The 263819-nt window shown below is 38.5% G+C and overlaps 22 protein-coding genes and 5 pseudogenes across 29 annotated transcripts; 9 read left to right on the top strand and 18 right to left on the bottom strand.

Annotated features, from left to right (window-relative positions):
- The first annotated feature begins 17637 nt into the window (after positions 1 to 17637).
- On the top strand, positions 17638 to 18806 carry LOC121055143 (annotated as a pseudogene).
- Positions 18807 to 32918: 14112 nt separating this feature from the next.
- Positions 32919 to 35741, top strand: LOC102718760 (40S ribosomal protein S11-like). The gene is made up of 6 exons (XM_006659151.3): positions 32919 to 33081; positions 33647 to 33687; positions 33776 to 33876; positions 34364 to 34508; positions 34588 to 34677; positions 35318 to 35741. Exons 1-6 carry the CDS (start codon positions 33070 to 33072, stop codon positions 35406 to 35408), a joined length of 480 nt encoding a protein of 159 aa, XP_006659214.1. The 5' UTR covers positions 32919 to 33069; the 3' UTR covers positions 35409 to 35741.
- Positions 35742 to 35872: 131 nt separating this feature from the next.
- Positions 35873 to 37593, top strand: LOC102703420 (probable pectinesterase 8). Its single transcript, XM_006659868.3, has 5 exons — positions 35873 to 36376; positions 36477 to 36648; positions 36736 to 36942; positions 37018 to 37277; positions 37364 to 37593. Exons 1-5 carry the CDS (start codon positions 36003 to 36005, stop codon positions 37533 to 37535), a joined length of 1185 nt encoding a protein of 394 aa, XP_006659931.1. The 5' UTR covers positions 35873 to 36002; the 3' UTR covers positions 37536 to 37593.
- Positions 37594 to 37605: 12 nt separating this feature from the next.
- LOC102718477 (UDP-N-acetylglucosamine diphosphorylase 1-like) lies at positions 37606 to 42143 on the bottom strand. The gene is made up of 15 exons (XM_006659150.3): positions 41768 to 42143; positions 41427 to 41481; positions 41179 to 41330; positions 41017 to 41056; positions 40614 to 40703; positions 40420 to 40526; positions 40226 to 40300; positions 39992 to 40031; positions 39808 to 39890; positions 39626 to 39703; positions 39376 to 39519; positions 39229 to 39296; positions 38409 to 38523; positions 38149 to 38305; positions 37606 to 38046 (listed from the first exon to the last, which is right to left on the bottom strand). Exons 1-15 carry the CDS (start codon positions 41936 to 41938, stop codon positions 37949 to 37951), a joined length of 1473 nt encoding a protein of 490 aa, XP_006659213.1. The 5' UTR covers positions 41939 to 42143; the 3' UTR covers positions 37606 to 37948.
- Positions 42144 to 44454: 2311 nt separating this feature from the next.
- Positions 44455 to 51001, bottom strand: LOC102718198. The gene is made up of 7 exons (XM_006659149.3): positions 50951 to 51001; positions 49111 to 49880; positions 48953 to 49018; positions 48781 to 48876; positions 48596 to 48694; positions 47443 to 47589; positions 44455 to 46885 (listed from the first exon to the last, which is right to left on the bottom strand). The coding sequence occupies exons 2-7, from the start codon at positions 49807 to 49809 to the stop codon at positions 44969 to 44971; spliced, it is 3024 nt and encodes a 1007-aa protein (XP_006659212.1). The 5' UTR covers positions 49810 to 49880; positions 50951 to 51001; the 3' UTR covers positions 44455 to 44968.
- An 8865-nt stretch (positions 51002 to 59866) lies between these two features.
- LOC102703147 (bifunctional purine biosynthesis protein PurH) lies at positions 59867 to 64308 on the bottom strand. Of its 3 annotated transcripts, none has more exons than XM_006659867.3 (12): positions 64143 to 64308; positions 63884 to 64004; positions 62960 to 63041; positions 62745 to 62841; positions 62472 to 62574; positions 62227 to 62357; positions 61849 to 62026; positions 61598 to 61755; positions 61159 to 61368; positions 60733 to 61080; positions 60524 to 60650; positions 59867 to 60200 (listed from the first exon to the last, which is right to left on the bottom strand). In XM_006659867.3, exons 1-12 carry the CDS (start codon positions 64263 to 64265, stop codon positions 60049 to 60051), a joined length of 1830 nt encoding a protein of 609 aa, XP_006659930.2. In that variant the 5' UTR covers positions 64266 to 64308; the 3' UTR covers positions 59867 to 60048. The 3 variants fall into 3 exon arrangements, with proteins under 3 accessions (XP_006659930.2, XP_040383160.1, XP_015695722.2); XM_040527226.1 differs by having other exon boundaries at positions 62960 to 63038; XM_015840236.2 differs by having other exon boundaries at positions 62960 to 63035.
- Positions 64309 to 66632: 2324 nt separating this feature from the next.
- On the top strand, positions 66633 to 69264 carry LOC102717917 (nuclear transcription factor Y subunit C-2-like). The gene is made up of 2 exons (XM_006659148.2): positions 66633 to 66664; positions 68157 to 69264. The coding sequence occupies exon 2, from the start codon at positions 68195 to 68197 to the stop codon at positions 68954 to 68956; it is 762 nt and encodes a 253-aa protein (XP_006659211.1). The 5' UTR covers positions 66633 to 66664; positions 68157 to 68194; the 3' UTR covers positions 68957 to 69264.
- Positions 69265 to 69412: 148 nt separating this feature from the next.
- LOC102717638 (putative potassium transporter 12) lies at positions 69413 to 74851 on the bottom strand. Of its 2 annotated transcripts, XM_015840632.2 has the most exons (10): positions 73989 to 74851; positions 73345 to 73570; positions 72913 to 72969; positions 72711 to 72827; positions 72583 to 72633; positions 72020 to 72280; positions 71867 to 71919; positions 71685 to 71799; positions 71271 to 71525; positions 69413 to 70715 (listed from the first exon to the last, which is right to left on the bottom strand). In XM_015840632.2, exons 1-10 carry the CDS (start codon positions 74106 to 74108, stop codon positions 69676 to 69678), a joined length of 2295 nt encoding a protein of 764 aa, XP_015696118.1. In that variant the 5' UTR covers positions 74109 to 74851; the 3' UTR covers positions 69413 to 69675. The 2 variants fall into 2 exon arrangements, with proteins under 2 accessions (XP_015696118.1, XP_006659210.1); XM_006659147.3 differs by having other exon boundaries at positions 72711 to 72956.
- An 8917-nt stretch (positions 74852 to 83768) lies between these two features.
- On the bottom strand, positions 83769 to 85457 carry LOC102702874. 2 transcript variants are annotated; one of them, XM_015840390.1, is made up of 4 exons: positions 85110 to 85457; positions 84621 to 84691; positions 84461 to 84544; positions 83769 to 84270 (listed from the first exon to the last, which is right to left on the bottom strand). In XM_015840390.1, exons 2-4 carry the CDS (start codon positions 84657 to 84659, stop codon positions 84085 to 84087), a joined length of 309 nt encoding a protein of 102 aa, XP_015695876.1. In that variant the 5' UTR covers positions 84660 to 84691; positions 85110 to 85457; the 3' UTR covers positions 83769 to 84084. The 2 variants fall into 2 exon arrangements, with proteins under 2 accessions (XP_015695876.1, XP_015695875.1); XM_015840389.1 differs by lacking the exon at positions 85110 to 85457 and adding an exon at positions 84809 to 85034.
- A 5203-nt stretch (positions 85458 to 90660) lies between these two features.
- LOC121055235 lies at positions 90661 to 90766 on the bottom strand (annotated as a pseudogene).
- Positions 90767 to 92530: 1764 nt separating this feature from the next.
- On the bottom strand, positions 92531 to 95462 carry LOC102702590 (zinc finger BED domain-containing protein RICESLEEPER 1-like). The gene is made up of 2 exons (XM_015840358.2): positions 95223 to 95462; positions 92531 to 94524 (listed from the first exon to the last, which is right to left on the bottom strand). Exon 2 carries the CDS (start codon positions 93882 to 93884, stop codon positions 92799 to 92801), a length of 1086 nt encoding a protein of 361 aa, XP_015695844.1. The 5' UTR covers positions 93885 to 94524; positions 95223 to 95462; the 3' UTR covers positions 92531 to 92798.
- A 2931-nt stretch (positions 95463 to 98393) lies between these two features.
- LOC121055236 lies at positions 98394 to 98499 on the top strand (annotated as a pseudogene).
- A 1488-nt stretch (positions 98500 to 99987) lies between these two features.
- LOC102702310 (probable gamma-aminobutyrate transaminase 3, mitochondrial) lies at positions 99988 to 106723 on the top strand. The gene is made up of 20 exons (XM_015840712.2): positions 99988 to 100177; positions 100896 to 101017; positions 101102 to 101186; positions 101338 to 101410; positions 101725 to 101822; positions 102071 to 102163; positions 102445 to 102518; positions 102902 to 102940; positions 103103 to 103191; positions 103282 to 103358; positions 103453 to 103527; positions 104032 to 104079; positions 104169 to 104252; positions 104379 to 104466; positions 104542 to 104620; positions 104705 to 104795; positions 104887 to 104965; positions 105519 to 105634; positions 105732 to 105983; positions 106537 to 106723. The coding sequence occupies exons 1-19, from the start codon at positions 100124 to 100126 to the stop codon at positions 105804 to 105806; spliced, it is 1539 nt and encodes a 512-aa protein (XP_015696198.1). The 5' UTR covers positions 99988 to 100123; the 3' UTR covers positions 105807 to 105983; positions 106537 to 106723.
- Positions 106724 to 107323: 600 nt separating this feature from the next.
- LOC102717454 (cysteine-rich and transmembrane domain-containing protein WIH2-like) lies at positions 107324 to 108760 on the bottom strand. The gene is made up of 3 exons (XM_015840668.2): positions 108404 to 108760; positions 107770 to 107944; positions 107324 to 107654 (listed from the first exon to the last, which is right to left on the bottom strand). Exons 1-3 carry the CDS (start codon positions 108435 to 108437, stop codon positions 107609 to 107611), a joined length of 255 nt encoding a protein of 84 aa, XP_015696154.1. The 5' UTR covers positions 108438 to 108760; the 3' UTR covers positions 107324 to 107608.
- A 6120-nt stretch (positions 108761 to 114880) lies between these two features.
- LOC102717175 (copper transport protein ATX1-like) lies at positions 114881 to 117172 on the bottom strand. The gene is made up of 3 exons (XM_006659146.3): positions 117010 to 117172; positions 116069 to 116144; positions 114881 to 115198 (listed from the first exon to the last, which is right to left on the bottom strand). Exons 1-3 carry the CDS (start codon positions 117016 to 117018, stop codon positions 115029 to 115031), a joined length of 255 nt encoding a protein of 84 aa, XP_006659209.1. The 5' UTR covers positions 117019 to 117172; the 3' UTR covers positions 114881 to 115028.
- A 1135-nt stretch (positions 117173 to 118307) lies between these two features.
- LOC102702032 (histone-lysine N-methyltransferase ASHR2) lies at positions 118308 to 121132 on the bottom strand. Of its 2 annotated transcripts, none has more exons than XM_040526837.1 (2): positions 119884 to 121132; positions 118308 to 118636 (listed from the first exon to the last, which is right to left on the bottom strand). In XM_040526837.1, the coding sequence occupies exon 1, from the start codon at positions 121088 to 121090 to the stop codon at positions 119927 to 119929; it is 1164 nt and encodes a 387-aa protein (XP_040382771.1). In that variant the 5' UTR covers positions 121091 to 121132; the 3' UTR covers positions 118308 to 118636; positions 119884 to 119926. The 2 variants fall into 2 exon arrangements, with proteins under 2 accessions (XP_040382771.1, XP_015695523.2); XM_015840037.2 differs by having other exon boundaries at positions 119888 to 121128.
- A 4245-nt stretch (positions 121133 to 125377) lies between these two features.
- LOC102701749 (equilibrative nucleotide transporter 1-like) lies at positions 125378 to 128013 on the top strand. Its single transcript, XM_015840263.2, has 2 exons — positions 125378 to 126061; positions 127043 to 128013. The coding sequence occupies exons 1-2, from the start codon at positions 125524 to 125526 to the stop codon at positions 127765 to 127767; spliced, it is 1263 nt and encodes a 420-aa protein (XP_015695749.2). The 5' UTR covers positions 125378 to 125523; the 3' UTR covers positions 127768 to 128013.
- Positions 128014 to 152395: 24382 nt separating this feature from the next.
- Positions 152396 to 155929, top strand: LOC102701196 (equilibrative nucleotide transporter 1-like). The gene is made up of 3 exons (XM_006659862.3): positions 152396 to 152663; positions 153205 to 153853; positions 154972 to 155929. The coding sequence occupies exons 2-3, from the start codon at positions 153316 to 153318 to the stop codon at positions 155694 to 155696; spliced, it is 1263 nt and encodes a 420-aa protein (XP_006659925.3). The 5' UTR covers positions 152396 to 152663; positions 153205 to 153315; the 3' UTR covers positions 155697 to 155929.
- A 535-nt stretch (positions 155930 to 156464) lies between these two features.
- On the bottom strand, positions 156465 to 162609 carry LOC107304706 (annotated as a pseudogene).
- Positions 162610 to 164362: 1753 nt separating this feature from the next.
- On the top strand, positions 164363 to 172020 carry LOC102700920 (primary amine oxidase 2-like). The gene is made up of 7 exons (XM_006659861.3): positions 164363 to 164428; positions 164607 to 164756; positions 167987 to 168816; positions 169495 to 169882; positions 169983 to 170096; positions 171005 to 171573; positions 171667 to 172020. The coding sequence occupies exons 1-7, from the start codon at positions 164363 to 164365 to the stop codon at positions 171869 to 171871; spliced, it is 2322 nt and encodes a 773-aa protein (XP_006659924.2). The 3' UTR covers positions 171872 to 172020.
- Positions 172021 to 175075: 3055 nt separating this feature from the next.
- LOC102700642 lies at positions 175076 to 176762 on the bottom strand. The gene has a single exon (XM_040526934.1). It carries the CDS (start codon positions 176677 to 176679, stop codon positions 175378 to 175380), a length of 1302 nt encoding a protein of 433 aa, XP_040382868.1. The 5' UTR covers positions 176680 to 176762; the 3' UTR covers positions 175076 to 175377.
- A 3483-nt stretch (positions 176763 to 180245) lies between these two features.
- On the bottom strand, positions 180246 to 188470 carry LOC102700362 (probable LRR receptor-like serine/threonine-protein kinase At1g56130). Of its 2 annotated transcripts, none has more exons than XM_015840601.2 (24): positions 188316 to 188470; positions 186590 to 186776; positions 186258 to 186329; positions 185404 to 185475; positions 185222 to 185293; positions 184763 to 184834; positions 184584 to 184655; positions 184430 to 184501; positions 184117 to 184188; positions 183946 to 184017; positions 183783 to 183857; positions 183626 to 183697; positions 183464 to 183529; positions 183289 to 183354; positions 183120 to 183164; positions 182963 to 183027; positions 182502 to 182881; positions 182232 to 182430; positions 181994 to 182152; positions 181792 to 181910; positions 181493 to 181703; positions 181166 to 181397; positions 180929 to 181079; positions 180246 to 180824 (listed from the first exon to the last, which is right to left on the bottom strand). In XM_015840601.2, exons 1-24 carry the CDS (start codon positions 188428 to 188430, stop codon positions 180378 to 180380), a joined length of 3165 nt encoding a protein of 1054 aa, XP_015696087.1. In that variant the 5' UTR covers positions 188431 to 188470; the 3' UTR covers positions 180246 to 180377. The 2 variants fall into 2 exon arrangements, with proteins under 2 accessions (XP_015696087.1, XP_040382722.1); XM_040526788.1 differs by having other exon boundaries at positions 184117 to 184185.
- A 1149-nt stretch (positions 188471 to 189619) lies between these two features.
- LOC102700080 (probable LRR receptor-like serine/threonine-protein kinase At1g56130) lies at positions 189620 to 196488 on the bottom strand. Of its 2 annotated transcripts, XM_006659858.3 has the most exons (24): positions 196354 to 196488; positions 196077 to 196266; positions 195264 to 195335; positions 195055 to 195126; positions 194884 to 194955; positions 194507 to 194578; positions 194350 to 194421; positions 194196 to 194267; positions 193846 to 193917; positions 193702 to 193773; positions 193535 to 193609; positions 193353 to 193424; positions 193195 to 193260; positions 192711 to 192776; positions 192592 to 192636; positions 192426 to 192490; positions 191962 to 192341; positions 191683 to 191881; positions 191454 to 191612; positions 191248 to 191366; positions 190896 to 191106; positions 190536 to 190764; positions 190313 to 190460; positions 189620 to 190217 (listed from the first exon to the last, which is right to left on the bottom strand). In XM_006659858.3, exons 1-24 carry the CDS (start codon positions 196457 to 196459, stop codon positions 189861 to 189863), a joined length of 3063 nt encoding a protein of 1020 aa, XP_006659921.1. In that variant the 5' UTR covers positions 196460 to 196488; the 3' UTR covers positions 189620 to 189860. The 2 variants fall into 2 exon arrangements, with proteins under 2 accessions (XP_006659921.1, XP_040382787.1); XM_040526853.1 differs by having other exon boundaries at positions 191962 to 192490.
- Positions 196489 to 203021: 6533 nt separating this feature from the next.
- Positions 203022 to 210712, bottom strand: LOC102699802 (probable LRR receptor-like serine/threonine-protein kinase At1g56130). The gene is made up of 24 exons (XM_040526803.1): positions 210589 to 210712; positions 210110 to 210294; positions 208917 to 208988; positions 208696 to 208767; positions 208538 to 208609; positions 207688 to 207759; positions 207496 to 207567; positions 207341 to 207412; positions 207102 to 207173; positions 206947 to 207024; positions 206778 to 206852; positions 206594 to 206665; positions 206435 to 206503; positions 206282 to 206347; positions 206161 to 206205; positions 206006 to 206070; positions 205538 to 205917; positions 205267 to 205465; positions 205038 to 205196; positions 204840 to 204958; positions 204470 to 204680; positions 204108 to 204339; positions 203877 to 204027; positions 203022 to 203637 (listed from the first exon to the last, which is right to left on the bottom strand). The coding sequence occupies exons 1-24, from the start codon at positions 210709 to 210711 to the stop codon at positions 203308 to 203310; spliced, it is 3063 nt and encodes a 1020-aa protein (XP_040382737.1). The 5' UTR covers position 210712; the 3' UTR covers positions 203022 to 203307.
- Positions 210713 to 217837: 7125 nt separating this feature from the next.
- Positions 217838 to 226985, bottom strand: LOC102699525 (probable LRR receptor-like serine/threonine-protein kinase At1g56140). Its single transcript, XM_015840502.2, has 24 exons — positions 226784 to 226985; positions 223800 to 223989; positions 223513 to 223584; positions 223308 to 223376; positions 223144 to 223215; positions 222800 to 222871; positions 222619 to 222690; positions 222461 to 222532; positions 222134 to 222205; positions 221983 to 222054; positions 221807 to 221881; positions 221624 to 221695; positions 221465 to 221530; positions 221327 to 221392; positions 221183 to 221227; positions 221033 to 221097; positions 220558 to 220937; positions 220118 to 220316; positions 219889 to 220047; positions 219690 to 219808; positions 219110 to 219320; positions 218740 to 218971; positions 218508 to 218658; positions 217838 to 218419 (listed from the first exon to the last, which is right to left on the bottom strand). Exons 1-24 carry the CDS (start codon positions 226932 to 226934, stop codon positions 218060 to 218062), a joined length of 3114 nt encoding a protein of 1037 aa, XP_015695988.2. The 5' UTR covers positions 226935 to 226985; the 3' UTR covers positions 217838 to 218059.
- A 9083-nt stretch (positions 226986 to 236068) lies between these two features.
- LOC102723075 (probable LRR receptor-like serine/threonine-protein kinase At1g56130) lies at positions 236069 to 243854 on the bottom strand. Its single transcript, XM_015840501.2, has 24 exons — positions 243566 to 243854; positions 242159 to 242345; positions 241808 to 241879; positions 241599 to 241667; positions 241429 to 241500; positions 241038 to 241109; positions 240857 to 240928; positions 240702 to 240773; positions 240049 to 240120; positions 239885 to 239956; positions 239719 to 239793; positions 239533 to 239604; positions 239376 to 239441; positions 239214 to 239279; positions 239060 to 239104; positions 238909 to 238973; positions 238441 to 238820; positions 238151 to 238349; positions 237917 to 238075; positions 237704 to 237822; positions 237353 to 237563; positions 236999 to 237230; positions 236766 to 236916; positions 236069 to 236635 (listed from the first exon to the last, which is right to left on the bottom strand). Exons 1-24 carry the CDS (start codon positions 243699 to 243701, stop codon positions 236276 to 236278), a joined length of 3096 nt encoding a protein of 1031 aa, XP_015695987.2. The 5' UTR covers positions 243702 to 243854; the 3' UTR covers positions 236069 to 236275.
- Positions 243855 to 248971: 5117 nt separating this feature from the next.
- LOC107303392 lies at positions 248972 to 256950 on the bottom strand (annotated as a pseudogene).
- Between the last annotated feature and the right edge of the window lie 6869 nt (positions 256951 to 263819).

The raw sequence follows: 263819 nt of genomic DNA, 5'->3' as shown, positions 1-263819 counted from the left end.
TCTGTCACCTACCCGGTTACCATCGACTCTTTTCTATTTTTTCAAATAAAAAATAATTAAGACATATATACTATTTTTATTAATTTTACTTTAATAAAATACTAATAATATTTTTTAATAAAATCTCGTTGCAACGCATGAGCAATAATTCATGCACGGGGAGAAAAAATCCAAACAAACGTTTTTCTATCTAATGATTAGTACAAGACATAAGTCATGCGAACGAGAAAGAAACTTTATTGCAATATATAGTAATTATGAACTTATGTGTGCACATATAACTTTCTTTAGTCATAGTTTAGATTATATTTTCGAGTCTACGTTTATATAAAATGAGGCACATATGCGCGTCTTTTATAGACATTATTTTATTTTACGACTTTATCCATGGGTTTCTTGCGTTAATATTGGACGCGATCGTGAGTACATTCGCGTCGTGCACATTTATAAGTGCTAAAACGTCTAGTACGTCATCTGTATGTCATAAAATAAAAATGAACATTACTTCCAGCATCAATTTTAATCGTACTATCTAATGCTACTCCCGTTCCATATTACCGTCTCCGTTCTAAATGTTTGACGTCGTTAACTTTTTTATATATATTTGACCATTCGTCTTATTTAAATTTTTTTTCAAAACTATGTAAAGCTATATATATATATGCATAAAAGTATATTTAACCATAAATGAAATGATATAAAAATAATTAATAATTATGTAATTTTTTAATAAGACGAATAATCAAACGTGTATAAGAGTATAAGACTTTATCGGTTTGTTTAGATTCATACATATATCAATTATATGTTTTGTATATGTGTCTAGATTTATTAGCATATGTATAAATCTAGACACAGTCACAAAATCTTGTAATATAAAATAGAGGGAATATTAACTGACAGTTCTGAAAAATAAACAAAATTACTTTCGACTTTGCTACCATCGACCGTTAGTGCTTGCCTGAGTACTTAATTAACGATAAGCTGACATCGTTTGTTCTGGCCTAAGAGGTTTTTAACTAATTAATTAATCATCTGTGTTGATTTCGGAATAACTGGAGCATATATCATGTGGAACAATAATTTTCGGACATTCTTACGGTACATTCTGGTGGTAAGTGTAGTAATGTAGTATATTAAATATTTTATTTGAACCTTCGGTTAGATATATATACCTATTTATCTATTTTAATTTGATATATTATACATAAGTTTATTATAATGTTACATATTTTAGTTTTAATTTTACTCTTATAATATTTTTAGTATAGCGTAGTATAAGAAATTAGATCGTGAGATCTAGAGTAACGGACGGCTCATTGGAAGCTATGGCAGTACTACTACATATGCACACTCTTATTACAATTTGTTTGGAAGTTGGGATACTATATACTAAAAAAATGATGAGATTTAAGTTATATATACTGAGATAATATGCATGCATGGGTGGGTGGATAATTTCAAAGACATTTTGTTTGGATTCTCATGGTACAGATTTAAATCCATACGTGCCATGCTATACCACTAGCTGTGTGTTTAACTAAATAAAAATATTCTGTCAACTTGGTTGGACCAAATGGCAACCATCCGAAACAGAATATGCACAAAAAGGTATTATGACGACATCCGACAAAGCTTTCACTACTTTCTGCCTAGCTAGCTAGACGACCACAGCACGCTTTCGCCAACTTAGGCCTGTTTAGTTCCTAATTTTTTTTTTCAAAAACATTATTTTGAATTTTTGGATACCTAAATAAAGCATTAAACATAGATGAACCAAAAAACTAATTGCATAGTTATAGAAGAAATCTTGAGATGAATCTTTTGAGCCTAATTAGCCCATGATTAGCCATAAGTGCTACAGTAACCAACATGTGCTAATGACGGATTAATTAGGCTCAAAAGATTCGTCTCGCAGTTTCTAGGCTAGCCGTGAAATTCTAAAAACCCTTTCCAACATCCGATCAAACATTTAACGTGATACTTCTCCTAAAAATTTTCTCAATCTAAACACCACCTTAAAAGTTACCTACGGTAAAAGATTCTTGGATGAATAATAATAAATAAAAAGTGCAGAGAAAGAATATAGAGGATTTGTTGTAGTGGGTGCTATGGAGAAAATGGAAGAACAGTAAACTTACATCAGAATGGTAGCTAGAATGGTGTTACATCTAAATACATGCTATTTGTTGAGTGAGCCCCATTCGAGTGCTCTTTACTAACATTAGAATTTAATTACATCGTTAATCAATTTTTATCAAATAATTGTGATTAAGTTATACTACCCATGGTATTAGAAATAGTAAAAATTTAGAGGGGTATTATCATCCTTTTTTAATTATGAGCCTAGAAGAACTAGGCTATTTGGGTTGTCGGATGACAGTGGATGCGCAATCGGACAAAATAATCTTCTCTTCTATGGGGCTACCAAAGATAAACTACCGTAAAAACCCTACGATCAAATGTAAATTTAAAAATTAAAAATTAAAACTTTAGCTTATAAACATAAGCGAAAAACATGGGTGTTTCGAACTGAAATTTCACTCATCAAACCAGACCACGTTGGGCTGGAAACAGGCTATAATTCCCAGGCAAAATCCCCAATTAATCGTTTACAAGCAAATGGAATATTGCATGTTACCGACGTTTCTGGTCGGTGCTTCAATCAGCATATGCATGCCGAGATCGATGATGGTCGGATCTGTGTGGTGGCGAATGCCCCAGAAGCTGTACCAATAACGGCAGTACGTTGCTAAATCGTACACGGTTATGTCATTTTCCTTTTTTGTTTGGTACACGTCACAATTTTGCAAACAGTAAAGCTTTTTTTTTTCAAATCTAGTGGTATTTTAAAAAAATATTTCTACAAATTGCACAAATACTCTTTTTCACTGAGCCACGCGTTAGAAGGAAAACTGTGGACGAGAGAAGCCAGGAGAGACACTGGCAACCACACTAGGAGAGAGTTAATTAACAAACATGGGAAAAAGTTTAATTAGGAGATTAAGTTAATTCTAGTTTGGAAAGAGAGAGATTGACACGGCATATAATTGCTATATGGCACTGTTGCAAAACAGCTCAAATACACTGCCCTAATCATGGTGGTTTGAAAAAAAAAGCCAGTACTGATGGAGGATTTCCTATGCATCCATCGCACTCATGGGCAAAAAGGGCACCAATAACCATCCATCAGTGTCAGCTCAAACCGGCACTATAATGTACTGTAGTAGGGTATTGTTTGTTCTAGCTCAAAAGACAAACTGGCACACATGTGGACCTATCCACTCTTTTTATTCGTAGCTCCGATCATGTTTTCCCCACACTAGAGCATTAATTCTTAGATTTTTTTTTTCAAGATATCTTTGCACGCGGTACAAAGTTCATGGCAGTGATCTTTTGAGTCATCGTATTTTTCTGTTCGTATGAAGGAAATGAAGATGTGATTTTTTTCTTAGATTTTTAGATTTAAATCTTACTGTACTACTGTACTGAAAGCAAAATGTACCGTAACGATGCCCTAATTCTCTCAGTCTCGTCCTCTTCTCATTTTTCAGATCCTCCTCCTCCCTGCATCCTTCGATCTACCCTCATCCCCTTTCTTATCTCTCTTTGCATCATGCTGGTTGTGTCGTTGCTCGTCAGTCGTCGCTGTGCCGCTGTCAGAAGATGTGGAAATTTTTCGTCACCGTTCTTGAAATATAAGTGAATTGTTTGTCATTCTATGTTATGTTAATTAAGATTTTGGTTATACTAGGTGCTAGTGATGTAACTTAATAATAGTAATATATAAATATCATGGTTGAATAATATCTCCATGATGCTACTGTGGGGTGTGTAGATAAGGCTAAACTTTTTAGCACTATGTCACATCGAATGTTTGGATACTTATTATTATAAATATTAAATGTAGACTAATTATAAAACTAATTACAGAAATGAAAGCTAATTCATGTGACAATTTTTAAGCCTAATTAATCCACAATTAGCGTATGTTACTGTAGCATCATATAGGCTAATCATGAATTAATTAGACTCAATAGATTCGTCTGGCGAATTAGTCTAAGATTATAGATGAATTTTATTCGTAGTCCATGTTTATTATTTATAATAAGTGTCCAAACATCCGATGAGTGAAGCCCAAACACCCCCTGTGTATTCTACTAAGTACTATTCATGAGTTGATGATTCCATGGAGATACTATATGGTACCATGCATGTCCTTTTTTGACGCGCAAGAATAGATATTTTTTTGGTACTTAAGAATCCAGACTGCGTACGTGATCCTTGAAAGGATCACCGACACCAAACATATGCATCCGACCGTATGGTCCCTGCCTGATGCAACTTTCATTTATAGCCAGTGAATAAGGATAATGTTGCCATCTCCCACTTCAACCCCATGCATTATATGATTTATGTACTAACTAGTATAAACTAGGTGATGAATATATCAATCAATGGATTCGTAGACCATCACTTCAGATTGCATTAAATATATCCTTGGGTATGTTAGCCATATATCCCATATTTCCGTAACACTTGGAAAAAAAAAGAACTCAGTGTGCTTTTGAAGATAAAAGATGAAAGACTATATGATTTTGTGATATGTATTTAATGATACAAATGATGAAATTAACTACTGCAAAGTTAAAAATCTATTTTAGAAATATCAGATGATTAACTTCTCCGTAGTAACTTTTTTTACAAAAACATTGTTAAACAGTTTAGGAAGCGTGGATATAAAAACCGAAGAAAATAATTGAGAATAATCAGGTAAAAGAACGCAACCCATATTGTTAAACTTTTGCATTAGAGCATTCCCAACTATGTAGATAAATTTCTTAATACATAATCCATGTATTTGGGATAAAAAAATGAATATCCATTCATTTTCCTATTGTTTTATTTTTCACAATTAATCTATGTTTTCTTGTGCTGAAGACTTATTTCTCCTCCCTAGAGTCAACATCTTTTTCTCCTTGTTTGTATGTAGCCAACTTGGAAACCAACTTGGATCTAGACATGATCCCCTCTTAATAGTACGATTTTCCTAGAACAACTGAAGTTAAAAATCAAAAGCAAATTACACATCTCCATTAGAACTAATAGCTGCACTAAGCTCAATAACATCACTAGCCCCTGTGTTGTCTTGTCATCTATCATCCAAAACTCGTTAGGAGTCTAGATGCACTTTCAATCTTATGGTTATATATTCTTGATACAGAGGTTTAACCTTGAGCACTGGCTAAAGGAAGTATGCCAGGAGCATGGTCTATACATAACATTTACCTTTGGTGCAAAACAAAAAAAGAAAGTTGGTGGTAATAGACAATGAGAAAGGTCATTTTACAATTTACATCCAACCCATATAAAAGCAGTGATGTTATGGCTAGATCAGTGCTTTGAGGGATATAATGAACTGCACTAAGAGCCATGCTAACCATGCCTTTCAAACAGTGACAGTGGCTACAATTTTTTCAAACTGAAAGCGCTCGACGAAAATGAGAGGATTGGGCAACGATGCCTCTCCAACAGTGACACTAGATAGTTTAATTATGAACTGGCAATGATGACACGTTCTATGGTAGTGACACTCCTATTTGGATGCCCTTAGCATCCATTAAGCTCCGTTTTTTTTCTGCCTTTTTCGTTTTGAAATCGTGCATCATTAAAAAGGTGGTTCAAACGGCTTACTCTTGGTATAATCTTTCTACACCGTGTTTAGATGATGTACAAACAGCTGGTACACTAGGCCGCGTTTGTTCGGCGAGATATCTAACTCGGATTCTCTCTTTTTTTACGTGCATACTAATCCGAACTACTAAATGATTTATTTTTATGAAATTTTTTATTATAAAGTTATATAAAAAATCATATTAACCCAGTTTTTAATTTGTTTATAAGTATTAATTAATTAATTATATTCTTAATCTATTACTACGTTTTCCGTGCGGGTAACTTACCCTACTGCCCTAGGGCTGCGTTCGCAGTTGGTGAGGGGAGGGTTAGTTATCCGGCACGGAAAACGTAGTAATAGATTAGTATATGATTAATTAATTATTAATTATTAAAAAATATAAAATAGATTAATATGATTTTTTAAAACAACTTTCCTATAGAAATTTTTGGCAAAAAATACACCGTTTAGCAGTTCGGAAAACGTGCACGTAGAATACTAGGGGAGTTAGATAACTAAGCTGGCCGGCCGAACGCAGCCTAGGTTGTATATTTACTTCTCTGCAAAAAAAAATTGTAAAATCCAAGATTTTTTTTAGTAGTATATGTGATGGTAGCCAGTTTATAATTCGTATGAAGCTGTATATTATATATATTTGGTCGATAATTGACAGCCGGCAAAGTAAAAAAAAATTCTTTCTGTCGTCTCTCGACACACACAAAATTTCTATGGCATTCAGCTTGTAGCCACTGACGTTTGTATGCCATTATATAAGTGAATGGACACGCTGATCGAAGAATTTTAATTATTTTTGAACCTTTTATTTTCAAAACTAAACACTTTTAAAATTTATTTTTAAATATGAACCTTTATTGCCACACCTTAAATAGTTGACATAGCAACATTTCTGTGTCACATTAATCCGGTCAGTGTGGCCAAATAACATCGTCACCCCAACCTTAGCCAAAAAATGCTCCTATATAAGACTATGCTATAAGACTAGTATGGCAGTATTATTTAGCCGCAGCAACTAGACTAAGGTTTAGGGTTAGAAATAAGTTTTGAGAGTGTTTAACAAATGGTCCTGATCGAAATCCTCAGTAATGAAATCGATCTGCAGCTACGACGGTATTTGTCAGCGTATATACGTTGAGATCTTAGCATCTTCGTACAATTGACCCCTTGACAAAGATGTCATGTATATCTGCATCTACATGTGCATGCAAATTCTAACACATGGAGGGGCCATCTGAAGGGGATCATTATTGGAGGCGCAATTAAGATTGGATGGATGATGCAGTACTGATATGATCATGTATGTTCATGGGTCCTGATCGATCGATCATCTTGTGACCGACCATGTAATAGGCGGTTAATTGGCAATGATTTCCTACATGCATATGCTGTCAACACTCAACACAGCATCTATATTGTCTAGACTCTTGACAGGCGTCATTTCAGGGTTGGGTGTAATGCGTTCGTACCACAAATTAATTAATAGTGATTTGCTGTTGGCATTAACTACGCGTGTGCATCACTGAAATACTGAATTGTGTCTAGTGGTGGCGCAGGATTAAGGCTGCGTTATGGAGATGGGAGGTTAACCGGCGCGGAAAACGCGCTAATAGATTGATATATGATTAATTAATTATTAATTGTAAAAAGTTTAAAAATAAATTAATTTTACTTTTTAAATTAACTTTTTTATAGAAAATTATCAAAAAAATACATTGTTTAGCAATCTGAGATACGTGCACGCAAAAGAAACGAGGAAATTGGGGGTTGTTAAGGAGAAAACAAACGGGGCCTAATTAGGATATACTATGTTTTCATTGACCAATGAAATCTTGCATCATCTTTTTCATTGATGAATGAAATCTTGCATTATCTTTAAAGAGAACACAGCGCAGTTTTGTTCAGCAATATATTTATCTGCAAAAAGAAAGTTACGATGAAATTATGTCGTTGGTCTCTATTGCATGCCTGTAAACACTGCTCTTTTCGTCTGGTGCATGATATATATTTCGTCGTTCGTCAACTTTTACGGTATTTGTCACTTAGGCTGTTTTCTATTCGTGATGAAAGATTATTTGATTTTTTATAGCTATTTACTGTTATAATTAAGTAAATTAACTATTACAAAGTTAAAAATCTACTATATAAATGTGAGATGATGAAATTTTGTTCCTTCATGCAAAAATCGAGAAATAATCCGCTAATAATTTGGTAAACGAACGCATCCTTATATATAAAATAATATTATCATAGCTGACAGTAGTTGACTAATCAAGTGTTACATCTTGCTGATGTTATAACATGTTTTTTTCATAGATTCATATGCATGTATACTAATGAAGCTGGACATACATATAAAACATTATGTATACACGATGAGAAGATAGGAGGGTGTGAGAGAGAGGGACAGAGAGGTAGGGGAAAGGTGAGGTACAGCGGTGGCAAAGGGAGAGGGAGGGGAGGGGAGCGAGCAAAGGGGAGGGCGACGACATGGGGCAGAGGCGGTGAGAGGGAGAGCAGAGGTGGCGGATGGTGCTCTGACTCACGAGCTGCCAACACCATAATGCGAGAGAGGAGGAAATTAAGGAGGGGCCGAGTGGGTTTCAGGCGGAGAGTGCAGAGAGAAGATGTGGTGGTGAGAGGAACAGTCCAAAGAAGGATACTAAGACTTGGCTCGCTCTTTATAGAGGTGCCAGCTGTTTTTTAAAAAAAACTAGCACTAACAATATTGATATTGTTTCTCTAGTGAAATTGACATCTATGGTGATTCAAAGGTATCGGTTCTATATCTTTTTCATCCCTCCAAGGCAGGAAAGGTTTTATAGGTGTTGGTTTGAGATTAACCGATACCTATAAGTTGTCGTCTATTAAGAGTTGAGTTGTGTAGTTATATCGTGTAATAATAAAACAAATATTTTAGTGATATTTAAAGCTGATCATGTTCTTAGAAATGAAATACAAGTCTAAAAAAGCCCGCATAAATCTTCTTTTAACTTACATCGCACTAAAGATGGAGATGAAGCATAGATGTATACCTAGTATTAATTAATATTAAAGAAAATTATGTCATTTTCTATCTTCTATCAACATTATCTTTTACCCTTTCAAACTTAAAGTATTTCTATCGACACTTAAATATCTTTTATGGAAAACATATTTTATTTTGGACTTATTAATTTTGTTCTATTTTGAAAATGCAAACGTTATAAAAGTACGCCCTCCTCCGATATTTGATTGATGGATGAAATCTTACAAGATAATGGACATAACCTCGGTTTGTTTAGCAATATTTATCTGCAAACAGTACGTCGTCAAAGTACAATGTCGGTCCTCCGTCTACGAACTGCGAAGACGCTCGATCGATTAATTGCGGATTGGGAGACAGAATTATTGGTTGCTACTGCATCCATGTACGTAAACACGTCGACGTAATAGGAATTGCTATGGGCACTAATATGACGTGTGTGCCTGCATATCACTGAAAATTATTGGTTGCTATTGTATCCATGTAATAAGCAACTACTCTGTCTGGTGCACAGGGATCGGGCGTTGTCATTTCATCAATGAAATCCCCCATTATCTTTAAAAACACAATTCAGTCTGCTAAGCAATATTTATCTCTCCATGCAAACATCCGCATCACATTAATTATGATGAAATTATGTGTTATATCGGTCGCTAGCTGTTGCATCTTTTTAAACACTATTAATTACAACTTTTTATTTAGAAAATAGGTAACAAAATCTAGCTTATATATCCATACGTGGATATACATAGCCAAGAAGTCGGAGTATCATGTTATCATGAAGGAAACACGACTCTCGGTCTATTCAGCAATATTTATATGCTAACATTACATTACAGGCAGTGACGGATCTAGGATCCGAAAGCTGGAGGCTAGTTACATTCTTTTTTCTCCAGCCCCCTCTTCTTCTTACTCTCTCTTCTTCTCCATCACTCTCCCCTATTTTCTATGAAGGATCCAACGTGTAGTGGGCTAGAGACCCACCAGCTCTCTCGCTGGATCCGCCAAGGGGCACTTGACTATCCATATCGGCCTTTTGTCTATGAATAGGCTCGATTGAGGAAGCAGGAGGCAGAGATCTTATTTCGAAGAGCTTAAAATGTTAAGAAGCAGGCGATACAAAGTTAGTATTTTAGAATAGAAAAAATTTGGATTATCTTTATACATTTGGCTTCTTATTTATCTTCTAAATCGTATGGCTGTAATATGAACGGTTTGAGAGATTTGGGAAGAAGGTGACCAAAGTGAGAACGCATTCCCAATCAATCAGTCACTGATCTGAAAGTCGGCCATGCATGCAGCATGAGATCAGGCCATGTTTAGTTTGCAAAATATTTTTGTAAAAACATCACATCAAGTTTTTAACATATATTTGAAGTATTAAACGTAGTCTAATTACAAAACAAATTTCAGAATCCGCGTGGAAGCCGCGAGACGAATCTTTTGAGTCTAATTAATCCATCATTAGCACATATTGGTTACTGTAGCACTTATGACTAATCATGTCCTAATTAGGCTTAAAAGATTCGTCTCACAATTTTCTGCAGAACTGTATAATTAGTTTTATGTTCATGTATATTCAATGTTTCATTTAGATGTTCAAAGATTCGATATGATATTTTTACGAAAAGTTTTTGCGACCTAACCAGGGCCTGCCGAAGGACAGGGGCTCCCAGGAGGAGGCGTGACCTGGCGACGACGACGACAGACCGCAGCCGTACAACCCACAGCACGTCGCCATTAGCAGAAGTAACGTCGAGCTAGCTATGTATCGTGCTCGAGGCGGCTGGCTAATTAAAGCCCACGTTAGCTGGCTAGGGTAGTTTCTTTCGTGCAGGTGGTTTTACGGTTTTCCTACTCTTTTCTTAAAAGCTAAAGTTGTGTGCTTGGTGTGCTTTTTAACAAAAAGGAAAAATAATTAAACTGATTTGACCACGGAAGTGGATTCTTCCAATCAAATTGTGTTTTTATCCAATAAAATCCCAAAGTTGGTTTAACATTTCTAGCGTTGTTAGAGTTAAGGTTGGCTATGGTCTTATCCCATTTTCTAAAATTGTGTTTTTCAACGTAGAAATTTGGGTCAACAATATCCATTATATATCTATAAATACCGAGCCACCACCTCCATGTAATACATGTCAAAAAATAATATAATGGTTGCCGGTTACTTTGTGCAATGGTCTCACACATTGTCTACTCCAACCTAGCCACTAGTACGCATCGACGATTGGGAGAACATGTCTACATTACCGTCGTCCTCAACGTCTTACATCATGACAACGAGATTAAGGTTTTCGGCACTGCTACGTACAATTGTCTTATGGTCGATCCACAGTGGCTCGTCTTCCTCTATGTTTATATGTCACACGTCATCATCGTTATTTAGTACCATAAGTGTCCACCGTGATAATGAGAAAATCATTTTACACCCCACCCGTATAGAAGCAGTACAACTTGTGGCTGTTGTTAGTGCTTTTTTTTTTGAGAACGCTGTTGTTAGTGCTTTGACAGATGTACTTAACCAAATTAAGGGCCATGCTAACCATGCCTTTCTAAGCTATGATTATTTCAAACTGAAAGCGCGGGAAGAAAATGAGGTTCGGACAAAGACACCTCCCCCGACATAGATAGAAGTTATGAATTGGCAATGATGACATATTCTGTGGCAGTAACAATCCAATGCGGATGTTTATATATAGGATGTATTTGGTTTGTGAACTAGATAGGATGGGTTAGAAGCAACCTGGTATCGGTTCATTCTATTTTTCTATTTGGTTTAAGTGTGTGTTAACCCATGTTTTTGTTTGGATGTGACATCCTTAGCGTTCATCATAGACTTTGGTTTTTACATTTTTCACAATGGTCATGGGGAAAATGATTCAAAAGGCTACTTTCTATATAATCTTTCCATTTGTTTAGATGACGTACAAACAACTTGTACAGCAGGTTATATATTTAGTTATCTGCAATAAATTTGTGTATTCCAAGGTTGTTTTGGTAGTATATATAATGGTAGCTAGTTTATAATTTGCATGAAGCTGTATATTATATTTGTTTGATAATTGACAGCCGTCAAAGTAAAAAAAGTCTAGCTTCCTGTCGTCTCTCGACGTCATAAAAAATTCCTATGGCATTCAGCTTGTAGCCACAGACGTTTTTATGCTATTATATAAGTGAATGGAAACTCTGAGGGCAGAATTTTAATTATTTTTAAACAGCGGCGTAGCCAGTAATTTTTCTTTGGGCAGTCCTATGGCATAAATCAAAATATTTAAACATCACAAATCATAAATAGAAGTATAATTTTAACTAAAAGATGATAAAAAATAAAATAGTATAGAGGGTCTTTATGACCAACATAGGGTTAGTCACATGCCACTTAGACTACCCATTGGCTACTCCCTCTTTTTTAAACATTTTTATTTTTTTAAGTTTAAAACTAAACAATTTCAAAATATTGATAAATCTGAACTTTTTTCCATGCTATGAATAATTGCATGACAATATTCTTCAATCACATCAATACGGTTAGCATAAACAACGTAGTGCCAACCTTAACCAAATAATGCTCCTACACTATAAAACTAACGTGAAATTATTATTTAGTTGCGACAGGTAGACTGACATTATCAAAAGGTCTAGGGTTAGAAATAAGTTTTGAGAGTGTTTAATTTTTAAGTTAAAATAATAAAAATCTTCAAAAAAAGGGTCCTTATCGAAATCCTCTGTAATGATCGAAATCCTCAGTAATGATCGAAATCTGCAGCTACGGCGGTATTTGTCAGCGTATATACGTTGAGATCTTAGTATCTTTGTATAATTGACCCCTTGACAAAGATGTCATTTATTTGCATGTACATATGTATGCAATTCTAACACATGTACGGGCCACCTGAAGGGGTTCATTATTGGAGGCGCAATTAAGATGCATGATGCACTGTTCATGGTCCTGATCATCTTGTGACCACTGAAGCTTTTGTGCTATTGTATAACTGAATGGATATGCTGATAGAAATCCCTCTGAAAACTAATTGCCTTACCTTATTTTGATTTATCAATGAAGTCTGCAGCTACAACGATATACAGGGATTTTGCAAAATTACCATAGGTTTTTTTTCTATATTGCAAGAATGTCATGGAAATGACCGTTCTATTGGAATTTTTACAATTTTTCAGTGACAGTTTTACCATAACGATTTAAACTACCGACAAATTTACATTGATCGCTATTGCATATGCGTAAACACTACTCCGTCAGTAGTCCGTCTGGTGTAGGATATAACAGTTGTTTAAGAACTTTTAATGGTTTTTGCGAGATACACAGAGTTAGGCCATGTTCACCGCCCCCCACTAGTTAACTTATCCCCTCTCGGTTTCTGTGCGCACGCTTACTAAACTATTAAACAGTGTATTTTTTGAAAAAAGTTTCTATAGAAAAGTTGTTTTAAAAAATCATATTGATCTATTTTATATTTTTTAATAATTAATAATTAATTAATCATGTACTAATCTGTTACTATGTTTTTCATGTCCGGACATAAGTTACCTTCCGGCCACCAGTCGAACGTGGCCTTACTAAGGTGTGAAAGTAATGTGGTGGTCCATTAATTAAGAGAAGGTTTATGTAGTTTTGCATGTAATCAGTATGTAATTGGTGATAGGTTCATTTTGTGATATTTGGAAATCAAATGAAAATCTTATAATTATAAGCGGATAATGTTCGTAGAAACAAAACATAAATCTAAAAAAAACACACACACAAAACTTCTTATGACTCGCATCATACAAAACATGGAGATAAGGCCGACGCACCTACTACTAATTAGTAAAGACAGACTATGTCGTTTATGTACCTACTACTAACATATGTCATTTCATATCTCCTAGCAAAATTATCTTTTTACTTCTCCTAACTAAAGTACTTCTCCTAATACTTATAAGTACCTTTTATAGGATAACTTTTCTTGTAGAGCATTAAGGGTTTTTTTTTCCAATTTGGAGTGCAAGTACCCCGGTAAAAGTTGTCTAGACGTTTCATTAATGGATGAAATATTAGTAACACTACATTTAGGATTTAGGGAAACACAACTCGGTTGTCACAGTCCAATGTGCCGATCAATTGGTGAGGTAGGAGACAGAGTGAGAACATATTCCCTATCAACAGGCCCGTCGAAGGAGGTGTGCAGGCTGGGCCCCTAATTTTCTGGGGTCCCCAGCATAATTAGATTATACAATTTAGAACTGCCAATTTTTGTTTAAAAAAGAAATAGGATTCTAAGAGCAACTCCAACAGTAGCTTTATCCAATTAGCTAAATTTAGTGTTTGTACTCCTTTCTAAAAAAATAAAACCTTATAAAAGTATGAGCCAAACCAACAGAATATGTAAATCTACACCCTCTATATTTTAAACCTCCTCCACATCATTATTTCCTTTTCTTTTTTTTAGCAATACGGCAAACAAAATTCAGCCTGGTGAGATATAGCAGCCGCCGCCGCCGCATACAAATTGCTCGATCGCATGGGTAATTGAATCGCAAAGGTCGCGGGAAATAACCGAAACACTCGCACAGGAGAGGGATGGCGACCCGTGTGGAATCGCAAACTTGGCTAGCGCAAGGAGAAGAATGACGACCGAGTTTTTTTTGGGGAGGAAGATAACGATGCTGCTGGATTGCAATTTTATCCTCAGCTCTTCCATATTTAGCAAATTGGTCAATTTAAAAGCACTGTTGCAGTTGCTCTAAGTTGTGATGCAAAACTAAAGGGGTGTGGCTAAAAGGAATTAAGGATGGTAGAAAGAAGGAAGAGAAGTAGGAAAGATAAAGGATTCCAATATGTATGGTCTATGAATTACCTCATAAAAAGCAATGTGATAAAGCATCAATGTATTAAAAATAACAGAGAATTCAAAATTGCAATTTGATTGAAACAAGAAATACACATTTTAATCAACAACAAAGAGTGTCCTGGGTTAATAAAACTGAGAAATTGACTTAAAGAATTTTTTCGAAGCTCCATTGCTAGATTCAAACATAACCATTAAAGGAGAAGCAAGGAACGACAGAAATTATAACTAAATATTTATGACTAAACAATTACAAATTATTTTCATTTACAAATATGTCATTTGGTTTTTTACAAAAAAAACCAAACAATTGCCCCTTGCAAATTTGTGCCAACTACCAAGGAATTCCCAAGGTTTTGGGTGGAACAGGAATTGCAATTCTGTCCACTTCTCAAGATATAATGACAAATAGAGAAGCTCGATTAAATGGAAGTGGGGGTAAGTCTTTTGTTATATATGGTAACCAACCTGCTTGAACTAACTAATTTTCAAACAAAAATAATTTTTTTTTATTTTCCAAATAAAAACGAATATGATGGAAAAGTCTTTTGTTATATATGGTAACCAACTTGCTTGAACTACCTAATTTTCAAACAAAAATACAATATTTTTTATTTTTGGAAGAGAACAAAAGTAAAGAAAAAACCCAGAAGAAGTAAAAATTACTTTAGAGGGTTTAGATATGGAACCCTAGCCAAGAAATTGTTTCGTAGTCTCCTACAAAATGACACTATCATCCCTATCATCCCGGGCTATATTTCAAGAAAGATCTGATTTTGTTTTATACAAATACTGATGGTGGATAAGGTCAAAATTTAGTAAGTTGTTGTGGTTCATATAATGTCTAGACTTCCCCTTAAGGATTAGAAGCGTACCAAAGGCTGAAATGATACCAAAGATCATAAAATGTTATGTAATTGAAACATGTGTTTAATTATGTACTTTCAAATTCAAAATTTGCCAGTTAAGTTGAACAAATGCCAACTAGGGACTCTAACTTGAAAACAAAAAACTTTGAACAAAACTTAATAGCCAATACATTCATACATATTGCATTTGATTTTATTATTTGTATTACTAATAACTATGCACATGCATCGCATGGGTTGGGGACTAGTTGGATCTAATTCCATTAAGTATAGAAGATAACCACCATATTAAGGATAGTACATTGCATTGAGCATGACCCTGCAAAGGAACCGAATGGATACCTGCATCCTATTCTCAACACCTCATCCCTGAGTCCTTGTCTGCTCGGCTACCTGAGTACATCGTAATTTGATTGTTTGAGATAGATTAAACCTAGGAAACATGAGTTAAATATGTAGATATCAGCTTTAGAAAGGTTCACAGTTTAGAGGACCACCATGTTGGCAATGGAAGTGATAATGATGGTGAGGATGCAGAGCTTAACGACAGTGATTATGAAGTAGATAAAGGTTATGATGATTTGTTTGCAGTGGTGTATCCAGGATTTTTATTTAGGTGGTCCAACTTACATAATTTTTTAATTGTCACAAATATAACGTGACATACTAATATATATATATATATATAAATAGAACTATAAAATTGATCAAATATATATTTTGCATATGTTAATAGATAATATTTTTCTTTTATATTTATTATATATATTTATTCACTTAAGTTAGAATTTTTTGGTGGTCCCGGGACCACCCCCTGTCTCAAAAGAAGTGGGTGGACAGGGATGTTGTTGTTAAGCTAGTTTCATCAAAGGGGAAGTGCTGGTGCAATAAATGAAAAATGCCCTCTATCTATTGAGGATGGTTTGGATCATTCTGATGCTTCTAGTGAAGATAAAGAGGTGCATCTAAAATTCAATAACCCCATGCCAGAGGATATCACAATTCCATAGTTCTTTGTTTCATGGTATTCCCAACCGTTGAAGCACCAAGGGATGTTATAAATGAAGACAATGTCAAGAACAGAGTAGAGTGGCTATCAAAATGCCTTATAATGACCAAGACAGAATAAGGGCTCATGCACTGTGATAGAAGCTGCCCATGGAAGTTAAATCCTTGACATGATAGCAGATCAAATTGTTTCATGATTAGTACTTAATTTGACAAATGCAACAAGAAGTGCGAGATGGAGATATCAACTGCCAATTGTAGTGTTAATAATTAAGTATGTTGAAATTTTATTGTAAATGATACGATGATTCTAAGGAATTTTCCAAGGACAGTGGAACAAGACTTTAACCTGACACCATCTAGAACTAAGCTTGCTAGAGCTAGAAGAATTGCACTCAAGATGATTTATGCAGATGAGATAGCACAATAGAATCAATTATGGGACTACACTGCTGAGTTGTGAAGGTCTAATCCAGGAGTTCTTTTTCTCTTGAACTTGTCAAGAGAGGATACAGAGTTGTTTGTAGGCCACTAATTTGCTTGGATGATTTTTTCTCACAGCTGTTGGAGATTGGATCCAAATGATTACATTTTTCCTATTACCATCATACCATGGTTGTGGTGGAAATCGAGTCAAGTAGCACATGGAAAAGGATGATTTACGTATATTAATTAATATAGCTTCATATACAAATACAATCATGATTGACAGGCAACATGTGAGAATTTGCATGTATCATATCATATTATTTGGTCATACATGTTTAATTTATATATTCATGTAATCAATGAAATCATCTTCCTTCGTAGGGATTGATACTAATTGTTGGAATGATTCTAAATACAGGTTTTATGTGAGACACCTCTACTAGAATTTCCAAGTGCAATATAATAAGGGAGAGGAAACATAAGGTAGAGAAGAGTGCCAAGTTAACCAATACATGCTACACACTGCCTGCTAGGAAGGGTACTTTCCAAATCAATTGCAAGGAACACCAATTCATAGTTGATATCAGAGTCAACTGTTGTGATTGCAGATATTGGCAACACTAGAATACCATGGAATGAAGTGATATAATTAATCTGAGACAACATGGTATCTTCATGCTACTCCCTAGGGTCATTTCATGTTTCATATGGATATAACATAATGCCTACAAGGGACCAATATTTAATGGACAAAAATATATGGTATAAATGTTGAGCATCCTAAATATGAAAAGAAAGTATTGAGACCAAAGAAAACTAGGAGGAAGCAACCCATTGAATTGGAGGACTGGGCATAATTCTCCAAGCATGGTGTGGTCATTCATTGCAGTCACTACCATAGAGCTAGACACAACAGAAATAACTTTGAATTGCTTGGTAAGAAAAAAAGATGAGACAAAAAAAAGGAAGAGGGGTGCACAAGTAGTACATGAGGATAAAGATTCATACACGAATGAGGTTTAGTTAAATATATCCTTTATTATCTACTTCCACCTTCACCAATCATTTCATAATCTTCTATGTCAAATATAGAACTTCTCTCCCACAATTTTAGAAGAATCAACTCAGAAGGGCCGACACAACAATTCAGTAATTACTACCTTAGAGCATACCCAACAAATCATCTATCTAATACTCCATCTCCAAAATAGAGAACAAAGGATCAAAAAATGTGATCCAGCAGTTCCTCTAATATATCCCCATTTTAGCCATCATTCATATGGGGAGAGAGAAACTCCAAATTTCAAGTTTCTCTCTCCTTACTATAAATGAAAATGCAATACCATTTCTTGAGTATTATACGTTTAAGGGAAAATGAGTAGTTGATATGTGTTACTATAGCTGGTGTGATATAAAAAATGTAATATGTAGGATTTGTTGGAGTATAAATAGATATGGAGCCATGGAGGAGGAATGTTTTCTGGGTGATCATTCCAATAGAGATACGGAGGACTAAATTTAAATGAGTTGTTAGACATGCTCTTACAAAGACTTCATTTTCACATGCCTTGCACATCCCAATACAAATCTATAAGACTAAAGTGTCCTTCACTTTTTTAAACTTCAATACAATTGTTCCTACTTTTCTAAATCCTGAGGCATTTGTCTCTCACTTTACCAAACCATGCATAATGCAACAAAAAATGCACTATAACACAAAGAAGCCCAAAGATAAAGTTTACTTTGGATGAAGAGAATACTTTATTATAACATGTTAGTGCCATGCACTGTTCAATTTATTTCATGACACTCTCTTCTGTCTACTCATGCTTTCTTACTAATTTTCTTGGTAGCCAACACCAACTCAATCCTCCATTAACCACAACCAAGAGGGACAAAATCTAACACACGTGGGCAGATCAAGGATGACTGGATGAGGGAGCAGAAACACAAGACCAAGAACAGTTAGATCCTCTAGATGATCAGGTAGCCAGAAGGAAAAAACATAGAAGTTATGTGGTTGCTTCCTATCTTCTTTTTTCATTTCAGTGTTGCAGCTAGAGAATGCAAATAAAAGGGGCATAGATCAACAAATAGATTTTCTACTTTAAAAAAGATTATGGCTTTTTGGTTAGTGGAACTTAGTGATGGATATTGTTCATGCATGGATGTTAACGTAAGGACGTTCTGTCTGGTTTCGCGATGTGGAACACTCTTGAGAAATGTTCAACCTATCGTTTAGCGTTTTTTAAAAAAGTCAAACGAAATATTTGTAAAAAAATAATTTATGAACAAAAATTATATATATATAATCTTATCGATCTAAAAGCAAAAGATATGAAAAAACTATGATGGATAAACAACAAAATAACTTCAAATTTAAAGTTAAAAATTTAAACTTTGATTTATAAGTATAAGAAAGAACGAAAAGACGAGCCCTTTGCTTTCAGCGAGGCTGTCAAATAGCTTGATTATTTCCGAAAGCAGCAGCTTTTCTGACAAAATATATTCTGTCACCAGATTGATGTGAGTTCCTTGTCAAAACAGGCAAAAGTGATGAAGTGAAAGGACGATCTAGTTCCACTAATTTCGTATATTGGCTACTGCTAGCGTTATCAAAATTTAAAAACTACATACTGGGTTTATCAAGCAATTTTTTCAATCCTATGTGGTGTGCCATGTGTATAGTATATGATCACATTAGATAGATAGATGGTCATCATTTGGTTTTTTTTTGGAAAAACAAAACGATATATTTAAAAAAAAGTTAAATAAAAATGTTATTTACGTAGTCTTAGCAATTAAAAAAACAAAGGCTGAAAATACATTATGATAAAAAAAACCCAAAATTAACTTTAAAATTAAAATTAAAAATTCGGATATTCTTAGCTTATAATCTAATCTAAGCAGATCAACGAAAAGAGATGATGTCAATGATCTGATGACTCACTTAACCTGCATTGGTGATCCGGATGTGCATTTTGAAAGTAGACTTGGATGGCCCTCCATGCAATTGTTTAGTGTCTTAATAAATTAATTACCATGCCTGTGATGGGGTGACCTGGCCGGCGACGACGACGTTCTCCAGCAGGGAGCAGCCGTACACCCACTTGTCGCCGCCGCCATTAGCTGCAGTACTCGAGCTGTCGATCATGCTCAACGCCATTAGCAGCAGTACTGCAGGGTTGTTTAGACGGGGCTAAATTTTTTAGCCCCCATGTCACATCGGATGTTTGAACACTAATTTAAAGTATTAAATATAGACTAATAAAAAAACTAATTTTATAAATGAGCGCTAATCCGTGAGACGAATTTTTTAAGCCTAATTAATCTATAATTAGAGCATGTTTATTATAGCATCACATAGTCTAATCATAGATTAATTAGGCTCATTAGATTCGTCTCGCGAACTAGCCCAAGATTATGAATAGGTTTAATTAATAGTCTACGTTTACTATTTATAATAAGTGTTAAAACATTCGATGGGACAAGGGGCTAAAGTTTAGCCCTTTGTCCCAAACACCCCCTACGTCCAGCTAGCTTAATTTTGTGCTCAGGGAGGCGGCTTAGCTAGCTAATTAAGCAAGTTAAAGCCCCCACCATGGCTACCTTCCTTCCTTCCTTCCTCCTTCCGCCGTTTCTTTACTGGATTTTGGAAGTGTCACTTGCCGGTTTGGTACATTGAGTACACTTTTCAAAGTGTCTACGTAGAATTTAATTCGAAGTCAAATAAATTATTATTTTAGGTTTATAATAGCTAATACTTAATTAATAATACGGCAGGACTCACCGTCTTTCCCGTCCTGTGAAAATTCCGCCCGACGTCCAAAAAAGATTGTAAGGGCGATTTTGAGTCATGTGTAGAAGATCACATAAAATAAGACCAATATGATTTTTTTCTAAACAACTTTTAGATAAAATTTATTTTTTAAAAAAACACTCATGATTTAGTATTTGGTAAATATGCTCTAGGAAATAAATGGAGTTTTCCGCCTTTCACGTGCAAACAACACAACCTAACCATCATGGTAACTTGCCCATGCAAACAGCCTAGTATATGTAAACCTAACTAGGATATGTACTGTTAGGGATCACATGCACGTAGGGGTATCAAGAAAGACATTGTCGAAGATACTACGGTATAGGCGTATGACCCAGCTATGTCAAGTCCATGCTTCGTGTCAAGCTGACAAGGATAATATGGGCTTTAAATATTTTTAGTATTATTCAAAAACTATAAAATGATACGTAAATTTTATATGATTTTGTGTGTCCCATTAAATTCCTCTAGAATTTCTCTATTTTAGAGGACACCTTAGATTTTGAATAAAATAATAGTGTAATTCATTCCCCCTGTTTCTTTTTGCTTTTGATTCTGAGGCCTGGGATCAAAACTACAAGGGAACATATTCCATTCAAGAAGTTAATTCTTATAATCAAATTATGTTTTTTTACTAAAATCCAAAAGTTGAGTTGATATCTCTAGAATTGTTAGAGTGGAGGTTGCTTGTGTTCTTCTGACAGTATCAATTAATGTCAAGTATTTGTAGGAAGAAATTTGGGGTGAACAACATCCTATTTATTGCTACTCGTGTTTGTGAGCTTTGGAAGATGACGAATGATCTACATGTTGAACGTCGTGCATCTGAATTACACAGCTCCTAAGATTCAGGAACATATGACTACAATGGGAAAGCGAACAAATTAAGTTATATCCAATGACCCAGATTTTGCAACTCGAATTTGCTCAAGTAGCAACAAGCCCCAAAGGGCAAAGAGGGTTTGTGGAGGAATATGCATGATGTCATCGTGTTGAGTTTGGGAGGAGTATACTCTCTAATTGTGGTGTCCTATCCTTCCCCGTGCGCGTTTGAACTTTGGTATTTGTGTTGTAATGCTTTACACTTGACAGCAAAAATAGTTTATGATTAATGTATTAGCAACTTGGGTTTTGTACGTGTGATTGTAAAATTCAAAAGTAAGCAAAACCATTGGATTTATTATTATATGGGCTATGTCCCATAATACACTATTCATAACAAAATCATATATAATCGTCTACCTTATGGGAAGTATCCATGTGAACCTCAGTGCCACACATTCCCAAGTTCCACAAGAGGAACTTGGGAACTTCTTGCCAATTGAGCAATATGTGTAGGAGACAACTAGAGGAAACATGCACATGCTTGCACCCCTCGCAAAGATAAGGGGCGAACACATCTGGCATGCGTATGAGTGACCATCAAAATAACTCATCGTGTTTGCTCAAACGCAACTTCCTATTACAGGTTTGTTTTGTTGCATTCAACAGATTATCCATTGTTTGTTTTTGGTACTTTCTTGATTGTCTGATGCATTACAGTGGTGTAAAATCCTTTAGGTTGCACGAAACTTATCTGGTTTAGTTATAAGTTATATTGATAATGTTGGTGTCCTTATATCTCTGTAAATACCGAACCATCAACTCCATGTAATAGACACCAGAAATAATATAAGGTTAGCCACTTGCTATGACAGCTTTATTGCATATTGTCTACTCCAACTTATCCACCGGTGTGCATTAGCGATTAGGACAACATATCCATAACATCCTACATCGGGACAAGGCGATTAAGGTTTCTTCGAAAGTGCTAGGCAATTGATTATGGTTCGTCCACCATGACTTGTCTTCCTCTGTGTTCAGGTGCTGCACATCATCGTCGCCATATAGTGTTGTTTGTCGTCCACCATGACAATGAGAAGGTCATTTTTTACACCCCCACTGGTACGGAAGCAGTTCAAACAAATTTTGGCTACCGTTAGTGCTTTGAGCGATGTCCTGAACCAGATTTAGGAGGCATACTAACCATGACTTTCCAGGTTACAATTATTTCATACTGAAAGTGCTAGCTAGAAGAAAATAAGGATCAGGCAAAGACACCTCTCCAACAGTCATACAAGTTGTGGATTGGGAATAATGACACATTCTGTGATAGTGACTACACAAGCAATGTGGATGCCTTTAGCATTCATCATAAGCTTTGGTTTTTGCCTTTTTCCCATTGTGCATATAAAAAAAATGATTCAAAAGGCTAGCTACTTTCTGTATAATCTTTCTACACCATGTTTGCAGACAACTCATACAGTAGATTGTGTATTTAGTTATCTGCAATAAATTTGTATACTCAAAGATTTTATTGGTATTATATATAATGGTAGCTAGTTTTTAATTGTATGAAGCTGTATATTATATTCAGATGATAACTGACAGCCAGCAAAGAAAGAAATCCATTTCTCATATCTGTCCACATGAAATTCTCTTGTAGCTAGCCACCAAAGTTTATTACATGATAAGATATAACTGAATGGACATGCTAAGCGAAATCCTTTTTTAAAAAAAAAAAACAGTCTTGCCTTCTTTTCATTTATCATTTATCAATGAAGTCTGCAGCTACTATACGGGCTTGTTACAAATTTGCGACTGTTTTTTTTCCTATATTGAAAGAATACCACTATCTAGAATGACAGTTTAAGTAGCATTTTTATAATTATATTGGAAGGATACCACTATCTATCTAGCGGACCAACCTGGGTCACTCCTCTTGGCACTCGCCTACAGACACCTGCTGAGAAGTTTTTTTTTTTTTTAGTTTTGCATCTAATCGATCATTATGTAATCGGTTATATGGTCATTTGGTGATATTTAGCAATAAATATAAATTGACGCAAATATTTGGTAATATATAACCGATAATGCTCATAGAAACAAGATATAAATATGAAAAAACACGTAAATGTCCCTATAACTTTTACAGGATACTAAAGATGGAGATAAGGTTGATGTACCTACTACTAATATTAAAGATGATTATGTCATTCATTTACCTAATAATGATATTATAGATGATTATGTCATTTTCTATCTACAGCCTCTTCTTCTTGCTTTTTATAGGCATAAGCAAAAAAGACTTATTAACGATTAAAAAATAATTTATGGATAAAACTTTTATATAAGTACATGTTTCTAACGATCTAAAAGAAAAGACTGAAAATTTAACTTTGATGACAAAGGAACCCTAAGTTGACTTCAAATTTAATTTTTAAAATTCAATTTTAGCTTATAATATAAACATAAGTGAAAAGACGATAACCTAGAAAAATTACCATATTTTACCTCTTCTAACTCTAAAGTAGTGCTATCAATACTTAAAACATTTTTTTCACAGAGCATCTTTTACTTTACGTTTCCCCATTATGGAATGTTAAACACACCCTGTACGTGAAAGGTCCTCTGGATGTTATATTAATTGATGGATGAAATATTCCTACACTATCTTTAAGAAAAACACAATTCGGTTTGGTTTCATGCATCATGAATTAATGTCTATCTGCAGACTGGGTTGTCACAGTGCATCATGTCGATCGATTGGGGAGGTAGGAGACAGAGCGCGAGCGAATTCCCAGTCAATGTCTGGAAGACCAGACCACCATGGATGCAGGCATGCCAGTCCTAGTGGCTCCTTGCCTGCAGCATGTCCAAAATCAAAACCACCCCGGAAGCAAGCATGCACCCACCGATGTGACCCCCGCCGGGCGCCGGCGACGACGACCGGCCGCTTCCTTCTCCAGGCCATGCATCTCACCATCATACGTCGCCATTAGCAGCAGCTAGTCCATCGACGACGCCATTAGCAGCAGTAACGTCGAGCGAGCGAGCTAGCTATGGTGCTCGAGGCGGCTAGCTAGCTTCCTTCCTCCTTCTTCCATCGTTCTTTACTGGATTTTGGAAGGATACTTTCGCTGGTTTCTAACTTTCTATATATATGAGGACACGTTTTTAATGTTTTAATATGTATATAATATTTTAAAAATAAAAATTTTAAGTTTGTAATAGTTAATATTTATTTGATCATGTGCTAATTAATAGCTAGCTCGTCTCATTTCCCGTGCCATGAAAAATGTCACCCAACCATTGAAAAAAGGTTTAATGACGTATCTTGTTAATGAATGATAAATTAAGTGTTTGTTCGATTGGCAACTAATTAACTTTTTGCCACACCTACCCTTAGGTAAGCCCATCGTTTTGGTGGATACTGTTTGGTTTCTGCCACAACTCAAACTTGCCTAACTTTTAGCCACTTGGCCCACATGTCATTCACTTTACTTCCTTACCAAACTTTGTCTAAATTTAGTATATCAATATTTTGTTTGCCAAAAAAATATAACAAGATTAATTAAAGTTAGCTAGCTTAGTCAAGAATGTATGGTAATTTTAGCTCTTAACTAAACAGGCTCTAAGTATGAGCTGTTACAAACTTAAAAATAAATTAATATGATTTTTAAAACTACTTTTACATAGATTTTAAAAAACATGGTATTTAATAATTTGGAAAGCTTGTTAATGAGGAATAAGAGGAGGAGTTTTCTCCCTTTCCCTTCCAAACTAACACACCCTAAGACGATCAAACGACGACCCTTCAAAAAATTGTGAGGACATATGGCATGGCTTAGTTGTGTCACGTTACATCTGCGTGTTTCGTGTAAAGCTAGTAAGTATAATGTGAGCCTTAAAAATATGTAGGATTACATAAGAATGTTAAGATTTTTTATGTCCCGTAAAATTCCTCTAGAATTTCCCTGTTCTAGAGGAGACCATAGATTTTATTAATTACAGAAAAATATAGTTCATTCTACTTGTTTCTTTTTTCCTTTTGATTTTGAGGCCCGGAATCAAAAGCAAAAGGAAAACATATTTGATTCTGGAAGTGAATTCTTATAATCAAATTGTGTGTTCTTCCTATAAAATCCAAAAGTTGGTTTGATATTTCTAGGAGTGTTGGAGTGGAGGTTGGTTGTGGTCTTCACTCAATTTTGATGTTAAGTATTTGCAGTAACAAGAAATTAATTTGGGGTGAACCACATCTTATTTATTGCTACTTGTCTTTGTGAGCTTTAGAAGATCAGGAATGATCTACATTTTGGATTTTGTGTGTCTGAATTACAGGTGCTGAGATTCAGGAGCATGACTACAACGTGACCATGGAGGAAAAGTTGTATCCAGCAGCCTAGATTAGTGGATTTCTTAACTCAAATTTTGCTCAAGTGGCAATTAAGAAGCCCCATGTTGAGAAACAGGGTATAGTGGAGGATGGACTATGTGTTGGTGGAGTGGTCAATCCTTCTTTCTCACCTTGAGTTTGAGAGGAGTGTTATCTCTGACTGTGGTGTGTGTCCTGCTCTTTCTTGTGCGGGTTTGACCTTTTTGAATTTGTGTTGTAATGCTGTGCCCTTAGTAGCACAAAATAGTTTATGATTAATTAGTGTATCAGGAACTTGGGCTTTGTCCATATGATTCTAAAATCCAAAAGCAAGCCAAACCTTTGGATTTATTATGTTGGCTAAGGCCCAGGTGGAAAGTTATTTCTAGAAAAATCATAAAGGTCCATGTCCATCCTTTAGAGGTATGCACGTGAACTTTAGTTTCACATTGTTAGTTCTCGGAGAGCGTGATATGTGAGGAAGAGAAATAGGGGAACATAAATGCGTGCCCGCACCCCTTGTTAGCTAGAGCGCACACATATAACATGCATGTGAATGGTTTCCTCGTGCTTGCACATACGTGGCTTAATTACTTTTGTTGTGTTTCGTTGGACTCATTGAATTATCAGTGTTTGTTATGTAACTTTCTCAATTGTTGAATGCATTGCAGTTGTATAGAATCCGTTAGGTTACTTGCAAATTATTTGGGTTAGTTACTAGTTATATTGATCACGCAAGCACCTTAATCAAATGCCTCAATATCTGGTTAAAAACTCCTAATACGAAATTGGAATCGGAATCAGAATTGAAAACTCCGAATACAAAAACTGAATCCAATATTATCTAATAAAAAACAAAAAAAATATGAATCGGAGTAAACCCGGTAACAAAAATTTATCACCTGATAAAACCCTCAAACAAAGCTTCTAAATTATTCCAAAACAACAGATAAATAATTCCAAATTTTAGCAGCTAATAATACCACTTTTATCAAACAGATTACGACCAAGATCATAGATCATTTCATCAATGATTGTCCATAGATTATTACAACATTCGCATCTCATGTTACAAAGTAAAACACAAATCATACAAGTTATTAAAAAGTAGACTGATTGTGTATATATCTTGACTAGTTAAAGACTTAAGGTTAACCTGATGAAATGAGCTAGGCTATTTAGGCTGCTATTGTGGATTTATGGTGTATGGGCATGCAAAAATTCCAAAACCTTTTTTGGAAACAATCAGTTCCGATTTCTGACATATACATAGTGCTCTTACCTTATCCGTTTCCGTTTCCACGAAAAAATTTCCAAATATGTTTCCGTTTTAGATAATTTCTGGAAAAAAAATCCGACTAGCGATTCCCGTTCCTAAAAACTGGTCGGGAATCCAAATAGTTTCCAAACCGTTTTCATCCCTAATCAGTGAGGTTTCATGACTTGCATCTGTTTCTCTCACGATGGGCTTGAACTATATGATTCTACTCATGTAAACTGCGCTTTCCTTTCCCCTATGTGGTTTGGCCACAGAATATAGAAATGTACCTGCTTCTTTCATAACCGGCCCACATCTGCTGTGCAATATCATCTCTGAAAGAATTACCCATGCTACATTGATTGCTCAGTGCTTCAATATCATTTCCACATGCATTATCCCCACTAGGTAAAACTATAGTTTTACGGGATGGCATTGGCATTATCTAGTTACTTAACCACTCATAACCACCTCTTTGACCCTGCATTATATTGTGGAATACCACTGCTGATGTTGGAATTTTCACCTAAGTTTCTATGGGATAAAACGTTGCAACACATAAAATTGGGAACCTCATTTTCAATAGCACTATAGCACACTTTATGCGGTTCCACAACTTTGAGTGACGAAGGTTGAACAACTCCTTGTAGTCTCTTGGCTGGCAATTCTTCTGCCCCTCCTCTTCAATATGGTAGGGCCCTTCTCTATAAGGAGCAAGAAAAGATGGTGTGTTTGCATAACCCCCAGTCAACCAAATAGTACTTGCCACTTGGGACTTGAAATCCAGATTAAATAGCAGAATATAAGACTACTGCATCAGATGCAGACCCTTCGTGGCCACATGAAACATAGACAAAATTCAAATCAAAGTCACAGGCCAGCATCACATTTTGAGAAAGGGATTCTTCTATATTTCGATGTGGAGCTGCTTCACAATCCGATATTGTCACAGGCACATGAACTCCATCAATCGCCCCAATACAGTTCTGAAAGGAAACACATTACTAATTCAGATGTAACAGAGAAGTGTAGGAGTTCCTAAAATGCAAAGAAACATGTTAAACCTACCTCAAAATAAGACCCACATTGCAGATCAGATGATATTTTCCAATGAGTCTCAGTTGAAGTATGCTTGACACAATCACCTATCAATGAGGTTATAGCATCAAAACATGCCTTGATATGTCTATGGATAGTCTCGGTACTGTGCCCAAATCTGTCACTCAATTTATGAAAGCTGGCATTCGAGAAAGCATGTAAATAAACATGCTAATTTGTTCTTCAACAGAGACACCTCTTGTATTACGCAAAAGATTCTTTGATCTAAAAAAGTCCAAAATTTTTTGGAGAATTTGGGGCTCCATTCGAAATTTAGCATAGTCTTCACCTCGGTCATCTTCAAGCACTTCACAAATCCACTCTGCACCGCTCAACTTCGATGTATAACATGGCTCTTCAATTCTAGCAGAAGTGAGATATAATGCATGAAAAATAAATAACATCATATCATCATCTTCATCTTCCTAAGATCTTCCGGGTCCATTTTCTCAAAAAAAACTATTGGAATTAAAGTAGAAAAATTTTAGAATGATGAACTGATAATACTATTAAATACCTAAAAGATGATGAAAATTCGAGTGTTGGCTGCAAAATCCATGAGGAGTTGAACATAACTACAATAATATTTGTAGTTTTATATGTGGAAAATGGACCAATACCTCACTTCCACGATTATAGTCTTTGTAGTTTGAAAAAAAAAATACACAGCTTAATTTTAAATTAAGGAAATATAGATCTTATTAGTAAATATGTAACAAAACAACCATGCATCAAATATGTGACTCCAATAGTTTATGATCCAGAACACATGCTACTCTCTAAGTTGCTCTGGTTTTAAAAAAATAGTCTGAAAACTCTATATATGAGGCAATCCCTCTTTGTATTCCTGCAAACATCATCAGAAAGTGTATAACATCACATGAATGATTTAAGGAAAGACGCTCAATTACATTGGAGCAAAATTGACGCTTATGTCCATTAGAAGTTGCACAAGACACATAAATTTTAGTCAGAGGTGACCATATGACACTACATTCAGTCGGTTTAACCTTAGTAGATACTAAAGAAAAGATTTGTCCAAAGGTAGCATTTTAAAATACAATGGAGAAGTATGTCGTTTCCCATGCTATCTAACGTCAATGGATGAAATGCCAACATTTCTTCCTATAGTGCCTAGTTCCTATACATTACTGCAGCCCATCAATAATAGAAACAGTAATCCATAGAACAGATCGACGATGTAGCAGATGGCATTATACATCAGTAGCAAGGTAACTAAATTGATCCTATCTCTCGTGTACTTGATGAACACATTCGTAGCCGCATGAAGCACATGGATTGCTGATAGCTATTCCAATGATAGGGCAAGTACCTGAAGACGGGAACCAGCCCTCAACTTGGTCAGAAAAGATGGGCCAAGTAGCCGAGAGGCCGCCCAGGTCACCGCCGGTGAGCAGGATGAAGGGACCGGGATGGACGAGACGGCTCTGCTGGCCGACGGGAAGAGAACGCAGCCGAGAATAGGAGAATTCCCAGGCAGCGATGCCACCGGACCCGACCGCTGGGCGAGCGATGTGACGACGACGAGCGGCGTCGGTGGGGAAACCCTTGCTGTCTGCTGACTCACAGAAGCTTTAGGCCTTTTGCCTAGACCTCAGTAATACTGATGGGCTAAAAAATGGCTAGAACATAGGCCCAGAAAACTAAAATAAGCCCAAGAAATTAACGGGCCAAAATCAGCGATGTGCTATATTAATATTTGGCCCAAAACTAAAATAGGACCAAGAAATTAACGGGCCGAAATCAGTGATGGGCTAAATTCATATTTTGTCCAAATAAAAATAGGCCCAACAAATTAACGGGCCGAAATCAGCCATGGGCTAAATTCATATTTGATCCAAAATCAAAATAGGCCCAACTCACCAACAGGCCGAAATAAAAAAAGGCCCAGTACACTAACGGGCATAAATCAGCGATCGACTGAATTCGGCTCAACTCACTAACGGACCAAAATCAGCGATGGGCTAAATTCATATTTGATCTAAAATAAAAATAGTCCCAACTCACCAACGGGTCAAAATAAAAATAGGCCCAACACACTAACGGGCCAAAATCAAAATAGTCTCAATAAATTAATGGGCCGAAATCAACCATGAGCTAAATTCATATTTGATCCAAAGTCAAAATAGGCCCAACTCACCAATAGGACAAAATAAAAATAGGCCCAACACACTAACAGGCCGAAATCAAAATAGTCCCAATAAATTAACGGGCTGAAATTATTGATGGGCTAAATTCATATTTTGTGGAGTAAAAATAGGCCCAATCTAATAACGGGTCGAAATCAGCGATGGGCTAAATTCATAATTGGTCCAAAATCAAAATAGACATAATACACGAATGGGCCGAAATCACAAATCACCGATGGGCTAAATTCATATTTGGTCCAACATCAAAATAGGCCGGTCTAAATACATATTTTGTCCAAAATTGTTGATGTGATTTTAGTTGAGCCCAACATAATCGTGGGCCCAGTTCAATTAGGGCGACCGAATTCACTTCCGGCCCAAATCAGTTGACGAGCTACGTGGGCCGAATTTGTTACTGGGCAACATTTGTTGCTGGGCTGAATAATATTTTTGGGCCGAATCTATTGTCAAACAATTAGGAAGTTTTATTTTTGATAATCCGGCCATCTCTTTTCCAATCAACGAAGAAATCGGAGACGACGCCCACGCCGCCGCCGCCGCCGCCGCAGCCGGACGAGGTGCCGTCGACCGTCTCGATCACCGAGCCCTCGCCACCAGATTTCCGCGCCTCCGGGAATTGCGCCAATAGTGGAGGACCCGAGGCAGCTCAAGTCGCCGCCGTTCAGCGAGGGACGACGGAGACCGGCTGACCGGGAGACGTCACCCGTGATGAACGGAGGAGCTTCCTGAGCTCCGGCCGGCGACAGGTCGACGACCCATTCGCCAGGCCGCAGCCACACCTCGGCCCACTCTGACTCTCACCATCATACGTCGCCATTAGCAGCAGCTAGCTAGTCCATCGAGCTGCCGTGCTCATCGACGACCCCATTAGCAGCAGTAACGTCGAGCTAGCTAGCTATGGTGCTCGAGGCGACGAGGCGGCTAGCTAGCTTCCTTCCTCCTTCCATCGTTCTTTACTGGATTTTGGAGGGATACTTTCACTGGTTTCTATCAGGGATGGCAACGGTGCCCCGATACCCGATATCCGACGGGTATTTGCTCCATTGGAGGACGGATATGGAATCATATCTCTCCACGCGGGTATCAAAATGGGCAAAAATCTATCCCCAGCAGGTACGGAGACATTCTCTGTATATCCGTCCCCGTTACCTGTTGAGGAAACTGCTACTGCTATTCATGTCTATATCAAAATAGGCCCAGTAAGCATATATTGGCTCAAGCCCAGTATAACCCATATAAAGCCATACAATAATGATTTTAGATGAGTGTGTACTCAAGTATGGGTACCCGACGGGTATGCAATATTCGGTCGGGGATGGGGACGAGGAAAAATCTGTCCTCCCGACAGGTGTGTACTCACTTTTATTGTCTTTGCCTCCTAACTTTCTCTAATCTTAGTATATCAATTTGTTTGTCAAAAAAATATGACAAGACTAAAGTTAGAAGCTTAGTCAAGAATGTATGGTAATTCTAGCTCTTAGCCAAACAGGCTCTAAGTATGAGCTTTTGCAAACTTAAAATAAACCAATATGGTTTTTAAAACAACTTTTACATATATTTTAAAAAATACAGCATTTAATAATTTGAAAATTTTGTTAATGAGGAATAAGAGGAAGAGTTTTCTCCCTTTCCCTTCCAAACTAACACGTCCTAAGATGATCAAGCTACGACCATTTCAGTTGCTTGGCCATGCAAACAACATAGTACGTATAAAATTGTGAGGGACATATGGCATGGCTTAAGCTATGTCACATTACATCTGTATGTTTCGTGTAATGCTGGTAAGTATAATGTGAGCCTTAAACATGGGTAAGGTCCCTATAAGAATGTTAAGATTTTTTTTATGTCCCGTAAACTCCTCTAGAATTTCCCTGTTCTAGAGGAGACCATAAATTTTATTAGTTACAGGAAATCGTTGTTCATTCTACTTGTTTCTTTTTCCTTTTGATTTTGAGGCCCGGAATCAAAAGCAAGAGGAAACATATTTGATTCTGGAAGTGAATTCTTATAATTAAATTGGTGTGTTTTTTCTACTAAGATCCAAAAGTTGGTTTGCTATTCCTAGGAGTGTTGGAGTTACTTCGAGTGGAGATTGGTCATGGTCTTTGTCCTAATTTCGATGTTACGTATTTGTAGTAATAAGAAATTTGGGGTGAACCACATCTTATTTATTGCTTCTTGTCTTTGTGAGCTTTAGGGGTTGTTTAGATGGGGCTAAACTTTTTAGCCCCATGTCACATCAGATGTTTGAATACTTATTATAAATATTAAACGTAGACTAATTATAAATATTCAAAAAAATTTACATAATTATTAATTATTTTTATATCATTTTATTTATTGTTAAATATATTTTTATGTATATATATAGTTTTATATATTTGATAAAAAAATTTTAAATAAGAGAAATAGTTAAATATATATAAAAAAATTAACGGCGTCAAATATACTCAAAAGAAAAGCTATAGCCGCCGGAAACTCGGCGTGTGTTATACAATGCGACCACTGAACGCAAATGTTAGAACTTGTACACTAAACAAAGCCCTAGGTCTTTGCATCTTCCTCGTTAGGGTTTGAGCCGCCGCCGCCGCCGTCGTCGACCCGCGCCAGTGTTGCAGCCCCTCGCTCCCTTTGCCGGCGTACCCCCTTTCCAGCCATGGCGGAGCAGGTAACCACCGCCGCCCCTCGAGCTCTTCCCCCCATTGAGCGTTGTTCTCGCATCCTCCCATTCCTCTCTAGGAGTCAGGACAAGTCGATGCTTGGCAAATCTAGAGTTTTAGACATCTGGTGCTTTGATCCGGCGGTGAAATTGTCGCGAAACCCTTTTGCTGCTGTACATGCGTTTTAGCCGATGTAAAGTTTCGGTCTTGCGGTATGGAGGCTTGGATCTATGACCTCTCTTGAGGAAAGAGAAGTAGGAATTGGTACACATTTTTGTAAAATTTTTCGCGGATTGTTTAACTTCCTCGATGCCCTGTGGTTTCCGATGAGACGTTAGATCAGGGCCTGCAACTGGAGACACCAACTCGTGCTACATTTTGTGATTCGGTGACATTCTCTAGCTTGGGTTGTCGCATTGGCACTCCCATTCTATGGTACATTTTGTGGCTAAAAATTTGTGCCTGGAGGATTATTTAGCATTGTATTGCACAATTTAGAATGTTATCGTTAACTTATTGAGCGTTGGTGGTGATTGCCAAGTTTTGATGTATGGCATTCTTTCTTTTGTTCAGACTGAGAGAGCTTTCTTGAAGCAGCCCAAGGTCTTCCTTTGGTGAGGGTTCTACTTATGCCCGTAGTTTTTTATGTTCATTAAATACATCATGCGTGTCTTTAACAAATAAATGAATGTTTGATTTCAGCCCAAAGAAATCTGGCAAAGGAAAGAAGCCTGGCAAGGGAGGTAACCGTTTCTGGAAGAACATTGGCCTTGGCTTTAAGACCCCTCGCGAAGCAATCGAAGGTACAAACAAGTTCTTCCCTGTAACTCTGTGATTCATGTACCTTTTAGCTTGACATATAATTTAGAATTGGAAATCTGCATTGCTTTATCTTTATACTCACAGGACTGAAAATTCAGTAGAATGTTCATTCTATTCTCGCCTATCTAATCTTTTATTTATATCCAAACAGATTAATTAGCTAGATGATGCAAGGAAGTTTTGATGGTATCATGTTGCCTGCTCAATGTTATGTTACTTGGCAGCGATAGCCTTTCTTTTTTAGATAAAAGCTTGATGAAAGGGAGCATTGTTCCTGACCAAAACCAAACTAATTTGTATGCTATGTAAGTTGGACTATGTGAAAAAAATACTTACCCTAAACTTTTCTTTATGCTAGAATTTGTCAGTCTATGTAATGATGCCGTGTCATTACCTGGATGATACGCTTTGGTGACCTGTTACTCTCTTATCAGGGTGCAATTAAATTATTAACTCATTCCATTTCAGGGACCTACATTGACAAAAAGTGCCCATTCACTGGAACTGTTTCCATTAGAGGTAGAATTATTGCTGGAACATGCCACAGTGCCAAGATGAATAGGACTATTATTGTCCGTAGGAACTACCTTCATTTTGTGAAGAAATATCAGAGGTAAGTAAAGCATTGGAGACTATAAACTTACTTTTGTCTGTGGTTTTATCTGACAGAGGAGGTGAACTTCACCTTGTAGGTATGAAAAGAGGCACTCGAACATTCCAGCTCACATTTCCCCGTGCTTCCGTGTCAAGGAAGGAGATCATGTCATCATTGGCCAGTGCAGGTAATTATCTCTTGCAGATGTACTCCCTCCGTCTCAAAATAATACAACTTATGTCATTTTTTGAAGAAATTAAGATTGGAGGTTGAGAAATGGTTGGCATGAGAAAGTATATGAAGAAATTAAATGGTTGAGAAATGCTGTGATTGGTTGAGATGGGAGGTAGGTGGAGAAGTAGTAGTACTGCGAAACAAATCCTATAACTAGTATTTTGAGACAGGGAATTTAGTTCATGTCTTTGGTTTCATTGTGCACAACTGAATGTTGGGTGTGTGGGAGTTGAATATTCCAGCCCCGCACAGTTCCTTGGGAACCACTCATTTATCTGCTTGCTTTAAAATGGTCATGAAAATAAGAAACTGATGCCTTTTACATCTGGTATGTGCTTCATCTTGTATCATATTGTTTATGTCGTAACTCATAAGCAAGCATCATTGTTGTTTTGAATGGAACTTTTCTTATGTGTAACCACGGTAGAATTTAAAAAGAATAATCTTTAGTTCGGGTGGTTAGTTCAGTTCTATTCTGTCATGAAGTTTGCTCTGGTTCTGAACACAATGGCAATGGCGTTAAAGATCCTGTTCTGGCATAGTTTCATGAACTTGTATTTGATGCTGATTTTCCCACTGTATGTGCTGTGCAGGCCCCTATCGAAAACTGTCAGGTTCAATGTTCTTAAAGTCATCCCAGCTGGTTCCACAGGTGGTGGGAAGAAAGCATTCACCGCAGCTTGAGCTTATTGAAACTGTCTAATCACATTAGTTACATATACAAGTGTTCACTTAGAGTTCTTCTAGCTTGCTCTTTGGACCTTCTGTTTAGGTCCCTGGAGCCTTTGCCACTCATCTGAGCATGTCCATGAAATGTATCCGTGCAAGTTTTGTTTATATCCCTGGTCATGCAAATTGTGGTTGCTGTTGCCCTGTAGTTGGCTCATGTACCTTCTTTGAAGCAATAGCATCAACAGCCTGTTTGTTTCCTTATGACGGTGATGTGCGTTATCCTTATTTGTTTATTTGTTCACCATTTTGCTGACGCTTCAAAAGGCATGTGACATTTCTTGTGTATATTTGCTATTGTGAATTATTGCTGTATCAGATCATCTCTAGATTCTGACAGAGACATGAGAATTTTTGCATGCACTAAAATAAACATCTTAGCCAGGTAGCTGTTGTAATTGTAGGCTGCGACTCAAGCTTGAAGAAAGGAGATCGATTGTTTGCAAGCCATGCAATTTAAGCTTCTTCTTAAAGGGAATTTCACCATGTTAAAACCTCCAAATCCATCTCAGATTCTCCAAGAAATAGTGAACAAATTCAGTCTTTGAAATGGTCGCCAAAATTGCCATTATTGCTCTCCCCTGCTGCACAGCTGCTCTTCTGCTGCTCTCATCACATCTCCATAGCCCAGCCACTTCATTGCTTGGAATCCTCCTTGATCTTGCAACACCTTCCCTTCCTTTCTATCTGCTAGCATCTGGCAATACTAATTCTACTGAAAATCATCGGTATCGCGACGAATATAACCCGTTTTGCGACGATTTCCCACCGGATTTCCCACCACCTGATACAGCAACGGTTTCAATCTTCTGTGTTGATCCCAATGGCTGCTGCAGCTTCACAACGGTACAGGCAGCTGTCAATGCTGTTCCAAGCTTCAGCAGGAAGAGGAATGTTGTATGGATCAACAAGGGGATCTATTAGTAAGCACCAGTGTTTCTTCTTCAGACTTTGTAGTGTACTCTTTCCATGGTGAAGTCGGCTGTTGCTAAGTGTGCTGTTACTGAAGCTGCAATGTTGCAGTGAGAAGGTGACAGTCCCAGCAACCAAGCCTAACATCACATTTCAAGGCCAGGGATTCGACCTGACGGCGATTGCGTGGAATGACACCGCCAACTCGTCGCATGGAACGTTCTACAGTGCTTCGGTCTCCGTTTTCGCAACAGGCTTTGTCGCGAAAAACATCAGCTTCATTGTAAGCACATAGCACACAGCATTTTCAGCTTACCTCACAGTACTGCACCTTGGGTAGCAATGCTAACTCTGAATTGTTTGACACCAGAATGTAGCACCAATCCCACGACCCGGTGATGTCGGTGCTCAGGCGGTAGCACTGAGGATCGGTGGTGACCAGGCGGCATTCTGGGGCTGCGGCTTCTTTGGTGCGCAAGATACGCTTCACGACGATCGGGGCCGGCATTACTTCAAGGAATGTTTCATCCAGGGCTCCATTGACTTCATCTTTGGAGATGCCAGGTCACTCTATGAAGTGAGTAAAACCATAATTCAAAGATTGCAAGCTAAAGCTGTCAGACTGATTGCTTGCACGTGTGCACTTCCCCAGAATTGCAGAGTGATCTCCATGGCAGATGCTGTTCCTGCAGGGGTGAGAACCATCACAGGTTCAGTCACTGCACATGGCAGGGAATCTGAAGAGGAAAAAACCGGTTACTCATTTGTGAATTGCAGCATTGGTGGCACCGGTAGGATATGGCTGGGGAGAGCCTGGAGGCCATACTCCACTGTCGTCTTCGCCTACACTTCCATGTCAGACATCATTGCCTCTGAAGGATGGAATGACTGGAATGATTCTTCAAGAGATCAGTATGTATCTTCCAATGTTCAGTGTCAATTGTTATCTGCATGAGAAAAGGTAAATTTTTCATAAATATTTGAATGTCTGCATTCAGGACTGTGTTCTATGGAGAGTACAGGTGCACAGGTGATGGTGCAAACTTATCAGATAGAGTGCCATATGCTCAGAAGCTTAGTGATGGACAGGTTTTGCCTTACCTGAACACATCTTACATTGATGGAGACAGATGGCTGATGCCATATTGTGATTCACTAATATTTGCTTGAAACAACCAAACATAGGATCAAGTGTATTGCAAACTTGAAAACGGAAAAGGTGCACTCCATTCCTTTATTTTTCTCACTTTATAACATGTTGAATTAACAATTGTGGATAGACCAGTCTTACAGAGATGTATTATTTTTTACAAAGATTAATCAATAGTTTGGTCATCTACATTCGAGCAGCACAAAAATGGTACATGAAAAAGGGAACCAGCTCCAAGTGTTAACATTACAATTACCGGTACATGAACAACCAACAAGAAGCCAACTAATATCAACATTCTAACTGCAAGAGCTCAAATCCAACTATCTCATCTCGTATCCTAATGAAAAATTGAGGGATCCTGCCATTCTCTTGCTGAGACTGATGGCTTTTTAGCTGGGTCTGAGACTGTTGCTTTTCACAGCTACTATTCCTAAAATGAAATCTCACTTGGTGCATGGAATGTCCGTCCACGGCATATGGCTTCCAGGTTCTCTCCCACATAAGAGCTAAGTGGTGAAACTTCAACACCTAAAGTACAAGTGAAGTTACATGATAACTTGATAATCAATTGACAAAATTCAATCTAAGAAAAATTTCAGTTGCTGATAGCCCTCAAAAGCTTCACATTACCTGTCATATACAAGGGCACAGAATGAGTCAAAAAGCCACCAGCAGCAACTACCCATCGGCTGTGAAGGCGAAGTAACATCAATCTGGCACTATCAGGAGTATCATAAGTTGCACCATTAGCATTCTTTACTGGTGCAAATTCCTCCTCCCTCAAAATCTGAAACATTAGGTGCCAACAATATCAATGAGATTTTTCCAACTAATGTTTGCTTTCAGTAATTAAACATAACTCGAGAATAATTATGAATTTGAAGTCAAACCTCAAAAAGAGCTGTTGATGGCGAATAGGTGAACACATCAAATATGAACTGCTCAAGCTTTAAACCTGTTGTGAACCCATGGATTGAAGGAATCTTCTTCTCTGCTAAATGGTAACTGGAAACAGGATTTTAAAATTAAGCAAGAAACATGAAGTGAATTACAAGTTGACGCTGAACTAGCGATTGCTGTCAAATATGCAACAATGGCATTGCAGGAAGAAGATGATAAAATTCAAGAGGTTGCATAGCAAAATAACTAGTCGCAAATGTTTTATACTGATCAATATAACAATATCTTTTTGTATTATTAAAACAAGGTTAAAACAAGCATCTAAGTTTGCTCTTGAGGGCTAGAAATTACCGCACAAACCAGTAAAGGAGAAACAATTATATCATTGACTGTGGCAGTACAAGTTATAACAGAATTGATTAGTCTGAAAGGCTTATATAAGACGATTTTATATTTAGCACTAGGCAAAATAGTTGTATGCAAAATAAAACTATTTTGAAACAAACATGCATTAAGATCTGGTAGCACAACTTTTTTTTTTAAAAATGCGTTAAAATAGAGTTGTGATTGTGCATGAAATTTAGCAAGTTATCTATAATACTAAATAAGTAAAAAATAGCACCGGTGAAGTCTTAAGAGAGGATCTCTATTATTTGAACCTAAAATAAGACACTAAGAACATAATTACCTAAATACCATGACAATTACCTATTCTAAGACCACAACTTTTGATGAGGAAATAAATGTTGGAAAGGAAGGTAACATCATGATTCATGAATCATGGAATGCAAGAATAATAAGAATACTTACATGCTGTCCTTTTCAAGACTGTTTGTTACTTGATTCAGAAAATCTAGTGTGAACATATGCAGGCACACCTGACAAAACAAAAGTAAAACATAATTTCACCACTCAGAAATGATGGTTGGAGGGGAAAGGGAATAAGAAGTAACATACATTGCTCCAACAATAGCGAAGGCGCCCTGTTCTTTGATTGATTTCAGTAGTCATAGCTGCATCCATTTCACTATACTCAACTACAGAAAGAGGTCCGCCCCTGCCACGCTGAACAAACACTCCAACTTTCTCTTGTGGATATGCCTTTAACACCATAGCATAATAATAATAAATAATCGATTAGGTGTGCATAATGGAGTTGAATAATAACTTATCATTCTTCTAGGGATTGAATAATGCGTCGGCGTACCTTCCTTACAACCTTTGCAGCAGCACACACACCCTTGTCAATGAAATATCCTAGGAATGTTGGATCAGCAACACGAACCTGTATCAAAGATATTTGATCATTCCAGGTAAAAAAGAGATCGATTATTATTAACAGATAGAGAGAAAGGAACTATTACGATATTCCAAAAACAGCATACTCACCAATACATTGTCAACTCCATAGCAATCTACATATTTCACACCTCTTCCAGCCATATCATCCAGCAACCTTTGAGATTTTAGAGCTGAGGCACAGCAAAAAGAGGAAACAGGTAAGATAATTGAGGCTAACAAATTCCTTAGAATTTCTCATGTATAATTGATGTATTGTGATATGAGGAATTACCAGCATATACTCCACCATTGCCATCAGGAGCCCTTGCTACCTAGTTTTGAACAGAATGTTGCAAAAGAAGTCATTACCCCAGATGAAGATAAACACCATTGAAGCAAGTTTATTATCACAACCTTGTATTTTGATTCAGATAGTCCAAGCTCATTTGGTTGCAATGTACGAAATACAAATGCACGATGCTGAATGGGAGATGGAATAAAAATTTAAATAAAGGAAAGCAGAAACCTTATATGGTGTTTCCATAATAAACCTTCCATCAGCTGAAACACATGGGATAGTACCCTGCTGGAAAAAGGTTACCTACAAACAAAGAAACAAGTCAAACATAATTACTAGCAGTGGCATAGGACAACAGGAGCCTACACATTGAACTCACTCGAATTTCTGTTCATAACAGATAATCAAGTAATGATCCTTACTTGGTCAGGCTCTAAGCCAAAATATCTATGGCTTTCAAAAAATTTGTGAGTCGCTTCATCAGTAAAGGGGCTAGTCATTATATACCAGTGGATTTGCGGAGTGTTACCTGGGGTTGCACAAAATTAGCATACTGAGAGTAGGAATTTTTAAGAAAGAGAAAAGAAATTATTAGTAGCATGTTTGACTAAATTACCATCAGTGGACTGGGCAGCCAGCTTCTGTACGCACAAAATTCGTTCAGCTTGAAGTTGGAAAAGTGACTTCCCAGATGGGAGCCCAATGCCTAAGCAAAAATCAGAGGAAAAAGAACACCATGAATATTAAGATCAATGACCATTGAAAGGAAACTAAAACGTAGGGTGTAAATACGAGAACTTTAACATTATCAACACAACAGTATGAACAATAAATGTACTACAGAATGCCTGCAAAGGTTCTCTTCATCAGTTAAAAAGTTTCTTTTTCAAATTTACCATAGGACAATAAGGAGAGCATGGAAAATAATTCTACAAAATAGTAGGTAACAAGAACAGCATTTATCTGTAGTTGAAAGTAAATATCATTAATGGCACAGTGGAAGTAGCACGACAACTTACTGAAGCATCCCTTAGGATCAGAACTTCCGAGTCTTGTTCCCTGTCCGCAATTGGAAAGAATGAGAGAGGATATGTGAGATTTCATTTCTCTGCTATTCAGTACATAGATTCTCTAGATCTTTATTCATTATGCATTCTTTTTCAGGAGTTTTAAGAATATACCTGACCACCAGCCAAAAGGACAACAGCCAATTTCCCCTCTGAAATGGCTTTCAAGCCCCTCTTCCACCACCTCTGCTTGTCCTCAGGAGTTCTATCTTCCACAGTCGAGACACTTGACTCCGGCACAGGCTCTACAGCTGGCAAAGGAACACCTGTGCTCCCAAGCACCATCACATGATCAGAACTCAGGAAAATCCACACGGCACACATAATCATGGAAATTGTTCTGTGGATGAATGTTCTCGCACCTTGCGATCTGAGGGAGCATCGGACGATCCGGTCAATTCTAGCAAGATCTAGGCTCTGAAACGCAGTTCATGAATCTGAGTAAGACAAGGTCAATGCTTACGAATAAAAGGATCGCGCTAACTATCTCTGAAACCTATTTCAAACTAAGAGTTTCTCTCTCCATGGCCCATGGGCATCCAAATTACGGCACAATTGCAACCGCAACAAAAACAAATCTTTGCGGAAGTTTCAATCAGAAACAGCCTAATCTCTACCCAAAACCAAATCTTTACGCGGAGTCTAACCCGCAACCGAATCAAAATACATCCAAACGCCAGCAGCAGCAGCAGGGATCTCTGACCTCGATGTCCCGGACGAGGAAGTCGCGCTCCTCGGGCGCGAGCTCGTCCCAGAGCGCGAAGGCCCCCTCCTGGCCGTAGTCCTTGAGCCTCTCCAGCAGCTCCTGCGGCGGCGCCGCGCCCCACCTCCCCGCCGGCGCCGGCGCCCGCTCCGCCACCACGATCTCCGCCATCCTCCTCCTCCCGACCGAAAGACCGGCGACAGAGCGAGCTTAAGCAGGAGAGATCTGCTCTCTCGCGAGGGAGCGCCGGTGGTGCTGAGCTGATTGCGATGGCGAACAGCAGAGCAGACACGATCCGATCTCGTTATCCTGGGGGAGATTAGTAGTGGTAGGAGAGATGTTGCCTTGATTGGGTCGTCATTAGCGTGTCAGCGTGGGATGAGGAGTGTGCTGTGCTGTCAAGTGCCCAATGATGACATTATTAGTATGTGCGAGTGTCAGTGTTTCATCTGCAAAAGAAATTAGTGTCAGTGCTTTTCTTAATGGTGGTGGATAGTGTCAGTGTTCACTTTGTTACTAGTCATGTTGCATGTAGATTTAGATCGCCTTCTGTAAAGTCATCTGACTTGTCGCTGATGTATATGGGTTAACTTTTATTTGGCTCTACTGTCACCATTTTAGAAATACAATTATTTATATGTTGTTTAAGTAGAAATTAATGTTGTGAACAAATGATGAAACTAAAAGAATTTTCAATGAGAAGCTATGGATGGGACAAACAGTTTATATTTTGGTACATGATTTAAATCTCATATATGTTTGTATTTTACCACGGAGATAATACTCGTTAGTGACAGTCATATGGCATATTGCCATATTTCCTCCCCTTGACGTTAAATTCACATCAACACGTGGAAGGTGCAGGAGATCTTCTTAACTCTAGTGTAGTTCCTAAATCTTTGGGGTCAAGACGTGCTAGTCAATTTAACCTTTGCGATTGACAAGGAATGTAGAATTATATCAAACAACTGATTGTTCGGTGGGCTAATAGGATTCATTCAGACTAGCTGATTGGTGTACCGGCAATGTAGTAGGGCAATCGAGTATATTATTGATATAAAAACAATAAGTCTGCAGTCTAGTAAGAACCATCAGCTACCAACTGATGATCGACCAAGATCTAGTAAGAACCATCGGCTGCCAACTGTAATTTTGATAGGTTGGACTGAAACGATGCACCATCAGACTATTCGTCCAGTATATCTGATAAAATACTAAAAGATCAAAATTGATTATCAGTAAGGAGTCGATTAGCCGACGCTACCACCAGACGATGGCAAGCATAGATATACCAACAAGATCAACCTAATCTATCTTATTAAGGACAACATTGTCAGGTTGGACCAAACCAATGCAACATTAGATCATGCTTAACAAGAGATAGATTGACCAACTAGCAAATCTAGGCAGACTATCAACCTGACAAGTCGATGACTAACTTATCGGCTACAACTTCATCAAAACAGTGAACAAAGATAAATCAACTCGATATGAACTATTTGATGAATGCAATCTAATATATCGGACCTAACTGAGATTATGAGATTGAAGATATCAAACGACAAATACCAACTGGTCGACCAAATCAATCCAAGATACAATAATAACTTAGAACCGAACCAATATAATCATTAGCAACAGCACATGTTTTGATCGGAATATTGGACCTAACAAAGAAATTCCTGATGTATCTGATACTATTACTAAATAATTAACCAGAATGATCCAAGATGCAAGGGTAACCTAAATTGAAACTGATATGATAACTAGCAGTCATACAACCATATCAAAATATTAGACTGAACTGAGAAAGTCATGATCTAGCCGATAGACTATCTTGGTGACAAGAACGAACTCACATGCAAAAGGTTGGACCTAACTAGCCCAGCCGAGAGCCCATTTCGTTAAAAAAAACTACTTCTAAGAGGATGATGCATCAAAATTATATTTATCTAATGAGATGATTTACATAGATCCCGAGAGCATATATTTATATATACCCTTGCATCTTCTCAATTCCTTTATCAAAATGTTTTAATAAAGGGTAAAAACTGTCTTGTCGTGATCTTCTCAATTCCTTTTTTAATTCAGCATTTTCATATATCTCTCCTTAACCAAATCCACTAAAAAATCATATCAAATTTTGATGTGTAATAAGAGATTCTAGTAGTGAATATGGAGAATCACTTATTCGGAATTATTCCTAGAATCTATTATATTTAAGGGCAGAGAAGTATATTAGAGAATCTAGTTTCATGTTTGATTTGACAAAAAAGGGTTTATTTTTGTGCTCTAAATTTTCGCTGAAATCTAAAAGTTGTCCTTACCTTTAAAAATAAAATTAAAGCAGGTTAATGGTTTTAATGTCTAAGGTTGTACAGTTGTACTACTAAATAGTGTCCTCTTTTAATGTCTAAGGATGGGAACTTTATGAACTTATAAAATGGACCTTTTCACGGTAAGAGAAGAGGGTGGTAAGCATATCCACAATGATAACTCTACTGCATTTATCATGTAACAATCATAAAATAGTAAGTTATAGTTCATAATTGAAATTTGGTACTTGTCAACTCAGAAAAAAAAAGAAACTCTCAACCCTGATAGACTCAACCACCATGTTGTCCAACTAGCACCATATAATAAGGAAATAAAATACTTCAAAATTGTTGCAATCGCCCCATTAATACATTAAATCAGAGCAACAAACCAGAAGTGCATCAAAGATTAAGCATTACTGACTTGAATGCAGTAGCATTTTTACCATCCATCATAATATAATTCATTACATGTTTGCAGTGAAATCAAAATTAAAGTGTTCATCATCCACATAGCAGAATTTTTCGCAAATAATTAAGGCAGTCCTTGCGATGGCACATTCCTGAGCTGGCTCTGAGAGTGCATGTTATTAATTCCCCAGCAACTGCACACAAAGTACACAACCAAAAGAACAGCTAACAACGTTGATCCTACTACTCGGCATTCTCTTCGGAAGCTATGTTATAATCCTACAAGGGAACATCTAGTTGGATGTACATTTTAGTCTACACAAGTTAGAACAAGACACAATCGTTTTACAGCATATACCATCACTGAGCGTTCATGAATTACATCGTGGTTCTAACAAATATGGTACCAGACTATTGCTCCAGGTTTTGGAACATGGGTTTTCCTCTGTAGCATTTAGCTGCAGTTCTTTAATTTCTAGGGAAATCGTTTGGGAGGGAACCAACCACCATTGTATGGTTTATCCGAAGGATGTGGTGTTGGGACGCTGACATTGTTGACTTGCGTAAAGCTTCTAGTATTGTCAAGAGAGGAAGTGAAACAACTTGGTGAAGCAGAATAATCCGATGGAAGTTTATTCAGGTCATGTTGAGGGAAGTACTCTTCAACTGCGGAAGTATCATCCAAAACTGGAATGTCACCTGTAAGTGTCTTGAAGGCAAACTCAATGCACGGATCTGACCAAGAATTTCCAAATAGAGATGGCACAGCCAGCCCAGAAGGATCAGCCACTGCTCCAGAAAGCGCTGCCCGTGTTGGCTGAGCAGGTGCTGTTGCTGGCACATTTTGGCATTCAACATTTAACACAGATCTCACAACAGGTTCTTCATCTGTTTGCATAGAAACAGGTAACTCGTGATTTTCAACATTTTTCCAAAAGTTTGTGACAGGCGCTTCCTCTGGCTCAGAAAATAATGAGAAACCACCTTGCAGGATATTATTTTCAGCATAATTTGGCTGCAAGTGGTTGGCAATATTTTCCCCATGATTCACGTTGAAAGGCTGGATGAACTGTGGCTGACTGGTGGTGCTCTCTTGCATAGTAAACATTTCGTTGACTGTGTCAGCTTGCCTCAACTGGAACCGATTTGCAATGTTTCCCTGATTAACCTGTATATGATTCACAGCGTCTGCTTTCCTTGACTGCAAGTAATTGGCAGTGTTTTCTCCATTGGCATGTATCTGATTTACAGATATAGCTTGGATGAGCTGTGGCTGATCAGTGGTGCTTTCATGCATAGTTCGAATTTTGTTGACTGTGTCAGCTTGTCTCAACTGAAAGTGATTGGCAGTGTTATCCTGATTGAACCGTATATGGTTCATGGTATCTGCTTGCCTGAACCGAGACTGGTTCGCAGTGTATTCTGGTGTAGTTTGCATTTGAAATATGTTGTGTGCTTGGCTCGACTGCAACTGATCAACAGTGTTTCGTAGATCAGTCTGTTTTTGATTTGCATGGCTCAGTTGCAACTCTGACTGATCAGTTATGGTTTCTTGTATCGCCTGTATTTCAGTGACAGAGGCTGCTTTGTTTGACTTTAACTGACTGGCAGAATTTTCGTGTTCTGCTTGGCTAGAATGCAACTGATTGACCATGTTTCCTTGATTAATCTGTATTTGATTCACAGTGGCTGAATGACTAAACTGTGATTGTGAGTGAGTGGTAATGTACTCTTGTCTGGTTTGTATTTGAACAAAAGAGTCTGCATGGCCCGACTGTGACTGACTGGTTGCACTTTCCTGATTTGTTTGATTCACAGTGTCTGCTTGTCTGAGCAGTGAGTAATCAGTAGTGTCCCCCTCCTCAACATGTATGTGATTAGCAGTGTCTGCTTGGCTTGAATGTAACTGATTGGCAATGCTCTCCTGAATAGTCTGCATTTGAACGGCTACGCCTGCTTGGCTCAAGCATGACTTGTCAGTTGAATTTTCTTGAATAGTCTGTACCTCATTGAAAAGAGGTACACTGACAGGTTCATCTTCAGGCTGGGTATTTAAATCATGAGTGATCTTCAGTGATGCTAAGCGGGGTGATGCTCGGAGAGGTGTGGCAACCATTTTTGCAGAGATGACTTTATGTTTCTTGGGCTTCACTTCTGCATTTGGTTCTTTTCTTTTTCTTTTAAAGGATTTCTTTTCCCTTGGAGCATCCTCTGCAGAGGCTGATAGTACACTTTTGTACTGCAAAGCATCAACTATGTTGGCATGTCTTTGAGCTGCTATCATGCTCTCCAACTCAGGCATCGGCAGCATGATACCTTCTGAAGTTAGCAGTTCACATTGAATAGCCTTATCAGCAGTACCTGGCCTTGTGCGTTGCAACAATGTTGCTGTCTGATTTTTCACAAAATGATCTAATGAGTAAAAATTATTGAGAAAAGGGGCCACAAAAAGGATTTTATTTTGTCTGAACCATCTCCAAACTCCGACCACAGATGTTTATTTAAATGTATTCATAGAACCCAACAAGTAAGTTTTGAGGCAGATTTGTACGTATGATTTCAAGTATCTAAATGACATTATTTCATGACCAGAGAGAGTAGAATATATGGTAAAAATGGATTCAATAAGAACCAGAGTTCTTTATCTGATGTAAGATAGCGCATGAAATTCAGATTCTTTACGTGCGGCAAAAAAATGCATCTTGTAATTTCTGAGGGAGAAGACAGGACAAAGAGCAGTTAACACTTTGCATGTGGCTGATGTCTAACCAACAGGAAACATATAATGAGTTGATGAAGACTCATTTTATAAACTTTAACTAGAGAAAGATGTTAACTTCAGGTGTGCATGGTAATTAGGATACCTAGCATCTTTGTTACTTTAATGTCCTGATGGAAGAAGCATAATGCCCCAGTATCTCAAACCAAGAAGAACTGCAAGAAACTCACTTGAGATTGGTTTTCAATGGTATGAGGATCTTGGACGGTTCTCTTTCTTGGCCTTATAGTGCATTTATAAATGTCCCCTGATTTAAGAAAACGGTGCACATCCTTCAGAGAGCGAAATTCATATCCACTGACTGGATCAATGTAATACTGCAGAGATTAGAAGAAGGCAAAAATAAGTTTAAGATGCTCTAATATTCCTGGAATGCCCTGAAGGATTTCGTTATTGAAGGATTACATGAACTAGTGACACAACACACATTATAAAGTTAACAATGCAAACAGTGGCCACCTAGGATGACAAGCTATTTTTTCCCACTTAGGCAGTCACTAGCTTGCCTTGGTGGCTGTTGGTGATAGGTGCAGACCTATCACCATGCCCACACCTAGCACCGAGGGAAACACTGGGCACACCAAACTGTAAGTATTTAATTGACGGGAACAGAGGATATACTCATAAAAATGTTTAACACTATCAAATTATAATGCACTTTTCAAAAAAAAATGCTTCATATAATATCACAAGTAATACCAGCACCTTCATGTGCCATTGGAAAAACGTGGCTGTTCAGAACATATCAGCTTATTGTAAAAATGGCAAATTAACCTAAGGATACAACAATAGGGCATTTTTGCAAGAAAAATACCGGTTGTATCTTGCTTTTAACTGTTTTTCTTATTGAGGTGGTTGCATATGACAGCATACATGCAGAAAAAGTTTAATTTATTTCTTGGTGGCTACTCTACCTCAAAATAGAGCTGATATGCAAGTGGAACAACATTGGGCATTATAGAATATTGTTGCTGCATGTTGAGATGCAGCTTAAGCAGGAGAGAGTATTATAGCTGTACAATGAGGATAATTGAAACAGAGCTTAAAATCCTTAAGAGATAATAAAGGCAAAATATCCATAGACATGCTAATGACTCTGGATCAATGTGGTGGTTGTGCTGCTCTACGGAATTTAGTTCTTTACTGATTCTAGTAAGATTTAGCTAGCTGTCATGGCTCCAAAGAAATGAGTGTTTCAAATAACTATTAGTTCACAGTTAAAATTAAATAAGTGCTTTGAACAGCCAGTCGCAATGTCAATTGGAGCCTTAAATATATTGTTTGATAGTAATGAGCAAGAAGAAGTATCACACTGCAGCATACCGGATCAGTCTTCTGATTTGATCCATTCTTCCTGGGCCTGTCCTCTTTCCACCATCCATCAGGAAGCCCATTAATGGTTAGCTCATCCTTTCTCTGGACCTAGCAATCAAATAATTAGAACTAGTCAGATATATTGTTTTTGGTGATAGAAAGGAGCAAGAGTAGAAGGATCAATCACGGCATACTGGGTCACTCCTATGCTCTGACTCATTCTTTATTAGCATGTCTTCTTTCCACCATCCATCAGGCCCCTTCATGACTGGTTTATCCTTGCTTTCAACCTAATAAAAAATAATTATATTGACAAGTTGTTTTAGGTAGAAAAGACAAGACAAAAAAAGGATCGCTACAACATACCAGATTACTCTTGAGATGCCCTCTTTCAGACAGCCCATTCATGATAGGTTCATCCTTGATTTGAACCTAGCAGCAAAAGAGTGCGAATTATTGGCATACTTGCCATGTTGCAGTTGGAACAAATAAAAAGGGGAAGATGAAGTTAGAAATCTGCATACCGCACAGGGTTTTCTTCTGATGAGCCCGCTTCGAGTTCTAGAGCATGAACTATCACTGTAGTCCATCTGGATGCTTTCACCGACAAGTCCACTTCGTGTTCTGGAATGTAAGTGCTCTTTGGAATCCACAACGATGTTTCCTCTAACGAGCCTGCTTCGTGTTGCAGAGTATGAACCATCATCGCTGGCATCCATGGTAGTGTTTCCCCTAGCAAGCCCACTTCGTGTTTTAGAAGATGAATCTTCACTGAGGTTCACAACACGGTCTCCCCTAACAAGCCCACTTCGTGTTTTAGAGAACGATCCTTCATTGGAATCTGAAGTGGCATTTCCCCCAACAAACCCACTTTGTGTTATAGAGCATGAACCATCAGTAGGGTCCACTATGGCATTTCTTCTAACAAGCCCACTTCGTGTTTTAGAACATGAATCTCCCATGTTGGAATCCACAGTGGCATTTCCCCCAACAAGTTCACTTCGTGCAGAATATGAACCTTCATTTGAACTCACGTTGACGTTTCCCCTAATAAGCCCACTTCTTGTTTTAGAAAGCAAAACCTCATTGGACTTTACAGCGCTGTTTATCCTAACAAGCCCACTTCTTGTTTTAGAAAACAAAACCTCATTGGACTCCATAGTGTTGTTTAACCTAACAAGCCCACTGCGTGTTCTAGAACATGAACTGTTGCTGTAATCCATAATGATTTTCCCCTGATACCTTGTGTTCTAGAACATGAGCTCCTTTCGAGGTTTCTTCAGTTCACAAGGACCTGTTCAATCACAGCAAAATACAAATAAATAAAATTTCCTAAAGCCACAGAAGAGATTTATATTCATTCTGTATGGAAAAAATAATTATATGAGGATGATGATGCCCGATTATTTCTCAAGTCTAAGAAGTAATTTTCGAAAACTGATGCTAAAAATCACTTGTATTGAATATAAGACTTTGTTCAGTAAGATTTGTAGGAATTAACAATGATGGTCATGTTGCTAGATGACCACGCATTTACGAGAGGAAATTAGACAAGCCATATGATTCATAAATCATAATTTAGCTCGAATTAGAGTGGTCACATAGCTTATACTTAGGATATTCATTCCAACTTTGTGTTCTCAATTAAGGAAAACAGGACTGATGTCCAAGGAGTTGCAACCTTTTACAGTCCCAATTTGCCTTTTCTATTAAAAAGGAAAGCCATACTACTCCCCCCATTCCAAAATATAGCAACCTAGTACTAGATGTGGCACATCACAGTCCTACAAATCAGGACTAGGGTTGCTACACTTTGGATCAGAGAGAGTATTGAAGAAACAATTTATTCTCCTTGATCTCCCCTTAATTGTACTGTCGTAGAATCCTGCCCACCGCTAGTCACATAAAGAAGGCCATGTATTCAAGTTTTTGTTTTCTGATGGGCAAATAAACATCATAACTTTACCGTTCCTTCTGTATGAAAATTTGCTCATAACTTATGAACGAGCCTCATATGAAAAACCCCGTGTCATCCAAATTACAAAGAAGTAATCTTGTATTTACCCAGAGGTGGACATAATTTAGGGATACTGGGTTGAGGGATGGGGGACTTGAGCTAAATTGCTGCAGCACAACTCCACTCGTCATGATTAGCAGGTACATCGGCAACAAGAAAGCGGATTAACCTCTCAGGGTACCAGAACAGAATTTCCCCCAAGAACAAAAATTCAAACAAGGTGAGGGGGGGGTGGGGGGCTCATCACCATCAAAAACCCAAGAAATCAACCTATCTCCACCACTCTACTCTACCCCAGCGCAGGAGAGCACAGAAGCTACGGGCGCAATTGAAGGGGAGAATAATACCTTCTTGGAGGAGGAGGAGACCAAAAACCCTCGGAACCAGGCGCGCGCGTGGGGGGGGGGGGGGGGGAAGGAAGACGAGCTAGGGGGGCGGGGCTGCGTCCATGGCGCCCACCGCGCGGCCGAGTCGTGGGGGGGGGGGAAGAAGGAAGACGAGCTAGGGGGGCGGGGCTGCGTCCATGGCGCCCACCGCGCGGCCGAGGCGTGGGGGGGGCAGGGGGGCGTTAGGGTTAGCGCGCGTCGCGCGGAGAGAGCGAGAGAGAGGGGAGCGCGACTTTAGCAGCGAGAGGAAGAAGAGGGAAGAGTTGCAGCCTTGCAGGCAGGGCGATCTGAGAGAGAGAAGCCTGTGCTTTGGACGCCACGTATGCAGGCGCATGTCACCGTCTTTGCCCACTGCGCGACTACTGCTGCGTGACACGGCGGAGAGTTGTTTCGTTTTTTACCTGCTCCCTCCTGCCAAAATAAATAAAATAAATTAATCTTTCACATTTTACGTATTTAACGTTTTGCCTTATTTAAAAAATTATGATTACTATTTTTATTTTTATTAGATGATAAAATATAAATATTATTTTATGTATAGTTAATTATTTTAAAAAAATTTAAATAGGACGGATGGTCAGAACTAAAAGTTTGCCCGGGGGGACTGATGGAGTACCGCACGTCACATATTTCTACCGTTCGTATTCTTTTCGCCTTTAGGTAGGATTGATTTTGAGTATTTCTATCGTAACTTTTTTTAGCGTTAAATTTTTAATCTTAAGTTTAGAATTAATTTTTAGAATATTTTATCGCGACTTCTTTTTCAGGTAGATCGCTAAGAATATGTATATAAAAATTTTATTTAAAAATTATTATTTTTAAAATATGTTGTTTGGTTTTTTATTTAAAAAATAAAAAATGGTCCCCTACTGTTCTCCAAATTATGATGCCTTAATTATTTACGAAGACTTACTTACTCAGTCCGTTAATCCGATAAGACTGATAGTCTACCTAAATTTATATAGATGATATTAAATATACATCAATGGATAATTCGTCTTTATAATATGAAAGAGAAAAGGTGCCTGAGCATGTAAATCGTGTTAAAAACTTATTTTAAAATGAACCATGCCCTCGGCATCATAAAGTATGGCGTCAAAATAGCATCTCATTGACATCCTTTGTCATCTAATAATAATATAATATTGTTGATGGCATGATAGCAAGAGCTCGGCGCTATTAACCGTGACTGACTTTATTTATGAGTACTGTATATATAATCATGTTATATGACTTACGTACAACTAGAAGCATGCGACTATATATTAACCAAAGAAGTGATCAGTAATATGCGCTGCAGCCGCAACGGGTCGTATGAATATCAATTCTGTTTATTCCTAGGTTAAAACAATAATAGCACCATTAAAACAGTGGAAGTACAGTGTTGTGTACTTGTATATTTATGGGAGTGAGTTCCAGTGCTCCTACTTGTCGCAGGGATTTGCTTTCTATTTTATAGCCTTAATAGCCTTTGATTTGATATGTTTTTGACACCGACTCACGGAGGAGCCCATGAGTTGCGACTCACCGTAGCTAGAATATATATATATATATATATATATATATATATATATATATATAAATATAAATATAAAATACTCGACCGGCCGATATATGCTGCGTACATGCTGCAATTAAGAAGATGCGTACGTACTGTACTGCTGATTATTTAAACAAGAGAAAAATAGTTCCATTTAAAGGAGGCGACATATGTTGGGAAAAATGCCATTTAAAGGAGGCGATATATGGTCGTTACTTACTGTTGACAGGTGAGTTCAACACCATTAACCTTGTATATATTGAGCCCTTGCGGACGGGGATTTGATGTTGATATTGAATATAAACATTTGGGCATCCATTTTATTCGAGAAAATTATATTATTTGACTTTAAACATAAATTATAATATTGCATATTTATACTCTACTACCCCGTTTCATAATATAAGATGTTTAATTTTTTAGTAACATTTAATCATTCAGCTTATTTGAAAATTTAGTACAAATATAAAAAATAATAAGTTATACTTAAAGTTATTTTGATAATAAGGTAATTCACGAGCAAAATAAATAATATTTCCATATTTTTTTTAAATAAGACAAATGATCAAACATTGCAACCAAAAAATCAAACATGGGATTATTATATTTTAAGTGCGATAAACGATAAAACGTTGTGATTCAGTGTTAAGTCAAATATTTTAAGACTAGATTAGGTACTGATATCGGTTTGAGCGCGCCCACAATCTTTGGAGGCAAGTAAGGATTCGGTTGGGGAAAAAGTCAGATCATAAAATATGGTAATTGACCATCGGTGAATCATGTAAGTTGTACGTAGTGAAACAGAAAGCGTTTTTATTGAAATAATTAAAGATTTGTGAACCACAGCAAAAAAAAAATAGTAGTTGAAACATTTTTGCTCTCGCATGTAACTGTTTCTGATAATTGAGGAACGTCATGTATCTGTTTTTTGTTTTGTTTTGTGTGTGTTTGAGACGCGGATTCATTGGGTAATCGTAGTGGAGAGGATCAAAATAAACCTTTTTTTTTTTCAAAGTCGTGCAAGCCGGAAAATTGGATCGGCGAGGACTTGTCTCCCAAAGATTTGGATCGAACAGGGAATAATTGCCCTTTTAGAGAAACTGAAAAAAGAAAAAGAGAAAAAGTCGGACTTTTAAAGAATGACTTGCATTATGAGTTAGTTTTTTCTTAACCTAAGTTGCACTTTGGATCATGCCATATCTCATGTTTTTGTTTAGGGCGAGGTTTATTTATGGTTATATAGCAAACTATTCTAAACTCGGGAATAGTTATCAAAATCCATTTGCATTAGTATCAACCTGTGAGTAGGCCAAGCACACTCAAAAGGCCCATATAAGCCCAAATATTTTATCCAATAACAACCCATATAGATGAAATTGTATCCGCGAAATATGATTCAATACATGACCCAATTAACATCCAATACATCTCTAATCTTGTAACCCATATAACTGAGGCTATGCCTAGATATGGTACGACACAAAACCTACTTAACATCCTATACATCTCAAATCTTATAGTCCAACTAACAAACAAATTCAGCCACATGTCCCAATAAAGTCACAGGCTGACATGAAGCTGAATGAACATAAAAAAAATGCTCTAATATGGCCATTGACTAATGTTACCCTAGAAATTATGTTGCAATTGCAGTGGAATAATTGTATAATGTCAGAAATCTGAAAACACTACACCTCTAATCTTGTCAAGACGGTAATCTAGATCCTCCGGCTCCCTGCCAACATAAGTAGCAAACATGCTGATGTAGAGGCAGAATAAGAATAGCAAGAACAGATCACCTGGTGCCACCTTTGTCTGCACTGGTCAATTCTGATCAGGATTCCAGATTGACCCAGCAAGCCTCTGAAGCTATTCCCTCTCTGGTAAGTTGTAACTAACCCATGCAGACTGCAAATTTTAGGCAGAAAAGGTAAAATAGTAGCAAGCATGAATGTACTTAATGTGCTAGAAAATTGAGTGTTAGGACAAATACAAAGCGCTGTTTATTAGAGTTTGACAACTATCTAAGCATTTAATAATCTTATTATATTAATAGTAATAATTTCCATGTTGGACCAAAACGGAAGCAATAAAGACATGTATAACAGTGAGACAATGGTTATCTATATACATTCACATTAGATTAATCATCTCATGTGATGTTATTGACTCAAGAAAAACATACATCACCTCCTCCACATGCTTATCTTCAACATTATGTCTAAATCTTGGAGTAGCATTTACACCTTGTTTAAGATGATTAACATAAAGTTCCATTGACTTGCTTTTTGTTGTAAGATTCAACATTTTACGAATTGAATGATCATCATGAAGTTTGTCGATTCCATTATCAAGATTATAACGAGGTATTTTATAGAATAATTTATCTCCAACCTTGAAACACACATCTTTAGACCTGTCTACTAGACAAAAGTATGACATCGTTTCGCTGTCACATTTGCGGAAAACTGAGACTTCACATCAAACATAACAAAGTTCACCTTTTTGAAAAAGAACCCCGTTCATTTTGATCCTGATAAAAATCCCCCTCCATTTTGTATGTACCGGGTAATAAATTGAGGAACACACTTTGTATCTTCCTATAAAAATAAAAAAACAATGTAACAAATAGATCTACAATACAGATAGAGTAGATTAATGTTTAAATATCAGTTTCTATGCATGTCAAACTAGATTTATATGCACATAAGCTGACCATACAGAAACAAGAAGAACAAGCCATAAAAATCTAAAAAAAAAAACATATGCACAGGAAGGAAAGATCCATTAACAAAAAGGTAGTAGAAAGGAGGAGCATCACCTCGGTGCACTTCTACTTTTCCACTGTAGATCAACAAATCAGAAGTTAAAAAAACAAATGTCAAACTTGAGTCAACAGATTCTATATTTATACTCTTATAAAAAGGATATAAAGAGGAGTAATGGTGATGTAAATCTGCACCTATCCCACCACTAACTCCCTTCTATTTTTTGAATAGAAAAATAAATAAGAAATATATATATCAAATAACTTTTATTAACTTTACTTTAATAACATGCTAATAACATTTTAAATAAAATTCCATCGTAATGCATGTGTGGCACACTAGTGAATAGAAAAAGGATCAAAAAGAAAACTATAGAGTAGATAAGTAGAATAGTACCATAGCCTCCTCACTGTCACGCCCAGAAATTTATACCAAATTTCTGAACAATAGCATGTATTAAATCTCGATTCAGAAATCAGCCCGAGTACACTATGATAAATTAATACACAGTTCCACGACTTAAAAACAAATAAAAACAGTTATCTATCGAAATGCAGCGAAAAAAGAAAAACAACCTAAACCATCTAATCTTCAACTTCAGCTGGCGATGACGGCTCCACACCACAGGCATTCTCGACGGCAGACTGAACCTCACTTCAACCTTCAGAACCACCTTCTGACTGAAACTCTGGCACTTGCTCTGGTGGGGAAAATTAAGCAAGGCTGAGTACAAACCACCGTACTCAACAAATAACACCCAATAGAGAAAGAATAATGAATGCAATAGGGTACAAGGATAGGCTGAGGCTAAATTGCACAAAGCAACATTTATTTAGCAAAGCAGTAAATAAAATAAACTGAGATAATAGTAAAGTAAACAGTTAAAATAACCATCCACTGTCCAATGTTACACCACGCTGCAACAGGCCCAGACCGCTGTCGAACGTTACACCACGTAGCGATAGGGTCAACCCTCTGCCCAACGTTACACCACGTAGCGACAGACACAAACCACTGCCAATGTTACACCACATTGACAGGGTCAAACCAGATCCAAGTTCACCAAGTTGTTAAAAGGTTCACTAATCCTAGTGAATCTGTAAGTTCGCCCCATAACCATGGGCACGGCTATTCAAATAGTTTTACTCTGCAGAGGTGTACAACTTTACCCACAAGACACAGTTCCACTAAACTCGAACGTGCGCCGGTGTATCACCACGATACCATGGAAAGAAAACTGTGATAGAACCCGTCACATAACCCTCCCTATTTAATCACACCGCACTTCAGGTTTCACCCCCTCCTTTACACTGAGTCGGGCAGTCCCCTCTTGTGCCCTGGTAGATCCGGAAGTAGCAGAGGCTTTCGTTACACCACGATTGCCCGTCCATACTCCATCATGCCTACCCTTGCCTTGGTACGTCAAATAGTTCGAAGCCATGCTCCAAATCCCACCTTACCCATTTTGGCTTGTGGTTAGTACGGGTAAGACTTCCAGGGTTTCCCGCGAACCGGTCCTTAATTGTCATGGGTGCAACTCTCAAAATCATGCACCCACAGCCCACCATAAGCAATATTTTAGTTATATTTAATCCACAACTGGAGATTAATCATGATCACAACCATTAAAGGTCTATCAAAGTCTAAGCAATAATTAAGTAATAATTGGTGAGCTAGTTGTACTAAGCATGGCTAAGCATTGACTAACCCTAATTCTAGTCAAATTAACCCTGGGATGACAATAATAATGAGTGGGAATCAATGGGTATAAATAAGGGTAATTGCCCAATAGATAAATAAACTAAATAGATTAAAACAATGCATGTTTGAATGTAAAGCTAGGGAATTTTATAAACATAGGTTCAATATGATCAAAGAAGGGTGCTATTTGTCTTGCTCTGACCCACGAGGAAATCCGGCTACGACTTCGAGGATGATCGACGCTTCGACGGGCGAAAAACCTACGACAAACAGAGCAAAACAAGTAAAACATGCTATAAAACTACTGAAACAGAGAAAGAAACTATTTTTAATGGATTCTTGACAATTTTATGAATTTAATGAAATTTGAATGGACCTAACGGAGACTAGATGAATTAGATATGAATTTTAGAAGTTTTCTGGGTTTTTTTAGCTAAATAGAAAAGTCCTAAATCAATTATTACGCAATTAAATGGGGCTGCTGACGTCAGCGAGGAGAGAGGAGGGTGGCGCCGATAGGTGGGGACCACCGGTCGGCGAGTGAGGGAGGGAAAGGGGAGGATGACAGGTGGGCCCGAAAAGGGGAGAGGGGAAAAGGGCAGCGGCCAACTGACAGGTCGGGCCCACCGGTCAGCGCGAGAGGGAGAGAGAGAGGAGGGGTTGACCGGCTGACGCGCGGGCCCCACATGTCGGCCACATAGAACAGAGAGGGGAGAGGACGGCTTCGGCCGGACGGAGGGGTGAGGCGGCGACCGGCCGAATGGGCGGCGGGGCGGCGGCGCACGGCCAGGCGGCGTCGGTGGAGGTCGGCGACGGCGAGGGGATGGCGTCCGGTGGCGAACGGGCGCACCGCGGTGACGCAAGAGGTACCCCGGCCGGCTTTGGGAGGCGACGACGACGGTGCGACGGGCGCGGCGGCACTCCGACGACGACGGGGTGGCGTCAGCGATGGCGAGGTGGGGGGGCGACGGCGACGACCGGAGCGTGCCAGGGCGTGGCGGCGGTGCGGCTCCGACATCCATGGGCGAAAAGAAGAAGAGAGGGAGAGAGGGAGATGGAGGCGCTCACCGACGACGACAAAGGCTACGGGGAGTTGGCGAGGGTGAGGCGGGAGGTGGTGATGTGGCTCCGCGACGACGATCGGCGTCCCGCGGTGAGACCGATCGGCGGCGGCGACGGGAGGAGGACGCGGCGGCAGGGGAAAAAACAGCGGCGGCGCTCGGGGTGCGGGCTTTTGTAGGGGAGGATGGCCGGCTAGGGCGGGCGGCCGTTAGGAGGAGTTCGGTTCGGTCACGGGCAAAGGAGGCAGCGGCAAACGTGGCGGCGGTTGCGGCGGCCGGCGGACTCGGCGGCGAGGCGGACACGGCGCGGTCGCAGGCGCGGGCGATGGGTCGAGGCAAAGGCGAGATGCTGGGCCGGTGGCCCGACGGGGCAAAGAGGGCGCGCGCGGGAAGGGGGGTGGCCGGCTCGGCTGGCTGGCTGGCTGGGCTGGCCCGAGGAGGAGGGGAAAAAGGAAAAAGAAAAAGGAAGGAGGAAAATTGGATTTCGGCCCAATTTGAGAAGGAAGGGAAAAAGAAAGAAAAAGGAGAAAAAAAATAAAAGCTCCACTTTTGCCAAATTTTAAATTAATTTTTGGGCAAAATTTTATACTTCTACAATTTAAGTTTAAATCCCGTTAATCGATTTGGAACTTTGATTTAATTAAATTAATTTTTTAGAGGGATTTTTCCTGAGTTAATTAAGCCAATTATTATTTACGGATTTCTTTTACGAATTAGGCTTGGGATAAAACTCCGGGTGTGACACTCACCCTAGATAGCTATCTTTTGATCCATTTTAGAGGGGAAAGAAAAAAATATGACAAACTGTACTGCTATGATGATGTAAAAAAGAAAGGAATCCTAACAAAAGGAATTATAGGAACATCTCTAACCCGAATAGAATTTACACAAATCTCACATATGCCCCACAAAAGACTCACTTGAGTTGTGGATTTTATTTTGGTGCCACTCATATCATTTCTTTGCGCGTGAATGAGAAGTGGGTGGCCAAGATTGGGTTTTTTTGCGCATTTATTTCTAGTGAAGGCAAAGCTTGCGAGTGCGTAGTTGAGGGCTTCAAGCTTAGGATATATTAGTCTTTACGTGTTTAATTTCCCCCTCAAGCTCGTGAATTACCTACGGTCCCTGGGGATTGGATAGGTGGGAGTTAGACCCCTTAATTACTAATCCAAAACCCTCTCAAATTCCTTTCTCCTCCAACCAAACTACAGATATAAACTCCCAATCCACCTAAACTCTCATTCTCGCCCAACAGTTCCCCGAACCAAAACAGGCCATAGAAGCCAATAGCTAAATAACTCAGCTTTTTCAGACTCTGAGAAATGGCTTTTCAGCTAGTCTTTCTTATAATCGTAAGCTTCTCATAGCATGCAACAAGTATTTCCCTTGTCGTAAAGACTTTGTTCCTCCCTGTGACAAGACACATGTCGGAACAAATCTTAAAGCACCAATTCTCCTTTCTCCAGCCATACTCTTTCCCAATGGTAGAGTTAGTAACATCTCGTAGCCCGGAAGATTACGTGTTTGTGCTAGCGATGTATAATTATTATTTTTTACGTGTGTTGTGATATTAATGGTGCTCCCGCCACTGCCCTTTCCCATGGATGCCACAGCGCATGCACCGTCTCATCTCCCCAGCCCTTCCTCCTCATCACCCTCGCCGGCGGCCCACGACGCGGCCCGAAAGGAGCAGCCAGCTAACACACTGGTTCGATGACAAAAGCATGGACTCCTGTGCAGCTTGCAAACTTTACTAGTACTACCTTTCAATAGCATGAAAAGCATCCATATTGAACAATCTCGCATAGAAAATTTTGGTGATGACATAATCTTATTATCACCATGAATCTTATTGCCCAAAGTTAAGCTCAGTTATTTCTGCCACATCAGTGGCAGCTAGCCCAAAGCCGTTAGGGAGTTTCAAATTCTCAGGGTGAAACGCCGATCGATCTGCCATTCAATGGATGCATCGTCGTCTAGCTAGCTCGCTCAATGCCTGAAGTGCCTGACGCCGGTGAAGAGGAGGGAGACGCCGTACTTGTTGCAGCAGTCGACGGCGTCGCTGTCCCTGATGCTGCCGCTGGGCTCCGCGATCACGCCGATGCCGTTCTGGCAGGCCTCTTCCACGGCGTCGTTCCAAGCTGTTGTTGCATCGTGACACACCGTGTTAGGAAGGCGTCATTGAACATGATAATTTTGGCTACAGTTGTAATGAAAATGCGATTCTTGACGAAAAGAAAAACAAAGATATACTCATGGTTGAGCATATATAGATGATGGCAATTTGATCATAAATTTAATTAGTGATCAGCAAATAAGTTCTTTCTACTACTGAGGCTTGCATTATCTGTATGTGGCAGAATCTGGCTAGATTTTCATTGCTCGAGTGCTATGTTATGTATGAAGAAATCCAGGAAGTTACTAGACTCAAGGACTTCTAATTAAAAATAACGTTAGTTCTTACCAAATGGGAAGAATGCATCGCTGGCTAGGGCAGCTCCTTTGGCGTCTTCGCCTGCTTTCCTGAAAGCAATTCTCAGACTCTCCAGCCTGTTTGGCTGACCACTCCCCATGCCTAGCATGCAGTTATTCTGGGGATAGTTCGCAGCAATCAAGTTAGTGCACTTAAATCAACAGATTGTTTGTTAATGTAGCAGAGGCAAATGTACTGACCTTCGCAATGACAATGGCATTACTCTTTACGTGCTTGACACAAAGCCAGGCGAATTTGGCATCAGAGAGCTCGTTGTCCTGAGGAGCCCTCTCAGAGACTGTCGTGAAGGTGATGTCTTCTGGGGTTAGATCATCAGATTCTTGAGCCAACCAGCCACCACTGACTTGCCTGAGTGATAGCATCCCTTTTCCACTTCTTTTTGCCTCCAGTATTCTCAATGTCTTTGATTTCCCCTTGAGGATCTCAAGACCCTTTTCTGTATAGCCAGGTGCAACAACAATCTCATAAAACATTCGTGTTTGACCATCTGTAGGGCTTCTGAATTCACGGATTTCTTTTGCAAGATCCTGAAACATCATGTAGTGAGTGAATAATGGTCATGTCCAACAACAGAAGAGTTTGGAGCCATGAAGTATATTGGATACCTCATCAATTATCGTATTAAAAGCAACAATCCCACCAAACGCACTAACAGGATCTCCCTTTACAGCCAACTGGTATGCTTCAAGAATATCCTGCCGGGATGCTACTCCACATGGATTTGTGTGCTTAACCACAACACAGGTAGGACTCTCAAACTCTGATACACAGTTCCATGCAGCATCCGCATCCAAGTAATTGTTGTAAGACATTTCCTGTAATTCAAAAATGTTATATGTAAACTCAAGAAACATCACATTACTGGTACAACATGAGTTCACAAAGAGTGGAAATGGCCAGAAACAGGTTATATGTACTGAATAAAACAGATACTGAAGTCAGATAAACATGCAAATAGTAACACCAAGTTGAATGAGATGCTTTTAAAGTTGCAATCATCCATGTTTAATTTTAGTGGAACAATAAATCACATGAATTTCTCACCTTCCCATGGTGTTGAATTGCTGTTGCAATACCACCAGCATTGACAAGAGAAAGACTCTTGTCCCCATAGAAGGCAGCTTTTTGATGAGGATTTTCACCATAACGAAGTGTAGACTTCAGTGACAGGGGAACAGTAAAGTTTGGGGGGAATATTTCTCCTACATAAGACCATGATAGTGTGATGATATCTGCCAACATGTTGAAAACCATCATATAAATACCAGATCATTAACAGAAATTAGGGTCAATACCTTTGTTCGATTGCTTCCACAGCCATTCTGAGACAGCTGAATCATAAGAAGCGACATGTTGGAAAGCTTTCCATGCCAGCATCTTGCGAAATTGCTGGTCGTCTTGTTTCCCCCGTAGATACTCTAATAAAGCAGGGTAATCTTCATGATCCACCACAACAAGAACATCCTTATGATTCTGTCAGGCACAGGGAACACATCACAATTAAGCAACAATAGAACTATTCGTATCAATGAACTATTGTAAATAGGAGTAACATACATACAAATGGATGGGGAATCAATTTACATATGTGATATATCAACAATATATAAACTTTTCATGAAGATAACAATGGTGCAATAAGCCCAGATAACTAAAAAACTTCAATAAATCACCTTGGCTGCAGCTCGGATCAATGTAGGCCCACCAATATCAATGTTTTCAATGCCATCCTCAAAAGAAATTACACCAGAGGTGACTTTGTTATAGAATGGATACAAATTCACCACAACCACATCAAATGTCCCTGTGCCCAAAGGAAAAGGTCCTAGTTAACTGACAGGTATCTCGTCACATAAACCTTCCTTTACAATGTTTTAGAGACGATAAGTCGGTAACACAACTTAACTAATAAACTCACCAATGCCGTGCTCATTCAATGCCTTAAGATGATGCTCCTGATCTCTTCGTGCAAGAATACCACCATGTATACTGGGGTGCAATGTTTTAACTCTTCCATCAAGCTGAATTTACCAAAAATGAACCATTGGATAAAATGAAATTAATTTGCAGTCAGTGCTAAAAATATTTCATTAAGGGGTTACAAAAGTGAATAACTGACTATGATACACAATGCTTGGAAGCAACATACATTTCGAGAAATGCTGCAGAAGCAAAACAAAAATTGTTATACCATTTCAGGGAATTTTGTAATTTGTTCAACTTTTGTAACGTTGACTCCAGCTGCTTCCAGGCTTGATGCTGTTCCACCAGTTGAAATAATAGAAAACCTACAGAAACAAAATATCCATAAGAGTACTGCTTGATATAGGGATTTGATATACAACAAAACAACTGTTAGATAAAAAATCGAAGAGAGGGGAGCATCCCACAAGATGAAAGATTTACCCCAAGGCTTGAAGGCCATTCCCAAGATAGGCCAACTCTGTTTTATCCGACAATGATATCAGTGCTTGTTTCACTCCTGCTGCTGTAAGAATTATTATTAGCTAGCACATTGAAATATATTTTTACATCAAGAATGAGAAAACACAAAAATCAACAAGAGCATTTTTTTTCAAAATAAATATAATCATGATTCACAATAAACTTTAATAAGAAGCTTTACAGTGAATAAAACCTAACTTTGCAAAACAGTAAATACAGTAAGCTAGTATTGCTTGGCATAGGAAGTTATTATTAGCTCACACATTGAAATACATTTTTAAGTCAAGAACTAGAAAGCATACAAATTAATGGCAAACAAACAATGTCATCTGAATTTATATGTTCAAAACATTCGACCAATTTACACAGTGAAGCAAATCAAAGATTTCTGGATGGAACTGAAATAAACCAGTACAAAAGAATCTCAAGAGTACATCACCGTCAACTAGAATACAGAGCGCACAGCACTAAACGTTTCAATTCACATGTATGAATTTAGGCCTCAAAAACGCCAAAGCCAACTGTTGTTAAGGATGCTGCATGCATTTAAGCATTTAAGCACATATTTATCCCTCTTGAAAAAAATTCATATACGTACAGCTTTTCTGTTGTGCAATTTTGAATAAAAAAGTGCAATTTATTATTTCCACACTAGGGTTTTGTCCTGGGGAGGTTTAAGTGGTTTCAAGCACATAGCTCCTGGCCGAACAAATCCTACATACTATCCATTATCCATCATATGAAAATAAACCTCAAATATCCGCACATTGCACTAAAACCAGCACAACAAAAATTCAATTTTATGTCATGGACAATGTTGCAATCGGGCACCCTTTGCACAATCTCCAAGCGAAAGAACAATCTCCAAGCGAAAGCAACACCCACCGCTCGACTTCGCCTGTGTAGCCGTCGACGCACCAGCTCCAGCCTCCGCCGCGGCCATGGCTGGCACCGCCGCACGCCCCGCCGCAGACGACGAGGACGACAAGCCGGGGACGCGGCGACTCTGCACACACACACGCACAAACCAAACCAAACCAGCCTGCCACTGAGCTTAGCTAAGCAACGAGCGAAAAAAGCAAACGAGAAAAGCAGCTCCAGAACCAGGACGATGTGGGGGGACAAGAGGCGGCGAAGGGCGAACCGAGCGGTAGAGAGCGCGGAGGAGGAGGTGGCGGCCGCGGCGGTGGTGCTGCGGGGACGCGCGTGCGCCGGCGCAGACCTTGGCGGCGGCGGCGGCGGGAGAGGGGCTGAGGTTGAGTGGCATTATCGTTATTTTACGGGCTTTTTTTTTTTCTCTTTCAGTGGAATTGTTTTGTCGCGTATCTCGTTCTTGTGTGCGTAGGAGATAAAAAGGGATGGCGCTGCTGTTTGATGGGCTTTTTGCGTAGATGGGCCGATCTGTGGGATCAGAAAATGCTTTAGGCCTTTTCGCAGATGGTTTCGAGACAAATTAGAAAGGAAAAGGTCCATTTTAGGGGTCTCTCGGTTAGGTCATGTCACATAGCTGAAATAGGATGACACGGAGGAAAAATAAGTGAGGAAAGAAAAAAAAGTTGTTATGTATGACAATGACTTTGAGTCGACTCTTAATATTTATTTAAAAAGATTATTACATGAGGTGGATTAAAAGAAAAAAGGAGTAATAAAAAATATTTTGTTGTATTAATGAAGAAATCATATCTGACTTTACATTTGTAGATACACTTATAAAATGAGTTATTTTTGCTGACGTGGATGAGATAAGAGTCAATACTAGGCTCTACTTTTGAACATACTCTTATAAGCAAGGTTTCATTTACGTTGCTTAATCACGTAATAGGGTGTGCAACATCCCGAAGACCCTAACTATAAAGAAACAATGCAAATCGAGTTCTTTCAGCAGTTTCGACGACGGTTTTATCCTATATATCACAATATATTAGCAATTGATGGTGATTTTTGTGCTATGTTGCAGTAACGTGATTTCCAAATTTAAATTTTAAATTTTAAATTTTAGCTTATAAGATTAAGCATAAGTGAGAATATGCGTTCAGAAGAAGAGAGGGAGGGAGAGGGCTACGGCCGCCCCTTCCTCGTATGGGGCTCAAGCGGTGGTCGCACTTCCTGTATCTGCATCTCTTCGCACAAGCTAGCTGAGGTCAAGCTCGAGCGGGTAACCACACTGTTCAACAAAAGTAGGTAACAAGCAATTCATATAATCTTGTAGTCAGGTAAAAAACATTATGGATAGAGACAACAACGGCTACCAGGTCTCTATGCTATTGTCGGCAAGAAGAGAATAAATAACATTATTTTATATACATATGTGAATCTTCTTGTACTATGGTCGTGTTAGGCCACCGGTGTTAGATATCCAACCCTCCTCTTTTTCCACCCGCGTGTTTCTCGAACTGCTAAACGGTGTATTTTACGAAAATTTTCTATACAAAGTTGTTTTAAAAAATCATATTAATATATTTTATATTTTTTAATAATTAATAATTAATTAATCGTGTGCTAATCTGTTAGCACGTTTTCTAAGCCGGATATCTAATCCACCTACCCCTCCCACAGAACGCAGCCTACATTGTCTACGGAAGTTTGTTGATCAACAATACTTGTTTAAGGTGGACCCAACCTTAAATGTATAGAGTATTCATGGTACATTATGGGCTTTATACTACCACCTGACTGAATCCCTGGCCCACGTTAATACTCAGTTTGGCAGGGTACATTGCGGAGGCTCTTCTGCATGAATCACCGGTTTGGGAACCCGAAAGCAGCCCATATCCACTCTAGCTAGGGATGAAAACAGTTTGAAAACTTTTCGAATTTTGGACTAGTTTTTGAAAAGGAAAATAGTCCGCCGGAACTTTCAAAAATTATTGAAAACAGAATGGATTTAGATTTTTATTCCAGAAACAGAAAAGGTAGGCACTATCCAATGGAAACTGGAACCTATTGAAAACTTTCTGAAAATTTTTCGCGGAATTATTCTACAAGCACATATGCCATGAATCCACAACATCACCCCAAATATACTAGCCCACTTTAACAAGTTAACCTTCAAAACATATACAAAAACGCTTTACTTTGTATTATGATATATGAACTTTGTAATACTCTATGAGATGTGTGCTTTAATTTATAATAATATAAAATGTATCCTTTAGATAGTGAGACAATAATCGATAAACTGATATATTAACTTGGTTGTGATCCTTATGATATATAAAGTGCTATTGTTAGTTGGTAAAGTCCAAAATTTTTGATTTACTGTTTTAGAAAAAAAAATGGAAGCTCATGGAAGGGTTTCATAATGCGATAAATTTCTATCATCGTATTGACTCTGATTTGTATTCATCCCAGTTTCAATTCTATTTTCGTATTGAAGATTTTCGATTTCGATTCCGGTTCTGATTTTGAAAAATAAATGGAAATAAAAACGGTATTGATGGTTTCTGGCGGATTTCATCCCTAACCCAGTAACCCTAGCCCAGCCGAGGAGAAACACTGTGGTGGGCCCGACATGGCAGCGACCCTGAGCGAGCCGTCCGTCCGTCCGTAAGACACGCGTTTCCTTACTTCTCCATCGCGTCGCCCCCTCCCTTCTAGGGCTCCGATTCCGCCAGGTGTTGCGCATCGCCGCCGCCGCCGCCGCCGCCGCCGTGCCCCGCGCGCGCGGTAAGCGACCGTCCGTCCGGGGTCGTCGGGTTTGCTGATTTTTCTTTTCCCGTCGCGGTCTGGGGCTTTTCTTTTGGTGGTGACGGCGATGGTGTTGATCGGCGCCGTGTTGTCCTCATGGGCTTTTTTTTCTTAAAAAAATCTTTTTGTCTAAACTGCTTGCAATGGATTGGTTCTTGGGGTGGTGGTGGTGGTGACGTTGATGTAGATTAGATGATTTTGCTCGTTGATTACGATTTTCTTGTACTGTTTGTTGCTGTTGCTCTGTCTTGGTCTCGTATCGTTCACTCGTTCGCTCGACGAAGAAAGTGCAGAGAGCGATGGGTTCTTTTTGCCCTAATGGTGAATCCAACTTCAATCAAAAGTAGTGCACAAATGGGAATATGATTGTGATAATTTAGTAGTTCTTGCCTTCTTGGGCCATGACATCTGTTTCAAAAAAATGATTTTTTTTCTCCTGGATTACATTCAAACACTTCCTTAGGTTGCCCTGCATAATATGTTGTTATTGTATAAGAAAAATGGATCCAGGGAATCAAATTTCTGGGTAATGCAGCGTGCCTACTCAATTGCATTGCACGAAGCATATGTGTGGACGAGTGTGAGTAATTGAGTTCTTTCCCACGTAGGATAATGCAGGTCACCTAGTCAATCCGCCAGTTTGTTGGACCAGATAATTTATCTCATGATGTGGTGCCCTAGGCCACGCCACATGGCTACATGTGGTTCAGCACTTTATGGTCCACACAGCATGCTGCATGAGCACCTGAATGGTTCTGCTCTGCACCACTGCATGCCTTCAGGGAGGACTACTTTTCATGCTTTTTATCCGCAGAAACTGGTGTATAGGAGTGTACTGTAAATTGATCTTGAGTTGCTTACTTGTTCTGGCACTACTGTTAGAGTTTCATTTGTTTCTGGATTGTAAACTAATATCAAAGGAAGGGGTTTTGTTGATCCGTGGCAACTTTCTTTTATTGATTTATAGCATATATGGCCTTTTCTGTGTGCATTACAGTATTAGTATGGCATTGACTGTTTTTCACTTGCATTTGAAAAAAAGGGAGGTTGGAAGAATAAAATATATTCAAAATCACAACTTTTCATATTGTTACACCTATGATGAGGCATCGTTTGGTTGCTGGAAGTTGTAGACTTGAAGATGGAGTCGATTTCAATAATGGAAAAAAATGATACTCCTAAATTGTTGAAGACAGATTGTTTTCTATTCCATTGATACATTAGCAAGAGCTACGAGAATAGTTCTATGTAGTGAATTAGCAGTTCATGCAATACATTTTTGATTGGTCCTGTTAATACGTTTTCTCTCACTTTCCTGAGGTGCAATATTGTTCATTCTGGATCACGTCAAGAAACTGGATGACTCGCCTACTTTCATCCTTACTGCATTGTAGACTGTAGTGCTGATGATTAAATTTGTCCATTGTTGTACTGTTGAACTAACTGTTTCGTTTTTCTTTGTAAATGACAGATCCGACAGCAGTTGCACACTGGAGTGCATCTTTGGGAATGGACCATCCTAAACATAACAAGGCAAATGAGGGTCTGACCGGTGACAACCATGACGACACCTATGCCGTAACAACATATCAACCTCTAGTGATGGTACATGGAAACGCCTCAGGCAGTGCTGCCTTTCCAACAGCTTCCGAGGGTGCTCCAGTCTATCCAGCCAGCAACCCACCGCAGCTTCCAGAGCAGCCGCAGCTTGCAATCCAGCAAGTCCAGCAGCTCCAGGAGCAGCAGAAGCAGCAGCTCCAGGCCTTCTGGGCCGACCAGATGACCGAGATTGAGCAGATGTCCGAGTTCAAGCTCCCCAATCTTCCCCTTGCAAGGATCAAGAGGATCATGAAGGCCGACGAGGATGTCAAGATGATCGCGGGCGAGGCGCCGGCTCTCTTTGCCAAGGCCTGTGAGATGTTCATCCTGGACCTGACAATGCGTTCTTGGCAGCAGACCGAGGAGAACAGGAGGAGGACGGTGCAGAGGAATGACATCGAGGCTGCAATCAAGAAGACTGACATCTTTGATTTCTTGGTGGACATCTTTGATCATCAGGAGGGTGGCACGGGCTCGCAGGTTGCATCCATGAATGCCATGGTTTCGCCGTATGCCCCAGGTGTGGCTTTTCCCTATGAACTGTATCCAAACCAGCATCCCCTCGTACTCATGTGGCCTCCACAAGAGCAGCACGAGCAGTGGCCCCCACAAGATTATCAGCAGCAGCAGCAGCAGCAACAGGATTCTGGTGGCGGTGGACAAGATGAATAGTCTGAGAAGTTGATAATCACATTCTGTGATTAGTGTCTGTCCTAGTGTGGTTAGCTTGTGTTTGGCTCGAATTTATCGTAGACTATTTTGTGTTTATTTGGCTGCCTTCTGTTAGCTATAGCCTATAGGAGGGTGATTCGATCTGAAACTGTTGATAGCATTCGTGATGAGTTCTAAATGGTTGTGAATCTTGTTATATTACCTCGGTAACAGCTGTTGACAGAACAGATATTTCCTATGGTTAGAAGCTAATTTTCCTGTTTTATTTCCAGGTAATTGTATTGATGAATCATGCACCACAAATGAGTTTATCTTGTCACGACAGCATTTGCTTTACTCGGTTTGTATATCTAGGATTCAACAAAATATCAAAATAACCAAAATCATCAGTGTCAAACAGGGCTCCAAGGCACATAAGTTGCATTGTATTGTTTGAAGCCCAACATCTAAACGATGTTTGCAGCAACAATGGATCTCATAGTTGCATGTCATGGTAAATAGGCATTTTGCAGTCCCTTTTTCTTTTCTCCTTTACTGGTTAGGTTGACAGAGGATGTGGAATCTACAAAAATCAATTTGTACTGACAAAGGGGGAAAATGATGAATGAAACTTGCTCTAGAACTGATCGTTTACTTGTTCATCTACCCTACACACAGCAGAATGTCACACCTGCTCACTTTCTGAGACTCTGAATCAAGACTAAAGAACAAAAAAATGTTCATATATAGTATATCTGGCCTACATTGAGCAGACTTTCATGGGGAACATTAAATATCACACTGTTCTCCCTGCAAATCTTCCTGAGGAATGCAAACACATAATTTACAGCAACCTTCTTGATGATCCCTGAATCTGGTCGTGCATGAACAATTGTGTTCCCCAGTATGTGCACGACGCCAGCATCCTTGCACCGGTTCAGGAACTCCAGTTCATCGCCAAATGTCTGATTCGAGTACCTTGTCAGGCTGTTCCCTCTTAGTGGTGACTTGGCAGGCACAATGGAATCCTGTGATGAGTAGCTCAGGTCACCAGTGGAGCACATTGTGTTGCTCCCAGCCTTACCAGTTAGCAGCAGTGCATTGCTTGATCCCTGAGTCTTCTCCTCCATCATAGTGAAGTCTTCAGAGTCTGAATAGTCATCCATCATGCTCTCCAGCCTGACAAAGAGCAAGAGCCTGTCGAGGAGCATCTTCTCGAAGTCGTCATCTCTCTTGTGGATGTCCTTGTATCCGTACCTCGCGACACAGCGGAACATGTGGAAGTTCTTTGGCCCGATCCTCTTCACGATGAACCGTTCTTCGACCGGGACAGTATATACTGGAAGGTACTTGACACAAACGAAGACAACAACTGAATGGATGGCAGGAAGGTTGGTGATGAAATGGGAGAAGATATGCGGGACGCCACTTGCCAGCTCGGTGTATACAAAGCCTATCCCAGGAACCCTGACAAGGCCGAGGCTTGGCCCAAGTCCTAGAATCCAGGCCATGGAAACCTTGCTGTGCATCTCGAATTCATATCGCTTCACGGTGCAGAAATGCCACACATACATGATGATGAAGAATGCAATTGCAACTACAAGTGGAACCCAACCACCTTGGTCAACTTTGTTAATGCAGGCTGTGAAGTATGGGAGCTCCACCATCAACGAGAGCACAATAAAAATGACCACAAGGATCCAGTGGCTTTTCCATACTAACAACATTATTGGGACCATGAGGAATGTTGTGACCAGCATAACTATCACCACAGCAGTGCCTGTTCAACAATATCATAAGAACATAATTAAGGTGCCATCTATGGAATGCAAAATGCACCATTAAGGTTCGGTTGCAGCTATATTTTGATTTTTGAGAACATCAGTTGTCAATTTACAATTTACAGTATATATCCTGAACAAAATGCAATGCTCTGTTTTCATAAAGTAATTTTGTCTCTCAGCTAATGCTGAGCCACTTTACTTCTTAGAAAGAAAACCTCATTTACAACCTGAAGCATCATGCAACATGGTAACAGAAAATTCATTTAGGATTTAGTGACTCCAGCTATCGGTTCTCATCTGAGCTGATACTTTTGTACCACTCCACCAGTTTTTTAGAACCTAGGCTTGGTAATTGACAACACATTGCAGACATATCATGTTACAAAGCTAGTAAATACTTATGAACAAATGCTGATTGTGTTTGGCTTAAAATGAAACATGGACTATCCCTATTGATTGTCTAATTTAAGTGCATTGGAAGTACCACAATCATGTTTATCCCTATTTGCTTACATGTTTGAGGATGAAAGGGTGTTATAAGAAAAGCTCACCATATGCATTTCCTATCTGGCTTTGGTTCTTGAATCCAGCTGTTACTGCAATGCAAAGAATCATAAGTACCCAGTTGATGTCAGGGATGTAAATCTGCCCGAGAAATTTCTTTGAGGTGTGGACAACACTGACTCGAGGGAAACAGCCCAGTGCGAGAGCTTGCTTTATTATTGAGTACGTAGCAGATATAGTGGCTTGACTTGCAACTATTGCTGCAAGGGTTGCAATAATGAAGACTGGCCAGTAAATGGTATCTGTGGCAATCAGGCATCATACCATAAGTACATAACTACATATAGTGCAAACAGCACTAGTAAACAATAAATGGGATATGCACTCTGGCAAGTTCACATGCGATGCATTTGCATTTCACTTTATGACAGCCAAATTTGTTAGTTTAGAGGGACAGAGACCTGGAATGGAGCGATAGAAGGCATCAACTACATGGTCCTTGTTGCTAATAATGTATGCCGCCTGCCCAGTGTACGCGAGGAGAAGGCAAGGGAACACCACTAACGTGAAAGCAATCTGCACATAGACATTATTAGTTTACTGAAACAATGTATCATGGACGAATTATTTGAAGTGTTAGTACCTGAATGGCAAAGACAGGGAAATGACATAAATCAGCATATAATGCTTCGGTCCCTGAAGAGAGAATATATAAGCAATTCTGCTGCATCTTATAAAGTTATAATCAATGAATAACAGGATTAATCAATGAAGGTATATGAGAATTGCCAACAACCTGTGATGCTAAGCATGATTCCTCCAAGGGAGGTCCAGCTCTCAGACTTCCCTCGTCGGAAATATCGATAGATATAGACCGGATTATAGGCTTTTAGGACTGAATTGTTGTACTTGTGTATGTTCAGTGCCCCAATAGTCCCAATTAGGATAAACCAAAGGAGCACTATAGGTGCAAAGAGCCATCCAACTTTATCTGTACCATAGTGTTGCATGCTGAATAAGCCAATTAGAATGATCACAGCAACGACTACAACCACATCTGCCAGGTATAAAAGCAATAAATATCAATGATTTTACAGCAATGGTAGATAAGATTACTCAGAGAATAATGTTTCTCAGTAAATCAAGGAAAGTGAACAATGCCACACAGTGACCCAACATCACAATATACATGCATGAGCTTGACTACGGTGCATACACTATTTCAGATACCATTGCTGGTTTCTTTCATTGCCTTTGGTCAAGCTCACTTTCCTGTATATCACTTTCACTATCTTTAGTTAAAGTAAGAATTGATCAGAGTTGATAACACCAATATAAAAATATAAAGAGCACAATTACCTGTACTCATCTTCTGATTTTGAACTCTTATTCCACCTGACGCAGAGAGAACTGCAGAGCAAACAAAGGTCACAAATCCAAGTTCCAATCGGTTTACTAAAGGAAGTACTATGCTGATTGCTGAATACCTGATATAGCAGGAGTAAGGATCCCATCTCCAATGGCTGTACAGGTACCAATGAGAACTAGAATAAGAAGACAGTTCTTTTTATATGGACGTCCCTCTAGCCATCTCTTTACTTTTGCTGCAAGTGAATTCTCTTCATAAGTTTGCCGACTATATGTTGTTAACTCTTCATCTGTCTTATGTTGGTTGGGTATAGTGCTGACCTTTGCATGCCGGCAAAGTAAAGAATAGAGAGCGAACGTGCCGCCTGTGAGTAAAGTCTAAAAATTTATTATATGAAAATATGCAAAATGCAAACAAACTACTCATATAACTGTTCTCTAAGCACAAAACGGGATGAACTCAGGACATTGCCTTTTACAGATTTCATGACTAGTACAGTGCTATCTACCAATCAATCTGGCAACTCATATCTAAATACTCTTGATAAAAAAACTCCATCACTAAAACAGTGCTCTGTTATTTATCTGCTAACCTATTCAAATGGAAAAGAATGCACAATACTTCTAAATTCTCATCTCATACTAAAATCCTGGTATTTTGGGGGAATATGATATCTTTCCTAACTGTGGTTAATGGCTAGTATATAAAGAAGTGGTATATCGGATACACGTTGGCAGAATTTGATATCTCACCTTGGCCATTATCATTTGCCCGCAAGACAACAAAGACATACTTCATCAGAGGAATGAGGGTGATGGTGTAAATGATCAAAGAAAGAGCTCCGATAACATCCTCATCCTCGTCGACTCCATGAGGGAAGATATTGTAGAAAACATACAATGGAGATGTACCTAAGTCACCGAAGACAACACCAAGGCTCTGAAATGCGAGCCGTAGTAACAAAATCGACGAGAACTTCTGCATGAAGAAAAAGAAAACACATTTTAGTTTCCCATGAACTAAGAACATCATGTATATGCACACTGCCAAAATGACTTAGGGAGTATATCTTTTCCTACACCAACAACACTTTTGCCAGTGCCTAGCAATTTATGGTAAAACAAATAAAGCACACTATAAAATCCGTATATCTTTCCTGCATTGGGAAAACTACGGTAACAGCACATCTATCATATAGTTTCCATCCTTTTTATATTGACATGGTCCCCAAAACCATGAGGTCATTTAGGATCATCATGTCAACGAAACACTGTTTTTCTCTTGTTCCAAATGCAAGCAGAGACTAAGCTGGAAGCATGATGGGCACCGAGGAAAAAAATAATTTAGAAGAAACAAAACAAGCTCAAAATTTGACATGCAAGGATCAAACTCTGACCTTCTCTGTGTACATGTTCTTGAGCCGACTGGCCTCCTCATCCATGGGCTGATCAAGGTTCTGATCCAAATCCCATATGCTCCCATGATTCGTCGTCTCGCTATCCGATATCGACGCCATGAGTCTCCTTCAACCTCAAACCCTCACACAACGGAATTCTCAAGTGGCTGAAAGCGACCTTTGCCTGAGCCAAAAATGGAAGCCTACAACTTCCGGAATGGAACTCCAGAAGCTTCCCTACCAAAGCAAAGATCAACTCCAACTTGTAGAACTCCCCCCAGCAAATTCCAACTCAAATCGTCAAGTCTACCACCAAAACCGTCGTCACTTTGGTCTATGCAAAGACTAATCTTCCAAGAAACAGGAACTTGTTTGACCCAAATCAGAATGCCACTTCGAATCTTGGCAGCAAAACTCTCCCCAAGATCGAACTCCTCTCTCTTTGATCCCCACAAGAACCAAAAATGGGAGCTTTGGTACAGGAGCACACGAACAACCAAGAATCCCACCGAGAAACAAAATCTTCCAAATCAGAACCAAAAAAATAATAATATTGGGATTCAGGACTGATTGGACTAGTAGCAATCCTCGCTCCAAACAATCCCAAAACGCTTCACCCTGAGAGACACCCACCAAGAAAGGCTCCTGGAACCAAGAAACCCAACCAGAATTCCCAATCTTTCCTCCCCCAAGATCAAGTTTTTGATGATGCAGCGGCCACCCAGAGCTCTGCCACCGAGGTGGGCCGCCGTCCAATTGGCAAAGGCGCAGCAATCTTGAATCCTTTGACAGAAGAGAGTGAGGGGGAGAACGGAAAAAAAAACGAGAAATGATTTATGGTGTGGAGAGAGAGAGAGAGAGAGACAGAACGCAGTATGCACGGTCATAAAAGAAGTTGCAGGAAGAGCATCATCTGGCTGGACTGGAGGAGGGTAGGTGGATGAGCCCACAAATTGGAAATTTGGAACGGATGCATTTGAAATTTTGAATTGAAAATTCCAACAAGCAAAAGAAAAGAGTGTTTCTTTTTTCAACTGAATTTCCTCTGAATCTTAAGCGGCAGTCAAGAAATGGGAAGGGCAGTAACGTTTCTCCTTGGTTCCCTTTGGATTCTTGCATATAAGCATACCAGTTGTGTGTGAGTGCCAGCACTGACTTTCCTCAGCTGGCAGCCCCTGGTCCTGCCTGCCACTGCTACTGTTGCTTGCCTTCCTTTAGATTATTAGCTGCCATCCTTGTTTGATTTTTCATTTTCACCCTTGTGGATTAGTACTATTTTAGTGAAGAAATCGGCTTAGTCTATGCGAGTGATTGTACTGTTGCTAAATTTGTTTATTCCTTCATCTCGGAGGAATGGCCTTTTGTTTATTAATGAGATCTCGATTTTGTTCTTGACTTTGATGAACTTAGGCCGCGATCAGAGTAATGAGGGGTAAGTTAACTTACCTGATATGACATGATTAATTAATTATTAATTATTAAAATAATACAAAATAGATTAATTTGATTTTTAAAATAAATTTTTATAGAATTATTTTTTATCAAAAATACACCGTTTAGCGGTTTGAAAAACGTGCGGGAAAAACGAGGGGTACCCATGCTGGCCGAACGCGACCCTATTCTGTTTGGTCCACACAGAACCATGTAGTACTCGTACAGGCTACTAGGATTTAGAACAAGTACATGAGTAGTTATCCTCAAATATTTGATAAAAATATTACTTACGTACAACTTGGTCGCTTACTTTATCAAACACCGTAAATTTTCTCTATTTTCGTATCAAGTTAGATTTTCTCATTTCTGAGATTACTAGAAAACTGGTAAATTTAAATTATCATTAAAACTACAAATCTTATCACTCAAATATAAATATACACATGTAAATAACCACTTGTACCTCGAAGCAAAATCAGCATACCAAATTAACAGCACCATTAGAAATATTCTGCAACTGTCTCGCTGCAAAGATTGACTACTAGTGACACACAATTATACAAAACCAGCTACGCAAGCATGCAATGCAACCGGTGCAAAACCGTTTCCTCGGCACAAATGGTAAGCATATTTTTTGTTTTTGGGTGTACACAGGAAAGTACTAGAAAACAAAAGACAGCATTCATTTTGGTCACCTACAAATTTAAATTCAAGCAAAGCAGCCACCCAACCTCAAGACGCTTACGGCTTGAGACAAAGGCAGAACAACCACCCTCGCTGGCTCCATCGACACCGTGCAACACATCTCATGAATGCAGCACAAATGTGTGTTGTTTTGATCACCATTAGCGTCATTCTAGCATCGTCGATCGAAAATGACATCCCTACCATCCATCTTCCTAGAAAAGGAAAATACACCTATTATCTATATAAAAAAAAATACAATATGCACTTTTCTGGTGGTTTTACGAGCGTGGAAATTATAATGTTACAGATGAGATTTACGGAAATGCGTTATAATTTATATGTGGTTTGAGTTTAAAAATATTGTTGGAAGTTAACATGTATGTGTAATGGTTGGTTTTTTTAACTCATTATGTAATCTTAGGCTAATTTTGAAACGTGGAACTACTCTTCCCAAATCCCATTGAGGATTGATTCTCATGATAGATATATAAATCAATACTCCTTTAATATATATACAAACATAAAGATGCATATTTGTCATGCGTGAATGTGAAAAAGGCTCTTTAATTTGTGCAATTTAACTTAATTTGATTGGATCAACCAGAGGCATCCAAAACATGCAATGGTAAGCCAGCTCAAAACAAATGTTCTTACCATACAAGTCATTGTCCTCCTCTGATGTTATTGTTGCTAACTCTTAGCTATGTTTGTAGCTAATCTTGTCATGCTTCTTGTTTCCTTGCTAATGAATATGCTGTTTAGATCATGTCCACAATGCCTGCTGCTTACCTGCTGAGAGTTGATAGAAACTATTTTATCACACTACATTAACATTTCACTGAGTGACAACCTTTGATGCTAATTAAGTCTCGTTAGGTCAGTCTCAATACATGTTTTATGGGGTTATCATATACATTAAATAGGGTGTCACATCAGTAAAATTGCTGAATTGGCAGGGTCGTTAAATGAGTGAGTTTGATGAGATGAGAGATGAGTTTTATCTCCATAAAACTCATCTAGCTCGATTAACTAGTTTACAGTCTTAGTCTTGGTAACTGCCATTAAACTATGCATTAAGACTAGTCTTAGAACAACTTATGCATTAATTGCCACTAGTGTACACAAGGTACAGAGTCTCTATCCTTGCAATTAATTTTAAGAGAAAAACCAAACACATGTGCTCTGATCACGTTTTACTCGATCGGATTTATAGTTTTCTATTCTATTATACTTCAACTCTCCTACACATGGATTGATGTAACAAACAGATCGGTTAGAGTAATTAAATAACATCTAGTATAACCCGTATGTAGATGAGAAGGTAAATTGATAGCGAAATGTGCAAATATCCCGACCTAATTCGGCAACACATGGACTTGGACGTATACATGGATATATACAACGAGTTTAATGATCTAAGCACTGTGATAATTAAGGTAGCAACCTTGTTCAAAACAATCCAGCTGGTTACTTTTACATTCAACACTATGTCCAGTGGGTATTGAATATTATTATCATGCTCTCCAACATACAGTTTTTATCGTTGTCACTTTTACATGGATATATTAGTAAAACAATAACAAATTTATGTTTGAGTTATATTCTATCCGTCACTGCTGATGTAGGCTTTTTGGATAAATGCAGTGCCAAGTCAGCAAAGACATGTTGAGGAAAAAATATTAACTTGTCTGACTATACTAAGATAAATTGAGAGTTCATCTCAAGCACTACTGATAAGTAAGGCCATGTTTGGCTGTCCCTTCTACTTATCTAGATTGTTTTGTTTTTCGTACGCATGCTTTTTAAAATGTTAAACGGTATATTTTTTAAAAAATAATTTATAGGAAAGTTGTTTTAAAATATCATATTTATCTATTTTTAATTTATATAATTAATAATTAATTAATTATGTACTAATCAATTATTATGTTTTTCGCGCTGGATAACTTACCCCAAAACTAACCAAAACGAACCTAAGTAAGTTTCAACATCTAATAAGGATATTCGCATGAGTTGAAAAAATATGGTGTAGTGTCTTCTTCAGGCTGTATCTTGGGAAGTTCATGAACATATGCTTCCAGAAGTAAATACAAAAGAGCAAGGATAATATATTTGCAAACAAATATAATAAATGAATCAATGAATCAACAAACAGGATTATGAATGAGAAGTTATGCATGGGAGTGCTTATCTCACCTGAAGAAAGTGTCTCTTGGAGCATCCATAGGCCTTTTTGGATCTGGATAGATATCAAATTTGTGGGGCCATTTGCAATTTATAATACCACAACATGGAGAGGAAGATGTAGAGAACATAAATATTTATTTCAGTACTAATACCGGGGGGGGGGGGGGGGTGGGGGTACAATGGGGAGGTGAAAATATTGTGCAAGGAAAATTCTACATTTTGATATTGGCAAGCGATTGGTTCAATGTATTGCCATCAACGAATACGAGTTTGAACAAAATTCTGTTATAAAAGTGCTTTTGTCACTTTTTTTACCACTGCTGTTAGTTTTCCATTCATACACCTTGGCTTCCATGTAAAGGCCATTTTTGCCCTAAAAAGACCTCTACTAAGACTTAATGGAAGGATTCATAGAATTAATATTTTTGCCATTCAATTATTTATTAGATGTTACGGATAATTGACATTTATCAAAATCTAGGGGCAAAATGGTATTTTAGAAGACTTAATGTAATTTTATGGAAGGAAGCATAACGAGGTGGAAAAAGAACAAACACGCAACATAATACCTATTCATGTGCCAAAATGAGCACTACTTTCTCCAATATAACCACTCTTCATAGGGCTACAATTTTTTTTTTAATTCTGACTTACTAACTATAAATTAGTTTATATTTTTTCATAGAATGCCTAAGTTTATTGAAATAATCTACTCTATGTTACTGATCGAGTTTATCCTAATGCAACTATTTATCATTGATATTATAAGACTTTTTAACATTGTTTGGATTCATATGGATACTAAGGGCATGTTTGGGGGAGTTTCTTTCAGCAACAGCTTTTCTTAAAAGCTGCTTCTGCCAAAAGTTGCTGCCACAAACAGTCTATAGCTTCTGAGAATCTATAATTATTCCAGAAAATGAACTAAGAATCCAGAAGCTGGAGAAGCTGGGTATAGGAGCTTTTCCAGATTCTCAGAAGAAACATCTGCTTCTCAGAATCTAAGGGTCTGATTGGGGGAGCTTCTCCTCAAAAGCTGCTTCTGCCAGAAGCTATCCCAAACAGTTCACAGCTTCTGAGAATCTGTAGTTACAGATTCTAGAAAATGAACTAAGAATCCAGAAGCTAGAGAAGCTGGGTTTACGAGCTTTTCCAGATTATCAGAAGCTGGCTACCAAACAGCTGCTTCTCAGAATCTAAATCTCCTCCAAACATGCGCTAAAGTTCTCCCAAACAGGTCCTAATATACATGTGCAAACAATATATTTTAATTAATAGATAAATCTAGACATATCTTAAATGTCTTATATTATGAAACAAAGGAATACTAAACAAGTAAACATAACTTTCATCTTGTAATTCCGATTAATGAAAACACCGCAGTCCTTCTGCTACTTATTAAAAAAAACTTTTTTAAATTATTGGCTTCTAGACTTGTACATTCTACAACTTTCTTTTGAGATTTGGATAAATTTGATCCTATATTTATTTTGAGATCTTGACTTATACATTTCTTGGTGAAATTAATAGTGTAGAATGTTGACAATATAGCATTAGATCCGATCTAAAGCCGCCCTCTATGCTGCACGTTCGTTAATTCCTCCATGCACAACAGGACTTCATCTTGACAATTAAACACTTAATTTCTCGTAAAGGTTTTTGATGCTCGGTTCACATGGTATACGGGATATGTACATCATATAATTATTTTGAGCTTATATATATATGTTTCGAAGAAAACATTTAATTACATATCCACTGCAACTATATTCCATATACTTCTAGTTTAACACTTATACTATGTACTGTAATATTATAATATTATAATAGTTAACTAAAATAAATAAATCTAGTATTCTAATATTCGAATTATTAAATGCTCCATAGGCAGTTATCTATAATTCTTATTAGTCTATCCATAAAATTTGACAGTTTTAGAACTATTCAATCCATACATAATCTTGTCAAACTCGTGAAAGAGTTGTGGGTCGACCAAAAGGCATCAATGGATTTTTTTTTCTGAATACCAGTTCAAATTAGCACACACCTATAGTGATATAAAATTCAAACATCTAGTTTAACAATAAAACAGACGGTAAATCTATTATTTGCGTTACACCGGTTACAGTATTCTCTTGTTCTGTGATATTTTCCATGTTACATATGCATTTTTGCATTTTAGTGGCTCCTCAAAGCTAGTTTTAATTATGACAATTTTGTTAAAAGTCTCTGTAACATTGCCAATTTGCCATCATCAAGTAGTTGAATTGGGTTGTGAAAGGACTGTCTTGTCTCTCAAAATCTGCTTCCTCACAATAGGACAGTTGGACCCCTCAACCCCCACTAGAATCTTGTTTTTAGTTTGTTATTTTGAACAAAAAAAAAACACTGATGGGGAAACAAACCAGTCTCTCTGTCTTTCTTGACTGCTAAACCAACAGGTGATAGATAGATGACAGCATTGGAAGAAGTTTAATTTTGAAAGGGAGTGTGTAGGGAAATGGTAACATGGATTTCCTTGGTTTGTTTGGGTGTAAAGAATTTTACATCATGCATAAACCTGCAAAAAATTGGACCATTTCAACAGCTAGCTAATTAATTAACCTTGTTGGTCCCTCTCTGCAGTGTTCAATAATCTTGTTGGTCTGGACCAGGCTTTGGCCAGTATGATGATGTTTTCTAATTTTCAAGACTCATCATTTTTATTGTTAATGGCAGTTAAATACTCAACGAAACTTATACTACAATAAGCAATGGGATTTTCAGCAGATTAGCTAGGTTAATTGAGAAGTTTATGAATCCTTTTAATATGTATATATATTGATCATTGAGACCAGATCAAGGTGACTTTGGATTAATTGTGCCACATCCCACTCCTATGATCCTATAATAATTCATGCACCCTCCAAACTTATTGAAATGGTGATCAAAAGTTTTTATGAAAATAAATAGGACAACAACACCGGTGCATTTTATGTAGAGCTAGGGTAAAATGGGCCTTTCATGATTCCTGATGTTGTAAAATGGATTTGCATATGTGGTTTGCTTTATCATATATTTTTCTTACCCTATTTATCATTTACTAGATTACTACCACGGTTATCTACTTTATTATATAAATACATTAAATATTTAAAGAAATAAACTTAACAAATAACATATCATAAACTGTCTAAGAAATGCAGTAGAAAGCTTTTGAGAAAAGATATTCTTAGAGATTGGAGCAAATATTCTGAGGTAATAAACTAATAATTCAGGGTGAAGTACCGTAAAAAAGACAGGGCTAGTCAAGGCTTCTTCGGATCACAAGAATTTTACAGAAATTTCAGAGGAAACAGTTTAATTCCTCCAAAATTTCCGTAAAATTCCTCCAAACCGAAGAGTGCCTTAAAATCCTCATAATTAAAGATTTTGCCACATCACGAAGATGGCATAAAAAAGATTAGGGACTCCGGAATTTCACAGAAACCGGTAAAATTCCAACAAAATTCTCCAAAAACATTCTAAACGACATAGGAATTGGTAGGGCCTGGAATGCGCAGCGTACAAGTCACTCTCCAGTATACTTCTTTCTGTAGCAGATATATCTTGTTGAGCGGTATTATATTTATTCACCACAACTTTTTTTAAAAAAAATAAAAGCTCCCTTTCATTGTACTCAACAACTTTATTGTTTGTCTTGTCTGGGAGGATATTGTCACCTTTGTTTAGAAATAGAAAGAAAAAGCCAAAGATGTGTGATGTATGAAAAAGATCAAGTAGTGTATACTGGTCATTGCCTATGGTATTTTAATTACTAGTAAATCAAGTGTTACTTGTATAATTAGTGTAGAGGTTTAGAGTATAAGCAACTTGGTATGCATGCAAGTGCGCCCCGCAATAATCTTTGACTAGCTAATAGTAGACTTAGGCGGTTAGGCCGCGTTCGGCTGTGCCTTGCTTACAAAAAACATAGTTATAATTAGTACATATTAATTAATTAATTAATAACTATAAAAAATTAAATAGATCAATATAATATTTTAAAGAATTTTGAAAAACATACTGCTTGATGGTCCGAGAACTGTTCGAGAAGCATGCGTATGAAAAACGAGAAAATATGAGTTGACAGCCTAACGCGGCCTTACAATACAAAACATCCGCTGATTCCGGGATATGCAGAACAAAACGATGAACAGATGTGGATCAATTATGCAAATCATGATTAATTTCAAGTAGAATCATTTCTCAAAAGAAGCTAATTAAAAAGATACGCTTACGCTACCTATCTGTCTCGATTTTGTTTGGGGACAAATTAATTGCATGATGCCATAAGACTCCAACATGTGTACAAAAATACAAGATAGCGTGATGTAGAAGAAGATATCAAATGAAGCGAGGGAGGGCGAGGATAATAAGAAAATCAGAATCACACACCCATGTATGGGTCCCAATATCTAGATGACATTTTGTTCTTCTGGGGAGTACACCATCTGTTCCAGAATAAATTAATTCCTGGAGTTTGTCCTAAAATAAATTAACCCATATATATCATTTTACCTACATATGATCCACAAATTAAATAATTTTGTTCCTACGATACTCCTTACCTACTTATCCACCAATACTAATGTGCTATTAATGAATGATATTTTGGTATTTTCTCACTATTAATAGAGTTATTGAGATGTTAGGTACGTGTTTACTTTGGAATAATAGAGAGTAGGCAACTATGCATCACTCTGTTTTGCAGTAGCATCTTTGTACTGTACCTAATTTTTTTTATTATAAACTGGACCTACATTTCGTGTAATGTAGTAGGCTCGTGCACATTTTTTTTAAGAATACTAGATGGAACCCCGCGCGTTGCGGCGGGTACATCAGAAAAGATAAAATATGCATGTAAGTATGAACAATCAAATTGTATTGTTTGAACCTAAAAATAAATTGATAGACAAAATATACACTCAAGTAAGAAATACTTGAAAGCACATCGAGCCCATAAGCTAACAATGTGGAGATATTTTTTACTCCTCGTAGCATATGATGACTTGAAAACGTTAGAAACAACAAAAACTCCTTCAAATTTAGCTATATGCACACATAATATTAAAATATATAAAAAATTACAAAGAGAATAATGGAGATATAAGTGAGTAGTTCTGCTACCTGACCAAATAGGAATATAATATAGTATACAATTTCAAAAGTGAGTAGTTCTTCTACCTGACCAATTAAATGTGATATTTGCATCATCAATTGCTAAAAGTGCCAAGCATGGACAACTCGTTTCAAGTCCAAGGAGTTGCAAAATTATATTCACAACCACAACACCTGTCAGGCTTATAATGGAAACATTGCCAGCAGAATATTTTTAGGTACAGCAAGATCTTCACCAGATAACTGGGTTTATATAAGCTGAGTTAAATTTATGCAAATATAAAAGTAAGTTTTCTAGTAAATACTGTAATATGGAAACAATAGGTATCTAGTAATAGTAATAGTATATAAGTACTAAATCTCATTGTTTTTCACATTTTCTTCATCGAGAATGATATGCATCTGAGGAAGCTTATTTTTTATGTAATTCAGAATGTGAGCTAGCATATAATCCTAGAGCATTCTAGGACAAAAAACGGTGGGCAATTCTGATATCTGGATGTCTATTCTTCAAGTTGTCCTAATACCAGGTGTTGGATCCTTGTGTTACTAATCCATGTCCTTGCTTGTCAAGAATGGCTAGCATTCTAGTTGAGAACAACGATCTTCTATTGTTTATTGGGCTTCTTTTATTTTGATGTTTGAGTCTCTAGTTCATCTTCATCTTTGGCAGACATGGTTTGTTCATCACCACCATCTTCGTCACTATATCATCTTCAGAGTCAGATGAGCTACAAGTGAATGACCTTCCTGCAGGTGGGAAACCGTTCATTATTGCTTCAGCCACCTCTACAGCTTTCTCTGAATGCAAATCAGCTACACCAAGAAGCAAATCCTACAACAATAGAATTATTTGCCCATTGATTATTACAATTGAACTGTACCCCCACGATTTTGTTTTGAGCAGATAAATATTATTTGATATATCACAAATGATCTATTTATTTGTTTCAGATTATTGCTAATAATCTAGATTAGCATATTCCTAAGTGGAAACAAACAGGACCTAAGACAGTCCAGTTTACCATCTCAATATATTCCTTCTCATTTCCTGTAAGCGCTTCTATATCACACTCTTCAGGACGTTCATACCCTTCAGGACGCTTATTCTACAAATAAATTACATAAATTGTAGTTTTTAACAGCAAAAACACCCATCTAATGTAATATCAGCTAGAAACATACTTTTACATCGAGCTGCAATTTCTCGTTCGCCTTTGCCATATCTCCCAAGAAATCTTTCACTCTTCCAAGAACTGCCCTCCATTACGACACCCAAAACAAACGCAAAATTGGGTGAGCAAGGCAGAACATCATTCAACTCTATAGGAAATTGGGAACAAACATCCTCTTACACAGTAAAAGTTTCTTACCGTGATCAGAGCCTTGTGTTTTTGACGGGTTAAGTGGGGTAAAAAAGAAATCAATGTGCCAGCACACTACTGACTTCTTTTCTCGAACAAACGTATATATGTGTATTTCTTTTCAGCCGCCAGTACTACGGATTATAAAACGAAGACAACAAACCCTAAGATCGCCATTAAAGGAAAAAAGCACTTGGGGCTGGTTCAAGTACTGGGCACACGGATCAACGGATCAGCCAGATCCTGCAAGGATGCATTTGAGATGATGTATCGGCGACGGGAGGGAGAGTGGGGAGCAGGGAGGGCTTGCCTGGAGTGAGGTCTCCTCGGACTTGAGGGGGTCGAGGAAGAGGACGACCTTGGCGACGACAGGGTTAGGGTTGGCGACGGCCGCATCGGAGGGGGCTCTTGTTGAGCATGTTCTCCCGCCGCTACCGCGCCACCACCGAATCCACCATGTCCCCACCGCCACCTCGGCCCCGCCTCCGGCGGCAGTGGCGGTGGAGTTGGGGGTGTCGTTTTGGGTGCTGTGGTCTGGCTTCTCCAAGTCCGGCGGTGGCTTGGCGCGCACGTGAAGGCACGGAGAGAACGGCGCTGTCTTTGGACTTGGATCTCGCCTCGGACGCGCGGCGCGACGCCATGCGGGATGGAGAAGGAGGGGCACGGGAGAAGGGAGAGAGAACAACCTGGCAGCGGCATCGGGGTAGAGGAGTACGGGGCCGCAGGAGAAGGGAGTGCGACCGCAAGTAGGCTGGGCTTCACGCGCTATCAATCGTTCAGATTAGATCTGACGCCTAAGATTTAGAGGTGACGTGGCTCAACCATAATTCACCTTTGGGTCTTAACTATATAGAAAGAAGGGATGTGTCTTTTTGTCAACAATTACTCCGTCCGTTTTAAAATAGAAGATATAAATATTTCTTTAATCCTATAATATAAAACATATGTACAAGCATGCATTAACTAGCGTATATCTCTTATATAAATTTAATTTAGTTAAAAATTTTCACAATCAACCATATTACATGCTTGCATGCATATATACATATATTAAGATACAATCTAAATGAGAATGTGGTTATAAATATTTTTCTTTCTTTTATGTCAACGGTAGTTATGTTTTATATTTTAGAACCGACGGAGTAATAAAATTTTATTTTGGTGAAGTGCATGGGTGCACAAGGGTAGTCCAATTTGTCTGTATCCTGTCAGGGGATATCCTCTGCATATTCTTTTGGTTACAGCTTACAACACCTTGACTATTAGTATAACATGTGAGAATCGTGTGAAGCTATATATCATGCATCCTTCCCATGCCTAATTTCTTCTTCAATAGGGTTGATTCTTCCTAAGTTTAGGATCAGGGGCAGAACTAAAATTTGCCCAAGAGTATATCTGAATTAGTACAATTTACGTAAATTTATCTTTTATTATTTATTTTTCAAATTTTAAGGTATAATTTTAATTGATGTTTGGGCCTAGGAGTAGGGCTCTAGTCCAATCCGCCCTACTCCTAGTACCGCCCCTGTTTAGGACCAACATTAGGGCTCCTTATGAAGACTAAGGGCATGCTTGTTGTTTAGACACTAATTAGAAGTATTAAATATAGACTATTAATAAAACCCACCCCATAATCTAGACTATTTCGCGAGACAAAACTATTGAGCCTAATTAGTCTATGATTAGCAAATGTGATGCTACCGTAAACATTTGCTAATCATGGCTTAATTAAGCTTAAAAAATTTGTCTTATGAAATAGCCTTTATTTATGCAATTATTTTTGTTATCGGTCTATATTCAATACTCCTAATTAACGTCTAAATATCTGATATGACAAGGGACTAAAAAATATCCTTGAATCCAAACATCCAATGAAACAAAAATAATTTAGTATGAATGTTTTTACAGGAATTCAACGAAAATTCATCGGTTATAAATGAGGTGTTAGTGTTTTAGCAGTGCTCTGTATGCATCAGATTGCCTAGATTGTTAATTTTCAGCTACGTTCTTCGTACGAAGATACATAATCTTCCTTTGTATTCTCGAGATAAACTTATATAATTATATATGAAAATTGTCACACGGAGTTATCGTCTTGATGAACTTTGTTCGCTGTTTTCTGGAGGCAGGTTCCTGTGTTCTTGTTTCTAATCCAAGATATTTAACTGAATTATATATATTACCACATAAGCTTCACAATTTGCTCAAATGATAAATGCATGAGTCATGAAAACTCGACTCACGTTTCGCCTTCACAGTTCGTATATGAAAAAAATACTATCCTTGAGAAAAAAAAAGTACAGTAAGATACTGAATTTTTAGTGAAAAATGTCAGTATATTATAATCAGAGGTACAAGTTTTCATAGTAAAAAAATATGGTATCTCAAAATACCATTTTAAAGATAATAGAAGACATCTTCATATACAGTGAAGTAGTAATAATATTACCAAATAACCAATGGACTATACTTATAAATAAGCAACTCTACCTGCCGTGATATCCAGTCTTAAGATGCGTGAGAAAACTGAAGCACACTGATGCAATTTCTTTTTTCAAAAAAAGGAAACTACGAAATAAAATGGGCGCGCTACGTTTGATGTGTCTTGCTATGTACAACGAAGAGTAACGGATTGAACATAGGTTCACATGTGCTAAAACCATTCATATAAATCTTTCGATGGATTGATGGAGGTTTGTTTTGACAAATAGTACCCGTCCCTAAATGTTTGACGTCGCTGACTTTTTTATATACGTTTAACTATGTGTCCTATTCAAAAATAATTTCAAATATGTAAAACTATATATATACATAAAAATATATTAAACCATACATGAAATGATATAAAAATAATTAATAATTATGTAAATTTTTGAATAAGACGAATAGTCAAATGTGTATAAAAAGTTAATGCCATCAAATATTTAGGGATGTAGGGAGTATGAATTTGCATTTGCGATCGGATAATTTCCATGGCATATTCATGGTTATATTCACAATAGGGTGAATTGGTTAATCTCATGTTCAAGTATTACCATCCTCACAAATTATAGTTGCTATTCTCGCACAGTAAATAAAAAAGCTGATTACTCCCTCCGTCCAAGTAAAGATGCCGTTCTACCATCCAAGGCATATTTACAAATAGAAAATAATTTATGGATAATTTTTTTATCCGTACTCTTTGCGATCTAAAAGTTAAGGCTGAAAAACTATGATGATAAAATCTCAAAATCAACTTTAAATTTAATGTTAAAATTTTAAATTTGACTTATAAGCGTAAGCAAAGGTCAAAAGATGATGGTGGTGGATATGTCCCATTCTCGGTGGGGTCTTGGGCCAGTCTCAATAGGGGTTTCATGGAGGGGTCATACACATTAATTAGGTGGCACGTCAACACAAAAGTGAATATTTGCATGAAGCTATGAGAAGAGAGAGGGAATTAGTTTCATGGCCATGAAACCTTTGGTCACTATTACCAAGTCCTCGGTAACGTAGTGAAACTCGCATTGAGTGGCTTGAGGCGTTTCATGCTATCAAACCTTCTCTCCATGTAATAAAACTTTTATCAGTAATTAAATGCTTTACTTAGCTTTAGAAATATTACAATAAAACGTTGCACTGTGATTAGTTGTTTCATGCATTATTTCATTGAGTTTGTTGTTTTGGAAACTGTGTAGTGAAACTGAGCATTGAGACTAGTCTTATGAGATGTTTTAATCTCATTAAATCATATGCCACACAGGCAAAATTGATGATTTGAAATAAAATTTATGATGAGAGAGATAAGTTAAGTTTCATGTGGATAAAACTTGGTGGATACAATTATAACTATGAAATTGTATTGAAACCTTAACCGAAAGTAATTCATTTCATCTCTACATATGTAATCAACTTCTATTGATTACTTGGGTACAATATTTAAGTGATATATTAGTCTATGAAACCGTGAAGTGAAATTTTATATTGAGAATATATGTTTTATTCATTCATTCAAATATGTGTTGATGGCCTGATATTGTTAGAAACAAATTATGCGCTGAGAATGACCTAAAACTTATCGTTTTTAGCTTGCACCATAAATGTGGGAACCTTTAGGAGGTACTAGTATTTATTAATTCATTGCATGCAGTAAATCAGTACACCTTCCGTCAATTTTCCGAGTGCATGAGCAGTTAATTTTTAACAATTTCCCAGGCATTGAAATGACAACTAAAACAAATAATGCGGAGAACTTGGTCATTTGTACTTGAGAGCTAATTTGCCTGATCATCCTCAAAACGACATGCTTTGTGGGATATGGGGAGTGAGTAATTTATACTTTTCCAGTTTGTTACATGTAGGGAGAGCATCAACCATATTCCAGCACTCCAAATGCATGATTTGCCACATATAAACCATATTTCACTGCAGTTCTCATATTGATATTATAAATAAGCAACTGAGAGACGCCAAACATGTCACATGTGACATAGATTCTAGTAAAGATGTATGCTCTTACTCCAGAAGTATACCTTTTTCGGCGATTTTAGTGTGAAATTCCTCTTGGGTTTGAATGCTGGTTTGATGTACAAATTAATGAATGAATATTGTGCAAGTAGAGCTAAGTTCTAACCACCTTTTTCTATCTCAGGTGTACTGTACGTTCTTTTAGGTGTCCTATGATACTTTGTACTGATAGTAGGACGGTTAGCCTTCGTAATTGCATTGTAAATCAATGTTTATTGTCGTCAAGATAGAATGCAAAGGTTCAAATTACTCCCAACACAGTGGAAACATAGGATGTTACAGTTACATGCTAACAACCTTCCATACGTCCGGTGCTCATTTTATCTTTACCTCTATAAACATTCTCAATGATGATGACCGGTGGCGGTGAATTTGTGACCCACCCTACCAACTTTTGGATTTTTAAAAGAAAAGAAAATAACTATAGACCTACATGTCAGCTACCTCAACAAACTATTTATTTTTTTCATGGGAAGAAATTATATGAAATGAATAGACTCATGTGTCAGAACAAATATATACAATATTTAAGAGACAATAAATACAAAATAATATTAATAACACACTAATAACATTTTTAATAGAATTCCGTTGTAACGCATGGATAATATGCTAGTATTTGAACATTGTAAGTGAATATGTTAAAATTATAGTCAAGAACCTCAAGGTGATCCCATCCCACCTCATATTTCCCATGGAATCTGAAAGGAGGATGCAAATGAATGTGCACTAGTATCGGTGTTGTGGTATAGTGCAAGATGGTTCGCGTCATTCTAATGTGACATGCCCTATTTGGTGATACCATTGTACGGGAATGCCAGATTGAGGCATGACAATATGACATAAAAAACAACTTTTAAAACTAACATGAAAAAAATTCTTGAAAATACAAAAGGGTGATTGTTTGAGAAAAAAGTGAAACGATATATTTACAAACGAAAAATAACTTGTGAATAAACTTTTATGTACATATTTTTATCGATGTAAAAGCCAATGTTGGAAAATAAATTGGGATGAAAATCCCCAAAATCAACTCTAAATTTAAGGTTGAAATTTTTCAATTTTGGCAAAAGCAAAGAGTAACTTTTGGCAAAAGCAAAGAGATGGTTAAAATTTCAAATGGTGGCTTATAAGCACAAGCGAAAAAATAGGACAAAACTTCAAGTTTTGTGTAAAGAGAGTGCACAAAAAGTATCATATTTCTTTTTAAAATTTCTAGTATGGTTAATCAAATATATAAACGTGCCTAATAAAATTTCTAACTTCAATTCAGATAGTGTAATCTCACAAGATCTAACAAAATTTTGATTTTGATTTGCCTAACAAATTTTATAACTTTTGAAACAAAAGATGTTATCTCCCCAAGACCCAAAAATCTTAAAAATTGATTTGTAGGGTGTTATCGCACACGTTATTCTTTAGTAAAAGGCGAAAGAATAGTTTGCTTTGTGCTCAACACGCAGGTGCTTGGATTAATTAGTAGCAGCTCCTAGTCTATAAGTAGTGGTAAGGCTGGGTCATCTCCTCCAAAACAAGCGATGTGGTATTAAGAAAGATATTAGGCTCCCCCGACGGCTCTCCCTCTGAACCAATCATCTGCATGGGCCACAGAAAAAAAATGCCATTATGGCCCAAATATAATTGGCAAGGTCTAATTAGTGGCGGATTTAGCCAACGATAATAGAAGGGTCTGAACAAGTTAATAGCGTTTCAGCTCCCTTTTTATTTATCTTTGTTATAAATTTGAGAAGTCTTCGTGAGACTCTAATAACTTTAACGGGACCCCGCCGCCCTCGTACCAAATCCGCCCCTGGGTCTAATGGTAGTTAAAGACATTTCTTTACATGTCTTTAACAAATACGTGCTTTTGCAAATACGTGCTTTTGCAAATACGTGCCCCTGGGTCTAAGGGTGAACAAATACGTGCTTTTGCAATCACACTTGCATTGGGGGTTCTCCTCTTGCTGATCGATTCTCTCACAGTAATAGTATTAGAGTATTTTTCTTTGATAGTAAAACTTATAATCAGTAAATTTTAAATATTTCCTACTCTTATTATGTTTCACTCTTCACATGCTACTTTTATTATTGTCTCTAACATTTTTGACACCGGGGTATTTATAGAATGTTTATTTTGCCCCTCCTCACCTTCCTTCACCTCCTATTATTTGACTTTTGCTTATGCTTATAAGCTAATATTTGAATTTTCAATCTTAAAATTAGAGCTGATATTTAGGTTTTTTCATCGTATTTTATTTTTTAGCCTTAACTCTTAAATCGCTATGGACATGACGTATGCTTACTGGTAGGTTAGTCATATGAACACACCAAATTTATGCTAGAATATATCCCACACGTGTTTTTTTTTTTGCAAAATAGCCCAAAAAATGGCAGGGGTGGCGTGTCGGCACGCGCATGTGGCCACGCCAACGCAGATAGCTCCGGAGGCCTCAAAATCCCGTGGCTTTTAAGACTTTAGATTGCCACGTGTTCATAAAACGCATACATTGTGATGGAGAGGTTTTGTGAGTAACCAAATAATCCAATCCACATGTATTTCACACCACGCTTGTTATGATCGATTGATTAATTTCCGGTACTTCTTGTTCTGCGACGGAACGAAAAAAAAAACCCTAAAGTTACCAAGCTTACGAAATGTGAGATTTTCAGATATTGATACGTAGCGTGTAATCCGGTTTCTAAGAGAAATCTAAAGAGAATCATTTTTCTGATCCAGCTATTGGGCCGGGAATGGCAATATGGGCTGCAAAAGAGGAGGATCGAAAGGAGCTTAATTTGGGCCTGAACACAGAAGATGCATTAAGGGCCCGTTTAGTTCCTAATTTTTTTTCCAAAAAACATTACATCAAATTTTAGACACCTAAATGGAGCATTAAATATAGATAAAAAAACTAATTGCACAATTAGGGAGAAATCATGAGACGAATTTTTTTGTCTACTTGATCCATGATTAAGCATAAGTGTTACAGCAACACACATGTGTTAATAAAGGATTAATTAGGCTCAAAAGATTCATCTCGCGGTTTTTAGACGACCTATGAAATTCGTTTTTTCATTCATGTCCAAAAGCCCCTTCCAGCATTTGATCAAACATCCAGCGTGACAAAAAAAAAATTCTTTTCACAAACTAAGAAGAGCCTAAGAGAGAAGACTGCGAGAAGATGGTGAGAGAGCTCCAAAAATCAGAGATACCAAAGATCCAAAGCTAAATCACCATATATTCATATATTTGGGAGAAAATTGATCATTTGAGAAGATTTCACATATATATTACTGTACGGATAATAGGTAATTCCATTCTTGCGATGTAGCTGAACCAATACTAACCAGAAGGAAAGCACCCTCCAAAGGTGGTGAACGAATCATCTCAGACTGAGGCGCCTCTGATGTTCATTTCCTGCTGCACGACATGGAGAAGAAAGTGTGAGGATGGGGGCAGAAAGGAAGTTCCTAAAACGGCTATAGAAAGTTCCTAAAACTGGCATATTTCTCTGAAACCATCTTGTCCTGTGTTCCCATTTAAAATCTGATTTGTTTCGTTTTGTGATTTAGTACCACTCATAATTGACAGTAGAATATCCATCATCTGGCTATATGTATTAATATTTTGCTGATTGACATGGCAGGAGTAATGCATGACCAGCTCAAAAAGCTTCCCACGCACTTCACTTATGTACATGTAAGCATCATTACCAAAAGCTTGCCTGAAACGTTGCTCGATAAAATTGATGTGATATCTGGGATCCAGAACAACAGCCATGGACAACCACACATACACCCTTCTCCGTTGCCTGTCAAAGTTTTCCTGCATTTTGCCCACATCGACAATGCGCTCGATATTTCTCACTGTCGATAATTCCTGCAGAGTTGTCCTCACACTCCACAAGACGTGGAAATACGAATTGAAGACATACTGAGGGCTTGAAACTACTTTGATTGCCTGATAAATTGACCTTGCGATCTTACAGAAGATTTCCATTGCTTGCACCTTATCCGAAGATGGTTTATGTGTAAACAGTTGAGGGTCAGTTTGTTCAACATTTGGAGCTGTTCTATCGAACAACAAGGCAGCTTCCAATAAGTAGAATGTCAAGTACCATTTTCGTGACCCAAGAGAGGGTGGGTTGAGGTGCAGCTGTGATCGAACTTGTTGATATTTTTGCTTACAAAGTGGAGAGCATGTCATGTAGCCAAACCAGGCCAGACTTGTTCCCAGAACAAGTTCACTGAGTTCAAAACCAAAGAGATCATGAAGCCACTCTGCCATACAAGGAATAGTCAATAGTCTGCATCTGCCCAGAAGATAGTTCTGCACTTCAACATTGTTCTCCAATTCCTGTATATCCAAAATAGAATTACCCACTCCCTCCATTACTGTTACTCCTAAAAGCTTATGCTCAATACCCCAGTAGTTGATTGCTTCTACAGTCATACTGGTGACGATTTCACCATCTCTTACACGCAAGAAGTTTTTACAGTCAGGAAACATGCTTAAGTAGTAATTGGCAGGGTAGTCTTCGATTGCAGATAAGCAACATCTGATAACAATCCTGTTCATTCGCCATCCTTCATCAATAAAATGCACTGTTAAATACAGAAAGTATTTACCATCAATTTCCCACCTACCAACTGACAGGAAAACTCCCCCAGGTGTAGATGCTATTTTCTCCTTCAGTCTCAACCTCTCTTGCTGAAAAACAGTGAGGATCTTCTCTGAAGTGCCAGGCAAAAACAGCCCAAGCTCTGGAATGATGTTGCTCCTCTGGAATGAACCGAACTGTGACACACTTCTGTCGATGGACCAGGAATTTGTACTGAATTTTCAGTACAGCCTCCTTGCTGCACTAGGGTTTGTCTGAAGCTAAGAGGGGCATTAGGGCAGGAACGTTTCACATGCCGCCACAAATGTGTAGTTGTTGCGTTTCTACCTCCTGCACTAAGTTTACTTCCACAATGCTTGCATGTTGTATGTCCCATCAACACCGGATTAAAGTGTGACCATACCTTGGACCTCTTCCTTCTTCCGTTGTTGTTATTGCCATCAGACACCTTGTTTTTCCCCATTTCATGGACATCATCCAAAACACTGTCTTTGTTCTTTGATTTTCTCTTGCAGGTTCCATTGCGGATTTCGTCATCATCATCTACTGAATCACCGGATGTCGCATCTTGAACAACATCTTCCTCATCTATCATTTCTATGGACAGTAAAAAGAATCTCAAATTAGTAATGCTAAGCAGGTAGCCAAGAATTACTTAAGCAAATAGAAACGCATTTGTAAACAACACAGGTCCCATTAACTCAACCGAAGTTTCTTTCCGTTTCATAATGCAAGATGTTTGACTTTTTTGGTTGTAACTTTTGACTATTCGTCTCGTTTAAAAATTTAGTACAAATATAAAAAATGACAAGTCGTGCTTAAAATTCTTTTGATAATAAAGTAAGTCACAAGCAAAATAAATGATATTTCTATAACTTTTTGAAATAGACAAATAATCAAACATTAAAAAAAAGTCAAACATCTTATATTATGAAACGGAACTACTTTCTTCCATTTTAAGCGGAAAATGCTACGCATCCGATCAAACACAATAGCAAAGCGCGGATGGCAGGAGAGAAACGTAACGGCGCTCATGTGCTCTAGAGCCCAATTAGGAGAGAAATGTTTCATCGTATAAGTCGTGTAAATAAAAATCGTCCTACCTATAGCAACACTGATTTTGAGTAGGGTATTTCAAGCTAGTGACAGATCAAGAAAAAATGTTGAGCTTCTAGCACTGCATTTAATAAAGAAAAAATATCAATGATTGGAAAAAAAAACACCATGGAGAAACCTCTCCTCCTGGGTTTTCTCTGCCCCAGCACAGCCGACATCACCGGAGGTAGGGACGGGACCTGCTGCTGTTTCCTCCGCTTTGGAATAGAGCCGCATAGGGGCTTCTTGGAAGTCGACGAGCGCGTGCCACCATGGCCGTGGCGTCGGCGGGTGAAACGACGACGCCGAGCTGGTTCAGCGACGGCTCCTCCATCCCTACCGGACACGGCCCTGACGAGGCCGTCGCCGTCGAAGATGGCGAGGAGAGCAAGAAGGGCAGGCACACCGCCCCTTCCTCTGCTGCCTGCTTCTCCGTCCGATTGTTGGGTGGCGGAGGGAGGCAACAGTGTGACTGTGAGGGTGGATCCATGGATGTGGACGCGGCGGCGCTGGCGACGGCAGAGGCCGAAAGAGTCAATTTATTTATTATATGGCTACAACCTAAACCTCGAAAAAAAGTTATAACAGAGTAATCTAATAAATTCATAATATAATACTATCATATGATAAATTAAAAAAACCAATATAATTCGAAAAAGGCCGATTCACTGGAAAACGGTTAGGTTAATTAGTTTTTACCAATTCGATTGTATTGGTGGTCTTTGAGCGAAACCGAGCCATCGAGATAGCCGGTTTCGGTTTTTTCGTTCAATAGCTGGTCTGTCTTTCTTTTTTTACTATGCACATGAGTGGGTTTGGATCTCCGAGCGGATGGATTCTTTTTCGTCCTACTCATAGAGGTGAGCTCTGAGTAGCAAAAAAACGGTGCATACATACCATTTTTATCCATGTTCCCCACTTTAAAACTAACGGAGAGATCTACAACTAAAATCTTAATATGAAACATATAAGAGAAATCTTTTTCTTTCTTAGGAATAGCGAAAATGGGATGCCAAAAAACGAAGAGACTCAAAGGGAACGTGAAAATCACCTGGTACTGGACTTAGGGCATTGATTTGAGCAAGGCTTTCAGAGATCGAACTCATATCATGAAATGAACCCATCGATCGCACCTACACTTTGCAGATCAGGTGCAGAGTTTATATATGTATGTGCTGATGGTATAGTCTTACATTGAGGCAGTATTTATGTATGTTTATTGATCCTGCAGGGTCGATCCGACGCTTGCAGAACGTGAAGCCAACTCAGGAAAGTTATCTATAAAAATTAGAATAAAATTTACGTGAATTAATGCTTCCCAGTTGACATTGACAGAATCAAATCAACCCAAAAACATACTCGTATAACATTCCATCTTATTTTGGCACTCTTACGCCCTCGTACTTTTGTTTATGTTTATTCTTATAAACTAAAATTTAAATTTTAACTTTAAAATTAGAATTAATTTTAGGGTTTTTTTATCGTATTTTATTTTTCATCTTTAACTTTTAGATCGCCGAGAACGTGTATATAAAAGTTTTATTCATAAATTATTTTTTATCTATAAATATCTCATTTTCTCTTTTTTAAAAAAGAAAAAGTCAAACGATCGTCCCTTACTTTGTTTAGTAACGTTGACAAGTATTGGGTTAGTTGTTGGAATCTGATGAATAAATAGAGGCGAATACGCTGCCGTCGGGTTTGTGAACGTCTCTCTTCGACAGCGGAAAGGGGACTTCACCGTCCTCTGGTTATAGAAATAGGAATGAGAAGTTCTAAAGGTGTTTAAACACTTCTCTTTTAAATTTTATCGGGAAAAAAGTTAGTAAAAAAATGGAAAAAAAAAGTTGGTCCGGCACTAAAAACCTTAAAATTCAGTCCTGAGAATTTTGCGATATCAATGATAGTTCTTGCATTATGATTATGCCCAAGTAGACAATGAATTTTAACCCAAAAAACAAAGCAAGAATGCATCCCCTCCAGGATAGAATTGTGTATTTTAACTTGCCATTTGTCGGTGAAAACCCCATCTTTTGCTTTTGATTATGTTTATAAACTAAAATTTAAAATTTTAACTTTAAATATGAAGTTGATTTTGAGATTTTTCACCAAAGTTTATTTTCTAGCCTTGACTTTTAGCACATGTGTTATTGTAGCACTTATGGTTAATCATGGACCAAGTAGGCTCAAAAATTCGTCTCATAATTTTTCTCTAATTGCATAATTAATTTTTTATCTATATTTAATGTTTTATTTATGCGTCCAAAATTAAGCTCCTTTCGATCCTTCTCTTTTGCAGCCCACATAGCCATTCCCGGCCCAACAGCTGGATCAGAAAAATGATTCTCTTAAGATTTCTTTTAGAAACCACGCTACGTATCAAATATCTGAAAATCTCACATTTCGTAAGCTTGGTAACTTTAGGGTATTTTTTTTCGTTCCGTCGCACAAAAGAAGTACCGGAAATTAATCAATCGACCATAACAAGCGTGCTGTGAAATACATGTGGATTGGATTATTTGGTTACTCACAAAACCTCTCCATCACAATGTATGCGTTTTATGAACATGTGGCAATCTAAAGTCTTAAAAGCCACGGGATTTTGAGGCCTCCGGAGCTATCTGGCGTGGCCACGTGCGCGTGCCGACATGTCACCCCTGCTATTTTTTTTGGCTATTTTGCAAAAAAAAAAACACGTGTGTGATATATTCTAGCATAAATTTGGTGTGTTCATATGACTAACCTACCAGTAAGCATACGTCATGCCCGTAGCGATCTAGGAGCTAAGGCTAAAAAATAAAATACGATGAAAAAACCTAAAAATAAGCTTCAATTTTAAGATTGAAAATTTAAATATTGGCTTATAAGCATAAGCAAAAGTCAAATGATAGGAGGCAAAGGAAGGTGAGGAGGGGCAAAATAAACATTCTATAAATACCCTGGTGTAAAAAATGTTAGAGACAATAATAAAAGTAGCATGTGAAGAGTGAAACATAATAAGAGTAGCAAATATTTAAAATTTACTGATTATAAGTTTTACTATCAAAGAAAAACACTCTAATACTATTACTGTGAGAGAATCGATCAGCCAGAGGAGAACCCCTAATCCAAGTGTGATTGTAAAAGCACGTATTTGTTCACCCTAGACATGTAAAGAAATGCCTTTAACTGCCATTAGACCTTGCCAATTATATTTGGGCCCTAATGGCATTTTTTTTCTGTGGCCCATGCAGATGATTGGCTCACATGGAGAGCCCTCGGGGAAGCCTATTATCTTTCTTAATACCACATCGCTTGTGTTTGGAGGAGATGACCCAGCCTTTCCACTACTTATAGACTAGGAGCTGCTATTAATTAATCCAAGCAGCTGCGTGGTGAGCACAAAGCAAACTATTCTTTCGCCTTTTACTAAAGAATACCATATGAGATAACACCCTACAAATTAATTTTTAAAATTTGTTAGGTGTCGGGGAAGATAACACCTTTTGAATCAAAAGTTATAAAATTTGTTAGGCAAATCAAAATTTAAATTTTGATAGATCTTGTGAGATTACACTATCTGAATTGAAGTTAGAAATTTTATTTGGCACGTTTATATATTTGATTTGCCCTACTAGAAATTTTAAAAAGAAATATGATATTTTTTGTGCACTCTCTTTACACAAAACTTGAAGTTTCGCCCTATTTTTTCGCTTGTGCTTATAAGTCAGCATTTGAATTTTTAACCATCTCTTTGTTTTTGCCAAAATTTAAATTTTCAACCTCAAATTTAATAAATATATATATATATATATATATATATATATTGAATCTTGGAAGTTTTATTCGACCACGTGGCCCTTCCCAATGAAAGGCTTTCCAATCCTCTACGGCTCTACCCAATTCCTCTCCTCTCCATCTCCGTCTCCACCGCGGACCTCCCGCCGATCTCTCCACGCGCTCCTTGGCGGCGGCACAGGTACGCACGCGCGAGCATTTCCGAGGCTCGACATTTTCTTCTTTTATTTAGGACAGAAAATATTATACATGAGTCACTTGGCTGTCACATGCCTTGTCATGTCCCTAACAATAGGCTGATGTAAGTCTCATACTATTACTTCCTTGTTTGTCGTATCCTTAGACAAGCTGAGGTGGACTTGCTCAGTGGAGTACATGGATGATAAAATGGGTACCCCAATAGATTTGTAATCTCTTGAGCTGAACATAACTGAAATAATCAAATCAACCCAATAAAGAATGGTATTATGATTATAGAACGGTGCCTTTGACATATGTTTACTATAATTGCACCAATTTCCAAATGAGAAGTTCAATAAAAAAATCAAATACTAGGTTAAAAATCAAGGAGGCTCTATGTCGCTAACCATTGCACAATTTATTAAATCACATGTGTTATTGGATGAGCAACATTGTTGCGTATAGGGATGTATGATTTGGTAAAAATAAAGTTAACAAAGAGCTTGAAAACTCAAACGGATCATGTTGCATGAGGTTGTTACTGCATTAGACGCACTTAGATGTGAAACACAACCATGTTTTTTTTAACAAAAATACATGTGTATACATGCTACTCCCTCTGTTCCATATAAACTTTTTGAGTTTTTTTAGATTTATCCATGTATCAATGTATATATTTTTTTATATATATCTAGATTTATTAGCGTACATATAAATGGTAAAACCAAAACGTCTTATAATACCAAACGGAGGAAATAATATCTAATCTTTAACTATCTTAAGGAATACAAACACTAATATTTAGATAACAAAAGCTTTATAAAACAGCCAATTACCTTTAAGAGGATACAATCATCATACCGGGAACACTACCTTAGCTACTAACCTGTATACTCAGCACTATCTTCAGAAATGAATCCAGCCACGATCTTGGGTCACATTCAGTGCACTCAAATGCGCCTGCCGTTTCCTGGCGTGCTGGGTGGACGTATCAATTGTCATCACCCCCTTCCCTCTCTCTCCACCGGAGCCAAGCCAACAACGCACGGATAGATTCCACTGCGTCCTTGTCATCTCCCTCCTCTCGCTCACTCACTCACTCTCGCACCCGTGAAGTGAAGGCGGCGGACGGAATCCCGGCGACATGACTGCTCGCGGCCGCGGCCTCCTCCTCCTCAGATCCAGTGCCGCCTCCAAGGTGATGACGGTTCTGCTCCTCTTGGAAATTTTTTACTGCAGATGCGTGCGAGAGGGAGGGAGAGGCGTTTGTTGATGTATTTCTTTTTTTTCTTTTCACCCAAGAAGTGGGGTTTTTCCAGGTTCTTGTTTTCTGAATATTCAGGTCTAGTGTTGTTTCTTGTTTGGACTGTGGAACTTTCTTTTTTTTTTTTGATCCCTTAAAGGCTCAAGAGCTGGGTGTTGCTGTCAGCAAGCAGGGTTGGATGAGTGTGTTTGATTTGTTTTGCATCCGTATAAAGGTGCAGTTTTTAGCCTTTTGTTAATCAAGATTTGTTTCAAAACAAGAATAGTGACGTTTTTATGATTTCTTTTGTTCCTTTTTAATTTGCCTGCTATAGATGTTATGGTAAGTCAGATTTAACATGTTTATGCTTCTTTGTTTGAGCAATTCTAGAGCAACCTTGAACTCTGCTTTGTTTGTCCCTACGCACACCAGGTTTCTCTCCTGATCATTTCATCGTTCTGTGACTACCAACTTGCCCTCGTTCTTTGTTTTGTTAAGAGAAAAAAACTTAAATGTACATATTTAAGCTGTAACGGTTTTGTCAGAACAGCTGCTCTGGCAATAGCTCGACTAGTTTGAAGCGATTTTGAACTCAATATTATTCTTTTGTCAGCATTTCTTACAGTTACAGCTCATGTGCCTAAATTCTTTATTCATCTATTTCCTCACATAGGCAAGCAGCTTAGTAAAATATGTAGCTGCCACTGGACGTTTGCCTCAATATTCCTCAGAGGCACCAGCCAGATATTTCAGCTCTGAACCGTCTCTTCAGGTCGACTCAACAGAAGAAAATGGGTATGTTTTTTATGCAGAATTATCACAAGTGATGTAACTTTCTTGTTATCTACCATTGGTGCTGCAACATTTTACCTGTATCAGGTTCAAGGGGCATGGCATGCTGGCTCCATTCACTGCTGGATGGCAGAGCACCGATTTGCATCCTCTGGTTATTGAGAGATCTGAGGTTCTGCAATCTGGCATTGTCTCTCTTTTTTTTCCCTCTGATTCTCAAATTATAGCATAAGTTTTAGAACATGAAGCTTGCCATGTTGTTAAATTCATATTGCAGTGGTTTCTAGCTTAATTTATCTTCCATTATATTCAACGAATTGCAGGGTTCTTACGTTTATGATATCAATGGGAAGAAGTACATAGATGCTCTTGCAGGATTGTGGTCTACAGCTTTAGGTATGTGCGTCAGTGCAAGCTGTAGTGTCAGACTTATGTGACATATCGGAGAGTTTTTCCTTGTAAAACTCTTTTCCCCATATGTACTTCCTCTGTTTTATAGTGTAAGACTTTCTAGCATTTACTAGATTTATATGAATGCTAATGAATCTAAACATATATCTAAGCAATGTACATTGATCAATATATGAATCTAGGCATAGCCTAAATGTTTTACTATATGAAACCGAGCGAGTAGTAAATGTCATATTGCATACGCACGTGCTTTCTATATTTCTTCTTTCTCTTTGCATATAATTTCCCTTTGTTTTCAGGTGGTAATGAGCCTCGATTAATCAAAGCCGCTACTGATCAACTGAACAAATTACCCTTCTACCACTCCTTTTGGAACCGTACTACTAAACCCTCATTGGTAAATATTTCTTTGATCTTTCACTATCTTTACAGGAATATGTTTAAAACTGTACCCTTTATGGTTGTTGATATTATATTTCAGACAGCATGCTTCTTATTTTACTTGATAATTCATAGTTTCATCTTCTTCCAAATAGGAACAAAACTTGATGCTACAATTGATTACATCACATTTAGTACCTTACTTTTGTTAGGAAGTGCTAGTTTATGAATGCTAATTGTTAAAGTTATTACTGCTAATTTCAGGATCTTGCCAATGAAATTCTCATGATGTTCACTGCAAGGGAAATGGGAAAAGTATTCTTTACAAATAGTGGCTCAGAAGCAAATGACTCTCAGGTACAATAATTAGTCAAAAACAAGTACCTATCATTTATTGGTTTTTATGCTATTCTTGTTTTCAATATGGCCTTTTCTGTTGAAGTACGGTTAGTAAAAAGTTTGTAAAAATAAACTAAAAAGTTGTTGTGGGATTTTGTTTACTGAAACATAAACAGTATATGGTCCATCTGTTGTGATATTCCACAAAGGACGAAGGGTAGATACCATCACTTCAGTGGATTATGAAGGAGTAGAAATAAGGAAGTACTCAGTTTTATAACAGTGCTTGTTTTTTACAGGTAAAGCTAGTTTGGTATTATAACAATGCATTGGGAAGGCCTAACAAGAAGAAATTTATTGCACGCTCAAAATCGTATGGTTCATTTTACTTTACAGTTCAGCTTCCCTAGTACAATAGATATGTCTTAATGATACAATTTATTTTTTCATTTATGTTTTTCTGATTCCCTGATTCAGTTTGTCCTGCATGTCATCTTCATATTTAGCTTCAGTCCGGTATATAAGCTTTCCACATGTCAATACCAGATGATTGCGTCAGTTTATATTGCCACGACTTTTGTAATAATTTTGCATTCATAAGGACAGATGAAATATTCCAAGAACTATTTCTAAATCAACGTCCTTGCAACCACCAGCATTACCATTGCAATGCCATTTAAGCTCCTTACCTTGATTTTCAAGTTCTCGAGCCATTTTGGATGTCGCTACATTCCTTCTGCTTGTACTTTTTTACAGATATCATGGATCAACATTAATATCAGCCAGTCTATCAGGGTGAGTAAATCATACTCCATAACATCAATATTTCCTTTTTTCTAATCCTTAAATTCGGAAAGAATATTCATAGTAGTACTGAGGTAATTGTATAATCCTAAGCAGGTGTTTCCTTCTCCTGATATATTTAGAATAACTCGTTAATTTCTGCATCATCATCAGTCTTCCTGCTCTTCACCAAAAGTTTGATCTGCCAGCGCCTTTTGTTCTGCACACAGACTGTCCTCACTACTGGCGCTTCCATCTTCCTGGTATTATTATTGCTGCATTATTATTGTGGGATTGGGGGCTACAATCACCAAAAAATATTACCAACATAATGATTTTGCTGTGATATATAGATGAGACGGAAGAAGAATTTGCAACTAGACTTGCCACCAACCTGGAGAATCTTATTCTCAAAGAAGGACCAGAAACGGTGAAGATATTTTTCCTTATGCCCTCATAAAAGACCTATCCTCTATTGTGTTAATTAGTTCTCTGCTATATTTAATCTCCTTTTTATTTCTCAGATTGCTGCTTTCATTGCTGAACCTGTGATGGGTGCTGGCGGTGTTATCCCTCCTCCAAAGACATACTTTGAGAAGGTGACTTAATCACATGCTAGATTTTTTTTCATGGCCCTTAGGAAAGAGAAACTGCCTTGTAGAAATATTTGCCGCACTGTCCGCAACCTCGGTGTATTTTCTGAATTCAAGAAACTTTTATTTTCATGGCCCTTAGGAAAGGAAAATTGCCTGAAGGTTGTAGTATTTGACAGATGTTTAGCTTCTGTAGAGAAGTTGTTTATTCTATCTCCTTAGGATAGTATTATTTCCCTAAAACATGGATGGAAAACTGGGACTATTCTGTATTTCTCATTTCTCGGTCAGCCTATACAACTATTCTGGCATGCATACTGTATCTAGGATTTCTTGCATTTTGAACAACTTCCAAAAATATGGTAGCCCCAATTTTCTTTTATGTAGCTTCATTATTATTTCCATGGTGTTGATGATTGCAGATACCAGTTATTTGTTTTTTCCACATCAAATTTTTTTATTCTTGTGCGGCCTACAATAATTATGTGTGGGTCTATTTTCTACCAACAGATTCAAGCAGTTCTCAAGAAGTATGATATCTTATTGATAGCAGATGAGGTACTTGAAAATTTCTCTATTAGAAATATATTCCAAATTCTAGAATATTTACTTGGTGTAAAAATTAGTATATCATCGTCAATTTATAGGTCATTACAGCATTTGGAAGATTAGGAACCATGTTTGGATGTGATATGTATAACATCAAACCAGATCTTGTCTCAATAGCCAAGGTGAGTTCAGGCTTCAGTAGCAACAGAGTGTTTCTGATAAGAAGAGAATTCTCTGCTCTCTTTTATTTGCTTTGAGAAACTGATAGAGGAGAATTATTTTTCTCCCGTCTTTTTTCCTTCTATCAGGCTCTATCTTCTGCCTACATGCCAATTGGAGCTATTCTTGTTAGTCCAGAAATAACGGATGTAATTTATTCACAGAGCAACAAGCTCGGTAAAGAAAATTACATGGCTTGAACTTGTTTTTCCATTTCTTGTGAATTGACAAGCACTTTTGTGTTCGTTACAGGTTCTTTTGCTCATGGATTTACATACTCGGGGCATCCAGTTTCCTGCGCTGTCGCCATAGAAACATTGAAGATTTACAAGTAAAACACACACTTCCATAACAAAACAAAATGTTCCTATTATGTTGGTGTGAGTCTCTGATTAATATTCCCAATTTCTATTAGAGAAAGGAATATCACTGAACATATTCAGAAAATTTCCCCAAGGTTCCAGGAGGGAATCAAGGCCTTCTCTGGAAGTCCGATCGTAGGGGAGGTATTACCATCTCTAAGTTTTTTTAAAAGTTTGTGAGATTTCAAAGTCAGATATGTCTTGTTCAAAAAACATAATTGTGTTCTTTACGCAGATACGTGGTTTAGGATTGATACTTGGGACCGAATTCGTCGACAACAAGTCGCCAAATGATCCATTCCCTGCTGAATGGGGTGTGTGCCTATCATGATTTAACCTTTCCATTTTTCTGAACATACCAAGATTTTTAGCTGCTCTAGAAAATTTGGGACCATTCTGGTCATGTTCGGTTATTCCCCAACAGGGAAAGATTGGAGAGGATTGGGGGAAATAATTCCACACCACAATAGTTGTGGAATAAATCCCTCCGTAATCCCTTTGAATCCTCTTGTGATTGGGATTAACCGAACAAGGCCTCTAAGGGGAGAATCACAAAAGGGAAATTTGGTAATTTACCATGTACACTGGTGTAGGTAATTATCTGTCCTTCATACGGGTTCAGGTCAGCTAGTGACTCTAAAACTAAATGTTGGCAATAACTTGTACTAATCAGTTAAAATAATTCTTTTCTATGGTTATTTCTAAGCTGAGATAATGTAAACTCCTGTACCAATCAACTTTAGTAGTAAAACCAAAATAGGAATGCACTCGATCAAATGGGTGAATACTTTATTAGCAGTACAAAAAGCCTTATGAAATGGTTTGCATCATCGGAGTAATTGACCCTCTTATGGTTGGTGTTCTTAGGTGTTGGTTCATTGTTTGGTGCCGAGTGTGAGAAGCGTGGAATGCTAATCAGAGTTGCTGGGGATAACATTATGCTTTCACCCCCACTGATAATGACTCCTGACGAAGTTGAAGAAGTAAATCACATTTGCAATAATATCCTGTATTTTTTTAATATTTCGGTATAATCGATTGAACTAACTTAATCTGTCCAATTCTTGTGCCAATATCTAGATTATTACCAAATATGGTGATGCCCTGAAGGCCACAGAAGAAAGAATTGCAGAGCTCAAATCCAAGAAGGTTTAGTCAATGTATGTCTGTTGTAGCAGTGATTGCTGATGGCGATGACAACGTTTAATGCACATAGTAGCTTCATCTCTAGATCTTAATAATGAGCTGTGAGCCTGAAGCGTGTTCTTGATGTGAACAATGAAATCACACAGTTGTTATCTACGACTGAATATTGGAATGGGAATCTGTCAGGTGCTTCTCTCAATCATATCAGTGAGCCTTTGACTTTTCTCAAATGCTTTCCTGTGTAATTAGGTGTTAAGCTACAGGTAAAATTAAGCAATATTGTGGTTCTATGTGGTTTGATTAGGGGGTGATTGTTTAGCACGACATATTTCCAAACGAAGAATAGTTTATGAATAAAATTTTTATATACGTGTTCTTAGTGATCTAATAGTCACTAAGATATAAAAACGTTAAAATCTTGAAAATTTAGATTTTAGCTTATAAACAGGAGCAGAAGACAGAATAGTTATGGCCTCAACCTGCGAGAAAACAAGTTCCATTGAAACTATATAGTAAGCCAATTAGCTTTAGTACTTTGATGCTAACTTGAAATGGTATCTGAACCAATGCTAATGGTACACTTGCTAGAGCTGCAGTTGTACCATGTGGAGGTGGCTTGTACATGTGTATTGCCAACATAGAGTCCTTATAAAAGTTCTACAAGCAAGCCTGATAGCTTTGGTCCTTATCATACATATATATAGGTTATTAATTTTATCACCTCTGTAATGTTTGACAGCTGGGACAAGCATCAGTAGTCTCACACCTGAAGCTATCTATGACGTCCGATGAGTTTGTGTTCCGTTGGTTATTTGACTTTGGACTGGACTTTCAGAGCTTTGCTGGCGCGTTAGGTGGCTAGCTTCCTCGCCCTGATGTTGTAATGTTGACTGGGTTAATGATATGCTTTATGCTTTATCAACGTGTATTTTATATTATAAGATTTTTAGATTTGACTAGATTCATTTATGTATTAATATATATGTTTTCTATATGTGTCTATATTTGATATCACGTAAATAAATTTAGGCAAGGTTAGAGACATAAATAAATTTAGAGACTTATAGTATGGAACGGGGAAAATACCAAATTAGTGATTTCTCTTATCGCACAACGTTTTACTTGTGCAATCGAATCTTGCCAGATTGGAGCATCTTTGTTTTGTTGATTACTCTAGGTTGAATTATTGTTATTACTTTAGGCGGAATTAATCATAATTAAAGGTGTGCTCTTATTTTCTTGTATGCGATGGATTACAGATAAAAATTGAGTTTATGATAGACTATCTAAGGCACAAACGAAAGAATATTAGAAAATTAAGAAGTTGAATGCTATGAAAAAAGTTGTTATAAAAATGATACCGTTTAAACGTGTTTAGGAAAAGAACACGAGTTTCGTTGTGCCATTAACCATGAGTGGCCTAATGTTAACTCTTAGTTCAGATAGTAATTAAATTTGTTAAGTACGTTGATTTTTCATCCCTCAGCGATACCACAAAATTCACAACGGACAAGCGAACTGGAACGGTACAGATAATCCACCAAAATGAATGTCACAAATGAACCCAAAATATACAGAATGAACAAGACGATCAAAAGTAGCATACACCATCACACAAAAAGATGGCGATCAACACAGCTAGCTAGCTACTGTCCCAACACGGTGACAAAACACACCACGAATATATGACAAAAAGGTTTAAAAAAAATCAAGTATAATTACTCCATATGAACCAGCGATTAATTATACACAAGAAAAGTACACAGCACCGCCATGGATGAGCATCCATGGTGAAGAGCATCGTCTTCTCATCAGAAGCACATGTCAAGGAGGCAGCAGCAGCAGAGGGCAGCACAGCTGGAAGAAGAAGAAGAAGAAGAGAGTGCCACGTCAGCAGGAGGAAGACAATTATTAATTAAGCAGAGATTAATTAAGCTGAAAGCAAGGCCGGGGCTGGGCCGGCGCCTCTCACCATCCTCTCCAGAAGCCGCCGCCGTGGTGGTGGCCGTGGCCGCGGCTCCTGGTCTCGCTGGCGCCGGCGCCGGCGCCGGCGGGGTACTGCTCCTGCTCCCTGGTCGGGTAACCGGCCGGCGGCGGCGCCACGTAGACTGGGTACGCCTGCTGCTGAGTTGCTTGCGCCGGGTAGCCTTCAGACAAAACACATTACACAAACATTTGCTGGTGAGAAAACAAATTCTGAAGCACTAGAAAATTACCGGGGTCCTATACATGTTATAACACGTATAATATTTTTATTTTCAACTAATAATATGATTAATATAGATTAAAATAACTAAATATTATAATTCTATGACCCCGGGTAGCATAACGTGGGCACGCCCCTACTGAAAGAAAATAGTGCAGAGATACCAAGCTACTGATTTGCAACGTAAGATTATCTAAAATATTATCTAGATTCATATAGATATAAATGCTAATTAAATCTAAAAACACGTAAAATACAGAAAAAGAATTAACAAATTAATATACAAAACTAGACGTAACAGCAGCAAGACTCCTCAAGTAGGTAGCTAGCTAGCCACATGAGCAGCTCAATCAAATTCATGGAGGGATATGATATAACTGAAGCACGTTGGTTAGCATACCTGTGGTGCTGGGAGGGGGAGCCTGGTAGCTCATGATCGATCAATCAACGGATGATCAGCTGCAGAAGTGAGGTATTAATCTCACCGTGTGTACGGGTAGTTGCTCCGACAGATGATGCACAACAATGGTGGCAGGACGAGATGATCGATGATGGAGTGGCCGGTTTGATCCCTATATATAGAGGGAGAGAGAGGTCGATAGATGGATGGATATAGCTAGTTGCTTAGACGCGTCGTCTCGGGTTGTTAATTTTGTTGGAGACTCTGAATTAAGTTGGCAGCATGAGCACGGAACAGGGAGAGGGATGTTTAGAAGGAACGACGAAGAAGGAAGGTTCATAGATAGGGCAGCCATGGTGGTCGACGCGGCTTGGGTGGGACGGGAGGAATGGCGAATGGGGGAAAAGGCGCGTGGAGACGCGTATCATCGGTGCGATGGGTGGTCAGCTCTGCTCTGCAACCGCGACTGTGCCACGTCGCCGTTCGATCCCCTCTGCAGATAACTACGCGCTGCTTTTTTTTTTAATTAGATCAGTCTCAATACATAGTTTCATGTTTTATGGTATAGTTATGAAAGACTAGTTTTAATTAAACCAGATTAGTTTCACCCTCTTATCTAATAACCCTACCAAGTCAGTAATTTTGTTGATGTAACACCAATATTTAATATACATGATATCTTCACACATATATTGAGACTTTTGCCTTAGTAATTGAATTTCTTTGTTGCGGCATTTGTCGTCCTGTATAAAAAGCTGCCACCAATTACTTAACGAGGTCACAGAGTAAATAACTGTAAATAATAAAGATCGCTTACCATTTGTATTTACTTTTTTTTATTTCTCCAACTAAGTAAAACAAGTCAATGGAATAACCAATTGATACTAAGTCGATCGAATTGTGATCCTTCCCCGCTAGCGACCGACGATTGTTGTAGTACAAAATAACACTGGATAATAAAAATTTGTACTAGTGATTGTTTCGATGTTTATGAAAAATAATTTATAAATATACATGTTATATATATATTCTTAGCGATAAAAAAACCAATACTGAAAAATAAATTTTGGTGAAAAAAAAAGCCAAAATCAAATCCAAATTTAAGGTTAGCATAAGCATAAAAAAAAAATTGGGGTATAACTGAGCTGTAGATCAATCACCTGCTTAGATCTTACAACTGTTATTACTATTAAATTCAATCCACGTATACATTACACATGTCTTCAGCAGCATGACTTTCTAAATAAAGTTATAACACTTAAACTATAATGTCACTAAGTTTTCGGCCGAAGAATGAAGGCTTTGACAACATTGTCTTCAAGAAGATGCGTGGTATCTATGGCATCACCAATGTCCCTTCTAAAATAACAACAATATCTCCATGACCCTCTTCATTTCAGCATTACATGTAAACCAAAAATAGAAATCAATCCACTCGCCACCACCTCTAGCCACCACACCACAGATGCCTACACAATGGTACGACGATGCAACCACTAATCGGTGGACGATAACTCCTACTACCCTTTCTATATCATCAAAAAAAAATATACGCGGTATAGAATTCAAATTTGAAATAGACTATTAAAAATATGTTGTAGGCCTGTCTAGAAAAGACACTTTTATATGTGACTAGTGTAAGGTTGTGTTGGAAGGCAAGTGAGGAAAAAAAATCACATTAAACAAGGGATTTTACCAGTGCATATAAATTTAGTATTAGTTATTAAGAAATATAAATGAATGAATATAATTTTATAAAGCATCTTTTAATTAAAGCCTTTCTTTTTTGCAAAATACATGTTTTAGCGGTTTGGGAAGGGTGCTCACAGGGAAACAATAGATGTTCTCCGACAATTTTTTTTCTCGTCAACTCTGCCTAAGTCTATAATCATAATGTACCTCTTGATTTTGGAACATTAGATCATATCGAGATTTTGCACGGTTTAGTTTCAATTTTTTTCCCAAAAATATCATATCGAATCTTTGGGCACCTAAATCGAGTATAAAATATAGATAAAATAAAAAACTAATTGCACAATTATAAGAGAAATCGTGATACAAATCTTTTGAGTCTAATTCGTCCATAATTAGCCATAAGTGCTATAGTATCCACATGTGCTAATGATGAGTTAATTAGGCTTAAAAGATTTGTCTCGTGGTTTCCAGGCAAGTTGTGGAATTTGTTTTTTCATTAGTGTCCAAAAACCCTTTTCGACATCCGGTTAAATGTCCGATATGACACCAAAAAGTTTCTTTTCCCCAACTAAACATCCCCTTATACATGAAAATAGAAAACATGAACATACCATGACCATGTTTTTCCCCATTGGAGATGAAAGATTATTTAATTTTTTTGATAGCTATTTAATAATGTAAGCAATGAAATTAGTTACTAAAAATTAAAAACTATTTTAGAAAGACAAGATAATAAACTTTTATATTTTATATAAAAATATTTTGTATAATATGTATTTGCTTAGTAGTTTAGAAAGCATGTGTATAAAAGTCAAGGAAAAAATCTATAAATAATTAAATAAAAAGAACGCAGCCTATGTTCTTTTTTCTAATTTGAGCATAGGAAACCCAAATTAAAACCGGTCCTCCCGTAGTCTACGTTCTCAGTGGTCAACATTTGGTCAAACAAATACTACCTCTATAAAAAATAAGGCAATCTGACTATTATGTCCACCATCCGTCTTATTTAAAAATATTTTAAGAAATTAAAAAAAATTAGTCACATGTAAAGTACTATTCATGATTTATCATCTAATAAAAATAAAAAAAATTAATCATAAAATTTTTTAATAAGATAAAGCGTTAAATATTATAGCTAAAAAGTGAAAAAGTTTATTTATTAATATGGAGGCTACCGTATACTCCTGACATAGCCTGCCCATCTTGTGAGTTTGGTGCACCAACCAATGACGATTCCTTTTTCTTTTATATATATATATACTCGCTCCGTCTTAAAGTAGTTTTAATTTTTATTCATCCCACACATGTCGATGGAAAAAATTAAATATTATTTACTTTATTAAATTCTAATGCAACTGTTTTTGACTTTATCTTGTTATAATATATCTGTTTTTTATTTTTATAAACTCTAATGTAATGATTACTTTAAAATAAATTTATTTTAAACAAACAAGGGAGATAAAAATATTTATTTTGGGATAGATGGTATAACAAGTTTCTGTTCCCTTTTGTTTGTCTCTTTAGGCAAGCTGTATTTGCAGTAACTTTCAACCAAAAAAAAATCTCTTTAAACTTCCAAATATAACTACACTGGAATATAATTACATTGTAGCAATATTAATTACAATATAACTTGCTATAATAACAATGTACCTTGCATAGTTATATATGTAACTGATCTCCATATAATAGAAACAATTGTGTGGTGTAAGAGCATGTTCAGAGGTAAAGTCCAATGTGTACTCTTGTTCAATTCATGTCAGCAAAAATACTCTACTTTATAATGGCACGTAGTCGGGTATAGTTTATTCGTTAATACAATAAAATATTTTTTTATTACACTACTTTCCTTTTTTATCTATATTCCTGCAACAAAATTTCTTTTAATAAATGCTAAGAAATGACTTTAAATTGTTGTCATGCATATCAACGATATTTCTCTCTTTTTCTTTCTCTTTTTTTCACGTCACCAGATTTATTTACGTGACGATTAGTAGAGTCAGGTAACGTAATAAATATGTTTGTATATGCCCTACTGGTACGATTGTCCAACTCACAGGCAGGTCATAAGTCGTGATTTTTTTTCACCCCCTATCACAAAATATCACGTGTTGCATGCCTACAGCTGCGTCAAAAATGATTGAAAGAAGACCCGGAAGAAACGATTGAAGTGGGCCTCATTTGGGATAACGTGTATCATTTTTAAAAAATGGAAACCAACTATTCGGTCACTGTTGAAGGTGAGAGTAGTTCGGATAAAAACGGTCGGGTGTCGGAAATGGTATTATATTTTAATAATATTTTTTAGAAATGTTATCGTCACGGTTGGAAAATTTTTATATTTATGAAAATTTATGAAAATCTAGTAAGCCATAGAAAATAAACGCGAGCTATCATGGTTCTTTTTGTTCTCGTGGTGAAGCACAGACATTATGCTAGTAATAATTCAATTGATATCAAGTTTTTTCTTCATATCCAACTCTATTTTTTCAGTATCTGCACTTCATCCATGTGGGCCTAAGGTGACATAGGGCAATTGCAGGCCGTTCCAAGCCCTAACTAGCAGCCCAACAAGCTCGATAAGGGTTCAGGTTGGGTTAGGGATGGCAATGGGTAAATATCCATCGGGTATTGCTATCCCATACCCATACACACTAATAAAATTTCGTATCATTAAAATACACATACCCGTCATGGGTAAGAAAATTTCTCCATACCCATACCCATTTGGGTAAACCTTACCCATTGGGTTACCCATATACCCGTAAAAGTTCAAAACAATCTAAATATCATATTTTTTATATAGTATATGTATAGACGCTAGATACTTAAGGCATCACATATTTATATAGTGTGGTGGAAAATATATGGATGGTTTAAATACATATAGTTTTAATTAATTAGGCTAGGCTAATATGATATTAGGGCATGACATGCATTTAAACTTGTGGGTATTTATTACCCATGGGTAAATGGCTATGTGGATCATTAGAACGTTTTCATACCCGCGTACCTATCGGGTGAAAGTATTTGCCCAATTACTTATCCACGGGTAATATATTTAGCTCATACTCATACCCTAATGGAGTAAATACCCATCGGGTCGCGGGCCGCGGGTCCCTGTTGCCATCTCTAGATTGGGCATAGAAAACGAAAGCGTCTTTGAGCCTAACGAGGCCCATTCTAAGCCCAACCCAGCCCGCATGTACTATGCAGAAAACATAGGGAACTGAAGAAGCAAGCAGCAGCAGTGACAGATCTAGCCAACAAGATTAGGGGGTCTGAACAAACTAGGTAAAGTTTTAGCCCTCTATCTATTGATCTATGTCATAAAATTTAGGAAGGGTCTTTGTGGGGGCTCTAATAAATTTAACGGGGTAGGAGGGGCTCGAGCCCCCGCTGCCCCATGTTAAATCCGTCCCTGGAAAACAGTATAGATGTTCATCCCTAAATATCTCCTCTCTTTTGGCAACTTTTCAAAGATTCAACTGTACTACCTTTTAATCTTATTTTCTTGGTTTAATTAAAAGGACAGCAGCTGCTCTGCTTTATTCCTGTTTCCATTTTTTCTGCAACCACAATTAAAAGATTTGTTAATTATCATGCATAACCACACAGTTGGTTCCACTCTTTTCTCTACATTGTTCCCAATACTTTGGCTAAACAGGCATCAATGATTAACACTGGCATTTGTGCTCCCAGTTGTAATTAAATCATACAGATCAAAAGCTAGCTTGGTATGCCATACCACTTCATGTTGAGCTGATTTGAGTTGTCCCAGGTATATACCTTCTCAAATACTCGAAAAAAAGATGTATACTAACAGGCAGATACACAGCTAGCTAGAGAGGAATCAATGTCCAGTGATTAGCAGCAATAATTTGATGATAATATCTCACTTTATCAAGCATCAAGTTGCTTCATCCATATAAATTGAGCAAGATATCAACACGGCTAGCTATCAGTTTACTGGTGAGAGTGGGAATCAAACACCTAATTTCTGTTATTCTCATGGCCAAGCAACAGGATCATCAGCTAAAGGTATGCAAATGAACAAAGACGATGATTTAACTACTGACAGTGCATCAAAATTGTCATGTGATTAACCTTACAAAGTTTTTACTAATGTTTCATGTCATGCAGAGGGTTGAGTCGGAGGTGAGTGTCAACTGCTGCGATGGGTGCCGGAGCAAGGTGCTCAAAGCCCTCAACCTCAAAGGTATATATCACGTCCCGATCTTTCAGTTTTTCTTATATTTATAAGCCAAAATTTAAATTTTTAACATTAAATTTAAAGTTGATTTTAAGGTTTTTCATCATAGTTTATTTTTAGCCTTAGAATTTTACATCGCTAGAGACACATATATGAAAATTTTATTCGTAACTTTATTTCTGTTTTTAAATATGTCGTGTTGGGCTTTTTCAATTCGTTTGGCAATGGATGGCATTGTCTGCCGTGGCTGATTCCTGGAGCTTGGCTTTGATTTGATGCTTTGTCGGTGATGCGCAGGCGTGCTGACGACGGAGGTCCACCCGACGGCCGGCAGGGTGGCCGTCGTCGCGACGTGGACGCCAATCGCCTCGTCAAGAGGCTCGCCAGGGTCGGCAAGATCGCCGAGGTGATCGCGCAGTCGCCGCCGGAGGGTGGGAAGAGGAGGCACGACGGCGGCGGATTAAATTAATGCTACTAAAACTAAACAGTTCTCATTGAATTTGATCAAACCGATACTGATTACTGCGTAGGATGCAGGAATACTACGAAGCAAAAAGATGGTACACGTGTGGGAGTAACTAGCTGTATGATATTATTTCCATGTAACTTCAAGTTGACAAATCATAAGAACAGACAATCTCTGTGATCTCACACGTGATGGTTCCACTGGGAAATTGTTACATCAACCTTTACATATCAGATGAGACAAATGGCATTTTAAGATGAAGCAGCAGCAGGCGCAGCCGATTCATTGGTTGCAGGCTTGGCGTCCCAGAACTCTGTCTTTTTGCCTGTCTTTGAAACGGTCTGAAGAACAGCATCTGGTGTAACATTCCCCTTAACAGTGACCTTCTGCTCCTTGATGTCTACGTCGAAGGACTCAACTCCTGAAGCAGCCAGAAGTCCAACTCTATTTAGATCGATATGCTAAAAATATTGTAACGACACTTACAAAGGGGATAGATATGAAGGTTTATCTAATTATTGAAAGATATGAAAGTACATCTAATCATTCGTGCTTCCATTATCTAATAATGCAGAAAAGTGAAAGTCAATAATGCTGATTGCTGAGGTTGGATATGAAAGACAAGCCTTAGCATATTCAAGCAAATGCCTTGGACCAAAAATGTATCAAAGATGGCCAACGAGTGTTTCAATCTGCTTGAAATTAGTTGAATTTATAACTAGCATGCAGGAGAGAACTTTAAAATTATATGTTTGGCAACTATACTCTATAGTTGTGGAACAGAGCTCAAAATTTTATTTACAATACCATCCTACTATAAATTCTCATTTGAATCCTTTAGTTGCTCTCTAACGTGTTTGCTTCAGCATTCCAGGCACCTTAATTTCCTTTTGTATGGTAATGAAGGAAAGCTTCAAAATTGAATAAAAAAGAAATACTACAACACATTACCTTTATGCCTATAACACAGCTGCAGCTATCATTTGACACTAGAAATTCCACAAGATTTCCATTCAATCATAACCCATCTATTTGGCACCAAACTTGATGACAAGAACATAGCTAAAAAACCAGATTTATAAAAATTTTACAGCTGATTGAATTTTAAGAGGACGGCCAGATACCAACAGTCATTTACCAGGATTGATTCAGACTCGGAATTGGCATAAGTTTTACGTACAATGTTGCATTTCACATATTTCATTGTAGAAGTTGCTCACAAAAAGTAAAAAGAAAAAAAAATCTCAACAAACAAAAATTGTTGAGGTCTTGAGGAAGGAATTAAACTAACCTTGCATCTTTCCCAGTACCCGCTTAACAGCTCCAACACAACCTTCACAGGACATGCCAACCCTGAGTACAACAGTCTGCATAATAGACAAAAGTACAAAGGGATCAGATATGTCCTCGTTCCTCAATCATATCTTTCCAATGAACAAACTATAAAGGCACGCAACACAACTCCGAATCTCAAAATCCATCATATTTCTCAACAATGATTTACTGTGATTGAGAACAATTAATGAAAATAAATCTATGCTTCATTCAAGGTACTGCGTTAAAGAAACAAAGTATGCTTATTTGGAAGGGAACTGATAATCAGGCATGAATGCTCTACCACGACTCGTCAGCTCACAGAACATTCAATTAAGATGGCTCATCTAAGGTAGTTAGGTAAGCAGAAGCACAACTATCCGATTGGGGCCTACCGCCTACTCCGCAATCTGGGTCTAGTAACAAGCATCCACGTCAACAGAAAGAAATGTATTACTCGTCTCAACAAGAACATAGAGACTCAAATAAATTCATCATGCTAGTTTCGATCCCACCAGAAATTAGGCTCCAAAACCTGTCCATCAGCTGGGAGTTTGAACGACCGAAAGGTAAACGCAACCCCCTACCGATTCCTCGAGCTATTTCCCCACCAAAACCATCCTGAGCACGATCAGGCAAGCCAAGCCAATACAAGCCAACCACGCGCTAAGAACAACCCCCCTGCGATTGACCCGCAGCAGCAGGGCCATCGGATCAGAACCAGATCCCTAAATCCATCCCACCAACGCAAAGCTAGCAGGCAGCAGCGCGCCTCTCCCTCCCGGATTCCAACCAACTCGGGGCGCAGCGCAAGCAACAACTCCTGATCTACCCCACCATCGATCAATCATTCAATCCTCCTCGCCCTCCCTCACCGACAAGGAGGGGAGGTCCGTCCATGGGGCATCGAATCCGTACCTCAGCCATGGCCGGCGGGGCGAGGCGAGGGGGGAGGCGTCGAGCGGGAAGGAGCTCCGGTGGCGGCTCCGGCGGGGCTGGGCTGGGGGTGGCTTAAATAGGAGTAGGAAATGGAGGCGGACGGTGGCGTCGTTGAACGGGCAAGGGCAACGCAGGCGGCGAGGAGAAGGTGACGACGCGCTTTGATTTTTTCTTTTTCTTCATTTCTTTGAGACCTTTTGGAACCGAGGGTGGATGACAGGTGGGGCCACGGGTGACGCGGGGTGGGTTGGTGGTTCGTGGAGGTGGGGCTGGTTCTAGATTTCCCTTTTTTTTTAAAAAAAATTTCTTTCCCCCTCCGCTGCTGACCATCGGTGTATTTACTAGACGTTTTGGTTATAAGTAGATCATTAATTGATCAATATTTATGTACATAGATTTATTAATATTCATTTTAATTAGTAGGTTTTATAAAGCATTATATTATAAAACGGAGGTAGTGTTTAACTGTATAAAATATGAAATTAGATAGAAAGTCTGCTTAAAAATGAATGATAAGCTCCCTATAGATTCTTTAAAAAAACATAATGTATAGTCTTTCGAAAAGCGTGAGCACAGAAGTTTTAAAAAAAATCTAAGAACCGTTGATGGAGTAAAAGGTAGTAGTCTTATCTTTTCGATTTTACTTACGCTTATAAGTTAAAATTTAAATTTATAATCTTAAATTTTAAGTAGATTTTAGGGTTTTTTTATCATAGTTTATTTTTCAAACTTGGCATCAGAAAACGGTTCAATTGCCACCGTTTTTCACCGCAAGATGCGAACTTGCGACCGGTAATTTTTAAATCGTCATAGTGTTCAATCGCGAGATGTTTCACGAAATGGACTTCGATGGCTTTTTTTTTTCTCTATGAATCTATCCACGTCTATGAATATATCCACGAAATGCCAAAATTTGCACGATAATGTTGATGCTAACATGTGAAAGTGAACGGTGGAAGTACTAACATAAATGATATTTTTAGATCTAATCTTAGAAAAACATGAACAAGTACGAAACGGCACGAGCAGAAATTTAGATCTAATCTTAGAAAAACATGAACAAGTACGAAAAGGCACGAGCAGTGTCAACAACTCATGAATCATGAGAGCCAGCAAGACAAACGCAACCATTGCTCTGTGCCATCCATGCAGTTGGGAATCCTGAACCCTGAAGATCCCAGTTCTCATCTCGGCATTCCAGAAGTATGAACAAACAATTGCGCAAGTTGCTTGAATACAAGTATAATTCAAATGAAAAGAGATTGCAATGGCATACATTCAACTACACCATGGCATGACTTTATGACAACACTGAATGGTTCGAGTGCCACAGGAGATTCAGCTTCTGACTACATAAATTACGCACGTCTAACTCACCAAGGATGATACAGGAGGATTAGATAGAACAAGCAGGACTCCATGAAGCGGATATATTTCATTCATACATTGCTGAGTACAACGAGGATTGCCTGTTCAACATTCAGTCAACCAATAGTGTTCATACATCGCTCCATATTTAGGTGTATAATAAAGCTATCGTTCGTCAAAACTCCGACCAGCTACAGGAAAGTACTCACAAGTCCCACCACCAAAGTTTTATGAGCTCCTGCAAGGTAACAACTCATATTGTCAGATAATAACACCGAAAAATGTTCAAAATTGGTCCGAACGACTGAACCTATGTAGAATCAATCACATGCCCAACATAGTTTGTTTATCGCACAACATTATACTCTGGATTTGCAATCTAACTGGCAGCTTCAATTTGGCTGGGCACAAGCCTCTCCAGTTTCCTTTTTTTTTTCTGAACGAATAAGCCAGGCTGTACAATGTACACCTACCCCAATCATTTAGATCCATTCGAGTAAAAGAAAGATATGAAAAAGGAGGTTAGGGTTAACCAAAATCTGGAGCTCATGACCAAGCTAACCGGTGTCTTAGTGATCTATTGCTTTAGAAATTGGAGCTGGAACTATATGGCCAAAACAACAATTTTCTTTTTGAACAGAAAAAATCCAGTTGACTACTATGCCAGGCCTTCTCGACCCTAGGACGCGTTCGCCCCAGCCAATAAGTTAACTTAAGAAAGTTGTTTTAAAAAATCATATTAATCTATTTTATATTTTTTAATAATTAATAATTAATTAATCATGTACTAATCTATTACTATGTTTTACGTGCCGGGTAAGTTAACTTATCCCCCTTCTACCGAACACGGCCCTAGTCCCACAACCTCCCAGGAAAATATTGTGACCTTACACATTTCAGCAAAAGTTATCTCATGACCAAGATTCTAGTGAAATGGTATTAAAGTCTCTTCGGAGACTCAATTTGGTTGCAACAAACCAGAAGATTAATCCACAAATACTACTAGAAGAATATACAACTGAACAAATGTAGCAGCGGTGATGGAGGTTGGTGACAGTAGAAATGGTTCTGGTGGCTTTCACACATATTTGTGCGATAACAGAATTATATTCAATATAAAGCCGTCACCAAGTGAGGATCTTAACGTCCAATTTGACAATTTCACGGTACTACTAATCCAAGTGTGGAAGCTTGCTACAAGATCCAACAAGGCATAAAACCATAAGAACGATCCCCCACAGAAACAACATCCTAATTAACAAAAGAAGATATACAACAAATTGTTGCAAGTAGGTTAGCATTTTAGCTCAGTGAAATATTTCCTCATATTCTGGTCAAAAAAAAAATCTTTCCTCACATGCTCTACGCATCAGCAAACGCTCATATACTAAACATTATGACATTATGGTATTGGATCGTATTAATGTACTGCATCAAACAAAATAACAAAACCAATAACAACAATGGCAGGAAAGGAGTGCTTACCCACCAAAGAAGCAGCAAGCAGAATGGTTATGCTCAGCTCATCCTAATCAGCCATGCTGGAATCACCACCATCAGGCGCATCAATTTCATCTTCATTCTTCAGATTCCCACAGACATTGCACTCAAACACATGGGACGGCTCACCATTCGGCAAAGGCGGCAGTGGTGCAAGCATGCCACAGCAGTCACCATTGTTACACAGATACCTTACAAAGAAGTAAGCGTGTGGGAAATCATCTTCGCCATCGCTACTTCCACCCCCCTCCTCTTGCTCCATCCCATCGTCATCAGCACCATCTCCACCACACTCCTCTCTCTCCTCTTCCATGGTGTCATCGCCATCGCCACCTTCATTATCATCATCTAGCTTCCACTTGCTCTCCACCTGACACCGCTCACACTCGCATTGGAATCCATAGTCCTCCAGCAGCTTGCGCTGCCGATCCTTGTATTGCCAATTGGCCGCGAAATAGCTGATGCACACCTCTCTCCCCTCAGTGATATCATGAAGTGCTCTCACCACAATGCCAGTGTTCCCCGGCCCCGGCCTATCGGTGTAATCGAAATGGCAAGCATTAGGCAGGCAGTCATGGTTGAGCAGCGACGCCCGCGGGTACACCGCGTAGGCCCTGGCCTTCCGGAGCTCCTGCGGCACCTCGGGGCGGTAGGGCTCCATGATGGAGAAGCTGTTGGTCCGGTCCCTGGCTAGGAGCGCCGGCGTGAGGTCCGGCGAGAACCCTGGGGGCAGCATGTGCGGCGGCACCAGCGCCGCCACCGTGGCGTGCAGGCTTGCCGGGTCCTGGTCGGTCGGGGGCGGCGTCGCGGCGGAGAGGGAGAGGAGCACGCGGAGGGACGTGTCCGGGAGGGAGTAGGCGGAGAGGAGGAAGAGGAGCGGGTCCTGGTGCGGCTCGGCGGCGGACGCGAGGTTCCCGCCGGAGAGCGCCGCGCAGAGGAGGCGCGGGTGGGAGGCCGCGGCGCAGGACGGGGAGCAGAATCCAGCGGCGCGGCAGGAAGGGCATGGCGAGGCGGGGGCCGAGAGGGAGCGGAAGCAGGCGGCGCAGAAGGAGGCGAGGGAGGCGAGCGACGCCGGGTAGAGCAGCAGCGGCTGCTCCGTGAGGATGACCTCCCCCTCCCGGATGCCGCGCGCCGCCACGAGCCCGCGCCCGCGTCCGGGGAGATCGGCCGCCCGTAGCGCGTCGCCGGCCATGGCTGAGCTTCTCCCGCGTCTCACTCCCGGCGGCGGCGGAGGGAGAAGCCGAAGGGTTTTGGGGTTAAAAGTTCCAAAAAAAAAAAAAAAAGGAAAACCCGTCTGCTTCATGGGCCGTAGAGATGCATGGGCCTTTCATGGGCTTGGGCTGGAAAAATGGGCCCAGATTTACGTATCAAGAGATACATTTTTTACGAGTTTTTTGAATTTTGAATTTTATTTATTAAATAATTTACAAATTTAATGTTGTATTTAAAAAATTCACAGAACTAACCTAGGCAGGAGGGAGGGCGGCAGGAGGTTAGTTCTGTGAATTTTTAACATGAAAAATTGAATTTGTAAATTATTAATAAATAAAATAAAAAACAAAAAATCCATTTTTCACAGCACTTGAGAGTTGACGAAGCGAAGCGAAGAGATGCAAACAAAGCGCACGTGGAGAGGACAATGTTTCGTGCACGCCACATTTACAAATCGTCTTTTGTTCTTCAGCTTTAGTTATTAAAAATAAATGAGATTCTGTGATCATTACGTGCAGGATTAGTTATAGTTTTACGGAGTATTTAATTCGCTTGAGTTTCCCTCACCCGAACATATACTTCCAACTTCAAGTACCAGAGCACATGGGTTACGTTAACACGGACGGTATCCTCTGCAGTTGCATCTACTGTAGAGGTGAATGTAGAGGTGAACCGTGCAATGCATTTTCACTAGTTTTTAATCATTGGATTAGAAATGGATATAGTACTACTACAATGATTGTATGTACCTAAAACACTGTAGCCACAGTATTTGTGTTTTATAGAATTTTTCTACTGTGCAACTCACATGATTCTCTGTATTACAGCAGAGGATCCGGACCCCTCCCAGATACTAGTCAAGGTGATATCGTGGCGTGGAATGCTCCCTGTACTTCATATTATAATTTATTTTAGATTTTTTTATAAGTTAAAATATTTTTAAGTTTGATTAGATTTATATAAAAATATACTAACATATATAACACCAAATTAGTTTAATTAAATCTAAATTAAATTGGATAGTATACTTTGTTAAACTTAAACATGTTTGATCCGAGATAAATTTAAAGTAAATTATAATATAAAACGGAGGGATAAATACTAAATGGTTTCTGCCCCAACACACCAGCCTCCCTCCTTGCCTCCTCTGTCTGTTTCAAGTTTCAACCTCTCGTCATCCATTTCATTTATATTTTTTTCTATTTCTATTTTTTATTAATTCTACATTTCAATTAAGCCCAAAGTTTATAATAGGGAAAATTTAACTATTTGTCACCATTAAAAACAGCTACTCTTGAGATGCCACTATTAGCTTACATTTTAATTTTTTGCCATAGGACAGAGTAGGTTTGCTAATGTTTTGCCAATTGTACATATGTGGTAGCTGAACAGGACATGCCAACATGGATAGTATGGAGGAAATGTCACTTTTGTCCATCCTGTGAAAAACTAAGTGTAGAACAAACCCTACTGTACTGTTGCATTATGTGTATTATTATGGGGTCCGGTTCCTCTGCAGTAATGCAGAGGAACACTGTTTATGTGAGTAGCACAGTGATTTAATGTCATGAATAGTATCGTAGCAACAGTAATTTTGAAACACTATTTATTACTGTAGTAAATACTATAGCGCTAGATCTCATCCATCTATTTTGATCCAACGGTCACGAGATATACCAAATTCATGTTATTGTTGCTCTCTGCAGTAGCAACATGCTACTGCAGAGAGGATCTCAGTCCATTATTACGTGGTATGCTATATGACCTTATGAACTTGCTAGTCACTGTACTGTATACGATCTAGTTAGAGCTATGAACTTTTGGCGGTAAAATACATAGTAATAGATTAGTACATGATTAATTAATTATTAATTATAAAAAATATAAAATAAATTAATATAAATTTTTAAGTAATTTTTCTATAGAAAATTTTCATAAAAATACATCATTTAACAGTTTAGTAAGCATGCACGCAAAACACAAGGGAATCTAGGTTAGATACGAAGACGGCCTAAGACCTTTCTATGAATGCCCTACTGTTTGGCATTATGATTTTTGATGATGAATTGTATGCTATACCGAAGCATTTTAGTTGGTGGCTATTATTTATATATGGGTTAGAGATCTAGTTATTATGCATATATATATATATGGCAAACTTAAACTGAGGAAATTGATGATTGTTATTTATTTATGGATTAAAGAGTTGTTACTGTGCACGTATATATATGTTCATTTTGTCAGCTATATATCGCTGTAAAAATACCGAAACAATTAGTTTTGTATCTTATGAAACACAAAATAGTGCTAGGGGCAAAAGAGACATTTCGCCCATGCCTTCCAAGCTGACATGTCATTCCAGGCTGTCACATATGCACAATTGGCAAAAAATTAGCAAATCTTCTCTTGCCTGTGGCAAAAAATTAAGATGTAAGATAATTGTGGCATCTCAAGAGTAGCTGTTTTTAACGGTGGCGAATATTTAAATTTCCCTATTTATATGGGTCACTAGATTCGCACATATATATGAAGGTCCCTGGTGGGATATCTATACCGAATAAAACCGCCAATCGCAATATGTATTGCATAAAACTCAAGAGATCACTCTATGATATTAAACAGTTGGGCAGAACGTGGTACAGCCGACAAAGCGAGTACCTTTTGCTAAAGGGTTACTCAAATAATGATGATTGCCCATGTGTCTTCACAAAAAGATCCTCTATAGGATTGTGTATTATATCAGTGTATGTAGATGATTTAAATATCATTGGACACACACAAGATATTGATGATGCCCGCAACCATCTAAAGACGGAGTTTGAGATAAAGGATTTGGATAAAACCAAATTTTGCTTAGATTTACAAATCGAGCACCTTCACTCATGAATTTTGGTGCATCAATATGTCTATGTCCAGAAATTATTGGAGAAATTCAATATGGACAAAGTGTATCCAAACAAAACCCCCATGGTTGTTCTATCTCTCGATAAATAAAAGGATATTTTTCGACTGTGGGAGGAAGGAGAAGAGATATTAGAACAGAAATATCCTTATCTCAATCTCATTGGAGCACTCATGTATCTTACAAATGTACCATGCCTGATATTGCATTTGCAGTGAATCTATTAGCAAGACATAGTGCTGCCCCAACAAAGCGTCATTGGAGCGGAGGAAAACAAATTCTTAGGTACCTAAATGACACTAAGGATCTTGGTTTATTCTTTCGGAACACTGATGATCCCAGCTTAGTTGGATACACTGGTGCTAGCTATATATCTGATTCCCACAATGCCAAATTACAGACATGCTTTGTGTTCCTTCATGGAGGAACTACAATATCGTGGAAGTCATCTAAATAAACATTAGTGGCTACATTCACAAATCATTATGAAATCATCGTATTATATGAGACATGTAAATGCGTGTGGCTTCGCAGAATGATCCACCACATTGAACAATCTTGTGGTATTGGCTCCTCGGAATTACCTACCATTAATGCCGCTTGTATCACACAAATCAAACATGTTACATCAAGAGCAATATCACCAAACATATTGCTACCAAGTTGTTTTATCCCCATGAGCTTCAGCAAAATGGAGAAATAAATATCTTGCAAACAAAGTCTTGCGATAATTTGACAGATCTTTTTACCAAGTCCCTACCTACTTCTTTATTCGAGAAATGTGTTAAGGGCATTGGTCGGCTCAGAGACTTACAAGCTTTAGGGGGAGACTCTCTGAACGGTGTAACTTGTTAAACGCGTTACATTGTACTCTTTTCTTTTATGACTTTTTAACCGTCACTTTTTCTCGTACAAAGTTTTTTAATGAGGCAATGGTTGATGTAAACATATGCCCTATCTCATTTTCTTCTCACCAAGTTTCTTTCCTAAAGATAGAAAAAACATAGATTAATCTTTCAAAGCTTGCATGTATAATTTTTAAAGAACGCGTCGATCTCCAGGACTCGATCAAAATGGGAGTGTTACACAACATATTTGATTAAGTCTAGGCATCCAATGGCTATGGTTAATTCCCCTCATGCCAACTCATGAATTGTCTTCGTGCAAGGGATTAAACTAACCTAATAGTAGCTCATAATATAATATGCTTTCATGCAAAGGAATCAACCAGCCATCAACAAAACATTAAATCACTCATATTTATATGTATTGATATGTATTGATGATGTTTTATGTACGTGTAATAACCACGATTAATAGTTTGAAAATCTCCCTATATAACACAAGTCTCACTGTTCAGGTCTCTGCGTTTTTGTCAAAATCTTGAGAGGAAGGAGCAAAGCGGGAGGTCAAGGAAATCAGTTAAGTCCACCCCCACCCATCCAACCAACCCAAGATCCCCCCACCCAAATCCACCTCCCCCTCCCTCTCCGTCTCCGGCGGCGGCGGCGATGGCCGGCGGCGAGTACACCCCGGCCGACGCGGAGGCGGACCTCCTGCTCCCGCCGCCGGCGGGGGCGGCGGAGGAGCTGGCCCCCCCGCCGCCGGACACGCTGGGGATCGCGTACGCCATCTTCTTCACCCTCGGCACCGGCTTCCTCCTCCCGTGGAACGCCTTCATCACCGCCGTCGACTACTTCTCCTACCTCTACCCGGGCGCCCCCGTCGACCGCGTCTTCTCCGTCTCCTACATGCTCGCCGGCTTCCTCGCGCTCCTCCTCATCGTGCTCTGCTTCTCCAAGTCCAGCGCCCCGGCCAGGATCAACACGGGCCTCGCGCTCTTCACGGCCTCGCTCCTCGTCGTCCCCGTCATGGACGCCGCCTACGTCAGGGGGGTGCCCCGCCTGTACGCCGCGTTCGACGTCACCGTTGCTGCCACGGTGGTGTGCGGCGTCGCCGATGCGCTCGTGCAGGGCGGGGTCGTCGGCTTCGCTGGCGAGCTCCCCAAGCGGTACATGCAGGCTGTCCTCGCTGGAACCGCAGTCTCAGGTAATGCGCTCCGATTTCTTCGATTCTTGTTGGGTTGAAATTGTTCGCTTAGAAAAATCTTGAACACATCCCTTCAGACATCATTCAGTTCACATTTAGAGCTGTCGAATTCATAGCGATTTTCTGAAAAGAAAAGTGAATCTGAATTTAGTCAAAATGGTCAGTTGTCTTGGTACAGTTGAGTCCTGTAATGGTTGAATAGTTCCCCTAAAATTAGTTAACAGGTCCATTCACAAATCAGGTCCTGTTTGTTTCCATTCTAGATTATTGTAATCTAGATTGTTGAGCCAAAAAACTGAAGTAGATAATGGATGGCAAGGTGGGTAGATACTTTAAAGATCTTTAGCCACCCAATAATCTGAAAAAAAAAACACCCTTTGAGAAGCTTACTATATTATAGTAATCAATATAGTAATTTGGGCTCTAAGTTATAATAATCTATCACAATAATCTACTTGTTTGTTTTAGATTATTTTTAATAATTCAGATTACAATAATCCTAAGCATAAATAAACAAGGCCTGGATCACTCGGCTTGACATTCAGAACTGTCAAATTCAGGGTGATCTCCTACCATTTTTCTCTGATATGTATTTAGTCAAAATGGTTAATTGTCATTTGTCAACTAAAAATGTGAGTTGAGAAATTAAGGCAGGGTATATATGTTCATTATGGGGCCAATGTAATGCATAAACAAGGTCATTTGAAGTTAGTAGTCAAAAAACAACCACTGGCCATGTGGGTTTAAATCCATCAAATTAAGGTCCGACCTGTGCCAGTGGGCTACTTGCAAACTTTATATGTCCTAGTGAGCAAATTGCAAATGCAGGAATTTCGAGAACCAAAAGTCAATCTGGAAACCCACCAGCACCTTACCAATCCGCTTAGACGTTGCAATGCAGATTGTTATGATGTTTGTTTTGATGGATGGATGTTGATGCAAGATACACTGTGGCATGGTTCTCTATATTGGATTTTGCAGGTGTACTTGTCTCGGCATTGAGGGTAATCACCAAAGGAGTATATCCACAAGACAGCCATGGATTAAGGAAGAGCGCAATCCTCTACTTCGTTGTTAGCATTGTTGTCATGATCATCTGCATAGTGTGCTATAATGTGGCCGGCAAGCTTCCTATTGTCTTGTACTACAAGAACATCAAGAAGAGGGCTCAGAAGGCAGAGGAGGATGGTGGCATGTCTGGATCATCCTGGAGGTCAACCTTGTGGAGCATTGTTGGGAGAGTGAAATGGCATGGGATAGGGATAGCTTTCATCTATGGAATCACTCTCTCCATATTTCCAGGATACATCACAGAGGATGTGCACTCTGAGGCGCTCAAGGACTGGTACCCCATCATACTCATCACTGCCTACAACGTGTTCGATCTTATTGGCAAGTCGCTGCCTGCCTTCTACTTCCTCGAGAATGCCAATGTTGCTATCACGGGGTCATTTGCAAGGCTCCTGTTTTACCCTCTCTTCTATGGCTGCCTCCATGGACCCAGCTTCTTCCGCACCGAGATCCCGGTCACCATCCTGACATGTCTTCTTGGACTCACCAATGGATACCTGACCTGCATCCTTATAAGCCTTGCACCCAAGGCTGTGCCAATTCAACACTCCGAGACAGCCGGTATAGTCATAACGCTGTTCCTTGTCACTGGGCTGGTCTCTGGTTCATTTGTTTCTTGGTTTTGGGTCATTTGATGGTTCTAGTCCCACCATTCTGTCTATCCATGCCATTGTATCATAGTGCAATGCTCAATTTCACTTTTTTACCTGCTTATTTACGCACCAAACGGCCAAGGGTATGTAATTTGTTAGTGTAAGCCAGACATTACTGGTCCTGATACCTGTAATTTGCTATTCATGGAATGCAATCCACTGCCATGTTAACTTTCCCAGCTCACATGAAAATTCTTGTTGTTTTTTATGAATTTTCACCATGGTAATTCCACGCATGTTTACCACTTTCTGTACTAATCATGGACGTTTCTACTTTCTACAGAAGTCAAAAGATAACTTAGGCCCTATTCTATACAGATTATCACGGGCAGGCTTTCTATTCTCTTAAACGGTACGATTTTTGTGAGAGTTTTGTTCATCAGCATTACTTGGATAACTCTTCTAAATCAATTTATTAACTTTTTAATATTTTATTTATTTATTTTAACGTTTTCACTCATAATCCATCTTCCATCAACACTTCAGAACACATGGTAACAATTACAGATATGGTTCTAACCTGAATATAAATGCCAATGGAGAATTTCGATAGAAGACAATGGACACAGCTTGATTGCTGTCTGTCGGGTTCATATCTCACAAATAAATTCGAGTTTGATTTGAAAATTCTGTATTATTGTATCCAGTCTCCACCGCAGTCGCCTCCGGCTCGTCAGTCACCATGTCTTTGCTTCTAGTAATAAATACTGGAGTATGTTTTTTGTTACATTAATAAGCCCAAATGCAAAATACCAGAGACGAGAATGGCGTGCTTCATTCTTCTTCCCCATCGCCCAGGACATAGCCTGAATTGTGATTGACGGCCGGAAATAGTTGGGCTATTTGGGCCAACTGGCCTTATTTCTTTCTTTTCCTGCTTAACGTTTTTATTTTTTATTTTGTTGCAATATTGTGAAGTAACACATAAAAATAATGATCTCATATACACCAATACATTTTTTATATATAATGGACTACATATAAGTTGTCTTATAGAAGTTTCAAGATTTTTGGAACTGAATTACTATTTTCTAAATGTTAAATGAATTTCTACAAGGTTATCAAAATTAATTCAAAATTGAACTACGGGTGCAACTAATAGGATACCAAAAAAATACGAAATATTATATTAAGGCTCATACTTTCCATTATAACCCATGTCATGCAAATAGATGAGAAATTAAATTGTCTTCTATGCACAATTCAAACTTTTATATCCAAATTACCACACAATAATTACAATAATATCTAAATTTTGTTAAAAAGTTCTACAAATTTACATGACACCAAATTTTTGTCCATAAGCCTATCAAAAAAACTTACATGGTTCTAATAAAGTGACACCAGAAATTCTTTACAAATGGATACATTTGTGACATCATTTCCTACAACTCAACTCAATCTTTGAGATTTGAATACTTCATAATACTTTTGGACTCGTATGCACCTCAAATTTGGACACAATATTATGTTTAATATAATAATAGAGAATATGAACTTATATTTGCAATTGTTATGCCAAAAATATATTTTTCTATTATTCACTTAACTGGAAGAAAACAACCCATTTGAAAAAGGTCTAAGAAATAGTAATTAACATAAAAAATACAATTAAATGAAAGATCATGATTTTATAAAAAATAGAAAAAAAATAACCATTAGATTTTGAGTTATTATGAGGAAGAAATAACAACTACAAATTTTAATTACAGAATAAAAGAAAAGGATGAATGATATATGTGTGTTCTTCATGGGATGAAGGTGGGCCCTACTCATTAGCGGGGGGGGGGGGGGGGGGGGGGGGGGTTGAACCGACTGGGCCAAAGAGATGAAGAGAGAAGATGGGCCGAAGGTGGGCCGAAGGGGAGAAAGAAATTTTAGCCCATAAAAGAAGAAATTAGAAAAATGGAGAGGGGGAAGATGTGGGCTACCATACCAGGCTAGGTAGGCCTAAAAGGAATTTTTGGAATTTTTAATTTTATTTATTAAATTATTTACCATTTTAATTTTGCGAATAAAAAAATCACAGAAATAGCCTCCTCCCGCCCTCCTAGAGGGCGGAATGCTGACGTGGCGCACGGCGTGGCGCCGGGGAGGAACGGCCGTTAGGGCCAGGGGGCAGATTTTTGCACCAAGCCCCCTTCCACCCTTACGGAGGGTGGGAAGGAGGTAAGTGCAAATTTGCCGACGCGCCAGCGGGGGAGGGGGGAAGGGGCCTGGCCATTTTGCAGACGGCCTATATAAGGCCGCCAGCCCCCTTCCCCCTCCTCATTTCTCCCCTTCCCACTTCACTCACTCAGAGTTGAGGGGAGGGCTCTAGAGCGGCGAAGCCCTGCTGAAATTTCTCGGTGGACTACAGTAAATTTTTGAAATATTTGTTATGTTCAATAAATGTTGTTTATTTAGCAATTGTATTATATTGTTGGAAAAAATTCATTTAGAGTGTATAATTAAGATATTTTGTAGTACATAATTACTGTTGTCAATGTATGATTTAGTAGTTGATCACTGATTTAGCGATGATATAATTTAGTCCGTATGTAATGTATTGATACGGTATGGTAAACAAATTTAATTAGTACATAATTAATGTAGTCATTGGGTAATTTAGTTAGTAAAAGTGTATTTGTAGTGTACAATATAGAAAATTTTTTATTGCATAATTGATTTAGCGATGGTACAACTTAGTAATGGTATAACTTAGTGAGAACTAAAATGATCTATAAGTAAGACATAATTACGTCAAATGGAAAATAAAAGTAGTTTATGTTGTAGTTAAGGACACTGCTAAGCATATTTAAGTTAATGTAAAGGTAAAGTTTTTTGTTGTTGTTAGCATCTTCTTACTATTGCCTCTTACGTAATTAAAATACAATGATTGCTTGTTGGTACCGGAGTATTGACATTAGAAGTTAAATATGATTTATCGCTTATAGGTAAAATATAATCAAACCTACAATCAAATATTGCGTGGACTTATTATTGTGAAAAATTAATGATATAGTTTCAGAGAATAGTGTGCACTGGCAAGTTAATGTAAGTTAAATTTGAATCTAAAAAAAAACAATGTAGTTGAAAATATAGTTACAGGTAGGATGTAATGTAGTACAATATCATTCGTACGAACAATATGTATTCATAAGAACACTAAAATGAGTGTCGTAAAAGATGTGTTGAAAAAACAGTGCATTTCCGTTGTAGGTATGGCCAATATAGTGCAGTTTTGACTGTACTATGGAGAAGGAAATGTCATGTATGGTCCATATGGAGTAGATCTTACTCAATTCAAATGCACCGTTAAGGGCATTGATAGACCTCTTGAAAGGACATTTGGTGCTATTCACAATTGGTTAATGAGGGGATTTCGATACGACCCAGAAACACAAGATATAACCTTGTCAGTGGTAATAAGCCGGGTAGAAGAAGGTAATATTAAGGAATTGATGCCGGTGACCTCGACAGAGACATGGAGATCGTATATGCAAAATGCAATGCAACGAGGATGGCCACCCGTCATCCACATTGCAGTGTGTAACAAGGTGGGAACTCAGACAATGAGTACCCAAGAGCAGGAGAGACCAAGTTGTAGAGGAGATGAACCTGAATCCGGTAGTGAAGGTGAAGGGGAGGAAGGAGAAGACAGGGGTCTAACTGGAGCAGCGGATGAAGGGGAGGTGCATCCTGAAATAGTTGAGGCTATGGAAAGGGAAGACTCTGAGAATGAGAGGGTTGATGATGAGGACTCGACATATGAAGAATGTGCTGATGTGTACCCATCAGAATGGTCGAATGAGGATTTTTTTGGTCTCCAAATCAGAGAAGGGCACCATGTGCCTTGGGAGTACAAGGATAATGAGGTCATACAAGGGGCAAGGTATCGGGACAAGGAGGATTTGACAGAGGCAGTTAAGTAGTGGGCAATATCATTACGAAGAGAGTACTAGGTTGTGAAGTCAAGCAAGTCATTGTATGAAGTGAAGTGTGGACAGTCAGATAATGGTTGTGCATGGAGGGTACATGCTTACAAGGGTAAATGGAAGGATTACTAGGATGTCTCCATTGTGACCAGACACAATTATCATGTTCCAGGTGTTGAGAAGTATCATAGGAACATGACATCTGCATTCATTGCCGCTGAAATGTATGGGGCTATTGTGAACAACCTAGGGTATGAACCAAAGTCAATTATTCGACACATCGAAGAGGAGTACAAGTATACAATCTCATATTCGAAGGCTTGGAGGGCAAAGCAGAAGATTATTGAGCGTCGGTTTGGTACGTTCAAAGCTTCATATGATAATCTTCCAAAACTCCTAGCTGTCATTTTACAGAGAAATCCGGGAAGCTTCTATGATATCAAATCCTTTCCTTCGACTCTAAATCCGCTTTAGGTTGTGCTTCAACGTGTGTTCTTCTCACTGAGTGCATGTATGTTTGCATTTGTCGGCCCATACTTTGCATCGATGGTACATTTCTTACTGGGGAGTACAGAGGTCAAATCTTGACCGCAATCGGTGTGGACAGTAACAATCAGGTGGTACCAGTGGCATTTGCATTTGTTGAGAGTGAGAACACCGATAGTTGGTACTAGTTTCTGAAGCGCGTCAAGGATGCGGTTGTTCGGATGTGGCCTGGTGTTTGCCTTATTCATAATCGGCATGCGGGCCTCCTTCGTGCTATTGAGTTGTTGAGAGATGGAAGCCTGGAGGAGGGTTTGGCGCCACAATGGCCAGATGTGGAAAGTAGGTGGTGCATGTGACACATGGGTGCTAACTTCTACCGTCAATTCAAGAACAAGCAACTTATGGATATGTTTAAGAGGCTTTGTGCGCAGAATCAAGAAAAAAAGTTCAATGAACTATGGAGAAAGTTAGATGAGCTTACAACGAAATACAGTTCAGAACAGTCAACAAGGCCAGTACCTACTAGAGATGAAGCGCCGCAAGCCTTAGGTGCACTACCCGGTGATGGACCTACCATCAGAAGAAGACGTGCAAATGGCATTAGAAAGTTCTCACATTGGATAGAGAATGAACCTAAAGAGAAATGGTCCTTATTCCATGACCGAGATGGGGCTAGGTATGAGATAATGACGACAAATCTAGCAGAGGTGTACAATTGGGTGATGCGGGCTGTGAGAGGTCTACCGCTTGTTGCAATCGTTGAGTTCATAATGCACGGGAGTTACAAATATTTTTAGGAGCGGTTCAGAGCCATAGGACCATATATGACAAACCCCACTATTTCGTTTGGCAAGGTGATTACCGAAGAGTTGGAGAAGAGAGGTATAAAAGCAAGCAACCATCGAGTCATTCCCTAAGGGACACGGGAGCACAGGTTTGAGGTTCATTGTGCCGATCGGTCCAGGCGTGGCATATACCGTACAAGGGTTACACAGGAGTGCATTCTTAAGGAAGACGGGACATGCACATGCACTTGTCAGAAGCCGAGACTTCTTCACAGGCCTTGTTCTCATGTTATTGCCGCTTGTACAGAGTGCGACATACGTGAGAGCATGTATGTGTCTCCCTATTTCAAGAAGGAGGCCATACATCACACATGGAGTTCGGAGATATATGGCTTCGGTATTGCTAGTTCATTCACAAGTACTAATGCGCAGGTGTTCTTCGTACCAGACCCTACCAAGGTTAGGAACAAGGCAGGGCGTCGGAAAACAAGACGGATTCGCAATGACATGGATGAGTCCGAGCTTGGGAGAAGGAAGAAGCGTTGTAGCAGGTGCGACGGCGAAGGCCATACATACAAGAATTGCCCTGGTGAATCGACGAGTACGGTTGCCACCAACACGGAAGGCCCTTCGCAACAAGCTGGAGCTGATGGTAGCCGTCCTGTTGGTGAAGGTACGATGACACGACGGCCACGTCGGAGACTGTCTCGTCATGATACTACCGGTTATGTTGTGTGATCGCCTTGTTTTCGTTATGTATTCCTGAACTTCGCGTTTATTGTAATAATTAGAGTGGACCAACTATTTAAATGTACTACTGTTGTAATGGTGGTGTAGTTGTTGGTATCATGGTATTTCCTACCGGATTGATGTATTAACTGTGTACATGCGTATACGCGGTGTATTTGTACCTGATCCACTGTGTGTTATGCTGCTATTTATGATGTTCGTTGTATGACATGTAATAAGTTCTCTTTACTACTTACAGAACTTACGCATTGGCCCTGACTATTCTTTGTTTGCATGTATTAAGTAGTCAATTTTTTACATTGCATGAGGTTGACATTTCATTTTAATTTTGCAGGTATGGACGTCGACGTCGACACACCGGAGTTGCTCGATCCGATACTCGATCGGACACACATATCTTTCCTATCCGCCCAGCGGAACTCGACTCTTGCCACGCTCCGCCCACGCACTTATCGGGAGGCACCCCCCGTCGACCCCCGCCATGTATTAATGTACTTTGTTCTTTTCCATTGCGAAAAAAGTATGTTCGAACAATTAATGAAATCTATTGTAACTCATTATAATAGATTTTAGCTAATTACATATATTATTTGCAGATTACGCGAGGCAGGCCTGCTTCCACTATGTCGGCTTGTTGAGCCATCAGCTGGCACCGCGGACCTGGCGAAGCGGTGGATGATCGGTCGCTCCCTACTAGCCGCTCTGGTCGACAGTTGGAGGCCAGAGACGCACACTTTCCACCTACCGTGCGGAGAGGTAGCCCCTACACTGCAGAACGTCTCCTACCTCCTGGGACTCCCTCTCGTAGGTGATGCGGTTGGCCCAGTGGATGGAATGGAGGGGTGGCGTGCGGACATCCTTCAGCGTTTCGCTCCCGTTCAGCGTCGGCACGGGCTCAGACTTGAGGTGATGGATCTGTGCGTCGCATCGGGGCCAACGAAGCACTGGTTGATGCAGTACATGGTACATAACCACATGCAAGTTGACAAAGAACTTAAGATTGTATGTCTTATAACCTCAACTATTGTTTTGCAGTTGGGCAAGCTAGCCCCCCACGCCGACGAGTACTCCGTGCGGCGCAGCTTGGAGGCCTACCTTCTTTGGCTGTTTGGGTGGGTCATGTTCACTAGCATGTCAGGCCACCTAGTGGAGAAGGGCATGATCAGGTACGCACGGGCCATCGCAGATGCAGATGTTCGATGCGTGCCGCAGTGGAGTTGGGGGTCCATCGTGCTAGCGGCGACGTATCAAGTACTCTGCGATGCCTGCACGCGGACAGCCGCGAACGCTCTTATCGCCGGATGTTCCCTCCTTCTACAGTTGTGGGCAGCGGAGCGGTTCGCGATAGGACGACCGGAGGTCAGCCTAAAGGTGTACGACTTCGATCTGTACACAGGGCATTTACCGGTAGATTACCCAATGATGGGGACGTTGTGGTGTCGTCGCCAGGTATGTTTCTCACACGTTGCGTTCGTATTCATCGTGTCAGAGTACCCATTCTACATTGTTGAAATAACTGTTATTTGCAGAGGAAGTGGGCGCACAAGCAGGTGCTGCGGTCGTACCTAGAGTTTGTGATGGAGTTCGACCGGATTCAGGCGAGCAACATCGTTTAGGAGCCGTACACAGATGCGGCGATCCTCGCTAGGACTACGCGCGGTCTCTCGTCTCTCTGCACACAGGACAATACGTACTGGCTGACCACCGTACCCTTGTGTACGACATCTTCATCGAGCCGCACTGTCCCTACCGAGTGCTCCGTCAGTTCGGTCTCCTTCAGTCGTTCCCGATTCCACGGGAGCCAGCTCCCAACCATGGGTACTAATGTCATTTTGCAAAGTACGAGTATGTCAAGTTTCGTATGCTAATTGAGCTTTTGTTCTTGCAGATTTAGTCAACGTGGGCAGACTCCAGGGGCGCAGTGGGTACCACGACTACAGGAGCACGTCGCCGACTGGCTCCTCGCGACGGAGGAGATCACGGATGAGCAACGACCGCACACCGACAGCAACTACGAGGACTACCTTCGGTGGTACTAGCCACGGACCCATACTCGCCTACTCACACCCCTGCAGAGCCTGTCGCGCACGTCGCTAGGATGGAAGACCAGTACCCTAGGCACCACGACCAGGAGTACTTTCGTGCGGTAAGTCTTTAGTCATTCTCGAAGATTGACGTTCTGTATTTCTTTGTTCATTGTTCGCATGTTCTTCGATACAGTTGGACGCTTCGCGTGAGGTACAGGGCGAGGTGGACGGGGTTGCCAGACGTCTAGACTCCGGTGTCCCGCTAACGGACCAAGAGCAGAACATCACTTTCCGTCGCATCCAGAAGAAGATTGCAGCTGTTGTGCGTGCACTCAGTTGTCGTGGCGACGACGTAGTTCACCGACGTGGAGGTAGTTCAGCGGCGGCGGGTGGTCGTGGTCGTGGTCGCTCATCCGCCCAGGGTAAGAGACACTGATGCGTAACCATCACTGCTAACAGTTTTACATAGACTAACCAATGAACTACAACTGTGCGGACGTTCTTTTTAGGAGCCACAGGTGCGGGGACATCGACGTAGGTCGCCGGGTCCTCGAGTGCCGCAGGAGGTACTTCTACTCAAGCAGGCCACACGTCCACGGAGCCTCAGTGGACTCCGTGGACGTCCACGCACGGGGCGGGGACCTCCACACAAGCGCCGGGTGGAGGGACCTCTGTGGACCCGTTCTCGCAGGGTGACCCGTGGACGTGGACGACAGGCCCACACACGTCGTCCACGTCGGCAGGAGGGTGGTTCTCCTATGGCGGAGGGGCGTGGACTTTAGCTTTAGATGTACGGTGGACCATATCCACACAAGGTACCGAGGCCAACTTCGATGTATTATGCTATCCAATACAACTTCGACCATACTATAGTTTTATAACTTTGTTTTTGTTGTACGCTTACACAGGCTGGGAGGACACGACAGAAGGTAACTCGTCCAGATGGACTGGGGCTGATTGGACGGCGCCACCTACTGGCGAGACCACGACGACACCGGGTACGAATGACACCTCAATTTTAATGTACTAACCGGTATAACCCCAAGCACGCACCATGTTTACAACTTCATTTTTGTTGTACGCACTTCGCAGCCTGCCAGGACATGCCAAGAGGTACCTCGTTGGGACACGGATCACCAGATTTTGATGATTTGGAGGATGATCCGGACGTCATCGACACCTCCCAGCTTAGTGGAGCTCCGCTTCCCACACAGCTTACTACCTCGTCCACTCCAGTCTCCCCCCCACACGTACTACCCGCGGCGTGCCACCCGATCCGCTTACGTACTCCCGGGGCCACGTGAGAGCGCAGCGGGGGAAGGGTAAGAAAAGCACGTGCCGAGGTCCTGGGGCTTAGGGTGGGGGTTACCTACCAGCTATATGCAGACTTCAGTTGTATTACCATTTCTTTCATTACCCAGACTAGTTTGTACCTATGTTTTGTATGAATTAACGTACAACTGCGTTCTATCTGATTCGTTAGTCATTTATTATGCCGCCCATGTATTCCACCAATGGCGTTGGACACCTCAAACACACCGTATTATAGATACATTTCATCGAACAAACGATTATTTCAAGTAACATGACATTTCTAGCAGTACTTAACCATAGAATGTTAGAAATAAATTAACTTTAATACCGAACAGAAAAGACACATAAACTGGTAAAATTGAACTAATCGACAGACCTACTTTCGGTGCCTCAAGTATGTAAACACTAGCAAATATTACCGTTAAATCGAAAGTACATCCTGAATTTAATCTATCCTTAATGCTCTCTATCCATAAGCAGACTATGCTTAACAGGTAAATTTGGATCGCCAATAGCCTTTTTAGTTTCTTCTAGTACATTTGCATTTCAAGATTTCACAATAGAAATCTATTGAAGTACTGAAAGAAACCGAAAAAGCTGGTTGGCGACCCAAATTTACCTGTTGCGCATAATTTGCTAGCTTTCTTCAACGAATGGAGCCACTCTGATGGTAGAGAAGGAATTAATGAGTAGGATGGTTTGTTTAGTTGGTGTGCGAAGGTCGTTGCTCTTATAGCGAGAGGGCGCCGAAAGTTGAATGTCGTGAAGCTCTGCGTCTGCTCGTTCTGACACGATGCACAGCGAGCCACGGAAAGTCGAGGGGCACCGAAAGTTGAATGTCGTGAAGCTCAGCGTCTGCACGTTCTGACACGATGCATAGTGAGACACCGAAAGTAGATTGTCGTGGCTCGTTTGGACAGTGAGAAATGTATATATCGACGCGCCGAAAGTTCCATGTCGCCTAGCTAAGCCTCTGTCCCTGCGCGTGGGCGTGATAGCCCTTTCCAAGTTGTCGTGTCATGTCCAACCAGTTACAGCAACCGTAGTAGAACCCACTCGGCCGAACGAAAGCCCCTGCTCAAGGTGTCGCAATCAACTTTGAACGCATCACGACAACAAACTTTCGACGTCGCTCGTTATAACAGCGACGACATTCACACACCACCCGAATAAACAAGCTTATCGTCAATTCCTTGTTTACCATGGGAGAGACTCCGTTCATTGAGCATCTCCAGTGGCGAAAAAGGATCCTTTCGCCGGCCGTATGCCACCATGGTGTGATCGTCAATTCTGCTATTGTGATGACCGGTGCATCCTAATGGCCTCGTTGCACAGTGAAAGTCCAGGGAGGAGGTTCTTCAGATGTGCAACTTGACTCAGGTATGGTTGACCACAACACCTATCACAACGTTTGTCATAAGTACCTACCTTCTAAATCATTTTCCAAAATTTGGATTTTCCAGTAACAAAACCCAGTATGTAGATTCTTTCAATGGGTTGATAGAGAGAATCTCACCCGCAATGACTCACGCCCATATCCATGAAGTGAACATATATCCAACTACCGCAGAAGGAAGGCTGAACACAAACGGCGTATAGCGGTTGAGAATCGCGATTGGTTGGTCGATCCCAACGGACTACCAACATGGAGGGAACGTCCCGAATGTAGCTGCGGTGAACGTTGCCAAGTTGTAAGATCTATTTCACGGCGAACTCTCGGCCAACGATGCTTCGTTTGCCCTTGCATTGTCGACGACGTTCTCGTTGTAAGTACCATTTCATGCAGGAAGACCAAATACAATGTAACTTCTTACAGTGGATAGAAACAGAGAGAATTTCTATCACAGGTTTATCAATTACGCAGCTAGAAACCCCCTCACAACTCCTTCAAGCAGGGATGGAGGACGTACGGCATGTAGAAGCCGCTACCCTTGATTGGAGTAATAATCCATTCGGCGTACCAAATTAGGTCAAACGTCCAATATGTAGTTGTGGAAATCGCTGCCAAATGACTACATCATTCGAACCACAGAGTTATGGAAGGAGATATTTCCTTTGTCCAAACATAACCGATAACCACACCGTAAGTAAACATCATCCCAATATGACATTATGCCTTCCATGTTTCTATCTTTGTTAACCTCCTTTGGGAGCATCTCCGGTATTTTTAGGGGAACCAAAGAGCGTGTTGTTTCATTGCGTGGATCGACGAAGTCATGCCTGAGTACTACGGCCATAAAATAACTAAAGCCGAAACATGTCATGAGTACAAGCGAGAGAAGGAGTACCACGAATGATCACCGGTACAACGACGCTCAAGGGGACAACTCCAAAGATGACCGCAATGTATTTTCAATGATTGTATCCCGATTTGAGCTTTGTTGTAATACATTGTTTCCCAAATTCAGCGATGGAATCACACTACATTTTCGCTTCTTGCACCATTATGTTCTTTCTCTAGTTTTGTCGTTCTCATGTGCTACAATTTTACTTTGCTATTATGTTGTATTAACATTCGGAATATTTTTTCTTTACTTCAACATATCTTTTAATGACATTATTATATACGAAGCCAATTTAATACGAAGCTTAATTTAGTACTAAATGTAACATTAAACAATACTTACTAAATTGAACCTCCATAATTTTTAACTTTGCTTTTAACTTTTATTAACATTCAGAACATATTTTCTATATTTTCTTTTAAGTTGTATATACAAAGCCAATTTAATAAAATATTGCCTTAATTTAGTACTAAATATAACATTAAACAATATAACATAAAACTAACCTAAATCTAACCCTTTACCTAACAGTAATTAGCCAAACTAACCTAAACCGCCCTTATGGAGGGCGGCTGGGGTCGCCTGCAAAATGGCCAGGCCCCCTCCCCCCGCGGGCGCGTCGGCCGGCCTTGCTAATTTTGCACTTACCCCCTTCCCGCCCTCCGTAAGGACAGAAAGGGGCTTAGCGCAAAATTGCGCGCCGCGCCGTGCGCCACGTCAGCATTCTGTCCTCTAGGAGGGCGGCAGGAGGCTAGTCTTGTGATTTTTTGAATCAAAAAATTAAAATGGTAAATAATTTAATAAATAAAATTAAAAATTAAAAAAATTCGACCTAAAAGAGGAGTGGAGAGGAAGAATTTGGGCCGAATATGGCCCATGGAGAAGAGGAGGGTTTATTTTCGTTTTTCTTTTTAGCAAAGCACTTTAAATAGATATTGTTATATTAAAATTGTTTAGATTGCTATAAAATTTCAAGTAAATTTTATCTAGACAATGTATGATATCGAGAATTTAAGAAAAATCATCCTAGCCACTTTCGGATTTATTTGCATGTCTTTCAGGGTTTGATAATATGCTTTTGGTTTTTAATAAAATTATATTATTTTGATTAAAACATGATTTATGAAGCGGTGGATTTATTAGGACATGAAAATTCATTTTAGGTTTTTTTAGAAAACACTAAAAGAGGGTTACTATCGTCAAATTTAACCATGTAATTTGAATATTCAAGTAAAAATTGTGTAGCCTTCAAGCTGCATTTGAATTTTCTTGCATTACTTTTACGGATTGAAGATTTACTTTTGATTTTTCTAAAAAAAGTCACAATTTTATAACTAGGGTGATGTTGTGGACGTGACCTTGGATTATGGGATTAACTCGACGTTGTTTTAGTGGAACCCACTCTAGTACATGGGGCCAAGCTTGCCAGTAGGTTCAACGAAACACTTCTTTTTATTCTCAACTTATGATGAAGTGACATTGTTATAAACCTATGACGTTTGATGGTTGGTCTCTAGTGACAATTACATTCGTCACAATATGTTGTTAAGGTAGTTTATGATGATTTATAGTTGGTCTTAGTGATGAACATCTTTTTTTTCTTCACTAAGCCACCCTACCTCACTATGAACGTCATAAACCAAGATCGTATAATGACGAATAGCTCAAATGTCATGAGGAATTCGTCATAGAAGACAATATTTGTTGTAGTGATCGATCAAGACCCTAACATAAAGGTGGCTAACCTAGATAGACACAAGTTTTGATCATAGCTCAAGTAATCCTGATATGGATGACGCAGGGAAAAGTTATAATGAAACTAAGAATGTTTTTCTTATTCTTTTACTAGTCTTGGTGTATGGAGTGAAGATTGTGTTGCTAGATAGATATCGTACTATCAAGAGAGGCCAATGATATGAGCATGAAGATGATCTCATACCATGTTAGTTCACTTGCACATAGTTTGATGGTCTATCAAGCGTGGTGAGCCTTTTCTCAAGTCTTGTGCAAAAGACAGAGGTACACATATCCAATAGGAATGACTGGCCTCTTATCAGCATGTCCACTTGAGTGTCCTTCTTGAGCCCTCTATCCTTGAGGAAATGTGTGATTCTTGGTGGGATTATTTATGGGTTGGATAGTCCTTTGAATAAGCTTTTCATAGAGTATAAGGACGTTGAAATCTGACACTCGAGTCATAAGATATTGTTGTTTTGCTGATTGTCAGTCATGTAGAGTACACGGACCACCGCTTGGTCTAACCGAGGTCTTCTAGAGAGGTTTTGGCCTTAGGAATAGGTGCGCTGGTTGGACTAACTTGTCAATGTAGGTCAGACTAGGGAGTACATTCTTGAACCTACTATTTTGCTATATTCAAACGGACGTTAAATATACATACGAGCTTTGTTGGGTCTACGAGTACTTGATGGAAAGCCCTAAGAGTCCTCTTTCCAATGAACTCAATGTCATCTCCAAATTGCATCTTGTTGACCGCAAACGTAGAAACAAAGTATTGCATTATCTAAGACCCTTGCCCAGGTAGAGCTTAAGTTGGGTGCATCATAAACTAGTGAAGTACATGACCCTATGTACCTCTTTGTCGTCCTCCCACCTCCTTAAATAGTTAGATGCCTCTTCAGGGTTTTTACGGTTTTATTTAGATTAAAGTTTAATAATTCCTACTTTTTCAAGGATATACAAGTACCAACTGCATGTATTGCATGTATCAAGTATTGTACCTAGGTACTGCATGTATTGTACCAACTGCATGGTCAGCTACACATGCACTAGGTACTGGACATCAAAGCACGAGAAGGGGGTGTGCATCGTTGTTGTCTAGTCGGCTGACAAGGTGCCTCATTTCCTCTTCTCACTCTCTTTTCTTAGCTCCTCCCTTCTTTCTTGTTGTCGCTGAACTTCAAACAATACGCTGAGGAGGCGAGAGGAGAGTTTGATGCTTTTGACTAGACCAAGGAAATAAATGGAAGGTCATTAAAGTGTAATGTCCCGTGATATGATGCTTTCCATTAGTCGCCCTCTTAGGGCATGTTCAAAGGTAGAGCCTAATATTAACTCTTATCTTATCCATGCCAACAACATTAACTCATTTTATAAGCATATGTACAAAGGTAGAGTTGAGTATGGTTTATTCATTAATACCACAAAAATATTTTTATTACTCTTCTTTCCTTTTTAATGTACCCCATGTAACAAAATTTCCTTAAATAAATACGAAGAGTTAACTCTAACCCGTTGCCATGCATAACAACCACTTCACTCTCTCTCACTTCTCTTTTCACCATGTCATTTTATTTGCTCACGTGACAACAGAGAGAGTCAGCTAATAACTACCGCTGTACATGCCCTTAAGGGCCCTTTGAAGCAAAGATAAAAACATAGAAATTCTATATGATTTCTATCCAACAGGAAATAATCCTACAAAGCCTTTTGAAACAAATGATGGAAACCTACATTCCATTAAAATTCCTGTGGATACTACAACAATTTTAAAAGAAAATAAGTACTCTCTACGTATTTTAATAGATGACACCGTGGACTTTTCATGATATGTTTAATGTTTGATCATTCGTCTTTTTTAAAAAAAGAGTAGAATATATACATGGCCGGTCCTTAAACTTGGGAGCTGATGTTATTTAGGTCCGTAAACTTTAAAAATGTGCATCTAGGTTCTTAAACTTGAGAACAAATGTCATTTAGGTCTATAAACTTGAAAATTGCACAACTAGGTCCACCGTCTTGGTTTAATGAATCATGGCCGATCAAAACCTCATTTGAGAACGTTGACGTGGCATTCCAAATGCCACGTAGGTAGCACATTTGCAAACAACCCTCTTGGCGACGAAAAATATCAAAATAATTACAATTTACCCATCATGCTATAGTAGCTCCCTAGAATCCACAAAAATCCCCAAATCTCTCGCCTCCCACAATGGCTAGGGTTATCGGCTACGCGGTGAAGTGCAGGATTTGAGGAGCAGTCGGAGACGGTGAGATTGTGGTGGTGTTGATGTCAAAATGTGATCCAACATGTCACACACGTAGGTCTGGGAGTCGTTTCTCTGAATGCTCCAGTGCAGGACATAAATTCTTAGATTGCGCGGGCGTGCCAGTCAGTTTGATCCTGCAACTGACAAGATAAACAGTAAAGCAAGTCGATCGGCTATCGAGCCGATAGGTAACGAAAGATTCAGCCTATCGGATGTTGATGTAGCAGCACTTAGCCGATAGGATGAACGATCGGCTGTAAAAAGCTTGGATCGGCTAGAAACTTGATAGAAATAGATTTAAATTAAATATTAGACCAACTTAATCCACCAAGTTACTTATTAGTCTTAGTCGATCGGGCGAGCCTCTATAACCATATCGAACCAAACATACTGTTGATGCTGAAAATAACAATCAACGGTCGCACACGTAGGTCTGGGAGTCAATCTTAGACAGCTCCAGTGCAAGACCTAAATTCTTAGAATGATGCGCGGATGTGCCAGTCAGTTTGATCTTACAACTGACAAGATAAACAGTAAAGCAAGCCGATCGGCTTTCAAGCCGATAGGTAACTAAAAACCCAGCCGATCAGATGTTGACGCTGCAACAGTTAGCCGATAGGGTAAACGATCGGTTGTAAAAAGCTTGGATCGGCTAGAGACTCAATAGAAATATAGTTAAACAAAATATTAAACTAACGTAACCCGCCAAGTTACTTATCAACTCTCAGTCGATCGGACAAGCCCATATAACCAGATCGAACCAGACGTACATAGATTGGACTTAACCAAGACAGTACTAGATTGTATATATCAAGCGGCAAATATCAAATCCACATAGATCGTCCAAAGTGGTCGACCAGATCAACTCAAAACACGAAAGTGATCTAAGTTGAAACTGATACGATAACTAGGAATCGCACAACTAGATTAGAAGATCAGACTGAACCGAGACAGTCCTAATCTAGTCGAACGATTACCGTGGCCCGGCGGAACGATGGACTTACCCCTCCGCTTGAGATCGAGACGATGCAGCCCTGCGTCAGGTGCCAAGTTCTGCCGGAGTTGAAAACCTCGGACAAGAGGGTGGCGATGCGCCGAAAAAAGTTGATCTAATTGATGTGTAGATGATTTCCAATGATCCTGGGCATACATATTTATACCCTCGGGTTGAGGCTAGGCCGTATTGGACACGACATACAACTCCTAATAGATAAAAAGAAATAACAAACTCCTAGATAGATTCTATCTCTAACACACATGTCCCGATCGAACTCTAATTTCTTAGAGATAAAATCCTAACTAACTCTAACTACTAGATAAAATTAAAGTACACGGACTCTGATTATTCCCGAATCTATCTGTAACATTCTAGGCCTAATCGCACTCTATTTCTTATCTGATCCGGACTCCATAAGCTGAATCCGAGTCGTATTCCGCCTGGTCTTGTATCATCTTTCATCACAGTTTAATCTCCTACGGCAAATTACCAAATTCTGGTGTTAACACATACAAAGATCGAACTTAACCAAGACATTATGCAGTCGAGTACGATATAATTAATAAGGCTAATAAATAAACCGATGAATTATTTGGAATAATTAAACAAACAATGAATACTTTGCTGCGATCGGCTAAAACCAATTTGCATGTAATTCTCATAAGCCGATGCAATATAAATAATTGCTGATATAAATATATCAAGCCGATTAGTATAAAAATAATGCAGCAATGCAATCGGCTATTCTATTGATATAAATATAATGAACATATAGATTGGCAAAGATCATCAGCTATAGACGGTGGACAAACGGCCAAGATCTATAAAATATCTAGCCCAAATTGCTAAGAATAATCGTAGAAGATCGAACCAGACTGAGACAGTTCAAGATTATGCCTAGCAATGTCAGGATAGATATAAACAGATCTAGATTGCTATCAAGCCTATAAACCGATTACTGATAACTTATCGGCTGGTACTCCGATAAAACAATGAGCAAAATACATTGATCTGATATAAACTATCTGATAAACGCAATCTGCTAGATCGGACCAAACTGAGACAATATTAAATTGAATATGTCAAATAGCAAATATCCAACCAACGTAAATCATCCAAAGTGGTTGACCAGATCAACTTGAGATATTGAAGTAACTCAAGCTAAAACTAATACGATAACTAGCAATTGCACAATCAGATTAGAAAATCAGACAGAACCAAGACAGTTCTAGAGAGCTACTATAGCACGAAGGCGTAAATGGCAATTATCTTCACCCTTTTTTTTGTTATGGAGGATGTCGTTTGCAAATGTGCTACCTACGTGAAATGCCATGTCAGCGGTTAGCTTCATTCAAATGAGATTTGGACCGACTATAATTCATTAAACCAAGATAGTAGATCTGAATTTGCAATTTTTAAGTTTACAGATCTAAATGACATCCACTCCCTTGTTTAGAGATGTATATATGCAATTTTTAAGTTTATGAACCTAAATGATATTCGCTTCCAAGTTTAAGGACCGGTCATGTATTTTACTCTTTTAAAAAATTGCGAAAATATGAAAAATTTAAGTTATAATTAAAATATATTCAGTAATAAAAACAATTACAACAAAATAAATAATAATTAGATATTTTTTAAGAACACGAATGATCAAATGTGTACTAAAAAGTCAATGCTATTATCTATCTTATGTTTTCTATTTAAAACTTTACTATTTTTTGATATCAAATCGGAATATATCAAACACATCATTTCTATATTTTTCTTATTTCTTATTTTATCAATTCTACATCGTAAATATGTAAATAAGCCCTAACTTTATAGCACGCTAGTTATCCACTGTGCCATATGGGTGATGTGACCTCAAACGAGTCAGGAACCCTCCAACAGCTCAAATGAGATCCTCTAACTTTATGTAAAAAAGATAGAGATGAACAATGCCATAATTTTAGATGTATTTTTAGTCGTTTGATTCGTAACCAGTACGTGAGATCGATCAGCACGATGAACCAGAGATATCCTACAGTACATTTACTATTTTTTGGTGTACATACAGTGTTTCTTATCAATGTCAGAGAATCTGGGTTGCTGCCGGCTAACGACATCGGCAGAAATACATCTCGTATTCTCGTGCCCCATGTGCATCTTTGTCTACCACACGAATGTCATTACACTAATATACCGGTATCTATTTTTTTTTCTCTCATCAATTTTCTTTTCTGATAATTTATCACCATCTGGGCCCACCACAGCCACGGCTGCCAGTGAGACGAAGAAGCAACGAGGAATTAAGGCCCTGTTTACTTCCCAAAAATTTTCACCCAAAAACATCACATCAAATTTTTGAACACCTAAATAGAGTATTAAATATAGATAAATCGAACAACTAATTACACAGTTATATGAGAAATCGTGAGACGAATCTTTTAAGCCTAATTAGTACATGATTAGCCATAAATGCTACAGTAACCCATATGGCTAATGATGGATTAATTAGGCTTAAAAAATTCGTCTCGCGGTTTCCACGTCAGCCGTGAAATTCGTTTTTTTATTCATGTTTGAAAACCCTTTCCGATATCCGATCAAACGTCTGATGTGATATGCAAAAAATTTTTATTTCGTCAATTAAACACCCTCTAAAGCCACATGGAAGGAACCTGGGGTGGCGGATCAGCCAAGGAATCGAGGGAGAAGTAGGGGTATTTTGCACTGCAGCTGATCTGGCGTTATTATTATTATTTTTATTAGCGTATTAATGACGACGATAAGAGTTTAAGACTACTTATTAGACACCAGATCAGAAATGACAATGGGTCAAGTTTAGGGCAGGCCATCACGAACCTATGACTGTAAGCTAAACCCATACCGTAAGCTTTTATGGATACAAAACTAAAACCATACCCATAAATGATGGGTACTCGAAACCCAATGGGTATCCACCGGGTAAAAACATGTCAAACAAAAAATATCTTAATTGTGAAGATATATTGTGGTTTTCTAATATTTAATTGTAGGTTACAAGCAAATAAACACAATTGATTAATTAATATAGCAACAAGAAAATGAAAAGGTACAATAGCACAAGTAAAACTAAGTTCGTCGAAATCCTAATGTTAAGTCATCAAATCATATCAACGCAAGCAACCAATCATGCATCAATAATAGTCCCATGCTCTGGTTTATAATACCGAACAATAAGTGTGCTCATTGTCGAGTATTTTAAGGTGTCACTTAAATCCAAAACATATACCTAACCCATAGCTTCACAGGCCTCGTACCCACAAACCCATAGATGCAAATCTCCACCCACACCTATACCTATTGGGCACAAAACCCGTCGGGTCAGACCCGTGGGTCCAATTGTCATCCCTACACCGAGTGGTCAAGAAACAACTCTTTCTACCGATATTATTGCAGTCTATTTGTAGGCTGTAAAAGCAAGAAAGGAAATTAGAGAAAGGGACCACTGTCTCTTTTACATTTAATCACACGAAGACTATATTTTAAGTATATATGATGATTGTGGGCCCCTTTGATTATTGGGAAAAACTAGGAGATTTATAGAATTTAAATTCTAAACGACAATTTTCTGTTTGATCATTTGAGATAAAGACTTGAGAGTCCAACCGGCTTCTTTAATTCATCTGAAATGACTCAAAACAAGGAGGTTTTGGAGAAAAGATAATAACCCTATGTATTTAGGAAGATTAAAATTCTAGCTGGCGATAAGGTGGGTTTTGAACATGTGACTTCTAATTCATTTTCTGCATTCTATAATTACAATTTATTAAAATTTATCTATTGTTTGGTTACATGGAGATTTTGTAATAAGCCGAGCTGACAAAGCTCCCCAAACAAAGCCAAAATAAAGTTCAAAATCATGGGAACTTTTAAAGCCTTTATCTCTCCACTATTTTTTTCATTCTTTTGGCAGTTTATTTAAAAATGGCCATTTAAACGTTTTTATGTGTTTTGTCAACCTCGTATTGTCATCAACATTCTATATATATTTTTTGGTTGTTTCTCAATGTTTTACTTGAGTTTCAAAGTGGCCCTAAGCAATTAAGTGAGCAAAAAATGCCTAAAATATCCGCCAGCACAGTTCAAAAAAATTCCCCTAATTATAAAACAATATTTTTTTCAGCATATTTATTTCCCATCCATAAATAAGCAACTTCAAAATTTTTTAAATGAATCCATTCAAAAAAAACTCAAATGAATTGAGATTCCAACAGCCCACACTAGTCTAGTGTACATGGAGCTCTACAAAATCGAGAGGCTCATCAGCATATTTAGGCCTTATTTAGTTATCAAAATTTTTTTCCCAAAATCATTACATCGAATCTTTGAATGCATGCATGAAGCACTAGATATAGATAAAAAAACTAATTACACAGTTAGATGAAAATTGCGAGACGAATCTTTTGAGCCTAATTAGTCCCTAATTAGCCATAAATGCTATAGTAATCTACATGTGCTAATGACAAATTAATTTAACTCAAAAGATTCGTCTCGTAGTTTCCATGCGAGTTATAGAATTAGTTTTTTCATTCGGGTCCGAGAACCCCTTTCGATATTCGATCAAACATTCGATGTGACACTCAAAAGTTCTGTTTTCGTGAACTAACACGCCCTTATTTCCCATCCATTCAAATGAATCCATTCAAAAAGTTTAAAATGAATTGAGATTTTAAATAAACCACCAGTAGTCTTTGTTACACAACATATTTGATCAAGTCAAGACATCCAATGACTATGGTTAATTCCCTTCATGGCAGCTCATGAATTGTCTTCATGGAAGGGATTAAACTAGCTTAATAGCAGTCCATAATAGGCCTTTATGCAAAGGAATCAACCAGCCATCAACATGACACAAAATCATTCCTATTCATATGATTTGATGATGTTTTATGTATTTGTAATAGCCACAATTAGTAGGCTGAAAATCTCACTATATAAGGTGAGATTTTGATCAATAAAATGGACACAAGTCTGACTATTCAGGTCTCTACATTTTTGTCTCAATCTCTTGATTTCTAATACGTTGTCAGCAGCTCTAGCTAGTTGAAGCAAGGAAGAGAAGGGTAAGAATGACTACGAACTTACCCGTTTCCGTTGATGCCAACTCTTTCCTTCCCATGTAATCCCCGAGCACCTCATCTATGATGCATCATGCACCAGCAGCTCGACAAACTCTTTCGGGTTCCAATGTGTTGTCTTCGACGTCGCCGGGCCCGTGCTCGTGGAAATACACGAGCTGACAGCATCGACTCTAGCACCTTTGCAACACGCCAAGGTCCTTCAGTGCTGCCACCCTCCTACTCCACACCAGGACGCATCCTGGAGTCGCCACAACACTGCGAGTCCCATGAGTGGACCACACGTGTGCGACTGTAGCCCAACGGGTTGCAGTAGGAGCTGTCAGCCGTGGTGAACTCCTTTTGTCCTAACCATGGCTGGACAACCCACACCCATCGTCTCTCGGCACGAAACACCTTGTCCTCCTCGCCATGCCCGGATTACTCGCCATCCACTCCGACACATTCCCCGACACCAATTAATCCACTGGAGTTCCTCCTCAGAGGAACCATTGCTGCACATCATGGAGCCCCGCCCTTCTACATGGCAGCAGGGGGCTTTAGCAGCTCCGTGCTCGCCCCTCAATCTCCACCACCGCGCCCAGGTCGCATCATCAAGACCAGGCATGTCTCGGCCAAGATGAGCACCGTCGGCAAGGCTAGCCATCCCCCACCCTCAGGTGAGGGGGAAGCCTAAGCGCGGAGGCCAATCAATCAAATATGATTGGCTGATATATGATTCATCAACAAATCAAATACAAGCTTGCACCAATCCAGTTTACAAATAGATTGCAAATCCTCAAAAGCACTGAGATATTTTGTGCTAGGTAGCAACGAAGAGTTTGGGCAAAGGAAACAATTGAGGCGAACGATGATAAAATACATTAAAACTTGATTAACAGGAATTCGGGGAGTCCTGTGGATTAATTCTAGGGAGCTACTGTAGTGCGAAGACGTAAATTGCAATTATTTTGACACTTTTTTGTTGTGTAGGATGCCGTTTGCAAATCTGCTACCTTCGTGAAATTCCATGTCAGCGGTTAGCTTCACTCAAATAAGATTTTGACCGACTATGATTTACTAAACCAAGATAGTGGACTTGTATTTGTAATTTTTAAGTTTACAGACCTAAATGACATTCGCTCCCTTGTTTAAGGATCTACATATGTAATTTTTAAGTTTATGAACCTAAATAATATCCGCTTTCAAGTTTAAGAACCGGTCATAATTTTACTCTTTTAAAAAATTGTGAAAATATGAAAAATTGAAGTTACAATTAAAATACAACAAAATAAATATTAATTAGATATTTTTTTGAAGAAGACGAACGATCAAATGTGTACTAAGAAGTCAACGCTATTATCTACTAAAATACAAAGGATATCATCTAATGTTTTCTAATTTTTTGTGTATCTATAAACAATAGTTTTAAAACTTTATTGTTTTTCGATGTCGAATCGGAATATATCAAACGCTCCATTTTTATATTTTTTATTTCTATATTTTATCAATTCTACATCGTAAATATGTAAATAAGCCCACTTTATACCATGCTAGTTATCCGTGGTTCCACATGGTTGATGAGACCCCAACGAGTCAGCAACCCTCCACCAGCTCAAATGACATTCTCTAACTTTTTGATGAACAATGCAATGATTTTTAGATGTATTTTTAGTTGTTTGATTCGCAACTAAAGCGTGAGATCGAGCAGGATGAGCAACACATATACTACAGTACTGTTACTATTTTGTTGTATGTACAATGTTTAAAGTTATACTGTTATAGCAAGAGACTCATTTTAGTGTGTTACTGTGACTTTTGTTATCAAAGCCAGAGAATCCGGTTGCTACCGGCTAACGAGATCGGCAGAAAAACATCCCTCTCGTGCCCCATGTGCATCTTTGTCTACTACAGGTGTGTCATTAAACTACTCTACCGGTATCTGTTTTTCTTCTCTCATTAATTTTCTGATTAAAGAAGCCGCTCTATTTGTACTAGGCTGCAAAAGCAAGAAAGGGAATCTGAGAATATGATGGTTGTACTTGTAGGCCCCTTTGATTCTTGGGGAGAAACTACTCTAGGAGATTTATAGAATTTAAATTCTGAACGATAATTTTATGTTTGATCATTTGAGATAAAGAATTGAGACTCCAACCAGCTTCTTAAATTCATATGATATGAAATGACTCAAACCAAGGAGGTTTTGGAGAAAAGATTATGACCCTATCTATTCTAGCCGGTGATAATCTTCAAAAGGTGGGTTTCCAGCAAGTGAATTCTAATTCTTCTTTTTTTGTGTTCTATAATTACAATTCATTAAAATTTAACTATTGTTTGGTTAAATAGAGATTTTGTAATAAGCCGAGCTGACAAAGCTTCCAAACAGAGCCAAAATAAAATTCAAAATCATGGGAACTTTTAATTTTTTTTACTTTTTTCGACAGTTTATTTAAAAATATCCATTTAAACGTTTTTATGTGCTTTGTAAACCTCGTATTCTCGTAAAAATTCTATATTTTTTTTGTGGTTTCTCAATGTTTACTTGAGTTTCAAAGTGGCCCTAAGCAATTAAGCAAGCAAAAAATAGCTAAAATATCTGCCAGCATAGTTCAAAAAAAAAATTCCCCTAACATCATACATTCCAAAACAATATTTCCAGCATATTTATCTCCCATCCATAAATAAGCAACATCAAAAAAATTTCCAACGACCATTCAAAAAATTTCAAACGAATTTCAGATTTCAACAACCCCTAGTACTCTTAGGTCTACAAATTTGATCATATGCAATGACTTTAACAAAATGCCGCTCCATACCGTCCAGTTAAAAAAATACCACCCATCAGCAATAATTTTTAATAAAATGTCATCATGGAGCATTTGAAGTATAATTTTATTTTTTCACCCAACTGACACGCGAAATAACTTAAATGCCCCTCTCGTTTCTAAACATATCAAATGGAGAGAAGGGAGAAAAAGAAAAATGGAGAAGAGGACCCGTTCGGCTCGAGCGCCGGCGTTAGTAGGCCGTCTGGCGGCAACTGAGCGAGGTGGAGGCGTCCGGCTCTGGTGCCGGCGGCGAGAGGGACGGCCAGAGCGGCGACCGCTCACAGTGGATGAGGCCCGGTTCGGCTCCGGCTCCGACGCCATCGAGAAGAGCGGCCGGAGCTGCGGCGGCGACGGCAAGAGGGACGGTCGAACCAACGGCGGCCTGAGCTGGAGCCAAACGGGTGCTCTCCCTTCTCTATTTTTTCTGTTTCTCTCTCTTCTCCATTTGATCTTTTTAGAAATGAGAGGGGTATTTTAGTCATTTCGTATGTCCAGTTGGAAGAAAAAATAAAATAATGCTTCAAATGCCCCCGGTGGTATTTTGGGGGTGTTTAGCCGGTGAAATGAAAATTTTTGCGTGTCACATCAGACGTTTGATCGAATGTTGGAAGGAGCTTTCGGACAAGAATAAAAAAACGAATTTCACGGCTGGTATGGAAACCGGGAGACGAATCTTTTGAGCCTAATTAATCCGTCATTAACGCATGTGGGTTATTGTAGCACTTATGGCTAATCAGGTACTGATTAGGCTCAAAAGATTCGTCTCATGATTTCTTACATAACTGTGCAATTAGTTTTTTAATTTACCTATATTTAATACTCTATCTACGTGTCCAAAATTTAATATGATATTTTTGTTAAATTTTTGAAACTAAACGGGGGACCTTTATTAAAATATATTGTTGATGAGTGGTATTTTTATATCAAATTTCTCCTACAAAGAGGGAGCAAAGCGAGAGGCTGAAGGAAATCAGTTTACGTCCACTCCACCCATCTGTCCAACCGAAGATCCCTCACCCGAATCCACCTCCACCTCCCTCTCCGGCGGCGGCAATGGCCGGCGGCGAGTACACCCCGGCCGACGCGGAGGCGGACCTGCTGCTCCCGCCGCCGGCGGGGGCGGCGGAGGAGCGCCCCCCCCTGCCGGCGGACACGCTGGGGATCGCGTACGCCATCTTCTTCATCCTCGGCACCGGCTTCCTCCTCCCCTGGAACGCCTTCATCACCGCCGTCGACTACTTCTCCTACCTCTACCCGGGCGCCCCCGTCGACCGCGTCTTCTCCGTCTCCTACATGCTCGCCTGCTTCCTCCCGCTCCTCCTCATCGTGCTCTGCTTCCCCAAGTCCAGCGCCCCGGCCAGGGTCAACACGGGCCTCGCGCTCTTCACGGCCGCGCTCCTCGTCGTCCCCGTCATGGACGCCGCCTACGTCAAGGGGGTGCCCCGCCTGTACGCCGCGTTCGACGTCACCGTCGCTGCCACGGTGCTGTGCGGCGTCGCCGACGCGCTCGTGCAGGGCGGTGTCATCGGCTTCGCCGGCGAGCTCCCCGAGCGGTACATGCAGGCCGTCGTCGCAGGAACCGCAGTCTCAGGTAATGCCTCCGATTTCTTCGATTCTTGTTGGGTTTAAACTGTTCGCTTAGAAAATCTTGAAACACATCCCTTCACAAAATCATTCAGTTCATATTTACAGCTGTCGAATTCATAGCGATCTTTTTAAAAGAAAAGTGGATCTGAATTTAGTCAAAATGGTCAGTTGTCTTGGTACAGTTGAGTTCTGTAATAGTTGAATAGTTCCCTAAAAAAATTGGTTAACAAGTCCATTCACGGTCCTGTTTGTTTTCATCTAAGATTATTGTAATCTATATTATTGAGCCAAAAAACTGTAGATAATGGATGACAAGGTGGGTAGATACTTTAAAGTACTCAATAATAATAAAAAAAACACCCTTTGAGAAGCTTACTATATTATCTTTATCTTTATGTTTATCTTTACTATTATAAAAGTAAAAGAGGAGTCGTCTTCCTTTCCAAAAAAATGCATATAGCTGAAAAGGAAAAAAAGAAAGAAAATGCGTGCAACTACCACGCCGTAGCTTCCCACATCATCATTGCACGTCACACGAAAAAAAACTATAGCACGCGGTGAAAAAACGAAACGACGCCGCTCGCTTCCTCCTCCGCCAAGTAATTTGGGTTCTAGATTATAATAATTTGTTTGTTTTGGATTGTTTTTAATAATCCATAATACAATAATCCTAAGCATAAACAAACAAACAAGGCATGGACACTCGGCTTGACATTCAGAACTGTCAAATTCAGGGTGGTTTCCTACCATTTTTCTCTGATATGAATTTAGTCAAAATGGTTAATTGTCATTTGTCAACTAAAAACATGTGGGTTGAGAAATTAAGGCAGGGTATATATGGTCATTATGGGGCCAATCTATTGTAATGCATAAACAAGGTCATTTGAAGTTATTGGTCAAAAAATAACCACTGGCCATGTGGGTTTAAATCCATCAAATTAAGGTGGACTACTTGCAAACTTTATACGTCCTTGTGAACAAATTGCAATCGCAGGAATTTCGAGAACCAAAAGTCAATCTGGAAACCCACCAGCACCTTACCAATCTGCTTAGCTGTTGCAATGCAGATTGTTATGCTGTTGCAATACACTGTGACGTGGTTCTCTATATTGGATTTTGCAGGTGTACTTGTCTCGGCATTGAGGGTAATCACCAAAGGAGTATATCCACAAGACAGCCATGGATTAAGGAAGAGCGCAATCCTCTACTTCGTTGTTAGCATTGTTGTCATGATCATCTGCATAGTGTGCTATAATGTGGCCGGCAAGCTTCCTATTATCGTATACTACAAGAACATCAAGAAGAGGGCTCAGAAGGCAGAGGAGGATGGTGGCATGTCTGGATCATCCTGGAGGTCAACCTTGTGGAGCATTGTTGGGAGAGTGAAATGGCATGGGATAGGGATAGCTATCATCTATGCAATCACTCTCTCCATATTTCCTGGATACATCACAGAGGATGTGCACTCTGAGGTGCTCAAGGACTGGTACCCCATCATACTCATCACCGCCTACAACGTGTTCGATCTTATTGGCAAGTCACTGCCTGCGTTCTACTTCCTCGAGAACGCCAATGTTGCTGTCGCAGGGTCGTTTGCAAGGCTCCTGTTTTACCCTCTCTTCTATGGCTGCCTCCATGGACCCAGCTTCTTCCGCACCGAGATCCCGGTTACCATCCTGACATGTCTTCTTGGACTCACCAATGGATACCTGACCTGCATCCTTATGACCCTCGCACCCAAGGCTGTGCCAATCCAACACTCCGAGACAGCCGGTATAGTCATAACGCTGTTCCTTGTCGCTGGGCTGGTCGTTGGTTCATTTGTTGCTTGGTTTTGGGTCATTTGATAGTTCTAGTCCCACCGTCCCGTGTATCCATTCCTTTGTATCATAGTGCCATGCTCAAGTTCACTGTTTTACTTGTTTATTTACGCATCAAACGGCCAAGGGGTATGTAATTTGTTAGTGTAAGCCAGACAATACTGGTCCTGATGCCTGTAATTTGCTATTCATGGAATGCAATCCACTGCCATATTAACATTCCCAGCTCACATGAAAATTCATGTTGTTTTTATGAATTTGCACCATTGTATTTCCACGCATATTTACCATTTTCTGTACTACTCATGGACGCTTCTACTTTCTACAGAAGTCAGCCCTATTCTATACAGATTATCACGGGCAGGCTTTCTATGCTCTTGAACGGTATGATTTTTGCGAGAGTTTTCTTAAACGGTGTAATAACTTCGTGTTTTATATTGTAAGACTTTCTAACCTTTTCTAAACTCATTAATTGATGAATGTGTAGTGTTTAGATTCATTAGTATCCATATGAATCTAAGCAGACTAAAAAGTATTACATTATCATACGGAGAGAGTAATACTGTTATCAGACCCCACCGAAATTGCAAACCATGATGTCCAGAGTGCGTAGAGATTAGACTAGGGCCACGTTCGGCAGACGTGTGGATAAGTTAACTTACCCGGCCCGAAAAACGTAGTAATAAATTAGTACATGATTAATTAATTATTAATTATTTTAAAAAATATAAAATAGATTAATATGACTATTTAAAACAACTTTTCTATAGAAAATATCTATAAAAAATACACCGTTTAGCAGTTTGGAAAACATGATGATGTCAGGTGGGAATGGGATAGGCAGGGCAAAGTGACAATATCTGACGGGATGAATACATCGCGACGAGCTATTTCCAGCGTCACCAAATGCACAAGACCACCTATTCTATGAGGGAGCTATACCTCACAATCAAAGCCAACAATTAATCATAATCATCATCAGATATTACCTCCGTCTCATAATAATTTTATTTTTTGTTTTTTCGTGTTCAACGTTTAACCATTTGTCTTATTTAAAAAATTTATGTAAAAACTTAAAAAAATTAGTCACGTATAAAGTACTATTTATATTTTATCATTTAGTAATAATAAAAATATTAATCGCAAAAAAAATTCAAATAAAACGAATCGTCAAACGTTGGACACGAAAAACGAAAAATAAGATTATTATGAGACGAAGGCATTACAGCAGTTGACTAATGGCAGTTAGGCCGGCTAGCTCGATCGGAGCTTATCTTTCAATATGATATATATGCAACACATAGAGATGTATTCCCTTCTTCCCAAAACAAATCAACTCTTTGGTTTTTTGATACAATGTTTAACTCTTCGTCTTATTTAAAATAAAATTTATGATTAATAATTTTATTTTTATTAGATGATAAAACAAGAATAGTACTTTATGTGTGATTAATTTTTTTTAAAATTACTTGAAATTTTTTCAAATAAGACGGATGGTCAAATGCTCGACACAAAAACCGAAAAGTTGGTTTTTTGATGAAAACGGTTCGGAATCTTTCTGGATTTTGGACCAGTTTTCGGAAACGGAAATCGTCGGTCGGAATTTTTTCGGAATTTATCGAAAACGAAAACAAATTCAGAATTTTTTTCTCGAAAACGGAAACGGATACGGTAAAGGCACTATCCGTCGGAAATCGGAATCGGTCGGAATTTTTCTCGAAAACTTTCCAGAATTTTTTTTGAAATTTTTCTGCAGACCTATGACATAAATTCACGATATAAACCAAAATGGCCCATCCCACTTCAGCGAGTTAGCCTTAAGTCCTTAATCAAAAAACATATAAAATCACTTTACTTTGTATTAACTTGTACGAGACATATTTTATTTTATAATATGATATGTGAACTTTTATAATAATCCGCTTAATTTGTATTTACTATAATAATTTATAAATTATAGCCTTTGTTTAGTATTTAGACAATCATTAACAAGGTGACTTACGAACTTGGTTCTAATGGTAAAAAATGTCATGGTTAGTTGCTAATGTTTGAAATTTGATCTATTGTTTTAGAAACAAAATAAAACCTCGGTTTGAGAGTTGCTGTAATACGATAAATATCCGTTGCCATATCCGCTCCGATTCGAATTCGAGCCGTTTTCGCATTCGATAATATTCAATTCCGTTTTCGTATCCGAGGTTTCTGATTCTGATTTCGATTTAAAAAAATATAAAAACGATAAAAATAGTTTCCGACCATTTTCGATCCGTTTTCATCTTCATCCCTATTTGTGGGACGGAGGGAGTACAAACTGCAGCAACAATGGGAGCCCACCCGTATGCTTTCCAAACTGAAACTGATCAAATCTGAGCAAGGTGAGCAGGAACTTCCCTGCCCTCTGTTAACATTGTACAGTCTGATTCTGCAGCCTTGGACTGCAAAGACAGCCGGTGGAGCTTATTGCACAGCTGTATCCACGCGGCTTACCCATGGACATGCCGGGGTGATTTTTTCACTTTTTTATGGAAAAACAAACAGTATATTCGTAAATAAAAAATAATAGAAATTTTATATGTGTATTTTTAGTCATTTAAAAACCAAGACTGAAAAATAAATTTTGATGAAAAACCCTCAAATTAACTTTAAATTTAAGATTAAAAATTTAAATTTTAGCCTATTAGCATAAAAAAACGAGGGTGTTGCGCTTCACAACTGTAGCAAAAATGATAAAATTTTCTTCCTTGCACCTGCTCAGGATCAGATCAAGCATCATATCATGAACTCTGCAACCCCACGAGTACATGTAATCATTTTGCACAGGTTGAATCAACAACCTACTGATAAGCTCATTGAAATAGCTCCTGCACCTCACAAAGCCTACAGTTAATCCACTGTCTATCCACATGATCCCTATTGATACTATAGTCCTCTTGACATTTGCGAAGATACAGGAGGCATGTTCTTCGCCTTCTTGTTTAGTTACTAATTTTTTTTTCCAAAAACATCACATCGAATTTTTAGATATCTAAATAAAGCATTAAATATAGTTGAACCAAGAAAACTAATTGCACAGTTATGGAAGAAATCTTGAGACGTATCTTTTGAGCCTAATTAGTCCATGATTAGCCATAAGTGCTACAGTAATCAATATGTGCTAATGACGGATTAATTAGGCTCAAAAGATTCGTCTCGCGGTTTCTAGGCTAGCCATGAAATTCGTTTTTTCATTTGTGTCCAAAAATCCCTTTCGACATTTGGTCAAACGTTCGATGTGATGTGTTTGCCAAAAAATTTTGGCAACTAAACACCACCAGGATAAAGAGGATGATTCTTGTAGCTAAGGTTTAGAATTTGCCTCATGCTTTCCAAGCTAGGATTTCCACCAAATGTGCTGCCCAAAAAATTCAGTATCCTGTCCCATTCTTGCATTATCTTTCCGGTTGACAATCTAAGAGGCTGGCTATAGTAAAAACTAGATGGATAACCCGCGTGTTGCTGCGGAAGAACTGTGGGATAATATAGTAGATATGAATTTTTTAAAAAAATTCTTACCTACTATATGATTTTTTTCATGTGTTTATATATTTTTGTGTCTTTATCAATTATCCATAGATTATAAATAGTTAGGTTGTATGGTGTGTGTTTTGGAGAGAAGAGATGCAATTTACGCTCTTGATAAATCATCCAAAGGCTAAAAACAATTGAGATGATGTGAAAAGATGCAATTTACACTCTAGATGTATCATCCTAAGACTAAAAATAGTAGAGATGATATGACTTAATTTACACCCTTGATATATCATCCTAAGGCTAAAAACAATAAAGATGATATGGCTTAATTTACAACCTTGATGTATCATCTAAGCCTAAAAACAATTGAGATGTATCATCCTAAGACTAAAAACAACTGAGATGATATAACTTAATTTACATCCTTGATATATCATTCTAAAACTAAAAATAATTAAGGTGATGTGATTTTATGGGATGAGAGAGAATGAAATTAACTTTATAGAAATTACATATTGCAAGGGACAAACCTCCACACTTTTGTAATATTTCAGCTGAGACTTTTTCATCAGCCATCCTGGGATCCAAATACTCATTTTAAAAAAAAAATCCTTTTGAGTAATCATTATCCATGGGCTTCATTTTGTAAATGGATTGATAGTTGCCACAAGCCCAGTAAGCCACGACTTCTACACACGTGGTTATTATCCCTCTGCTTCCATTACCATTTTCTGGAAAATCACAACTAATAATATCTCATGGTTTTTTTCCCTAGGTCATCAACTACAATAAGATACCTGTCAAATTATTGTTTTCACATATTATATTTACATGCATCATGGTAAGGTATGATTGAAATTATAAATGAAACCACACATGATAACATTATTTAACTAAATAAAGTAAATCTGTGTGGGCAAATCCATGAATACCGTGGGCAAATTAACAGGTTCAGATAAAAATCATGATCGGTAACATTAAGTAATAGCAGCTAAGTTATGTTTTCTTTCAATCACAGGCGCATCGGGAAACTTGACATGGTCACAAATTAAAAGAAATCTACTAATGCAGTAATTGGCCAGGTATTGCATTGAACAATGCACAATTTCTTGCCATCCATAATTTATACCAAACATTCCAAGGGGCTGAAAAGAAAAAAAAAACTCTCCTTAGTTATTTTCTCTATTCCATATTATAAGATTGTATAGCCTTACCTACATTTAATTATGTGCTATTGAATCATCATACATATACAAAACATATATATTGATACATTAATAAATTTAGACAAATTTAAAAAATCTTATAATATCAAAGCACATCTCTTATTTCCCAAATAGTCCCTAAGACCATCAATGATGTCTTGCACCTCGTAAGCCTGGGAAGACTCCCGTTTCGTAAGGCCTTGACTGCATGGTACTGAGAAGTCTGAAACTGAAACGAATGCCTTGCAGTCAAATTTATTGAATATATAAGCACAAAATAATTTAATCTATCGTATAAATAAATCATGACATTGTAAAATAAAAGCATGCTAAGACATGGATCAACCAACATGAATAGATCTAATCTAAACATGTATACGAAAGAGTTATACACGAATATATTAAACAGATGCAGAACTAAATTAAACATAATTAACATGTACCGAAAGTGGTTCTGAGGAGGATTGGGCGCAACACGGACGACTCATGACGTAGGATGCTGATGACGGCGAGCCGCAACAAGGAAAACGAGCCGTCGTGGACGAGCGACGAGCAGTCACGCGGAGCGCTTTCCAAAAACCTCATTCGCTCTCTCTCGATGTAGGACTTCACGAAGGCGATGGTTCCAGAGACCTGCTCTTCGGATCGCCGGGCACGGCCGGCGGAGGGGATGGAGTAGACGACGGTGATGGCGCAATACAGAGGAAAAGACAAACCCTATATTGTTTTCACGTGTGTTTACGGAGAGATAGCGGTTCGTTATATATAGGACGTGTGATCAGTACGCCTACCATATCCGAACTCTCACATATGAAAAGATCTGATAAGTTTCTAAAATTAACACCAAAATTTCTGTTCATCATGGGGTGGACTTTTATGATTTTTCAGGAATTAATTCTCATATGGGCCTTAGCCAAGGCCCATTAACCAATTCCTACCAAAATTGCTCCCCAATCTTATCATAAACCAGTTTGGCAAAAAGGTGTAGTCTTACCAAGACCCCCAAATCCGACAATAGACACCACCACGACCATCATCATCAGCTTCTGCTGCTCTGCATCATGCTCATTCTGTCAACAATTGGACTAGTTCTTCTGTTGGGTTGGGCCATCAATACCCACAAGATTATCAGCCTAGCTTCTGGTACAGCGCTGTTATGCGAGGATCAACTGCCACAGAGTTTGAAACACCTGGACGACCTTGCTCCATCAATCAAGTTCATAGATACCTCTTGAGCTCGTCGATCTGGCCGTCAATCCCATGGCGCACGCGCAGATTCTTGAGACTGCCAGCCGTCTTCTTGATGATACCAGACGAGACGCATCAGCACCACCGTGTCTGGACGCATCAGCACCACCGTCAATAGGTAGGGATGAAAACAGTCGGGAACGGTCAGGAAAACTATCTAACCACATTCGTTCCTGTATTTTTTGTCTCAGAAAAGGAAGCGGGAGCGGGACCGTTGATTGGAAAAACGAAATCGGTTACACGGTATTTCAAAAATGATTCATTTCGATCGGGAACATGGCGATAATGATCGGGAATCGATATTTCAAAACAGGAATAACAAACCATATAACCACTTCAAATATTCGACGCAACAAAATTAGTGCGGATATCTAAAACAATTGATGAGAACATACAACATCATATAAATTAGTTCATCAATACATACTCATAAGAATATAAGATCATGGTAGAGTTCAAAACGGGAATATCCACGGGAATTATCCCGGGAAAATACGGGAACCGTGAAAGCAGTCGGGAAAACACCTCAACCGTTTTCGCTACCGTTTTCGCCGGCTTTTCCTGTTTTTTCCGGTTTCCTATTTTTCCTGTCAAAATGGTATTCGGGCAGGAAAATCGATATACGGTGCCGGTCGGGACGGGATTTTCCTGTCCCGTTTTCATCCCTATCAATAGGGTCATCTTTTCACTTTTTTCAAGAAAAAAAATCAAACGACATATCTATGAGCGAAAAATTATTTACGAATAAAACTTTTATATATGTGTTCGTAGCGATCTAAAAGGCAAAACTAAAAAATAAAATATGATAAAAATTCAAATTTTGGCTTATAATCATCTCCATGACATGTTTTTCTAGTCCTAGACTATAACGCATCAAGCTCCTCCTCCTCTTCGTACATGATCACTAGCTTCTCATGGAAGGCGGCCATGGTGGTGAGCTCATCCTCGATGAAGCACACCTGCTTTCCAAGGTTCATCTCTCCTACAACTAAGATAGACTATAGCGGGCTATACTGGTATCTAAGTAATTTAGCAGATTTGTAAAAATACTAATAAAAACTGAAAAAAAATGATATACCTTTGCCTAAAAGTTGACACATATAAATCATCAACATTTCATAGAGCATCAACATTTCATAGTTCATACAAATACATGAGTACATCACACATCAATACAAGTGGAGAATACTTAACAATTTAATAGTTCATAGTCAACACATAGCATTTAAGTTCTTGACATAAATTTTAAATAGTTCATCACAAGAGGAACATGACCATTACTCGGCAAAATAGAAACATCAAGTTCAGTAGATTCTTCTAATCAGATTTAGATGCACTAGGCGACTTATCATATTCAGGGGATTGCACCAAAGTGCCGCCATTGTCATTGCCATCGCCATCTTCTGATTCATAAGATGAAGGTCCAGGTTGCATTAGAACATCATTCGTCAAGGATTGCACGCTCTTAATTTTCTTCTTCCTAGGGTGCATATGCATCTTCTTTTTTTCTTGTGATTGTGATGATTATCCCTATGATGTTCCATCTTGTGAATCATGTCCAGCAAGTCATTAGAAAGAGGTACAATACAAGTAATGGACTCATTGCCATCATCAGCCACAACATCATGCACTTCCTTCTCTAAAGGATATCTTGTTTTGTTCTCTCTCTCTTGTTCCTTAGCTTAGAGTAAAATTTCACAAAGACAAGATCTCTCGTCTTATCATGAAGCAGCTTGTTGTACTTTATCATATGAACCTATGAATTCAATTCATGGATAGTTAATTAAATTATTAGTGCAGCAATGTGAATGTTATGGTGCAGCAAAAGGAATTTATCTCAATTTAATTACCGGTTCTGAAATTATTTGACAATGCACACCATATTCAGTTATCAAATCTTAATAAAAAGTCATTTTGGGTTCCAGAGTTGTACTTGTTCAAATGTAGAGTAGTTCCTTTCATAACTTGAGGATATTTTTAAAGCAGAATTTTAACTTTATAAGTAGTTAGTTACATTGTTTACATATATATACCATTAAATGTAGATCAGTTCCTTTCACAACATGAGGATATTTTTAAAGTAGATTTTTTTAACTTTATAATTAGTTAATTACATCATTGATACCATTAAATAGCTATAAAAAATCAGATAATCTTTAGGTTGAAAAATATATTAGCCGCTTTTGTTAGAGGCGGCATGTCTAACATGCATGCAAAAATCCATTTTGTCTGGCTGGTAAAACGATTTTTTAGTAGTGGGCACTTTCACTAGTAATTCTCGCCCAATTTAATTGCCAAGATAAAAACATGATATGACAGTGAAAAAACACGTGAATATTAATTTAAGTACGGTCAACAATGTCCTACTTTTCAAAATTATCGTAGTAAAACCATGACCGTAGGTATATTTCATTGCTCCGTATCATTTGGCCCGAATTTAAAACTGAATGGAAGTCGCGCAAGATACGTAAAACATGTTTGTGCACTATAAAGCGTACGTACGTGGACGGGTTCCCTAAGAGCAAGTTTAATGATAAAGCCTATTTACTAGCTATAAGCTGTTGGAAATATGGTCACATTTCGGCATATTTTAATCCAAAATAATAGAATAACATGCATGACATTCATAGGGAATAATCTAGAATAGAACATTTAACACCATGCTTAATTTGTAATAAGCATAAACATCCATGACAGAAACAGGAACATAGCAATGAACCCATTGCTAACATGCATTCTAAAACAGTAAGCAGAGAGAGAAGGAATGCGATATACCCTGAGAAAGGCCCTCCGCTGGTATTTAAGACAGTGATGCCTCCATTGATGTTTCCATTTCAACCACCGTTGTTCCCATTGCCGCCGCCGGAGCCACTGTCGTCGCCGTGCGTGCCTTCGTCACTTGACATCGTGGGATGATACGAGCAGTTGTGCAGATGCATTCCTCAAAAACCTTAGCACATGCCTACCTCTGCAGGTACTCTGGCGAGAGGGGTTCCGGAGGCCTGCTCGTCCCGAACACTTGTGCGTGCAAGCGATCAGCCTCCGTCACTTGACATCGTGGGATGATGCGAGCAGTCGTGCGGATGCACTCTCCAAAAACCTTAGCTCCCGCCTACCTGTGCAGGTACTCTGGCGAGAGGGGTTCCTGAGGCCTGCTCGTCCCAAACACTTGCGTGCGCAAGCGATCAGAACTGGAGAGACAGAGAGGAATCGTAAGAACTCAAATAACCAGAGGAGCAAAAGAATGGAGATGGATTGCCGCTGCCTCAGGAGGAAGAAGGAGCCGTTGCAAAAAGGAAGGGGCGGGCACAGCGGCCGGCCAACGCCGACCGGACCGGACCAGACGGCGCGCACGCGTGGGACGGTCTTCCTATCATTTCAACCCGTCAACAAAGATGAGTCTCTTCTACTTCTCTATTTAAGTTGAGTTTCTTCACTTTAAATCTCCAAGGTGGTATTATTGTCTCTACCATTCATTATGGGCTAGTGGAATTTTAATTAAAATTAATTGAGCCTAGCCCATTTAACTAACATAAACTCCTATTAGAGTAAACACATATAATAATAGATAAGCTATAAGATTGACGGTAAATTTTATCTTCAATTTTTCTCTTCATATGTATATAATACATTTTCCGAAGTACGTGCATAGCTAGCTCTTGCGTGAGAGTCAACCTCACTTCCTTTTCTATTTTCTTATTGCTCACCGTCAGCTATTACCAACTTAGAGCAAGTTCAACAGTATAGTCAACTACTAGCTCCAATTTATATATAGTCAATCTAATAGCCAATTTATATAATAGTTACCTACAAAACATCAATACATGGTCCCACATATCATACACACATTTTGTCTTGGAGCTCGTGTGTAGCTGGCTATAAATTAGTAGCTCACCTCTCTTTTCTTCTCTCTTATCTCTTTAAAATATGTTTATAGCCGGCTTATAGCCTCTGCTATTGTACCTGCTGTTATAGCTGACTATTATACGTGCTCTAATGAACGTCTAGTAGGTGCAAACTCGGTTCATTTATTAGCCGCACCACCTAATTGACAATCGGCCTCAATTAATCAATTATATATCAGTAACCTAATAATCCACCTCGTCCACGACTACAAGTAACCACGCATATGATGGCCCTTCTTATGCTTATGATTATATACCAGGTTTTAAATTCTAAAGCTTAGTTTTGAAGTAGATTTTAGGGTCATTGTAATTTATTTTATAAATTTTCTTTTAAAAGAACAAACACGTGTATATAAAAGTTTTACTCATAAATTATTTTTATTTTTTATTTAGTAATATACTGCTTCATTTATATTTACTATAAGTGAAACAATGAGGCAGGAACCTCCTACTCTGATTCAAATTGATTTGACGAAGCAAAGAGAGCAAGCCTTGACAGCTTCCAACCGATCCTGGGATTCCTATATTTGTATATTCTTTCTTATCACGTTACTCCATTAATCTGGCCAACTAGTCGTTTCAATTATCAACGTTAATTTATTATCAGCCAACTTGGTCGATCCCATACTTCTGAAATTCGTACCATCAAATATTTGATAATTTGTTCAACTTAAATGAGACTATTACCACATGTTTCGTAGAGTTCTTTTACAATACACCTTACTAGTGATAGTGATAATAGAGAGTCACTATTTATGGGTGAGATTCATATATTATTTGTGTGGTTATTTTTGTAAATGATATGATAATTCAAAACAAAATCATACGTATATGTGAGACCGGGGTTAATCTTTACACGAATCTTAAAGTATACCTAAACAATAAAAAATACCATATTTTTTTCCCATATACTGTTATGGCTGCTTTCGTTTACCTGGATATAATCCAGATTAATTTTTTGACTTTTACGCACATATTTTTCCGACTATCAAATGTTATTTTTGTAAAAAAAACTTTCTGCATAGAATTTCATCTCCTCATCTTTCTAAACTAGATTTTTAACTCTATAGTAATTAATTTAATTTATCATTTATACCGCAAAACAGCTCTAAAAAAATCAAATAAATTTTCATCCTAATTCGGTATGAAATGAACACATCCTATGTACAACTTAGGTATGCTGCCATCCTTTCATGGGTGCATTAATTAATTCATGCTATACGTACTTTGGTAAGTCGCCTATTATTAAAAGCACAAAACCGTTAGAATCCTGAGAAATTCGCTCTAACAAGGACTCGAACACAGGAGTGCTACTAAGACCTTTATAACCACTAAGCTACAGGCTCTTTCGCCATATACGTACTATTTGATGGTGTAGACAATTAACATGTATTTGCAACAAGTGTTTGGGCATCGTGGAAGAAATTAAGCATTATTGGCGCTGTCCATGTTGCATCGCAAGTTGCCAAAAGGTTTCCAACGGATTGAGCTGTCGATCGATGGGACTTAATTCATAGTTCTACCCCATTTTTTCTTGTGATGAAAAGGACCACATATATCACAATTCAAATGCATGTGTAGAGCGACCTGTTGCAAGGTCGCAACTCAAATTCGACTCGCGATGGCTCAACTCAACTATTAAATCCTTTCATTAATTTGTACTATTATTTTTTCTTTCGCCTCCTAGTAGCGGATTCTGACTTTTTGCACGTTTATCATTATAAGCGTCAAGTTGCTGCAAGAATGCCGTTCAAGTCAATGCATCTTTAACCACGGGAAGGTGTTATGGTAGTATACATTATACTATATTTAGCCTCGTCGTTTCATTTATGCTTATTCAGCCTTGTTGTTCCATTTCTACTTATATTTACAAGTTTAACTTTAAATTTCAAGCTTATGTTAGTGTTTTAATTTTATTGTAATTTATTTTTTAACCTTTGCTTCTAAATCACTAAGAATATATAGTTTTATTTATAAATAATTTTTCGTTTATAAATATACCGATGACACGAATATTGACAAATATTGATCTATGGTCATGTTTAATTTCTAAAAACTTTTTCCAAAAACATCACATTGAATTTTTGGACACATAAATAGAGCATTAAATATAGACAAACATTAAAACTAATTACACATTTATAGGGGAAATCATGAGATGAATCTTTTGAGCCTAATTAGGACATGATTAGTAATAGGTGCTACAGTAACCAACTTGTGCTAATGGCAGATTAATTAGACTCAAAAGATTCGTCTCGCGTTTTCTAGGCGAAATCTAAAATTCGTTTTATAATTAGACTACGTTTAATACTTTAAATATATAACGGTACGCGTCGATGTGATCACTCTCCTAAAAGTTTTTGGGAACTAAACGGGGCCTATATATATATGCTGATCATCCGTTAATTGTTGCATCCTCGCTTTGCTTGCTTAAACGAGCTGCAAATAGCTCTCGATCACAATGTTTCCTCTCGTGCTTGCCATCTTAATAACAATGGCCGTCGTCGCCATGCCCCATCCCGTCCTCTCTCACCCACTCGACCCTCTTTCTCCCCTCGAGCTCACGGCGGCGACGTCTGCCGTCCTCGCATCCCCTCTCCTCCATGGCCATGGCCGCCCAGTCTCCTTCCACTACGTCGGCCTCGACGAGCCCGACAAACCCGACGTCGTCTCTCGCCGCCACGGCGCCGCCGCCAACGGCACCGCCCTCCTCCTCCCACGCCGCGCGTTTGTCATCGCGCGAGCCGGTGGCGCCTCCCACGAGCTCCGCGTCGACGTCACCGACACCGCCGCCCCCTCCGTGGTCTCGCACGGCGTCCACCGGGGCCCCGGCTTCCCCATGTTCACGACGGAGGAGCAGGTGGCGGCGTCCGCGGTGGCGGGCCGGTACCCTCCCCTGGCGGAGTCCGTGCGGCGGCGCGGGCTGGCCATGGGCGACGTCGGCTGCGGGGTGTTCTCCATGGGGTGGTTCGGCGACAGCGGCGACGGCGACGGCGAGGCGGCGACAAGGCTGGCGAAGATGCAGTGCTTCGTCACAGGCGGCGGCGCCACCGCCAACTTCTACGCGCGGCCGCTGGAGGGCGTGACGATGGTGGTGGACCTCGAGCGCATGGCGATCGTCGGGTTCAGAGACAGGGCGGTGTACGCGGTGCCCAAGGCCGACGGGACGGACTACCGCGCCGGCAAGGCCGGGCCGCCGTTCAACGGAGCAGTGCCGGCGGCTGGCGTCGTGGTGCAGCCGGAGGGGAAGGGCTTCCACATAGACGGTCATGTTGTGAGGTAATTAAGTGCCTCCAGTAATTAGGAATGGATTCTAACTTTTCTTCGTGTTGGTTTCTTATATATTATCTAAATACTTCCTCTATCCCTAAATATTTAATATCATTGACTTTTTTATACATGTTTGACTATTTGTCTTATTAAAAAAATTTATATAATTATTAATTTTTTATATCATTTTATTTATTGTTAAATATACTTTTAGCATATATATATATAGTTTTACATGTTTTTAAAAAATAAATAAAATAAACGGTTAAACATATGTCAAATAGTCAACAGTGTCAAATATTTATGAACGGATGAAGTAGTTGATTTTTTTAAAGAAAATTTGACTAGATTAACATGTGATATATTAATACACATGCATGTTTAACAAAACGAACAAATCAATTTATTACTGGTATACATATAGTTATAGCCATAATTGTATTTTTTTTTATCTCAAAGCGTAAATTTAAACTTGAATAGTTTGACTATTTTTTAAAACATTATATTTTTTTTAAATAAGACAAACGTTAGATAAAAAAATTCATAAGTACACCCACATTGGGACGGAGGTAGTATTATTTTAAATAACATCACGGAGAAAGAATATCTCCTAAAGAATGTGAAATAGCCGAGAAATTCAGCTGGTGGACTGATGGACTACACACCACTACTCGAGCTTCACTGCAGGTGGGCCAACTGGGAGTTCCACGTGGGCTTCGACATGCGAGCCGGCACCGTCATCTCGGCGGCCTCCGTCCGCGACGCCGACGCCGGCGCGTGGCGGCGGGTCCTTTACCGCGGCTTCGTCTCGGAGGTGTTCGTGCCCTACATGGACCCGGAGGAGGAGTGGTACTTCCACACGTTCATGGACGCCGGCGAGTACGGCCTCGGCGTCTCGGCGGTCCCGCTCCAGCCCGGCGCCGACTGCCCGCCCAGCGGCGCCGGCTACATGGACGCCTACTACGCCAGCGCCGACGGCAGCCCCGTCAGGTCCGGGAACGCCATCTGCGTCTTCGAGCGGTACGCCGGCGACGTCGCGTGGCGCCACACCGAGGTCGCCGGGCCGGACGCGCCGGTGAGCTAGCTAGCTTCCATGCATGAATCGACTCACTCTCAGATCGATCAGCTCGTCTGGACTCTCGACTGATCGCGACTCTCGCAAGAGCTGCATGCAGGTCACCGAGGTCCGGCCAGACGTGACATTGGTGGTGAGGATGGTGGCGACGGTTGGGAACTATGACTACACCTTCGATTGGGAGTTCAAGACTAGCGGCTCCATCAAGACTGTGGTATATACTTTCACCGGTTTTAATAGATGACGTCGTTGATTTCATTCGGAGCTTACGTTCACATATTAGTTTTAGTGAAGAATTTTTTACAAATTTGGTAAGTGTATATGTTATGTAAATCAGATCATAACAGAATAAATGATAATTACATATTTTTCTATAAAAAAATATAAATAGTAAAATACTCCATCCGTTTTATAATGTAAGATGTTTGACTATTTTTTTATAATGTTTGATCATTTGTCTTACTCAAAAAATTATGAAAATATCATTTATTTTGCGTGTGACTTACTTTGTTATTAAAAAAACTTTAAGCATGACTTGTCATTTTTTATATTTGTACTAATTTTTTAATAAGACAAATAGTAAAACGTTACAACTAAAAATTCAAACATCTTATATTATGAAACAGAAGTGGTATATGTTTAGCTGTGCTGCACATTAAAATCGGAGAGCGAGTATATGATGATATTTTATTGTCTCTCTCGTGTCTAAAGCAAATTAAAGCGAAGAAGTAGCGCTCTCTCACTCAATAGACCTTTTTTATCGTCCTTAAAAAATTACCTCAATATACCACAGTTTTTAGTAGAGATTTGCTTCAGTCTAACAAAAAAATAACAAAAAGTATCTCGAGATACCGATATCTTGTGATACCAAATCGTTTCTAATTGTTGGATCTAACGGTGCACATCTACTCAGCTAGATCTAATGGTGAGAAACGATTTGGTACCTCGAGGTATCAGTACCTCAAGGTATTTTTTGTCGGACCGGAGCAAATCTCTTTTTAATACATTGTATCTTGAGTTACCAAAATTCTTTATACCTAGATTGTACCTGGAGGTACTTTTTAAAGATGATAAAAAAAGACCACTCAATATATTGGAGATTCTTCCACGCATGTATTGCAGGTGTCTCTTAGCGGCATCCTGGAGATGAAGGCAACAAACTACACGCATGTCAGCCAGATCAGATCAGCCGACGACGCGCACGGCACGCTCGTCGCCGAGAACACCGTCGGCGTCTACCACGACCACTTCGTCACCTACCACCTCGACCTCGACATCGACGGCACCAACAACTCGTTCGTCAAGAACACCATCGTCCCCAGGCGCAACAGCGGCGTCCCGGCAACCGGCGGCGCTCCCACGCCGAGGAGGAGCTACTGGACGGTGCTCCGGGAGGTGGCCGAGACCGAGGCCCAAGGTCAGGTGGATGTCGTCAATGGCGCGCCTGCGGAGCTCCTCTTCGTCAACCCGAGCAAGAAGACGAAGATTGGCAACGAGGTCGGCTACCGGCTCGACCCGGGCGGCGCGACGGCGGCCTCGCTGCTGGCCGACGACGACTACCCCCAGCGGCGAGCCGGCTACACCAAGAAGCAGGTGTGGGTGACGCCGTACAACAAGTCGGAGAAGTGGGCGTCCGGCCTGTACGCCGACCGGAGCACCGGAGACGACAACCTGGCCGCCTGGAGCAAGAGGTACGTACACATAACATCGCCATGGCTGACGATCATATAGCTCACCGTTCATTGATCATGTCTATGGCTTTTGGATCGATGATGATGGAGCAGGAACAGAAGGATCAAGGACGAGGACATCGTCGTGTGGTACACGGTGGGGCTGCACCACATCCCCTACCAGGAAGACTTCCCGGTGATGCCGACGTTGAGCGCCGCGTTCGAGCTCCGGCCGGCCAACTTCTTCGAGAGGAACCCACTGATCCGAGCGGCGCCACCCAGGAGCTCTCCGAACTGCTCGTGCAGCCCTGGATCCTGATGTGATAAGGTGATCAGAGATTCAGGACCACGCCCCACCCGCCATGAGATGCCATCTGTGTTGAACAATTGTGACATGCTTTTAGTTCTCCTCGATCTCTCCCCGATCTCTCTGTTCCACGCTACAAAATTTTTAATTCTTATATAGATTTATATGGATGCTAATAAATTTTTTATATATATATATATATAAACTGTATTACTTAGTCAATGCATAAATATATCTAAGGATAAAATAGTGTCACTATATAGATATATAGCTGTTTATAACTTGAGTCTTTTCGTGTTTTGATCTTGTTTTGAATTAATTCTTCCTACGTGTCTACATTATGTGATCATGACGTCGAGTTGTAAGGACATCAAGTCCACATCCTGTACGTATGTAATTTGCTTTAATTTATATATACTGCATTGAGAGAAAGCACAGAAAAGCTGATCGAGCTCGCAGAGGCAGCAACAAAAATCTCTGAGTACGTATAACAGCAGATGTTTGATTTTGTAATATTTCGAGTTTTGTTTGTCCCGGTGGTGGGATGTTTCTCTCCTCATTAGGCTCAAGCCCAGCGACACGGACTACTACGCTAGTATTCACATCCTTTATCATTATGGTAGTGATGTTATAGTATTGACACGTGAGACCTGTATAATGATATGATCTACTGTCATTGGCCATAATATCACTAATATAATAATAGGAGATCCAAGTCCAATGATAACCACCTCACAGGCTCACACAGTTGGCCATCGGTCCCAGGAAAGATGTATGTTCTCCATAATATGGTGAAGATACACCGTTTAAGGAACAAAGTCTAATGTTCAAGCGATTATATTGGTGGATCTTGGCGGCGGCTGCCTCCCCACGGTAGATCTGGGTGTGGAGGCATGTCGAGGGCGGCAGAGCTTGGCAACGCCCACGTTCACAGGGCAAATCTAGGGTCTGACGATGCATCGGGGGCGGTGGCCAGCCTCGGCAGTGATGGGTCAAGGGTGGCGTCGACGGTGATGGCTGATCTCGGTGTGGGACCTCAACTTTCTCTGGTGCCATTCTCTCCTCTGTCTCTCTCCCTTTCTCCGGCATCTGTCTCCTCTCTCTCTCTCACTTTCTAACAAAGGGCAGACAAAGCCACCTATGCCCTCCGTAGGGCGCGTGTGCCTCTGCGGGGGCACGGTCCATGATGAGGTGGTGCGCCGGCTCCGACATGGTGGGCTAGAGCTGTGTTGCTACTTTTCGAGCTGGCACTTGCTTGGCCACCGCTGCTACTGCCATGGACACTGGACAGGAAGAAAGAAAGTAGATGAATGGGAGCCCACTGCCTTGATGCATACAATTCTAGGAGAGCAGTAGTGGAGGAAGGGGTGGCAGGGTAGACCGAAAGCAGCCGACGACATGTGTTGAGTGCTGTGAAGGAAAGAGCCGCTTTTTTGATAAATTAATTCTTTTTGTAAATTTATTTTGAAACTGGTCCTTACCAAAAACTTCAACCAAAAATCAGCGCCAAACCATTTGGCACTGAAATAGTACCAAATAACGCTACGTATGTTGGTGCTGAGACCTGCCAACGTGGAGCCGCCTTATATCGCCGTGGCACGGAGGTCGGCACCAAAGCTCCTGGCGCTGAGGTGGCCAAGCTCAGCGCTAGTGCAAATGGCGCTGAGGTGCAGTTCTGAGGTGCACTGCATGGCGGCAAAGACAAGCTAGCTGCAATCGCTTTGCTTTGGCACATGTTTACTAGCTAGCTAGCCATTCATCGCAAACTGGCCCAAATCACACGCATCAGTATTAAAAAGCATTCGTGTAATATGCACCAACCACGACATTGCATTGCTGCGTGTGCTCGCAGCCGATCGATCGAGGAGAAAATTAATGGCTGGCATCACACGTATTCAAGTTGCATGCTTCGGTGCATGCATGTACCATCATGCTCACCTGTCACCGGCTCCATGCTCTGCTCCTCGCCATGTAACATCATCAGACGTCTCAGCGCCAATATACGTGGCGTTATTCGGCACTACTTCAGCGCCAAATGGTTTGGCGCTAACCCAACAGTCTATTTTTGGTTAAAGCTTTTGATATGAACCAGTTTCGAAATAAGTTAGCGAAAATGATCAACTTGTAAAAAAAAAAAAAAAGGGAGCCGGTCTACTTTTCTCTCAAGTTGGGAAATAGGTCTAACGGGCCGGACCGGTTTCACTGACAAGATTTAAATGGGCCAAGATGTATAGGTGGCTTGGCTACTAAATAAGAATTTGAAGTTTTCCCCAGATTCTAATGGTTGTGTTCTTTTAGATGATGAAAAATAAAAGATTATTTGATTTTTCTAATAGTTATTTAGTAGTATAAACAATAAAATTAACTACTATAAAAATCTACTTTATAAAGGTGAGATGATGAGTTGCTATACAAAACTTTTATAAAAAAATACACCGTTTAGCAATTTAAAAAGTGCGGACGGTAATAGCTAAAGAATAATCTAACTCAAAAGAACACAACCAATGCCCCCACTCATTTCTTAATATAGGGTATATTCTTCTTATTGGGCCGGGGCAAGTCACCCGCTGGATTCAGGTAGCATATCAGTTCAGTTACGACAAGGTTAGTGGATTGCCGGCTAAGCCAAATCGACTTACTGTTTCATACATCGGTTATTTGGGTTGATAGTGATACAGACCACAAAACCTCATGGACATGCTTAAAATGAGTAGAACATATATAAACAAGAGAGCGGTGATAGTCACACGAACGTGCGACTTAATAAGCTAGTACAAAAATTAAAACTTCAGTCTAATTGACAGTACAAACTGAAGCTATTAGCATCCGTTTTAACATACTTGTGAGTACAAGTATTGGTGTGTAGAATACTATTATCAACAAACAATAACTTCTGATTATTCGACAAGACTATAGAATCAGAAGCAAGAAAATTGATTCTACTAACATGTACTAGGAACTATACTTAGCGCCAGGTAGTTATATAGCAAACTGAAACTGAGAATATAAACAATACCATTATCCAATGCAGGCAAGTCAGAACCATATCAAACGATAAAGCAGTTCACATACTAATGATTCAAGTTAGAACTTTAGTGTTAGTGAAATAAATGCAAGCAATAGAAATGAGCCTATTTTATTTCAATTTCTTGCCACTGGTACACGAGCAACTAATTCACGAACAACTACAAATTGATACTGGCTGTGCCACACAACTCAAAACCGCAGACAAATCTCTGCTCCTATCATTGCATTTAGATAATAAAACCAACAAATGCCTGAAGTTGTTGATTTTAAGAACATGGCTGTATTTGCAAAACAAACGAGTCCCTTAAGTGGACACCATACCTGGAGATGCATATAGATAAACTCTATCTGGAATTAAGATCATATGGGGTTTATTATGCCAGCTAAATATGTGAACTTCCACAAGGTTTAGTCAAATCTCATTCTCACAGCAATATATGCTCTTAAACACATTAAAAATTGCAAATTACTCAGGTCAGGTTATGCGGGCGTTACAGGAAGTCTCCAAGCCTGGACAATAAGAATGCAGGCCAGCTGATATCAAAGGGCACAGCAGTCATGTAGTTGAACCAACGCTTCCAATCTTCCACCCTGGTTGTCGACCCGGATGGGAGGTCGACCGCATATGCGCTGCTAGGGTCCGAATGGTAGTGAGTGAGCATTGTGCCACTCTTCTCACCAATGCACACACTGGAAAGCGGCTCCGTTCCAAACAGCCCCATCCTCACACCAACACAAGTTGACTGGGTGGAAGCCCAGATCACAGGACCATCCTCCTGGCATTCTTGCTGAGTCCAGATATCAAGCTTGTTGTTGTCAAAATAAAGGAGCGAAAGCCTTGCGTCGACGCTTTCGTACAGCCAAACGCGGTCGAAGACAACGGAGAGGACATGAAGGGGGATCTTGGTTGTGCCTATATTGTCTGTGTCAATGCTCACATCAAGTGTGTAGAGGCTTTGTTCTTCCCCACACAAGAGCCAGTGTGCGGTGCCATTGGTGATGGCTGCTACCCGGTTTCCAAAGGGGCCCCTGACATGCCCCGGGATTCGTTTGGAGCAGTTGATGGGCGTGCTCCAGGATGGTTGAGCAATGGCTGTGGCTGTGGCTGTGGCTGAGGAGAATCTGTGGAGGTATACCTTGTGATCGTCGCGGTGGACGCCGAGGAGAAGCACTTGGAAGGAGGTGCTGTAGCCAGCCGAGAGGTACCGGGTGCCGCGGTGGTCGGCGGCGGGGAGGATGGCGTACCCCCTGACGCCGCGTTCGTCGAAGCAGGCCGTGTGGAGTGCGGGCAGGAGGTCGTGCTTGCCGGTGAGCAGGTCGCACGCGCAGAAGTGGAGCGTTTTCTGGGCCGGCGGCGAGGGGAAGACGCGCATGAGGAGGAGCCCGCCGCGCGCCGCCACGGGCTTGGCCTGGTCGAAGAGGCCGGCGCCGTCGTCGCGGACGAAGTCGGTGAGGAACAGCCGCCGCCCGGGGACGGGGACGGGACCGGGGCCGGGGCCGAGGGGTGGGTTGCCAGGGCCCGAGACGAGCGCCGGCGAGCGGTTCGGGAAGAGCTTGCTGAGCTTCCACCTCGCGTTGGCCTGGATCTGGTGGCGCTGCGCGAAGAACCCGAGGAAGGACGGCCGGGTGCCCTGCGGCCAGCGGCGGAGGAGGAAGGCCGGGTCGCCGACGATGCGGAGCCACCGCCAGCACACCGCGGCGCAGCGGAAGAGGGTCGTCGGGTCCGGCACCCGCGCCAGGATCTCGATGACGACGTCCTCCGGAATGGCCCGCGCCGCCGCGGCGACGTCCATTTCGCCGGCGAGGGGCACAGGTGGCGGCGCCGCCCGAAGCAGCTCGCTCCGCCCTACCCTACCCTGAGCAGGTGGCGGCCCAGATGTTATTTGGGCCGGGCCTGGTTTTGTTAGCGACTCATGGGCTTTAGCCGCGTGACATGCCATTTTGAATTCTGATTTCTTTTCCGGTTTTGCGAAAAGTTCTGCGGTGGAATTCTACTCTCTCCGGTTCATGTTTTTTATACGACACCGTTCATTTTTTTATCGATCGTCTAATTTAAAAATTTTATTTAAATATATAAAATTATAAGTAATACTAAAAGTTCCTAAAATTATATAATAAAATTATAACAAATAATATAATAAACCAAATTATAATAAAATAATTAATAATTATATAATTTTTTGAATGAGACGAATAGTCAAACGTAAACATAAAAATATACGGTGTTATATTAAAAAACTTGGAAGGAGTATATAAGGACTCGATTTGACAACCCTTAAAACGGACGCACAAATCTTTCCCACTTAGCTAGCTAGTGTACATTTCCATGGGAGTTACTTCGTCCATATTAACCATTCCACCATCGTTCATTTCACAATTAAAATTCTTCGCATTTTATTCCACGTATCATTTCACCTTTATCCATTACTCATTTATTGAGGGGCAACAAAATCTTTTATTCCTAAGCTTAATCTCTACTAAACAATATTTAATGAGGGAGTACATAGTAACTATATGCCTGCCTTATGTTTACAGTATAGTTATATTCGTGTGATTTTATTAAAAAAATATGAGTAAATTTTACAAACTACAAATACTTTCAAGTACAATCATAAAACTACAGATTTAACACCAAATTTATTATAAAGCTATAGATTTTATATCAAGTATCATAAAACTGCAATTTTAGCAGCAAAATTATCACATAACTATGTGTTCAGTGTTAATTCTATCACGTAACTATATGTTTTGTGTTAATCCTATCACAAGCTATAATATTTATAGCTCCAACACAGTGGTAGTGATAGAGATTTAAACTCTAAATTATGTAGTTTTGTGAAATTTACTCAAAAAATATGTTAAGGGTGATATATATATGTAGTGTCTTTCTCTTCTTTTTTTGTTTAAGTAAACAAAATTCATATCACAAATCAACATGAAGCTTGCAGATACCCCAAGTCATAAACAGGCCTATTTTTTTTTCTTTTGCGGGGAAGGTATAAACAGTCTTGTCATGTTGGTTTATGAGTACCTCGTCGGTCTTCTCCGCGGTGGCTAGGAGAGCCTTAGAGAAAGGCTAATAATATAGTTAACAAGCTGGCTATAAGATTTTTTATAGTCTTCTCTTAGCCCACCCATATACTAGTTAACTCTTTATCATTAATGCAGGACCCACATGTCACTTTTATAGAGTTTCTTGATTCCTGTGTCCAAGCTAGCTACAAGCTTACAGCCTGCTTATACTCTCTTCCATCCCCTCTGTTATTCACGTAAGCATATAGCCTGCTATTATATTTGCTCTTATGCGTGGCCTTCTTGGCTGAACGTCGGCTCTCCGGACAGCTGCTAGCGAGGTGCCCGGGAAACCAGCACAGAAAGCAGCGAGTTGCACCCTCACAGACGGATTTCCGGTGCCCCAGCCCCAGGCACTTAAAAGCACCGTCCTTCGAGCCATCCCTCTCTCCTCCTTCAATGGTAGGCGCCGGGTGGTTGGGGACCTTGGGGTAGTAGCAGCTAGTCGCCATGAATGCTGGTGTGGTTTTCTACCCTTCCTCCTGACCGTGATCCAGCCGTCCTCACCTTCCGGTTCAGCGGTCGCCTGCTGTGCATCGCGCGCCACCACGTCGCGCCAGGAGCGCTTGGTCTGGGCTGATGGACGACGGCCGCCGTGTTGGGCTGGTGGACCTGGGCGCCGGAGTGGCCGCCCAGAGCGGACGAGGCCGAGACCCTCATAGCAAGCTCTGTTTGTTGCTCCGAAGATCAGTGTGTGTGGAGGTGGCTGCCATCCTCGGATGCCCGGTTCAACAATTGCCCATAGTTTACCTGGGAGACCAAGAAAACAAGACATTCAGCCGATCCTGGACAAGATCTCAAGGAAGATAGCAGGATGGAAACCCAAATGGCTCGCACCTGATGGTCGGCTGAAATTGATCAAAACAGTCCTGATGGCTTTACCGTTGCATTTCCAGTCGGTGCTTCCCCTGCCAGTTTGGGCGATCAAAGAAGTAGAAAGAAGATGCAGAGGTTTTCTTTGGAAGGGCCAAGAAGAGATCAGTGGTGGTCACTGCTTAGCAGCCTAGCGAGATGTCTGTTTGCCAATTGAAATGGGTGGTTTGGGCATAAGAAACATGAGAATTCAAGGAAAGTCTCTTTTACTTAGATGGCCAATGTTAAAATGGGATCAAAGGGACAGACCCTGGACACTGCTTCGGCAACTGGAGACAGCCGATCTGATGAAAATTTGCACGTCGCTATCCTCCATTCGAATCCGGGACGGGGCCAGCACTGATTTTTGGCGGGACCCCTGGCTCGCTGGAATTTCCTTTCGGGATAAATGGCCAATTCTATTCAGTTTCACGAAGAGAACCAGGCTCACAGTTCAGCAAGGTCTGACAAATAGGTCATGGATCCGGCATTTTAGAGGAAGCCTCTCTCTCCCTGCCTTGGTACAATTTCTACAAATCAGGGATACATTGCAACACGTTCAGCTAGAAGATGGGGATGATACAGTGGTGCGGGAGCTGACAGAAAATGGAGTGTTCTTCAGCGTACTTGGCGCTGCTAGGCCCACGCCATCTCTCAACGAGTGGCAAGATGATTGACCAAACAAGAGCACCATCTAGAATAAAATTCTTTATGTGGCTGGCTACTAAAGAACGTTGCCTCACAGCAGAAAACCTGCAGAAAAGGGGTTGGCCGCATGCAGGAATATGTTCACTCTGCGGGGTACAACAGGAGACATCGAGACATATCTTCTTAACCTGTAGGTTTACACGAGGGGTTTGGGCTAAACTAAGAAGCTGGATCAATGTTGCTGTTCCAGTGCCACGGGATGACGAGGAAGATTTGACAACTTGGTTTGAACAGTTTTTCGGTTCCGCTACAGGGCGGCGTTCGACTCCTTTTGTTTGCTCGTCACCTGGTTAATTTGGAAGGAGCGGAACGCAAGAACGTTCAATCAAGCGGCTTCAACAGCGGATAAGCTCTTCAATGACATCAGAACAGAGATAATGATCTGGAGAGAGGCCGGGATCTTCAGAGAGGGAGAGGGCTAGTCTTATCTTGCTCGTTTCTGTGGTTTTGCAAACCCGCAGGGCGTGCTTTCTTCGCCTCTGTTTGATCAGAGCGAATGTAACGGCAGCTTCCTGTCGATCGCCAATGTAACTATTTGTACATTCTTTCTCTAATCTTAATTCATCTTGGCCGACTTGTTGGTTGGCCCAACCAAAAAATATGAGTACCTCAAAAAATGCAAAACAGTAGTAAAAGGCATCACCATCACCCGTAAATGCATTCATTCAATTGCCTGAATTCTTCGTGAGCTTCGGGTGTGTATCACCAACAAAACAATAGTAAAACATGGCACATCGACTTTTTTACTTCAACCGAAATGATCAATTTATCACTTCAAACAATAGTAACACTGAACTTCGGATTTTTTTTTACTTCAACTGAAATCGATTTATATCCGCACGAATAATGTCCAAACTTATCACTTCAAACCAACATATCCACCTGCACTTTGCAAATCTTCAATCATCTTCCAACTACGGTTTCTCCAGCAATCATTTTGCAGCATCGCATTCATCTCCCTATCATCAATTTCTGCGGTGATCTCTGGGGAAGGCGTGAGAGGGGACGTCTCCCTCTGCCCACTGAGCTCAACAGCAGCAGAGGAGTAGCTGGTGGTGACATTGCTGCTATTCCTTCCCCTGAGCTGCCACTCAGTGATGTAGCTTGGCTTCGTCACCACATCGGTCACCGGAATGTCTCTGTTGAGCATTGCCACCACCCTTGACATTCCTGGTCTCTGGTGCGGTGAGCCCTGGGTGCAAAGGAGCGAGATCCGGATGACTCTCAAGACCTCCTCCTCGTCGATTTCCTCGAGCATCGGGTCCGCTATTTCGAGTGCTTGGTCTCTTTCATAGAGCCCCCAGGCCTACAAAATTTAACAGATGGAGGAACGTGTTTTAGTAACCTATAACTTGGGAAAGAATAGACTGATGTGTTATGTTGGATGCAAAGATTGTTTTTTCAGCTTACCCATTCAAAAAGATAGGTCTTGTCTTCCACGAGGGAGTGGTCAGTGTTTGATCGACCAGCTACGGTCTCTAGAGCGACCACCCCAAATGCGAAAACATCAGCCTTTTCAGTCAGATGGCCTCTCATCGCATACTCAGGTGCTAGGTAGCCACTAAACAAAGGTCAAGCAGGTGCAATTAGTCCAGGTCACAAATTTAACATATGTAAGAACATGGTTATCATGATTTATGTGCTTACAATGTACCGGCAACTTTTGTGCTAACGTGAGTCTTCTTCTCATCATAGAGCTTGGCAAGCCCAAAATCAGATATCTTGGGGGTTAAATCGATGTCAAGTAGAATGTTACTAGCCTTGATGTCCCGATGCACGATGCGCACAGTGGACTCCTCATGAAGATAACTTAGGCCTCTCGCAATGCCTAAAATGATTTCAAAGCGTGTGGACCAACCTAGGTTCAACCTACTATCCCCTGTATTTCCAGAAACAAAGGAATTTGGTAAATGAGATGATGGAAAAAAATATAAAAACAATCTGATAGGTGATGGTGATGCGATGTGAGCTCACCGAAGAGTGCTTGATCCAGGCTTCCATTTTCGAGGTACTCATAAACCAACAAGGGTTTGTTACTATCAATGCAACAGCCATATAATTTAACAAGGTTCCTATGTTGCACAGAAGAAATTGTTGCAACCTCTGTCACGAACTGGCTTTTCCCCTGCTGAGATGATTGAGAAAGTTGCTTCACAGCTATCACCCTCCCATCGGTTAGCTTACCCTGCCAAAAGATGAGCTTCCATTTATTACTAAATCAGATAAATATTCAGCTACGATTAAACATGAGTAAATTGGGGGAAATAACCAACCTTATAGACTGGTCCATATCCTCCTTCTCCAAGAATGTTTTGAGAACCAAAATTCTCTGTAGCTAACTTAAGCTCAGCATTGCTGAAGACATTAGGCCTTCCAGCCATGTTGTAGAGTTCTGCATTTTTTTCCCAGGACATATTGGAAAGAATTGGGAATAAGAATCACCTATTGAGTAAATTACTAGAAGAATATGTCTACCTTCTTTCTGTTGTGCCGTTCTTCTTCTCTTCCTTAGCAACATAAATATTCCAACTACTAATGCTAATCCAAAGAATGAAGCGCCAATCACTGCTCCAGCAATTGTTCCTGCCTTACTTTTCTTTTTCGGAACACCATTTCGCACAGTGGGAATAAAATCTGAAACATAAGTATTATACTTGTTAAAAACAATGGAATCCACTCTTTAGTTGTACATATTGACTGAGTAGGAAAGTACTTGGGGTCACGCTTAATGCTGAAATCATAGGTCCATAGTATCCTTGACTAGGAATGCAACAAGTACCCTTCCCAGCCCAGAACAGATGGATCTCAAGGAAGTTTTTCGACACGGTTGCAGTATATCTCTTGTTAACAGCAGTAAGAGACTTTCCACCAGCCGTCTTCCTTATATTAAAGTTCTTTTCTTTCAGGTCACCCTAGCAAATTTCTAGTTAGAAAATGTTCCATGCAGACATGCACAATTTATCATGTGATATTCAATACGAACCTGAACATATATGTCAAAAACTCTCCGTCCGATGCTATGCCAAGTTTGCGTGTTTGGATAAGCAAACTCTGCAAACTCAAGTGAGACAGTGTAATTCCCATTCTCAAGTCCAATACCATAGTATCTAAGTGATGATGGTGACATCCTTGCAGTCTGGAATAATTCTGAGTTAAGTGCACTCTGAAATTGCTGGGAACTATATATTGCATAACTTCCATTTGGAGCCTCATTAAATCTGCCTACACTGCTTACACCCCATCTTGCATGATCACTAACATAATAAGACGCGGTTCCAATGTTTTGAGCATCAGTTTCATACAAAGTATTATCTGAGCCCCTTGTAGATTTATTACTGCCACAGTCCACCGCAAAGGAATAATCTGTAATTGAGATGGTTATAATATTACTGAGAACATATCAACTACCAGTGTGAGTTATGAGCTGGAAACTCAGAATTGTACATTCTGGAGAACCACGAAAACAAGGAATATCTTGCTGGAGACAGTTTAGCCCTGAAGGTAAAATGCTGCATAAATAATTGGATCGTCAATCTCAGATCACACGAAAATGTTTTCATCAAAATTATGTCTTCAACGTACAATTAAATTTAATACATACCTATTGTTGGTGCTATCAAGAACGAAGTTATTAGCCACCAAATTCCTTTAGAACCCAAAATGGTAAACTTGTTAGGAAACATGTAAGCATAACCTACAGGAATGTATCTTCCCCCTCTGCCTGCATTCAAATGTACTCTATATAAAAAGTTTTAGAACATATTACGTACAGTTGCAAATTGTTCCCAGTAACCCATGGAGGAAAGCTTCCAGAGAGGGAGTTATATGAAAAATCTCTGCAAATGTTCCATCAGAAGTTCAAAAAAAAAAAAAAAAACTAAGTACATCATTCAGACATATAGGAGTAGCATTTGCCACAATTATATTTCAAGTTGCTGCACATACAAATTGTTCAGTGAAGGGCTTTTGTCATATGGCAAGCTTCCAGAAAGGCTGTTGTTCCCAAGAAACCTGATTTATGTACAGTTCAGTATGAAAAAAATCACCTTATGAAGCCATTGTATGTCAAGAATAGGACTATTCAGAACACAATTATTAATTTCTTACAAGAATCCAAGATTGTTCAGATTCAGTATGGTTTGAGGAACATGGCCTGTGATATTGTTAAAGCTCAAGTCCCTGTGCCAAAAGGGAAGCAACATCACTAATACAGATAACTTGGATCACATTTACGAAAAGTAAAGGGCAACAAAGAAATGCTTACAGTAAGGTTAACCCTGCAAGCTTAGAAAAGTTCACTGTTCCAAGATTATCGGATATTTTGCAGTTCCTCAATATTCTGTAACAAAAGTATCTAACCTCGGTAACTTGCCACTTTGTGAAAACTTAGCAATTGTAAGCTCTATAGAAAAAGCTTTTCACCATACAAGACATTCAAAGATGTCAGATTAGAGATAAAGGACAGCGAGGAGCTCCCATTTAGAATATCACCGATCCGCCTGAAGCACGAATACTTAAAGATAATCCCACTTTTATGAATAAATACTATATTGGTTTCCATGGAGAAAACTGTCATTTAAAACTTTAAAAGTACTTACAAACTTGTTAATCTGGTTAGATTGGATAGACTTGCTGGAATTGGACCTTGAAAAGAATTTCCTTGGAACCTTCTACAGGTTAATGTTTTGATTAGATTATATATATATTGATGCAAAAATTAGAGGTAAAATTCTACACATTTATCACTCTAAGCCAGACAATGTGTTGCACTCCTATTAGGACTAGGGCTGAGAATCTGAGATGTTTTTGTACTAATGTGGCAAGAAATGCAGAAGTATTTTCTGCTACAGTGTCCTTTTATTTTCTTTTTAAAATATTTATGTGGAGCAAGAAGTTGATAATTAATCCTACAGTTCTTGTAAATTTGGCAAGCTCCCAAAATAATCAGGTATTTTTCCTGTGAAATCATTATCTGATGCCCATCTGCAGGAAAAAATAGAATGTGTTACTTCGAGCATATGGAACCCCAATAAGAAATAACATCTGTGTCTATCCTGTAGCTTACAGTATCCTCAAATTCTTAAGCTTTGAGAATGTTGAAGGGAAGGGACCACTGAAGCCAGAGCTAATAATATACCTGTAAAAGGAAGATTGCAGTAATTACAAGCAACTTAAGATGGACCTCATCAAAATTTTAGTACATAGGAGTCTAAGTTTGGAGGCCCAAAATGGGCATGGGATTACATTTGCTCAAGCTTTTCCAAGTTGCCCAGTTCTGCAGGGAGTTCACCAGTAAAATTGTTTGAACTAATGCCCCTGTAATCTCAAAGAAACATGTTGACTACGATATTATTTATGTATGGAGAGAAGAGCGTAAATTCGCCTCTATAAGATATATTACATATACAGCTTCAGAATCTGCATTTTTTTTTTGTTATTTTGAATTACTAAGAGCTACTTATTACTGTTTAGATCTCATGCAAACACAAGAAACTCATGTAGAAATGGGAACTTATTATGAATTTCTAAGTTAGAGTTACACAGTTGTGTACAATATAACAAATTTACTTCAGATAGTCCATAGTACAAACTTTAATTCTCAAATAGCTATAATATAAACTTCAACTCTGAGTAGAACCACGTGAAGAATCACTTTTTATTGAGTTTAGTTGATAAATTAAAGAAAAAGAAGATATCTCTTACAATGATAGGAGATTTCTAAGACTCCCGATCTCCTTCGGAAGAGGTCCAGATAATGGATTGAGAGACACCGCCCTTGTCAATTTTTTTAACATTAGGTGATTACTGATTAAACAGAGAAAGTAACAACTAATGGATGCCAGGTGTTAATAAAACTAAACTAATGCTTGAAATCAGATTCTTACAAGTATTGCATGGCAGAAAAGTTTCCAATGAAGGATGGCAGGGAACCCGTCAAGTAATTTTGCCGAAGATCCCTTCAGTAACATCAAAAGCATCAAGCTAAACACATATAGTTCATAATCAGGCTGTTGTTCCCTGATCATTCTTGCTAGTTTTTCTAAACAAGGTAGATGCTAATTCTTGATAGTTATTAGGACTTGTTTTACTGAATGCATGAGTAACACAATTGAGAACAGAATACCAAATAGCAATGACAACATCAGTGTGATATTGATTCAGCAACTTGGTATTTTCAACCTTTTCATAATGTTTATGTTTATTGTGCTCTTAAATTTATGTATGATATTTATTCTATGCAATTTAATACCATCAAGATTGTGGTATAGGGCTGTAGCATCTGCTGTACGATGCACTTCCCGCTAACCCCATCTAGAATTTTTCCCTGCATGTGTGAATGACATTCCTGAAGGTGCAATCTTTGTGGGTGCATAACAAGTGCTTCCTGCATCCCCTCTTAGCACTTTGAAGTGATATATCCTTTATTATAATTTTAAATGTAACTGCATATTCCACTGAAATACTGAAATTAATCACTGATATAACTTTTATCATCTAACATTGGTCAGCAAACCTACCTTCTCTGTATCCTACTAGCTCTCAACTGTTAAGTATGATAACATATCTAGATGGTAATTTGGGTATTTCCCATCTCCCATGTACAAAATATATTTCTGTCTTTAGGGCTAAATATGTATACAGTAAAATCCCCAAATTCCTAAGATCAACAAACCTCTGAAAAAGGTGATTCTTTACTGCTTTACCTTCAAAACAGAGAAGAGAAAGTTAAAGTCCTTACAGGTTATTCAGATAAGTGAGATTCTGCAGCTCCTCAGGTATTTGACCAACAACGTTCAATGAGTACACTTTCCTGAATAGACACACAAAAAAGCCCTGTTAGAAAGCTCCCTTGATCCTAAAGATCATGATTTCATCAGAGATCAAGCTCGTAAGTTTCCAGAGACAGGATTGGCAGGAGCTCATATCAAATAATTTCATTTTTCATGTGTGCAGCAGAGGGGGGCGAGCCCAGATCCTTGGGACGCCATGGTTCCCGGCCTTTCGCAGGCATTACGTCGAACAAGTGGTGTGCATATATAGGATACGAAGCGGCAGGTCGAGGGTACGCACAGCCTGACGATGTGGCAGACGGTGCTGGCGTTGTAGGAGCAGTCGCACTTGATGGCCGGGTTGATGCTGGGGTTGTTGTCGACGCTGGTTCCGTCGATGGCGACGCCGCTGCAGGGCTCGCCGCTGATGTTCCACGCCGGCGACGCCCGCAGGCCCCATCTCCCCAGGATCGTGTTTAGTGCCGACACTGGACAAACACATACATAGCTTAAAAACCTTTTTTTTTTACCCAAAACACACATCTCAAGCGCTTAATGCTATCCATGATGAGCAAATAGATACCACTATTTTCTATATAAAATTTAGTATTTATCTTAGATACGAGAAGATACTAAATTTTATGTAGAAAACAGCGATACCTCATGATACTTTATCAAGAATGAAAAAATTGCTCATGATTATATAAACACATACACGCATGCTCTATCTCCATGAGCGTATTCTAGAAATTAAGCCATGGGATATCATCGAGTGAGTGGAATGGAAATAATATGAGAAAATAGACTGTATATCACTCACTTAAAACCAATTTTACGATTCGTTACTGACGTGCCATCGATTTTTCTTAACTTATACAATTTATCATAGCCTCCATTGGGATGGTTCATTTTTGTTATAATAACCCAAATACCCATGGTTGAGAACCTTCTTGAATTTGAAGAAAAATCTGAAAAATCAAATTCTAAGTTTTTGCCCTAATTTTGGATATTTTGCAAACTAATATTTATAATATGAAATTCTAGAATATTTGGATAACTTTAGAAAGTTTTTGTCCGGTGGGTATTTTGATTATTATAAAAAAACAACAATACTAACGAAGGCTAACTATACGCCAATGGTGTATTGTAAAGTTAAACAAAGGGGATATAGCAACACATGGACTAGAATAAAGTCAGTGATATATATAGTAGATTCTCTCAAATAAGATTGATGGGCTTAAAAAACACATGACTATACACTCACCCATATAAACAAACATACACTATTTCTATAAACATATCCAATAAACTAGACCAACAAATGATTATTACTTGGTCTATGTTCTTTCACACGGTCTATGTCAAATTTTTTTTTTCGGCTTTGCGCATACTTCCTGAACTACTAGACCAGTTTTTTTTGCAAAAAGTCTATAATAAAAGTTTATTATCTTACACTTTTAGAGTAAAATTTTAACTTTCTAGTAGTTAATTTTATCATTTATACCATTAAATAGTTATTGCAAAATCAAATAATCTTTTATATCCAAAAGAACACACCCAGATGCTGAGATGAAGTCCACAGTATGGTGTTGGACTAGTGTCTGCGCTGTACTCTGTCTTTTGTAAACCGGCAACCTCGGTATTTGTCCCTTTTCTTTTGCCTGTATGCAACTATTCTACGGCCTTTTTCTATTAAAAAAATCAATAAAGTTATATTGCTGACAAGAGACAAACTAATGAACAAAAACATAAAACAACAAACGGAAAATTATAATCAACCAGTAACGTCTAAACTAGCTAAAGACATGAAACGCCACCTAATTGATCCACGCTATGTAATACTATTAATTACTGTTCTAATAAATCCTTGTTACGCATTCAACGGTAAAACCGGGCACTAAACCTTAATTTTATCCAAAATAACACGAGGGTTCATCATCATGCCGTTCTGAAACAATTGTAGCCAGGTAGAACAGAACAGATCGACAGAGCTAATTTAATTTTCAAAACTGAACCTAATTAAGTACCTTCAGCTGGATCAGTTCTTGCTGCTGCTTGCTGAGCTTGAGCCGATGAACAGCACGCGTAGACGACGATGAGCACCAGCCAGAAAAAGCCATGGACGCTGCTGCAACACCTCATCTCTCTCTCTCTCTCTCTCTCTAGGCTAGCCAAGCAAATGTAGCAGGTTTGGTGCAAAATGCTGGTGCTGACTTGTTCGAGGTGCGTATAAATGTGAATGTTAATTAGCAGCAACCACAGCAACGAATTAGCTTCAAGCTAGCTATGCATGACAGCATGTCTACGTATCTTTACGACGACATGATGCAGATATTCTAATCTAATATAAGTTGCTAATTAGGATATTATTTCATTTTCCAACATGATAGCGATAGGACTGGAGGATTGATTAAGGTTTTATTTGTAAACCTCATGGACTAAGGGGGTGTTTGGGCTTGTCCCATCGACTGTTTGGATACTTATTAGTAAATGTAGATTATTAATAAAATCCATTTATAATCTTGGACTAATTCACGAGACGAATCTATTAAGCCTAATTAATCCATGATTAGCCTATGTGATGCTACAGTAAATATGCTCTAATTATGGATTAATTAGGCTTAAAAAATTCATCTCGCAGATTAGCTCTCATTTATGAAATTAGTTTTTTTATTAGTCTATATTTAATACTTCAAATTAGTGTCCAAACATCCAATGTGACATAAGGCTAAAAAGTTTAGCCTCTCTAAACAACCCCTAATTCATCCTATCAAAAGTACTGACGGTGACAGAATTAGGAGAGACCAAACATGTCAACTGTGACTTGTACGTATGAAAGCCCCTGTTCTTTTGGAATAGTCATCCACTATTACCTGCTACCTCCAAATTGATCATTAAATGCCTGAAAGTAAAATGCTACTAGTCATATATAAGAACATAGTGAGAACATGAGACTTAGAGTTCAAAGACTTCCGATTGTTGCTAATTGTAAGTTGTAACTAGTGAAATGCCAATTCTTTGCTGGTACTTATGATGTGTCATGGATTTTCTCCATTGAGGATTAGAGGAGTTTGAGACACCAAATCTGCACATTTTTAACGATGCTTTGAACAAACTTTTTAGTTAACCTTTTGATCAATTCCTATAGTTGAGCATGTGTTTGATCGATCAATTTGAAATCACCGAGAAGTTATCACCCTTCTCTTGCCATTCATACACCGCAATTCCACAAATTTCTCAATCCCTGCAAAAGCAAACCGTTTTCTTGTCCCATGAACCCATAAAGTTGTCCTCCAGCCAACAAATTTCATGAACACTTTCAATTTTGCTACAGACTTTGTTCGTGAAACATGCAAATATGTCAATTATTTTCATTGATGCTAGAGTAAGAGTACCAAAATATCTCACCATTTACAGATTACAAGGAGTAATACATTTATCATCATGACATACTTCAGAAAAATCGAATTCCGTTACTTGATCTGACACATTTACATAGTTATGTACGAATGAAAAACTGCTTAGTTCTGTCACTTCGAGCCAAGATCAACTGCAACAATTCAACTTCGTGTTCACCTTCCCTCATGACTAGCTCCGGTGATTGTCGGGGACAGGGTGAGAGGGTCGATCTCTTTCTGCCTGGTGAACTCTGAGGTGCTAAATCCTGAGTAGCTGCTCGTGGCATAGCTGCTGTTTCCATCTCTGTACTGCCACTCAGTGATGTAGGCTGGTTTTGTCACCATCTCAACTACCTCAGCATCTCCAGTGAGCACTGCCAAGACCTTCGACATTGGCGGTCGCTGGTTCGGTGAGCCTTGTGTGCAGAGGAGTGCAACATGAATGACTCTGAGAACTTCATCTTTGTTGAAATCTTCAAGTCTTGGATCAACGATTCCCAGTGCTTGCCCCTTTTCGTACAGGTCCCAGGCCTGTAAATTAGCATAGGTATAACTTTAGCGATAAGAAGATCGCACATATGAATGAAGTAGTGTGTTCGTTGTGGATGGAACATCGATCAGCTTACCCATTCTAAGAGATAGATCTTGCGTTCCTCGATGGAATTAGTGTTCGATCGACCAGCGACAGTCTCCAATGCGACCACCCCGAATGCAAAGACATCAACCTTTTCAGTCAAATGACGTCTCATTGCATACTCAGGAGCCAGATAACCACTTGAGGGTAGACATGCTCAAGTTAGCTTTCAGCTTGAAGGTAAAACCACAAAAGAAATGGTGAAATGTGCTTACAATGTGCCAGCAATCCCCGTGCTAACATGAGTCTTCTTCTCATCATAGAGCCTGGCGAGTCCAAAGTCAGAAATCTTTGGGGTGAGGTCTATGTCAAGTAGGACATTGCTAGCTTTGATGTCTCTATGCACAATGCGGATGCTCGACTCCTCATGAAGATAACTTAGGCCTCTTGCAATTCCTAAAATAATGTCGAATCGTGTTGCCCAATCTAGTTTTAAGGTGTTCTCTGTACAAGTAGAAATAACTTTAAGGCCTTGAAAATTTAAATGATAACAAAGTGCAGAGAAGAATTTTCCCAGATCGTTCAGGAAGAAAATGAAATCTTGCAGTGTTGGTTATGAACAAAATTGAACTCACTGAAGAGTGCTTGATCCAGGCTCCCATTTTCAAGGTACTCATAAACTAGCAAAGGTGTGTTACTGTCAATGCAACAGCCATGCAATTTCACAAGATTCCGATGTTGCACAGAAGAAATTGTTGCAACTTCAGTTACAAACTGGTTTTGGCCCTGATGGGATGACTCTGAAAGTTGTTTTACAGCTATAACTCTTCCATCTGGTAGCTTACCCTGCCAAAGGAAGAACCTTGCTAAAGTTACATGTATATTTGGAGCGTACATCAACAAGTTTGCTAGAAAGTTATGCTTAAACCAAATCAGATGATTATTCAATTGCAATTTCGTAGTATCAAATTAGTCGTAATAGACAACCTTATAGACTTGACCATATCCACCTTCCCCAAGAATGTTTTGAGAACTGAAATTATCTGTAGCAAACTTGAGTTCAGCATTACTGAAGACATCAGGCCGTCCAACTAGGTTGTACAACTCTGCAATTTTTTTAGGATACGCCAGAAAGAGTAAATCATTTGAAATTTGATGTCTGAATTATGTACTGTATTATTGAAAATGATTACCTTCATGCTGTCGTGCCTGTCTTTTTCTCTTCTTTATGATGGCAAATATTCCAAATAAGACTGCTAATCCTAAAACAGAGGCACCAATTACTATTCCAACAATTGCACCTGCTTTACTTTTCCTTTTGGGAACACCATTTCGCGCAGTAGGAGTAAAATCTGAAAGAGGATTTCATTTATTGGAAGACAATATAATCCTTTTTTATGCTAACTTAATGATTATGCTTACTTGGAGTGATGCTTAATGCTGAGATCAATGGGCCATAGTAACCCTGAATAGGAATGCAACAAGTGCCCTTTCCAGCCCAGAACAGATGTATTTCAAGGAAGTTTTTCGAAACAGTTGCTGTGTAACTCTTGAAAACAGCAGTGAAGGATTTTCCACCAGCTGTCTCCCTTATATTGAAGTCCTTTTCTTTTAGGTCACCCTGTAGAAATGCCAATAATACATTCAGATCAAGAAAAGGATGCAGTAAACAAATTACCATACAATGCACTCAATTTGTACCTGGATATATATGTCGAAAACTCTCCTTCCTAAGCTTTTCCAAGTCGGCGAGTCTGGATAACCTAACTCAGCAAATTGAAGCAGAACGGTGTAATTTCCATTCTCAAGTCCAAGGCCATAGTATCTCAGAGATGACGGTGACATTCTTGCAGTTAGGAATAGTTCTGAATCCACTGCATTCTGAATCTTCTCATTGGTATATATTATCTTACTGTCATTTGGGGCCTGGTACAATTTTCCTACATTGCTAACCCCCCATCTTGTTTCACTGGTAACATAATATGATGAGTCTCCAAGGTTTGTAGAATCCAATTCATACATAGTATTATCTGAAGCTCTAGTAGATCTGTTACTACCACAGTCTACTGCAAAGGAATAATCTGCATTTAAGATGTGCAAAATTATGAATAGTATTAAAATTTCAAGATCATATATATCAACTGCTACGGTTAAGGAAGATATACATTCTGGAGAACCACGTAAACATGGAGTGTCTTTCTGGAGGCAGTTTAGCCCAGGAGGTAGAATGCTGTGCACATAATTGACTTGAAAATTAATAATTGCGAGAAAACAATTGTTAATATTAAGCTCTTATGGAGTTATGGAAGTACAACTAAGTGCCATAGATACCCGTTGTTGGTGCTGCCAAGAACAAAGTTGTTCGCCACCAAATTCCTTGTAAAAATAACATGTTGAGTATAACATATTCTTTCCACTTGGTATCAAAAACTTCAAAACTTTCTACTTACAACTGCAAGTTATTCTGGGTAGCCCAGGAGGGAAAGCTTCCAGTGAGCTGATTGTATGAAAAATCTCTGCAAATATGAAATAAATGAATCATTCTAATTTGAGTAAATTGCACTTTGGGCCACATTTTATACCCATGTTTCACTTTGAATTCACTTTGGACCAGGTAAATTTGTCATTATTTTGGTTTGGACCACCCCGATCAATTTTGCCATACACATCAATGACCTGAAACACATCGGCTTCGGTACACCAACGAACTCCCATCTTTATATAGTTAAAATATTTGCCAAAAGGGAGGTTAGACATGGCGAGAAAAGCTGTCTAGGGTGGTCCAAACCCAAACAATTGCTAATTTACCTGGTCCAAAGTGAAAAGATAGGTTGAAGAATGGTCCAAAGTAAAACTTGGGTAATAAAAAGTGGTCCAAAGTGCAATTTACTCTTCTAAGTTTAGCTGTACTACAATGTTGAATTGTTTACACACAAGTTTGTTAGCGAAGGGCTTATCCCATCTGGCAGTCGTCCTGTTAGGCTGTTGTTCCCAAGAAAGCTGAATTGATTACAGTACAGGATTATGATAAATGAATATTAGCTTAGAAAGGTGTGTGTAAATGGAAGTAATCTCCAAAAAGAATCCCTTACAGGTATTGAAGATTTTGCAGATTCAACACTGATTGAGGAACATGGCCTGAGATATTATTAAAACTCAAGTCCCTGTGTCAGGACATCATTATTACTTGAACAGACACTTCATATGAAATTCCAGAATATGACCAACAGTTTCGTAGACTATACTATGGCCAATGATGAAAAAGAAAACATACAGGAAGTTTAGTCCTGTAAGCTTAGTAAAGTCTACTGCTCCAAGGTTATCAGATATTCTGCAGTTCCTCAATACTCTGTATAAAGGTAGTTGATATTAGCAGCTTATAAATTTGTCAATATATAGGACTGCAAGCTCTATAGTAGGAACTTGAAAAGCATCACATACAAGGTACTCAAAGATGTTAGATCACTGATAAAGGCCAATGAAGAGCTCCCATTTACAATATCACCGATCTTCCTGCTCATTTGTATCTAGCACATCAGTTAACATGACAAGAGGGGACAACAAACAAATCAGCAAAGTACTTACAAGGTTGTCAATTTGGTTAGATTAGACAAACTTGCCGGAATTGGTCCTTCAAAAGAATTTCCTTGGAAAGCCCTGTGAATTCATAATTTATGAAAAAAAGTATTGAGATGCCAAGTCCATTTCAACATAAGAAAAAGAAACATCTAAATATCAAGGCCCTTTTTGGACCAGAGTAATGGCATACATGTATGCACATTTCTGTTAAGAGTGATGAAAGAGAGTGAAAAAACATGCCATAAATGGAATTTTAAACAAAAACAACATGTGCAAAGAATTTCTATTGCAATTCCACTTGTCTCTGAATGGAATAAGAAAAATGATGTTTTTAACAAGTTAATAATTAATCTTACAGATCTTCCAAATTACTCAAGGTCCCAATAAAATCAGGTATCTTCCCTGTAAAATCATTATCTGATGCCCGCCTGCAAGTACATTAACATGGTTAATGTTTTACATATGAAAACAAAATGAACACATTAGCTGTGTCTCAGTTCTTGAACGTACAGGAGTTTCAGGTTCTTAAGCTTTGAGAACGTCGAAGGGAATGGACCACTGAAGCCAGCACTATCAGTGTACCTATTATTAAAACGATGCAGTAACTATGGATGTTCGACCAAAGGGATATTGCAGAATGAAGAGAATGAGGGAGTTACAAACTTACAAATGTTCAAGATTCGTCAAGTTGCCCAGTTCTTCAGGAAGTTCACCAGTAAAATTTGTCAGACTAATGCCTCTATAAAGAAAATGGTTCAGAAGTGGTACAATTTACTTTCACGCAGTTCGAGAAAAGGTGCATTGTTATGCTAATCAGCATTTTGATCCACAATACTCACATTTTGGATTTCACACAGATTGTCAAACATATAAAACACCAATTGAAAAGTGAAATTAAATTGGTGCTTAATAAATAAGTTGCGATTTTATAACTTTCCAAAAAGAACTTATGCATCTAGTTTTTTTTCCATATAATTAAATACTTTAGACCACCATTAATCTATAGTTGAAAACTGAGCAGCTATGCAAGAAGAGACATCTTACAGCAATTTGAGGTTCTTGAGATTCCCAAGTTCCTTTGGAAGTGGTCCTGAGAGTGGATTGAATCCCACATGCCTTTTATTTTTTGTATTACAAAAGGATGAAGGATGATTTAGAGGAAACACTAACTGATGGACAATACTTTAATCTAGAACTTGAAAGTGTAACCCCTACAATTCTGTCAAGGCAGTCAATTGTCCAATAAATGATGGTATGGGGCCTGACAAGTAATTTTGATCCAGGTTCCTGAAACAGCACCAGACAGATAAAGTCAATTAGCAACCAAGAATTTCAAACATGGGCTTGAATTTGCTGCTTTGCTGAAAGATATTAGTATATATCTTCACCATCAAGGCAGAGCTGATAAGAGTTAGATACCATACAGGTAAGTTAGGTGGGTGAGGTTCTGCAATTCTGCAGGTATCTGACCGACAACATTCAATGCATATACCCTCCTGAATAAACAAATAAGAAGTAAGAACATTTTCGCATGGAAATAAGTAAGAAAATTCTTGTTGTTTACTCAATATACATATACATGTACGTGTATTACATATTCATGGGCCAAGTCTTGTGGCACGCAAAATAACACATAAACACACCCCAACAAGAATGTCCATGTAACTATGTCAGGTCACTGAAACTCTGTTTGAGTCTAGTTTTTATTCTTGACTGTACACCAGGCCTAGACTTACACAATCGATTATTAGTATATATGAGCTCTCCAGGGTTCAAGGCAGATGGCAGCTGTGAAAGTTGGCTGACCTAAGAACTAGAAAGCTGAGCTTTAAGAGAGAAGAGAACAGAAAGCAGTGGTTGTTATGTACATTTATGTTGCCAACCTCAGATCCGAGTACTGAACTTCTGACTAGTGATCAGAGACCAAGAGAGCGACTAGAGTTTTCTAGCCTCGAGGGGGTGAAATAATAAGAATTTGCAGGTTCTAGTAGTAAAAAAAGAGTCATGGTGAAATTAAGATGCACAACAGATTTTTGGCACGTGAAAAACAACTCTCCTAACTCCTAGGTGAAACCTTTGCATATGCCTTGCTGATCTATCTATACGAAATTCACTAGATGCACCGGTGATCTTGCAAAGACAAGAACTTATCCAGATGCCACGCCGTTCCTGGAGGCATTGTGTCGAACACCTGTACAACAGCAAGATTGATGGGGATAGGATAGGTATGTACGCACAGCTGGGTGATATGGCAGACGGTGCTGCGGTTGTAGGAGCAGTCGCACTTGATCCCAGGGTTGTTCTTGGGGTTGCCGTCGAGGTCGGTGCTGCCGTCGACGGGGACGCCGCGGCAGGGCTCGCCGCTCATGCTCCACAGCGGCGACGCCTTCCTCCCCCACCTCCCCAGGATCGCGTCCAGCGCCGCCACTGCGCGCAGCCAGAGGCATTACGTACGTGTGCAGCACGCACTAATTTGGAGGCATCAGCAGTTGCTCGCGTCGCGTGCGTGCGTACCTTCGGTTGGATCAGTGGTTGGTGGAGCTTGAGCTGCCGCGATCCGCCATGAACATGAGCTCACCAAGAGCAGCATCCACACGAACTGGACACTACCACCACCCATATCTCTCTCTCTCTCTCTCTCTCTCTCTCTCTCTCTCTTCCTCAGCTGAAACAACAGGAAGGCTTCTTAAATACTACTGCTCTCTTAATTCCTTCCCAATTAATAGACGACGTCGTTAACTATTTAAAAAATTTATAATTATGATTAAATACATTTAATAGTAAATTCAATTAAAATAAAAAAATAATAGTAAATTCAATTAAAACAAGACGAATGGTGAAATACATATAAAAAGATTAACGATGCCATCTATTTAGAAGCCATTTTGACGTTCTCTTACAAAAATATTTAGGAGTTAAGGTGCGAGAATGGCATTATTGTGATTTTTTTTGTTGAAAAACAAATGTTTACCCACAAAGTAAAAAAGTTTTACTTTTTAATCATTAATTGTGCATTTCATTACTTGTTTTTATTATCTTACTACTAAGAAAAGTTCAACGGTTGAAACTATTCATTTTGGAGACGTGTCAATATCGTAGACGGCTGACAGCAAGTAAAAAAGAGCTTCCCAAGTTGTAGCACTAAGCATCCTAGCTAGAGAATAATAAATGTATATATAAGAGCCAAAGCAGTAGCACCTAAGCATCGCCCTCATGGTGTGACGACCACAACTGACTCGTAGCACTGCACGAAAGGGAATTTAAGGTTTCTCTTCATGACTTTTGGATGCTTTTGTAACGCCTTTCAAAGCCTGCAGTTGTGTTGGAGTAGCTATATACATCTATTTATTTATATATATACCAAGTGCCAGTCATAGTGGTGCATATAAGATGGCTCTACAGAAACACTAAAGTGTACGTATGTGTACATCATTGCTGTTTTACCATCCATGCATGCCAGCATGTGTTTATACTCCCTTTATATTTTAATAATAGATGGCGTCGTTGATTTTTTTTATCGTATGTTTCATTATTGGTCTTATTTAAAATATTTATACAATAAATGATACCTATATGAGTTTTTTAATCATACGAATAAACAAACGTGTGTAAAAAATTTATCGCTGTCATTTATTAAAATATGGAGATATGATTATGTAGGATCATATACATAATGAACGATGGATTTTGACACTACATGCACTAGTGCGTGGGCTGAAAAAGAAAGCTGCAAGGTACATATAAAAAGAGGTACTATTGCTGCAGCTCACTGGGTCAATCTCACTTAGCCCTGGCAAAATCCTCAGGTGGGGACATGCCCTAAGAGGGCTGGCGTCGACGCAAAAGATCCCCGTGGGGCTTAGGCTGGGGGCCCTAGATTTTTTAAGGACACGGGTAAAGGAGTAACTTCACCCGTAGAAAATCTACAGGTCCCATTTTATAAAAAAGTAGAAATTTTGGGTCATTGTCCATTGATCATTAATATAAAGTTTATTGAGTTTTTAGTCTATGGAACAGTAAACCCTAGCATTCTACTTTATCTCTTTCTCTGCTCACTCAATCTTCGTCTCTTAGACTCCCACTCTCACCTATCTGACCTAGTCACCGCCACTGCCGCCCTCGGTCCACCCTACTCGATACCGCCGCTCGCATGCTCACGACCCATATTTGGAGTCGGCACCGCTGCCCACTCGCGCAGCCACCGGCGAGGAACTACACGGTCCTCTACTACCACTTGCAAGGTTTTTATGCTTGGCAGGATACAAAATAAAAGCAATTCACATTTCAAAGAACATGTATATGGAATACTCATGATACATATTGCAGCACCTTTTTCATGTCCATTTGGAACTTGTTTTATTTTAATGGTTTAAACTTGTTTTCCATTTGAAACTCCATTTTGGGGACAATGGGCCCTTTAAGGCTAGGGATCCGCTAGGAATAGGGCCAGGGAGCGCAGTCCTCCTAGGTACATTTTTAGGGCCAAGGCAATTCCTGCCATACTTGGCCCCGCCCCGCCCATTGCCAAGCCTAATCTCACTCCTCTTCATCCTGTTGTCCCCACTGTCGCAGGTGCGGGCTAAGGTCAGGGAGGCAGCGGATGAGCTTGAGCCACTGGTGCATCCAACAAAGATGCCAGTGCAAGGGTTCGCGTTAGGTGGTGGTGCGCTGCCTCTTTTACGTGGGTACCGAAGAAAATTTGGCGATGGTTGGCCCCAACATGGAATTATGATGTTAGGTGGGCCAAGTTGGCACACAAGAATAAATTAATATTTATTACCCTGTTGGATGCTACATCAACTTAAAACCAACTTATGTTTGACTTGGAGCTTATCTGTCCGGTATGAAAAATCGAGGGGGGGTTGATAACACATGGTATTGGAGTTCAAGAGGTAATTCAAACTGTCGTAATATTTTAGGATAATTCATATTTTTCTCCTTGAAAAGAGGGTCTCCAACTCCATTTTTTTCATGTATGCCTTCCATAGCTGAGGGAAAAAAATCTCTCTGATCTCAACAAAATCCAACCATTTGGTTCTTAATGCCACGAGAACTTTATAATAATAATAGTTTATTATCCATATAAATCAAGGAAACAATTTTAAGCCTTCCCTGGAGCATAAGACTACGTACGTTTGCGAGCAACAGTTCAATACCTTTGCAGTGCAGTCATAAGTCATAATAACACGTCATGGGGAATGGTCATAGCTTACATAATTTCCTAGGAAAAAATAATCACAAAAAGAGGCAACGTGACCTTTTGACATGGCATCCGAAGAATCAATAATTGTAAATCACAAAAAGATGTCGACACTATCACTTCCGGAAAGAAAATTACTTACTCTCGAAGGAATGGAACCCATTAGGTTCAGTCTCATGGAGAGTTTCATGGATAATAAATATGATGTCATGTAGATATTTTTGATGATATGACAACGTATTAATGAAGAGAGATAAAATGAGTTTCATGGAGATGAAATCATGTATGCACAGTTAGCTAGATAGCTTGTGTCTTGTATGTAACCTAGGAAACAATAATAAATGAAACTATGCATTGAGAGAGGGACGTTTTATCGTAGCTTCAAATATTTTTAGATGATATGTTACTCTAGGTAATCATATCCATAAAACTTACAGTTAAAAAATAGCCTTGTTGCTACAGTACATTAATGTACTACCTACTTGCCACTTGGATTGAACCTCTGCAGTGACATATAGCTACTGCAGAGAGCTACTATATGGTATATTACATTCGGAGTATTTTTTTCCGTTGGATCGAAACAAAGGGCTCAGATTGGTTAATACAGTCATCGCTACGGTACTCCATCGTTGTTCTAGCATTCGCTATGGTACTCTAACATTGTTCATAGCATTTTTCAACGTTCCCCTTACATAAATAGCAGACGCCATTATTGTCATTATTATTATAGATGATCCGGACGTCTTGCCAATTACAATATAACTCATGCTTCTACACCTATTATTATTATTATTATTATTATTATTATTATTATTATTATTATTATTGCATTTTTCAACGTTTCCCTTACATAAACAGAAGACGTCATTATTATTATAGACAATCCGGACGCCTTGCCAATTACCAATATAACTCCTGCTTCTACACCTATTATTATTATTATTATTATTATTATTATTATTATTATTATTATTATTATTATTATTATTATTATCCTCATCTGCTGCCATAATAGTGCATTTGCAAATTACAACCTCCGTCCCAAAATAAACGAATTTCTGTGTTTATAGAATTTTGACTCTTCGTCTTTTTAAAATTTTTTTATGATTAATATTTTTATTGTTACTACATGATAAAACATAAATAGTACTTTACACACGACTAATTCTTTTTTAATTTTTTAATAAATTTTTCAAATAAGATGGTCAAATGTCCAACCTAAGAAATCCAGAAATTGTCTTTTTTTTACGGAGTAGTATGTGTTTATTTCCATGTCGTCTTCCGTTCACAAAAGATTTATAACAATGTATATACTGATCATATTAACTATATTATAATTAAAACAAAATCTACGGCAAATCACACGTAACGTACATTATGTACTTCTGTTTCAAATATATTGTAGTAGGAGCCTCTTCCATTGTTTCCAATATATTGCAGTAGGAGCCTCTTCCATTGTTTCCTTCCAAAAAAAATAAAATTAAACATATATACTACACGCATGCTAGCTAGACAGGGGATGTTTGATATATTTTGCTTAAAATATCCAAGTGATGCTATATTTTGTATAGGCAGTTTTAGCCCAACAACCTTTGTGCCGGACAGGTTTTCCGAATCTACATCTTTGATACACTACTGTCGATCTAGACAGAAAAATGCAAATAATATACCACATCCGTTCTATGTTACCAGAATTTTTTAGATTTAATTAGATTTATCTATTGATCGATGTCTAAATTTTTTTAGTATTTATATTTATATAGATGAGATTAGATTCTATTTTAAAACCGAGAGTACGTCAGGAGCAAAGGAAAATCGTCATGAGTCGTCACCTTCTAGAGGCATATCCAGATTGAACCGAGAATGCAAGCGCGATTTGCATACGCAGACAAGCTTATCCAGATTCACATTTATATACGACTTTAAAGTACTACTCTCTATTTTTCTCCTACTCGAACTTTCTTAAGTTTAGTTTAAGTTTATAGAAAAATATATTAGTATCTCAACACAAGGCAAACATATTATAAAACATATTTAATATTAGATTTAACAAAACTAATTTAATATTTTAAATGTTACTAGATTTTTCTACGAAATTGAATAAATTTAACAAAGTTTGACTAGAAAAAAATCAAACAACTTATAATATAAAACGGATGGAGCAGTAAATATAAAATAAGCTAGCACGAGGAATCGGATACCTGCCTAGCTACTTGCATCCATAGTTGACGAGCTAGTCTGGCTAGGTCCTCGATCAAGCTTGGGGTCTGAGAGGCCGCCATCATGAATAGGTCATTCGGCTATCGTTTTTCTAAACATATTGTCCGTTGTCTTTTTAATTATATTTATTAGAATAGTTCCATATTAGAAATTAAAAGTAAGGAACACCAATTTAAAAGTAGAGAAAGTCTAAAACTTTTATGCTAGCTTTTGGGCCTACTAAGGATTTTTCTCCAGTTGAACCTTCTGCTCCCACATTAGGCTAACGATATTTTACGAAAAATACACCGTTTAGCAGTTTAAAAAGCATTACGTAAAAGTTGATTAATAATCTAGCTAAACGAACTCAACCGTTGTAAGTTTGTATATAATATGTGCGTCCAAACAAGATACCGAGAGGAGTGGAGAATTAAGGCTTCATTATGTACGACAGATAAAATTGCAAGGTTATTATTATAAATTTTCTAAATTATAGATATGTCATCCTGGCCTACGTATCATTGACTCATGTGTGCTTCATATGTCATTGAGATATCAATGACATATCTTCAACTTTACAAAATCATGACATGGTTGTAAATTTTTCTTAATTCATCTGTCAAGTACCGAAGGTGACACAACTGGAAGAGACCAAACATGATCAACTGACGTACGTATGAAAGAGCCCGATTTCTGGAATGATCGTCCACACTTACCTGCCACCTCAACTCTGATCTAAACGGTCTGAAAAATTAGCTAGTCAAAGATCATGGCGAGGATATGGGAACTAAAGTTCAAAGACTTCCTGTTGTTAATTTGTTCCTAGTTTTCCAGTTTGTAAGCTGTAACTAGCAAAATGCAAATTGTTTTCTTGTGAGGCATAAAAGACTTACAAGCACAGAATCTAAAAGTTTCTAAAGGTGCTTCCAACATGCCCTTTAGCCTTCTGTTCAACTCCTAACGTTGATCCTTTCTTTGCCATCTAAATTTCTCAATTCCTGCAAGCAAACCGTTTTGTTGGATTATTTTTCTGCTTACTCCTGCATGTGGCAAGCATATGTGCCCATGAACTCATGAAGTTGTCCTCAAGCCAAATGATTCCATACATACTTACCACTCTATCTATTTCATATTATAAGATGTTTTGTCTTTCTCCAAATTCAAACTTTTAAAAGTTTAAGCAAATTTATAGAAAAATATAGAGCAAATTCAAATTTTGCAAAACTACATATACTTAGATCAAATTATCCCAAAACTGCAAATTTAAGCCGGCGTATCCCAAAACTAAAAATTTAGCACCAAACTTGTCATAAAACAATTAAATATTTAGGACCAACTTAATCACACAACTATAGATTTAATAACACAATATGCTAGGGGTTTCAACTGTAAAATGTGTAGTTTTGTGATAACTTAAATATTAAATCTGTAGTTATAAGAGATAGTGATTAAATATATACTTTCCTGATAAATTTTGTGTTAAATCTATAGTTGAGTAATAAAATTCCATAATCTGTAGTTTGTGATAATTTGGTCAAAGTATGCGTAGGTTTGTGAAATTTACTAAAATGTTTAGCAACACCTAAAACAATAATTTAGTTTCATTAAATAAAACATATAACATATTATAAGAATATATTTGTTTTATGTTGAAAATGTTGCTATATTTTTTCTATAATTTTAGTCAAACTTCAATAAATTTGACTTCGAATAAAAAGTCAAACATCTTCTAATATGAAACAGAGGGAGTATAATTTTTTTTGCAAAATGTGATCATCAACATGGAAATAAATTTATCAATTTCAAAGTTACTAGCATACCACATTTACACATTACAAGGAGTAAAACTTTTATCATCATGACACATACTCCAGAATAAATAAAGTCCCATTATTTTATCCGACTCACATTTACATATACAGTCACATATAATTAATCACGACTAGCACTTCAGTATTGCCACTCCAGAATGAGATCACCTGCAGAAACGATACTGCATTCACCTTCAATTCCGTCGTGACTAGCTCCGGTGATCGCCGGCGACCGACCGACCGGCGGAGTGAGAGCTCTCAATCTCTTTCTGCATGCTTTTGATCGACGGTCATCAGCTCAGGGGTAGTAGATCCCGAGTAGCTGCTGGTAACGTAGCTGCTGTTCCCGCCCCTGTACTGCCACTCCGTGATGTAGGTCGGCTTCGTGATCGCCGCCTGATCTGCCGCCTCCACGTCTCCGGCGAGCATCGCCACGACCTTCGACATCGGCGGCCGCTGGTGCGGCGAGCCCTGCGTGCAGAGGAGCGCGACATGGATGACCCTGAGCACTTCATCCCTGACGAACTGATCCTCGAGTCTTGGGTCAACGATTCCTAGTGCTTGCTGCTTCTCGTACAGGGCCCAAGACTGTAAATTAAATTAGGATAGTCACATTTCAGTAATTAGAAGATTATATGGATGAGTGAACAGAGCATATCTAAGAGATGTCTAAAATTAATCTCTAAAACTGAATTTTAGGAATTGAGCTAGAAAATGTATCTCCAGGTTACCAAATACATTCCTAATATTTAATTAGCTCATTTATATCCTAATTTTAGAGCAAGATTATTAGCTCTCTTTGATAGGAAGATCGATAATTAGCTTACCCACTCAAAGAGATAGATCTTGCTTTCCTCTAGGGAATTGTTTGTGTTTGATCGACCTGCGACAATCTCTAGTGCGACCACCCCGAATGCGAAAACATCAACCTTTTCAGTCAGATGGCCTCTCATTGCGTACTCAGGAGCCAGATAGCCACTTGACAAATGTGAGGCAAGTTAAATTAGCTCTATTGCTGAAGGTACAAAGCTATCAAATAAATGTAGAAATGTTCTTACAATGTGCCTGCAATTCTTGTGCTGACATGAGTCTTTTTCTCGTCGTAGAGCTTGGCGAGTCCGAAGTCAGAGATCTTTGGGGTGAGGTCAGTGTCAAGAAGAACATTGCTAGCTTTGATGTCCCTATGCACAATGCGCACACTCGACTCCTCGTGAAGATAAGTTAGGCCTCTTGCAATTCCTAGAATGATCTCAAAGCGTGTTCCCCAGTTTAGGTTTAATCTATTGTCTCCTACACACGCATAAAAAATTTAAAGGCCTTGAGGATTTTACGACAACAAAATGTAGAGAAGAATTTTCCTAAAGATTTCATGAATGAAATGAAATTTTGCAGTGTTGGTAATGAGAAAATTTGAACTCACTGAAGAGTGCTTGATCCAGGCTTCCATTTTCAAGATACTCATAAACTAACAAAGGTGTGTTACTGTCAATGCAGCAACCATGCAATCTCACAAGGTTCCGGTGTTGCACAGAAGAAATTGTTGCAACCTCTGTCACAAACTGGTTTTTCCCCTGGTGGGATGATTGTGAAAGTTGTTTTACAGCTATAACTCTTCCATCAGGTAGTTTACCCTGCCAAAGAAATTCAGGAAGAACATTTCTAAAGTTATATGTATGTATATTTTGAATGTAGGCTATAAGAATTTTGGTATAAAGTTGCACTTTGCAATAAATTAGATAATTATTCCATTGCAATTTCGTAATAGAATTATATTAGTGAAAATAAACAACCTTATAAACTGGACCATATCCACCTTCCCCAAGAATGTTTTGAGAACTGAAATTGTCTGTAGCCAACTTTAGTTCAGCATTACTGAAGACATCAGGCCGTCCAACTAGGTTGTACAATTCTGTAATTTTTTTCAGCACAGACCAGAAAGAGTAAATCATTTGAACAAAAATATCTGGTGTATTATTAAAAATAATTACCTTCTTGTTGTTGTGCCTGTGTCCTTCTCTTCTTTCTGAACATAAATATTCCAAATAAGACTGCTAATACTAAAACTGAGGCACCAACCACTATCCCAACAATTGCACCTGCTTTGCTTTTCCTTTTGGGTACACCATTTCGCACAGTAGGGGTAAAATCTGAAAGGGGATTTCATTTATTAGAAGCCAACATAATCCTATTTTATGCTAACTTAATGATTATGCTTACTTGGACTGATGCTTAATGCTGATATCAATGGCCCATAGTAGCCCTGAATAGGAATGCAACAGGTGCCCTTTCCAGCCCAGAATAGATGGATTTCAAGGAAGTTTTTTGACACAGTTGTCGTGTAATTCTTGTAAACAGCAATGAAAGATTTTCCACCGGCTGTCTTCCTTATATCGAAGTCCTTTTCTTTTAGGTCACCCTGTAGAAATGTCAATAATAAATTCAAATAAAGAACTAAACAAATTACTTTGTAATGCACTCAAATTTGTACCTGGATATATATGTCAAAAACTCTCCTCCCTAAGCTTTGCCAAGTCGGCGTGTCTGGATAACCTAACTCTGCAAATTTAAGTAGAACAGTGTAATTTCCATTCTCAAGTCCAAGACCATAGTATCTCAGAGATGATGGTGACATCCTTGCAGTTAGGAACAGTTCTGAATCCACAGCATTCTGAATCTTCTCACTGCTATGTATAATCTTGCTATCATTTGGGGACTGGTACCATTTTCCTGCATTGCTAACACCCCATCTTGTTGGATTGGTTACATAATATGATGAATCCCCAAGGTTTGTAGCATCCAGTTCATACATAGTATTGTCTAAGCCCCTGATTGATCTGTTACTACCACAATCTACTGCGAAGGAATAATCTGCAATAAAGATATGCAAAATTATGAATGTGATTAAATTTTCAAGATCCTATCAGCTACTATGGTTGAGGAAGAGTGAGACAATTACATTTTGGAGAACCACGTGAACATGGAGTGTCTTGCTGGAGGCAGTCTAAGCCTGGAGGTAGAATACTGTAGACATAATTGAGTTGAAAATTAAATGTGTGGATTTTTTTATTCAGATTAAACTCTTATGGAAGTATAACTAAATGCCTTAAGTACCTGTTGTTGTTGTCCCCAATAACAAAGTTGTTTGCCACCAAATTCCTTGAGCAAAATAAAATGTTGAATATAACAGATTTTCTGCACCTTAGCAACAAAAATTTGAGAACTTTGTACTTACAAATGCAAGTTGTCCTTGGTAGCCCAAGATGGAAAGCTTCCAGTGAGTTGGTTGTATGAAAAGTCTCTGTAAATAATTTAGAATCACTAAATGTGAAATTAATGCATCATTTCAATTTAACTCTACTACAAAATTGATTAATTGTTTCCACACATGTTTGTTAGTGAAGAGCTTATCCCCCCATCTGGTAGTCCTCCTGTTAGGCTATTGTTCCCAAGAAGCCTGAATTGAGTACAGTACAGGATTATGATACATAAATATTAGCATAAAATGTGTGTGTAAATGGCAATAATCTCCAAAATAATCCCTTACAGGTATCGAAGATTTTGCAGATTCAGAATTGATTGAGGAACATGGCCTGAGATGTTGTTAAAACTCAAGTCCCTGTGCCACAGGACAGCATTATTACTTGAACAGACATTTCATATGAAATTCCAGAAAAATGGCCAACAATTCCATACACTATACTGTGGCCAATACTTATAAAAAAACATACATGAACTTCAGTCCAGTAAGCTTAGTAAAGTCTACTGCTCCAAGGTTATCAGATATTCTGCAGTTCCTCAATATTCTGTACAAGGATAGTTGAAATTAGCAACTTATAACTTTGTCAATGTATATAGGACTGCAAACTATATAGTAAGAACTTGTAAAGCATCACATACACGGTATCCAACGATGAAAGATTAAGATTACTGAAAAAGGCCAACGAACTGCTCCCATTTATAATATCACCGATCTTTCTGCTCATTTGTATTTAGCACATCAGATATCATGGCAAGAGAGGATCAAGTCGCCAAACAACAATTAAAGTACTTACAAGGTGTTCAATTTGGTTAGATTAGACAAACTTGCTGGGATTGGTCCTTCAAAAGAGTTTCCCTGGAAAGCCCTGTGAATTCATACTTTAATAAATAAGAAGGGAGATGCCAAGTCAATTTGAATATAAGAAAACATAAGCTCTACAGATCAAGATAATGTGAGAAGCAATGTAATGTCTTGCAGATGTGTGATAGGATACAATCAATGATGTGTTAAAAAGTTAAAAATTAATCTTACAGATCTTCCAAATTAGTCAAGCTCCCAATAAAATCAGGTATTTTTCCTGTAAAATTATTATCTGATGCCCTCCTACAAGCACAACATGTTTAGCACTGAACATAAGAAAACAAAATGAACATATATAACAACTGTTGCTCAGTTCTTGAACTTACAGGAGTACCAGGTTCTTAAGCTTTGAGAATGTAGAGGGGAATGGGCCACTCAAGCCAGCACTATCAGTGAACCTGTTGTTGAAGCAATGCAACAATTATGCATGTTCAACAATAGGTAAATGCCGGTCAAAATTTTTGTTCTTATAAAGGTAGCATGTGCCAAGTTAGAAAGAGGGGGAATTACAAACTTACAATCGTCGAAGTTTGGCCAAGTTGCCCAATTCTTCAGGAAGTCCACCAGTCAAATTGGTCAAACTAATGCCTCTGAAACAAAACAAATATTCCAGGAATGATATAAATTGTTTTTTTTTCTCGAATATGCAGGAGAGCTGCATATCATTCTATTAAGAGGGAGATATACAAAAAGGGGTTAAAAACCCGTTTCCACACCTCAAACACACCCTTTTGATCTAGAATGTTTTCATTTTAGGTTTCCCTCGAACATATAAAACACCATTTGAAAAGTAAGATTGCGCGGGGGTGTTTAATATATACATATCTATACTCCCATAAACTTTCCAAATGGTGGTGGTTGGTGGCAGTGGATCTGTCACCACCACCGCCACCACCAACTCCCTATTTTTTAATCTATACTTTATTTTTAAAATAAAATAATTATAGATCTCACATGTCAACCACTCACACCAACTCTACTTTTTACGAGAAAAAAAAAGATAATGAGACTAATAGGTTCACATATCAATAACAAATATATGTAACAGTTAAAAGATGATACCTGCTAAAAGATAATGTTACTAATATGTTAATGATATTTCTAAAATAATATACCGTTGCAACGCACGAGCAATATGCTAGTGAGGTAAAACTTTCTAAGGAGTTATACATTTGGATTTTTTTCAATATGATTAAATACTCTGGACAATCATTAATCTATGAGCAATTTTACAGTCATTGAGTAGGGAGATACCAAAATTTTAGTGTAAAATTTGATATCTCCCACACTAAAATTTTGGTACCTCCTGGCATCTTCCTCTTAATCTATAGTCGAAAATTGAGCAGCTATGCAGAAGAGATCTCTTACAGCAACTCGAGGTTCGTGAGATTCCCAAGTTCCTTCGGAATTGGTCCTGAGAGTGGATTGAATCCCACATGCCTTTTTTTGTACACAAAAGGATAAAGGATGATTCCGAAAGACTGATGAACAATGCAAGAATATAGAACATAAAGTGTAACTCCTACAATTCTTTCAAGGCAGTCAATTTCCCAATGAATGATGGTATGGGACCTGACAAGTAATTTTGATCCAGGTCCCTGAAACAGCAGCAGAAACATCAAGCCAATTAGCAGCAAAGAATTTCAAACAAGGGTTTGTATTTGCATTTGCATTTGCTGAAAAATAATAAATCTACAGCCTAGCAGCTGTTCATCGAGGCAGAAATGATAAGAGTTAGGGACCATACAAGTTAGTTAGGTAGGTGAGGTTCTGCAATTCTGATGGTATCTGACCGACAACGTTCAACGCGTATACCTTCCTGAATAAAAAAATAGAAGAAGATTCTTCACATTGAAATAATTAAGCAATGGTGTAGCAAATTGGTGGAAATTCTTGCTGTTTATTTACTTCGAATATCAGCATCGTCTTTTTTTTATACTTATACTTATAAGCTAAAATTTAAACTTAGAGTAGATTTTAGGGTTTTTTATATTTGTTTATTTTTTAGTCTTAGCTTTTAGATAGCTAAGAACACATATATAAAATTTTTATCACAAATTATTTTTTATTTGTAAATATAGTGTTTGTCTTTTTCCTTGAATAAGTCAAACAATCATCCCCAATAACTATACTTTTGGGCCACACGCACATACACAAGCAGTCATTATTTGGTTTTTTCAGGAGAAAAAGTCAAACAATATATTTACAAGAGAAAAAATAACTATGAATAAAACTTTATATGTGTTCTTAGCAATATAAAAGCAAAGATTGAAAAATAAAATACGATTAGAAAACTCCAAAACCAAGATTAAAAATTTAGATTGTGGCTTATAAGCATAAGTAAAAGCGAAAAAATAAAGACAACAGCCAGCAAACAACAGCGTGTCTCTGGCAACTGAAACTCTGTTTGTGTTCAAGGTAGATGGCACTGGCAGATGTGATGTGAAAGCTTAAAAGGGGTGACCTTAGAGCTAGATAACCTGCAAAGAAGAGAGGCGGAAACAAGTACGTGTAGCAATTGAGCTTTTTTAAGGATCATAGGAAGGTATGTTCAACTACCCCGTTTTCTAGTGTAAAATATGATATTTTTGGATAATTTTGAGGTGTCAAAGTTTTACACTAAAAATTTAATATCTTTGGATACTTTATCAAATACCGTAGAACTTATTTTACATGTACGTCGCGAGTTCGAGGGAGCAAGAAAAAGATTGTCTTACAAGTTCACAGTGAAATTTGGAAAGGCACAAAGGATTTCATGGGGGGGTTATAAACGAAGCTAGTCCTAAGTGAAAACTATGCATATGCATTATTATTAATTAAGATGCATAAAATGGTCTTGCAAAGCTGCATGTTTTCCGCAGTAACAATCCAGATGAGGCGATGGCCTCACTCATGGAGGCGTTGCGTCGAGCAGCTCGCCGGCGTTGGAGCACTACTCACAGCTGGGTGACATGGCAGACGGTGCCGCTGCTGTAGGAGCAGTCGCACTTGATGCCGGGGTTGTTCTGGGGGTTGCCGTCGAGGGCGGTGCTGTCGTCGACGGCGACGCCGCGGCAGGGCTCGTCGGTCATGTTCCACAGCGGCGACGTCGTCCTTCCCCACCTCCCCAGGATCGCCTTCAGGCGCTGCCACTGCATATGCATATATTCACCACGATCGATCGATGGTAGTTTTAGTAAAATTAAACTCCGCATTAAACTTTTGCTGCGAATTTCGAGCAATTAAGCAAAACGAAATGTTTAAAAGCAAAAAATAACTTATTAGTAAAAAAATTATATATGTGTTCGTAATTATCTAAAAGTAAAGGATAAAAAAATAAACTACGATAAAATAATTCTAAAATCTTCTTCATGTTTTGGCTTACAAACTTAGGCGGCAAAGAACTTGATGTAATACAGTATTAATCACGGGAGCATTACGTGCGTACCTTCGGTTGGATCAGTGGTTGGTGGTTGCTGAGCTTGGGCAGCTGCGATCCGCCATGAACATGAGCACACGAAGAGCAACAACACCCACCCGACCTGCCCACACACACCTCCCATCTCTCTCTCGTGCCGCCGTGCCGGAACAACATGGTGCAGCTCCTTAAATATATGAGCTTTTTTCCCATCGATCCTTAGGAGGTATTACTGTTTTCTATATGTAAAATTTGATATCTTCTAGTACTTAAGGTACCAAGAGATACCAAATTTTATATAAAAAACAATGATATTCCTAGTATCTACTCAAGAATGGTAAAATTGCTCTAAATATATAGATTGCATGTTTGTACAATGCAGCTTAATTTTTTTAGAAAATAGGAATTATTTTTCATAGAGCAAACGTAAATATCCAACTGCAACGATGTCACCTTAGAGGGTTGTGTTCTTATGGTGAAGGAAAAATAAAAGACAATGTAGGTATACAAAGACAATCTACGTGAGAATGGTTTTATAACTCTTTCAAACCCTTTGGGTTTGTTGCACCTTATATTTCACAACGGATGGAATATCCGATCCACATATGTGCATTAATTTTTTCCTCCAAAGAATAAAACGATAAATCCATAACCATTCGTTTGGAACACGATAATGAATTGTTTTATTTTCAGTAGAAATAAAAAAAACAAGGTAGCCTTAACATTAAACATGCGCAATATATGAATCTCTAGCCTGAAAATATATACTCCGTCCGTCCCAAAACAAATTAATCTTTCATTTTTTATCTATAATGTTTGACTCTTCGTCTTATTAAAAAAATTACGATTAATATTTTTGTTTTTATTAGATGATAAATCATGAGTAGTATACTTTACGTGACTAATTTTTTAAAGAAATTATTTTTTTTAAATAAGACGGATGATTAAAAAATGGATAAAAAACCGAAAGATTGGTACGAAGAGAGCAGTAATTCATGCCTCTGCAATGCAGTCATAAGTCATAGCACGTTCGTCATCACGTACGCAAGTGACGTCATTTTCCTGGAAAAACAATCACAAAAAGGGGGCAACGTCACCTTCGCTCCTATGAGATCCAAAGACTCGATAGAAAATATATATGGTGGTGCTACATGCTGGAAATATATATGAATAAGCACTCGCTATTAATTATATTATGATGTCAAAACCAATAAGTTTGTGAAAAGAGTAGTGTACTAAAGTCCCGCTCATTTCCAGTTGTGGATTTTGGATTTTCCAGGGACACGTTTCATAAGCTCTTAAATTTTACATTCTGTTCAAAAATGTTCTATATAAAGCTTCTTGTCCGGTATTTTTATAGCAAAATTAATTCTAACCTTGAGTAGTTAAACTATTTGTTCACACCCTCAGATATAGATATAAAAAATAAGATAATGTTTTAATCTCCCAATCTCAACTATCTCAAAAAAGATCCTATATACTTGTTTAGTTCTTTTTTTTCCCCAAAAAATATAACATTGAATCTTTGAACACATAGACAGACCATTAAACATAGATAAAATAAGAAACTAATTGCACAGTTAGGGGAGAAATCGAGAAACGAATCTTTCAAGCCTAACTAATTCATGATTAGCTATAAGTGCTACAGTAACCCACATGTGCTAATAACGGATTAATTAGGCTCAAAAGATTCGTTTCACGGTTTCTAGGCGAGCTATAAATATTTTTTATTCATGTACAAAACCTCTTCCAACATCCGATCAAATATCCGATATAACACTCAAAAATTTTCTTTTCGCGAATTATGCGGGGCTGCTTTGGAAGAAATGAAACCTTTTTAGGCCGGTCTCAATGCATAGTTTTATGACATAGTTGCCAAGACTGTAAACTAGGTAACCGAGCCAGATAAGTTTCATGGAGATGAAACTACTCTCTCATCTCATGAAACTATCTTATTTGATGACCCTGCCAAGTCAACAATTTTGCTGATGTGACACCCTATTTAAGTGCATGACACCCCTATAAAACATGCATTGCGACTTGCCTAACTGTCAAATTGCCACGACTCTCTACCTGCACCTACGGGCACTGTTACCACCGTACTAACTATGTAGTTGCATTTAGTACTGCAACTAGCAGTTAAACTACTGTTATTAATCAGTTCACTGTTTGATCCGATCTACGTCCATACAAGATTGCTAAAACTGTACTAGTACTGATGATATTAATTGATCGGGTTAACATTAAAATGAACTCAAAGGGCAATTCATCCTACACAGGGGTCTTGCTATCCCAAATTGTTACACGTAGCATTTATTTTCAATTTTCCATACCAACTTCCTCTATTTGTCCCCCCATCTTACAAAGACGTATCTCTCCCATCTTGATTAAAACTGTGGATGCACCATCGAGCTAAGCTAATCTTTAAGATACAATGTAGTCCGAGGGATGGTTGATGTGGTCTTTAGGTGGGACCCATGTGGAACCAGCCTTGAGGGACACGACCTTTAAACTATACTGAAAAATTTATCCTTCTCTTTCCTCATGACTGAATATTTTATTGTCCATCTCGTTAACTCTAACCATCCCACCTCTCTTACAAATATAGTCTTACACACGCAAGAGACATATTTGGTTTTATAAGTCTTTAAGTGTAGGCTGCGAGCTTATGGCCTGGTCATAGCTCGAGATCGACTATATTTTTGCCCATAATGCATAAGACTGACTTTTAGAGCTTAAATCCCCTAAATTTCTAACATTGTGGATGCCCTAACACAACATAGCCGATTAGCCGTATTAGCATAGCAACAGTGGACTTGAGTGTTATAGCAAGCACGAGCATTTGCAATGTTTGAGTATCGTAATTTTACACCTGATTTTTTGAACGTACAACTTTGATAGCGTAAATCCATAAAATACATGTAACAATCGTCCTCGAGTGCGAGAAAACAACACCATGAACTAAGCATGGCGTAGCTTAGGCTCCTTATAGTGAAACATCTATATTCTCATATTTAACTCCTTTCACGAGTACTAGTATTTTTCTAACATTTCATATTTTTGCTTTTGTTTATACTTATAAACCGAAATTTGATCTTAAATTTGGAGTTGATTTTGAGGCTTTTTCATCCTTATTTATTTTCCAGCCTTTGCTTTAGATCAATAAGAAAAAATATATAAAAATTTTATTTATAAATAATTTTTTCTATTTGTAAATATGCCGTTTCACCTTTTCACCGACAAACAAAATGTGATTTTGGACTGGACATGTGTCCTAGAGAACAACCATGTGGGTGTATTGTTTAGGCGTAGTGTGTGAGTGCGTATATGCATTGGACATATGCACTAGAAAAGGATCGATAATCATACCATTATTACCACCATCCTCACCTCGTGGCTATATGGCCAAAAGCCCTCAAAAATCAATATATCATCGTTAATTAAATTGACGGTAAGAGCAGGACGGTTTTTAGGGCTCACGTACGTAATCACTATTTCCTATCTCGGTATATATGAAACGAAGTAGTTTCATATTCTAAGATGTTGTAGACACTCAAATAAGTTCGTTAGTTTTAACTTGGACCAATTAAGTTTATAAAAAATAACTAATTAATATCTTCATGCTGAATATATACTCACTATTAAGACATATTTTATGGTGTATTTTAATCAACTTAATTAATTTGATGTAAAATGCGCGCTAGTATAATTTTTAGGAATTTAATTAAAGTTAGAAAAGTTTTGGCTTAGGGCATTCCCAATCCAATGACTAGGATGGTGGCCATAATATTAAATAAGTTGCATCTAGGATGAAACATGATGTGTCAAGTAAATAAATGAGGAAAGAGAATAAAATCATGTCTTGTATGAGACATGGTTTCTACACAATATTCAAGATATCATATGAGATAAATAGCATTAAATTGAAGTATTAAATAGTGGTGTTTGCATTAGAAGAGTAGTTTCTAGTACTAGTATCTTGACGATATGGAGTTTATTTAAACTACATCTAGTGTTATGAGTTAGGAATGTCTTAAGGATAAAAGTATAACACACTAAGCTTGATGGTCCATGATAGGCGATGCATGCGACCGTCATCTTCGATCTTGACCATGTTGTTCTTCCCCCCAATTTAAGCTAGCTAGGTTACTGGATGGATCAGTTGTCAATATACAATTAATGTTTTCATTAATTACCCTCTCCATGTTAGTGAGTTGGCAGCATATGCATCACTCCACTACACCATGTGTGTTGGTAACTGAAATAATTAACTAATACTAGCAAGTAGCCGGCCAGTTGCTAAAGCAGATGCAACCAATAGCTCCCCAGCGATCCAGCATATATTCGCGTACGGACGTACCCATGGGTGACACTGAGAGCAGGTATAATTGCAAACTATAAGTCAGTTATAAATATATTTTAAAGAGCTAGATAAGAGAGAAGAGAAAGAGTAATGAGCAGCCAGCTGCAGCACGGACTCTAAGATATAATGTGTGTATGATATGTGGGATATGATAGTACATGTTTTGTAGATAGCTATTGTATGAATTGACTATAGATGAATTGGAGCTAGTAGCTAGTTGGCTATAGTATTGAACATGCTCTGATAAGGATCCTCTACTGCAGTTATAATTAGGCTTGCAACTTAAGTAGTTGGATACTTAATTTATCCACCGTTGGATCGAGACATTCGATGGATAAAATCGATGCTAGATGTGTTCTAAATAGGAATCGTTATGGTTGTTTGCTATAGGTTGAATGTTGCTGCGGTGCCAATTTAGGGCAATCTAACCCAATGAATCTCAACTAATGGTCTCAGCCTATGTAAGTTATAGGAGAACATATAAGCTTCTAATCTAGTGTGGTCTTAGATGGGCTCAAGAAAAAAGTTTTACATGGCTATTAACACAAAGATGTGATTGAGATACTAGAGCTTCGTAGAGCTTCACGGAGTCACTGCTACGTCAGCTCCGACAAGCCGTGGCCAGCAGCCTTGTCGCTGTGTTAGGCACATAGCCTTAGTGAGCAGTACATTGAACAAGCTAAGCCATCACTTTTCAGTCCAAGAGTGTTCTATAGGGCTGCTTAAGTTGAAGTGCCTGTAACCACTGCATATGATCTCAATTGGGGAGACACACGCAAGTTGGCCATATGAAGCTATATACCCTGCAGCTCCAATGACTGTCAGTTGAAATAAAAGGTTTTTTTTCTAAATATGAGTCTAATAATATCAATTTTATCATAAAAAATATATTGTAAAGACTTATCCCGACCAAATAAAATACATATTATATTTTAAAATAGAGAAACTATTCCCTTTACTTTTCTTATTTGATGTCATTGACTTTTGGATTTACGTTTGGTTATTAGTTTTATTTATTTTGGTATGATTTAATTTATTGCTAAAGACTCTTTAAGCATATTATGATTTTGCATATTTAATTTTTACAAAAAAAATTGAAATAAAATAAATGATTAAACATAAATTCAAAAGCCAATGTTATTAATTTTTTTTAATAAAAGGAGGGGGAGTACGATGTAAGCATCATGGGGACATGGCACTGCACACTTGCTGGGAAGACGACGATGACAGCGCCGACGACTTGAGGTCTTGAGCAAGTTGAGAGTCCGATCGGGAAGACTTGACCTGAAGATGCATGCATCATGTGTGTCGTGCTGGCAAAATTAATTAACAAGCTAGCGATGTTACATGGCGTACGGCTATGTTTGGCCGTGTAACGGGAGTGGTAAATACTCTATCCGTTCTTTTTATTTGACGCGCGCTGTTGATTTTTATGTCTGCATTTAACCATTTGTCTTATTCTAAAAAAATATAGTCATTAATTATTTTATTATAATTTAATTTATTATCACAGAAACTTTAAGTATGATTTATAATTTTACATATTTGATAAATGATTTAAAAATATAAATGCTCAAATTTAGATAAAAAAACAAATAAAAAAACGAATTCATTCGGTGATTTAGAGACAGTGACAAATCATTTGTTGGGACGTAAAATAAAAAAAACAAAGGGAGTAACTGAAGGACGGATGTGTCTTGGCTAACTGTGCGTGTTTGATTGATTTGCCTAGGGATGACAAGTCCTGGGTTTGTTCATCGATCAACAGGACACACACTTGACCTGAATCACACGACTAGTTTATTCTCTGGAGATGAAACGCTGTGAGAGTACTGTAGCGAATACGGCAAATGTGTTTTTTTTTTCAGAAGAACACAGTATTGGAGCTGCGAGGAAGCCACTGCAGCTTTTCGGTTTCCTCCTCCTTCCATTCGACAGGAAAATGTGTGGGGATCACAACGTCACGCAGTACCTGCGCTGTCAGCAGTGTCGACGGAGTTGTGGAGCGATAGACAAATCTGATGCAACCCTACAATAATACATGGTACCAAGACATAACTTGTGATGAGCTAATGCACCGCAAAGTCGATCATGTGAAAAAGAAAGGAAATCTACTCGGGGTTTGTCGATCTCCAACACACTTGTCAATGACACACATAGCTTTCAAAATTCATTTTTATATAGTAATCTAGCCTCCCACTCTACTTGATTGGCCATTTTTTTTCCTCAAAGTTTCCCAAGATTTTGATCACAAATGCCGCAACACTGGATGCTGCATTAGATTAAATTCAGTCTTTATTTTTTTTAGTGAGCAAGTTCAATCTTTGTTGTTCTGAAGTTTACTAACCATCCATCATGCATAACAACTCAACTCACTCTGGTTACAAATATTTATTGTTTTCTTGCACGTCGTGTTCATCGTCAAATATTGTCCGACAAATCCAATATCACAAGTGAGCAGAAAACAAAGGGGTCCTGTAACACTATAGCTTATAGTAAAATTTAATTATGCCATCTGTTAGGGTTAATTTGCATCACATGGTAACTATGTAGATTATAAAGTTGCCACATGTCCAATTACTTTGAAACATGTAACTTCTATCCCATACTAGCTAGTAACATGCCCGTGCATTGTAATGTTTGTAATATTTTAGCCCTAAATCAGGATTTTTCACTCTACATGTTGATCCTTGAGAGGAAATGGCCCCTCTCTTGCCATATATAGAATGAAGATATTTACTGGAAGAAAGCCATTGCCATCATTGGAGTGAGGTCAATACAGCCTCTTGTAACTGTACACTTGATTCATTTGCCATTCATTTCCATTTATGTTGTAGCAAGCATTCGTGTTTATGGAAGAGTCCTCTAGCCAACAAATTTGTCAGTATTCTTTTTTAAAAATGGCGCCAAATGCTTTTAAAACATACATGTAAATACACTTATTCAATAAATCAACATTGGCATGCATGCAACTGACATATACAAATTACATGGACTGCTGCTTTATGGGCATTGGAAATATTCAGGAAAATATAATGCTGTATGTTTGTCGTAACTTGCATGAACATACAACAATGTCCAAAATTGTCACTTCAAGCTAAGACTAGAAACGGTTTGCAACAAATTTCATTCACCTTCCGTCATATGTGACTCCGGTTATAGTTGGAGACGGGGTGAGAGGGCTGCTCTCCCGCTGCTCTCTAAATTCATTGGTGGTAGATCTAGAGTTGTAGGTGCTGCTTATATAGCTAGTGTTCCCTCCTCTGAGTTGCCACTCGGTGATGTAGCTTGGTTTTGTCACCACCTCGGTCATCTCAATATCTCCGGTAAGAATTGCCATGACCCTAGACATTGGTGGCCGTTGGTGCGGTGACCCTTGAGTGCACAAGAGTGCGACATTTATCACTCTCAAGGCTTGCTCACTGTCAAACTCATCGAGTTTTGGGTCTAAAATTCTGATTGCTTCCTCTCTTTCATACAGCCCCCAAGTCTATAAGTTAACACACAGACAATATTTATATGACGACGTCTAGAATCAGATATATTTTTTTGGATGAAAAGACAATTTATCAACTTACCCATTCAAAGAGATAGATCTTTTCATTGTCGAGGGAATTGTCAGTGTTTGATCTGCCAGCAACTATCTCTAGAGCAACTACTCCAAATGCGAAAACATCAGCCTTTTCAGTCAAACGACCTCTCATTGCATACTCAGGTGCCAAATAGCCACTTCAAAAGGTCAAATAAGCTAAGATTAGCTTCATCTTAAAAAGTAAACTCATAAGAAGAGAAAGGGTGAAATGTTCATACAATGTGCCAGCGATTTTCGTGCTAATATGGGTCTTCTTCTCATCGTAGAGCTTGGCAAGTCCAAAATCAGAGATTTTGGGCATGAGATCAATGTCAAGTAAGACATTGCTGGCTTTGATATCTCTATGCACAATCCGAACGCTAGACTCTTCATGAAGATAAGTCAAGCCTCTAGCGACACCTAAAATGATCTCAAAGCGTGTTGGCCAATCTAGGTTCAAGGTACTGTGTCCTGAACATGGAGAAATAAGTCCTTCAGAATTGATATCATGATATAATACAGAGAAGAAAATTTTGACAGTGCATGAAGCAAGAAGCTCCTTGATCGACAACATAACAAGGGGTTGGTGATGAGCAGAACTGAACTTACCAAAGAGTGCTCGGTCTAGGCTTCCATTTTTGAGGTACTCATAAACCAACAAGGGTGTGCTACTGTCAATGCAGCAGCCATACAATTTCACAAGGTTTCTATGTTGCACTGCTGAAATTGTTGCAACTTCTGTCACAAACTCATTTTTCCCCTGATGAGATGATTGAGAAAGTTGTTTGACAGCTATAATTCTTCCATCAGTTAGCTTACCCTATCATAGAAAGATCCCCGAGTTACATACATATATTGATTGTACAACAGTTAATTAAGTTGCAAGACAAGTGCACTTAGGCTGCGTTCGCCACCACCAGTTAGTTAACTAAGCCCCCTCGTTTTCCGCGTGCATGCTTCCCGAACTACTAAACGGTGTATTTTTTGCAAAAATTTTCTATGGAAAGTTGTTTTTAAAAATCATATTAATCTATTTTATATTTTTTTATAATTAATAATTAATTAATCATGTACTAATCTATTGCTACGTTTTCCGTGCCAAGGCATAAGTTAACTTATGCCCCATGCCGAACGCGGCCTTAGTACACAATGATGCGAATTATCATAGACAAAGTTGAGAACCTCTAACCTTGTATACTGGCCCATATCCACCTTCTCCAATCACATTTTGAGAACTGAAATTGTCAGTAGCTAATTTCAATTCTGCGCTTGTGAAGATATTTGGCCTTCCAACCAGGTTGTATAATTCTGTATTTTTTAAGGACACATAGAAAAGAATAAATCATTTAAAAAATTGGATGCCCTAAATAGCTGCACTTAAATGATACCTTCTTGCTGCCTTGCCACTTTTCTTCTCTTCTTTATCATCAGAAATATTCCAAGTAGCGCTGCTGATACTAAAACTGATGCACCAATCACAATGCCAGTAATTGCACCCGCTTTACTTTTCCTTTTTGGAACTCCATTTCTCACGGTAGGAGTAAAATCTGGAAAATGGGTTTTAGCAATCAAAATAAACTAAAATAGTTTCTTCAACTTAATTAATTGTTTGCTTACTTGGAGTGATACTTAATGCAGAGATCATCGGTCCATAGTAACCTTGAGTAGGAATGCAACAAGTACCCTTGCCAGCCCAGAACAAATGTATCTCAAGGAAGTTTTTCGATACAGTTGCATTGTATCTTTTGTTAATTGCAGTAAAAGATTTTCCACCAGCTATTTTCCTTACATCAAAGTTCCTTTCTTTCAAATCACCCTATCAAATGTCAAGTTGCACAAATGGATATGCTAATAAATGGTAAAAGATAAATAATTTTACTATCCTTGAAAACATACCACATTTTTTGCTGTAAAATTTTGGTACCTCTAGATATTAGATAACTAGAGGTACCAAATATTTATACTAAAAATTTGATACCTTGAGGTACTTTCCCAAGGATCATAAAATTTTCTTTAAAACAGGTAAAAAAATACTGTACTATGCGCTCAATATGCACCTGAACATATATGTCAAAAACTCTCCTTCCAATGCTTTGCCAAGTCTGTGTGTCTGGATAAGCAAACTCTGCAAATTCAAGAAGAACAGTGTAATTTCCATTCTCAAGCCCAAGTCCATAGTATCTCAGCGATGATGGTGACATCCTGGCAGTTTGGAACAATTCTGAATCCAATGGATTTTGAAACTGCTGAGAGCTATACATAAGGTAACTTCCATTTGGGGCCTCATTGAATTTTCCTACATTGCTGATACCCCATCGTGTTTGCCCTGTAACATAGTATGATGCACCTCCAAGATTTGTAGCATCTACTTCATACACAGTATTATCTGAGGCTCTCACGGATTTATTACTTCCGCAGTCTACTGCAAAGGAATAGTCTGCATGCAGTTGAGAAGAACAAAATTATAACCGTTGTTGAAAATTCTGAGATCCTTCTTAACTGCAAAAAATGATGAAGAGTGAAAAAATATACATTCTGGAGAACCGAGTAAACAAGGAGTGTCTTGCTGGAGGCAGTTTAGTCCTGAAGGTAGGATACTGTATATAATGGAAAAAATAATTAAAATATAGTGAGAAAGTTTTTGTCAGAAATAAACACATGCAAATGAAATATCATAGGTACCTATTGTTGTTGCTACGAATATTAAATTTGTTTGCCACCAAATTCCTTGTACACAAAACATATAACTTGTCAGGCAAGAACTTCACACAATATTGAGTGTGTATGTTTCATTATTCATCAGAAAATTCAGAAATTTCAACTCACAATTGTAGATTGTTATTGGTAGCCCATGATGGAAAGCTTCCCGTGAGTTCGTTGTATGAAAAATCTCTGAAAAAGGCCTAGAATTACCAACATATGAAATGAATATATCATTGCAATGCTTAAATTATTTTAGCATACAAATTGTTTAGTGAGGAGCTCTTCACATCTGGCAGGCTTCCTGTAAGGCTGTTGTTCCCAAGAAACCTGAATTGAGTTGCCATTCAAGACGATGAAACATGGAAGTCAGCTTGAGAGGTGTTTATGTAATAGAAAAAGTCTCCAGAAAGAAGTCCTTACAAGTATTGAAGGTTCTTCAGATTAAGGATGGACTGAGGAACTTCGCCTGTGATATTGTTAAAACTCAAGTCCCTGTGTCATTCATTTAGAAATATCACTTGAGTAAACACTTCACATAAAACTACGAGAAAAAATAACCAATAGCAACATAAACTGCCACTATGCCATGATGACAAAACTTACAGCAAGGTTAATCCAGCTAGCTTAGTAAAATTTACTGCCCCAAGATTATCAGATATCCTGCAGTTCCTCAATATTCTGAAACAAAGAATATGCAGTCTCAGTAAAATACTAATTTTTCAATATAAACAAAATTAATATCTATAGTTAAAACTTAAAATAAGGTGAAGGTCACATACAAGACATTCAAGGATGTCAGGTTGCTAATAAAGGCCAACGAAGAGGTCCCATTTACAATATCACCGATCCGTCTGCATAGGTGTATTTAGCATCATCAAGACAAGTTTCTTCCCAAATTTCAAGGGACAAATCATGCCAAAGAGTACTTACAAGCTTGTCAACTTGGTTAACTTGGATAAACTTGCTGGGATCGGTCCTTGAAAAGAATTTCCTTGTAACCTCCTACAAGTTAATACTTTAAGAAATTAGGAAGATGATAAGTACTCCTGAGCATAAGAAAAATATGTTATCAATTTCAACAACTTGCATGCATTAAAGGCAATGCAAATTTATTCATAGCATAGCATTTATGTTGAGGACTGAAGTGAAAAACGTTATCATCTTAATTCAAATGAAAATAATACACTTAGAAAAGTTATTTCTCATGCTTTCTATTCATCTCATTCATAGGATATAACAAATAACTATGTTTCTTACAGATCCTCCAGGTTAGTCAAGTTCCCAATAAAATCAGGTATTTTCCCTGTGAAATCATTATCTGATATCCACCTGCAAGCACAACCATATACATACATAGCAATGAGCATATGGAAACACAATGAACATAACAACTGTGGCTCAGTTCTTGAACGTACAGGATCTTCAGGTTCTTAAGTTTTGAGAACGTCGAAGGGAATGGACCGGAAAAGCCAGAACTATCAATATACCTGTTATTGAAACGTTGTGGTAACTAGCATGTATAACAATATAGATCTTGATTGTTAATACTGTAGTTCTTTCAAAAGTATCAATTGGTGAAAGGGGTGTGGGGATTACAATTGCTCAAGTTTGGTCAAGTTTCCCAACTCTTCAGGAAGTTTACCAGTAAAATTGTTCAAGCTGATGCCTCTGAAACAAAAGGAAATAGTTAAGGAGAGGAATAACTTATTTGTCTGGAATGCTCATGATCCATAATATCATCTCATTTTATTGTTTCACTGTTTGTATTTCAGCATAGGAAACACACTTGGAAAGAGGAATTGTACTGACATGGTCAATCAATATATGAGACATGAGTTTTATTTTTTCCAATTTTCTCATTGAGAAATTGTGCAATACTTTTTGCCATACAATTATAAGAGTCCAGAAGTCAATGATATATGCAAGAAGGGATCTCTTACAATGACATGAGATTTGTGAGGTTCCCGAGTTCCTTTGGAAGTGGTCCAGATAGTGGATTGATTGCTAAGCTCCTTTTTAAAAATAAAATAAGAAAGAAAGATGGTTAAGGGAAAGCACCAGCAGATACTGAACGGTAAATATATAATTGGGAATTAATTCTTACAAGTACTTCATGGGAAATTTCCCAATAAATGATGGTATGGGGCCTGTCAAGTAATTTTGCATGAGGTTCCTGAAAGAACATAAGATACACAATATTAGTATTTACTGAAAAACGTCATTTGACAGTTTCTGTTTGATCATCAAATGTTAAAACAGAGATGTGTTCCATCATAAAGGCAGTTAGGCAGAGATGTTAGGCACCGTACAAGTTATCCAGATGGGTGAGCTTCTCCAGCTCTGCAGGTATCTGACCCACAACATTCAGAGCATACACCCTCCTGGATAAAAACATCATCAGTAAAATTCCTCGGATGACAAGTTCACAGCAAGCCAAAAAAAAAAAAAAATACTGCAGCAGCAGCACATGCTTTGCTAAACGAACCGTGCAAAATCCCAATCCAAATCATCATCAATTATATTTCTCTCTTTGAGGCAATGCGTCGAGCAAGTTGCCTGCATGGAAGCTGAAACGGGGGTTGAGGGGAATACGCACAGCTTGGTGATGTGGCAGACGGTGCTGTTGTTGAAGGAGCAATCGCACTTGATGCCGGGGTTGATGACGGGGTCGTTGTCGATGTTGGTGTCGTCGATGGCGGTGCCGGTGCAGGGGTCGCCGCCGGTGGTGTTCCACGTCTTGGGCGGCTTCGTGCGCCATCTCCCTAGTATGGTGCTCAGCGCCGCGGCTGCGTTGACATGTACGCGGCACACATAGATATTTCTTAAGGGGCTGTTTAGTTCCAAAAGTTTTCAACTAAAAAAATCGTATCAAATCTTTAGACATTTAAATAGAGTATTAAATATAGATAAAACGAAAAACTAACTGTACAGCTACGTAAGAAATCGGGAGACGAATCTTTTGAGTCTAATTAGTACATAATTAGCCATAAGTGTTACAGTAATCCACGTGTGTTAATGGCGGATTAATTAGGCTCAAAAGATTCGTCTCGCGGTTTATAGGCCAGCCGTGAAATTCATTTTTTCATTCGTGTCCTAAAACCCCTTCCGACATCTGATCAAACTTCTGATATGACATGCAAAAATTTTCATTTCACAAACTAAACTCCCCCTAAATTTATTCTTTAAAAAGTAAGTTACCGGTGCTTTCTGACGGAACTATAAATTACATTTCGATATTTATTGTTTTATGGATTATTATTAAAACTTTTTTACTATTCTTAAAATATATCTGGAGCTATCATATTTTTTAAATAAAAAATTAATAACTTGATACCATCTACCTTAATATACAAATTTGCACTAAACTGATATCAAACTCTTATTATAAATATGTCTAATAAATAGATTGAAAAGAAAATAAAAATTATTTTTTCTCGTGAACTTGATGCGCTGTGCTTAGGAAAGCGTTTGATTTTCTTTGGGAATTTTCTAAGGGTGGTACTACGAATCTTCAGGTTTTCTTGTGGTGAGGGGAAAAGAGCGGACAGACTACTGTGTATTTTTCAAACTAGAGATACTTAGGCTTCCTAAAATTTTTTTTCAAAAATATCATATCGAATATTTAGACATCTAAATAAAGTATTAAATATACATGAATATTAAAACAAATTACATAGTTACGGGGAAAATCATGAGATGAATCTTTTAAGCCTAATTAATACATAATTAGCCATAAGTACTACAGTAACCACCTATGCTAGTAACAGATTAATTAGACTCAAAATATTCGTCTCGCAGTTTTCAAACGGAATCCAAAATTTATTTTATAATTAGACTATATTTAATATTTAAATATGTGACTATATGTGTCGATGTAATCTCTCTTCTAAAAAATTTTTAGAACTGAACGGGGCCTTGAAAAAGAAGAGAGAGGGAAAAACAACGGCCAAGAGACGGAGAGAAAAAGTGACAATTTTAAGAGTCAACAACCACAAGGACTCCACACCAAACTGCTCCATTCGTGAACGAAACAGAAACACGAAGCAGAGATTTGGATGGCCGAGTTAATATAACTTCTTGCTCCATCAGCAACTTGTAACCATAACTAGAGAAGCTTAGCACTGAAATTACTGACCAGTACACAACCTGTTCATTTCCTTAATGGAGGAGCTCTTGACTTTTTTTTTTGTGTGTTCATACCAAAAATATGGGTGTTTTCTCTTCTGACCTTTGGTCCCGAAAAATGGAACAACCAAGAAGGAAATAATTAATAATATGTCAGGATTAACTCTGCCCGCTACTAATTCCGCCCCAAAAAAATCAATCTAAGAGCAAGAGCAAGTTTAATAGTAAAGCCAACTTATTAGCTATAAGCTTATATTATAGTCAACACATATAATAGATTAGCTAGGTTAGCTATAATTTTTATCTCTTATCTCTTTCTGTTACCTTTATATTTAATATAATTTTTTTTGAAGTTGGTGTATAGCTGCCTCTGGCATGAGAGCCAATCCCACTTCTTTCTCTTTCCTCCGTATCAAGTTATAGTCAACTTATAGTCTACTATTATATTGCTCAACTTATAGTGTACTATTATGCTTGCTCTAAGAGGGGTTGTTACAACGAAACAGGATAACCGTCTATCCAAGTAATACATCCATTTTGTTACGTAACATGTACGTTTGACTATTCGTCTTATTCAAAAAATTAGTGTAAATATAAAAAATAACAAGTCATGCTTAAAGTTCTTTGATAATAAAGTAAGTCACAAACAAAATAAATGATATTTCTGTAATTTTTTGAATAAAACAAATAATCAAACATTATATGAAAAAAATCAAACATCCTAGAGAGACGGTATACTATAATAGGTTGACTATTTTTAAGGCGGGGATGGAGTAATCGCTAAGGCCTTATTTAGTTTCCAAATTTTTTTCCAAAAACATCACATCGAATTTTTGGATATTTAAATGGAGCATGAAACGAAAAATTAATTGCACAGCTATATGAGAAATCTCGAGACGAATCTTTTGAGCTTAATTAGTCCATGATTAGCCATAAGTGGTACAGTAGCCAACATATGCTAATGACGGCTTAATTAGACTCAAAAAATTCGTCTCACGGTTTCCAGCCAAACTGTGAAATTCGTTTTTTCATTCGTGTCCAAAAACTCTTTCCGACATCTGGTAAAACGTTCGATGTGATCACTTCCCCAGAACATTTTGCCATCTAAACGTGGCCTAAGCCTAAAGTTTGTCTCCAAGCTGTTGCATGATGCAACATGCAAACTGCACCAACGGATTAATTAAGCACGTATAGTCATGTCATGCCTCTGTCCGTCCCTCTGAAGTCTCAAGAAAAATAAATAAAAGAAAAACAAGAAGAAGAAGAACAAGAGGAGGAGGAACACGTATGCAACAGTACTCGATCGTCTTCTTCTCGAGAAGACCCACCGATCAGAGCTAGCTGCATGCCGGAAGAGATCCAAGAACGAACATGTCGATCGATCTCCAGCACCAGCGGAACCGCCGCCGATCGAACAGCTAGGCAGCTAGCTAGCGTATGTATATACTCCCATACCTTCGACTGGATCAGTGGTTGCTGCTGCTGGCTTCGTCTGGCCCTGAGCTCGAGCCGCTGCGACCCACGAGCACGCGACCACCGCCACCCACAGCCGCCGCCGCCAGCCATGGCCGTCGCCGCCGCCGCTGCTGCAACGCCTCATCGTCATCTCTCTCTCAATCGCTAGCTATCTCTCTCTGTGAGTCTAGCTAGCGAGCTTGTCTCGATCTCTGCTGGCTAAAAATCGAATCTTGGGGCAGCTCTCTATATATACACACACCAACCAATACACTTGTTACTACTTGTTAGCTTAGTGACGCATCACATCCGTCGCGCGTGGCGGGGAAGAAGGAGAAGGAGATCGACGACGACGAGGTCTCATCAGATAATTTAATTTGCTCGAAGCGTGTGTACATACGTACGTACTTATCAGCAGCTAAGCTAGGCTAGCATGCAGGAAATGTGTTAGGTACCATAGTCGCATCCATCCATCGTCGTGGATGAATGGCGCAGCAGAGCTCGCCGGCCGGGGACGTCCGTCGTCTGATCCTTTTTATCTCTACAGGTAATGCGCCATGGTGGGTTGATCTCCAAATATAAGACCAAGTCTACTAAGGGGAGGGATGATAGAAAAAACCAATTAGTTAAATATTTTAGTGGAAATAAAATAACCATAAAGTTAACGGACTAACTTGTCGATATTAACATTTCCCCATACCGTCGATCCAACCGCTCAAGAACAATAGAACATAACTTAATGATTGATTAACTTTATTAAATCAATATATTTTTCTTTGTCAACTTTTCATACATATTTCTTTGCAGTTTGTCTAGTGCTTGCACACATAACTTGTGAAGCACGTTAGTACGTTACAAATTAATACATTCTCACATAGTGTTCATATACCACATGTGTCATCTTGTATCCAACACTATCACTAGGCATCCTTGACCATCTAGATCTCAATTCCTCCCTGAACCTAGTCTCGATTCCACCGTTAACCGTTATTGATCTCTAATGACTTAAGTTCAAAAAAGTCACATGATATCGTGACCGTACTGGACCCCAGTTCATCACTGAACCTAGTCTAGTCCTCGCAATTGAGCACGTTTAACCTCAATTCAGCTGCACATATATAGCCAAACCAATCGTTCCAGGCATAGACATCATAACCTGACCCATATTAGTTACACGCACTCATGCCAATATAAACACATTTAATTTTTGAAGCAAATTTATATTAAATAAATAATTTCCAAAGATAGTTATTCTTCACAAAATATTAATCATGATCATGATCTTACAAGTCCCCATTGATGAACACATTGGCAACATCTCTAACACATAAATTGCTCAAAAATCATAAGTAACAAGAAAAACTCTCCTCTTTTCAATAACAAGAATGTCTCCACTATATTTGACGTTCCTTTGCAATAAAAACAAAAAAATCGACTATATTTAAGAATCGAAGCATAATTTTGTTTTTGCCCCTTTCAAGATATATTTGTGTATATTTCTTCCTCTTTGACAATGCCTTCATCAAGATTTTCAAAAGAGAGAATATAAGACATCAAAGTGTATACACAATGCAATACTCAAAACCTTGTTTAAATTTTTATTTCATCAAGAGCTTTGAAATATTACTAAAGCAACTCAAAGACATGTGTTGCGAGACAAGTATTTCCATAGATATGTTTTTTACACATACAAGACCATAGGACACAATTGTGAAAAAAGAGATCGACAAACATATAAATATTCCCAAGTTAATGCAGATATGCAAACTAAAATTCATTGAAAACACTGGTACTATCATCAATGATCTAATCATATCAACCTATGACTTATTTATATGTTCCTGTGTGTTACTTATATGTATTCACCTAATAGATTAACCTACTAGCAAGTCCCTCTATATATATGTTAAAATGTTTCAAGAAAGTGCCTTCACATATGAGTCAAGTTAAAGTGCCTACAGAAAGTTCTAAAAGATAAATAGGTAAATATCACTAGATGTCTCTAAAATCTTTCTAAGACAAAAAGTATTCGATCTAGGCTAGTTTTTGGAGAATCTCTAAAAAGTGTCTATACACTATATGAAATTCCAAAGATATGAAACAATTTAAAAATCACATCTCAATAAGGGTATCTCTTCCTAACGTTTCCTCATAATGGCTTAAGCTGGGCAAGTGCTCAACTTGCGAGCAGTGGCAAGTTCTTGGATGTAGATCTAGCTGAAGAAGACATCCCCTGACCAGCATGCAGTCGATTTATGGTTCTTATTTTTCATGTAAAAAAATCAAATTTATCCTTATACTACACATGTTTAATTGTTTATAAGAGGGCGTGTGATAAAATAATATGTTCTGTAAAGTTACCACCACTCGGCGTTCCTTATTTTGCACATAAGTACGTGCATTTTTTTACCCAAATAATTAAGTAAAAAATCTAGGATTTAAACCCTGTTATCAGGTTAAAAAAACAGAAACCTAATCAGCTAGTTATGCAATACTCATCCATGTAACAATATAGGCAGTTCTACGTTGTTTAGTACTCCTATATATTAAAGTTAAGGAAATTAAAAGCTTTTGGTGCCCCTCATTTAATGACAGATGGAAGGGTGATTGAAAGTATGATCCAGATTCCCATAGTTGACAGAGGGAGTGCAAATTTTAACGGTAGCAATACGAACATATATAATTATTAGGGGTGTTTAGATTGAGAAAATTTTTGGAAGATGTATCACGTCAAATATTTAACCGAATGTCGGAAGGGGTTTTTGGACACGAATGAAAAAACGAATTTCACGGCTAGCCTAGAAACTGCGATACAAATCTTTTGAGCTTAATTAATCCGTCATTAGCACATGTTGGTTACTGTAGCACTTATGGTTAATCATGGACTAATTAGGCTCAAAAGATTCGTCTCAACATTTATTTCATAACTGTGCAATTAGTTTTTTGATTTATTTATGTTCAATGCTTTATTTAGGTGTCCAAAAATTTGATACGATGTTTTTGGAAAAAAAATTAGGAAGTGAACAAGGTCTTAGAATAACCCAGGTTAGTTTTGACATGACGTCCATCTATCCCATTGGATGCATGATGGCGACTTATGTTGGAAATGTCGACCATTTCATTTTTTTTTTCGGATTGAGGTATCAAGTACTTCCTCCGTATTTTTTGATTCGGCATTTTCAACATTGATACATATTTTTATTTTTAATTGTATATTTATAAATATTAGTGAAAAAGTAAGTTCACTAAAGTATTGTTCATGACGCTCCTCTTGATATTATTTTTATATATCAAACCTTAACTGTTTTGCTTTTATTAGTTAATTAAATTTTCCATGACAATTTTAGATAAAGAAATTCATTTCAGCATTGCTTGAAAGATACTACAACCAGTTATTGGAGATTTCAAATTGAACAAGGGTGACTACAAAATCACATCTTGATTAAAAACAATAAAATTACATAGAACACCAACCTAAAGATTGAGAAAATACATATTACTAAAGTCCATAAAATTTCTCTGCACAAGCTTTTTTTTTACTATTCTTAAAGAAAGTAACCTAAGGTTCTCTATTTTTTATGAAAAAATGGTAAATTCATGTATTAGGTAACATATTTTATACTAAAAATTTAATACTTTCTTAAGAATCGTAGAATTTCTCTACAACTATAGTTGGCAGAAATCTACATAACCATTATTTTTGTCCCTGGCTTTACAAAATTATATGCAGTAATTGGCTCCTTGTCTTTCTCAAACCAAGCATAAAAACAATATCAAAAATCAGCGGTTCATGGTTTGTGTCGATCAAACTTCCCTCACATGTCTCAACAATTGATGTTGAACAAAAAAGAACTCAACCAGTTGGTCATCTAGATCCATCCACTACCACAAACATCGAAATCAAGTCGGACCCTCTGTAGTACTGTTTCTACAGCACGTTGGATCCACACATGTCAGTGAGCACATGTCAGTGAGCAGTACTGAAAAGGATCTGAACTCAGCACAGCTAACAAGGACAATATGCCCACTCACTGCCGTCATTGTGCCCCTAATCGGTGGTGGACGAGAGTGGAGCTCATGGCTTTGGTGGCAGTCACCTCTTGGCTCACTCAATATTGACCAGGTATTGCAATTAAAAGGCCTTATTAAGGTACATATCTCGTAAATGACATCTCTATATATGTGAATACTCCTTTTATATATGACTTTGATTTGAACCGCTTGTATATAGTCCCTTCATTCCTAAATGTTTGACGCCTTTGACTTTTTTATACACGTTTGACTCTTCATTTTATTCAAAAAAGTTACATAATTATTAATTATTTTTGTATCATTGTATTTATTGTTAAATATACTTTTATGCACATATATAGCTTTACATATTTGAAAAAAAATGAATAAGACAAATAGTCAAACGTATATAAAAAAGCCAACGACGTTAAACATTTAGAGACGGAGGTAGCATGTATTCGTGCCCATATGAACGACAAAAAGATCCCTACCTGAAAGTAACAAGCAGTACTATCAACAATTGGTGACTGCGTGCGTCTATATTAGTTGCAGACTGCGTCAGAAAGTTGGACTAACCTGCTAGTAATTATGCAATATATATACCAAGTAACAAATTAATTAAAGGGCTAGCTAGATGCCCCATGGCACCAACTTTAACTACCGTACTTTACTCATATATATTTAGCCACATGCTTTGGAGAAATACTACTCTAATTAATGGAATTCGAGATTGCTTATTTTCCAAGTGAACAACTAAATAATTTAGCTGGGGTTTTATTACCAATTGCGCTACAACTATACATGTAACCACCATTGATCAGTTGAGAAACCGGTGTGAAATCATGTTTTGAAAAATAGAAAATAATCAATAAAAAAGTTGAAAGGGCCATAGTTTTGTAAAAAATCAAAACGGTATATTTATAAACAAAAATTAATTTATGTATAAAACTTTATATCTGAATTTCTAGCTATCTGAAAGACAAAGCTAGAAAATAAATTTTCGGTGAAAACCATAAAAAGTTAACTTTGATTTTATTTTAAGGTTGAAAATTTAAATTTTGGTTTACAAGTATAAGTAAAAGGGGAAAGATGGGGGTGAATACACGCAATCGAAAGAGGGCGACTGATTTGGATTGGATATGGATGTTGCTACTTTATTTAACCCTGAAAAAGACGGCAGTAACTTGTTGATAGTTGTCAATATTATTTTAATTTGGCACTAATTTTCAACATATCTCAAAACATTTATTTACTCGAGCCAATGCAGTCTTCTGAAAGATGGCGATTGATTTGGATTTGGTATGGACTTTGCAACTTTAGTCATGCAACATGCATCGAAAAGGACTGAAGTACCTTAATTGTTACTTATTGTTTGTATTATTTTAATTTCACGGACATCATGTTTGAATGTTAGTAGTAATACCCCGTGCCAGGTAATTAATATCCGATCATTGTTTTTTTTTCTAGTTGGATCATTTGTTATTTAAGTATGGCTGAGGAGCTAGATTAATTGCTATATATAGCCCATTAATGGTTTTATTTTCTGGCCCACTTAACGTTAATTTTTAACAGACCTCTATTAAATTTAAGTGTCATTACAAGCTAATGAATTCATATATTAATATTCCACTCAAATCATATTAATATTGCATAGAAGAAGGTTAATCCCTCGCCATAGACTGACGATTTTAATTTACCACAAGAAAACCCCATTGTCCTCATTAGATTGAGGTCCACAGTACAGACGTTTGATTCCACAGACAATTCATTTTAATTTAGTAGCAAAAATGTCCGTGCATTACACCGGGTTAAGATAACTTTAACTATATAAATTAAAATAAATTTAAAAAAAGTTTTGAAAATAAATTGCGTGTCAATTTAGGAATAATAAATCATGGTCACCGTACAGTTGATTTGTAAAGCGTATGCTGCATCGGGAAGCTTTAAATGAGAATAGTAAATTATCCTTAACATTATAAATAAATTAAATAAGATGGGTGATCTTTAGACATCAAAGAAAGATATAGGCATACTAAACACTCTGCGTCGTAGTTCTTTTTTTTAGTTGACGCAAATGTTCACTTTTAAACAATGGCGGCTACTAAGAACCTTTTAGTTCTAATTTATTTATTTATTATTACAATTAACAGTAACGAGTGGTGGTGTTGTATTGGGACTTAAATCTGAATTGGACGTGAATTTTATATCCCATTCAGGCAAAACATGTGCTTGTTTTTTTAAAAAAAAACAGAAACAAAATCCTAGTGATATTCCGATTCTATTTTGTTGTTAATTGTATTTCTACCTAAATTCTTTTTTAAAAAATAAAGGTAAATTGCCTCCTAAATTTACTGATTGTAGTTTGTATTGGATATAAAAGGTAAAAAAGAAATAAATGAAAACTGCACTGGCAGGTAAAAGGCAAAAAGAGATAAATCAAGATATAAGGCAAAAAAAAAAGGTTCAAATGCATGCACTGGCCGGTAAAAGGGAGGAAATCCAGCTTCTCCATTTTTGGCCGAGGCCTCTATTTTGAAGAATGACATGAGGAAGGACCATGAGACCACGTCGAACATTTTCGTGATGTCTAGCTCGAACACGATCGCCGGCTTGCGCTGCTTGTGTAAAAGGTTAACAACTCCTTTTAGGAAGGCAAAATGCTCATGTATTGATCTGCCTATGATGAATGTTGTTTGGATCTAGCTAGCGAGATCAGAGAGGCCTGAATAAGTTAGATAGAGATTTAGTCTTTCCTCCTTCTATTGATCTTTGCTATAAAATTTTAGGAGGGGTATTCGTGAGAGCTTTAATAGCTTTAACGGGGGTAGCGGGGTCTTGAGCTCCCGCCGCCGCCATGTTAAATCTGCCCCTGGCTCCTTGCCATCAATTTAGCTGTTAGCTTTGTGAAGCTGTTTATTGGTGAGATTGGCCGGTAGTCCTGCACTCCCGCTTTCTTGGGGATCAGGGTGATCATTTCTTTGTTGAGGCACTGTAAGTGCTGGTTGTTTTCACTCTGGAATTAACTTTGTTAGTGTTGCCATTAGCATTAGGTGTTCAACAGGTCTTGCAGAAGAGGCGTCTGTACCAGTCCGGTCTAGGTGCTTTGTCACTTGGCAGTTTTTTGATGGTACCCCAAACTCCATCTTGCATGAAAAGCACTTGTAGCTCCGAGAGATCAATCCGTCCTCCAAATGAAAATGTTAGGTTCGTGTGTCAGGAGAACGGCGCCAATGCCTATACGTGCCAATGTTGGCGCGGTCAAAAAGATCTATTTATACAATAAGTTTTTTCATAGATCTATTTATAAAATAATTTTTTTAAAAGGACCAAAATATTAAAATTCCAGTTTGATACGTCTGTGGTTGATTTGATTGAATCTAATGAGATTGGAGTCTGTCGATAGCCTGCCCATTATCGACACAAAGTACTGCTTGGCCACTTCTCCAAGGTCAGTTTAAGTGGTGGTGATCCGGCCTTCGTGCTCCAGACATGGGATCAACAGCTTCCTTCCTTCTTCTGGCATTGATCTTCAATTGGAAGAAAGTTGAAGAAAGCACATTCTGATTCTTTCTAGCGAAGCTAGCGTAAGACGACATCTTCCCTTCAGGGTGGCTCGTAGTCGTAGGGCACCTCACCTCTCTTCTGTCAGTGTTCTGTACGTTCTCCTATGCCTTTTTCAAGCCGGAAGATGACTTCGATCTGTGGCGACCTGGATCTGTAGCCACAATTTACTGATCATCCGCTTCTGGCCCCATCTCGTGAGCATCTTACTATGACTCGAGAGCTTCAAGTGAATGATCTCATCTTCCCCTCTGATTTCCTTGTTCCATTCTGCCTCGACCACCTCTTCGAAATCATCTAGCATAACGGAAAAAGTTTTCGAAGCGAAAACGTCTCATCCTCGCCATTTCATGCCCACAGGTTAGTGACAGGGAGCAGTGATCTGAGGCTGAGGTGACGAGGGCTTGCAGCGACGCGTCACCAGAATCCGGTCCAATTTCACCATTGTTGGTCTCCTCTGCTCGTTGCTCCAAGTGTAACGCCCCTTGCTAGATATGTTCTCTTACTATCTAGAAGAAAATACACAGCTCGATTGTCCCGAGAAGACTCACTCTTACTCTGTCCTCCTGAACGCAAGGACTAAGGAGTAGGGATGAAAACGAATCGAATACCGTCGAAAACTAGCTATATCATATTCGTATTCATATTTTTTTAAATTGAAATCGGAATCAGAACCTCGGATATAAAAACATAATCAAATATTATCGAATACAAATACGGAACGAATACGAATCGAAACGAATACGGTGACGAATATTAATCGGAACATAAAAACATTTTATACTAAGCTTCACAAGTCATTGAAGAAATATAACCGGTTAATTTTTAATATAAGTATATAACTCATCAATATTTTTAAATATAAGTAATTACTAATATAATAAAAAAGAAACATTCATGACGGTTGTGAGGTCATAGACGTCTAGAATGTTTGAAGCCAGTTAGTTAGAACCAGATAAAGTTAACATTGGTTGAGCCGTTGAGATGGACTTCTTTAGGTTGAGCTGATTGGATTGAATGGTTGATGCACTGATCCAGATATCTGAAAAAAAAAATCCGGATAGTATCCGACCGTTTTCCGAATCCGACGGATATCACCCTTAACGTATTCGTTTTTGTATCTGAAGAAAAAAAATCTGAATTCGATTCTGAATCCGAAAATTTCCAGAACTATCCGACCGAAGCTATCCGAATCCGAAAAATGATCCGGTCGGTCAAAAATTATCCGAATCACTTTCAACCCTATTAAGGAGCCAATTTTTAAGATAGCAGTTATGTAAGACTAACTATGATTCTCAAATTAGGTTTTGGCAAAGAAACTTGCTAAGGAGTTGGGGACAAATTCCCCTTAAGATAGCCAACCTTGTTTAGTATTGTTAGCCAAAAAACAAATCTATTATGGACGCACATGTTCTGCAAATATGTTGCTATAATGGTTTTGGTGGGTGTTGTTATTTTACAGCTGAACTTTAGTGATTTACACATGGTGCTAGAAATCTCCTTTTATATGGTTATCAGCTAGTAATCCCTCTCTTTCTATACTGAAGATGTTCGCGGCACAAAAGTCACTGCACTTATTTAATTTAGGTCCATACAATATTTAAACTGTCCAGTTAATTCCTGAGTCATTCATTTTAATTGATGTCGTGGCAGACCTTTGTTCTTATGGAGGAGTCCTCTAGCCAACAAATTTGTCAGCCATATAAACTGGTTCTAAATGTGTTAAAAATCATGTTAACACTTTCATTAAATAAAACAACCCAACATACAATTGTTCAAGTTTACAAATTATATGCAGTAATGCTTATCATCATGGGGCAAAAATCAGAACAGATAATTCTGTATTTTTTTTCTTTGCAACTTATAATGTCCAAAATTGTCGCTTTAAACAAAGGACAGTGGTTGTTAGCATCTCTGTATTCACCTTCCTTCATCAATGCCTCCAGTTATCTCCAGAGACGAGTGGAGAGGGGAGGTCTCCCTCCTCTCCCTGAACTCACCAGTTGTAGATTCAGAGTAGTAGGAGCTGGTGGCATAGCTAGTGTCCCCTCCTCTGAGCTGCCATTCAGTGATGTAGCTTGGCTTCGTCACTACCTCAGTGACCTCAATATCTCCGGTAAGAATTGCCATGACCCTGGACATCGATGGTCGCTTGTGCGGTGACCCTTGAGTACAAAGGAGTGCAGCACAGATGACTCTGAAGGCTTCCTTGTCATTGAATTCCTTGAGTTTCAGGTCTACGATCCCGAGTGCTTGATTCCTCTCATACAGCACCCATGCCTGTAAATTAACAAATCACAAATGTATAGCATGTTTATGGTACTTTCAGGACTAGAATTAGCTGTTCCTTGCAAAAAAAAAAAAAAGGCTGGTATGTTCTGTTGGATTCAAAGATCATTGATGCGCTTACCCATTCAAAGAGATAGATCTTATCTTCTTCGAGGGAGTTGTCAGTGTTTGGTCGACCAGCAACAGTCTCCAATGCGACTACCCCAAATGCAAAAACATCAGCTTTTTCAGTCAGGTGGCCTCTCATGGCATACTCAGGTGCTAGGTAGCCACTTGAAAAGGTCAGATAGAACAAAAATTAGGTTAGTTTTTAAACATGAACTCAGAAGAAAAGCATGGGTGAAATGTTCATACAGGGTGCCTGCGATTTTTGTGCTGATATGGGTCTTCTTCTCATCATAGAGTTTGGCAAGTCCAAAATCAGAGATCTTGGGGGTGAGATCTGTGTCAAGTAAGACATTGCTGGCTTTGATGTCCCTATGCACGATGCGAACGTTGGACTCTTCATGAAGGTAAGTCAGGCCTCTTGCAATACCTAAAATGATCTCAAAGCGTGTCGGCCAGTCTAGATTCAAGCTTTTGCTCCCTGAACATGTAGAAATAAGCCCTCAAGAATCAAGATGATGGTATAATGTAGAGAGGAAAATTCTTGAGAGTGCATGAAGAAAGGAACTAAAGGGTGCTAGAGATGAGCAGAAATGAACTTACCAAAGAGTGCTCTGTCCAGGCTTCCATTTTCAAGGTACTCATATACCAACAAGGGCATGCTACTATCAATACAACAGCCATGCAATTTCACAAGGTTCCGGTGTTGCACTGCCGAAATTGTAGCAACTTCTGTCACAAACTCACTTTTCCCCTGATGAGATGATTGAGAAAGTTGTTTGACGGCTACAACTCTTCCATCAGGTAGCTTGCCCTGCCAAAGGAAAATCTTTGTGTTACATACATGTTTTCATTATGTACCAATTAAGTGACAAGGGCATGCCGCTAGACTTAATATACAATAATGTAATCATCGAAGGAAGTTTCACAAAATAAGTCAGGTGAACCTCCAACCTTATAGACTGGGCCATATCCGCCTTCTCCAACCATGTTGTGAGAACTGAAATTCTCTGTAGCTAACTTCAGTTCAGTGTTACTGAAAATATTAGGCCTCCCAGCCAGGTTGTACAGTTCTGTATTTTTTTCCAGCAATTATGGGAAAAATTATGCCAGGAATAAATCATTTGAAAATTTTGATGTCTAAATAGTTGCACTTATAAACTGTACCTTCTTGCTGTTGTGCTTCTTTTCTTCTCTTCTTCATGAACAGAAAGATTCCAACCAAGGTTGCTGCCCCTAAAACTGATGCACCAATCACTATTCCGACAATTGCACCTACTTTACTTTTCTTTTTTGGAACTCCATTTCTCACGGTGGGAGTAAAATCTAGAAAAATTGTTTTAATAATTAGAATCAAATACAATGCCCTCTTGAAGTTAATTATTTGATGATTCAGCTTACTTGGTGTCACACTTAGTGCAGAGATTATCGGTCCATAGTAACCTTGAGTGGGAATGCAACAAGTTCCCTTGCCAGCCCAAAAGAGATGTATCTCAAGGAAGTTCTTCGACACAGTTGTGTTGTATATTTTGTTAACTGCAGTAAAAGATTTTCCACCTGCTGTTTTCCTTACATCAAAATTCTTTTCTTTCAGATCACCCTAACAAAATGCGAAGATGGATAAGAGAATATTTTCAGATAAAGAAGAAAAAACGTAATAAGCAAATTGCTGCACTAGTAATTATATATACCTGGACATATATGTCAAAAACTCTCCTTCCATTGCTCTGCCAAGTTTTTGAGTCTGGATAAGCAAACTCTGCAAATTGAAGAAGAACAGTGTAATTTCCATTCTCAAGTCCTAGGCCATAATATCTCAATGATGACGGTGACATCCTCGCAGTTTGGAACAGTTCTGGATCATTTGCATTTTGAAACTGCTGGGGGCTTGATATTAGATAGCTTCCGTTTGGAGCATCATTGAATCTTCCTACATTGCTGACACCCCATCTTGTTTCCTTGGTAACATAATACGATGCTGCTCCAATATTTGTAGGATCTACTTCATAGATTGTGTTATCTAAGCCTCTCCTAGATCTATTACTTCCACAGTCTACCGCAAAGGAATAGTCTACAGTTAAGATATCCAAAATTATTATATTATTGAAATTTGTGAGCCCTTTTAACGGGTACAAATAATGAAGAGTGAAGAAATATACATTCTGGAGAACCAAGGAAACAGGGAGTGTCCTGCTGGAGACAGTTTAATCCTGACGGTAGAATACTGTGCATATAATGGAAATAAAAATTAAAAATTTGCGAGAAAGGTTTCATCAAAATAAATACTTGCGAATGAAATGCCTAAAATACCTATTGTTGTTGCTATTAAAATAGAATTTGTTTGCCACCAAATTCCTTGTACAAAACAAAACATGAAAATTGTCAGGTAACAACTTCATACAATCAATATTGGATGTATCTTTATTTCCCATATTTATAAGAAATTTCAGAGCTTTCAACTTACAATTGCAGATTGTTCTGGGTAGCCCATGAAGGAAAGCTTCCCGTGAGTTGGTTGTATGAAAAATCTCTGCAAAATGCCTAGAATTAACACGTATTGAATGAATGTCATAGCAATGCTGAAAATTATTGGCGGTATACTACTGTGTTCAATTGAATACCGTACAAATTGTTTAGTGAGGAGCTTTTCACTGCTGGTAGATTTCCTGTAAGGCTATTGTTCCCGAGAAACCTGAATTGAATTAAGTTCACAATAATGAAACATGGGCATCAGCTTAAGGTGTTATGATAGTTGTAGTAATCTCCAGGCAAAGACTCCTTACAAGTATGCAAGCTTGTCCAGATTGAGGATCGACTGAGGAATTTGACCTGTGATATTGTTAAAGCTCAAGTCCCTGTGCCATAGGATAACAATATTACTCAGAATAAATACTTCATATTAAACTATAATGAACAGATACTAATGGAAACATAAAGTGTCACTATGTCACTGAGTATGAGAAACTTACAGCAAGGTTAATCCAGACAGCTTAGAAAAATTTACTGTCCCAAGATTATCAGATATCTTGCAGTTCCTCAATATTCTAAAAGAACAAATATTCAAACTAAGAAAAATAGAACTTTCTCATTGTATAAAACTGTAACATGATTAGAACTTAAAATCGGGTCACATACAGGATACTTAAAGACGTTAGGTTACTGACAAAGGCCAATGAAGAGCTCCTGCTTACGATATCACCAATCCGTCTGCACATGGGTATTTAGCACATAAGTTACAGTCAAGCTTGGACATCCCAATCATCGAGGGATATATGTCACCAAAGAAACAAAATACTTACAGGCTTGTCAAGTTGGTTAAGTTGGAAAAACTTGCCGGAATTGGGCCTTGAAAAGAATTTCCTTGAAACCTCCTACATATTTGCAGTTTAAGATAAAGAAGGAAGATGCATACTTAAACTAAGGAAAAGTAAGCTCACATCTCAAAATCCTGTACAGATCAGTTCAATAAACAGAGAAATGACATCATGATATGCCCTTCATACATTATAGCACACTTATCAAGGAAAAGTTTGCCCTTTTTTCACAAGGGTATCATTAGTTCATGACTATGTTTAATGTTTCTTAGGTTCCATGGGTATCCTCTGTATTTTCATAAAGTTATCATGGCAAGGGGTTCCATAGAGGGATAAAAGGTGTTGCTGGTTTTTTTATGAAAGTATTATGGATATCTCAGTGTTTCAATGCCAGTGGTTTTTTTCGGTTCCTCCTGGCAATGGCCGGACTCAACGCTTTGCGCCGAGCATCTTAGGAATCACTTGTTTCTTTCCTCCTTCCAATCTTAATATATTCGGTAGGCCGTCTTGGCCTCCGCGGCAAAAAAAAAAATGCCACTGTTCGAGCTGCATATCCCACGATATAATATTTCTCTTAAATAAAACACAAATGATTCCTCTTACAAAGTTTACATTTATAAGTTGACAAAAATTCTTACAGTTCTTTCAAATTTGTGAAGCTCCCTATATAATCAGGTATTCTCCCTGTGAAATCATTGTCCGATGCCCAACTGCAAGAACAGAAAAATATATAGATTTTGAGCATACGAAAGCACAGTGAATATATCAAATGTGGCTCTGCTATTGACTTTACAGGGTCTCCAGGTTCTTAAGCTTTGAGAACGTCAAAGGGATTGGACCGCTGACGCCAGAACTATCAATGTACCTGTTGTTGAAACATTATATTAATTATCATGCAAAGCAATATAGATATCAATTGTCCACATTTTAATTCTTTTAGAAGTAGTATTTGACAGTTATAAGAGGCATTTTACAGTTGGGTGAGTTTTGTCAAGTTGCCCAGTTCTTCAGGAAGTTCACCGGTAAAATTGTTCGAGCCAATGCCTCTGCAACAGAAGTAAATAATTCAGGAGTGACGATTTACTTGTCTGCATGGCAAGTAGCAGAAAACTCAAATAGTTTTCCCTGATGATCCAAATTACCATTTTTTTAGGATTTCAACTGGATTTAAGATCATGAAACACCATTTGAATTTCAACTGAAAAGGACAATTACATTGGCATGCCTAACAATGAGTTATGCTTTCCTTTTGGAACTTCTCCTACAGAACTTGTGCAATTGTTTATTTCTATACAATTATATTACTTTAGAAATCACTAGATTATTGTTGAAGGATTAGTGAAGATGCAAGACAGGATCACTTACAATGAGCGGAGATCTGTGAGATTTCCAAGTTCCTTTGGAAGTGGTCCAGATAGTGAGTTGATTGACAAGGTTCTTTTTTCACCAAAATGCGGGGAAGAATGAAGATGGTTAAGAGAAACCTCCAGCGAATGGATTGCACACAAAAACATAACTTGAAATTTAACTCTTACAAGTATTGCATAGGAAATTTTCCGATGAACGATGGAACAGGACCTGTCAAGCAATTTTGCTGCAGATTCCTGAAACAACATAAGAAACATCAAGCAACTTGGTCAAACACCACGAGTTGTATAGAACACAGTTGAATAGCGGTTGATGGCAATCTATATACATAATCACAAAATGAAAGAATGGAGTTGTTAAGATTTAGACATCATACAGATTGGCTAGATAGGTGAGGTTCTCCAGCTCTGCAGGTATCGGACCAGCGACATCCAACGAATACACCCTCCTGCATAAACAACGTTAGAAAAATTCCTTCATGACAATAATTTTTTTTTAAAAAAAAAGATTATGCAAGATTGCTTCACGCACACACATATGCTTTAGTAAATGAACTGATCAATCTTCGAAGGTTCTAAAAATCCAATTCATCGTTACTTGATCACAGAGTATCCATTCCATGCTTGAAACCAAGGCCCAATTTTGTAGGAGCCCATGGCATCCCTCCTTGAGGCATTTCATCGAACACATGCAGTGCAGCATAAACGAAGGGTTCAGGAGAACGTACAGCTTGTTGATATGGCAGACGGTGTTGTTCTCGTAGGAGCACTCGCACTTGATGCCCGGGTTGATGGTCTGGCTGCTGTCGATGTTGGTGTCGTCGACGGCGGTGCCGCTGCAAGGGTCGCCGGTGGTGTTCCACGTCGTGGGCGGGCTCGTGCCCCATCTCCCCAGAATCGCGTTCAGCGCCGCCACTGCGTTGACGCGCGAATCCATTAGCCTTGTTTTACTATTTTATAACGTTTTATTTTTTTATTTATAATATTTAACCATTTGTTTTATTTAAAAAATTAAAATATCAAATGTTGTAATAAAAAAGTCAATCGTCTTACTTTATGGACCGGAGGTAACGGAGGTAGTAACTCAAAAGACAAAATCGCTCCTAGTCCCTACACGCTAAAGCTAATATCCGTCGTTTTGGACAGTTTAATAATCAAACTTACAAAATTTTTACTATAAATAATTTTGTAATAGATACCGTATATCGGTTACTATATATATTAATTTTGTAATAGAAAAAATGGTCAACATTGTTTTTTTAGATAGTGTCTTCATCCAAGATAGTGTCTTCATCCAAAATAAGTGAGATTATTGACAATACGCAATGTTATTGCTGCAGTTTTACTTTCATCCTTTTTTTACCGTGAGATATTGGTACCGTGAGGTACTAATATCTTCTCCACTGGTGCTATCCACCACATGACCAAGCTAGTACCTCGAGGTACTATGCAATCGTGACTCGTGACTGTTCGATCTATCATCATCAACAGTCAGGATTTTAGTACTACCTTGATCGTACACTGGATAACACGAGTAAGGATTTTAGTATCTCACGGTATAAAAGGAAGAATGAGAGTAAAGCCCTGCCTGCTGACATGAGTCTCATTTACTTTAGAGCGTATATCTCAGTAACTCATACTAGAGTGGTCGGTAACGCAGAGAAGTTGACCCTATGATGAATTATACTTAGAGAAAATGCACAAGAACAACGTGTCATGTTGTGCGTCATATGGATACATTATATTGAATAGACAGAAGCATATCGTTGAACAGGCTATCCGGCTAACTCTGCTTTCGATCGAAGTAGTTTTTTTCTGATCAATCCTCGAAGAAAAACAGGCCTCTTCTGACATTCAGTCTAAAAATCTAACTAAAAGAAAGGACAACAAACAACCAAGAAACACAATCAGCTAGCAAGTGTGTCTAGATTTGTCTTTAAACTCGTTTAAACAATTTTAGGAATGCTACACACACCAAACAAACATCAAACTTGTCTCTCTGTCTGTCTGTCCCTGAATTCTCAAGGGAAAAAAAATACAGAGAAGCTAGCATATGCAGGTATGGAACTCAGAAATCCAAGAACATCTGTCATGAGCATCACCTGCATGTATGTAACTGCATGAGATACACATACCTTCGACCGGATCGGTTCTTGGTGCTTGCTGAGCCTGAGCCTGAGCTGCTGCAACCCATGAACACGCGAGCACCACCCAGACGAGCTGCCGCCGGCCATGGCGGCCGCCGCCGCCGCCGCCGCAACGCCTTCCCATCGGTCTCTCTGGCTCTCTAGCTCTCCTGTCTCCTCTGCCTAGCTAAAAATCGAATCTTGGCATGGCTATATATGTATCAATACATGCAGAAGCAACCTGTCGGCACCATGAGCAACTTGAGCAGCATCGATCAGCCGGCAAGTTGCTTTCTGACAGACAGGTAGCACAGTAGCAGAAGCTTCAGCAGAAGAGGACAAATTGGTAAACAAGAATCAGCATGTGTTTGTATTAGGTAAAGACTAATCAAAGCCAGAGCCGTGTACTGAACAAGCTGACCCTTGTTTCTTATATCCCGGCTTCATAGGACTATACTTGTTTTTTGTTCTCACCTCATGAATCAATTCCAAGAGTACAGGTCACTAGATATTCATACCATTTTTGTCAGTTTATTGACGTTGCTATCTTGAATGCACGTGTTCTGGTACAAATAAATAATACTATAATATTGTTTTAAATAAAAAAATTATATGTGAAATGGGTTACCCATATTTTTTTCAGTGGGTAATATTTACCTTCATTTGATGTTATATATGGTATCCATTTAGATGGGATTGTGTTTCTTAATATTAAGATGTTTAAGTGATCATTTGTAAAAATTATAATATATGTAGATATGATCCATATGGATCGTTTATCGTCATCGTCTCTGTCTAATTCCGAAAAGTTAACGACGTCAATTAAAAAAAACCTGAAGCGAGTATTATAGATTATTGCCTAGTCTAGTTTGGAGTTGTGTGGACCCAACTTACGTCCATCCGACCATTCCATCGACTGGTCGACAGTGACTTAATTGTGTGGAAATATCATGAATTTCCTCGAGCTAGGGATGCCAAATATATGAGTTGCATTGTACGTGGCTCCTATTAACTCCATATATAAATCGATCGCTGAAATTAGAAGAAGCAGTAAACCATTCCACCATTTGAAAATGCATGCGTCTTCATTACAGTCTGAGACAGAAAGTCGGATCAATCGAGAACTAAGTGCTAATAATTCTACATGTGAAAAGATAACCTGCTAGTAATTGTACGTGTTGTGCAGATCCGGCAACTGATTGATCAAAGGCCAAGAGGATTAAATAATTAGTTGACTAATTGACACGAAGCTGTCCATCCATGCATGCATGGGCAACTTGCAGGCCTTTTTTACCCACTACTTTCGCTTTAGATGCATGCATGTGTCATAATCATATACTCCCCCAAGTATTTCTAGATATTTTTATTAAGAATTAAAGGTGAGAAAAATATTATTGTGTTAGAAACAAAAGGAGTGAAGGAAGCTTGCAGGATAGACGAGGATAAAAATAAGAAAAAAATTGAATGAAAGAAGAACTACTGAATAAGTAGTACTGTAAATAGTCTTAGAAATATACGATATTTTTTAAATCCTAAAAATATTTATATTGGGAATATACCGTAGATAAGTAGAGAACGATGTACGAGCTAATTGTTGGATCGATTGATGTACGAACAATTTATAAAATGCCACTTCTGTCACATCGTAAATCTATTGAAATAACAACCTGCAGCTTTGATCAAACCAAACTAATCTCACAAATTTCTGAAAGATCGATCCACTAATTAATTGGGAAGCATGGAGAAGTCCGCGCTAGGTAGGTTTGTGTGATTATACTATAAATCAAATTTTAAATTTTTTTTATCTTAAATTTGGAGTTGATTTTTAGGTTTTTGCACCGAACTTTATTTTGGCTTTTAGATCGTTAAGATATATATATAAAATCTATATTCAAAAATTATTTTTCGTTTGCTAACTGTTTGGTTTTCTCCATAAAACACCCCAACCATCATCCCGTGTGTTCGGGCGATTTCTTGGTGCGATGAAAAGGGAAGTGAGAGATCGATCTACCAGCTTGTAAATTTCCTGCTTCAACGGGGAATAGCTGATGGTGATAAGAGGATTTGTGTGACATTTTTTATTAGATTTTTTTTATCAGAGTACAACATTGGATGGGGCTGAAGAAATGGGGCCAGAGGCTGCGCGACCAAAACATATTAAGACTTGAGCAATTTTGCAGGGCAAGAAAAACAAAGAAGAAAAATACAACATCCAAAAGAAGCTGTCGAAGAGAACGGTGGGCTAGTCGAAGAGACTCCGCTGAACCTACTTTGAAGCTGTGGCCTGGCAACTACTCGCCGAAAATTTTGAACAACCCCGCGACACGACCCTCCACCATTTGCAGTTTTTGTAGGGTTTTTTTTTGCATGATGTGAGATGACGGATTGTGAATTTGATTTGTTATTTTTGGGGGTTTTTTTACCATCATTAAGATGTACCTTGAGATTTTAATTAGTGCACGATTATAAGATAATAAATTTTTACACTGGAAAATATGATACCTCGAGATATTTTTTAAGTACCGTAAAAAAGCTCTATGTTATTAACTGCTTTAGAGCTCCACCCTTTCTATGGGCGGATTTAACATGGGACGGTTGGACTCAAGCCCATGTTACCCTCGTTCAAGCTATTGGAGCCTTCACGAAGACCCCCTAAAATTTCATGGCAAAGATCAATAGATGGGAGGCTAAAACTCTATCTAACTTATTTAGACCTCTTTAATCTCGCTATCTAGATCCGTCCCTAGTCGCTGACCCTTCCCACTGAATCACTGCTGGCTTGCCTGGTTAATTAGCTTTGTGGAATATATCACCGATAGCTTTGCACGGTTAATTTGTTTACAGTCAATTTTTGTGCGAGTTGGAAGATGTTAATTAGAAATTCTGCTTTTTTGGGTGTTGGCATGAACCATGCTTGTGGTATTTGCGCAGTTCTGGGCTTCTGCCCATACATACACAACAGCCAGAGACTCCAGACCCATGATTTGGGTGTTCGTGTGTGCAACCGCGTTACTGTCATCACTGCCTTTTGCATGGATTATTTTGAGTGATTTGTCTATGAAATTGTTTTTTCCTGACAAAGATTTTACCTATAAAAGTGTTAGTACCTAGAACCATAACTATTTTGATGTTTGACGATGATTATGAAAATGGGAAAATGATATTTTAGGTTCTCAACAGGATGAGGTTATTTGTAGTTTTTCATGGTCACCGGTGTATCTTCTTTTAGCTTATTCGCACTGTGCACTGAAATTTTGTAGTTGTGCCTGGTGAATGGTGATTTGAAATTTTGTTTTGACTCTGTATTTGAGGTGGCTATGTTGTCCATGATATTTTATGATGTATGGTTTGCAATCCTATTGATTTGCTGACATATATAATGATATTTGTTTATCAAATTAGATATTTGGTATTAGTTATTCGATGGGCTAATTCCGTTGTTTCAATTTGATGTAGTAAATTTTCTTTTACTTTCCTGTTGGGATAGTTGTATAAGATCTCTAGTTGTATTCTTCCTTAATTGATAGCAAAACCTACCTACAAATTACAGGCTAGTTGCATAACATAGATGATGGGGCTATTTTACCAACCTTAAAAATTACTTTGAGCTACCAAAATTTTAGTGTAAAATTTTAATACCTTCTTAGGTATAAATATAATGTACCTTAAGGTACTAATTTTTACACTGAAAAATATGGTATCTTGAGGTCTTTTCTAGACAATGAAAATTTCTAGTTTCTAGTTTGTCCAAGTTTAAGCAATAAATTGTGCATCTTTTTGCATCTAGCTGAAAGTTTTCTAAACATAAATTTGAATGATCACAGTGGCACTGTAAGCATATATTTTCAACTTAGATTTCTGCACTGCTCAGTAATTTAACACCCTTTTGATTACCTCTAATGTACTACTACGTGCTTATTAATGAGTTTATTGATTTTTAGTTGCAGCTGGACTATGTGCTTGTGCTATGCACTTTGCTGAGGGCCTATGATAAGATAGGGCTGGCTAGTGGATGACCCTTGAAATTGAAGCTTTTACCAAGTTAGTTGCACAGATTTAATAACTGAAAGCGAGCAAGAAAGCGTGACATTAATTTGACTTTTGTGCACTTTCCATTGGCTTGCTAGTGCAAACTGGGAACACAGAGGACCCACCCTTTGGTGATCTGGTTCATACGAGCTGGTCTACAGTTGTTGCAGGTTTGGGAGCTAACAACTAATTAAAGGCTATCAGACGGTCCACTTCAATACTTTTTTTCTGAATTAGTGAGGTTGTCACAAAATTTTTAATCTTTGCAGTTTTGTTTCCTGAGTTCAGATTTTAAACATTTTTTGTAGGTCTGAATTTTGTTTTACCCCGCTAAGGCTATCTAAATTGTCATAACGTTTAATTCTCACACCATATTGTTAGCACGGACACGTTACTCGTATACAGAAGTGGGCAGAAGATGGCAGGATCATATTTTTGGTTTTTTGCAAATGTACTGTGTTTAATTTGCTGGTAATTTTTGTAGTTAAATAATCTCTGTGATTTTCAAAGGTACGAGCTAATAACTATCCCTGATGGCCTGATATACAAATTGCATTTCCAAGATCTTGTACTTGACATTTTCAATATTATGCAAGTTTAATTATAAAGTTGTGCAACCTAACTTATAAATTTGTACAACCATTCATTTTCAATTACATGCCCATGCTTCGCTATCGATATGTTCCAATAAAATATGTTGCACGTTCTTTTTCTATATAAATATTAAACTCAATTTGATTTTATATGTCACTATTCATTTGGGTTTTCCCTTACTTTGTCCGTATCAACAAACAATTTAAAATACCTCGACTTTTTCAAAACAGGTCTGAATCAAATAGCAATGATTCCAAGCACTTCTTTTCCATTACACTATTTCGGAAATCTAAGAAGTTAATAAAAAAAAACTCTAACCTACATTAAGGTTAGGAGAATGCCTTCTCACAGAGGTAAAAAAACCCTACACATTGGCAATATAGCTCATGTGAGAACGACCAACAACTTGAGTTGGGAGTATGAGTATCTTTTCATTACACTATTTCGGAAATCTAAGAAGTTGATAAAAAAAACTCTAATCTACATTAAGGATAGAAGAAGGCCTTCTCACAGAGGTAAAAAAATCCTACACATTGGCAATATAGCTCATGTGAGAACGACCAACAACTTGAGTCGGGAGTATGAGTATCTTTTTCCATTACACTATTTCGGAAATCTAAGAAGTTGATAAAAAAAAAACTCTAACCTACATTAAGGATAGAGCTTGAGTCGGGAGTATGAGTATCATAGCTCAAAAATCACTTCCACGGTGAGTTGAACCTAAGACCTAAGGGGCACAACTAAAACCACCTAACCAACACAACTTGAGGCCGTTCTCGTCACTATCCAGTTATGCTTGCTTGTTTCTTAATATTAAGAAAAATGAGGGTGTAATTTACAAAAATTACAGTAGAAGAAGATGAGGAGATAGATTCACTACTACCACCGGTACAAATATAAATTATGTGATTTTAGCTATAACCAGATCACCTGATTGACTACCCTTTTGTAATGTGTGATGCTAATGTAATGTGAGAGACAATTGTTTAGTATTATCTATATTTTACATGATGATTTATCAATATGAACTACACAGCTTGGAGGGCTTAATCACCTGCCCTGATCAAACTCACTGACAGAATTAGCCGACAAAACAAGTGGGGAGGTTTCCCTGTGAGATTTAGCGTTGTTGCTTGAGCTTGACGGCGCACTGACTTGGCTCCCTGAAGATTGCTGCATCGATGATCCCGAGTAGTAGCTTCCAAAGAAACTGTCACTAACACTCTTCTTCTGCCACTGAGGTACATAGCTCGGCCACATACTCATGTCCACCTCACTCATCTCGGCATCTTCAGTAAGCATGGCGACAACTTTCGACATTGGTGGGCGTTGCTGCGGCAGGCCCACTGTGCAAAGAAGAATGATGTTGATGACTCGTGCAACCTCTTCCTTGTCGAATTCTGCAAGTTTAGGGTCCAACAGTTCAAGAGTCTGCTTGTTCTCGTACAGACGCCAAGCCTGTTAATCCATTTACTAAACAGATTAAAACAGATGATGTGATGATTAAGCATGGGGTAAGTAATTCAGTTAATGAACTCACCCATCCAAGCAGGTATTTCTTATCATCCTCAAGGCTCTCATCAAAGTTTGGCCTTCCTGCGATAATCTCCATTGCCACAACACCATAAGCAAAGACATCAGCCTTCTCTGTCAGGTGGCCCATCATGGCATACTCGGGTGCAAGATAACCACTGAAAATTAGAAAACTCGTGATGTGATCAATTGGTTTTGTGCTATGAAGGTGAAATAGAATAATATAAGCATGAAGTTTCGTTACAGTGTGCCAGCAACTCCTGTGCTAAGGTGAGTCATGTCGTCCTTGTAATGCCTGGCTAACCCAAAGTCAGAGATTTTTGGGTTGAGATCAGAATCAAGCAAGACATTGCTGGTTTTGATGTCCCTGTGGACTATCCGTGTGCTGGACTCTTCGTGGAGATAAGCTAGGCCTCTTGCGATGCCTACGCATATTTCAAAGCGGGTTCTCCAATCAAGGTTCAGGTTTGTCTTGCCTGCAAATACATTGAAGGTTTTATGCACATTGGAATTTGCATTTCATAGTGTAGTTAATTTCATCACAACAGAGGTTAGGAAGTCAATCCAGTACCAAACATTGCTTGATCAAGGCTTCCATTCTCTAGGTATTCGTAAACCAGAAGTGGTGCATTACTCTCGATGCAGCAACCGTGCAACTTCACTAGGTTTCGGTGTTGAACCGCAGATATCGTCGCAATTTCTGTCATGAACTCCCGTTTCCCTTGATGAGATGTTGGAGATAACTGCTTGACAGCTACCATTCTTCCATCATGTAGCTTTGCCCTATTCATAATGATTCGAATCATGATTCAGAATGATAATTAAAATTTAGTGTATAAGACTATAAACAGTAGCAAACTACTTTAAGCCAAAAATGAGACTGGGGAATAGTAGAAAAGATAGAGTCAACTTGTACTGTGTTGCAGTAATTTTGATGTTTTTAGTACATGTGGTAACATGAAGGAAAGACCAAAAGAGTAACACATAGAATCTGAATGTAGAAAGGGAACCATGATTTATGTGCAGTTCTCCGGTTCTGTATTGCTTTTTCCTGGGAACAAGTTTTACTTTAGTCAGCAAGTCAGAAATTTCCTGTGAGCTTACCTTGTAAACAAGTCCATATCCCCCTCTTCCTAGAATGTTACTCTGGTTAAAGTTGTTGGTAGCTCATTTTATTTCACCATAGCTAAAGACATTAGGCCTTCCCACTACACTGAGAAGCTCTGCAAAACACTTCACATTGTCAAGCAAAAAAGGGAAGCACTTAAGTGCCACTTTTTCCTTAGATTAAACACTTCCCATAGTTTTGTAATTTCAACTACCTCCCATCTCCGCCACCAACTTTTTTCTTTTCTGCCTCCAAATAATTGTTCCTGTGGATGAAAATCCTAAAGCTATAGTACCAACCACAAGTCCAACTACCAAACCTGTTTTTCTGTTACTTGTTTTCTTACTACCAATACTATTCTTATTAGAACCACGATCCACCTCATTGTTGCTACCTGCAGTTGGAGAAATGTGATACAAAATGGATGTTATAAGCTAATCAATCGGGACTAAATGGCTCAGATTTCTGTAAAGAAAATGGCCCTTGGGTTACTCAAAAAACAGTTGTTGACTTAGATAAGCAACCGTACCGTAAGGAGTTACACTTAAAGCTGAGATTGATGGCCCGTAGAAGCCCTGTGTAGGAATGCAACAAGTTCCTTTTCCAGCCCAGAAAAGATGAATATCCATGAAATTTTCCGTAACGTTAATAATATACTGCCTCAGAACAACAGTATAAGATTTTCCATTTGTTTGTTTCTTTATATCAAAATTCTTTTCTATGAGTTGTCCCTGAAGTAAGTTGAGCAATGGATGTTGTAAATCCACAAGAAAACAAACAGTAGAACTATTCCATACTATTGTCATATAAATTTATTATCCAAAAAACACATTCACAGGTTCACTGAGAATTACCTGAATGTATATGTCGAAAATCCTTCTTCCCACACTTTTCCATGTCTGGTCATCTGGAAAGAATATCTCTGCAAATTGAAGTTCAACCTTGTAAACTCCATTCTTGAGCCCAATGCCATAGTATCGCAACGAAGAGGGTGACATTCTAGCTGTCTGGAATAGTTTACTGTCAAGTGTGTTCATAAACTGGTGTGAAGTGTTCACTATGAAACTTCCATTAGGTGCTTCCATGAATTTCCCTGTGTTGCTAATGCCCCATCTTACTGGGCTTGAAATGTAGTACGATGCTCCTCCTAGAGAGACATCATCGGGTTCGTAATTAGATTTATCTGAGCCTATAATGGGTGTACCACCACCAGAGTCTACTGCAAAGGAGGAATCTGCAGTTTAACAGAAAACATATAAGAGTGCAGCTTTTATTGCTGCAGAGATTAAGCTGGTACAGCTAATGGTTAAGAGATAAGTGATTACTTTCTGAAGATTGAGGAAGACATGGAGTATTTCTCTGAAGACAATTTAGACCTGATGGCAAAATACTACAAGCACAGAATACTTAAAACAATATCATAGATAGATGCAAAAAGAGAAACTAATTAAAAAGTACAGAAAATAAACCTTCTGTTGGAACTATCTATCATGAAGTTATTCCACACCAAATTCCTAAAAGAGATACAGTGCAAACAGTAAGATCACAACGTGTCATGACCATAATTAATATTTGAAATTATATTACTTAGTCCAGAGTACAAGAAGCTTAGTGGACACATGTTGATTTGTTTGCTTTGGAATAAGCATTAATAGAGAAAAACCTACACATGAATATTTTCTGTACTCAACCAAGAAGGTAATTCCCCAGAGAGCATGTTATATGAGAGATCTCTGAAAAGAAAGATCAAACACATATTTTCATCAGGAAAAAAAGAAACCAAGATTGAGATAAATGTACCAAGTAAAATCCAATCTACATGTTAAAAGAAAATGGTGTGTGTACATAACGTCACTATAGTGTTGAGACCAACGATTTACAAATCAATTAAAAAACAGCAATTCGTGAAAATGTAGAAAAAGCTTACAGAGTATTAAGGGAAGTGCTTTTTGTGACTGGCAAACTCCCAGAGAGGTTGTTGTTTCCAAGAAATCTGACTCCCATAAAAAGTTTAAGAGATCTTTGAAAACATTACGTGAAATAGAACTGATGAAGGCAATTAATCCAACAAATAGTTCCTTACAGGTAATTAAGTGAAATCAGATTCAGAAGGATTGGAGGTACATTGCCTGTGATGCTATTAAAGCTCAAGTCCCTGTGCCATTCCAGTATAACAGGGGAAGAGAGTAGAAAGTAAGCAATTAGTTTACTTTTAGCCAATAATTTCTGTAGTTTGAAAAAATGGAGTTCTTACAGGTAACGAAGTTGTACAAATTTTGAGAAGTCCAGTGAAGAAAGGTTGTCAGATATCCTGCAATTCCTCAGCGTTCTGAAAGAAAGTAAAGTAATGCATACTTAAGATTTTCCACATTTGTCAAGAACTCAAGCCATAGAAAACCCAAGACAGGGGTACACGGGCAGTCCACATACAGAATATTCAAGAACGTCATGTTAACTATAGACGCCAATGTAGAACTCCCACTCACTAAGTCACCAATTCGCCTATTCAAAATAAATAGTTAAGTACCACAACACAACTTATGATATAAGGATGCAACATGTATCAAAAAATTTAAAGCAGGAAAGCACTTACAAAGATGTCAATTTCACAAGATTAGAAAAACTTGCAGGAATGGGACCATCAAAATTATTTCCTTGAAGTCTCCTAGATACACATCTCATTAGCAGTGAGAGGAATCAATTTGTTGTGGGCCATCAGACAATGCAATTAGACAGCTACTACGCAGAAAAGTATGAAAGAGAATTTTATTTTCTATTGACTATCAAAGGATGAGTTCCTCCAGTCTGTCATGAACATGGAAAACATACACCTATGATTTTTTTGCATATTCCATGTAAGTATGAAACACGAGAAACATTCCTATGCAATCGATGAAGCAATCATGCAAATGAGCAATAGCTTACAGATACTCCAAATTTGACATGGTCCCAATATAATCAGGTATTCTCCCAGTGAAATCATTATCTGATGCCCATCTGAACCCAAAATAACGAAGTTGGCATACTGATGATATCAAATAATTTGGCAACTGAAGTTATGTTCACAAGACAACTTACAAGACTATCAGATTCTTAAGTTTAGAGAAAGTCGATGGTAGGTCTCCGCTTAAACCACAGCTGTCAATATATCTGCAATTGGAAGATAGAAAGGGCAAGATTCAATTTTACCTCAAATATGTGGGCTGTACCAGAAAGGTCAAGCAGAACAAAGACTTAACAATTGCTCAAGTTTTGTTAGGTTTTGTAATAATTCAGGAAGTGGACCGACAAACTTATTTGTGCTAATGCCCCTGAAAAACAAAGAAACAAGGATTGAAATATTATGCAATAAGTACATCAAAGTTAAATTCAGGTGCTTGTATGGAGCCATCTTTTTTGTTATTATTTTTGGAGAGTAACTCCTACAAGCAATAAGCTTCTTATCAACAAACAGATCTAGATTTGAGAAGTTCTGTATGACTAGTAAATTTTAATGATGCTTTTCTTTTTGTGTTACAACGGAAAAATCCTCTCTTACAATACAAAACGATTCTTGAGGTTGGCAAGCTCCCTTGGTAAAACTCCAGCTAACGCGTTGATTCCAACTCTCATGTAGTTTTGGAAAGAGAACGTATCAAGTGATGTATTAAGCAATAAACGATAGAATAGTAATTTTCCGTGATGATCCATATTCACCATTTTTAGGATTTCAACTGAATTTAAGATTATGAAACACCATTTGAAAAGGCCATTGCATTGACATGCCTAACAAATGACTTATGCTTTCCTTTTGGATCTTCTCCTAGAGAACTTGTGCAATTGTTTTTTCTATATAATTATATTACTTTAGAAATCACTAGATTATTGTTGAAGAATAAGTAAAGAGGGATCACTTACAATGAGCGGAGATTTGTGAGATTTCCAAGTTCCTTTGGAAGTAGTCCAGATAGTGAGTTGATTCCCAAGGTTCTTTTTTCACCAGAAAAACAAGGAAGAATGAAGTTGGTTAAGACTTAAGAGAAACCTCCAGCGAATGGATTGCACACAAAAGTATAACTTGAAATTTAACTCTTACAAGTATTGCAAGGGAAATTTCCCAATGAACGATGGCAAAGGACCTGTCAAGAAATTTTGCTGTAAATTCCTGAAACAACACAAGAAACATCAAGCAACTTGGTCAAACAGCATGAATTTTCATAGAACAACAGTTGAACAGTGGTTGATGGCGATGTATATACATATTGTGCTTCATCACAAACAAAAGATGGAGTTGTTAAGAGTTAGAAATCATATAGATTGACCAGATAGGTGAGATTCTCTAGCTCTGGAGGTATCGGACCAGCAACATCCAACGCATACACCCTCCTGGATAAACAACGTCAGAAAATTCCTTCCATGACAATATCTTTTTTAAAAAAAAACATATATGCAAACAGCATAAACTTTACTAAACGAATTGCGTAGTGTTTCAACTTTCTAAATTCAACGTCACTTGATCTCGGATCGGATACTACAGCCCAGTTCTGGAGGAGCCCATGGTTTCCTTCTTTCATGCATTTTATCAAACACCTGTAGTGCAGCTGAAACAAAGCTCGGGGTACATTACATACAGCTGGTTGATGTGGCAGACGGTGTTGTTCTTGTAGGAGCAGTCGCACTTGATGCCGGGGTTGTTGACGGGATCATCGTCGATGACAGTGTCGTCGACGGCGGTCCCGCTGCAGGGGTCGCCGGTGAGGTTCCACGTCTTGGGTGGACTGGTGCCCCATCTCCCCAGAATGGTGTTCAGGGCCGCCACTGCGTTCACACACGACCACACGATTACATCGATTCGTATTTCACTATTTCGCTCGCACTTACTGCAGCACTTACCCTTATCTAAATTTATCAATTGACCGATATATATAATTTATATATACGTAGCCTTATCTAAATTTATCAATTGATCGATATATATAATTTATATATACGTCTAAATTCATTAGCATCTATATAAATCTAGTTAAGGCTAAAAAGTTTTACAACGTGAAACGGAGGGAGTACAATTTTACTTCAAGAAAATGCACGAATACATCGCCTTGCATTACATTATCTAATATGGTCGTGCTCGGCTCCCCAATACTAACACCAGATTTTCTCTTTTTCTCACGCACGCTTCCCGAACGGTTAAACGGTGTAGTTTTTGTGAAAATTTTTCTATAGAAAAGTTACTTTAATAAATTATATTAATCTATTTTACATTTCTTATAATTAATAGCTAATTAATCATGTATTAAGTTGTTGCTATGCTTTCCGCGTCGATAACTAATCCTCAAACTACTTATGCTGAACATGGCCTAGATAAAAAAACATCTTGGAATATAGACTATCCAGTTCATGTCGAAACCGTTAGTTATCGTCGGCGTAACCGTGGTACGTAACTGTACTTACCAGCAGGGTTAAACCATGACAAAACCATCCATACCATGGATTTTAAATTCAAAAATTTGGGTGATGAATTTGTCGTATTTTTCACGGTAGCCACGATTATTATGCGATAATCACCCTATCATTGGATGGCGGCATTAGCTCCAGCAAAGGTTTTTTCAACCCTGATCGGGCTAATTCTTCTTTTAGTAAAGCAGTTTTTTCCTGACCTTTTCTTTTCTTGAAGGAATAAAAAAAGAGGTCTCTCTTTAACATTTGGACTAACAAATAATTAAAAGGGGCAAGAAACAGCAGAGAGGAAAACAAGCGGGGGCTGTCTAGATTATTATTATTATTTAAACTCGTTTAAAGAACTTTCGTCTTTAAACCATTGCAACCGGAAAACCAGACATGCTATATACAACAAAGAAACATTAAATATGTCTCTCTGTCTGTCCCTGAACTCTTAAGAAAAAAGAAACGGAGAAGTGTATATATGCAACCAGGATTCTCAAAAGCACCGGTAACCGCCGTAGTTATCACGGTAACCGCCTGAACCGCTGAGCGCACTAGCGGTTATCACGGTAACTTCGATTGGATCAGTCCTTGGTGCTTGCTGAGCCTGAGCCTGAGCTGCTGCAACCCATGAACACGCGAGAACCACCAGCAGGAGTTGCCGGCCATGGCCGCCGCCGCCGTCGCCGCTGCTGCAACGCCTTCCCATCGAACTCGTCTCGAATATTGGAACTGCTTGTATCAATACATGTGCAGAAGCGTGCATAACATGTCGATCGGCACCATGAGCAACTTGAGCAGCACCAGCCCGGCCGGCTCACATTGAGAAACGAGAATCAGTGTGTAGTGTTTGTATTAGCTAGAAGGCTAATCAAAGTCGAAGGCGTGTACACTGACGAACCGTATCACACGTTTTCTTTTTCACTTTGGACTGTATTGTTAGGCCCCATTTAGTTCGCGAAAAAAAAAATTGGGTGTCACATCATACGTTTAACCGGATGTCGTAAATGGTTTTCGGACATGAATGAAAAAATAAATTTCATAACTCGCCTGGAAACCACGAGACGAACTTTGTGAGTCTAATTAATCAATCATTAACACATGTGGATTATTATAGCACTTATGGCTAATTAATCATGGATGAATTAGACTCAAAAGATTCGTCTCACGATTTTTCCTTAATTGTGCAATTAGTTTTTTTCATCTATGATTAATACTCGGTGTCCAAAGATTCAATGTGATGTTTTTGGGAACTAAACGAGCCCTTATATTCCGGTTTGATAGAGATGCATACTGAGGGCCTCTTTTCCTTTTGCTTATATATGCTTATAAGACAAAATTTGAATTGTTAACCTTAAATTTAGAGTTGACTTAAAAAAATTCATAGTTTATTTTTCAATCTTTACTTTTAGATTACCGAGAACATATATAAAAGTATTATTTACAAATTATTTTTGGTTTGCAAATATGCGGTTTGACTTTTTCCACCAAAAAACCAAACAATGGGGTGCAATTTTATTTCAGTAATTGGCGTTGCATGCTACCTTCTGTTATAATGATTTTTATTAAATACTGGTTGAATGCCCATGCATAGACAAATGAAAAAATATTATAAATATTGTTCCAAGTAAATAAAAATATGTTTACATGAAATATGTCACCCACTTTTGTCAATAGGTAAACGCACCTTAACGTTATATATGGCTACTCATGTAGATATAATTGTTTCTAATACTAAGAATTTTAAAGCATAATTTATTAAAAAAAGATGGAAGAAGATGATGTGATAGATTCATCGTCACCATTGATCACTAACTGTTTTAAAAGAGTACTATAGATTAGGATCACAAGGTTAATTAGTTTTGAGCTGTGAGGACACAACGTACGTCCATCCGACCATTCCATCTCGGGTGATCGACAGTGACTTAATTGTGTGGAAATATCAGGAATTTCCTCTGAGCTGGGGATGCCAAACATATGAGTTGCATTGTACTACGTGGCCCCTATCAACTCCATAAATCAATCGATGGCTGAAATTAGAAGAAGCAGTAAACCATTCCATCATTTGAAAATGCACGCGTCTACATTACAGATTGAGACATAAAGTCGGACCAATCGAGTAGTCTACATGTCAAAAGAACTGCTAATAATAATGGTACGTCTTGGGCATGTCTGCTAACTGATTAATCAAAGGCCAAGGCTATCTTCTTTTGGTCGACATAGGACTATTTGATTTTCTACAGATATTTATTTAATAGTATAAATGATAAAATTAATTAATATATAATTAAAAATTTACTCTATAGTGGTGAGATGATAAACTTCTTTATATAAGCATTTTGTATAAAAAATTACGCTGCTTAACAGTCTAGAAACATACGCATAGAAACCAAAAAATAATCAAGTAGAAAAGAATTCAACCAAAGAGGTTCAATTAATTCGTTGACTAATCACTGCATAGGAAGCTGTCCATGCACGCATGGGACAGGACTTTTTTTTCCCACTGCTTTCTCTTTAGAGCAACTACAATAGCATACTCCGCTATAAATATATTTTAAGTAGATAAAAGAGGAGAGATAAGAGGAGTGAGCTATAGATTCGTAGCCAGCTGTAACACATACTCCAAAACACAAAGTATGTATGACAGATAAGACATGCTAGTATATATTTTATAGGTAGTTATTGTATGAATTGACTATTAGATTGACAATAGATAAATTAAAGCTAGCAGTTAGCTATACTATTGAACTTGCTCTTAACTAATTTGCAGCCGATGACTCGACCGATTGCATATGCATGCATGTGTCATGACCTTACTGTTAACACCAAAATTCGGTAAATTTCCGTATTGGATTCGAATAAGGAAAGGTGCAATCGCCGATAGATATTTTATCCGGAAGAGTTCGAATTCAATAGGAAATCGTGAAGACCAAGGCTTAACGGTGTAAATTTATCTATTAGAGTTAGTTAGAATTTATCTCTAAGAGATTATAGTCCGATCGGGACTTGTTTGTTTTCTTTTATCTATTAGAAACCGTGTCGTGTTAGAGATAGATTTTGTTATTTCTTTTTATCTATTAGGAGTCGTGTCCGACATGGACTAGCGTCCACCCGAGGGTATAAATATGTATGGCCAGGGTCATTATAAATCATCTACAATCAGATCAACTAAATTTCGGCGCATCGCCACCCTCCTAACCGAGGTTTTATCTCCGGCGAAACTTGGCACCTGACGTGGGGTTGCATCGCTTCAGATCTTCAGTGGAGGGATAAGTCCTACATTCCGCCGGGCCACAGTAATCGCATCTGCTAGATTAGGATTGTCTCGGTTCGGTCCAATCTTCTAATTTGGTCGTGCGATTACTAGTTATCGTATCAGTTTCAACTTGAGTTACTTCTGTATCTTGAGTTGATCTAGTCGACCACTTTAGACGATTTATGTGGGTTTGATATTTGCTGTTTGACATATTCAATCTGGTACTGTCTCGGTTAGGTCCGATCTAGTAGATTGCGTTTGACAGATGGTTTATATCAGATCGATGTATTTTGTTCATTGTTTTATCGGAGTACCAGCCGATAAGTTTCTGGTCATCGGTTCATTGGCTTGATAGAAATCTAGATCTGTTTAGTATCTATCCTAACATTATTAAGCGTAATCTTGAACTGTCTCGGTTGGATCCGATCTTCTATGATTATTCCTAGCAATCTGGGCTAGATATTTTATAGATCTTGGTCGTTTGTCAGTCGTTTATAGCCGATGATCTTTGTCGATCTACATATTCATTATATTCACATCAATAGAGTAGTTAATTGCCTTACTGTATTATTTTTGTACCAATCTGTTTGATTTAGTTAGATCAGCAGTTATTTACATTGCATCAGCTTGTGAGAATCATATACAAATTGGGTTTAGCCGATCGTAACATATGATTCATTGTTTATTCTAAGTAATTCGTCGGTTTATTTATTAGCCTTATCGATCTTCATGTTCTTCTATAATCATATTGTGCTCGACTGCATACTGTCGTGGTTAAGTCCAATCTCTGCACGTCTAGTTTGATCTGGTTATAGGGGCTCGTCTAATCGACTAAGATTAATAAGTAACTTGGCAGATTATGTTGGTTTAATATTTTAATTCAAATTTGCTTCTATCAAGTTTCTAGCTGATCCAAGTTTTTTACAGCCGATTGTCAGTTGTAGAATCAAACTGACTGGCATGCCCGCGTACCTTCCAAGAATTTAGGTCCTACATTGAAGCTGTCTAAGATTGACTTCCAGGCCTTCGTGCGTAACACGTCAGATCATATTTTTAACGTCAACACCTACGAATGCTCGTCTATTCTAAAATACAAATATTTATATACGATTTTACCGTACAATTAACGCACGATAAAACAGCAGCCGTCGTTACCCCGCTTGAAGCAAGCAGTGGCCATATGATCAAAGAAAAAGGTTACTATTATACCCGTCGGCCACTTATAACCATTTCTGAGAGGTATATTAAAACCTCGGTTACTATTATACCCCGTCGGCCACTTATAACTATTTTCGAGAGGTATAGTAAAACCCTTGGTTACTAAAATATACCGTCAGCCACATGCTAACTAGTCGAGTAATCCTATTATAACCTTTGGTCAAATATAAAACGATCGGCCACCTAAATGTTCCTGACTGTTCATAGCATTTTTAACTAGACTCTGGGCAATTCTTGTGATTCTATTAGTGGATAGTACGTTAATCGTATGATTTTTATCATATATATAGCAATTTTAGATTGCTTTATAGGGATTAAAATTAAAAAGAAAATACTAAAGTATTCTTCAATAAATGGATGATGAATGAGATCAAGGATAAGCGGAGATAGAATAAAAAAAATTAAATTAAAAGTGATGGATGTGATATGAGAAGTAGTACTTTTATTATAAAATAATATTTAAAATCCTAAAAACATTTATATTTTGAAACGGAGAAAACTATTCACGAGCTAATTGTTCGATCGATTGATGTAGCAACAATTTATAAAATGGCACTTTTGTCACATGGTTAAATCTATTTAATTAACAGCCTGCCACTTTAAATTCCAGAGCTTCTTACATAAGGGCAAAGGCAATAATAGAGTAAACGTCTTACTATTAGTATCATGCACATCATCTATAGATGATTTAACATATGATCTTTACCGTACATGCTGTCTCTAAGCCATCTCCAGCTAAGCAGGTTGCATTTAATTCTTAAAACTGTAAACATCAGCTGTGTAGTCAGTTCTGTGAACCATAAACTGAAGACTTTGTTCAATCAATAAAATAAATCATGTGATTTATCACATAAGCACATACCAGAAGGATTTATCAACAACAATGGTGTAGTATCCTAATTCATTCCAACTAAACAATACAGTAGTGAAGATAATAATTCAAATTGTTACTTCATCCATGAAAGAATGTTCATAGCTATACATTGACAAAATAACTAATCCATAGATTGACAAAATAACTTATTCATAGATTGATAAAATAACTAATTCATAGATTGACAAAATAACTAATTCATAGATCAACATTCGACAAAAGAAATTAGGCCATTACAGTGATCCATGCAGTGACATACTGTCAATAGATGGTAACAACACAAGTGTTCTTAGATGACACCAATGGGTTACCAAAATTAGTTTATAAGTAGATTTTTCTTGCTGAAGCAGTACCAAAACAAGCTGCCAGTGTGCCAAATTAAGCATCTTCACTACCTGTGTCATTAAAGCAACATTATTTCTATGGAAAATAGGAGCCTAGTGATTATACAACAATTGCAGCACATAATCAGGAAGGCAAAACAACTGAAAGGAAGTTGTAGTGTTCTAACTAGAAACAAAAGGACTATTAAAAGGACATATTTGATTATGTTGTTCTTTGGACTGTACAGTCCAAGTAGGCATGCACATACCTCCCAAAACCATAGCAGAAAGCACCAAAAAGCTAGCACCACTACTACATTACCCCCTTAGCCATCACAGGCCAAAACACGTATCTATCACGGTATCTCCCCGTGATGGAGAAATAGTTACTCGAACCAAAACATATCTGTCATGGGGGGAACGACTTGATACAGATGAATAATATCGGTAACGGTCCGTGAGTTTTAACCATGGACCCACATAAACTTTCCGTTATCGATATATCTATAACGGGCAAAGATCCCGAACCATGACCGATATTACATTATCAGTCACCACACATACAATGAAGACCATGACAAGTAATTCAACAACTTTGTCATGTTGTTGGTAGATCGGATAAACATCTCCCAAGAACAGAGTACATATACACATAAAGCACAAGATTCTGCAACAGATCCATGGCAATTAATATATACTCTCTCCGTATTTTAACAGATGACGCCGTTAATTTTTTTTCACATAACTACTCGTTTTATTAAAAAACTTACGTAATTATTATTTATTTTATTGTTATTAGATTTATTACTAAATGTATTTTAATTATAGCTTATATTTTCATATATTTGCGTAAATTTTTTTAACAAGGTAAATGATTATATGTGTGCCAAAAAATGATGTATTTATTTATTAAAATACGAAAGAGTAACAGTATACTATGTTCTTTCCGTAAATTAAGATGAAAGATCATCTAATTTTTATAGGTATTTAATGGCATAAATGATGGAATTAACTGCTTTAGAAAGGTAAGATGCTAATTCCAAGTCATATTTGCAAATAAAAAATAATTTATGAATAAAACTTTTGTGTACGTATTTTTAACAATCTAAAAGCCAAAGCTAGAAAATAAACTTCGGTGAAAAAAAATCCTAAAATCATCTCCAAATTTGCAAACAAAAAATAATTTGTGAATAAAAATTTTATATACGTATTCTTAGCGATCTAAAAGTCAAACGAAGAAAATAAATTTTAATGAAAAAATCTCAAAATCAACTTTAAATTTAAAGTTAAAAATTAAAATTTTGTCTTATAAGCATGATCAAAAGCGTAAAATGAGAATGCAAAACTGTCAATAAAAGTTGCATCGAGGATTAGAGAGAGCATGAACACTCACAAGTACGAGGACAGATGGAAATGTGTGTAGATGACGGCGTTGCGTCCGCACACCCTCCGATGTTTTGGGGGCGATTGTTTGGCTTTTTCATCAAACAATATATTTACAAATAAAAAATAATTTATGAATAAAATTTTTATATACGTATTCTTAGCGATCTAAAAGCTAAGACTGAAAAATATACTTTGATGAAAGTCTTAAAATCAACTCCAAATTTAATGTTAAAAATTTAAATATTCAAATTTTAGCTTATAAGCATAAGCAAAAGTGAAAAGATAAGTGTCCATCTGTTGTAGAATATCAACAATGACCCAGCCACCTCTTGACACCTGCCCATGGTGGCATTAGATGTTTATTAGATGACTCTCTCAATTGCTACGTAATCAAATTTAGTGACATGGAGGAAAGAGAAGAAAGGAGAGAGAAAAGTTGCTATCATACATGACAACAACTTAGAGTCGACTCTTAGCATTTATTAAAGAAAACTCTCTTAGCATTTATTAAAGAAACTTTC

This window comes from Oryza brachyantha, chromosome 8 (assembly GCF_000231095.2).
Source record: "Oryza brachyantha chromosome 8, ObraRS2, whole genome shotgun sequence".
Lineage (NCBI taxonomy): Eukaryota > Viridiplantae > Streptophyta > Magnoliopsida > Poales > Poaceae > Oryza > Oryza brachyantha.
The sequence above is the reverse complement of the archived record's forward strand: the minus strand, read 5'-3'. Positions and strand labels throughout refer to the sequence as shown.

Excerpts from the sequence above, each read along its gene's own strand:
- LOC102718760 (XM_006659151.3), top strand. Across the intron at positions 34,509-34,587 it reads TTTGTGAAGAAATATCAGAG|GTATGAAAAGAGGCACTCGA; the intron begins GTAAGTAAAGCA and ends TTCACCTTGTAG. Across the intron at positions 34,678-35,317 it reads GTCATCATTGGCCAGTGCAG|GCCCCTATCGAAAACTGTCA; the intron begins GTAATTATCTCT and ends TGTGCTGTGCAG.
- LOC102703420 (XM_006659868.3), top strand. The coding sequence starts at position 36,003 with ATGGTCGCCAAAATTGCCATTATTGCTCTCCCCTGCTGCACAGCTGCT. Across the intron at positions 36,377-36,476 it reads ATCAACAAGGGGATCTATTA|TGAGAAGGTGACAGTCCCAG; the intron begins GTAAGCACCAGT and ends GCAATGTTGCAG. Across the intron at positions 36,649-36,735 it reads CGAAAAACATCAGCTTCATT|AATGTAGCACCAATCCCACG; the intron begins GTAAGCACATAG and ends GTTTGACACCAG.
- LOC102718477 (XM_006659150.3), bottom strand. The coding sequence starts at position 41,938 with ATGGCGGAGATCGTGGTGGCGGAGCGGGCGCCGGCGCCGGCGGGGAGG. Across the intron at positions 40,301-40,419 it reads TTGGCTTAGAGCCTGACCAA|GTAACCTTTTTCCAGCAGGG; the intron begins GTAAGGATCATT and ends CTTTGTTTGTAG. Across the intron at positions 38,306-38,408 it reads CATCAACAGCTCTTTTTGAG|ATTTTGAGGGAGGAGGAATT; the intron begins GTTTGACTTCAA and ends CTAATGTTTCAG.
- LOC102718198 (XM_006659149.3), bottom strand. The coding sequence starts at position 49,809 with ATGGATTACAGCAACAGTTCATGTTCTAGAACACGCAGTGGGCTTGTT. Across the intron at positions 49,019-49,110 it reads TCAGAAGAAAACCCTGTGCG|GTTCAAATCAAGGATGAACC; the intron begins GTATGCAGATTT and ends TTTTGCTGCTAG. Across the intron at positions 48,695-48,780 it reads CAGAGCATAGGAGTGACCCA|GTCCAGAGAAAGGATGAGCT; the intron begins GTATGCCGTGAT and ends TTTGATTGCTAG.
- LOC102703147 (XM_006659867.3), bottom strand. The coding sequence starts at position 64,265 with ATGCCACTCAACCTCAGCCCCTCTCCCGCCGCCGCCGCCGCCAAGGTC. Across the intron at positions 63,042-63,883 it reads TACACAGGCGAAGTCGAGCG|CAGCAGGAGTGAAACAAGCA; the intron begins GTGGGTGTTGCT and ends TAATTCTTACAG. Across the intron at positions 60,201-60,523 it reads CGATGCATTCTTCCCATTTG|CTTGGAACGACGCCGTGGAA; the intron begins GTAAGAACTAAC and ends ATGCAACAACAG.
- LOC102717917 (XM_006659148.2), top strand. The coding sequence starts at position 68,195 with ATGGACCATCCTAAACATAACAAGGCAAATGAGGGTCTGACCGGTGAC.
- LOC102717638 (XM_006659147.3), bottom strand. The coding sequence starts at position 74,108 with ATGGCGTCGATATCGGATAGCGAGACGACGAATCATGGGAGCATATGG. Across the intron at positions 72,281-72,582 it reads AAATCAGAAGATGAGTACAG|ATGTGGTTGTAGTCGTTGCT; the intron begins GTAATTGTGCTC and ends TATACCTGGCAG. Across the intron at positions 71,920-72,019 it reads AATCATGCTTAGCATCACAG|GGACCGAAGCATTATATGCT; the intron begins GTTGTTGGCAAT and ends TTCTCTCTTCAG.
- LOC102702874 (XM_015840390.1), bottom strand. The coding sequence starts at position 84,659 with ATGGCAAAGGCGAACGAGAAATTGCAGCTCGATGTAAAA. Across the intron at positions 84,545-84,620 it reads AATTGCAGCTCGATGTAAAA|AATAAGCGTCCTGAAGGGTA; the intron begins GTATGTTTCTAG and ends ATTTATTTGTAG. Across the intron at positions 84,271-84,460 it reads AGAAGGAATATATTGAGATG|GATTTGCTTCTTGGTGTAGC; the intron begins GTAAACTGGACT and ends CTATTGTTGTAG.
- LOC102702590 (XM_015840358.2), bottom strand. The coding sequence starts at position 93,884 with ATGAACAGGATTGTTATCAGATGTTGCTTATCTGCAATCGAAGACTAC.
- LOC102702310 (XM_015840712.2), top strand. The coding sequence starts at position 100,124 with ATGACTGCTCGCGGCCGCGGCCTCCTCCTCCTCAGATCCAGTGCCGCC. Across the intron at positions 101,411-101,724 it reads ATTGTGGTCTACAGCTTTAG|GTGGTAATGAGCCTCGATTA; the intron begins GTATGTGCGTCA and ends CTTTGTTTTCAG. Across the intron at positions 104,966-105,518 it reads TCCATTCCCTGCTGAATGGG|GTGTTGGTTCATTGTTTGGT; the intron begins GTGTGTGCCTAT and ends TGGTGTTCTTAG.
- LOC102717454 (XM_015840668.2), bottom strand. The coding sequence starts at position 108,437 with ATGAGCTACCAGGCTCCCCCTCCCAGCACCACAG. Across the intron at positions 107,945-108,403 it reads TCCCCCTCCCAGCACCACAG|GCTACCCGGCGCAAGCAACT; the intron begins GTATGCTAACCA and ends TTTTGTCTGAAG. Across the intron at positions 107,655-107,769 it reads GGCGGCTTCTGGAGAGGATG|CTGTGCTGCCCTCTGCTGCT; the intron begins GTGAGAGGCGCC and ends TTCTTCTTCCAG.
- LOC102717175 (XM_006659146.3), bottom strand. Across the intron at positions 115,199-116,068 it reads GGTACTGGGAAAGATGCAAG|GAGTTGAGTCCTTCGACGTA; the intron begins GTTAGTTTAATT and ends TGGCTGCTTCAG.
- LOC102702032 (XM_040526837.1), bottom strand. The coding sequence starts at position 121,090 with ATGGCCGGCGACGCGCTACGGGCGGCCGATCTCCCCGGACGCGGGCGC.
- LOC102701749 (XM_015840263.2), top strand. The coding sequence starts at position 125,524 with ATGGCCGGCGGCGAGTACACCCCGGCCGACGCGGAGGCGGACCTCCTG. Across the intron at positions 126,062-127,042 it reads CGCTGGAACCGCAGTCTCAG|GTGTACTTGTCTCGGCATTG; the intron begins GTAATGCGCTCC and ends TGGATTTTGCAG.
- LOC102701196 (XM_006659862.3), top strand. The coding sequence starts at position 153,316 with ATGGCCGGCGGCGAGTACACCCCGGCCGACGCGGAGGCGGACCTGCTG. Across the intron at positions 153,854-154,971 it reads CGCAGGAACCGCAGTCTCAG|GTGTACTTGTCTCGGCATTG; the intron begins GTAATGCCTCCG and ends TGGATTTTGCAG.
- LOC102700920 (XM_006659861.3), top strand. The coding sequence starts at position 164,363 with ATGCATTCTAAAACAGTAAGCAGAGAGAGAAGGAATGCGATATACCCT. Across the intron at positions 164,429-164,606 it reads CTGAGAAAGGCCCTCCGCTG|GTACTCTGGCGAGAGGGGTT; the intron begins GTATTTAAGACA and ends CTACCTCTGCAG. Across the intron at positions 170,097-171,004 it reads GCGGCTCCATCAAGACTGTG|GTGTCTCTTAGCGGCATCCT; the intron begins GTATATACTTTC and ends CATGTATTGCAG.
- LOC102700642 (XM_040526934.1), bottom strand. The coding sequence starts at position 176,679 with ATGGACGTCGCCGCGGCGGCGCGGGCCATTCCGGAGGACGTCGTCATC.
- LOC102700362 (XM_015840601.2), bottom strand. The coding sequence starts at position 188,430 with ATGAGGTGTTGCAGCAGCGTCCATGGCTTTTTCTGGCTGGTGCTCATC. Across the intron at positions 183,028-183,119 it reads CTTGATAGCACCAACAATAG|CATTTTACCTTCAGGGCTAA; the intron begins GTATGTATTAAA and ends TTATTTATGCAG. Across the intron at positions 182,431-182,501 it reads TTTTTGACATATATGTTCAG|GGTGACCTGAAAGAAAAGAA; the intron begins GTTCGTATTGAA and ends GAAATTTGCTAG.
- LOC102700080 (XM_040526853.1), bottom strand. The coding sequence starts at position 196,459 with ATGGGTGGTGGTAGTGTCCAGTTCGTGTGGATGCTGCTCTTGGTGAGC. Across the intron at positions 192,777-193,194 it reads AGCCCTTCGCTAACAAACTT|AGATTTTTCATACAATCAGC; the intron begins GTGTGTAAACAA and ends TCATATTTGCAG. Across the intron at positions 190,765-190,895 it reads CCTGGATCAAGCACTCTTCA|AGAACACCTTAAAACTAGAT; the intron begins GTGAGTTCAATT and ends CTACTTGTACAG.
- LOC102699802 (XM_040526803.1), bottom strand. The coding sequence starts at position 210,711 with ATGGGAGGTGTGTGTGGGCAGGTCGGGTGGGTGTTGTTGCTCTTCGTG. Across the intron at positions 207,760-208,537 it reads CTCACGAACCTCGAGTTGCT|AGGCATTAGTTTGACCAATT; the intron begins GTAAGAGATCTC and ends GTTTTGTTTCAG. Across the intron at positions 204,959-205,037 it reads ACAGGCACAACAACAAGAAG|AATTGTACAACCTAGTTGGA; the intron begins GTAATTATTTTT and ends AAAAAATTACAG.
- LOC102699525 (XM_015840502.2), bottom strand. The coding sequence starts at position 226,934 with ATGACGATGAGGCGTTGCAGCAGCGGCGGCGGCGACGGCCATGGCTGG. Across the intron at positions 223,216-223,307 it reads AAATTTCCCATGAAGTACTT|GAGCTTAGCAATCAATCCAC; the intron begins GTAAGAATTAAT and ends ATTTTTAAAAAG. Across the intron at positions 218,420-218,507 it reads AGATCTATCTCTTTGAATGG|ACTTGGGGGCTGTATGAAAG; the intron begins GTAAGTTGATAA and ends GTTAACTTATAG.
- LOC102723075 (XM_015840501.2), bottom strand. The coding sequence starts at position 243,701 with ATGGGAAGGCGTTGCGGCGGCGGCGGCGGCGGCCGCCATGGCCGGCGG. Across the intron at positions 242,346-243,565 it reads AAGAACCGATCCGGTCGAAG|TGGCGGCGCTGAACGCGATT; the intron begins GTATGTGTATCT and ends GCGTCAACGCAG. Across the intron at positions 240,774-240,856 it reads CTTAAGAACCTGGAGACCCT|TTGGGCATCGGACAATGATT; the intron begins GTAAAGTCAATA and ends CTGTTCTTGCAG.